The following is a 288,358-nucleotide window of genomic DNA, read 5'->3' on the forward strand; positions in this document are numbered from 1 at the left end:
TGAGCAAGACCTGGCTCTGCCCTGTAGAGTCCCCTCTAGGTGGGAGGTGGCTGAGCCATCCTGTGACAACTTCACAGGGTGTGACATTGAGGCAAGGCTGGTGGAGAGGGGTTTTGTATGGGAGGGAGGGGGTGCATTTTGGGCAAAGCTCATATGTGAAATAAGTCCCAGGTGGAGAATGTCAAAAGGTGCTATGGGGCTGTGGCTCTGATGAGGGGGTGAGGCAGCGGTGGGGCCCTGTGGCAGGTGGTGCAGTAGGCCCCTCCAAGGGACAGCATCTTCATTAGTTTGGTTCCTGATGCCCAGCTTCTGGTTTCTCCCCACCCAAAGCCTTCAGCAGGCTCACGTCTAGTCCCCGTTTCACCCCAGCCCACCTCTGTGCTACTCCCAGTGGCTCCACCCTGAAGAAGTTGGTTTCCGTAAGAGACGGTCCCGGACTTTTTGTTCACGTCTGGTGACACTGGTGGCCTGGTTGTAGGCTCTCTGTGGCTGCCACTGCCAGCCTCCTGGCCTGTTTTGTGTTCTAGATGACCAGGGCGCTGGACGGTGGGCTCCTGTGGGGTAGGAGCCTCTGCAGCCGGGCCCCGGAGATGCTGGCCACCAGCGCCTAGACCCTCACCTGGACCAGGGCTCTGCTGACATGGGACTCCTTGAACAAGAAGATGTCATTCGTGCAGTTGTTGAACCTTTCAACGCTGTATCTGGCTGCTTTGAGGACTCCTGGGTTGTTGGTGTTGATTGTTTTGGGAAATCCCGGCTTCACACCTGAGTTAAAGGTCTGGGAACAAACATCTGAGAGAGAAACACAGAGCCAGACAAGAACACTGTTAGTGGGGCCCTTGGTCCAGGGTCTTCACACCTTGGTGCTCAGTTCTCTCTGCTCCCAGTGTGGTCCCCAGCCTGCCTAGCTCGTCACTTATCTGCTCTCCCCTCCCCGATCCATCCTCCCCTCACCACCCACCCTCTGCTCTCCTGTCCACCCTCCCTGGCCCATCCAGCCCCCCCCCCCCCCCCCCCGCGTAATTCTTGTGAGTCCCCATGGCTGCCCTGAGGACCAGGCGAGGTGGGTGTTACAATGATGGGTTAGATACAGTTCCTGTCCTGCCCACACAGCCCCCTTCAGAACCCAGGGTTATTTCCAATGCGTCTTAAAGAAACCCTGAACATGTCTGGAGGTGGCAGAGCCTCGGGACAGGATGTGGCCTCAGGGTGTCAGGAGAAGTCCACTCCAGCTGCCCTTCACGGCCAACATCTGGCCCCGACCCCTCAGCTTGTCTCCAACAAGTGGATCACAGGCAAGTGCCCAAGGCTGGTCCCGCCTTCTCATCGACAAGGAGGCTGCTGCTTTCCTCCACCTCGGGGCTCTTGTTAGCATCTCCCCAGCTTCCAGGCCTCGCTCCTAGGGGCCCCGTTCCCCAGGCAGCACCATAGCACCTGGTGCTACTCATCTGTGCTGCCTCTTTCTGCACTGTTTCGGGTACAAGTCTGAGGACAGGGCCAGGCCTGGGTGACTTCATCGCACATGGCTCCTTTATGGAGCTGGCAGTGGTGGAGGGAGGGAGGGAGGGAGGGAGGCCTGGACTTCCTGTCCCAAGGAGGCCCATGTTTGGATAAAAGGTGGGGAGAGCAACCCGAGGGGCTTCCCCTACCACCACACCGCAACCTCTGACAGCCAGGCAGAACCAAGGACCCCGGCACCCTCCTCGGCTCCCCACATCCTCCTCTCCCAGCCCCCACAGCAGCAGGCCCAGGCGGACCCGAGGCTCCTCCCTGAAGAAGAACCTGACTTCACTCCTTGGTTCAGTCCCCACGGGCTGAGCCCTCTTCATCCCGCATGTGCAGGGGGTGCAGAAGCTTATGTTCGCTGGAGCTCATGCTCCGCAAATAAACAGGCAAGAAAAACATCATAGGGGGGTAAGAGATCAACCAAAGGACTTGTATGCATGCATATAAGCATAACCAATGGACATAAGACACTGGGGGATAAGGGAGTCTAGGGGACTGTCTAGGGTGGGGGGAAAAATGGACACATATGTAATACCCTTTGTAATACTTTAAGCAATAAAAAAAAAAAAGAAAAAAGAAAAACCTCAGAGCAGCGAGTGAGGAGAGGGAGGAGCTGTGCAGGGATTTGTCTGCAGAGAGCAGGTCGGGCTGAGCCATTTACATGGATCTGGATGGAGGGCCTGAGCGTGGGCCGTGGGGCAGAGGTGTTCCAGGGCTCGCTCCAAAGCGAGGAGGCGTGGGGAGAAATGCTCAGAGGCCAGGCTGGCCCGGTGAGGGTGTGTGCTAGTCCAGGCTATGAACATTGGCTTTTATTATAAAGAACATGGGAATGTGAAAAACCCACAGGCTGTGTGAATTGCAACGTGAACATGGCCTTTTCTGGTTGCTGGCCCCTGGTGAATCTGTCAATTTTACTACAGTGGTCATGTACTGCTTGTATATTAAAAAGTTAAAAGTTTTAGGGGAAAATCTAAATAAACCAGGAGGGAGGGAGTGTGGGAAGAAGCTTTTTAGGTCTGTGAACTGCTTCTCTTTACTAAGACTTTCCCCAGATGTTCCTGAAAAATTAGCATGCCACACCACAGGCTGGCAATGGCCCAGGCACAAATTTTATTTCATTCGCTAAATTAAATGGTGTCAACTTCAGCTTTTTGGTGGCCCAGCTGGTGTCAGGTGCTCTGTAGCCACACATGGTGGTGACTGCCATCTGGGCCGGCAGGGCCTTGGGTCCTGCAGAGGTAGGTAGGTTAGCATGTGGCAGGGGTGCCCAAGCAACAGGAAGTGGAGAGGGGGTGTGAGGGCAGCAGCAGCGCCAACCCCACAGGCTCCCGGCTTAGAGATTTCTGCTGCCTTGAGCTCCCCGACTCGTTCCACACAGCGTCCCTGAGGTTCTGCCTTGCAATAGTCCAGCCCTCAAATGACATCCTCACAGGAGCCGAAGCCCTCACTTGAGGGGCTGAAGACTGAAGCATGAAACTGTTTCTGTCCCTTGAGCTCCAGGAGCTGGGCTGCTCAGGCTGCGTCAGGCCCGGAGCCTTCATTTCCCGGCTCCCCGCGTGGCTCCCACACCCATGCACGCTGATGCGAACAAGGTGGGGACGCTACTCCTGGGGGCTGTGCTTACTGACTCTCGGTTTTGACAAGAACTGTTTGGGGAAGGAGCTTGGGTTCTGCTCATCACTGAAGTCTACACAGCAGTTTCCAGTTACTGCATGGTCCCCAGCCCCCCGCCGTGGATTCATACAGCCATTGCTTTTTCTGATTATAAGCTTACCTATTTTGGGGTAGGAAATTTGAAAAATACAGAACAGTTTAACAAAAATATATCTCAAACTCTCCAAGGTAACCACTTTAACTGTTGTTTTTTTTTTTTAAATAAAATGTATTACATTTAATTTTGCTTGAATTTAGCAGAATTAAAACAATGAAGTGAAATCAGGTGAGGCTGAACCTCAGATGAATATGTAATATTAGTTTCTAAGTGATTTTGGTAACGTTACAAAAAAGTTATGAAAAATATTGAAGTTGCTTTATTTTTAGTTAGCTACATGTTTCCGAAAATGTCAGTTTCAAGGCATCACAGGGGTCCAAACAAACAATAAAAAGCTCCTTTTTTAATTTTACAAAAAGTTGAAAAGTCACACCAGTTTTAGGATGACTCAAGAGAAATTAACAGGGAAGGGCTGATCATGAAGAAAAAGATCCCAAAGAGGCGACTCCCCTTCAGGGAAGAAGACAAACAGGTTCCTGGACCCCAACCCGGAGTCAGCAACCCCGCCTGCCTGCCTGCTGTCCTTTGTGCTGCGGGGAGGGGGGCGGGGAGCAGGGAAGCCTGCTCTGTAGCGGCTTGGGTGCCCATTCTACAGGCGAGGAAACTGAGGCCTCAGAGGAGTGCAGGGCACGCTTAGTTCTAGAGACCATGCTCTCCCTTTCCTCACTCAAGAAGTATAATTTGGCAGCTGCTATGGGCAATGCCAAGGTGACTCTGAGACTAGGAAGTCCACAGTACAAGAAGGGAGGCAGGATGCAGGCCCCGGGCTGGGTCCATCCAGGAAGGTGACTGTAACCTGCCGTGAAGGAGAGCGCTGAGCGAGGGAGCTAGGGCTGGGGAGACCAGTAGGAAATGACCTAGATGAGGAGGGGAGAGCAGAGTGTGACATGGTGGCCGAGTGCAGCTTTCCAGGAGCGCTAACAGGTTCATTTCCCCTAAATTCTGCAGGGCTGGGGCGGGGAAGGGGGGGGGGCGGTGAGCTGCTGGGGGCTCTGCATTTAGGTGAGTGCAGCTTAGTGCTTAGGCTTAGGGAGAAGCCAGCTGCCCAGATGGTGCCGCCACCCTAGGGGGTTAGCGTTAGGGTTAGGGTAACTGTCACCCCCCCTTCCCACAGGAAGACCCTGGGATCTGTTCTCAGAAGTTGAGGGGAAGCTGTGGGGGCCTTGGGTACAGGGTGGGGGTGAGGGGGTGAGAGAACCAGGCCTGGGAGACAGGCATCCATACAGCTGAAAGGCAGGGACCACATTCCTCCAAAGGCCCCCTCACTAAGGTTTGAGGCGTGTGCTTCTCTGGTCTGAGCACCCCCTTTCCTCCCTCTGGCTTGTCCCCTCCTATGGCACTAGGGGGGCACAGGAAGACAGTGGCACCCAATCAGGACAGGCTGGAAAGCAGGGGTGCGGGGGGGGGGGAGGGAGGGTTTCACTGTGTGAGCTAAGAATGAAGCTCTGGGAGTAGGAGGAGGCAGGGGAACCTGTTCCCATAGCCCCTGAGACAGTGTCACCAGGAGGGGGGTGACCCCTCCATGGATTGAGAGGCGCTGGGGCTGGCCCCTTGTACTGGTCCTGCCTGAACACCCCCCACTTGGTGTCCTTGGCCAGGCTCCAGCCCCCCCTGAAGAACACGAGGGCAGGAACCAGCCTCCACCTGGGCATTGCCCCTGCTCCCCAAGCAGTGGCTGTGACCACAGCAGGTCATCCCGGCCTCCAGCACCAGCTTCCTCGGTGGTTAAAGGAGGTGAGACAGGGGCCTCTAGGTCTTCACCATCATCTATGGCAGTGGTTCCCAACCTTCCTAATGCCGCGACCCTTTAATACAGTTCCTCATGTTGTGGTGACCCCAATCATAAAATTGTTTTCGTTGCTACTTCATAACTGTAGTTTTACTACTGTTATGAATCATAATGTAAATATCTGATATGCAGGATGTATTTTCATTGTTACAAACTGAACATAAAGCATAGTGATTAATCACAAAAATAATATGTAATTTTATATGTGTTTTCCGATGGTCTTAGGCGACCCCTGTGAAAGGGTCGTTTGACCCCCAAAGGGGTCGCGACCCACAGGTTGAGAACCACTGATCTATGGCCTATGCTTCTGGTGCTGGGAAGGCATTTTCAACTCCGTGTGTGTGTGTGTGTGTGTGTGTGTGTGTGTGTGTGTAGGCAGGGGCTCCCTGGCCATGTGAACTGGGGGCAAGTTGCCAACCCTAGCTGTCCCTCAGTTTCGGGGAGCAAAGGCTACCCTTCTCTTCCTCCCCTCTCCCCAGCGCTGGCCAGGCAGGAAGGGTGACAGTGTCTGATCATCAGGTCCCTAGAGCCAAGTCACAGGGCAGCAGCCAGCAGGCAGGAACGGCTGGCCATCAGGTAGAAACTGCCTGCCCACACCCATTCCTCTGTCCCCACGGAGGGGCGTGGGGAACCTCCCCTGGATCAGGGAGCAGCCGAGAACAGAAGTCTTCCCTCATCTCCAGGTGGCACTCAAACCCTATTCCCAAACCCCTAGGACCCCTTGGAAGGCAGGAACCCCTGGGACCTCTGGAAGGCAGCTGCTGCCAGCCCTGGGGCCCCGGACTCACAGCCATACCTGCTAGGGCTGCCCAAACAGGACTGTGCTTCGGGGCCTGGGCATGGGAAGAGGAGCTCATGGCACCTGGCTCCTACAGCAGTCTGGGCATCATGTCCGAGGGAGGCAGAACCCAGGGGACACCCTCCACTTACCTGGGGACAGGTCCCCCGTGGCGCTTAAGACCAGGCTGCCCAAGGCAAGCAGCGCGCAGGCCGGCCGCATAGCTTCGGGGAAGGCAGTGCTGGCTGTGGGCCCTGGGGGAGGTGCTGGGGCACATGTTGGGGGACCCTGCAAACTGCCCCGCCCAGAGGGGGCTGCCTGCCTTGTTACTGGCAGGGGTGGTAGTTTCTTGCTAAATCATTTGACCAGAAGCTGTTCATCTCCACTTCTATCGGCTACACCGTCAACCACTTCCTTTATTCAAGTTTCCAAAGCGTGATGATTCTTTTTTTTCTGCGAGGGGAGGGGGAAGAGAATGAGACCTGTGAACAAACCACCTCTGTCTCCTACCCTCGAGACACCCAGAAGAGACATTGCATTAAAAAAAAATTAGGGATTTTCAGAAGCAGAATCATGTGGATTTCCTTCTGCAAACCAACTTCTCAGGTCCCCTTTCTGAGGTCTGAGCGGCCCCTGCAGACTGCCCCCCTGCTGGCTGAGTGGACACCGCCTGCCCGGAAGTGGGCAGGCCTGCGTGCGGGAAGCAGCTGCTGAGTGCAGTCGCAGAGGATGGATGTGGTCGGGCACAGGCTGCCTCTGGTGATTTCTGCCCTGGAAGCGGGAGAGGAGCAGTGTGCGCTGACGGATGGATCGCGGCCTGGCTTTGGCTCAGGGCTGGTGAAGGAGGAGAAAGCGCAGTGTGGCCACAGGTTCTAGCCCCGGCAGAGGGCCCGCTTACCTGCCAGCTCGGCAACTGGGACTGGGGCTCCGGAGCCAACTGGCCCGAGTTTGTTTAAATCCAGCTCTGAGTGTTAAACCCAGGCGGCCTTAGGTGTGGGGCAGCTCTACGCTGCAGTCCCCTCTGAGAGGGTTGAGGTGAGGATGTAGGACTTTCTCAATGCTAATGCTCAGGCCTGGATGGAGCCAGCTGTCTGGGCGGCTCATGGGCAATGCAGGAGATGCCCGAGCCTCCGTGTCCCAGTGCCACTTGGACAGTGCGTGTAACGCATCCCCAGGGGACAGGTGGTTGGACGGGCAGACTCTCTGGACCAGAACTTGCATGTTAACACCATCCAGGGGAAGCTCTGCCCCCGATGGGCCCAGATGGGTTCTATTGGATTCTGGGTTTGTGTGACTCGGGCAAGCCATCTAACTTGTTGGAGTCCCCAGGTTCCTGGCTGCCCCGAGGACTGTTATCAGCAAAGCGTGATTAGCACAGGACGTGGTGTGTGGTGACATTTGGTAAACCGTGGGGGCTGAGGCAGCCGGTGTGCTCCGCTGGGCCGGCCCTGCCAGTGCTGAACTCTCACCTCTGGCTGTCAGCGGCTGTGCGTGAGGACTCCAGGGTGGTGTCTCCTTGCCAAGCTCTGTGCCCTGATCTCATGTGCCATGTCTGGGATTCGCTCCCGGCCGGGGACTGGGCTGGAGGAAAGTGCAACACAACTCGGTGTTTGCCCAACGTGGGTGGCAGTTTGGCCTGGTTGCTCGCTGCTGGTGCTGTGGGCTGTTTCTGCTTTCAGAAGCGTTGGGCAAGGCTCAGGGCAGTTTGGGACTTTCCTTGGTCACTGAGCCACTGTCTTTCCCGGCTTTGGCCCTTGGGTCGGTGAGTGTGGGGAACAGTCCTCCACGTCCTAGCCCTGCCCCTCTCAAGCCTGTGGGGAAACAACGGTACAGGGAGGCCCTCATTCCATCACAAAATGGGTGGCAGGAAGGAGCTGATGCCACACTGGCATGGTTAGAGGGTCCTCCAGGGAAAGTGTGCATGTGTGTGTGTGTGTGTATGTGTGTGTGTGGAGAGTGTCATATATGTAGATGTGTGTGTCTGTGTGTATGCCTGTGTGTCCAGGAGTCTATCTTTGTTTCAGTCTTGATATGGTTTGAAAGTGAGTGTTTTCCTGAGTGTGTGAAAATGAGTGTGTATGTGCTTATGTGCATGAGTGTGTAGTTGTGCAAGCATGTTGTAATGGTTAATTCTATATGTCAGCTTGACTGGGCCACGAGGTGCTCAGATGTTTGGTTAAACGTGACTCTGGGTGTGTCTGCGAGCATGTTCCGGGAGGAGACTGACATTTGAATCTGTGCGCTGAGCAAAGCGATTGCCCTCCCATTGTGGGTGGGATTCACCCCATCAGCTGAGTAGAATTAAAGGCCACACAAGAAAGAATTCTCTGTCTGACGTCTTCAAACCAGGAAGTCCGTCTTCTGCTTTCAGACTCAGACTCAGATTGGAACTGACACCAGATTGGAATGGGCTCCACTTCTCAGGCCTTGGGACTCGAGCGGGAACTATGCTATTGCCTTTCCCGGTCAGACCGTTTAGCCTCCACAGTTGTGGGAGGCAGTTCCTTATAGTAAATCTCTTTACACACCCACACATACCCAATTGGTTCTGTTTCTCTGAGAATCCTGACTGATATATTTGTGCACATGTATCTCTGCCTATATGGACGTCTACGTATGTAAGTGTATATTGTTCGTGTATCTGTGTCTCTTTGCTTGCATGTTGTATGTTCATGTGTCTGTGTATTCCTGTGAATCTGGTTGAAAAGCATTACATTTGTGCCTCTTCATGTGAGCATGTGTGTGCACACATGTGCAGGTGTGTGATTGTGTGTATGTATGCTATATGCACTATTTCTATTCTATTCAAGGCATGCCTGAAGTGCTGCGGAAGTGATGAGCTCAGTACTGAGTCTCATTCATTCATTCATTCATTCATCCATTCCTCATCTATCCTTTAACCCCTTCCTACTGGAAGTGTGGTCCCTGGACCAGTGGAGCCAGCATTTCTTGGGAACTTGATGGAAATGCAGATTCTCAGGCCTCGCCACGTCTTATGAATCAGACTCTCTGTGAGTGGGGCCCAGGAATCTGTTCACAAGCTCTCCAGGAGGATTTTTGGCCTCTAAGGGTTAGGAGGCACTGATTGAGCCCATTTTATTGCCCCTGCTGTCCTCCTTTCTTGTGGATATGCATAATGTCCCCCTGACCTCCATGCTGTGCCCACTGCTGGCTTTGGCCAGTTGTCGTCCTACCATGTAGAGAACATGGCTTTGCCCACTAACTGGTCATATAGCAGGGCTCCTATGGGAGCTTCCTAGTCCCCAGGGGTGTGAATGGGTGCGGAAGGGACACAGGTGGGTGAGGGAAGCCTGTGCTGAGTGAAGTCAAGGAGCGGGCATGCTCTTCTTCCCCAGTGGATGTGAGCACATCCCAGACCCATCCCTTTGCTGGTTGGGAAACCATAGACTGTGGTTTTGCCAGAACTTCCAGAGCCAGGACTTCTAAGGCCCGACCCATGCAGCTGGGAGCCTCCGGTCTCTGGCTGGGTGAGCAGGAAGTGCTGTCTGTCTAATCTGAGCAGTTAACAGAATTATAGACCTTGGTGGTGAGAGGGGGTTCGGGTCCCCTCTTCCCCAGGCTGGGTTGCCTGGGAGCTCTTCCTTGGCTCCTCTTGGGGCGAAAAGGAGGCAGGTGCAGTTTAGGTGGCAGGGATCCTGGGCACCTCCTCTCTTTGAGTCTCCTCTGACGCTTCTCCTTCCTGCCATCTCATTTATTTTAGCTCATGGGACATAGCTGGAGGCTACACAGTTGATTCAACAAGTTAAATTTCACTTCAGAGGGCACATCTCAGCATAGTCACGTTGCTGTGTGAACTTCCAGGCAGGCCCTGCTCTCAGGGTACATGTCTTGTTGCTTCCATCATGGATCTCTTTTGCAATTTGAAAGAAAAACCCAATGAAGTGTATAGTTACTGGATGAGTTATCAATTGCTGCACAACAAACGACCACAAATTTAGCAGCTTAAACAGCACACATCTATTAGCTCACAATAACTGTTGGTCAGGATCTGGGCACAGCTGAGCTGGGTTCTTTGCTTCAGGCCTCACCACACTGCAATCCAGGTGCATTTGAGGGCTAAACTGGGAAATGATCCCTTTTCAAGTTCAAGTGTCTGTTGGAAGCCACCAGTGTGGCCATGTGCGTCCTTAAAGCCAGCAAAAGGACAGTGCCACAGGCCTGCATATAAAGGGGCAGGCATTATAAGGGTAACCAACACTAATACAAACACACATTAACTCTCTCCACTGAAGATGCCTGCAAAAAATAACCCATGAGGTGGCAGTGAGCACCTTTAGATGCACCTTCTCGCTAGAAGGAGCCAAGGCTACTTGGAGAAACTGTGGTTCCAGGCCAGGGCAGGAAATGTACAAGGCGAGCCTGGAACATCTGGTCTACCCAGAGATCAGGGAAGCCTTTGAAGATCATCAAGGTCATGTCAAAAGAACTCTGAACAAACAACAACTGTCCCTGAGGATGTGGAGAATAGGTACCCCTCATGCACTGTTGGTGAGAATGCAGATTGGTGCAGTCATTATGGAAAACATTATGGACAACCCTAAAAAAATTAAAAATGACCCCGCAAATTCACTTCTGGGTATGTATCCGAAGAACCCAAAACACTAATTCAAAAAAGCACATGCACCTCAAGTACACCTCAATCATCTCAAAATTGTAGTTAAAAACTTACCATATACAAGGAAATAGCAGCAGAGAATCACTAATCTTAAACCAACCAACCAAAAAACAAAAACAAAAAACAAACCCAACCCTTGAAATAAAAAATGAAAAAAGTGCCATTGCAGCATTATTTACAGTAGTCAAGATATGGAAGCAACCCAAGTGCCCATCAATAGACAAGTGGATAAAGAAAACTGTGGTCCATATATACAATGACATGTTACTTGGCAATAAAAAGAATGAAATCTTACCATCTGCGACAGCATGGATGGACCTAGAGCAGTGATGGCGAACCTTTTGAGCTCGGCGGGTCAGCATTTTGAAAAACCCTAACTTAACTCTGGTGCCGTGTCACATATAGAATTTTTTTGATATTTGCAACCATAGTAAAACAAAGACTTATATTTTTGATATGTATTTTATATATTTAAATGCCATTTAACAAAGAAAAATCAACCAAAAAAATGAGTTTGCGTGTCACCTCTGACACACGTGTCATAGGTTCGCCATCACTGACCTAGAGGGTAAAAGAACACGAAGTCAGCTTGAAGAGGCTCCCACTGGCCCAAAGGGACAACTTAGCACCAGTAAGAATACAACAGGAGGTCGAAACACACCAACTCGTCATACATGGTGAGTTTGTAGTGATACAATGATTATAGTGATGATGATACTTCCTCCCCATCCTCTGAGGGCCGTGGCAGTGGTGGGGCCCTTCTCCCAGCTACTGGTCCCTGCTTCACAACCCTGCTGCAGAAAGTGCCCTTCCTATCCCGCAAAGCCCAGGAAGGAGAGCCAGTGGCAAAACGCTTCTGTGTAGTGGGAGCTGCAGCCCTCCCTCACCTGCAGAACATTGTGTTCCTGAAAAGCTGTAGGATGGAGTTCCTGGTGCAGCTGTGGACACTGGGTGGGTCATTGGACTACTCCAGATTCAGTGTCCTTGTCTGTTACAAAACAAGAAAAAAAAAGAAGGAAAGAAAAAGAGAGGTCCTTACCTCTTAGATGTCTTTTGGGGTCTCAGGGGTCCTCAAACTTTTTAAACAGGGGGCCAGTTCACTGTCCCTCAGACCGTTAGAGGGCCAGACTATAGTTTTTAAAAAAACTATGAACAAAGTCCTATGCACACTGCACATACCTTATTTTGAAGTAAAAAAAAACAAAACGGGAACAAATACAAGATTTGTATTTGCATGTGGCCCGGGGGCCGTAGTTTGAGGACCCCTGGATGTGGAGAACAGAGTTATGACCCTGATTGCCCAATGACAGGCTCATAGCTGGAGTCATGCTTCCCAAACTCTCAGACACCAGGTGTGCACCAACAAATTTCCTTGCGCAGATACGCACAAGGTATGTGGGACTTCTCAGAGCCTTTAGAAAGCAGGTCTAGTGTGCAAATGCCCAGATTAATAGCAATGGCAACATGGAACCACCTCTGCCCAGAGGGTCTCTGACCTCCTTATGGGGCTCGGGATTGAGGGTTCTAGTGAGGGAACGGCAGGGCTGAGGAGTGAAGGGCAAGGCCCTGCCGGGCGCTGAGGAGTGACCTGCTGCAGCCTGCCCTGGGGTTTTTGAGTTCAGCGAGGAGGCATTCCATTAGAGGGCTCCTGGCCAGACTGGGATCGGGTGAGAGGGACTCGTGAGCTCTGGACAACCTGCAGATGCCAGGATGGCGATGGGGGTCCCTGCTGGTGGCCTGAGCTGCTGGGAGAAGCAGAGGTAGTGGCACTGACACACCACCCGGAACGACCGAGAGCAAAAGTCAAAAGCTTTGCACAGCGGAGCTTCGGAAGGAGCCTCGGGGACTTAAAGCGATGTGTAGAAGAAGCAAAAACCCGTGGTCCAGGAGAGGATTATCGGACGAGCTTCTGAGACCTTTATGGTTTGTCTGTATTTCATTTTTTAAAGTCAATGGTAGTTATCTGAGCGGTGAGGCTAGAAGACCTTTTTTTGTCTTTTCTCTGTGAAGAATAACGTTCACACATTTCTCCAGAGCAGTAGCACGTGTGAGGAGAACGTTGTCTACTTGGTGGCGCTGTGATCTAAGAAATGAGCATCGCCTTGCCTGACAACTGGTGTCTCCCAACTCGTTCCTTAGGACTCTGGGACTTCCTCCTTAGGTGCCTGCCACAGCGCCCCTCCCCACTCCCCACACCCACACACCCACACGCACGCCCTGTTCTTGAACCTGCTCCAGCTTCAGGCCTCCTCCATAACAGCAGTGGGCTTTCAGCAGTCTTTGGCCTTTCTGCAGGCTGGGAAATGTTCTGCTTTTGCAAATTAAGTCATTAAAGAAAGAGTAAATTTGCATTAATTGTTGATGGCTTATTAGTATCTCTGAGAGGGGCCAAGCTGGGACAAGTGTGAACTTCATGAATTTCCCCAAGCTTTTGTGGTTTGGCTTGAACTCAGAGGCCCTCCGAGAAAACTCGTGTACAAGCTTTAATTAACGTTTGCCAGTGTCGGTGTGTTTTATTGCCTTTCGAAGCCCGCAGCCTTCCTCCTGACTCATCGACTCAGAGGCTCTCGGCGGTGATGAAGGCAGGGGCTCGGTGCCCACATGGAGCGGGTTGCTCTCCATCAGAGAGGATAACGGAGGGCTGCTCTACAAGGAAGCCAGTCAGCTTGTTTCCCACTGTCATTTTGTACCCTGGTCCTGTGGGGAGATAGTAACCTGTGGGCGGTGTCTAGGGAGATCCCTGAGCCTCTTCACTCATCATCAGATTTGCCATTTCTTTCTAACATTTCTCGGTGGGTGTCTATCCTTTTTTCTTTTTCTTTTTTTTTGAGTTCCAGGCAGTCCTTCCTCCAGTGGCCCTCCTCCTTGCAACAGGTGCATTGATTGATGCCTAGTGGGTCTTTCCCGTTTTTTGCAGGTCCCACCTCTCCTTCTGGCCTCCCCACACATTTTAAGAAAACGGTGGCCTGCTTTAATTTCCTTGCTTCCTGGGCATGGTAAACTTTAAAGGCTATATCCATCAGCTGGGAGGGACTCATTGCCAATGCCCTGTCCAAATGCTGAAGCTTCCCTCTGATATCTGGGGTGCTCTGCCCAAGGAAAGTCAGGTTTACCATCTGGACATTTTCTCGAGCCTGTGGGTCAGCATCAGTATGCCTTCAATAGGCCCGATAGATCCTATCTAAGAGTTCAGAAGGATCTGCATTTGGTTTCTGCTGAATGGCTTGTACCACATTCGGGCTCCTTTCCTTAGGCACCCAAGTCCCTCCGATATGCACCCTCTGCAATGCTCCAGGAGGCCCAGGTCTCCACCTGTCCACTCCGGATGGTGAGTGGCAAAATGGAGGTGATAAGATCTTCCCTTCTCTGGAAATCCTTCCTATATGAGGGGTTGGAATTCTTTCAATTCAGTAAATCTGAAGTGGAAAATGGAATATGGGCCCAATAGTAGCCAGCAGGCTGGCCTTCCAGGTTTATTCACCTGTAGGGTATCACCTCCAAGGGAATTGCCCTACTCTGGGTAGGGATGCTCCCTGACAAAATTGGGTGCCCTGTAGGGTCTTCAATGGGGAGACCATTCCTCCCTCATACAGGGGTGGGGCTGTCCCCCTCTAGTCCCTACTTCAGGGGTACCTAGCAGCAGGGGTGTTGGCAAGGGAATTTTTCCTGCTGCTAATTCTGGTTTCCCTGTTTCAGGGCATTAAAGCAACTCATCTCCTCATTTTCCTTTTCTTCCTGTGTCTTGTTATCAGGAAGAGGTTTTGAAGCAAATTTGCTTGTTTGCATCATTAATTTATTCCCCCCCCCCCTTTGCCAAATCCTTATTATGTAAAGACATAAATTTCTAGACATAAGGGATTTTTGTCCCATTTCCCTGGAAAAACAATTCCAGTTTAGTAATTTGAATAGTGTAGTAATTTGAGAAACCATTCAAGGGCCATTTTCCCTCATAGTCTAAAGTATACATAGGCCAAGCAATATTGTAATAGAAAACCAATTCCTATGGCTGTACATGGACCAATCTGCTAAAATTTGGCCAAGTGGACTCCCTTTAGGAGTGGAAACATAATAACGCCTGATGTCATGAAAGTACAAATCCAAAACCATAACTACAGCAATACCCCAGGCAAAATGGGAACATATAGACAAAACTTGGATCCATAAATCCATTATTCCAAACAGATGCTCACAGGCAAGTCCTAGCATCTTATATCCTGCCAACTAATACCCAAGTGGCACAAAGCCCAAATTGTGATATTGACTTGGTGTGGGTCTCTTTGGATTCATCTCGATTGGAGCTCTCTGTGCTTCCTCAACTTGTGTGACATTTTCCTTCACCAGGTTAGGGAAAATTTCAGCCATTATCTCTTCAAACAGGCTCTCTATACCTTGCTCACTCTCTTCTCCTTATGAAGTGAAGCTGTTATGCTTGATATTGTCCTATAGGTCCCTTAGACTTTCCTCATTTTAAAATAATTTCTTTTCTTTTTGATGTTCTGCTTGGGTGCTTACTTTGATCTTGTCCCCCAAGTCACTGATTTTATCCTCTGCTTCATCTAACCTGCTTTTGATTACTTTTAGTATATTTCTCATTTCAGATATTGTATTCTTCATTTATGACTGTTTCTTTTTTATGGTTTCTATGTCATTTAAAAAATATTTTTATTGATTTCAGAAAAGAAGGGAGGAGGAGAGAGAGAGATAGAAACATCAATGATGAGAGAGAATAATTGATTGGCTGCCTCCTGCACAACCCCCTACTGAGGACTGAGCCCAAAATCCAAGCATGTGCCCTGGGTTTCATGCTGGCAGGCAGTTGAACCTTGGTTCGGTTATAGTAAGGGCACAAGTCAGTGCACTCCCCAGACTGGTGCTGTACCAATAGGAGTGCTCAACACTGGGAAGGTGGCATCTTACCATCTCCTTTTGCTCTGGAGCAGGGGAAATTTTCAGCCAAGATATCCCTGTGGCTTCTCAGCTACCACATGGGGGGGAGGGGTGCACCCATTTCCAAGTTTTTTGCTTTTCTCACCAGTCTCTATGTGGCTTCTTCTGTAAATCATTGGTTATAATATTTCAGTTCAGCTAGTCTTCAGTTGGTTATGCAGGTTGATTGCTCTATAATTTAGCTATAAATCCAGTTTGGGGCTGGGAGCAGGTGAGTATAGCTTCCATCTACTCTGCAGCCATCTTGGGATCCTTCAAGTTGTAAGAGTTCTTTACATGTGCTGGATACTCCCTTATCAGATACTAGAGGCCCGATGCATGAAATTCATGCAAGAGTAGGCCTTCCTTCCCCCAGCTGCCGGCATTGGCTTCCCTCTAGCACCCAGGACAGGGGCTTGCTCCCCTCTGGCTGCCTGCAGGCACATAGGACCTGGGCTTCCTCCCAGCCCCAGCTTCGTTTGGAAGGATGTCTGGAATGATGTCCAGAAGGACGTCGATCTAATTAGCATATTACCCTTTTATTATTATAGATGTGATTTAGAAATATTTTATTCAGTCTGTGAATTGTTTGTTTTTACTTGGTTGATAGTGTCCTTTGGTGCACAAAAGGTTTTACTTTTAATGAAGTATAATTTAGCTATTTTTGTTGTTGTTATTGTTTCCTGTGCTTCTGGTGTCATATCTAAGAAATCGTCAATGTCATATTTTCTTCTAAGAGTTTTACTGTTTCAGGTCTTACAGTGAGGTCATGGATCCATTGTGAATTAATTTTTGTAGGTGGTGTGAGGTAGGGGTCCCACATTACTAGTATTCTCTTGCATGTGATACTGTGTCAAGTGGTGATCACTGTTACTTTGGCAGGCAGGAGAGAGAAGATGCGGCAGTGTATGCTCTGGACTCAGTGAATCTTTGTGAGGTTTCCCTATTCAAGCTGAGCTTGTCCAGCACCTTATTTGCTTCCAGTTACGTGGAGTCACATGTCAAAAACTACTCCAAGGTTTTGTCACTCATGTTTTCTGTCTCAATTCATGTTACCCCAGGCTCCAGGGCCCATGGCTGTGGGGTAGGGTGAAGTCCTGGGCACAATACACTTCCCCTTAAAAATGTGTTGTTGAGGAAGGGATGCAGAAGAGAAGTCAGCGGTGGCCAGGGCCTGGGGCCGAGGATAGGGGTGGGGATGACTCCAAAGGGGCAAAATGAGGAGTTTTGGGGACAGTAAGACTGCTCTGAATCTTGATTGTGGTGCTGGTTACATGACTGTATACAATTGTCAAAACTCACAGAATTGTAACTCAAAAAATGACTCTTACTATATGTTGCTTTAAAACATAGAAATCAATAGGTGAACCATGTGCTGTTTTGAGGCAACAGAACTTTGAGTGAGAGCGCCCTCTGGAGGCAAGCCACCTGGTTTCAAGTCCAGGCTTCCCCACTTTCCAGCCGTGAGATCTTGGCAAGGGCTGCATGCCTCAGATTCTTTTTCTGTAAAAGAAGGGTCATGTATAGGGTTTGGAATGAGCATTGACTGAGTTCAGCCACACAAAGCTTGGGGGATGGGTTGGTGTGTAGAGAGTTCCATGTCAGAGATTGCTATTATCACAGGCATCTCCAGGCCCCAAGGGATTATGTGGGAATGAGGGAAGGAAGAGCTGAAAGGCTAGAAGATTCTGGTCCCTGTAAAGTACCCTGTTGTCAGTGGCTTTATTTGTCCATGTCACACTGCAGTACTAAGATCCGTTTTGGTGGATGCTCTGTCTCCCAAGACATCTCTCATGTCCTGGGCACGTGGCCCGAGGAGGTGGTTGGGCTGGGTTGGCTCATCTCTCCTGGGCCTTCTGATGGCTGCAGCCCCATCTGCCAGCCCTTAGAGGCTCAGCCCTATGATCCTGGTTAGGTGGGGCTGTTTCTGGGTGTCCGTGCTGCGTTCATTTTAGTGTAACTCCTTTTGCTGGTCAGTGCTCACAAGGAAGGGAGAACTAGGCGTGGAAGGTGAGAGTGGTCGCCTTGACTTGCAAAAGCTTCATTCTGCTCTGTTACCCCAGGTGCTGCACAGCCCAGGAGCTTGTCTTAGGGGGAGAGAATACATCCTGTCATGGCCTGTTTGCCTGATGGGAGCTGTTCCCATGGATTTTTCTGGTTAAGGGGCAGAAAACCTCACCTATTGGGCGTGTCTGTGATATTCTTTCTAGATGACTCTCAGATTTACCCCCATCCGTGTTTCTGAGCAGAGGCCTCTCTGGATCCATCCAGGCATACTCATCCCCGTCTGCTTGTATTTTGGGATGCAGATCCCTACCCTCTGTTTCATCCACCAACGTATTTCCATCTGCTTTCTGTCTGCCAGAAATTGAAAACTTGTGCCAGCTTGCTGATGGTCTGCTTCTAATTCTTTTTTCGGTAACAGGTTTATTCCCTTTATTTTTTGGTTTTTGGTTTTGAGCTGTTTAAACCATATTGCTTTACTCTTGCAGATATATTGCTTACAGGTTATCTAGCCATTCCCTAGGTCTTCAGCAAGAGGGAAATGTCAAATAGCTGTCATGAATCCTACTAAAAGCTCTGTTTTTCATGGAAATGCCTAATGTGGTTGTGTTTAAATTCTGGAATTTAAATGTGTTAACATTTGGAAGCATAATTGAGGAAATAATTCTCAAGCATAAAGAAGATTCACAGTGGGGGGCCAGAGTGGTTTCCTTAAGAAGTGGAGCCTGGCAGTCATTTACATCCCAGTGAGAATGATGCAGATCTGAGTGTCTTTGAGAAGACATTTTAGGGTGTGGAGAGCTAGAGAGAGACAGCCATGTCTGAACTGGAAGGCAGGGGCAGTGTGAGGGCAATGGCCCCAGTGATGGGGAGAAGGAACACTAGGAGGTAGGGGTGACTCCTGGTGCAGGAGCAGAGGATAAGAATGAAGTTTATCTTAAAAACTAGAGGCCCTGTGCACAAATTTGTGCACCAGTGGGTTCCGGCCAGCCAGCCCTGATGGGGCCTATTGGGCCGGGTGGGGGGAGGGTCTGTGGGCAGTTGGCCAGCCACCCCTGCCCCCACCTCCGCCCCGCCCCCACCCCTGCCCCCTGGTTGAACTCCTGGTTGAGGGGACAATTTGCATATTAGCCTTTTATTATATAGAATAGGACCTTTGGGGATGACCCGGCAGTGGGTCTTTGAGACCGTGTTCCAGGGTGTTCTAGGGGAACTTCTAGCTAGACATCAGGGGTTTTCTTTTTCTTCTTTCCAGACCTCAAAATGATGTATAAACCAGTTTGTCAGATGGAAAGTAAAAGGATTAGAACTTTAATAGACAAACATCAGCCAGGGAAGTTTTCACCCAAGCACTTTATTCAAGAAAACAAAAGTAGCACCATTAAGACAGTTGTGTTGTTTTTTTTTCCTTCTTCTTTTTTAAAAAAATATATTTCATTGATTTCTTACAGAGAGGAAGGGAGAGGGATAGAGAGTTAGAAACATCGATGAGAGAGAAACATCGATCAGCTGCCTCCTGCACACTCCCTGCTAGGGATGTGTCCGCAACCCAGGTACATGCCCTTGACCAGAATCGCACCTGGACCCTTCAGTCTGCAGGCCGACGCTCTATCCACTGAGCCAAACCGGTCAGGGCAAGACAGTTCTTACGTTAGATTTTCATGCAGGTCCTTCCCCGGGAAAAGATGTGAGAGCCAGCAGGGAAGACTTCCTGGGGCAGGAATGAGGGCAGAGGGGGTGAGCAGGGGAGCAGGAGAAAGATGTGGCTGGGAAGCCCCTGGGCTGAGGGAGGGAGTGTCAGGTGCGGCCCCCCCCCCCCCGCCCTGCCCGGCTCCCTCCCTCCCCCAGTGATCTTCTGGGCATTGACTTCAGCGCTTCAGGCCCAGGATGCCTCTCTCACCCAAGCAGCATCGGCAGCATTGGTGGAGCCTTGGGTGGGTGTCAGGGGCACATGTGGGTGTGGGGTAAGGCAACTGAGGCACACTCACATGGCAGGGCCCTGGCGCACCAGCAGGCAGAGACTGAGGTTGTCCCAAACGCCATGGGTCCAAGCCGGGCACTGTTTTTTCCTGTTAGGTTATTATTCATTTAAAAATTCCTTTTTAAATAAAATATTGGCAGCGGTGGCTCCACCTGTCACATCCCCTCGGGCTGCCTCCAGCCCAGCAGAGCGCTTCCAGTGGAGCGAGCACGCAGCCTCGCAGGCAGATGGAAGCGTTGCAGGGACACAGCCACACTCCCCCCCCCCCCCCCCTCAGGGATGTGCTCCCAGACCGTCCTCCCCCTGGGCGAGGGGCCCTCTGCTGTCAGGGCGCAGAGAGCTCCTGCCCAGGGTGCTCAGCCAGCCCGCTGCTCAGGCACCCCTGCTGGGCGGGACCAGAGTGGGTTGGGGTGACGGGGGTCTGCAAGCTCCGGGGAGCCCTTGTTTATTTCACCCATCACGTGCTGTCGGTGGGACAGGAGGGCAGCTGCGGCCCAGCTGGGGCTGCTCCCGTGGGCCTGCCCCACCACACGGACTGTCAGTGCCCACACTTGGGCTGTCCCTGCACGCAGCCGTGGTCACAGGTGCACATTCTGTCAGGTGGCTGACTCGCCCCTCGCTTCGTTTTCCAGGAAGGAATTTCGTGGCAGGCGGTGGTATGTCTACGTCATTCCCTGCCCGGGGTGGGCCCAGCACTGTCCCTGCTGAGCCCTGACAGTACACACTATCCCCTCCCTCCTCCCTCACTGGCTCAGGCCCTGGGTGCCTCCCAGCACCGGCAGCCTGTCCTTGTACCCAAGTGCCCCAGACCCCACCTGCCTGCATGCCAGCTCTGACCTGAGGGGCAGGAGAAGAGATGGAGATGAGGCTCCTTCTAACATGGGGGCTGGGGTGCATGCTGAAGGCCCTTCCTTTGTCCCTCGGGTGTCCAGGCCACCACGTTGGCTACCATCCCCCCCCACCCCCCGACCCCACTTCAGCTGGGCTCCGGGGCCAGGCTGCAGTCACTTCCCTCTTTTCAACAGGAGCTGCCTCTGCTGGACCTCAGACCGCCTGGCCCACAACTGCCGTGCCCAGCTGAGGGATGAGAGCTGTAAGTGGGCAATGGGTGACAAATGTGCCCTAGACCCAGGGCCACATGAGAATGTGGGTGTGTGTCTTTATATATGTCCTGAGTGGGGTGGACTTATCTGGAGTTTGGCTGCTTGTTCTAAGGATCAAGGAGACCCGCTAAACCTTCGGGGGGTGCTGCCAGGAGAACCGCCCATCTCGTGAAGTCCCTGGAGGGTCCCCCCAAATCCCAAATTAGCAGTGGGCCTGAGTGAGGGGCAGCTGGGCAGCTTGGGCTACAGGAGGGGCTGGGGGAAGGTGGGACCAGGAAGGAGTGCCTGGTGGTTGCACGTGGACTTAGGACATCTGGGTTTGGGGGGACGCTCAGCACACCTCCTAGTGAGTGAGCATCAGGAAGATGGGTTTCCTTCCTAGCAGGTGGGGTGCCAGTGGGAATTCCAGGGGATGCCATCTGAAGGGGTCAGAGGGCGTGGAGCCTGGGCTGAGGATGCATTGGCCAGCCAGTCAGTCCCTCTTCCTGGCTGAGTCCTGAGGGTGTCAGGCACAAAGCCGGGAGGAGGTCAGCGTCCAGGCATTGCTCCCTGGATGTTCGCAACCTGTTTCTAAAGGAGCCTTCCCGTCTGAGAGCACCAAACAGGAGGCTGGGAAAAATGGTAATGTGTTTTGTCAATCCAGACCTCCAGATGTTATAGGTGAATGCAGAGTTCTTGGGGTGCCACGAGGAAAATAATTCCCCGAGGTCCCTATGGAAGGATGGGGTGTCATGGGAAGCTTGATTGATGATGTCAAATTAGGGGGTTCCCCTCCAAGGTGCCATGGAAGAAGTCTGATCTGGTCTTCAGCAGGACCAGAGTAAGGGCCACTGCCCATAGTTCCTGCTCCATGTTAAAGTCCAGTCCAGTCCAGCGTCTGGCTAGCTTAGCTTCTGTTCCCAGCTGCACTGCATTGTGTGTGAGTCCGAATGGCCATGGGCCATGCATCTGCTTAAGGCCGCATGGCTATGGAGAGAGAACAGGCAAGTGCATGGGCAAGTGGGAGTCACAGAGCAAGAGAGAACAAGAGTGAACAAGAGCATGAGAGAAGAACAAGAAAGAGACAACTCTTTGGGAATTTTAACTTTCCAAGACATTGCACACTTCTGTGGAGTCCACCCCCTAGCCAATCCATTGTTGCCCAGGCTAGACTGACAGGCAAGCACTTTCCCATATCACCCTGACTTCGTTGTGCATGCCCGTTTGTTTAATCCCTCCGCACCGTGGTCTGCAGGGAATCCACTGGGTTCCCTGGGAGCATGAAGCTGTAGCTCCCTGGTGAAGCTGCCCAGATGGCCATGCTCACAATGTCTGGCTCCCCTCTGCTCTCTTCCTATTGTTAATATTAATAACTAGGTAATTATGCCAATCACACAAACAAGATCCTAAAATATATCTAAAACACCACAAAATTCATATTTATAAATGATAGCCCCAAACACGCCCCCAGCATGTGGCTGAGACACCGGATCATGCTCTCTCATAGGGATAATCTATGATGCTAGGATATCATACACTGAGCACAGCCCTTCTAGGTCGCCAGCCAACATGACTTCACAAAGGCTGTGCTGCAGGAGGTGACCTGCCAGTCTTGGAGCTCCTGGATCCCTTGGAGCCAGCACCATCTGAGAGCAAATCACAGTCACAAGGCAGTGACTGTTGCTGTGTGAAAAATTAACCCCAAACCGAGTGGCTTAAGACAACCACTCTGTTAGGCTGCTCACAGCTTCTGAGACCCAGCGATTGGGGCAGGGCATTGGGGCAGCCAGAGTTTGCTCCATGACACCAGGGCCTTGGCTAGGAGACCCCAAGTCTGTCAACTTCACACACACACACACACACACACACACACACACACACACACACACGGAGTCTGGGCTGGAGCTTCCTCACAGCATGGTGGCTGAGCAGTCCAACCTCACTGTGGTTCAGGGTTCACAGAGTGGCAGTGAGAAGTGCAAAAGCTCTTCACCTCTGAGGACCCCTCTTGGAAGTCACAAAGCATCACTCTGTCTACTAGGTGCAGCAGTCACAAGACTCCATACGATTCAAGTACAACAGTAAAACAGACCAAAGAATAATCCAAAACTCCCCTCTGCACGCATTTTAATGCATCAGCATATAAAAATGCACCTGGAAAGCTTATGAACACTCTACTGAAACCTTCCCCTAAGATTCTCACCTGCAGGGAAATAAAGGGTAAAAAACCCTCAGGACAATGCTCAGTGTGGGCTTGCTCTAGAGCAGGGCATGAACTTTTTATTTCTACGGGTCCCCATGAGACTTGCAACTGGGGAAGCAATGGGCATCAACAGCTTGACTCGGGCTCACCCCCTGATCCTGTCTCCAGGGCCCCCTTTTTCTCTGACTTTCTTTGAGCTGAAACAGACCCACTCAGACTCACTTTTCTCACTGTGACCTTCACTTCCCGGTGAGCTGACAGCAGCCCCGCCTTGGCTCACTGCTTTCCTGTAACATCTCCAGAGCCAAAGCACCCCCGCCTAGGCTCTCCCCTGTTGCTTCTTCTACCCTAATCCCTTCCTTTGTGTCACTGTCCCCAGCTTTAATAAACATACTCTCAAACCATCTGGACTCGTGTTGTAAAATCTTTCCTACACCAAGTCGAGAACCCACATACTGCCCGGCTGGTGTGGCTTGGTGGTTGAGCGTCGACCTATGAAACAGTTTGATTCCTGGTCAGGGCACATGTCTGGGTTGCAGGGCTCGATTCCCAATGTGGGGCATATATATTTTAAAAATTAAAAATAAAAAAGAGCCCACACACTACAGGCTGGCCTGAGGCAGACCTGCTCCTGGCCAGTCCCTGTCAGGTAACAGTTGCATCTTGAACACGTTATACAATAAGCCAGACACAAAAGGCCACATATATATTATATGATTTCTTTAATCTGCAGATCTATAGGTATAAGAGTGGACTATTAGTTGCCAGGGGCTGAGGAGAGGGAGAAATTGAGAGTGACTGCTAATGGGTTTGAAATTTCTTTTAGGGCGATGAAAATGTTCTGGAATTAGATAGTTGTACTAACCTGTGAATATACCCAAACCCACTGAATTGTATATTTCAAAAGGGTGAATTTCATGGTTTATGAATTAAATCTCAATAAAAAAATTTCCAGAAAGAACATTTGAAAATATCAGCTGACAGAATCTGTTGTAGGAAGTGGGTGTTAGAGTCAAGTGCCTCTCTCCCAGGAGCGACAGCTGGGGGAAGGTTCGCAGGTATTGCTGCAAGTGGGCACCGATCCGCTACCTCCCAGCCCCGGGGCAGCCTCTCTGCAGGAGGATGAGTTGGAGATGCAGCTTACGCTGGCAGCCCAAGCTGGCCTTCTACCCCAACCAAATATGAATCTTGGGACCAGTTTTCTCAGGCACACCTGGTCAGTGGGGTGGGGGAAAGGGCGAGATGAACAGAAGCAGAATTAAAAGCTCAGGGCCCTCCAAGAATGGTGATTTTGAAAGCACGATGGCACTACCAGCTAGTAAATGAGGCCCAGCGAATGCCTGGCTCCTCCTCTGCATGGGTGCATGGGAGGTGGTGGGGTCACGGCGGAATCAGGGGGTCGGGTGGGACTCATGACAGGCAGTGATGAGCAAAGTGGCCCAGTGGCTCAGTCTGGCCACAGCCACTACTCCTTGGGAGGACAGGGATGGAAAGGTCTGGGCGGGGTGTCAGCACCCCAGAAAGTGGCTTGAAGTTGAGGACAGAGTTTCTATCCAAAGGGGTTTGGACATGTTGGGCACAAGGACCAAGATGGAGGCAGGGGATGGACTGGCTGCCATGGCCACTGGCAGCCACATGCTCTGTGGTAGTCTGTGACATCGGGGCCCCCAAATAAACCAAGTCTGCTGGCATACACCACCTTGTGTAGTCCCCTGCCCTGTGAGTTGCTTTAACCAGTAAAATGCAGAGGAAGTGACACGTGCTAGTTCCAGGTCTAAACCACAGGAGGCCAGGCTTCTGCTTTTGTACTCTGGGGAGCCCTGAGACCAGTGGAGAGAGCCAGACCCACCCGTCTTGGCGTCCAGCTGGGCCCAGGCCCAAGCTGACCTGTCAGCTGGATGTAATCACACAGGTGACCACTGGGGATCCCAGCAGGAGAACGCAGCTCAGTCTGCAGAATCATGAGCAATTAAACCGTTTTGGGGTTTTTTGGACTTAGTGAAGCTGCACGCTCTGAGTCTGTCCCCTCTGACTCCTGACTGGAGAGTAGAGGCAGCTGGTCTTCCTCCTGCTCTGGAAGGGACTGGCTCTGGCCTTGGGAGGAGGTGATGCCGCAGGGAGAGAGAATCTGTGAGAGACAGGCAGGCAGGGTGTCTGCGGAGGCTACCTGAGCTGAGGCCGCTGTGCCCATGATGTTCAGGGCAGCCACAGCTCCCAACTCATGCTAATCTGCCCACCGTCCAGGTGACTCCTTGAAGCTCAGCTGACTTTTTTTCCCCCCCAGACTGAGGTTTAATCTGCAGAGTTGTTCAAAGTGCTGCTCCAATGCTCCCTGTCATAAAGCCTGGCCTGTGTCGCCCTGTTCACTGACTTGGCACCAAGCACATGGTCTGATACAGGTGGGCTCAAACACCACAACACAAGTGAGGACTGAGTGGAAGCCTTCTCCAGCAGCTTCAGTGGCTGGATCCCTCCATAGCTCTTACCACAGGCCCGAGCTGGTCTCTGTGCCCAGACCACATGCATCAAGAGGCCAAAGCCAGATTTTCCATCTTTCCTACCCTTGGGGTCTGAAAGGTGCCTTGCACACAGAAGGTACCCCGTGATGCTTGTTGCGTGACGTGCAGCCAGGGTGGAGCAGACAGAGGGCAAGGTATGGGGAGCCCCTGTCTCTGCAGGAAACAGAAGGACCATGGCTGCTTTCCTGGAGGCAGGCCCAGCGTGAGTATGGGTAAGTTGGAGCTGACAAAGGAAAACGGCCTTTATTTCCTTCTGGCAGGCACAGAGTTCCATGTCTGCTCTGTGTCAATAATTCTGAGTTATTTAAAATTTAGCTATTGTGACTGAGGCACACATACAATCTCACCTGTCAATGTCTCTCTCCGTCTTCTTTCCCAACAATGAGGCAAAGCAGGAGGAGAGTTCTGCCATGACAGGTCAGTAATGACCTTGGGCACTAGAAGGGCCTTTGCTGTGGTGTAGAGCCCTCACTGGAGAGCTTCTTCTACTTCTCTTTTTTTTTTTAAATAAAAATTTTTAATGTTGCCCGAGCCAGTTTGGCTCAGTGGATAGAGAGTCAGCCTGCAGACTAAAGGGCCCTAGGTTCAATTCTGGTCAAGGGCACACGCCCGGTTTCAGGCTCAAACCCCAGTAGGGGATGTGTAGCAGTCAACCGATCAATGATTCTCATCATTGATGTTTCTATCTCTCTCTCCCTCTCCCTTCCTCTCTGAAATCAATAAAAATATATTTAAAAAATTTAACGTTGACATTATTACAGACTTCCCCCAAGTCCCCGTTCTACCCACATCTACCCACCCACCTCCCCCTCTTTTGGCCTTCACCACACTATTGTTCCTGTCCATGGAGTATGCATATATGTTCTTTAGCATATCCCTTCAACTTCTTTATCCTATTATCAAGCTTCTTGTTATCCTTGGACTCCATTTGCCCTCCCTCCGCCTCCATTGGTCCCAGCCTCCCCTCCCCACATAGTTCCCTTCTGTTTGGTGAACACTTGTGAGGTATGCACAGCTCTTTTGTGTGTTCATGTGTTTCTTACCTTTTCTCTCAACAAAATGTTCTTCAGACCTACCTGCAGCACTTCCTGAGCACATGGCATTGCTTTCTACAGCGGGTGAGCATTCCCAGGTGCATTCAGGCAATCCCTCTCCTGAGGATGGTGCACATTTGCCCTGAATTCTATCATGACGCCTCCAGAAACATCCTCCATGTGTTTCCTAAAGGACACTCAACCACTGAGCCATGCCAGCTGGGCCAGTTTGATGAGTTTTAGTAATTTTATACATTTGTGTACCCATCATCCAAACAAGAATGCTGTGACCTGTCCCACTTAATCCCCAAACCTGCTCCTCACCTAGGTAACCCACCGGAGTCTTTCAGCACAGACTGGTTTTGCTCTTCACATACAGGATACACTTTTTTGTGTGTCTGGTCACTTTTGTTCCTTGTAATGTTTGTGGGATCACCCATGCTGGAGCCCACTGCAGAATCCCCTCCTTTCTGCTAATGAGCAGTATCTCAAGGTATGAGTAGACCACTGTTTGTTGATTTATCTTGTTGCACAGTAGGTCGCCTCCACGTTTGGTGGTGATAAATGAGTACTGTGAACCTTTGTTCGGGTCTGTGTCTGGATATGCATTTTTTTAATATTTTATTGATTTTTTTATAGAGAGGAAGGGAGAAGGATAGAGAGTTAGAAACATCAATGAGAGAGAAACATCGATCAGCTGCCTTCTGCACACCCCCTACTGGGGATGTGCCCGCAACCAAGGTACATGCCCTTGACCGGAATCGAACCCGGGACCCTTGAGTCCGCAGGCCGATGCTCTATCCACTGAGCCAAACCGGTTAGGGCTGGATATGCATTTTTACTTCTCTAGAACGAATGTCCAGGTATGGGATCATTAGGTCAGCCTAAACATAAGAAAGTTCTATTTTTCTAGTGTGGTCCTGTTGTCATATGCTCTGCTCACAAATTTCCTGTGATCTGGCATTTGACCATGTCTGGCGTTTTTTTCCCTTCTCTGCTAGGTGTGTGGCGGTGTCTGCATTTTCAGGACAAGGTGCTGGTGCTATAATGTGGACTACTGTACTGGATTTTTCCAGGACCAGCCCCTGTCTTCCTCCCTCCATCATCACCCCTCACTCTCACAGAAACTGAAACTGCATTCAAAAGGGATGAGCAATGTAATCTGTCAGGGCTGGGGGCCAGGGAGCTCAGGGGAGTTTTCTCAGGAGAAAGGATGCTTAGAGTCTTTTGGGTTGTGATTGTAGAGCTGTAGAGGTTACAGTGTAAGGGTTATGCAGTCTTTTAATCAAAGCATCACAGAACACAGGGCTTTGCTTTCCATAGCATAGAGGAGGATTCAGTCCCACTGCTCACACCTCCCAGTCCCTGGGAACACTCATCTGTTCTCTCCAGAATTCCCTGGTTCCCAAAGATTTGAGCCAGAAGTTTGGAAGGAATCAGGGAAGTTTCTCACTGGAGGAAAAGGCAGTGAATTTCCCGGGGCTTATAAGATGACAAGAAAAGGTTTTTGTATTCCCGCTGTTGATTGGACAGAAAAGCTTATCTCCATGCCAGCATGGAGAGAGGAGCAGGTACAAGTGTGCAATCCCTTTGATGCAGATACAATTTCTGGAACTCTCCATAAGCTTAATCAGCTGATTGAACCTCAGTGGTTGCTAGAGAGAGAGGAGTTCCTGGAAACAGATTCTGAGATGATGGCTCATGGGCACATGATTCCTAAGGAAGTGATCTCAGCTGAAATGAACATGGAGAGGCGGAGGCAAGCAGGGCAGGGAAAGGTCAGCCAGTGTGGGGCTCAGCCCACAGCGGGTTCTTCAGTCTGTCAATCACTGAGACAAGATGCTGGTTTTGGATTCCTGTACTAGTCATTGCACAAGGATGACCAATTGTCTCCAATTTACAAGTGAAGAAACTGAGGCAATGAGCCGAAAGTTACTCAAATAGATAGTTAGTGCTCCAATGTGGATTTGAACTAGGATTATTGGACTCCAAACCCCGCGATTGCAGATAAAGGGAAAATAAGGGTCAGATATAAAGATTTAATTGTGGACTGGGGTAGAGAAGGTGCTGGGCAGTAGCGGATACAGAGCGAGAACAGACCTCTAGGCCCCAGTCCTGTGTTTGGCCAAGTATCTTACCATGTTGGAAGTGCCCAGGGGTCTTCAGCTGAGATCTGAGATATCCTGGGAATCACACCGTTGGCCGGGCTTGGCCCAAGGCTCACCATTCATTCTTAAACTTATTATAGTTGCTTGTTTTCCGAGCACCACAGAGTGGGCTGTGAGAGATAAAAACCAGAGGCCAGGAGTCCTGGCTTGTTTCCATCTTGCCTCAGCCAGTTGTGTGGCCTTGGGTGAACCCCCCTCTCTCTGAGCCTTGGTTCTCTGCTGTCCTTTCAGGTTCCTTCTGGCTCCGATGTTGGCCAGTTCTGGAAGGTGTGAGCTGGCACAGGAGGGTGCGGTCTGGGCCCCCTGAGCTTCCTGTCACCTGCTTTGTCCCACACCATCTTGCTGAGTAATATCTGTGATTGACCACAGAAGCATAAAGAAGTGACCCTGGTCCAGTCTTCTTTTGGAAGATACTTGTCATCTCTCCTAATTATTGCCCATCCTTCTGACCTGCCAGAGTGATAATGTTAATGGCTAACTGGAAGACAGTCTCTAAGGCTGACTAATGCTTATATTTTAAGGAAGAAGTAAAACTCTCATTATTTGTAGATGACATGAAATACTAAAAACTCTATCAAAAAACCATTAAAACTAATAAATGAATTCATTAAAGCAGGATACAGAATCAATATATAGAAATCCATTGTGTTATATGCACCAATAATGAACAGTCAGAAAGAGAAGTAAAACAACAGCAATCCCACTTACAATTACATCAAAAAGCATAAAATACCTAGGAATAAATTTAACCAAAGAGATGAAAGACATACACGCAGAAAACCATAAGACCTTGAAGAGGAAGAATATGCCTTGCTTATGCATTGGAGGATTAATATTGTTAAAATGTCCTTACTGCATAAAGTAATATTCAGATTCAATGCAATCTCTATCAAAACACCCATGGCATTCTTCTCAGAACTAGAACTAATTATAAAATTTGAAAACATTTTCTTTTATTCTTTGGGTGTTTTTTTAATGTTATTTTTGTTTTTAATATATATTTATTGTTGATAGTATTACATATGTCTCCCATATAGTTGATATATAATATTACATTAGTTTCAGGTGTACAGCATAATGGTTATACATTTATATATTTTATGAGGTTATTCAACTTTATACAACTAGTACACACTGCACACCGCACGAAGTTATTACAATATTATAGATTATATTTCTTATACTGTACTTTACATCCAGTGACTATTTTTATAACTGCCAATTTGTATTTCTTAATACCTCAACCTTTTCATCCATCTACCCACACCCTCTCCCATCTGGCAACCATCAATTTGTTCTCTGTATTTATGAGTTTCTGTTTTGTTTGTTCATTTATTTTGATTTCAAGTGAAATAATATGGTATTTGTCTTTCTCTGATTTATTTCACTTTGCATAATGCCCTCTAGGTCCATCTATGTTGTTGCAAATGACAAGATTTCCTTCTTCTTTATTGTTAAGCATCAACACATGCATTCACACATGAAAATACATACAAGCACACACATACACAGAAAATGCAGAGTACCGTTATTACACAGGTATTTATAGAGTGCCAACTGGCTCAGGTTGTGCTAAGCAGTGCTCTGAGGATTCTTATCTATGGAAAGGCAGAGTTGGCTTAGAGCTGGATGCAGACCTACAGGAGCTGGACAGTTCCCCAGAGTTGCCTTTAATTGGATCAGAATGGCCAGGTCCCTTTATTCCCACCTGGATGAACCACTGGATATGTGATGGCCTGGGCAGACCATGACCTTGGGGAGATGGCTCTCACAGCTGAGGCACGTAATAACAGCAGCTGCGGCAGCAACACTTCCTTTCCTGAGCCAGTGGGCTCTGGAGGTCACTTGAACTGCTCCTCTTTTATTTTAGCTCAGTTCCTGTCCTCTGTTTCATGGAGGACATCCACAGTCAGCCCATAGGGCACCTTCTGGATGTCTGGGTGACCTGGCGGTACGTAGCCCTAATAAAAGACGTTGCTAAACCCTGTTCGTCCTCAATCAATACACAGCTCGATTACCTGCTCATAATGTGAATATTGTTTATTTCCTCATGCACTTCTTTTCAAAGCCTACAGAGATGGAGACACATGGCCGGTGAGAAGCAGTGTCTGCCACTAGTGGCCTCTCAGGATTGAGACAGTGACAGGTGCTCAGGCCAGATGGAGGGACCCCAGGTAAGCTCAGGTGTCAGCATGTTTGGAAGCAGGGATAAGCACTTCCTCACTAGTCCCCTGTCCTCACGTTTGCTGGGCCAGACTGCTCTCAGCTCCAGAGCAGTTAAGAGGGCCTCCTGAACACAGGGGCACATGGATGGGTGGAGGGGCTGGAGTTTGTCTTAAGACCCAGGTTTGAGTTTCCATAGCATTACTACTTCAGGGCCTGCTGCTCCCCTTTCCCACCCTGTGACCTCTGATCTGATCCTGCCAACCAAACCTGATACAGTGGCATGAATTCAGATCAGTTTCTCATCTCTCCCAGGGGTATTTGCATTGTAAGCATACTTCTGATTGTACGAATAAAACATGCATCATGATAAAAGTCCTTCAGAAAAGGAGGGCAGGGTTTGAAGGACTTGCCAAAACCCTAAAATTGACTTGATGGACATTGGTTTTGCATGAATCAGCCTTCATTTGGGCCCGCTGTCCTGGGTTATTACTAAGGCAACTCTTCCACTCTCTCAAACGTGTCCTGGTTTGAATAATAGCAATACTGTCCCTCTACTCACAGATCATCTCAGAAGAGCTTTCAAAAGGATGTCTCTGGAGAGGGAGCATTGAGATGTGGACTTAGAAATGATCTTGTCTTTTTTTTTTAATCCCAGAACAGCCACCAGAACAGTGTAGACAGTAGGTGCTGAAGCAAAGAGTGGGCGACCTCCTCCCTTGGTCCCATTTCGAAGATGAGCAAGCTGAAGAAAGTAATTATTACACAGCCTCCCATTTTCTGACCTATGGCTCTTCCCCTGCTTGGTGGGGCTTTAGGCAAGTCTGTGTTGGGAGCCAAGGCTGCTCTGCCTGGACAGGGCTCTCTGGGGTCTGTCAGCTGTGGCAGGCCAGGGGTCCCCTCTGTTCTTCCATTAACAGTATTGCCCGGGGACCAGGCTAAGCCCCAGTGAGACTGCATGTGCTGGTCTTTTAAAAAATATATATATTTTTATTGATTTCAGAGAGGAAGGGAGAGGGAGATAGAAACATCAGTGATGAGAAATAATTATTTATCGGCTGCCTCCTGCACGCCCCCTACTGGGGATCGAGCCTGCAGCCAGGGCATGTGCCATGCCCTTGACCGGAATTGAACCTGGGACCCTTCAGTCCCCAGACTGATATTCTTTCCACTGAGTCAAACCAGCTAGGACCATGTGCTGGTCTTAATGTCGCTGCAGTTTCAGTTCTGTGCCCGTGGACTCAACTAGTCCAGGCATTTATCAAAAGGAACATAATTAGGCCTACCCAAGCTAAATCTATTGAAAGTCTGCACACAGCTAAGAAGGCGATCTTTCTTCATTGGATGCACATGAGCAAGCTTCCTGAGATGAAGGAGATGTTAGTGGAACATCTTTCAGAAAATGTATGTGCAAATGTGTGCAGTTAAATCTTGGGGAAAGAATAACCTTTCTTTTCCAGTGGGTCTAAGGGCTGCTGAGCTTGTGGATTTAAGGCTTGATTAATTCCCTGATAGTTGGCAAACATCCAAAGTCCACATACTAGGAATAGGCTTTTTTAAAAAAAATGAAAAATGCAAATGTCAGTGAATTTTGTTTATTTCAACTACAGACACTGAAGTTATAGGAAAGATGCCTTCTGGTCCTAGTTTCACATAGAAAGTAATGAACTGTTCCTGATATATGTGGGCCGGTGGAGTAGTGATGAGATGCACCCAAGAAGATGACCAGGGCTGCAGGGTTTGAGGCAGCCTCAGGGAGAAGGGCAGGGCACTGCTTAGCAAAACCATGGTTCACTGTGTCCTGTCAGGGTCCTGGGGAGTCAGCCTGGACACCAGGAAGCCCGCCCTGAACAAAGCTATGGAACACAGGTGGGGTTACCTACACCAGCCCCCTGAACACAGGCACCTGTCTGATGAGAGCAAAAGAAGGCAATTGCATGGCCCTAGCTTTGCAGAACACAAACTAGTGGCTTTCCTCTTGGTGTTGCTCAAAGGGTTTCCTGGAGGGAGTGGGGGAAGACGGAGCATTCCAGACCCCTCCTCACAAAGCCCTGGATACCGTCTTCTGTTTTACACAGCAGCTATGTGTAAGAGTTCATAGAAAAGAGCGTTCCACGAAGAACCACTCATTGAGGTATAAAAACACTCAAGAGCTCCAAGACGCCCTGGCCATGCTCCATGTCTGCACGGCCTCTCCCACACGTGCGGGAAAGCGCCTTGTCGGACCAGTGTTTGGTGCAGGAAATGTTATTCCCTCTGGCAGGAACAGTGAATGGACAGCCTCCTTGGCTGGGGTCAAGAATGATTTGTCCACCTCAGTCTAGGGCTGGGGCAGATAGATATATATTCATTCTTTGGGGTCAACATTTTGCTCCTGAGAACTTTCCCCTCCAACATTTTCATATAAAAAGTACCAAGCCTGCAGAAGAGGTGAAAGACTAGATGCCTCCTAAGAGCGGGTCTGCCCCTTGACCTCTCTCTAGCCCTTCCCAGCGGGCTTGTAACTGAACAAAAACAGGTTTGGCTTCCTGCCATAATGAAAGCCATCTAGGGAGGAAGGTGCTGGTGTAAAAGAACAAAGAAAGAGATTTTATTTAGGAGCTACAGGACCTAATTATCTTGCTAGCTTTTAGCATTCAGGGTAAGAACCTCCCCCAGTGCCATCTTGGCCAGTGGGGAAGCTCTCCACGCTTCCTGTCTATGGTAACAGGCTGACAGGAGTAAGCAGCTTGGGGATGATGGTGCACAGCAGAGACCTTTGCTGGACATGGTCTGGGACCTTTTCCATCTTGGCAGAGGTCTGTTCACTCGGTGTGTGCAGTGGCAATGGGAGGTGAGGGCAGATGGTGGTCCCTGTTCTCGGACCCCTGTAGGTGGGGTCGCACTCTCATACCCTTCATCAGCTCCCACACTTTGTTCTATCCGCTTTGATCCCAGATAAGCACCAGGCAGGCCTCATGCTTGGAAATGCCCACTCAGCCACACGCTGGTTTGTGGGTCAAGAAGGTAATCATTGACTAGTTCGTATATTTAAATAATGCATATGGTTAAAATGTCCATGGAATTAGAGGATGTTGAACATTCAGAGTTGAATATATTTATTTTAACACAGAAAACTTCTTCCTCTATAATATTTATTCTGTTTTTCCCACTGTTATTTTTTTTAATATATCTTTATTGATTTCAGAGAGGAAGGGAGAGGGAGAGAGAGATAGAAACATCAATGATGAGAGAGAATCATTGATTGGCTGCCTCCTGCATGCCCCACACTGGGGATCGAGTCCGCAACCCAGGCATGTGCCCTTGGCCAGAATCGAACCCGGGACCCTTCAGTCCGCAGGCCGACACTCTACTCACTGAGCCAAACCGGCCAGGGCCCCACTGCTTTTAAGTGGAGATGGTAGTTATAGGGTTTGGAGGAACTTCACAGGTTACCCCCACCCTGAGCCAGCGTTGTGCTGGATGTGGGATTAGCAGGAGCAAAGCAGAGACCCTTCTGGCCAGGAGGAGCAAACTAAAGCCTAGGCAAATGCCTGGAGCTTCAGGGGACAGTGTGGGGTGTTGGAGCAGGCCCAGTGGTCAGGGAAGGTCCTGGGAGTGGGGCGGAGATGGTGCTGCTGAATCTGTGTTGTAACTGGTGTCCTGCGTGCCATCCGCTAGGCTCTTTGGCCTGTCCCCTGTGAGCCACTTTGTCACCCAAGGGTCCTGGCAACCTGGACTTGTTATTTGCCGTGACAGAAGGCGTGGTACAGGTGTGGGAGGTGAGGAGACACAGCTAGTAGAGGCTCCATGTCCCAAAGCAGCACTGGGGCACAAAGAATGGAGAGTGACAGGGCTTAGAGACTGTGTGCTTTTTTCTAGTATGGATTCTTAGTCAATTCTTATAATATTTTACTTCAAAAGTCCAGGATCAAAGTAGGAAGGAAAGCGAGGGGCTAGAGAAACTTCAAAGGCTGTTTGTGATTCAATCCCCTCTCTTCTCTTCCAGGATCTAAAACCAAACCAAACCAAAACACTTGATCCAACAGAAGAAATCTGGACCAAGGACTCTGGAAGTTGTGGGAGCACAGGGGTGAGTCGTCCGTGGTACCTTCTGGGGAAAGTTAAAATAAGAAGGAGCCAGAGTCACTGAGGAAGAAGACTCGGCACTGGGCAAAAGCACCCTTCAGTTGGTCTCTGGATGGGGTCTCATGTCGTGCCTACATTTAAAAGGGTTAGGGGAACATCTAGATCAGCGGTTCTCAACCTGTGGGTTGCGACCCCTTTGGCGGTCGAACAACCCTTTCACAGGGGTCGCCTAAGACCATCCTGCATATCAGATGTTTACATTATGATTCATAACAGTAGCAACATTACAGTTATGAAGTAGCAACGAAAATAATTTTATGGTTGGGTCACAACATGAGGAACTGTATTTAAAGGGCCAGAAGGTTGAGAACCACCGATCTAGATGGTTCTTGCTGGCCCCATCAGGACCAAGATTTGGGGGAGATTTTTCTTGAAGGTTTCACTGCCAGGAAATAACATGTTGGGCTACATAAGTTATTTTCTGCTTCCTATTTTATGCAAATTTTACACTTGCAAAGTTAAACATGTTGCATGTCATGAGATGAAAAAAATCAAAGCTCTTCTACAATGAGGACCTATCTGAGGGGGTCAGACCAACAGGCAGGACACGGGAGGTTTGCTGATTTTAAACAAGTGTCACTAGATCTTTCCACAGTGATTCTGGCAGCTGTGGCTGCCTGTGTGTGGGGAGAGGCTATCGGAGGGGTAGCATGCTGCTCTGGTGAGTGGAGGGACGACATGCGAGTCAGCTGGGCTTTTGATTAGAGTCTCTCATTAATTTGCTGCCGCTGCTGGCTGCTTCACGCCAGGCTTGCTAATGAAGTGAACTTTTGGGTATTGTGTACAATTTTTCAGTGCTCTCTGACGAATACTGACAATATTCCAGGGGCACCCATGCAAGTGACGGGCATTATACAGCACATTCTGGGAGTGCTTCACAACTAATGAGAGTGGATGGTTCACAGCGTTGTCTGGACTTTATTAAGCTGGCTAACGAGTGTCAGGTCAGTTACTCACCTAGCAGACGCTGGGAGCAGCTCATGGCTACCTGCAAGGGCCCTTCTGGGGATTTTTATTACTCCGGCAGGACGCTCAGCGGCACTGATCTGTCATGTGAGCTGTGAAGAGGTTTATGGGAGCCACATAGTTGGGGTGGGTGTGAGGATGGTCACATGGATGTCATGTTTTATGACAGCACCGGCTGAGGGCACTTGCAAAAATGCAGATTCCTGGGTCTTACCCTAGACCAGTGGAATTGGGATCTCTGGGTGTGGGGCCCAGGAAATTGCTTCCGCAAGAAGTCTGCACTCTCCCATGTACGTTCCAGTTGCCCTGAGTTAGCAGAGAAACTGGAATGACATGGAAAGTGCAGCTGACAGCATGGAGAGAGCCTGGCATGACTGAGACTCTGACATGGGCAACCGCTAGGAGTTTCTGCAGGAAGAGGCGGGGAAGGGTTTGGTACACTTCTCCTCCTGTGTGTGTGTGTGTGTGTGTGTGTGTGTGTGTGTGTGTGTAGGATCGGCTGGTAGGTGTGAGAGCAGTTGCCTCATTTAGTGCAGGTCTCATCCCCAAGACTTGTCTTCCCTCACCTGATCCCCTGCCTCTGACCTGGCCCCTTCTGGACCTGCTCCTCTCTGCTTGGAGATGAGTTGGACCCTCGTTGCTACTTTTGAGACTATGTATTTCCTGTCTTATTCCAGTGAGGATTTAAAGCAGCAGAACAAACTAGTTAGGGAGGGAGAATGCCAGCACATGAGGGACTAGTTACAAGACTGCATGAATGGTTCAGATGTCAGTTCAACAATTATGAGCTATGTGAACTACCAACCTGTTAGGGGCTGAATTGTTGAATTCATATGTTGAAGCCCTAACCCTCAGCACCTCAGGATGTGATTGGGCCTTGGAGATAGGCCTTTACAGAGGTGATTAAGTTAAATGAGGTCAGATGGACTGGCTCTAGTCCAATGCCACTGGTGTGCTTGAAGTGGACATAATGGCACAGTGATGCGCAGAGGGAAGACCACGTGAAGGCACATGAGAAGACGTCATCTACAAGCCAAGGAGAGAGGCTCAGGAGGAGGGAGCTTGATCTCCGATCTAGCCCCCGGCTGTGAGGAGGTTGGTCTCTGTTGTTTCAGCCCCGGGTCCTTGGTACTTTGTTATGGCAGTCTGAGCACATTCATATGCCAACTCAAACCAATTCAGGGAATTTTTTGGCTTTTGTAATTGGGAGGTTGAGGGCTGGGTCTAGAGGTAGGAACATTTGGGGACACACAGATGCTGTCAAGGTCCCTCATGCTCTCTCCCCACTGAGCTTCCCTCCGAGTCCGATTGCTTCCCAGCCCGCTGTAGCTGCCTCTTTCTGGGCAGCCATCTCAATAGAAATGAGATGCCAGCCAGTTGCCCTCTTCCTGCACCCCATTTTCCAAGAACCCGCAGTGTGGAAGGATCGGACTGGCCCTGCTCCAGGACAGAGACACCTCCAGACCAACTGCTGTGTGCAGGGAGGTGTGGCCCTGGATGTCCAGGCTGGGCCCCTTGCGCATCCCAGTGCTGAGGGTATGTGTGGGGATGGGGGGTTGGTGTACAGAGGGAGGAACAGAGCAGACAGAACCAATCCAGGTCTGTGAGAGTCACATATTTGGGTGAAGGAATCTACATTATAATCCGTATTATTTGGTAGTTAAAACTTGTCTAATAATTGAGAGTGTTATATATTGCAGTACACAGCGACCCCAAATTATTAAATAAATGGCTTAATTTTCCTGATGACCTTCTGTGCTTTGGCAAGATTTTAGTAAGTGTAACCCATAGGAAAGGGTCCCATAGTTAAATACACTAGGGAAATGCTCCTTGACTCCTTCCTGGGCATTCAAAATAAATATTCTTGAGTTAAAGGCCCCGAGAATTCCAGCTCTGAAGAAATCTTTTATTTATTTATGTATTTATTTATTTATTTATTTATTTATTTTTATTAATTTCAGAGAGGAAGAGGGAGGGAGATAGAAACATCAGTAATAAAAGAGAATCATTGATCAGCTGCCTCCTGCACGCTCCCTACTGGGGATTGAGCCTGAAACTCAAGCATGTGCCCTCACCGGGAATCCAACCGTGAAGTCCTGGTTCATAGGTCGATGCTCAGTCACTGAATCACACTGGCTGGGCTGAAGAAATCTTTCCAATCTTTTCCAATCTTCCCAAATCTTAACCCTGTATTTGCCAAATTTAATTGACTAAGAATCCCCATCTCACCCGCCCCCCGGCCCCCTCCCCACCAACTAGTGTTTACAGAAGCTGTTTAGAAGTGCGGGGCTCACACTTCGGAGGGCTTGGGCATGCATGTGCTTGCTCAATTTCATCTGATTTTCTCCACAATCACAGGTGGCAAGGGGGTCCTTGTTTTAGAGATGGGATGAAGCCATTCAACTAAGATTTCACAGCTGGTGAGGGACAAGGCCAAGCTGTGTCCTACTGCCAGCCTCATCTTCTTTCCAGTAATTCTTATAGGAGCCACAGCTTTCTGTTAGGCCCACTCTCATTCCCAGTTTGCATGGGGTGCAGGATGGGGGCAACTGGCTGGCACTCCAGGTAGAGGCAAAGGTGGGGAGGTGCCAGCCGTGTTCTGGATATGAATGTCCACAGATGAGGGAGGGCACCTGGGCAGCTCCAATCTGCTTCCTGGCTCATCTGAGGGCCTTGTGGCATTTCCAGATGATGAAAGTTTCTTTCCCCTTTAATCTATGTAAAGCATTTGGAAGATCCTGGTTTCTGGAATAGTTTTCCAGATTGTATACATGTATAAGCCCAAATATATATACACAGATTTATAATATTCTGGATAGTCCAGTGGAGAGCAATTCTGGAGCAATTCAGAGTCTAAAATACATTCCCTTTTTTTGGGGGGGGTCATGGCTGTGGGGGTCATGGCTTCCTCTGGGACCTCACCAATTAGTTGTGGCTGGAAGCTCTGGTCTGCATAATGTGGAGGAGAAATGTAATTCAACCCTTTTTATTTCATTATTGTTCCTTTTCCCATAATTAACTTAGCCAGTGCAGCCATGTCAAGTCTAGGGCTCCCTTAGATGGGGTCCTTTCCTTATCCCCATGAGACAATTCATAGAATTAAAAACCCTTTTAGGATCATCCCAGAACATGGCTGGCACCCCTCCCCACCTTGCCTCTACCTGGAGTGCCAGCCAGTCGCCCCAGCTGTAGACTCAAGGTCCCTTCTAGAATTTCTGCCAGAACCTCCTGGAGACAATTCCCTCCTATTACTATATGCCAACCATGCTCTGGGATGAATATTCTGGGCTATGGTGTTAACATGTATGCTGTGAGCCTGTAGCTGGGGAGGGGTGGAGCCCCTCACCGTGCCCACATATCTGGTGCAAACCTGGAGCCCCACTGAGTGCATGGCCAGAGGAAGCAGTGCGGTTGGGTGTGGAGAGGCACAGGCCAGCAACTTGGGACCAGTGTTGGGAAGGTGGTTGGTACTTCCCTGGAACCTGCAGTTTTATCGTGGACATCCTCTAGACACCCCACAAGGAACCCTGAAGCTCTGTGTGGGTGGGAAGGGCATCTGAGGCCTGGGAGAGCAGGTGCCATTGGGGCTGCTTGCAAGAGGGGTTGAGTGCATCTAAGAGGTCAGAGTCTAAACACAGGCTTCAAAGGGGAAGCAACCTTTGGTGCTGCGTGTCCTCTGTCCTGGATCAGAAGGGGTTGGGTATCTTCTGTCCTGGACCCGAAGGGGTGGGTGTCTACTGTCAATGACTATGAGGGGTGGGTGTCTTCTGTCAATGACCAGGAGGGGTGGGGTGTCAATCCCAGCCCCCCAGGAGGAAAGCTCCCATAAGCCATGTTGCTTACACACAGTTCAGGCACTGTGAGCTGCTCTATTAGTTCAGGGAATGGTTGGAACTCTCCTGAGAAACCCAGTTCCAGATGCCAGCCAAGGGCCAACCTTGCTAAGCAGCCTTCCAAGCAGAGCAGCCTCGGTCCTGCTTTACTAACTCCTTTCTGCCTAGGTGTGGACCCTCCGCAGACCAAAACGGGGTGGCCCATGGGACTTAGGGACAAGTGGCCAGTGGCAGTGCACACTGATGAGCCAGAGAGCAATGTGCTTGGTGCCTTCGGCCTGTCTTTCTTTCTTTCTTTCTTTCTTTCTTTCTTTCTTTCTTTCTTTCTTTCTTTCTTTCTTTCTTTCTTTCTTTCTTTCTTTCTTTCTTCCTTCCTTCCTCCCTCCCTCCCTCCCTCCCTCCCTCCCTCCCTCCCTCTTTCTTTCTTTCTTTCTTTCTTTCTTTCTTTCTTTCTTTCTTTCTTTCTTTCTTTCTTTCTTTCTCTTTGGCTGGTGATCCTCTGGCCCTCACTGCAGTACCCATAACCCAGGCCATGCTTCTCTCCACCCGCCCTGACTCCATGCACCTCAGTTCTGGTCAGACCCCCTTAGGATGCAGCCACCACCCATATATAGTTTTACAGCTTTATTTTATTTTTTCCTGATCCAAGGATATGATTTTTATTGATTTTAGAGAGAGGAAGGAGGAGAGAGAGAGAGAGAGAGAGAGAGAGAGAGAGAGAGAGAGAGAGACATCAATCGGTTGCCTCCTGTCCATTGCCCGAACAGGGATCAAATCTGCAACCCAGGCCCTGACTGGGAATTGTGCCCTAACTGGGAATTGAACCCACTACCCTTTGGTGCACAGGATGATGCTCCAACCAACTGAGCCACAACAGCCAGGGCCCATGTACAATTTTAAACTGCTCAAGGGACAGACCCTCTGATTCTTCCCATGTTGACAACTCAAATGCATTGAATGACACAGAAGATGTCAGGCTTTTCTTTTTGGTGGCCCTGCTTGCTGGGGTCCAGCCTGTGATGAGCACTACTGTTCTCAAGTCTGACTTTATCTGTGCCCCCAAGATGAGGCCACCATAAACCTGAAGCTACCTCCGGGGTCTGAGTGAGGGGTGTGTCCCACCCAACTGCTCTGATAAGAAGTCTCCTGGAGGTTGACTCTCTCTACCCTCTCTTCAGGGCCCTAGGTGTCTTCTGAAAGCCACAGGACCCCTACTGATGCCACCTACAGTCACATCTGGCTCCCAGCTGCCTCTGGATTGCAACCGAGAGGTGCAGGAGGAGAAATATGGCTTTAAACCAGAGGTCCTCACTCTTGGCCATGTACCTCAATCAAGGTTTTTACAGAAAGAATATTTCTTTCCTTTTAAATTCACACAATTGTTTACAAAGGCTTTCAGATATTTCAGGATTTTATGCAGACACAACTGCCTCCTTGAACCCCTGTGGCTTTCAGAGGGTTCACTTGTGCAGGCTGCTTGGGGTGGCAGCCACGAGGAATTGTGGGAATGCTCACTGGCCACTGCAGATTGTGGGGATGTTCCCCACAGCTCGCCCGGGGCCTCTCAGTCCCCAGAGTGTCCTCTTTCCCTGCGTTCAGAAATGGATTTCTCACTTCCCCACACAGCACATGCCATCCGTTTCACAAAGTCCTTTAGTTTTAGATCTGAGGGAAAGACTTAACCCTCTGGAGTTACTGGCTGTTTGAAGCTATGAGTGACCACACATGAAATCCAGGGTCTTGAGTGACTCTGTGCCTGGCTGAAGGAGGGGCTTCCATCAAAGCTGACCAGTCAGATGATTTTGGCTTTAAAAAATGACCCCAGTGTTTCCTGATGCAAACGTAGAGCAGTTTCAGTGAGATGGATGCAGCAGCCACCTGCTTCCCCCAAAGAGCCATCCCCGTGCGCCCCCCTGGCCAGCCTGCTCACCCAGCTCAGTTGTTTCCTCTGGCCCTAGGTTGGGGCTGTTCGCCTGCCCACACTCCTTGCCCTGGGCCTTTGGTAATTACTCTTCATACACATGATCATTTCTCGTTGTTAGAATCATGGGTGGCACCCAAGCAGCCATTCATGGGTGGGAGGGGACATGGCTCTGTGCCCGGGCTCTGAGATGAGCTGGAGAGTTGGTTTCCCATTCAAGTCTCTGGGTAATTTAGGCCACGGCAGTGAGTGCTGTTCTCCACGGCAAATGAAGACGTGTAATTCCTTTTCTTTAGTTTTCTACGGGCTCAGCTCATCACAGATCTCTTTTGACTTCTCAACTGCAAAGCCTGATCCTCCTTCCCTCCCTCCCCCCTCCCCTTTCTTTCTACTGGATTGAGTGCAGGCTTTGAGAAAAAGCTGTTTTGTTTCCTAGTTTCATAAATATAAAGTAAAACCAGGCCACTCACTTTTCCAAATGCCTCTGTGCGAGCCATTTGTGTCCTTAAAAACCCTGGCAGGTGAGTAACAAAAGAAAATGTTGCTATAATAACTTTCTTTTTAAAAAACATCTCACATGCAGGTGGGGTGGAAAGAAAGGCATGCTGGGCCTTCTCTTTCTGGTGTTGGCCTGGGCTCCACTTCAGGCTCCTAGCTCTGGAGCCTTCTATCTGCCCGCAGCCCCGCAAGGTAGGTCTTCTCAGCCCCATTTGTAAAGGCAGTAAGTAGGATGCTCCCCTGAAACCCCACTGCAGGGAAAGGGCTGAGCTGGACCCAGATTGGCCTGACCCCATCCCGTTGGACCCACTGTGTGCTGAAGGGACCTTCAGATCTGTGCAGTTTCTGGGTTTTGTTTTGGTGGGCAGAGGGATGCCTCCCTGGCTGTCACCCAGAGGTGGGCACTGGCACACAGAGAACAGGCTCTGAGTCTCAGGGCCCCTGGTGGTTTGGTCTGGGACTTGGCTCCTGGCAGGTCACCCCCAGGCACCTCCACTGCATCTGTGTCAAAGGGAGTCCGAGGGACCTGGGTGCCACTGCCTGGCTGTGGGGCTTGGGGAGGTATTCACCCCTTTGTTCTTTAGGTGCCTGTAAAATGTGTGCTTTGGGCATGAAGTAAGAAAAGGGATATACAGCACCCCAGTAGGCACGTGGTGAGGGGGTGCTCAAATATGGTAGCCCCTGGGAGGGGACTTCTGTGTTGCTCTGCTCCTCCTCCTTCCCACTCCCCTTCTTTTTGTTTTCCAAGAGTGGAAGAAGGGAGTGAGACCCTCATAGCCTAGAGACAGCGGTGCGGGAAGCAGGCGTCTCACAGCGAGAGGTGAACATTGAATATAAGGTCAATTGGGAAAAAAAGGAGACATATGTACTACTATTTGTAATACTTTAAACAATAAATAATTAAATAAATAGGAAAGCAGCTAGAATTTTTAGCTTAAATATTGGAATATAAACAAGTATAAAGGAATAAATATTTCTCATTTTTTACATGGTTAAAACAAACAAACAGAAACAGACAAACAAGAAAGAAAGAAAGCAGCTTTCTTTCCAGGGTCCTGCTGCCTGTGCCGGGTACCTTTCGTTTCCAGTGAAGACGGACAGCAGAGGGCTGCCGCGTGCCCCGGCCTGGCTGTGGCTGCTTGGGATTTCGTTTTCCACTGGGGCTTGTAGCTTGTCAAGCTCATCAAAAAAATCAGTGACCTACAAGGACTTATTTATATTAGATCAACTGACAGAGCTTCCAGGAAATTTGGTGCTAAAGCCACTTTATGCAGCCATTCTCTCGAAATCCGAGGTCAGATCATCAGAGTTCTCAGTGGAGCCTATGGTCAGCCACTTGGAAATTCAGTGCATGGTGGGAAGTCAAATATTTCACTTAATAACTGTTAGATTCGGTGCCATTCTCAGCCCCAATATTAAGAGTATATGGAGGTGCAGCTGAGGCCTGTTCCTGACTGGCCTTGGCCTTGTTGGGGCTCTGAGGTTGCAGCTGCCCGTGGTGGGTCTTCTTGTGGCGGTTGAGCTTGCTGCTGTGGGCACAGGCATAGGGCCGCTCGCCCGTGTGCAGGCGCATGTGCACCTTGAGGTTGCTGAAGGAGCTGAGGGTCTTCATGCACACAGCGCAGGTGGGGCTCCGCTGGGGGAGGCTGTTTGCCCCGGAGCCCTGGGCCTCCACCTCCTGCCCCACCACTGCTGACATGGCTGCAGCCACCTCTGACGGGCCCAGCAGCGGAGTCTCTGGGGCCTCAGATTCCGTCCGGTAGATGGACAGTCCATGGGAGGGAGGGAGGGAGGGAGGGAGGGAGGACTTATTCACAGCAGGACATGATCAACAGGTACATGAGCAGTGGTACCAGGGACAGCAGGGGGGAAGGGCATTCCTGCTTGGGGGTGCTTCTGCCACAGGTGTTTGTCCAGGGTGGCCCACAGGCGGAAGGGCACACGGCAGTGGGGGCACTCAAAGCGGGCACCGCCGTGCCCCAGACCGTGCATGCTGCGGTGGCGGCTAAGCCTGCTCCTCTGGGCACAGGCAAAGGAGCAGAGGTCGCAGGTATAGGGCCGCCCCCCCGTGTGTGAGCGCCGGTGCACAGTCAGGCTGCTGCTGTCAGTAAAACGTTTCCCACAGAACTCACAGCTGCCCCCGGGCCCACGGCTCTTGCCCACTGTCTTTGGAGTCTTCTTAGGCAACTTGTCTGGGATCTGGGTAGAGTTGATTCCCTCTTCCTTGATGGCATCGCCCCAACTGTCCCCACCAGGACCAGCCTGAGCTCCACCACCTGGAGCCCCCGGTTCCTGCATACCTGCTGTGTCGGCAGCTCCAGTCCCTTCAGGACTGCACAGGGGAGTCCTGGCTGGGGCAGCGGCATGGGCGGCTGGCTCTGGAGTATATGGGGCTCAAGGGGGTTAAAACATGATTCTGTAGAAGCAGCGTTGCAAGCAGTGATTGGTCAGGCCCATTGTCTGGGTCCAGGAAGCAGGAAGCAGAGGGAATGTGGCTACCCTGCTGGAGAGTTCACTAACCAGTGTCGCAGAGCCATGGGTGGGGGATGGGAACCAGTCATCTCCCAGCCCCTGAGGTCAGGTCCCTGCAACTTCTTTGTCCTGTTGGCCCCGTGAGCCATCCTGCCATGTCACTGAGGACTTTGCTTTGTGTCTGACGCGATGTCAGAAGATATTCCCAGGCAGAAAACTCTGAGGATGGCATCTTCTTTCTACCCAGCGACACCTTGCAGACTGGGGACCGAGGGAGAGTGAGAGAGGTTACCTCGTTCTCCGGAGGCTGTATTATGTGCCGCTGAGTCACCCCACTTCTCCACTCCACTCTCATACTCTTCTCATCACAGAAGCCAAAGTGAGCCTCCAAAATCCTGAGTCAGAGTAGGTTACTCTCCTGCTCAGAATCCACAAGAGGGGCCCATTTCATTTAGTGTAAGGGCCACAGTCCCTGCCAAGGGCCAGTGGGACCTGCCTTTATTTTCTAGGCTCACCTGTCCCCACTCTCCACTCCCTCCCACTCTCCAGCCTGGCCTCCTTGATACCCTCCAGCACATTGGGTGTGCCTCAGGGCCTTTGCACTGCTGTTCCCTTTGTAGGGAACACTCTTTGACCATATACAGTGGGGCCTTGACTTACGAGTTTAATTCGTTCCGTGACAGAGCTCATAACTCAAATTACTCGTATGTCAAATCAAAAGTGAACAAGTGAGACACCTGATGCTGGGCTGATGTTGTGGCGTTCACTGTGACGTTCGCTGCGCCAACTAGCGGTGGGGTATCTGAAGCTGGCTCGTAACCCGAATTTTAGCTCACAACTCAAAGCAAAAAATCGGCCGAGAGAGGCTCGTATCTCGAAAAACTCGTTAGTCGGGACACTCGTAAGTCAAGGCCTCACTGTATCTGCTTGGCCAATGCCCTTAGCACCTTCTCTTTGAAGCACCTGTTTAACACTGCATCGCCTCCCCTAGCCCACCTCTTCCTTATCCTTACCTGACTCAGCTCTCTCTCCTTCTTGTTTAACATACAGATTATTTTCTTATTTACAGTGGGGCCTTGACTTACGAGTGTCCCAACTAACGAGTTTTTTGAGATACCAGCTGTCTCTTGGCCGATTTTTTGCATTGAGTGGATAGAGTAATTTGAGTTAACGAGCTCCTTAACGAGCTCCTTAATGAGCTCAGTCTCGGAACGAATTAAACTCGTAAGTCAAGGCCCCACTGTATTATGCTCACTGTTCATAGATCCTTTACTGAGTTATTCACTGAGCACAATATCTGGCTTGAATTTGTTCAGTGAGAGATACTGACCCTTGGATATGAATTTGTTGCATCTTCTCAGTTCAAATAAAATCAACACAAATTCCCTTCAGCAGATGTCCGGCCCAGCTGTATTGAGGTTATTTCATGTGTTTCTGCTTTTCTCTTTATTATCTTCTGTATTTTACTTTCCTGTGATTTATTTATTTTTTTAGTATATCTTAAGTTGTGTGATTAGCTCATGCATTCTCAAACTTCATGCCTTTCTAATATAACACTAATAGTATGTAATCAGTCTTAGAACATTTTTTGTTGTATCTGACAGGTTTTGATAGGTATTATTAACTATTGTTCAGTGTAAACTGAAACTAGAAATTCTTAGGTTTTATGCCGCCGCAAGGAAAAACCGTGAGTCCAAACAGAGACCAGATTAAACAGGCTTTATTGGGAGCACACGGTGGGTTCACCGGCTCAGAGAGGGGAGCCGGAGAAGCCGCGCCAAACCTGGGCAGGGGCAAGGTTTTATACTTTTCTGAGGCAATTGTTGCTGGCCGAAACTGGTGGCAGTCGGGGCTTTCCAGGGTCAGGTGAAACCTGCGGTCTGTCCTGCGGTTTGGTCATTTTCCGGGAGCCGTTTGTCCAGCAGAGATTTTTCACCGGGGTGGGGTGGTTTCCAGATGTCAGTGTGGACAGGTCAGCTTCTCACCGGCCCAAGAGAGGGAGGGGGTCCTTTCGCCCCGGGGCAGGGTGCCAGCGAATAGTAGACAGAAATGAACTTAGAACCAGCTGGTTTAGGGACAGGGAGCATGCAATCATTACAAGGCTGGAGGTGCCACAGCCAGACAGACTCTGGATTCTCTCCCTGATGCTTGGTCTGCACAAGGGCACGGGTGAGGGCTGCCAGTCACCAGTGCCATGCAGGGTTGGGGCTGCCAGATCGACCAACATGGATCTGAGGACTGTTGGTAGGTAACCAAGTGACCCCTGGTCCTCACTGATGCCTCAAGCTGGTCAGCACACATTTATAATAAGGGCCATGACATCCCCTCAGCCTGGGCCTCCCTGGGAGGCTCTGGCGGAGTCTGCATTCCATGATGATGCAATCTGTATGTCTCTGGCACATTTGCTTGAAAATACCTCTTAAACTTACTGTCCAAGGGTGGTGTGGTGGCTAAGGGCCCTTGGATAAAAATGAACAGATTCAGGGTTTATTTTTTCTCTTCTAAAGAGGCAAGTCATAGTTCACCAGAGGACATCTCTGACTCATTTTCAAACGGGAATTTTCACACTCCCAGCTGAAATGAATGAAGTGAGTTACAAACTGAAAGCCTTTCCCCAAGCTTCCTTGCATCCGGATGAAAAAGCACAAGTTCATTTTCAAGGAAGGGCTCAGAGCCGGACTGTGTGGTTTCCCATAGTTATGAAGGTTTTTAAAATGATTATTTTTGGTTCTGAACGTGCACCCAGTACCACCACAGTGTTTCCCACTTCGATGTAACCGGTAGAATGATTCTGATACTGGCCTCAGAATCCTGCATCGTGGCAGCCCTGTCGGAGCCATACGCTGGCTTCCTTAATGAACCAGAGTGTGAACTTGCCCCTGGAGGGAGAGGAATCCCCGCTACCCTGTCCCTGAGCATCTACAATGTCTGCAGCTGGAGGACCACCTCTAAGGGAACATGCCTGAGATTTTCATGGATGGGATTCTGAAACTTCCCCAAATCACTAGAAAAAGTCTGCTGAAACAATTGCACGGAAGAAAACAGCATGTGGGGTATGAAGGGCCACTGGCTTACTCAGAGAACCGCAGATATCTGAGGCCCTGCTCTAGCACTGGGACCTTCATTAAGGTGCCTAACTTCTGAGCCCTGTTGCCTTCAATGTGAAATTAGGTGCACAAGTCTCATGAAACTGTTGTGTGGATTTGGCGGAGTCATCACAGGCAAAGTGCTGAGGACTCTGGCACAGGGAGACACTTGAATTCCTTGCATTCGTGGGGACCTCGAGTTGGCTTATCTCCATTCTTCTGTTGGAAATCACCCAAAGCCACAGGAGAAAGAGAAGCCAACATGAATGAGCCTTCTCTGGATGAAGTAGGAGCGTGTGCTGCCCCCATCCTTGCTCCTGCCCAGGCTTCTGCCATTTCTTGTCTCTGTACTACAGCTCCTCCAGTTATTCATATTCTTTGGACCCTTCTCACCTGTCATGTTTTATTTCTCAGCGGCATCATTCATCACTGTGCTGGCGCAAGGAGCAGCCCTTTCACATTGTGCTGTCTGAGTCTCTCCAGATCCCTCATCAGCATGCAAAATTATTCTATTTAGTTGTTTACTTTTTCAATGTTTGTGAAGTGCTTAGAACAGCACCAGGTAGTGAACACCGCATAAATATCTGCTATTATTATTATTTATTATTATTACATTTCTGTGGGATGACAGGTCTAGAGAACACTACTGCCTAGACAATGTGCCTTCTCTGAATGGTTCACATCAAATACTTTCAAGCTCATTCTCTTGGAAGGCATTGAGGGGTTTCCTTTCTTTGCCCTGATGAATTGTAATAGACTTTAGATCCACTGTGCACTGTATGTATGGAATAGTTGGATATATAGATCTAGATAGAGATTAAGCTAATGAGATCAAGGTGTGTCTTGGTGAGTGTGCATGTGCGCGCACACACACACACACACACACACACACACACACACCTTTGAGTTAGAATATCTAGGTTCTGCATGCAAGCTTCAAAAAGTCTCAGGCAGACCTAGCTGGTTTGGTTCAGTGGATAAAGCATCAGCCTGTGGACTGAAGGGTCCCTAGTTTGACTCCAGTCAAGAGCATGTACCTGGTCAGGGCACATGTGGGAGTCGACTGATCGATGTGTCTCTCTCACACTGATGCTTCTCTCTGTCTCTCCCCCTCCTTCCCACGCTCTCTAAAAATCAATGGAAAAATATCATTGGGTGAGGATTAACAAACAAAAACAAAAAAGTCTCAGACAAAGTACCCCCTCCCCACTGTGCCCCTGTGACCTCTGCCTTGAGGGCTCTCCATTCCTATTCTGCCCCCAGAGCAGAGTCGACTAGCCAGGAGCCAGGGGAGGGGACCACGGTCACTCTAGAAAGTCCAAGCACCTTCACACCTTCTTTCAACCTCTCCCCTGGCTCTCGGCATCTCACTTGGTGAAAGCGAACTTAAGAGAGGGCATGATCTGAAAGGCAAGTCCTTGCAATCTCAAGAAAGGACCTCAACTTGCTGTGGCCATGCACCACCGCATGGGCTTCAGACACTTGCATATGGAGTGACTAGCGTTGCCAACAAACCTGGGGTGTCACCTTGGCTGCCATGGCTGCCCACCCTTGGGTGCCTCTATCATCCTTTTCTAAAATAATTTTTTTAATTTTTAATTATAGTTGATATTATATTAGTCTGTACAAACCAGTGATTAGACATTTATGTAACTAAGGAATTGATCATCATGATCAATCTATTAGCCATCTGATACCATACATAGTTATTACAATATGTTGACCATGTTTTCTATGTTGTACTTTACACACCCTTGACTATTCTGTAACTACCAATTTGTAATTCTTTTTAAAAAAATATATTTTATTGATTTTTTACAGAGAGGAAGGGAGAGAGTCAGAAACATCAGTGAGAGAGAAACATTGATCAGCTGCCTCCTGCACACCCCCCACTGGGGATGTGCCCACAACCAAGGTACATGCCCTTGACCAGAATCAAACCTGCAGTCTGCAGGCCGACGCTCTATCCACTGAGCCAAACCGGTTAGGGCCAATTTGTACTTCTTAATCCCTTCACCTTTTTTACCCAGTCTTCCTCCCCCTCCCCCTAAAAATCTGGCAACTATCACAGTGTTCTCTGTATCTATGATTGCTCTCACATGCCTTCTCCCCTGGATGCCAGTCACACCTGTTTAAGTCCATGCACTGTGTCATGTCACTGTATGAACATGTATTCCTGAGGAAATTTTGCTCTAGACCAGCGGTTCTCAACCTGTGGGTCACGACCTCTTTGGGGGTCAAACGACCGTTTCACAGGGGTCGCCTAAGACCATCGGAAAACACATATATAATTACATATTGTTTTTGTGATTAATCACTATGCTTTAATAATGTTCAATTTGCAACAATGAAATTGGGGTCACCACAACATGAGGAACTGTATTAAAGGGTCACAGCATTAGGAAGGTTAAAAACCACTGCTCTAGACTAAAGAGAGACATCCAGTTTAAGCTGGTGTGAGGCACAGTGTCCTTTAGAATCTTTGTTAACAGACTTGGGATATTGTTATGAAACCCTTGCTTCTCACTCATGATGTTTCCTTCTATGAAAGGTTTTGGCCTCTCAATCCCCCCTTACTCCTTCCTTTCCAGGGACCGTTCAGATTGGAGAGTGCTGGGAGAAGGAATTAGGCATGGGTGGTTCCGCTCCTTCCGCCTTTATTTTAGGGATGTGCTTTCTTGCAGGAGCATCTGGTGAGCTCAAGGAACTCTGCCCCAGGCTGAAGCCTACAGTCAGGACTTCCTGTCACTAATGGGTAAAGAGCCTCTTCTAGGGCACAGAACCAGGAAGCCCCTGTCTCCCCTACCTTGGCTACATTTTCCAGGATCAGCTGTGCCGGTTACAAAGCAGACGTTTGGTTTCTGATGACTTGGTTGAGTCGGTATGCCTCAACTGGCTATTACTTTATCTCAGTCAGTTTTGAAATTGGTAATTCGTATGATTCCACTGATTCTGAACTTGAGTGTGAAGCAGAAGGGCCTGATCTCTACAGACCCTTTCAAAACATAAATCCTAAGAGCTGTGGTTTCCTTTTCAGCTTTTCTTGTGGCGACTGGCACATGGTGGTGGTACATGATGGAGAGGGGCGAACCTGTAACTGGAGAAAGTGCAGAGACAGTAGACAACGCAGGCCAATAGTCATGATCTTAGTTTCCACTAGTGACAGAAACTAAGGCAGAAACACAGCAGCAGCACTTCTGGCCCTGCCAACGCCAGGATCCCTGCCAGCTCCCCATGGCCAGGCTCCTCCTACTCCATCAGCTGCAGGGAAGTGTCCTGCTCTCCTGTCCTACAGGCCTGAAAGGGGAGCCTCACCATCACACCCAAGGCGTAAACAAGGACACCTCAGGAAACTTCCAAGGAGATGGGTGATTTTCCCAGGGAATGGATGATTTTCCCATTGACTGTGGCTGGAATGGCGACTGCAAGCTGGTGGGTAGTGCAGTCACAAGTGACCTGAAGCATCCTTCCCTCACCCCTGAGATGATACCCTGACAGCTGGGGCAAAAACTCATCAGGAGCAACTGAAATGTTGATGTAAATGTTATTTTGGAGAACTGATTAATGTGTCAAATTATTCAGCTCCCAAGGTACGGTAAAAATAACAGAGTTCTCTGTAATTTCATGATTTACATTCAAATGACTGATTTAAGTTCCATTTCATAACATCCTATTTAAACCTGTCCCTCTTCCCAGGGTGTTGAAGGGCTGCTTTGCTGTGTCCTGAATTTGTATGGGTCAGAAATCACAACAGCAAACGACAGGTTTTGAAAATGGGGACAAGAGGCTCATGGGTTATTCTCTTAATAACAGCGCTCTGCAATTATATTTGTATTACAGCAAAGAAAGCAGGAAGCTAGGAACACGTTTGCTGGGTAGTCCCGGCCCACCACAAGCTTTAAGGGACAGGCATGCCACACCCAGGCAGCAGTAGTTCATTTAAGGGCACTGTTGCTCATTTTCTCTGTCCTGGTGGTAAAGGCAGAGTGACCTCAGGGTGAATGCATCCTCCTGGTTCTGATATTGCTCCCAGTCGATTCTTGTTGGGTCCATCCTAGACTGGGCTCCCCAGAAAAGAGAGCCTGAGACATACAGTACGCTTGCTCGCCTTTCACTGAAAGCGCCATCCCAGGGAAGGGAAGGTAGCGAGCTGGAAAGAGGAGAGAAGATAGGAGGTCATGCCTGAGGATTGCTGGCTGCACTGGCATCCTCAGAGAGACTTAGGAAGCCACTGTGGAGAGGAATGTACCCCACCTACCACTGTCTAGGGGTCTCCAAGCATTGTTACCCACACTTTCAAAGAGCTGTGCATAGATCAGCATCAGATGGCTCTGCGGTGCCTCACGCCCAGCAGCGCCACATGCGATGGAGGTGAGATCTTGCCCCTTTGTGCTCCTTGCAGCATGCAGCGGCCAGGGCAGCAGGGCAGCAGGGACCCAGCTCCATGCCCCTGCCCCCACTGGCTTCCAAAGGCTGGTGCTGTCAGCTGATAGTACTTGGTGCCAATTCAAGGCCAACAGGAATCCCTGATTTGGGGTGTGGGAAAGAAGAAAATTTTAATCAGTGCACACTTTATTCAGTGGAATCCTTGAGATTGTTCCATGTGCACTTGAAAAGTATGTATATTCTGCTGCTTTGGGGTGAAATACTCTGTAAATATCAATTACAGGTCACATACTTTTGATTTATCTGGATCATTTTTACCATTTTTTAATTTTAAAAGTGGGAGCAAAAAGAGTTTTATGGAAAATGCCAAAGGGACCACCCATGCCTATTTTTCATCAACAACCCTAGAGACAAGCCACAGGAGAACTTTGGCGTGTGAGCCGAGTTTGTGCAGAATGTTGCTAACCGGTGCTGTAGCTGTTGGTCTCCTGTAATGACCTCCTAGTATCCAACTGCTCAAGTGTCCTGGTGGCAATAATAATAACTCGAGCTTTGAGGCCCAAATTCTATTTTTGCCAGCGGCAACTCTAATCTTTTTTTTTTTTAAACCAGGAAATGATAAAATGGAGTTGAGAGAATGGTTTTCAGAATGAGAATAATGATGAATGCCCGCACCTATCAGTCTTTAGCAGAAATTTGTCATATTATACAATTTAATTAATCTTGCATTAAAAATATGAACTGAAAAAGTTAATTTTCAATGTAATAACTTATTCAAGCAAATCTTGCATGAGAATCAAAGATTCTGAACCTCTAATGAACTGTTTAAAATATTCCTGTGGAGCTGAATTAAAAAAGCAGGTCTCTGATAATTGCTAAGGTCGAAGACTCCCCTAAATGAACCATTTGGTGAATTAATTTGCAAGGGAATAAGTCATGAGGTAAGGACTGATGGATGAAGACTAATAAGTAAGGGAATCAGAAGCCAGAGTTGTGGTGCCCACGAACCAAACTGCCCGATGACCTTGCTTTGTGTGGACCACTCCCCATGGACTCAGGGGTTTCCTCTGTGACTTGTTAAGGATGGACTGTCAGCAAGTGTGATTCAAGCAGAGCGTTCTCAGAATGCTCCCTCATGGAAACCAGCTGCCACGTGAAAGGTCCAAATGGCCTGAGGCCACCATGCTGTGAGGAAGCCCAAACTAGCCAACATAAGGGCACATGGAAACAGCTATGTCTGACAGCTCCTAGCTGTCTGGCTCTCCTAGCTGAAGCACCAGATAGAAGAATGTTGGGTGCCACCGCCTTATCATGCAAACCTAGAGCTGAAGACTGCCCAGTTGAATCCCAGCTCAAATTCATTATTGCTATTTATGCCACTAAGTTTTCAAGTGTCTTATATAGCAAGAGATAACGGAAACAGAGGGTGAGGGGTCCTGGCTAAGACACGTCTTGAAAGAGTGATAACACTTTTGTCAGTAATGGGGTCAGAGCATTAATTACCTACTTTACAAGGATTCTGTGGGTGAAAGTAGATCACAGATCGCAAGTGTAGTCCCTCTACCAGCAGCCCCAACATACCCAGAGGGCTTGTTAATTTCTAAACAAACAAACAAACAAATATACAAAATCTCGGCCCTGCCCAGACCTGCTGAGTCAGAACCACCTCTTTATAAGAATTCCAGGTGTCTCATGTTTAAACCTGAGACGCTCTGAGCGGGATAGAAGAGCAGAGGCTTGGGCCTGGACTCTGGGTGTGAAAGCTCCCAGGATGCAGTGCTCTGAGCAGCAAGCAGCTGAGGGTCCTGAGCTCCTGCACATCCATGCGAATCTGAAATATCTGTTCCCCTTGGGGAACTTCTAAAAGGGGTGATTGATTTGCTGAATGTCTCAAATATGTATTACATATTCAGCCTTTTTTGTTATGTTTCTAAATTATGACTGTAAGTTATCAGGTCACTGGCAATCCTTAGAAAAATATCAGTAAACTAGAAGCCTGGTGCATGGATTCAGCCGGGTCTCTGCCCTCTTGCAATCTGGGATCCCTCAAGGGATGTTGGACTGCCTGTGGGGATCAGGCCGACACTGGCAGTCTGACATCCCCCAAGGGATATAGTAGTGCGTGAAGCAGCAGGTGGCCAGGGAGGAGCCCAAGCCCTGGCCAGGCGCCACACGCTCTCATCCCGGCCCTGCCTGGTAGCGCTGGCACTGAGGTGGGAGAGGCTCAGGCCACTGCAGTTGCGCTCGCCAGCCATAAGCCCAGCATCTGGCGCCTAGCGCCCGTCAATCAGCTGAGCAGTGCTCCCGCTATGGGAGCACACCGACCACCAGGGGATAGCTCCTGCATTGAGCATCTGCCCCCTGGTGGTCAGGGCCCATCATAGCAACCAGTCAAACAGTCGACTGGCTGAATGGTCCACCAGTTGCTTTGGGTTTTGTATATATAGACTAGAGGCCCGATGCATGAAATTCATGCAAGAGTAGGCCTTCCTTCCCCTGGCTGCCGGCACTGGCTTCTCTCTGGCACCCGGGACCCGGGCTTCCCTCACAGCCCTGACTTCATCCGGAAGGTCATCCAGTCTAATTAGCATGTTATGCTTTTATTATTATAGATGGGGCTCTTTATCAACAGTCAAAGCAGAGACACTGTATGACCAAGAGGGGGCGGTGCAGGGGAAGGTGACCACACCTGAGAGGAGCTGTGAAGAGAGGAGAGACTGACAATGGCCAAGTGTTCCTCAGGTCTCTGAGCCCCTGAACTGCAAGTACCCAGAAGGCTGGTCTAGAGTCTCCTGATGTTAATGTGCATTGAACTGGTCACCATCACTGGTCAGGACACAGGGTGCAGGCCCTGCCCCAGAGAGTCTATGCCAGGAGGCCTGGGCTGAGACCCGAGACGCTGCACAGTAAGAAGACACTGTTGGGTCTTTAGTCAATGCAGGTGGTCAGGAACTAGGACAGTCCAGTCCAGCTTGCTCCGAAAAGTCCTAGGGTTGGAAAGTGGCCAAAGCAGGTAAGTCTTTCTTTCTAACAGACTTTTAATAACTTTCCAACTCCCAGCTTTCCAAATATATACTTATACATTCATAATTATATAAAGGTATAAATGCTGTCAAATATAATGAATAAAAATTATATTTATATAAATTATATGATATATACTATATAAATATAAGGAAAATGTATACTCTTCCCCAGAGAGAATCACATTAACAGTTTCGTGTATACTTCTCTCAGCTGTCCTCTTCTTAGTAATCTCCACTTAATAAAGTGGCATGCTTTTGCAGCATCAGTTTTCCTTAATCCTTGGCCTCTGCTTTCCAGAGGCATATGGGCACACACCCCAAGGCTTTCAGGGGCAGACAGTTTGCCATTGAAGGAATGCACCGTGGCTTTTTTCTACAGTGTGGTTAACCACATTCACAGTGTGGTTAATTGGTCCCTGTAGTAAACTTCTACATCTCATTTCTCACTTTTGCCTACTGCGCTGTTGCCTGAGCAAACACACCCAGAACCCAGGAGCCTTTCTGGTGAGGGCAGGTCCCAGGTCCCAGGTCCCAGGGTGGCCATTGGTGTCTGCCACTCCAGGCTGGCATCTATGTGCCCCCTGGAGGCAGATCCTGCCTGGAGGGGATTCTGAGAGAGCAGCACATTCATGGTGTTTGCTTCCATTATCTGCTACCAGCCAGGGACATGCTGTCATGCATTAAATGTTTGGTTTTGCATATCTGCTGTTTTGCTGTTATTGACCATCAAGATCTCTAAAGCGACCCAGAGAAAAAGCCCAGGAGCATGGGACTAAGAGGGGTGAAGTAACCAGGATCAACCTGAATGACTCTGCCTCCCCTCCCCCTGTTAAAATCAACAGAAACCACATCCTCACTCACCGCCCTGTGTGTCCCCATAGGCCACAAGCCCAGCAAAATGCCCTCGGAGACACACACATTGTTGTAGTTACTATGGCTTCAACACAAATCACCACAGAACTTACCAGATGCATTGATCTCGAGGGCCTGTGGGTCAGGAATTTGGATGAATGCAGTGTAATCGTGTGTCTCTGCTCTACACTGTCTGGGCTCCATGTGCTCCTTCCATGTGGCACAGAGAACACGGTCTCCATCCTGTCAGCGTGGGCCACCGACCCCCAGGTGGTACCCAGGGCTGCAGAGGCACATGCCCCAGGAGAGAGAGGCAGCTTAGCTTCAGAAATCAGCATCCCAGGGTGAGGAGACTGCGGGGAGGGGACATCTCCTAGTGCAGCCACCTTTGGAAAGGCATCTTCCAGGCTGCTGATTCACAGAGGTGACCTCAGGGGCCATGCAAGCTGGGTGTACAACAAGCATGTCAAACCCACAGGCCTCGGTTTATTTAAATGAGTCCTGCGGCCCGTGAGCTGCGAGGGATATCTGTCGCTGGGCCAGAGAGTGAGCTGGGACTCACAGGCTGAGGCTGTCCCAGGGTGCTGTGGAGGGCTTTTGGCTCATCCAGGCCCTGCTGATACCCAGGGGTAAAGTGTGACCACAGAAGTGTCCAGGAAGGGGATCTTGTGGATTTTGACAATAGAGGGCACCATGTTGCTGGGGGTAGATCAGTTCATTCAGACCAGGAGCCCAGCCAATGGCAGGGAGCAAGGAAATAAGGGGAGGCTGGCCACCCAGGCAATATCCCAGCCCAGGAAGGGTCCAGGTGTCAAGCTGGATCATACAGCCAGATGCAGGCAAGGGGGGAAGATTTCCTAGCCCATCCCTTAACCAAGGCCCTTCCAACCTGATTCCAGGTCTGCCTTACTGGGGGAAGGGCCTGCTGGCCTCTCTGCCCGATAAGAATAGGCTGGGGACTCTAGGAACCCCTCTGGGCGGGGCCTGTGAAGACTGACCCCTGTACAGTATTGCAGTGCCTCCAAGGAGCTAGTCACCTGTTGGTCTCAAGGATGAAGCTTGAAGAGCAGAGGAAGAAGCGCACTCCTGCAAGAGGTGCAGAGGCGCCCTGAGCTGGCCTGGAACGCGTGGCAGCACACCATCACCGCTTAAGCTCCACCCTTGCAGGATACTCTCCCCATTGTCACCTTCCTTCTGGAAGCCCTTGGTGACTTCTTGCAAAGAGAGTTCCCGTGTCTGCCCTGAACTCCCACCTTTCCCAAGACGTGCATGAGCTGGGGCTGGCAACAGGACCTGTGTGGCTGAGTTCTCCAGATACAAAGCACCCTGACTGTCCATTCCACAGACAGCACAGACCACCTCATAGAGGCCCGGCTGTGTAGGTTGTGGTTCCCACCCCTTTCCCCCAAGGACAAATGGGGTCAGGAATTTGGGGAGACAGGTGGGAGATGGCATCGTGTTTGAAGCCCATCCAAGCCGTTGGCTCTCAGCCCCACTGGCTCAGGAAGGCTTTCCTGAGCAATAGGTTGCTGTGTCCTCTGTGCGCATGGAAATGGAGTGGAAAGTGGACAATGCCACCAGGAAATGGAAGAACAAGGGGCTGGAGCAGTTCCATGCCAGGGTAATGGCAGGGTTCAGGGCTTGGCAGCTCTGTCACCCGGAGTGTAAGAGGGAGGCTCTGTGGCTTAGTCCCTGAGCAAGGCGGGCACTATGGGGGGAAGCTGTGGCCTGGAGCCTGGAGCCTGGAGCCTGGAGCCTGGAGCCTGGAGGAAGGGCTGCACCTGCCCTTCCTGCTGCAGGAGTACAGTCACGTGCTCAGGGCATGCTCGTCCTTTTGGGCCTGCCCTCCACATCCACTGTCTCCACAAGGAGCCGCCTTGCTGGAGCCAGGGCACGTTCTGGGGTTAGGGCTGACGCACTGCTGAGGCAGAGGTGTCTGGAGCTCCCACCTGCTAGTCCTCATGCTCCACCAGAGCCCCTCGGGCGCCCAAGCCCACTGTGGCTGTCTGTGGGCGTTTCCTGGAGCTTGGTTTCTGTTCCAACTTTGGGTACCTCACATGTCCTCATGATGACCAGGAGAGACTCCGTATCTTTGCACAATTATGTTAACAAAATAGCGACTCTTTGTCATGATGTAAAAGAGGGGAGTGGCACCAGCCATTGCCTAGCAATGACAATTTTGTGAGTAAAGCTGACAGGTGTGGTGGCTAACGTAGACAGCTAGGTGGACGGAGGGAGGGAGGGAAGGACGAGCGTGTTAAACCCAAGGGAGAGAGTTTCTGAGAAGTCCCAGGACCCCAGCGCTCTGGAGACTGGGAGCAGAACTAGAATTCTCTGTCCACAGGACCAGTCTCCAGTGTCTAGCAGTGCCTCCCAGCAAGGAGCCCAAGAGGCATGTGTGAGTCACGGCCTTGCCTGGACAAGATGTTTAGACTGTTAATGAATGTAAATGTTTCTTAATCATCCTCAGATCATTCCTTGGAGGGTTGCCATGGCCACAGGGCTCTGGTGAGGGAAAGTCATTGTGTCTTCACATTACTGTCCACCCACATGGGGTTCAGACAGCTCAGGCTCTGAGCCCCATGTGCCTGCAGCATTTACAAGTTGCCAGCACTTTTCCTTCTGCGACTCCTGAGAATCCCCATGGCGTTCCCTGCCTAGGAATCTGTGACACGAGGCTGTCAGGGCAGGTTGCGGCCAACTTCGGTATTTCCCACACGCCCTCACAGCAACACCAACAGAGATGGCGGGGTAGAGGCTGGTGCAACACTGGTCAGAAAGGAAAACAGATTCACAGAGAACCGGTGACTCATACAAGCTCAGTCATGACTGGTCCAGCCTCGTGCCTGGTGAAGATGCTGAAGATACTGGGCAGCTCCACAGCATTAGGTGCCAAGCTGGGGGCACGCACTGTTCACTCAGTCCCCTAGGAACACGTCACCTCCATTTCAGATGAGCAGAGAGGCTCAGAGACGGTGTGTAATTTGCCTCAGGTCACAGAGCAAGTGAGTGGCTGAGTTGGGACTTGGGGGTTTCCAGGGCTCAGGCCTGGGAGGGAGGCAGGGTCCAGGGTTGGCCATGGTTCCTGTCCTGCCACAGTATTGAGATGCTGCAGGATGCTGAGCCCCCCCGCCCCCTGTCTGCCTTGCACTGTGTGGTGAGGCCCTGGACCCGGAGCAGGGAGAGGGGCGTTACACTGTTCGCTCCATGCGTGGTGCAGTGGAGCGTGTTTCCGCTGGTTAAACACAGAAGTCAGTTCTGTCCAGAAGGCTGCAGTGTCTCCTTCCAAAGGGGTGGAGTATTTCTGACGCGTACCAGTGACGCATAGGCACTCCATTTTGTTACCGTAATCTCTATTTTGTAAAAGCTGTTTGAAATTTTAACCCTGCTATTCTTGGCTTCTATAAACATGCTTGTTTGCTTGAATAATAGGGAAAATGAGCTCAGCTCTCTGACCTTGCAAGCTGCTCCGCTGCTGCCCCTGGCTACTCCCATGCCAGGCCCCCTCCAGTTATCTGAAGTATACTATGCTCAAGGCTACTGAGTTGTGCTGTGTCCAGGTTACAAGCTTCCTGCAAAATATCTACATAGGGCTCTTTGTAAAGCCTACAAAACGTCCAGAAACTCCATATTTAGGGGACAAAGAGGCTGTGTGTATGTGGTGGGGGGTGGGTAATAAAGGGAAAACTTCCTCCATGTTGCTTTGCTCAGACTTTGAGAGACAACTCCTCTGAGACCACTAGCATAATAAAGGCTCCAAAATTCGGCTTACTGATTAATTAAGGCGTCCTCTGTTTAGTTTGTTAATTTACAATATGACACCAGCACTCAGGGACTGTGCAGGAGCCAGGCCAGATGTCTGAGGAGGGTCAACAACCTGTGGTTATGCTGAGTGGCCCAGGTCCCATCATTAACGTCCCTTGCCCCACTGTTCCCAGCCTCCTAATTAGTACATGATATCATTATCTGTGCTCACCTGCAGATTTTTCAGATTTCCTCCCCATTAGGTTAAGTAGGGCTGTTAGGCCTAATCGCATTGCAGTGGTTCTCAACCTTGGCTGCACATTAGAATCACCTGGGAATCTTTTTAAAATCCTGATTTCTGGGCCTCATCCTCCAGAAATTTTGTTTCTTTGTTACTTGCCCCACCCCATAACAAAGAAACAGAATTTCCGGAGGATGAGGCCCAGAAATCAGGATTTTATTTTTTATTTTTTTAAAATATATTATATTGATTTTTTACAGAAAGGAGGGAGAGAGATAGAGAGTTAGAAACATTAATGAGAGAGAAACATCGATCAGCTGCCTCCTGCACATCTCCCACTGCGGATGTGCATGCAACCAACGTACATGCCCTCAACCGGAATCAAACCTGGGGCCCTTCAGTCCACAGACCGACGCTCTATCCACTGAGCCAAACCAGTTTCGGCAAGAAATCAGGATTTTAAAAAGATTCCCAGGTGATTTTGATGTGCAGCCAAGGTTGAGAACCATTGCATTAGAGGATTGTGGGTTATAGGTGTCAGATATTCATTCTGGGAAGTTAGGTGTTCGAAGCACAGAACTATTGCTTAATTACCTGCCTCTCCACTCTGGGCTGAGAGTGAGTGTGGGCTGCTTCTTTTGCCCGAGGCCTGTGCCTGTCCGGTACTTGATCAACCACAGGAACGCAGCACTCTCTTCCAAACTGAGATCTCCCCATGACACTATCCCTAGAAGTTCTGCAGATAACTCAGGTCTGACTCAGTTTGGTATCTGGCTGCTATAGCAAAGAGACTCCCACATGTCCCATCTCTCACGTGGAAACTCACTGCTTATTCGCTGAAGGAGTCAGAGTGTGACCTCCTGGTGGGCAGGTGGCTCTCCTCCATCTGAAGGTCCTTCCAGCAACCCATCCTCCCTGCCTGGATCCAGCCTGTGGAAGGGGAATGAGTATGCAGAAGGCACAGCCACTTCTTAAATCCGGACCTGGAGAGCATTATGCTAAGCGAAATAAGCCAGTCAGAGAAAGATAAATATCACATGATCTCACTCATTTGTGGATTATAATGAACAACATAAACTGATGAACAAAAACAGACCCAGAGACAGAGAAGTATTGATCAGACCGTCAAACCTCAGAGGGAAGGTAGGGGAGGATGAGGGGAAGGGAGAGAGATCAACCAAAGGACTTGTATGCATGTATATAAGCCTAGCGAATGGACACAGACACCAGGGGGGTGAGGGCATGAGCTGGGGGATGGGGAGGCTGCGGGGGCCACAATGGGGGGATAAGGACACATATGTAATACCTTAATCAATAAAGAAAATAAAAAATTTAAAAAATACTTTAAAAAATAAAATAAAAAATCCGGGACTAGATACCATTGGCCTCTCTTGCCCACATCTTCTTGGCGGGAACTCTGTTGTTACCTGGCCACACCTACCTGCAGGGGAGGCAGCACTCAGGGACAGGCAAGAGGAGTCTCAGGTGGCCGCACAGCACAGGTGTGAATGACAGAGGGGGAGTTGGCAAGGGCAGACTCATCCAGGCTCATCTCCTTCTTTGTGTACAACCCGCTTTATCCAGGGGCACAAGACCTCAGAGAGCTTCCGGGACCACACAGCCGGGCAGGAGCAGATGTAAACACAGACTTAAACATGGACAGTCCTCTTTCTCCAACATGACAGCCTGCAGTGGCCAGCACTGTCCACCTAGATGGCCCCTAGTTCGGCCCCCACCCCTTGTAAGACCAGAAGTCTGAGTCACCAAAATTAACAGAAATGTCTGTTACTTTCTAGTGCTACCAAGATGACTCAAAATAAGCAAGTTAGGATCCTCCTGGTGGCCCGGCTAAAATCCCTGGGAAGCACCTGTGAGCAGAATAGCAGATGTGGGCTAAGGCTGATTCTTCCAGGGCCAGAAGCCACGCAGAGGGACGTTGCTTCCTCCCATTACTTCTTCCGCCTCTGAGGAAGGTCTCTGGGAGGCCACAAGGTTGTGTTTGCATGAGCAAGGCACAGCCAGTGCTTCCGCTTCCCCGTTCACATTCTGAGCCCGGACTCAGCGCACGCTCAAGGGGAGCAGCCCGCCTGCTCAGTTCTCTAGCCCCTCAGCTCTCTCCCCTCAGCCCACCCACGAGACTCCTGCACCTGCAGCACTGCCCTGGTCTTGCCCTTGGCCACCAGGACCCCACCCTTGGCCCTGCACCTGCTTGGAGTGCAGTGCAGAGTCCCTGTTGGCTCACCAGGCTTTCCAACTGCTCCCCCAACTGCATCTCCAGTTTCCTTCTGCGTTTATTCCATGCTTCTCTCTCCCTAGCAAGTCATTTCTCACCTTCCCTCTCACCACTAACCATCTCTGAATCCTGCTCCTCCCTTCGCCAGGAAGCCTGCCCCGTCCCCCAACCCCAGGAGGGTTTCCTGCTCCCTTCTCAGTCCTGAGCACCCATTTGCCTTCTTTTGAGGCCCTTGTCAAGTCCCTGGTCTGAGGTTCGGGACCATCTTTATCTTGGGGTGCATTTGACTGTGTGCCACACATGGTCTGCACCAGCGTTCAGTAAACACAGATCCACAGTCTCCAATATGCAAAACCAGATTAATGCGGTGTTCATTACCGCACTGCTGCAGGGCATCCGGGAGAAGATAAGGGGTTTGTGAGGAAGGCTGACCTTGAAGGCTGCAGGTGCTCAGTGCTGTACCTCCAGCCTCTGACCTCGGGCTGCTCCGAACTCTTCACAAACCCACTGGGGCTGGTGTGCCCGTCAGCTTGGGGGCTGCTCAGAGCCCTTCTGATATCCTTTCCCACAAAGCATCCTACTGCACGTCTCTTAGGGCCATTATCTCTTTTCTTAAATAGTCATACATGTTTGTTTCATTATAGGTGTTATATAACTCACACACACTCACAGACAACACACTCACAGACACACACAGACACATACAGACACACTCACACTCACACACACACACACTGTCCATTCCTCCCCTTTTCCTCTGGGTGGATTCCACCTAGCCAGTGCCTAGGACAAGGCCCCTGCTCAACGGACTCCCACCTACTAGTAGACTCACCACCACTGTTGTCAAAAGCGGACTCAAGGCAAGGACTTGGCTCCAGGAAACACGGGTGAGGAAATGGTGACGTGGGACAGAGAAAGCAAAGAAGACAGTTAAAAAGGTGCGAATCACCCCACTCCTGGGTATTTACTTAAATAAAGTGGAAATTTTGTGGTCCCCCAAAAGTCTGTACAAACATGTCTGCAGCAGCTTTATTCATAATTGCCCCAAATTGGAGACAACCCACAGGCCCTTCAGCTGGTGAGTGGATGATGGCCAGTGACGGTACCCACTTAGCAATAATGAGCAAGGAAGCAGCAGTGCTCACGACAGCCTGGGTGAGCCGCAGGGCCGGGCTCAGGAGGCCGCACGCTCTGTGAGTCTGTTCCTGGGCCACTTGGAAGAGGGAGCACTGCAGGTGGAGGGCGGTGAGTGGTTGTCCCAGGTCACAGGGAGCAGGTTGACTATAAAGGGCATGTGAGGTTTCGAGGGGGTGATGACATTTCTGTATCTTGACTGTGATGGTGGTTACAGGGTCATGCCTATGGTCCAGCTCATGGAACTGTACATGAGAACAGGTGCACTGTGGGCTCCCAATGAGTCAGCAAAGCTGGGCGCTACGCGCTTGTGTGTATAAAGATGTGGCCAGGACACCTGTCTGAGGCGGAAGTGGATGGGAACCCAGGCTGAGCTGAGCCAGACTTCTCAGGCGAGGTGAGTGGACCTGGGACTTCAGGTCTAAAAGCTGCAGGGCACCTCAGAGCAGGAGAGCTGCACTCACAGCAGGGAGCCAGCGAATCTGGAGGAAAGGAGGAACCCAGCAGGGTTTGAAGGTGAGATCTCAGGAGGCTGCGGAGCAGGCGTGGGGACAAGGACAGCCCTGGGCATGTTTGGAAGCACTTCACTCTGCAGGGTCCGTGGAGGGATGTTTGGGGCCTCAGGTTGCCCACCCTCCCCCAGAGGCCCAGTCTGGGACTTGGTGCCAGAGGCATATTTGGGAGGTTGTCCCAGGAAGCAGTTGTGGGAGTTGGGTGGGGAAATGAGTTTGGACAGGGAAGAAGCCAGTCTGAGAGGACATTAAAGAACAGGTGATATCAGGGTGACACCTCAATCCCTCAGGGAACCCTGGGAGCCTGCAGATCAGCTCAGCGTTGTCTCTGAGCTGAGAGGAAGCTGAGCTTTATTCACCATTCATTCCCACCTCCCTGGGTGAGACTGCTCTTGACAGTCTTCATGGTATTGTGACCCCGTGGGCAGTCGGAGGGCCAGACACTGTCAGCACGTTTGACTGAGAGAATGTGCGCAGGTGCCATCAACATTCACTACAGTTGGTGTCAACAAAGTATACTTGAATTTGGAGATGTCTTATTATCAAGAAAAGCAAATTGCTTTACATATTCTTCAGTTTTGAGATATATAATTGCTTTACATATCTCATCAACATCCACATATGCCCTCATTGTACACGTCATCAAAAGCACTCTTGCCCAAAATGAACAAACAAACAAACAAACGAACAAACAACCAAACAGACAAAGCACTCTTGCCCAACCCACGTGGCTCAGTGGTTGAGCATTGACCTATGAACCAGGAGGTCACAGTTGGATTCCCAGTCAGGGCACATGCCTGGGTTGCAGGCTCGGTCCCCAGTGTGGGACTACAGGAGGCAGCCAATTAAGATTTCTCTCTCATCATTGATGTTTCTATCTCTCTCTCCCTCTTCCTTCCTCTCTGAAATCAATAAAAAATATTTTTTAAAAAAGCTCTCTTGTAGTTGAGGTGTCCCAGGCGCAGAGTGGCCAGGCTGTTTGATGAGGCCCACACATCAGGACCACTTTAGGGCCCAGACTCAAGGACCCCTTCTCCTATGTCCTCATTGATGAGAAAGTCAAACATGACCCTTCCCTCTGGGAACAGGCATTTGTGGAGAAGTTTGTTCATTTTTGCTTTGGTTGCAATAAGCATACTTTTTCTCTAACATGAAAGGAAGAAGTTTGTTACAGCGATGTTACAAAGCAGAGCACTCTTTTTCAGATTTTAGCAAATTGTTTTCCAAGTTCCCCTTTTAGGAAACTGAGATCTCAGATGACTGGTCAGCTTCCATTGTGGTGGAAGTGGCAGACGGTGACTGGACTTTCTTTCCCAAACACATTGATCATGTTTCTTGTTAAGTTCGTGGTTGAATTCTTAGATGCAGAGAAAATCCACACTTTTAATAAAAAGGTAGCCTTCCTGCTTCCACATTGTTCCTTCGTAAGAAAAGGAACCGCCTTGTCTGCTGAGAGGACCCTCATCTGGCCTCTCTGAGCTTCCGTTTCCTTACTTATCAATTGGAGAACTGATGCCCCACCTGCTCACCCCACAGGGGATTTCTTGAAAGGATCAAATGTAATCAGACTAAAATATGTAGGTATAATATTTACTCAGGTTCCTAAATGACTAATGCTGAGGGAGGTAAATGCATACAGTATGTATCTGTTCTCAAAAAATCCCAAGATGCAGAGGAAGTTACAGCAATGTCAGCAACTAGGACATAGGCTGGCGTTACCTCATTTGCTTCTCGCAAGAGTTCTTTAATGATGAGGAAACTGAGGCTCAGAGAAGTTCAGGAACATGGCAGTCCATCCTGCTGACCCTACAGCCTGTGAGTGTAATAGTTTCATGACCGAAGGTAATCCAAGTAGAAACAGTGAATCCCCGAGCAGAGGGTCGATGTCTTAATCAGCCTCCTTATGTCTCAAACCCAGCAGAGTGCCTGGCACAGGCTAAATCTCCGACTTCATTAAACCATGAAGCATATCACACATACAAGCAATACGTATAATGGCAATCAGAAGCACCTCAGCAGCACCTGTGGACACCCCCCCCCCGCACCCCCAGCCTGAGAAAGGGAACCCTGCCGGTGTCCAGGCTGCCCTCCTCCCTGCTCCACTGGGAATACGCACCACCTTGGATTGTGTGCTCTCACAGCCCAGCCTCTCATGCTCATTCAGTCACTCATGTGTTCTTCATTGCAGTTCAGTTTTTCTTCATTTGAACCACATCTAAATGGATGACATTGTGTGTTCTGCGACTTATTTTTTTTGTTGTTACCTGTGTTTTGAAGTTCCTTCTGCACTCATTTTCACACCCCAGAGCCCCTCCATGGTAGCATTAATGGTGCTGGGTCTGGAATAAGCGCTGCTGGTTCAGTGAATGAATAAAAAAAACCACAGGTGCCTCAGCACAGAGGATGGCGAGAGGAGTCCTGAGCCTGCAGGCAGCCGGAAGACCAGGCTTGGTGATGGGTTCACACTGATCTGGGCCTTCTCTGGTGAGTGCCTGTGTGGGCTGGGGGCAGGGTGGGGTTTCAGGGATCTGGGTACCTCAGGGCATGCCACACTGAAGGATTCCTGACCAAGGGCAGGGATGGGGGAGAGGTGTAGTGAGAGGCACCTCCTGGGGCCAAAGTTAAAATGTCAGTTTTATGTGCAGACAGTGCTCCTCGGAGGAGGCTCTCAGACTTGAGCTCCAAGGGGAATGAGGCCACGTCCCGAGGACCTTCTGATGCCAGAGTCCCCCTGCCTTAGGGCAGGACGGCTGGGTAGACACACACACCGCTAAGGCCCACTGATGGGCTCCAAGTCACCAAATCACCATTATTTCTAGTGGGACCCCTAAATGTGGTCATTTACAGAGTCCAGAGAGGCGTTCCATAGTTCCCCTTGCAGCATACTGCTCTCCTCAGCCTTTGTGCCTACCCATGACTGCTCCCAGCACACACATCCACTAGACACAGGTTGACAAAGGCCCAGGACGATCCTAGTGAAGCTAGGACAGCTTGTCAATCCCGGCAAATGAGTTCCGGTGGGATAGAGCCCCCTGGGCCACGCGTCCCCACTTCCTGCGGATCTCTTTGTTTCTCCCGTGGGACGGCTTCTGCTTCAGTCCCCGTGAAGAGGTAGGAAACACGAGAGCCGGCTTGATGTTTCTGAAGCCGGGTGTGTCCTGGACAGGGCCAGCTGCCAGGCTCTGGGGTCAGCTGGTGGGAGGTTGCCTCTCAGGCTGAGGAGATGGAGCACTCGTCCGCAGCAGCCATGGGAGGTTTTTAAGCAGAATTGTGATAGCATGTGTGCAAATTTATTCTCTTGTGTGTGCCTGTCAGAGAGAGGAATGGGGGCGGGGGGGGGGGGGGAGGAGAGAGAGAACACCAGTTTGCTTCTGGGCCCCAGAGAAACATTCGTATTTGAGTCATTTATTGAGAAAAAATAATTAAAATCCGAAACCAGAGTAAAGTTAAGGAACAAGCTGATGGCTCAGTGGGAGTGGATCAGTTGAAAAGCAGGAGAAGATAGAAGCCACTTCCCCTTTATCCCCACTGTTCAAGCTCAAAAACCATTCGGAGAGAACCGTGCAAAATTGGCCCCTGGAGAATGTGAGGAGCTCTGGGCAGGTGTGTGCGGTAAAGAGGGAGGGGCCTCTTTGTGGCCTGTTTTCACCTGCACATGTGCGACTGGAGCTGAGGTCATGGGCATACCCCGCACACCGTGGCAGGAAATTAGCCTCCCTGCATTATGGTCACCCCTCAGTCGTCCTCCTCCATAATTACATTAAATATCCACACATACCCCTGCAATGTGTGCACCCCAAAAGAGAGCTGTGCAAGGGAAGCGACAGCTCTGCACTCATCTTCAAACTGTCATCTGTTCTCTGAATTTCTCAACTCGCAGGACATTTCACAAGGGGCCGGATGAGCAGCTTAGATCACTGGAAGTCCCTTCCCAGCCTCTTAGAGTAAGTTCCCTTTACCTGTAATTGGGGCTTGAATGGACTTGGCTTCACAGTTAGCAACAGGAGAGGCCGGTGTGCTGGAATCTTCATGCCCTTGCGGCTCTGTCGCCAGCAGCAAACACTGTGATGATCCCTGATGGATGGGGTCTCCGTGTGATGACAAGCTGGGCTGACTTAAACATGTACTTTTTTTTTTTCCAACATCATGCTCTTATAGTATAGGATTTTTACATTTTACATTACAAAATTTCAAGGGTAAATTTGACCACGAGGTTTTCATTTTATCCTCTGTTAGAAACTATTTCAAAATGCAGCTCCGGAGAGTCACCTGAGATCTTATAACATGGTCAAATGCGGTCATCTTCAGCACCCACATCACAAATTATTATCATCAGAGCTGGTGCTTGTGACCAGTCTGTGTGACAACCTGACTTCACACCTCGCCCTGGCCATTCTAAATTCTTACATCTCTCTTCTCTCGAGCCTCCTACCTCCTTTGCTGATGGATACGGGCAGTGAGTTCTGCCCGTGACTTTGTTAGTAAGGGAAGAGAGGGGAGGAGAAGGGAAGGCAAGGGGTGCGCCCTGGGGTCAAGGACGTGAGCATGGCAGAGCAGTAAATTGATCTGGCTCAGACCCCTCTGTTGTGTTTCATCACTGGTGACACACAAGGTTCAAGAACAGATATGAGCATCCAAATCATCATGCTCCAGGACTCTGTGTCAATGGCATCTAGTGGGCTTCAGGGCATCTCAGTGTCACCCCCTTGGACCAGCCATCCCTGACAATCCCCACTAGTCCCTCCCACTCCTGTTCTGTCCCCTGCCTTTGTTTCTCCCTGACCTCCCCATGCTCTGCAGTTACTTTATCGGCTTCTGGTTTGTTTGCTCATTGTCTGCCCCCAGGAGGCTGGCCTGTCTCTTGCTGATCCCTATCACCACAGCTCAGAGTGGCACTAAGCACGGAGGAGGCCTGCAATAGAAATGTGCTGGGTGCGTGGGTGCCCAGCTAAGCATGCGTGCCAATCAGCGGAGCGAGTCAGGGCTTAGGGGCTAATGTTTAGGTTGGGCAGGGGTTCCAGTGGGCTCAGGCAGTGGTCAAAGAAGGCTTTCCAGAGAAGGTGAGCTAGCCTCGGCAGATGGGCAGCGTGTGGCCCGTGGGCCTCAGACTGGGAATGTGGTAGCTGTACCAGGGCAGGGCACCTAGACCACTATCATACCTGCCAGCTGCTGCCCACATGGTGGAGGGGACTGTCAGGGGAGTTCTGAAGTGGCCTTTCACATTCCTGGACAGTGGGTCCAGGTGGGAAAAACCTCAATGTTATCAAATTTGAGCCAGAGCATGAGATCTCTGCTGGAAGCGTGGGTGCGGAGGGCCCCTCATGGCTGCTGGGAACTGATTCCTGGGAAAGCAAATTTGATTTCCTGTGGGCATGGGGTGGGCAGAGACAATGGGAGTGGCACAGGGCTCCTCTCCCTTGGCTGCTCAGTGAGGGTGCAGAAATGCTGCCAGGCTGCCGAGGAGGGCTGGGAGCGACCCTGGGGCAGCGCACTTGCTGGCCGTTTCTTTGCTGGCCCACACGCCCCAGGACCCCTCCCAGGAGCTATGCCTGGGGTGCAGGAGAGGAGCTGGCCTGGTTCATTTGCAAAGGAATCAAATTTGCTTTTCAAACTTTCAAACTGAAAAACGTGTTCATTTCTCTCTTTGGCGCACCACTTAGAAGTGATGAGTTTCCCAGCTGCACCGCACAGTCCCGCGCGGCTCCCGGACACCGGAGCTGAGTTTCAGCCCAGAAGGGGGCCTCCCGCGTGTGATGAGCAAACCGAAGTGGAGGAAGTTTAACTGCACAGGAAACTCGATGAAAACACTATAAACTGCCATGAGTATACAAACAGGGCTCTGCAAACATTGACACGGAACCTGAAGGACACCCTTTCCACGGGGTTCTGCTCCCAGGCCCTTCTGCAAACACCGCCTGCGCTCTCCAGAGACAGAGGACAGTCTGTCCTGCGCTGTGGACTCGCAGTGGGTTTGCTCAGTCTGTAGGCTTGTCTCCATCAAACCGGGTCTGTGTGGGCTGAGCTGAGCACCGGTGCAGTCGGCGAGCAGTGCACCCCCTTTCCCTCCAGCTCCAGGGGTTCCTGCCAGAGCAGGGGCTGCTCTGTGCTGGGCAGCAGCAGGGGGACTACCTGGATAGTAGAGGGAAGAGATGTGGGCCCGGGAGCCCAGGGAAGGCAGGTAAATTCTGGAGCTGGTCACGGCAGGAGCCTGGGTGTCATCTGTGAGAGGGAAGGAGGTGGGGTGTGTGGGGACAAGGCGAAATGTGTGAAGGCGCTTCATACACTGCAGTGTGGATGCGGGTTTGATGGTGGGAAGGGGGAGGCATTGTGAGTAGTTTCTAGCTGCTCATGAATTCTGGGCACATCTTGTCACCCCTTTGAGCTTCACTTCCTAAAGTCGGTGTCCTCTACTCCCAGACCTCACCCCTGGAGGCTGGGTTCTCCTGAAAGTGGCAGAGGGACTACCTGGATAGTAGAGGGAAGAGAAAAGGTTTATTGGGGGTAATAGGCTTAAGGTGGAGGAAGCCTGGCCTTCCCAGTTTTCCAGCTCCTGCCCATCTTCCTGCAGGTTCATCAGCTCCCCCCCCCCCCCCCCCCGCCAGGTGGCCTCTTGGACCAGGCTCAGTAAGATCTCAGAGAGCCCCACAGTCTCCTGGTCCTGGTTGTGAGGGCACTGGCCCCAGAGCTCCTCGGCTGAGCCCAAGGCCAGGTTCTGTCACTTCCTTGCTGGTGATGGTGGGGGCAAGAGCCTCATCAGACACTGAGGATCTGACAGGCCTGGCACGGAGCGGGATCCACCTGCATTGCACTCTAAATTCAAGGTGCATGTTATTTTAGAAAGACATATTGTATGGGAGTTCACAGGATGCCAGATAAAGAGCTGGTTTGGGACTTTCGAATAGCTGGGTTTCTGTGTGGGAATGGTAATGAGGGAGCATTATCTGTGGGCATCACCTTTCCTCCATTATGGGCTAAAACAAAGGGCGAGCGATACTGAAGTGGCCTGATCCCTGCTTCTAAATTCAAAAGGGTCTGTCTCTTGACAGTGACAGCCTCTTGCTTCTAATCACACAGGACCTCGTAAGAGAAAGAATGAAAGCCCTGCCTGGTGGTGCTAAGTGCGGAGGTTTCATAGCTCTTCGTCGGCTCTGCAGCTAATCCAGCCCTCAGCAATAGCTGATCGTAGCAGACTCTTTCTATTTATCAGGAATAAGACTTTGTTTACCAAATCAAGTAGAAAAACATATTTTTAACATGTTCTGGGATCATACTCAGGGAACAAAAACACTAGGTGTTTTACAAGAATGCAAACCATTCCCCATCTTGTTCCACCTATAAATCTTGATTCGTTTAATAAAATAGTTTGAATCCAAATATGGATTCTCTTGTGTAGACGGGCAATATACCCAAATCACCATTTATTTTTTTCAGCTGAGCCATGGGTTGGACTCAGGTGACAGGAGGTGTCATAGCTGAAGGGCTGAGAGCTGCATGCGTGGCTCGTGCTGTGATTTTGTGCGTGCTCACCCATTCTCCTCTCTCTTTTCTTCCTACTCTCCTTTCCTCCATCCCTTCCATCTATCAACTTTTATCTTCAAATTGGCCCAGAATGGCCTAATTTTAGTGAAAAAACCAGGCATAGTCCCCTAGAGGTCATAGGGATACAGTGAATGCACCCCCTGGCACTTACCTCCCCAACCCCCTCCCCCTGCAGAGCGCCTTGTCTTTAGTCACCCCCTGCTGGTCAGTGGAGTGCATGGCTCGATGCTGAATTCAGGTTCAGGAACCTGTCTCCCTGGCCTGGGAAGTGCAGCCTGAGCTCACTGAGGAGAGGGCTCTGGGTGACTGAGGAGCCTGACAGCACTGCTCCGCTAAAAAGACAGCCACCTCGCAGCCTGGAGCCCAGATTCATCCTAACAGCAGAGGAACCATGGCCCAAAGTCCAGAGCAAGTACCGCACTGAACTCTGGGGCGGCCGCTCCTCTCACCATTGTCTGGATTGGAAAAAGCCCAGGCTAGCCCCACCCCTGGGAATGTCTCCAGCTCAGCGCTTATCCATGGAGGTATCCACATTCCACCTCATCGCCCCAATCATCCTGTCATGCTTGTTTTTCTATGTGGTGGGGGTGGGCCAATCTTTAGAGCCCCCAGCAATCTCCCCTGACCCATGACTCACTCAAGACACACTCTCTTCTAGGAAAACCCACAGGGAGCTCCACTCCTAATCACCATGCCCTCCTGTGTGGGGCAGCTGTACTGGCTGTTACCGGTGATCTTATCAATATCCTTCCTGCAATGCAGGACAGCCACTGGCCCACAGAACCCAGCTGTGCCTTAAACGCAGGGCAGACAGCTCCTCCCCACTCCCTCTGCACCCATGTGGAGCCCTGACCCCTCCTGTGGGGCTCAGTGAGGGGACACGTTCACTTCTTTATTTAAATGCTTGTTTGGCAGGGAGCCAGTGGTCTGCTGGCCTCGGCCATCTGCGGGTCTAGAGTCCACCATTGCTTTCCTAAGATGTGCGGTCTTCAAATGAGAACCCCGGGGAAATGAAGTTCCTCCACCCCAGGGGCTGGCTCAGCGCATCCTGAAGACCAGGGAGGGGCTTCAAGAGGTCATGGGGGTGGAGACATCACAGCCATAGCTTCACACACAACTTCTGGCTCCCTCTGATGTTTCCAACGACATCAAGAGCAGAGCGCAGATGCAAAGGTGGCCTCTAGGTAGGAGATGGGACAGCTGCATTTTTAGGGAGGTCAGCCTCAGCTCAGGGTTTGAATTTACACTAAATGGTTTATTGATAAATTGGGTCGATGTCAACACTCATGGCAACAAATGCAAGTGGTCTTTGAGGGGGAAAGAGTGAAACACAAAATGGTCCTCATAAGGGTTAGGACTGAAGCCAGTCCACAGGAGGCCTCAGAGGCCCTGTAGAACCTCAGGGGGGAGGCCCAGAAACCCAGCCAGGATCGCTGAAAAGGCAGCTTTGGCCCTGGCTTTAGCCATGGTGACCATTGGATGCTTGTACATCCTAGAGCAGTAGGAGTTGTTGGCAAATGGAAAGGCTGCTCCATTGATGCATTTTAAATCCAGAAGCTGCTTCATATGAGGAGGCTTCTAGCATCTTAAAAAGTGCCGAGAGACTGGCTGGGTGTGAGGAATGCGCTGCTCGGCTTTTGAAGAGGCTGGTCCTGTTGTCAGGGCCCTGTTTCTATTTAGCTGGGTGGCCGAACTGTCTGTGGCACCTTGGGCAGCTGCTGATGACACAGTGACTTACAGATGAGCTTCTCTCACCATGTTCTCCTTGGGCCCATTGTAGTTCCTGGGGGAGAGTTGGGTAAGTGGGGATATCTGGTGAAGTGGGGACTCCTGGTGAAACTGGAGGCACTTGGTGAAGGGGGGACACCCGAGGAAGCCAGGCATGCCTAGTGAAGCCTGGACAGGAAGAGCCTTGTGGCCGGTGGAGGTAGGTCAGCCAGGGATGCCTCCAAGGCTGTGGGAAGGAGAGCATTGTGCACAGGAATAAGATATGCCCTAGTCACCTTTGCTGAGGTGTCACTGCCCATGGAAGTCACCTCAGCCCTCCCCCCGTCTCACCACATTGTCCCACCACTTAGTGGCAAAGATAGGCTGTGAAACATAAACCAAAAGCATCTTTCCAGTCCCCTAAGAGTCTTGGCACCCCAACAATGGGATCTTGGCCCAGATGTAATTTTTCTCGCTTGTAAAGCCATAACGGAGGAAACACAGTGAAAGAGGAATCCGATGGGGCTTATGATCCAATGGTCTAGGATGCATCTTGGCTTTGCTGTTTTCCAGGTGCACGACTTAGAGGAAAATTATGAACGGGCTCTGGGTCTCCGTATGTCAATAAAATGGTTGTAATAAAGAGCTCATACAAAACGGAGTGAGCTGCTGAAGGGAAAGCTGTGCCTCGCATGAGGGGCGTGGAAGCAGGTTCTACCAGTAGGCACTCTGTTGCCTGGAGGGGTGGCGGGGCTGGGGTGTTCTACAGCTGCCACTTGTGTGGTGCTGGGTGAGTTACCTTCTCTGAACCTCAGTTCTATCACCTTTTCACCTACCTCCGGAGTCCTTGGGATACATGAGATAATGTGGGCCCAGTGACTAATGTAGGGCCTGCCCAGGGCACTGCCTGGTCCATGGTGGCTGCAATGACAACTAAGGTAATGTGACTTTAGAAGTACATGGCAGCCCCAACTTGCTTAGAGGACTGTTATGCTGCTGCTCAGCAGTCACTAACAGGACACCGAGGATGACATGCAAGCTCCCCCGCTGGTCAGAGAACTGGGTTGTGTTGTGTCTATCTATCCAGTGAGCTGGGAGGCCACACCCATTCATTCAGCTGTCCTGACAGGTTTGGCCCTAACCCTACGCATAAGACCATCCACACTATATAGTACCACCTGTGGTCCTCGTGCTGCTCCTTGGGAAGGACTTGGTAGAGCTTCAAAAAATACAGAGAGGGATGATCCACTGGAAATGAAAGCATCTCCAACTGGAAAGGCAGGGGCTGAGAGAAGTGGGAGGTTGGTCTGGTAGGAGACAGGGTATCTGGGCACAGAAGGGTTAGTGTAGAGCAACCATGCTGTGGCAGTGAGATGGCGGGATGTGACATACAGCGTTGGTTCTACTTCTTAACCAAATCCAAAGTCATAGAACTTTGGGCACCTCTTAAACTTCAAATAAGCCTTTTTAGGACAAATACAACGAAGCCCATTTCACACCGTGGTTCCTGATAAATAAACCTGGAGAGATTGGGCTGAAATGATGGGACGGTACAAGCAAGCCAGGGGATGATTACCCAAACACTGGGAATAACAGCGGCCACTCCAACTCCTTTATATGACCCAGGCCAGGAGCTGGGCTCTGTGTCACACACTTACCAGCAATCCTAGGAAGTGGGCCTCACTTATCCTCGTCTAGAGGTGAGGTTCCAAGAAGTACACCCATCTACCCAGGGTCACACAGCTAGAAAGTAGCACAACTGGATTCAAGTCCAGGTTGGTTTGATCCCAAATCCCTGCTATCGCTGTGTTACTCTGATTCTTACAGGGACATTTGGATTTCTTCCATATATATATATATGTTTTTTAGAGCACATTTTTGAAGCAGCTATTACAACCAAATGGTAGAAGATCTTGGACTTGACCTAGGAAGGCAGTGCTAATAATTTTCACAATATTAAGTGTTTAAAGTCAAGGGTGAGGGAGCTCAAACCTGAGTCCTTATTCCAGGACAGTGATTCCACACACTGGAATCGTCAGGCTGCACCCCAATCAATCTAATCAGAAATCTGGGGCTGGGATCCAGGCAGCAGGAATGCTGTAGGCGCTGGGATGAAACCATTGCCCTAGAGAGATGGTCTCAGCATCCACTCAAAGTATCAGAACAACAGTGCATGTGAATAGTGTTCCAGGTGGAACTTAAGCCGTCAGAGATGATGTGATTCTCATCTTAGGAGACCCTCCTACTGTTTTAGCAACCGAGTCCTGGCTAGCTCTTTAATTATTTTAAAAAGAAACAACTATAAGTGAAACCTAAGAAACAGTATTAATAAAAAAAAAAGTCTTAAGCAAAATAGCTGAAAGATAATTTTTGTTAAATAATGAACACTCGTGAAACAGCAATGAAATGGTATTAAAATGTCTGTGATTATTTCTCAGCATTCGTCTGATAACTAAGCAGCATGAAGCAGTAGTTGCACTTAAAAAATGACAAGAAAATAGCTATTCATTTCGTCGACAGAGAAGGTTCATCTCCTCCTAAGATCACTAGTGCCACTGCTTATCACCAAGGCGAGCGCCAACGCTTGTCTTTATGCTGAGATGGTGTCCGCAGGTCCTGGAGCAAACCTCGGCGTCCTTCTGGGAGGAGTCCGGGACAGACTGTGGCCTGCTCCCCCCACCCTAGATCAATGAGGCCCAAGGGTGCAGATTGCTGTGTGGTGGCTGCTAAGTTTGGACATGACAAGGGGGGCTGGATGAGCCTAGGCTGGGGGGGGGGGAGGGGGGAGGAAAGACTGGGCCTGGGGACAGGTCCCACACTGTTCTGACTTGGCATTCTTAGGCTGCACCCATTGAAGACCAGGGAGAGCAGGGTTCCTGCCAGCAGCTTTGTCTGTCTTTCTGATCAGCCCTGTTTCCTTTCCACGGGGAACGTACATGGACTGGGGAAACGACAGAGGAGTCAAGCAAGGCAACAGAAGAGTGACACGTCCCCGGCCTTCTGCCTATTGCACCATATCCCATAAAAAATAAACACAGTTTTACTATTTGTATATCGCTAGTGCTATGGCTTTCCAGGCCCTGGCAGGCTGCCGAGAGAGCTGCGCTGCCGCTAGTCCACCAGAACCCATCCAGACACAGCCTCAGGGTGAGGATCTTTGGAGCTTCCACTTGGAAGGGTTAGCAGTGCCCATCTGTCTCCTGTTCTACAACGTGTTGTGAAAATAAAGGGTAAAAACAAAACAAATCGATGAGTAGAAAATTTCAGGGTGTTATGGAGGTGTTTGGCAATAATTTATACTACACAGCGTCACACAGCTGTTTCTCCCCTGCTAGCCCTGCTCGCTCTGCGTGTGCACAACACTGGCCCCGAGTTCTTCTCCTTCGTGCGCGGAGGAAGCTCATAGGTGATTGTTCTTGGAGAGGTAGGCAATGAGGGCCACGGCCACGCCCACGTAGATGCCAGTTCCGATGGTGATGGAGAGCACAGCCAGGAATAGGGCCCGCCGAGAGCTGGTGCTGGCCTGGTGGAAGTCCCCCTTGGCCACGGCTTTATTGGTCTGCAGAGTTGAAAAGAAAGGAGGGGGAAGAAAAAGAAAGTCAAGAAGAGCAAGTCAGGAAAGATGAAGAGCGTGCGTGGCTCATTTCTGGCTCCCTTCCAACCTTGAACCTGACTGGTCCCAGGGAGTGAGGACTCGCCCAGAGGAACTGTGCCTGCTCTGAGCTGGTGACAGCAGTTCTCTGTAACTGGCAAAAAAGGAATGGGGGACGGATGCTTATGACTGCTTCTCCACTGCAAGGCACTCAAAGTGTAAAGAAAAAAGAGCCTCAAGCAAACACCCATGGTCAGCAGTAGCCCAGCTGAGCACCATAAATGTGGGGCCCGGGGTCTCGGGCACCAGTACGCCAGGGATGAATAGCTACCACACCTCCAGTGCCCTGCTTTCTACCCAGTAATGCCATTTCCTTTCATCTGAATAACACTAAATTGTCTAAAACATGTTCACACTTAATTTAATCTTTACAGCATAGGAGGAGTGTGGGGAAGGGTATTATGGTTCTCATTTCCCAGAAAAGACTGTGCCATGAGATTATTAAATCAACCGCAGGATACTTGAGACTCTATTCCTCAGCTGGTGGCCCTGGAATCATGCTCTCCTTTCCGTCTCCCTTCCTTGCACAGCTAGACTTGTTACAATTCATCCTTCAACACAGTGGTTTGAAGTAAGAGCAATAGCTAGACATCTGGTTGCTCAGTTACATAACACGGTGTTAGTTTAATTAGATTCACTTCTTATGATCATGAGGTGGCAGGAACGTGGTTTTGGATGTTGAATCTGATTTGGTATTTTTTGGTAGACCCACGTATTCCCTGTCACCCCCTTCCTTTCTGAAGGAAGGTTTCTGGCCTGGTCTCATTTCCATGTGTCACCAGTGGTATTTCTGCATTGCGTAGGCAGGTATAGGAGTCAGTATATTTTTTCACTCAAATTGAAAACACCAAGGCCTTTGCAATGGACCACAGAGGGTGAAACTCCAAGAGGACTCACTAAATGAATTTCCGTTCTCTGTGGTCCAGACCCCATCTGATGAGGTCTGCATCCCTGTGTCAGGTTGAGAAGGGACTTGTGTCTGCTTCATGGCTACCCTCTCTTTCCCCTAATTTCTGGATTGTGAAGGCCAGTTTTTACGTCCTCCTCCCTTAATTTTTTGGCTTGGACTTGAGCTTGGGATCTAACCACCAACGACTTCTAATGAAGCAGGGCTAAGGAAATGCAAAATGGGAAGTCTCCTAGGGCAGTAGTAATTAAGTCTTAATTAGCTGAGTTTCATTTTCTAGCAGTACTCCTACCCTCCAAGGTCCTAGAACATAATTCACTGTCACTGCCCATCTTCAGCCCAGCAGCCATCCTCCATTAGAATGTCATTTGCTGCTATCTCTGCCATTAGCCCCATCCTTGTCGCCATCCACCCACGGCTCTGCTGTCGGAGCAGTACATACAGAGAGGAAGGCAAGGTGGACACTCTGCATTCTTACCCCTGGACTCAGGCCCCTGGAGGGAATTCCTGTGTCTCAGAGGACTATCCCATGAGAGCTCACACATTTTAGCAGTGCCCTCTCACCCCCCTTTTCTGTTTCATTGATCTCCATGCCTGTTCTTATGCCAGTGCCAGGCTGTTTTGATTACAATGCCCTTGTCGGATAATTTGTTATTGAGTAGTGTGATATATCTAACTTTATTCTTTTTCAAGATCGCTGCAGATATTCAGAATCTTTTTTGGTTCCACATACATTTTTGGGATTTTTGTTCTAGATCTGTGAAATATGCTATTGGCATTTTAATAGGAATTGTGTTGAATCTATAGATTGCCCTGTGGACTGTGGACATTTTAATGTTAATTCTTCCCATCCATGAACACAGTATATGCTTCCACTTACTTGTAGCTTCCTCAATTTTTCTTCCATGTCCTATAATTTCCCAAGTACAGGTTTTTTTTTACCTCAGTTAAACTTATTCCTCGGTACCTTATATTTTTTGTTGCAATAGTAAATGGGATTGTTTTCTTAGATCTTCTTTCTGATAGTTCATTATTAGTGTATAAAAATACAACTGATTTCTGATTATTAATTTTATATCCTCCTACTTTGCCAAATTCATTTATTAGATCTAACCCCACTTACCTGGTTGTAAAGATGCTTAGAAAACCCAATTTTTAAATTCAAGAGCAAAAGTAAAACATTAGTGCTAAAGCTCATGAAAACAACAGATTTTCTTGAGTAATGTATTCTTTAAACTGAGAAAATGAAAATCGTATAAACAGAGCAACACAACAAGCACAGGCGTTCTTTGTCTAAAATCTCTACCACCAGAACCATGATGCATTTTCCATCAGCATTTGCTGAAGAGGTAAGACTTTTCTATCCCTTGTCTGTCCCTGCTCACCATGCCTCACTCCAAAGTGGCAGACACCAAGGTTAGCAAGCTGGGAGGAGGAAAGGAGAGGAGAGACCATACCCGTCCTTCCCAGTGTACAGGCATGCCATTGGCAACTATTTTTTAAAAATATATATATTTTATTGATTTTTTACAGAGAGGAACGGAGAGGGATAGAGAGTTAGAAACATCGATGAGAGAGAAACATCGATCAGCTGCCTCCTGCACACTCCCTGCTAGGGATGTGTCTGCAACCCAGGTACATGCCCTTGACCGGAATGGAACCTGGGACCCTTCAGTCCGCAGGCTGACGCTCTATCCACTGAGCCAAACCGGTTAAGGCGGCAACTACGTTTTAAAAGAATAGTGCTATATACCAACATTCAGAATGGCTCAAATGGAAAAGTGCCCCAGTACAAAATGTCAGCAACAATATGGAAAAACCAAAATTGTCATTCACTCCTGGTAAGAGTGTATTAGTACATTTGTATCACTACTTGGGGAAACTTCAGTACTTCTTATAGTTGAACATGTAGCTACATTATACAACTATTCCCTTCCTGGTAAATACTCTACAGAAATTATCCCTATGTTCACCAAAAGACATCAACAAGGATGTTCACAGCAATATTCATCATAGTAGCCCCCAGATGGAAAATCAGTCAAATGTCCAATAACAGTAAAAAGTATAAATAATAATGGTACCCCAATGTGGAAATGAAATCAATCTTAGGAACAAAATGTTGACCAGAAGAAGTCTAACACACGATGCTATTCACATAAAGCACAACATAAGCCAAAATAATCTATGCTATTTGTTGGCAAAGAAGTCAGGTTAGTGGATATCTATGGGGAAGGTCAATAATTGGAAGAAAGCACCGTTTAAAAAATATAATTTTGTACCCCAAGATAATTTTAGAAATGATTCTAGCAAGAATTAAGTGAACAGATAAGAAGCATTGCCAAAACCGGTTTGGCTCAGTGGATAGAGCGTCGGCCTGCGGACTGAAAGGTCCCAGGTTCGATCCCAGTCAAGGGCATGTACCTGGGTTGCGGGCATATCCCCAGTCGGAGATGTGCAGGAGGCAGCTGATCGATGTTTCTCTCTCATCGATGTTTCTAACTCTCTATCTCTCTTCCTCTCTGTGAAAAATCAATAAAATAAAAAAAAAGAAGCATCAATAAAGAATAGAGAAACTCATTTTATGAAACTATAGAAGAAAAGAAATGAGATGCTAATTTCCCTATAAACAGATGTAAATGCGGCTCATCAAGGTGTGCCCCAGACTTTCTTCTCCAGGCTGCTCTGTCGAGGCCCTTGTATTTGCAGTGGCATTTTCATTCCTGATCAGCATTTGAACTCCGGACTCATCTCGCCATGGTATGGATGCTGAGGCCTGTTCGGCTCTGCTGAGTGCCTGGAAGGAGTTGGCAACCTAAGTGTGGGCATGAGGCAATGCTCTGCACGACAGAAGGAGGGGTGCTTGCTGCTTCTCAGGGAATACAGGAGGCGGGGGCTGGGGGTGGCGAGAAAGGCCAAGGTGACCGAGGCTGGAGAGAGCCTGCCCAGGTGAGTGCTGTGGAGGAGCTCTCTGTGATTGGTGGAGATGTTTCATGTCGGTGCTGTCCAGCGTGGTGGCCACTAGCCGCCTGTGGTTATTAAACACAAGTGCTATAGGGTCATGAGAAAACATGGCAGAAGATCCCACAGAGAAGAGACGTGAGGGAGAAGGAACCCAGTGCTGCAGTGAACCAAAAAAGAAGGCAAAATGCCTAAAACTGAGGTCCAAGGAGTCTACCAGGCTGTGCACTACATGTGGGGCACCCCCCAGGCCCCTGGGAAGCTGGCTCACACACGCCTGCCTTGTGTGGATTGTGTGTGAGCTTATTTTACTGCCCATTCAGTTTGGTTCAGTGTCTGGTTGAGATAGTGAAAGAGCTGTAAGAGGAAGGAGACAGGTGACCCATGACAAGGGAAAGCCCCTTGAATTTGCAGATAACTTGGGGAGGCCTTTGGACTTCTGCATGGCCTGGCATGAGCTTACCTGTATTTAGGGTGCACACAGGGCTCCTTTACATTTAGAATTGGGAGATGCACTGATCCTTGCCATCGTGACCCTGAGGCAAGGACTTCTAAACAGATCTCCCTCCCCTCCTATGTGACCATCTCCCCTTCTCAAGCCAGCCCAGAGCTGCTCTGAGGGGCCTGGGCTCAGTCTCTCTCTCAGATGGACCAGGAACCTTGTGCTAACGTTTCTCTTAGCTCAGGATTCAGTTCCCATGGCTTTTGGCCAACGTCTTCATTTATGTGTGAGTTTGGAAAACACCCACTATCTTTTTTAAAATATATATTTTTATTGATTTCAGAGAGGAAGGGAAAGGGAGAGAGAGAAACATCAATGAGGAGAATCATTGATTGGCTGCCTCCTGTACACCCCCTACTGGGGATCGAGCTCACAACCTGGGCATGTGCTCTTGACCGGAATCAAACCTGGGACCCTTCAGTCCGCAGGCCAACGCTCTACTCACCAAGCCAAACTGGCTAGGGTAGTAAACACCCACTATTGATTGAGGTTTTGGATAAATGATTCCCCCCTGGGATATATCCCTGCTGTTTTGTTTTTCTTGCACACTTATTCTAGGGGTAAGGTTGGATGTTTCCAGGTTCCATTAAATCCAGAGATATATTCTCTCCGCTCCTGTCCAGCACTCGGGTCCAGGCACAGCCGGGAGGGCCTTAACAGAAAAGCCCATGCCGGACCCCAGCCTCCGGGATGTGCGATGGGCTCCCCAAGACACTCGCTGCCTCTGCAACCTTCCCTTCAGAAATGTATAGCACACTGGGGGCTTGGAGGCTCATTTCCCTCCAGTACCAATCTCTGGCTGGCTGGTTTACATTTCTCTGCATTATTGCAAAGTTTGTTTCCAGTATTTATTACCGCCTGCCATTCGCTGTGCATTCACCAGGCACTCGGAGACTCAGTGTTATATTGTGTATAACAAGATAATGTAGACATACTACACCTCGTGGATGAAAAACCTCTCAGATGCAGGTGGTTTCGCACACAAGCCTCCACACACGTTTCTTTCCTTACATGAATTTAATTCCAGGTGTATTTTCATGCACCCCCACCCGCACCCCCACTGCTCCTTTGAAGCAACTCTTCTGTTTTAAGCCAGTAAAAATGTATCTGTTGTTAGTTAGGTCTGAAGGGCAGAAAGGGTACCAGTGACAAAACAAAGGTACCAACCGTGTCTGGGTCACTGGTTCTCCTGGATTTGAGTCCCGGCCTCCACAGAGCCGCCCCGCCTGTCCCTGGTTTGGATCGCTGCTCTCAGAGGGAGGGGACTTCCCACAGAAATGTCTGCGCAGCTCCTTTCATCAAGGTCACCCCTTCTGCGGATCTTATTTTACAGGGGCCACAGCATCATAAACATAACACCTGAGCTACTAGTATCTCTCCATCTCCACGTGAGCTTAGAGAAATCTCAAAGCCTTTAAGCCACTCAGCTCAGGAGTGGCCTTCCCAATGGGCCTTAAGCAGTTTCACGCTCTGGCACTCTCTCACATGCTGAGCTCTGGTCCCAACCAGAGAGAAGCCCGCCTTGGTTTCCCACACACTCAGGTGTTCTCAGCCGTGAGAGGAGGGCTGGGAGGCTGGGGCTCCTCCAGCGAGGGCCCAGGAAACCTAACATCCAAGCAAAATGGGAACCCCTGGAGGAGGGTGAAGGGGGACCTCCCACTCAGCCCTGCCCCCTGGTGCCCTCCCACTGCCACCTCCCCCTATTCAGGCTGGTGGTTAAGACTCAGCCTGCCATCCACATTCTCAAATACCCTCTCCCGACTCTCCTTCCCGGTGCTGCCCCGTTGCACTCCCGTTCTCTTCTGGGTGTCACGGGTGCTCAGGTTGGCGGGAGTAACAATGCTAAAAAGAACTTCTACTATTAAATCCGAATTATAGACAACATCAGAGGGCCTAAAAGCTGCTATCGTCATTTCTTAAGTTTGAACAGCTGAAAACGGCCAGACATTTGTATACTGGCTTTCCCTGTGTCCTTCATATTGTTTTAAACATTTGTTTGCATAAACATACACACATACTAAGTATATGACTCATAGAGAAAGTGCACAACTTATAAATTCATAAATACACAGCTTGGTGAATTTTTACAATGTGCACACAGCCACGTAACCATCATTTGGAACAAGAACAGAACAGGCCCTGGCCAGTTTGGCTCAGCCCTGGCCGGTTTGGCTCAGTGGATGGAGCGTCGGCCTGCGGACTGAAGGGTCCCGGGTTCGATTCCGGTCAAGGGCATGTACCTTGGTTGCGGGCACATCCCCAGTGGGGAGTGTGCAAGAGGCAGCTGATTGATGTTTCTCTCTCATCGATGTTTCTAGCTCTCTATCCCTCTCCCTTCCTCTCTGTAAAAAATCAATAAAATATATGAAAAAAAAAAAAGAACAGAACAGTATGGCCGCTTGAAAGCCTTCCACTGCCCCTTTGCTGTCACTCTCCCCCAGCAATAACCACTGCCCTGATTTAGCCTAGATCAGTGATTTTGTGCTATAGCAGGCACACAGGTGTGCTGCAAGATTCTTTAAAATTTGCATTACCTGATTATTTAGTCAGGGGCCCTGACTTTTTTTCCTTTAGATTGTCAAATTAAAAAATGACAACAGCTAACAAAACAATAGCCGTTTGGTGTAAATGAATCAAAACTATACCTGTTTTTTGGTCAGATAGGCAAAAATATGTTTTTTTGCGGGCCACAGAATTTTAGTAATTAGTTTATGTGTGCCATGAGGTAAAAAAGGTTGAAAATAGCTGGCCAAGATTGTGTGGACTGCTTTGGAATTTCTTATAACAGGTCCTACAGTATAAAAACTGGCTTCCTTCGTTCTGTGAGATTCATCCCTGTTGCATGTAATTACACACCATTTATCCTCTAGTGTCCTGCTGCATGAATATACTATGATTTATTTGTCCACTCCCTTGTGCAAAGGCATCTGGGTAGTTTCCAGTTTTGGGCTATTATGAATAGGGCTTCTATGAACATAAACATTCCAGCACATTTTTATGATCATCTATACTTATTTCTGTTGGGTATACGGTTAAGAATAGAACTACTAATAATGGGGGTATGTATATATTCAGTTCATAAAATAGTTTTTATAATCATAGTAATCGATGAATGCAGGGTTTTATAAAATACATGGTACAAAAGGTTTCTAAACTCAACCATCAACAGCGGTGTCACAAATACTTCTGTACCTCTGAAGCCTTTTCCGAAAGACAAGTGATGAACTTTTCAGTGAATCTGTCTGCTATGTATTAAATTCTTAAAAGGTTATACTTTTTATTTCTTAATTTATCAACTTATCAACTACTTATCACTAACCACCTATTGCGGTGCTTACTTACAAAACTTCTCTGCCCCTGCTCCCACCTCCCATTTGTCACCTCTTCCCTTCCCTCATCCTCCTAATGCATTTAGTTAGCTCTTTATCTGAGTAAGCCAAGCACACTGGTGTTGCTTCTTCTCTTCTAGCCTTGATGACTGTAGTTTCTCATATGTTATGGAATTGCTCATTTTCTTTACCACACTCACCGATAGCCTCTCCATACATTTTTTTCATTATATGATCAAACGTGTCAGATTACCTATCCATTTTTTTTTCTTATTTTCCTGGAGACCACACTCCTGGGATCTGCTCTCCTTCTGCTTCAGTTTAATAGGATTGCTCTTTGATGCCATCCCTTTAATTGTATTTTGAGATTTCCTTTTGCTTTTCCTCTAAGTTAACATTTTTGTTTCCTCAGGTCTTTTCTGAGGAAGACATCCCTGCAGTACATGCTACTGAAAATCCCTGAGAACTATTAGTGTGTGGATGATGTTTATAAGACTTTGCATATCTATAAATGACCATGTATTACCACTGCCACCACCACCTCCACCACCCCCACACTTGATTGATGGTTTGGCTAGGTATAGAATTCCACATTGGATATCATTTTCCCTCATATTTCTGAAGACATTCATCCATAGTTTTCCCATTTTCAATCCTGTCTAAAGGTCTAGAATCCTCTTTATACCCCACTCACTATTAAAACCTGCTTCTTCTCTCTAGAAGCTTTTAGGAATCCCCCATTTATGTCCCGGATTCTGAAATGTTACTTTGAAAGGCCTTGATATTAAATCTCTGAATTAATCCTTCAATTGTCTCCTTTTTTTGTACTACTGTCCATCTCTGGCCTTTTGTTAATATTTTATGGGAGATCTCCTCAACTGTTGAAAAGTATTTTTCTACTTCCTGCATTGTCTCCTTATTTGTCCCTTCTCTTACCCTCACTCATAAATTTAGTTCTCATTTTTTCAGGTTAGAGGCATTCTCAAATGTCAGGCAATCACTGGTGGCTACTTGACATTTAAGAGCACCAAAGGCCAACTAGATCCTCTGTGTGCTACTGAGATATTCTATATACCTACATTTCCAAAAGGTGCTATTTTTGTTTCTTGTTGATCCATGTCCATTCTCTTTTTCTTTCATAGTTTTATGATTTTTATTTTATTTTAACATTTTAAACATAATCTACACTAATAAAAGACAAACATGCAAATTGACTGTACCTTCTCTATGCCTTAAGCCATGCCCATCAGCCAATCAGAGTGACTATATGCAAATTAACCCAACCAAGATGGCGGCCGGAAGCCACAGAGCTGGAGCAAGTAGGAGGCTTGGTTGCCCCAATGATGGAGGAAGCCAAGCTTCCTGGCTGGCTGCTGCCTCCTCTCAAGGCAACAAAGTTTCAATTATAGAAGGTAAATAAACCCCAGATACCTGCTTCCAGTTGCCATGGCCACAGAGCTGGAGCAAATAAAAAAACAAACAAAAAAAGGAAAGGCTGGGAGCTTTGGTTGCCGGGGGGCTTGTTCAGTCTGAAAACAGCCATCAGCCCCTTACTGAGGCTGGCCAGACACCCCAGTGGGGACCCACACCCTGAAGGGGGTTTGGGCAGCCTGAAAATGGCCCTCAGCCCCTCACCCAAGCTGGCCAGGCACCCCAGCAGGGACCCCTACCCTGAAGGGGCTGTGGCCAGCCTGCAAACAGCCATCAGCCCCTCACCCAGGCTGGCCAAACCCCCATGGGATGAGGGTCCCCACTGGGGGGCTTGAGCAGCCTGCAAACAGTCATCAGCCCCTCACCCAGGCTGGCCAGGCACTCCAGCGGGACCCCCACCCTGATCCAGGACACCCTTCAGGGCAAACCAGTCAGCCCCCACCTGTGCACTAGGCTTCTATTCTATATAATAAAAGGGTAATATGCAAATTGACCCTAACAGCAGAACGACTGGGAATGACTGGTCACTGTGACACACACTGACCACCAGGGGGCAGATGTTCAATGCAGGAGCTGCCCCCTGGTGGTCAGTGCGCTCCCACAGAGGGAGCTCTGCTCAGCCACAAGCCAGGCTAATGGCTGCCAGCACAGCGGTGGTGGCGGGAGCCTCTCCCGCCTCCTCAGCAGCACTAAGGATGTCCAACTGCAGCTTAGGCCTGCTCCCTGCTGGCAAGTGGACATCCCCCAAGGGCTGCCGGGCTGCCAGAGGGATGTCTGACTGCAAGCTTGGACCCGATCCCGCACGGAGCGGGCCTAAGCCAGCAGGTGGACATCCTCTGAGGGGTCCCAGACTGCAAGAGAGCATAGGGTGGGCTGAGGGACCCCCCCGAGTGCACAAATTTTTGTGCACAGGGCCTCTAGTCTTATATAATAAAAGGCTAATATGCAAATTGACCAAACCATGGAACGAACAGTCACTATGACGCGCACTGACCACCTGGGGCCTACGCTCAACACAGGAGCTGCCCCCTGGTGGTCAGTGTGCTCCCACAGGAGGAGCACCACTCAGCCAGAAGCCGGGCTCACAGCTGGCGAGTGCAGCAGCTATAGTGGGAACCTCTCCTGCCTCTACATCTGTTGGGCATCCCCCGAAGGCTTCCGGACTGTGAGAGGGCGCAGGTTGGGCTGAGGACAGCCCCTCGACCCGAGTGCACCAATTTCGTGCACCCAGCCTCTAGTTTAAATATAAAGTAATTTCAGTAAAGTCATAAGTTAGGTTCAAGTGTACTCATTTTTGATCCTTTGCCACTTGTGTAGTAGTGTTGCCTACTCACTACTTTAAGAAATTTTGATGGACTCTTGATGGGGAAAGTTTATAAACCAATCGACTCATAATCTCTTGCTCCCTCATATTTTTGATTAAGAGAGACATTTGTGACATTTTTGTGTGATCTTTTCCTACACAACTATTTCAGCCTGTTGTCTCTAAGATAATATTTGGGACATGGCCCTTGTGGGCTTCAATGCTTACAGTTGGCCTCTTTGCAGGAAGGCAAGGCAGGTAAATTCAGGAGTGCTGCCCTTATGAGTCAACATATATGAACAAATAAAAAGAAGATACATCAATAAGAAAACATTAATGAAAAATAAAAGTATAAAGACAAGACATTGCTTGGTACACTGGCAAGCTCGCATAGCTCACTGGCCTTGGTGGCAAGACGTGAGTTTTAAGACGTACAAGATGTATTGCAGTTTCAAGGAACACAGATTTGTTTTCATGTTATAAAACAGTCAATTTAAATATTTACCACAAAACAATAACAGCTGCCCACAGCACCTTAAGGGACTCTAATCCCAGCTCTGTAGGTTAACATTTGGAATTCTGGGACTCAATGCTTAAAGTGAACAGTAGGACCGCTTCCTTACCTGGAAAATTTGTACAATATACAGAGTTGAATCTTCCACAAATCAAGTAAAAGAAAAACAAGTATGGAAATGACGCTGCCCAAGCCATTTGTGTTCTTTGATTCCATGATGCTGCCCCTAGACATAATGAAGCAGTGACGATGCTACATAGCACTGGGTGGTACCCAAATGCAGGCGATCAGATTGGAGACACATAGTTGGACATGTTTTTTTTGTGGGCTGAGAATGGAGAGTGAAATGTGGCCAGGACACAGCACAGATTGGAAGAACTGTTTATTTCTAGCACAGCTGGCCAACTTGCAGCTTTCAGTTTATAAACCTGTTATTTCTTGGAAGGTAGGCATAGCATTCTGCTTGTTTGCATGCTACTTCATAGATGGTTTACATTCTGTGAGGCCCCTTTCAGAACAGCCTTAAGAACTGGTCAGGCTGCCATGTGATAGATGAGAAAATGGAGGCTGAGAAAGACTGAAGGACGCAGTCAGCAAAGGTTTGAAAGTGGAACTCGTGTTTCTTAATCATACCCAGCACTCTTTCTGTTCTGTTCTACCTGTTCTGGTTTAATGGGTAACTGCAACCATGAGGCCTAGCTGGCAAAGGGGAGCTGTGCTTGGTTGCCCTTTTATGCCCACGAGATTCCCAATTACTATCTATCCATTATCATGGAATATGCCAAAGGTGAGTATATACCACAGGGAGGAATGACTACTTATTTTTAAATTACAGTTGTGTTTGCATTTTCTATTCTAATTGTTTCCTGTTTCAAAACAAGTATTTTTACTATTATTACTGGTACTTATTTGCAAAAGGCACCAGGTCCTATGTTCTGGCAAGATAATAAATTGGCTGACATGGGAGATCCCTCCTTCTGGGAAGATAAAAAGCCATGAAACCCAAGGGTTATGCACTTTAGGAGAGAGATCTGGGGTCCATGTCTGGGTTTCTAACACTTTTGAGGGTAGGAAGGCTTGGTGTTTGGCCAGGGAAGATTCCCATATACAAATCCCATAGCTTCAAAGAGTGTCCCTTTATGAAAGGAGCTAGAGACTTCTTCCTGCGGCTTGAGAAATCAGAGGGTAAGTTTGTGTCTGTCTGGACCCTGAACATACACTCAAAACCTAAGGGCCAGGCTAAACATAGGTGCCAGCCCTGAATCTTTATATAGGCACAGAGCAGAAGCCCTGCTAAGAAATTAAAATATATGTATGGATTCAGGACTTAAGCCATGGAAAACGCAAAGATGCTCTCTAAGGACAATGACAGTTTTGCAAGCTAGAGCTCATGAGTTTCCATCAGGGATGGGGTGGGGGGAATTAGAATTAATCTTGGCTCTAGATAAAACCACAATAGAAAATTATAAACTACATTGTGTGTGTGTGTGTGTGTGTGTGTGTGTGTGTGTGTGTGTGTGGAATACAATACATAAGAGGGTGGTTGGCAGATATATCTCCCAAAACAGAACTATTAATTCAAGAATTAAATGACTCCAAAACAATTCATTTTTCATCTCTATCACAACTCAAAAAGATTAAAGTAATTAAGAGAATTTAAGTGATTAAGAAGGAATAGAAATCCACAGTGAAAGAACAAGAGACTATATTTTTTAAAAAAATGCAAAGTTGGAAAATTCACAGCTAGAATGTTTAGAATTGAAAAGTATAGAGTACTTGCTATAAAAATAAAAACAATTTAAGGGTCAAATAGCAGACTGACTAGATGCAGCTGAAGAGAGAATCTATCTGCTAGATGATATTTAGAAGGGAATCGGCTAGATATGCACAGAAAGATACAAGAGATGAAAAATAGGTGACTTAGCACATAAAAGGTCCAATATACAACCAATAGGAATTACAGAGGAGAGAGAGAGGAACTAATGAGGTCACAGCAATAGTTAGAGGTGGGAATTGTACAAATTGATGACAGATATGCATCATCAGATTGCAGGTGTTCACTGAATTCTGAGCAGAACAAAGAGAACTGAACACACATAAAGACACACCATGGTGGAACTGAAGAGAATGGATTGAAAGAATCAACAAAAGGCTTATTCTAGAACATTCACATTTCCACTTTCCTGTTTTACCCTTAGGCATATCATTGATACCCATAGCTTCGATTACCACCTATATATAGTGACCTTCTGGTCTTATAACTCTAGCCTAGATGCATATATACAACTTGATATCTTTATTTGGATATCTCAAAAATAAACTCAAATCCAGTGCTCAAGGCCAACCTTGTCATCCTTCCTGCTGGCCACTGTCCCCCTCAACCACCACCATCATCATTGCCAGTCTTCCTCATGACCTGCTTTTCCAGTCTTCTCTCAGGACACTGGGTTTTGCCTAAAAGCCCCGAAACAAAATTCCTTTCGTTTCACTGCTTTAATCTTTGACTATGCCAGCTTCTATTCCCTGTCCTTCACTCTAGCTAATTTGGAAGAGGACTGGAGTTCCTTTTTGAAACATGCACCACATGCTCTCCCTTCTCTCTTCTTAAAACAGCCCCTCAGTAGCTCCTCATCCTTAAAGGGCTCCCAGGACCTGCATGGCCTGGCCCTTTCTGCCTCTCTCTGTCTTGTTCTCTTCCGTCCAGCCTCCCTGGTCGTCTCTCCCTGTGCCCTGCCTTTAGCCCTCTCTGCCCTTACCTGCCTTCACAACAGAACATCTCCTGATTGAATGCAAGCCCTCAGTCACAAGGAAGTTTTGCCTGACTCCCAATTTGGCCGCACTCCTCTGAAACATGCTTTCATGCAGCTGTGACCCTTCATCTCTGCCATTTATGACATTCATGTTCAGCTCCCCACTAGACTATAAGCTCCAAGGCAACAGAGGCCATTTTCTTGTTAACTTTTTTATCTTCAACATTTAACACAGCACCTTGCACATTAATGGCATTAGAAGTATTCCTTTAATGAAGGACTTTCATAGGTTCTTCTTTTATAATTATATCCAAAATACGTGAGTGAACCAGTACCTTTTCTTTTTATTTCTTTTTTATAAATATATTTTTATTGCTTTTAGAGAGGAAGGGAGAGAGAGAGAGAAACATCAATGATGAGAGAGAATCATTGATTGGCTGCCTCCTGCACGTCCCCCCACTGGGGATCGAGCCGACAACCTGGGCATGTGCCGTTGGCCGGAATCAAACCTTCAGTCCGCAGGCCGACGCTGAATCAGTACCTTTTCCAACATGAACTCAAACACCATGCTGACTTGTAAAGACAGCAATGATGCATCTTGCAGACATAGGCCTCCACCAGCTGTTAACAGCACAATGTTTATTGTTGAAAGTGAGTCTGGCTCAAGTGGCTTGGCCTCTGTGTGGCTGTGCTCAGCTTGCACACTCATTTATGACATGTATCTTTCCCTCTTATGACAGCTTGCTTAGCAGACAGCAGGACGTGTATGTCCTAAAATCACTTTGCATCTGCTGCCAGCAAATAGCCCATGCTGGTCCCCATTTGGGGCTCACTCCTGACCATCTGGCCTCTTCCTGGGGAACCTGACTGCCTTCGGGTTGGCTGCAGAGCCTGCCAGCTGGGGGTGTGCACTTTCCAATTAGACTCCCTCGGGATTCAGTCATTTGTTTTTATTTTCCTGCTGCAAGAATTCCTGACCTGAAGAAACCCCAAATGTGTGATGGTGACATAGTGAGAAAGAAAGTTGGGCTTCAGAAGTTAATGTTGAATCAAGTGGAATGAAGGTGAGGTAACATAATAATTGCTAGTAAAACTAAGGAAGCTTCAAACCAAAATACAATAAAATATCTAGGACTGGAATTATCAAAAGGACAAAGAAATTCATTGCTGAATTGAAAGGAAGCATTAGCCAGGGTGGCTGTACCCACCATCAGAAGGCAATTACATGGATTCCTACGAATGACTGAGTTTTGTTGACTTTGGATTCCTAATTTTGAACTCAGAGCCAAACCCCTATATAAAGTTCTTTTTTTTTTTTTTTAAATATATTTTATTGATTTTTTACAGAGAGGAAGGGAGAGAGATAGAGAGTTAGAAACATCGATGAGAGAGAAACATCGATCAGCTGCCTCCTGCACATCTCCTACCGGGGATGTGCCCGCAACCCAGGTACATGCCCTTGACCGGAATCGAACCTGGGACCTTTCAGTCCGCAGGCTGACGCTCTATCCACTGAGCCAAACCGGTTTCGGCGTATATAAAGTTCTTAAAGGAAATGACAACAAACCATTAAACTGGACTGCAGAATGCCTTGAGGCAGTGGTTCTCAACCTTCCTAATGCTGCGACCCTTTAATACAGTTCCTCATGTTGTGGTGACCCCCAATTTCATTGTTACAAATTGAACATAATTAAATCATAGTGATTAATCACAAAAACAATATGCAATTATATATGTGTTTTCCGATGGTCTTAGGTGACCCCTGTGAAAGGGCCGTGCAACCCCCAAAGGGGTCGCGGCCCACAGGTTGAGAACCGCTGCCTTAAGGAGTTCCATGCCATTTAGGAGACACTTTCAACAGCTCCAGCACTTGGTCTCGGGAAAGCCATTTGATCTTTTTGTGCACAGTATCAGTTTGAGTCTCGGAACACTAACTCAAAATTTAGGAGCCAGAAGACCAGCACCTTACTTTTATAAACAGTTAAACAACTGCAATTCAAGGATGGCCAGTTTGCGTCCGGGCTGTGTCCTCAAACTGTGACCTTTTACAGGAGGCTGAAAAATGTATCCTGAGACAGCCTACCATTGTGCACACTCCACATTGTGTGTTGCCTGTACTTGAACAAAAGGATGCTGGGTAAATACCAGGCCATATTACTTGACAACCGGAATGTTAAATTAAAGGCGGCATCCCCCCAGTATGAAAGGAGAACATGTTCAAAGTTGTATACAGATAATTCAAGAAGTCTATTCTGGCAGACCTGACCTGGCCTTCCAGCCTTTAGAAACTCCAGGCATGGAGATGTTTATTGATGGAAGAGCTTCATGGCTGGGGGGTTAATTTCCAGATATTTGGAAACTCCCCAGTTCTCTTCCTGTTGTTGCTTTCTACTTTAATTACTGTGTGGTATGAAATGTGTTTTTTTTTTTTTTCCTATTCTTTTCTGATTTAAAGATTGTGTTGTGGCTCAGGATATGGTCTATCTTGGTGAGTGCTCCTCGTGCACTTTAGAAGAATAAGTATTCTGCTTTTGTTTGTTGGCATGTTCTTTTAATGTCGTATCAGTCAAGTTGATTGATAGGGCAATATATCAAGTAAAGATAACTCTATCTTCATTGATTGTCTGTCTACTTGATCTATACTGACAGTGTTGATGTCACCAACTATATATATCTACTTCTTTCATTTCTATTAGTCTTTCCCTCATATTTTGACTCTCTGTAGTTAGGTGCGTACACATTTAGGATTATTTCTCTTTGGAAAATTGACCCTTTATTATTATGCAATGAGCCTCTTTATTCATGATAACTATTCTTCCCAGGTAGGCTTTTCTGACATTAATATAGATACTACAGCTTTGGGTTGGCACAGTATACCTTTCTTCACATCCTAACTTTTAATCTATTTGGGTATTTATATATAGGTTTCTTTAACTGTTTACAGTATATAATTTATATTTTGATAGCATATAATTGGGTCTCTCTTGTTTTTAAATATTTTATTGATTTTTCCACAGAGAGGAAGGGAGAGGGACAGAGAGTTAGAAACATCGATGAGAGAGAAACATCGATCAGCTGCCTCCTGCACACCCCCCACTGGGTATGTGCCCGCAACCCAGGTACATGCCCTTGACCGGAATCGAACCCGGGACCCTTCAGTCCACAGGCCGATGCTCTATCCACTGAGCCAAACTGGTCAGGGCTGGGTCTCTTTTTTTAAACAAGTCTGACAATCTCTGTGTTTGTTTTTTTAAATTGAGTATTTAGACCACTTACATATATATTATTTTTATTATTAATATAATTGAATTAATATTTACCAACATTATATATTTGTTGTATTTTTTCCTTCTTTTAGCCTTCTCTGGTTTTAATTAGGCAATTTATATGATTCCATTTTTATCCCCTCAATTAACTTATTATGTATACTTCTTTCTAAAAATATATATTTCCGTGGAGGTCCCAGGATCTACAGTAGCATTTTTAACGAGCCTAAGACTACTTTCAGTAACACCTAATGTCTCAGTTGTAGTTCATACCTTATGACAGAATATCCCCAAATCCTGTTGTTCCTCTGATATTATTGTCACTTTTCATTTTTTTTACATATGCTATAATCACCCAATGCAATGTCACTATTTCTTTAAACCAAGCATGTCAAACTTGCAGCCCCATGTGCCCCACAACAAATATCTGCCAATATAATGGTATGTAAGGAACATTTTAATAAAATCATAACTTAATTTTTACAATATCCTGTTATACATAACTAGAGGCCCAGTGCACGAATTTGTGCATGGGTGAGGTCCAGCCAGCCCGCCCCCATTGGGGCCGATGGGGCTGGGCCGGCTGGGGGGAAGGGCCTCAGGCGGTTGGCTGGTCAGCCCTGCCCCCTGGTCAAACTCCCGATCAAGGGGACAATTTGCATATTAGCCTTTTATTATATAGGATTATTAATAACAAACTATAACATTCGCTAATGACTGATTACTATAATCGTGTTGCATTCATTTCCCTTATGAGCCTTACGCACAGGCGCACCACTTCTCTCCACTAATACCAGCAGCAAATATTTTAGCAGCCAATTGCCACGCCATTAGTCTTGGACTGACTTGTTTGGTGTGCGCAACAGGAAATATTTTGCTTTCAGAGAACAAGAAAAATAGGTTTATTTGTATTATGCTTATTAATTTGTGCAGTTATTCAGTGTCTGGTAAGTTAATGTTCAAGAAAAAAGATTAATTTTTATTAAAATGTTCTATTATTTTATGTTAACAATAACTGATTTATTTCAGCCCTTTGTATTCAACATGTCTCTATTGAAATAAACCTATGTTTCTATGAAAATTGAAGCTTTTGTTTTTTTGCGGCCCACATACACTTAAACCTTGTTTATTTGGCCCATGTTAGCCTTTAATTTTGACATGCTTGCTATAAGTACACATTGATCTTTCAGATAACTTAAAAATAATAAATTAAAAGATTATATTTCACTTTTATTTTTTACATTTTTGCTGCTCTTCCTTTTTAAATGTAAATCCTATTTTCTAACCCATACCATTTTCCTGCATCCTGCAGAACTTCTATAATAATTTTGTAGATATCAGGTCTGCTGGCAATGAATTCTCAGTTATTTTTTTGAAATCATTATTAATTCTCAGCTTTTGAAGGGTATTCTCACTGGATGTACAATTTTAGGTTGGCAGGTTTTTATTTGTTTCAGCACCTAAAGACTACATTCAGCTGCATTCTTAGCTGCATGCTTTCTCTGTAGATAAGGGTTCTTTTTTTTTCTTTATGTGGATCTTTCAGATTTTCTCTTTGTTTTTAATTTTTTACAGTTTACATATGACACATCTAGATATTATTTTTGTTGTTTGTTTGTTTTTATTTTTGTTTAATTCTGCTTGGAGATTTCTCTGCTTTTTGAACAATGGTTTGGTCTGTCACTGAGATTGAAAAGCGCTTGACCATTATATTAAAAAATGTTTCTTCTTTTGGTATTCCAATTATACATGTTACACCATTTCCTGTGGCTCCACCGTCCTCAGCTCTTGTATGTTCTGCTCTGTTAGTTTTTTTAAAAATTCTTTTTTCTCTTTTTATTTCAGTAATTTTTTTTTACCTGTCTTCAAGCTCATGGATTCTTTCCTTAGCTGTGTTAAGTCTATCAACAAAAACATTCTTCATTTCTATTACTGCATTTTGGTTTACAGTTTTAATCTCTCTGCTGACACTGCCCGTTTGTATAAACATGTCTGCTTTTTCTATTAGAGCCTTTAACCTATTGGTCATAGTTGTTTTAAATTCCCTGTCTAATAATTCCAACATCTAAATCATAATCAAGTTTGATTCTGATGATTGCTTTGTCTCTTAAAATTTTTCTTGATATTTGGCATGCCTTGCAATATTTTGTTGAAAGGCATCTTGTATAGGGCAGTATATATTGAGGGAAATAGGCCTTTAGTGTGAAAATTTATGCTAATTTCGCCAGGGGTGGAGCTTATTTGATGTTTGTGATAGCTTTAGGCACCAAAAGCTTCAAGGTCCTCTATGTCCTCATATTTGTCTTCCCTCTTGACTTCCCTATATACTTCTCCTTACACAAAGTATATGTCTTCCAGCCCTCCCAGCTTAAACCCATGGTTATTATACTAGTGGCTTATTCACATGTTGGTAGGGTGTGGGGAGGAGAATGTCCTCTGATCTAATTAAGTCGCACCCCTTGGAATACATAGTGGGCCTAGGGTGCACTCCCCACAGAGGTGTACATTTCACATCCTTCTGTTCCTCCTACAGGGTAGGGTCCCCACCCATCAAAAGTATGCCAGAGGCCACCCTGCACCAGATAGGAATTCCAGCAGACACATCCAAAAGGGGGCTTGGGATAAAATGTGAAGGAGCCATTTAAAACTATGAACAAGCACTGTGGCAATTTAGAAATGCAGTATTTCAGCAAATATGAGATGACATCTTTTGTAAATGGCCACTTAAGACGGTGTGCTAAATTGGTGCTAACCATGTGCTAGCCCCAATTCAGCACACCGCCAAACCTTAGAAGTGCAATGCACTTACAATGCAATCACTTATTTACTTAAATGGCAAAAGTAAAGATGAGAAGCTTTTTCCAGCACTTTGCTTTTGGATTGACAAATGAAAAACATGATGAAGATTTTTTTAAATGCTCTAAGATGGCTCTATTTTGCTCAGAAAGTTTCTATTTCTTTCCTGTACATACGCATAGCGTTAGGCTGTAGATATTTGAAGGACTATGTTAAATTAACTTGTTTTTAAATTATTTAAAGTATTTAATGCGATCATTTACCCTTACCAAGCTAATGCTGTCTGCTCTGCTGACTGAAGATTTACAAGGTTCTCAGCCCTTCTATCTTCCTTACACAATGTGTTTTCAACACTGTCGTGCATGCCAATGTGTATTTGATCAGTATAACAGCTGTTAAGTAAAAATACTCTTTACTTTTACTGTAATAATGCCATGGCCTAATAAAGGAGAAGGCATTTTAGGTCTCAGAAGTGTTGTTAATTTCACATAATCTTTCTTTTTTTTCTTTCTTTCTTTTTAAAAAAATATATTTTATTGATTTTTTACAGAGAGGAAGGGAGAGGGATAGAGAGTCAGAAACATCGATGAGAGAGAAACATCGACCAGCTGCCCCCTGCACACCTCCCACTGGGGATGTGCCCCCAACCAAGGTACATGCCCTTGACTGGAATTGAACCTGGGACCCTTCAGTCTGCAGGCCGACGCTCTATCCACTGAGCCAAACCGGTTATGGCATATAGTCTTTCTAAATATAGTATTTAGGAAAGAAAATTGTTCTGGATTACAAATTTTCCTATAAATCTAGTAATATAAATACAGGGTGGACAAAAGTAGGTTTATAGTTGTTTGTATAGAAAATAATACAATAATTAATAATACAAGAAAAAAACTCTGTTTCGCGTACTCACCGCTGTAAATCTGCTTCTGCCTACCCCTGTATGTTGAGTGCATAATTTTCTTTCCTCCATAGAAAAGCAGCTGTGACAGATTATATTTTCCCCAAATGGCTGCTGCCATATTTCCCATTCCTTATTCTAGAGCCTTGACTTCAATGTGCCTTCCCATGAGCGTGGACGGACTTGTACCAAGGCCTTGACCAGTAAAGTCTGGTGGTAGTGATGCTGCATGACTTTAGAGGCTAAGTCATAACAAGGTCTCATGATCTCCCTTGATATCTTGGGACCCTCGCTCTGGGAACCCACCGCCATGCTGTGAGGAGCCTCAGATTGGTCCACTGGGAGACTACATGGGAAGGCCACATAATGGGTACTCCTGTGAGGAGTCTGGCTCAAGTCCCAGCCAACAGTCAGCATCAATTACAAGACATGTGTGTGGAGGCACTATTAGGTCTTTCCCCACTAGCTGTCAAGTTAGCCCAGTCTTGAATCTTCCCAGACATTTAGGACAAACCATCCTGATGATACCCATGGATTCTGAACCCACAGAAACAGCGAACATAGTGAAAATGTCTTATGGCACTACGTATAAAGTGGTTTATTTTTTAGAAATAAGTGGAATCAGTATCCTAAATAAAATGTAAAGTTTTTTTCAGAAAACTGGAAGCAGGTGTCACATGTAAAACACTGTAAAACCAAGAAGCACACAGATTGTGGGAGTTTGCAGGAAATTCTACAAGCCTCTTAAAGGCGGAGGAATGCAACTACTTCTGTAGAAGTCTTAGGGCATTTCTCCTTGGAAGCCAGGGTTTTTCACCTCTTATTAGTTGGTACACTCTTGTGTCCACATTATAATGTCAGGGACTTAGCTGCCTCATGCAGAATTTGACAAAGTGCCTTGGTTCATGCTACTCTCAACTGGAAAATGCTGAACTGAGTTTAGACAAAAAAGTTAGGCTGGGACATGCTGCATTGGGTCAGGAATACAACATACTCTGGTCACTAAGAGAGGACCTCCCTTTTATCACTGGAGCTTTGTAGTCTGATAAGCTAATGGAAATACTATAGACAGTGAGGGCTATACTATTTTATATAGTGACAACACTATATTTATCTGGCATATAAACATCCTATATAACAAAGAGGTAATATGCTAATTGACCCTCACACCCTCACAAGATGGCGGCACTCACAGCCACAAGATGGCGGCGCCCAGTCCCCTCAGGCCTGTGGGCAGTGAATTTTCATGCAACCATTACCTTTTAAAAAAAATCCTTACCCAAGGATGGTTATTTCTTTTAGATCATCTGTTTTCGGGGAGCAGGCCTAAGCCAGCAGGTGGGCATCCCCCAAGGGTCTCAGACTATGAGAGGGCACAGGCTGGGCTGAGGGACCCCATGTGCATGAATTTTCATGCACCGGGCCTCTAGTTAAAAATAAATGTGATGTATGGGTAAGGTTCTTAAATTATGTGTGCACATGCAGGCATGTTCATGTGCAAATGCACAGTCCTGTTCATGCCACATACATTTTAGCTCCCATGAGAATCACCTCTGAACAGGAAAACATAAAGGGCAGCTGGAGAAGGGAGGTGTCATGGTGCACACGCACTTCCTCTCTGCTCTTGCTTCTCATTGTGTGGCTACCCCTTTTGGAAGCCTCAATATTCTTGCCACCCTCTTTTCCACTTAAGAAACAAGAACAATCTCTAAAGTACAGTGCCCCTTTGGCTGGGGAATTAGTAACAATAGACCAAACTTGGCTCTATCCTACACCCCACCCCTTCTGGATAACTACTTTTGTTGTGTTCCACCTTTGGGTCAGGTAGAAACAGTCTGGCCTCTGTCTTGTTTCTCCTCAATATTAAGGGATAAAAGGAGGTGTGATTAATGCTGCACGGGTGACTTGCTGCCTCCAGGCCCCTAATAACAGTGACGCTTAAAGAACAGACTTAACTGTGACAAGTGACAGCTGAGCTTGGGATGGCCTGGGTGTGCCTGCTTTTTGGAGGAGCCACAGTACAGTCTGCTGCCCGGCAGGGATCTTAATGGACACGCTGCCCCACCCCAGTCCAGGCCTTTCCTACCCACCTGGTTAAGGATCTGTAGGGCCCAATAATGGTCAAGTTTGGCTAGGGGTTCCAATAAGTCAAACTTCTAGGCTTAACACTTACTTTCTTCCTTTCCAGCATTCAAAAAAAGTGTTATGTTGTGCACTTTCAATATATACAATTTTATTTAACTATACCTCAATAAAGCTTGAGGGGAAAATGATAAACCCAAGAACATGGTCTTCCTCTACCCTTTTAGTAGTTCTAAATTATAGAAAACCTCAAATAAAAGCCCCGCACCTTGGGTGTGAACTATACCTTCCAGCTACACTTCAAAGTCTAAATCTTCTCATATAAGAATCTGAGATTTGCTGAGGCCAAACTGGAGAAAATGGGTGCATCTCTTTCCCTCCATATCATCTCATGATTTTCTTCACTGTTGCTGTTGCTTCAGGTGAGGAAATACTAATTCTGCAAGATGCCCTGGTCACTGGCTATAGAGGACTGATATCTGAAATACAAAGAAGCAACAAAGGGAAAGCAAAGTGGAGGGGAAGGAGCGAGAGGGGGAAAAAATAGAGACTCCTCTAGAAAGAAGAAAGGTCACTATGGCTATTTTCAATGGGTGAACTATTCCATTAGCTCTATTATGTGGAGAGCATTAGCGTTGTGCATGGCGGGAAGGGACATTTTAATGTAGAACATCTTTTTCCAGCTTCAAAAGACAAGACTGAAATATAAAAGCAATAAAATGGCTGTTGGATGATATCTTTTCTCCCTGGGGGCTTTTGCAGGTTGGCTGAGTAACGGGAACATAATTTCCCAGGTCAGAGATGACTCTGGCAAAAGAAGAAGAGACAGGCTGAGCCCTCAGAGCCAGCAAGGCCAGGTGCTCTGACTGGCAGAGATGCTGCAGGACCCCCCTCACCCATCCTCCCTCCTCAGCCAGCAGAGGAGCGAGAGAGCCATGGGTTAGCCTAGAGGGTTAGCTCATTTTCCTCATGTAAGTGGCCCGTTCTCATTGCATTTTCCTAGTCCCAGTTTCTAAGGACTGGTGGACTATATTACCCTGATCACTGCAACATCTTAAATGAGGAATTAGGGTCAGAAGACTTGGCTGAACCACCAACTAGGGATTTCAGGTGGGTGTGTGGCACCATTTTTCAACCAATGAGAATGGAAGGTTTTGGAAAAAGAGCTCGTGCATGCCGGGCCCATTTAATCTTGGATGTTGCCTTCCTGTTTTAGTCTTTGCACCACTAATCAACAAACTCATGGACATGTATTTATTATAACCCTTTACTAGGCCACAGGTTGCACAGGTACTAAACACTCTACTAATGCATATCCTATATAATAAAGAGCTAATATGCAAATGGCCATCATGCCCTCATGTCCTTGCGCCCTTGCGGGGGGACCTGAGGCTGGGGAACCTGAGACTGCGCCCCCCCCTCACCCTGTGGGGCTTGACAGGGGTGGGGCCGGCCAGGTCTGAGTCTTGCGCAATTTCAAGGAGCATGCAGGTGGGTGGGAACTTAACTCTGGGTCCCACGGCACGCCCCAGACTCTGACAGGAGGGATATTTTCATATACATTTTACTAATTTTCTTTCATCTCTGACACTTCTATTATAGAGAAAGGGCAAATAGCAATATTAAACTATTTCCTCTAATTAATTCCCTTTTAATGTGCATGAATTTTGTGCACCGGGCCACTGGTTAAGACTATAAAATGATGCACGGACCCTTGACTGCCAGTGTGCTCTCCTTAATAATCAGCACTTTGAGTAGCCCTCGTGCTGTATGGGAGGCAGCACACTATCCCTTCAAGCCATCCCTGAAGCCTTATAAGCCCATCCTCTCCTGTCTTCAGATGCTAAGAATGCAGACTCATGTCTTACTTACATCTTTGTCATTAGTGGGTCACAGTTCAAACTAGAAAGTCCCCTGAAGTCTTTCACTGTAACTGGAAAGAGCTGACTGGGGGTTAAGGGGGAGGGCAGGCAGTGATTCTCAGCTGTTGAGAGGGACTTTGGGATGATGTTACCAAGGAGGTGGCTGTGTGGTTGAAGCAGGAATTCCCATGTGTTGAGAAGAGGATAGGCACAAAGGGATAGCCCCTAGGGCAGTGATGGCAAACCTTTTGAGCTCGGCGTGTCAGCATTTTGAAAAACCCTAACTTAACTCTGGTGCCGTGTCACATATAGAAATTTTTTGATATTTGCAACCATAGTAAAACAAAGACTTATACTTTTGATATTATTTTATATATTTAAATGCCATTTAACAAAGAAAAATCAACCAAAAAAAATGAGTTTGCGTGTCACCTCTGACACGTGTGTCACCTCTGACACGCGTGTCATAGGTTCGCCATCACTGCCCTAGGTGAAGGCTCCAAGGTGGGGTGGACAGGCAGCTTTGAGAGTTGCAACAGGTGGGTGCACAAGGTGTGGGTGCAGGCAAGACTCTATAGGTACTAGGGGCATGTTCTCACCTCGGCCGGTTGAAGTGTTTGCATTCTGTACTGTTGGCCCTGTGGAGCCCTGAAGTTTCCAGGCAGGGGTCCCCATGAGCAGGTCTGTGGGGCCAGCAAGACAACTGCACTGGGTGTGGAGGATGTAACTCCATTCCAGCTGGTAGATAAGGGCAAGGACAGTTGTCCAGGTATGAGAGGTGCTGTTCCTCTGACTGCAGAGCATTGTCACCCCCTGTCATCCAGGGTACAAACAGCTCTGTGAGGCCAAATGACATCACTTCCTTTATCTTGTATTGTCTTAAAGGCCCAGGAACTGTGAGTAACTTATCCAGGGTCACACAGCTAGGAGTGGATACTACCAGGGGATCTCCAGAACCCCAACCCCAAGTACGTACAGCCTTTATTTGAATAATATGGAGATGCGTATGAAGGGGTATGCTCTGAGTTAGGTCTCCATTCTACACTCTTGCCTTTAGGGACGGCAAAGCCTGTCTGGGACTTTGGACAAGTGATCTGATTTCCCGGGGACTCAGTTTCCTCATTCCATCTTGGAACTGTGGGAGGATGTGTGCAATACGGCTCATGGAATGTCTTGCAGGGTGCCTGGCACATGCAAGTGCTCAAGAGATGATGGCAAGAATCACTGTCCGTGTCAATAGGGTAGGCTGGGGTGGTGTCCTGTCCCTAGTGTGAGCAATGAGTTCCGTGTCCTATCCCACAGGGATGTGTCTAGATCAGGGAACTTGCTCAGACCCAGAGTTCTTGACTGTTCCTAGATCACAATGAACTAAAACCCTTAATCTATGTTTTAGATGATAAACTATTGTTGTAATTCTTTTCCAGGAGCTGAGAGGAAATAGTTCTGAGTTTAGATACATTTAGAAACAGATTTAAGGCTGACTTTGCTTTAAGCCCTTTCCTCTAGTTGTTGAATTCTATTGTTACGGTAAAATGAAAGTAATCACTTTTAAGTTCTGCTCCAGGACCATCCTTTAGTTTTATGGCTCGTGTTGTTCCATGCCATGTGTGATGTGCAGACTTCTTACCTCTCCTGCTTTCTGACAAGGGCACTGGGAGGGCGAGTCACAATATTCCCACCTGGACAGGGATGGGGGTTGGTGGTGTTCGGAGCGCATCTGATTTCTGTGCTGGCACTAAAGGTCAAGTCCTCTCTCCTAAGTCAATGACACCACCTCCCCAAACCTTCAACTGGTGTCAGACAGTTCCTTTCTAATAAAAGAGAGACATTATTTGAGGAATAGATCACTCTATGGTGAAATATATTGTCACCTTAGCTCCCTCCCCCCCCCCCGCCCCCTCCCGCTCCTAGACTGGAGATGAGGAGTAATAAAGAATTTTCAGAAGGAATTGGCCTTTCCCATGAAAGGCTTATAGGGCAAGAATTCAGACAAGTAGAATTAGTCTGCATTGAACCAATCAGGTGCTTACAGAATGTGATAATTTAATGGAATATTCACTAGGGTAACATTTTCTTGCCATTACCATTAAGTGGTTATGTAACTGTCAGCTCAGTTATGCAATGCACTTGATAAAGCAAGGACATGCTCATGAAGTTGTCTAATTACAGGACAACAGTGATCCGTGTGTTCCTGCATTTTATTTTAAGTCTTCTGGCCCGGCTGGCTTGACTCAGTGGTTGAGCATCCACCTATGAACCAGGAGGTCACAATTTGATTCCTGGTCATGGCATGCCTAGATTGTGGGCCTTTCCCCAGTAGGGGGTATGCAGGAGGCAGCCAATCAAAGATTTTCTCTCATCATTGATGTTTCTATCTCTCCCTCTCCTTTCCTCTCTTAAATAAATAAAAAAATATATATTAAAAAAAACAAACACCCAAACAATAACACATAGCCCTAGCTGGTTTGGCTCAGTGGATAGAGCATCGGCCTGTGGACTGAAGGGTCCCAGATTTGATTCCGGTCAAGGGCACATGCCTGGGTTGTGGGCTCGATCCCCAGTAGAGGGCGTGCAGGAGGCAGCTGGTCAATGATTCTCTTTCATCACTGATGTTTCTATCTCTCTTTCCCTCTCCCTTCTTCTCTGAAACCAATAAAAATATATTTTTTAAAAATCACATAAAAACTTCTGAATTACAGGTTCACCCCTCCTGGGTGACACTGACAAGAAGATGGGTCTGCCCTGAGCCCTGTGAATCTGAGCCAAGAGAAAGTTCCCAGATGGATCTGAGATTGGTGCCACAAAGTAGAAACAGCACCAGAAAGGACCAGAGCATTTCCCTGTGGGGCACACTGGGTGCATATCTGGGTCACAGCAGGAAGGGTTAAAGGAGGGTACTCAGCACTGATTCTGCAGACCAAGTAGAAGCCCACAGGGGAGGGAGGCCCAGGAAGGATCCTTGGGGGCAGTGTGAGGCGGTGGTGGGACTGGGAGTATGGGCCATTGCTGGCCCCAGTGAGCAGGTCATAGGTTGTGGGGAGGGCAGCTCAGAAGTGTGGAGAGCAAAGGGGAGTTCCGGACACTCACGCAGCATTTGGAGTCCTTACTGTCATCAAACGCTAGCTCCATTAAGAGAAATAAACACTCTCAGCCCATCCCCAGGATATCCTAGCGTCGCAAGGTTCACACATGGGAGCAGGTTCTAAACTATCCTCTAAGCACTGTACCTGGAGTGCACCCAGGCCAGAAAACACCCCTTTGACTACAAAACAGATGATAGCACCTCCCAATTTCTGTAACTGCAGCAGGGCTTACCGGGAAGATACAAACCTTCCCTAGAAGGCACAGCTGCCCAGACAGCTTCCTCTCACCCATGAGCACATTGTCTCCCTCCCTCAGAAGAGACAAGCACAACTTTGGCTAAGAACACCCACATGTACCCAAGCAAACATACAGAGCCCGCCCAGAGGGAGAGGCCTGGTGGCTGCATTCAGGGCTCTGGCTTCCTTCAGACTTGAGCATGTCAGCTGGACTTGCAACTTCCTTTCTCATAATTCAACATTCATGCATAGTAAATGGTGCCACGCTGAGTGTTTCCTGCAAGATGTGTTGCCAATTACTTAAAACCCAGCTTAAGGACCAAGCAATCAGGTGCTGTGTAAATCTGAACTTTTATGAGCAATATGCCTGACCTAGGACCCTGCTGCAGAATCAGGGACAGGACTATTACCCAAAGTCTGGCTTATTAGTGCTTGGCTCCCTCATGGGCAATGTTACAGGCATAAACATGCTCCCAAGAGCCGCTAATGGGTGATTCCAAGTAGTTATCATAAACACCGATGGCTCTGAAAGGAAGATTTGTTGCTTACAAGATTCATTTGGTTTTCAATCTCTGCATGTCATTTCCAAAGGAATGCAAGGCACTCTATACACCTATAAGGACCAGGCAAAATTATGTGACATAATCTCAGAAAGGCGCAGAATTATTTTAAGATTGAGCTCTAGGAGAATCTGTCTCAAGATGCCCATCTCTCTCCCCACCTACTCACCACATCTCCACTCCATACAGAAGGATTTCTGGGAGGACCACATAGGACAGCCCATCTGTTCTTGTGCGTTCCATGCCTGTAAACCATGGTCACAGGACAGCCCAGAGCTCTTGTGACTTTCTTGGTGACTAAGAAAACCATCAGAGACCATATCGGGTGGTGGTGAGCCGTGCGAGCCTGGGATGGGGGCAGGTGGCATTGGAGGGTAGCAATGTATCAGGATGCTGGGATAATGGCAGAATTGGGGGAGTGGTAGCCTTGAGTTTCAGGCTTTGACATGCCAAGTTAAATGGAGCAGGCAGTGCCAGGGGGGTCCTGAGAAGTGATGCTGTCCATGTGAAGGTTGTGCCTCGCAGGAGTTGCTGAGACAAGGACCAATAGCTGTTCTGGAATGGGGGATGAGAGCATCCAGCACATGGCCACAGGAGGTGACTGGCCCCAGGAACACCTGACTTATACTCATAAACTCACTTGCATTCTACTATAGTCCAGTACATGGCCAGCCAGTTCTAAAAGAAGCCTTTCTGTATACCTTTTTGTTTCCAAGTCCCCAGCCATCTCATTCAAGAAGTCATTGTTTTGTTATTTACCTTTGAGTTATTTTTGAGGCAACCAGCCTCATAGCTCTCACCTACAGCTTACAAGCTGAGTACATGGGCTCACTGTGTTTCTATTTTTGTGTGTGCCAGAACATCGCTGCAAAGCAAAGCTCAGATGGATTTAGATATAGATCAATGGAAACACATTCTATAGTTGCATTTCAAAGTTTCCTTACTATTTTACACATAATCTGGACAAGTTAAAAAATAGTACTCTGTCAAAAAGAGATAAGAAAAATAAAATTGAGGAGTATAACATACATTCTCTGCAGGTCATAGCACATGTTATGCTCAAGGTAACTTTTTCAGCTTTAAATTCAGTATCTGCTAATCTCTATGTCTGGGATTCACATAACTCTCAAAGTGCCAGAAAATGCTAAAGCTCATTGGGAAGGAAGGAAAAGAGGGGTATTGGTGAGAGCAGACATCTCCAGAGTCACAAGGCAGGGCCCTGTCCTCTTTTTTAATATATATATTTTTATTGAGTTTTTTTACAGAGAGGAAGGAAGAGGGATAGAGAGTTTGGTACATCGATGAGAGAGAAACATCGATCAGCTGCCTCCTGCACACCCCCTACTGGGGATGTGCCCGCAACCAAGGTACATGCCCTTGGCTGGATTGAACCTGGGACCCTTCAGTCCGCAGGCCGACACTCTATCCACTGAGCCAAACCAGTTAGGGCGCTGTCCTCTTGCTGTAACATATCTTATGGCAGATGGGGATGTTATAATACCTTTAAAATGTCCATGTACAGTGGGCCTAAATAGTAAGGGATTTCTGTCTGTGAGAAAGACTGAACTCCACTAATGTCATATCAAAATCCATGAAAATTTATACAGTGCTCATAACTAATGACTAATGGCAACCCTTCCTGAATTTGTATGTTTGGCTTGCATCAATATACATGTGAGTTGAAGCACATGAAACTGCTATCCTCCATGCAAAGTGGTGCTTCATGCTATGAATGGCAGGATGGAGCATTAGCCCTGGTCCAGCCTTTGTTTGGGAGGCAGGGGTGTCCCATGGACCACACTGTTAGTCACACCACTGACACATCTGGAGCCCTGAGATCTGACTCAAGGCCATCTGGAAGCCAGCAGGGCTGCCCGTGTGGCTGCACCCAGAGACACTTGTGACCCCTCGGTGCCTCTTCATAGACCAGGGCATGCTCAGCTGAGTGTGTGTCACAGGGGATGGCCAGGCTGGAGTCACCATTCATGGGCATAGTCATGGGTGGTGGCCAGAGGTCCTGGCACTAACCTTTCTGTTTAGTTCTTGGTAAGTCAATGGACCCATGCAGGGGGCTTCAATCTTAAAAGAGATGCAAAAGAGGAACGAAGGGTCCCAGGTTTGATTCCGGTCAAGGGCATGTACCTTGGTTGTGGGCACATCCCCAGTAGGGGGTGTGCAGGGGGCAGCTGCTCGATGTTTCTCTCTCATCAATGTTTCTAACTCTCTATCTCTCTCCCTTCCTCTCTGTAAAAAATCAATAAAATATATTTTTTTAAAAAAGAGATGCAAAAGAAGCAGGAACAACCATGCTTTTAGAGGCATGCTATGTCCTCAGAGCTTTAGCTACATCATCTCTAAGCAAAAAGATTACACATTCGGAAATGAAATTTGGCCAGATGGAAGAATGTAAAATTTAACACATTGTTCCTTTAATCCTAGATTCCAAACATGCAGGCATTGCATGATCTCTGCCCCTGGACATTAATGTGTGAGTTTCTCTGCTACAGACAATTACAAAATCAAAATATTCATCACTGAGACACTGTTCCACCTATAATTGAAAAATGACCCATTCATACATCAAAGGAACAAAGCAGATATGATGCATTTGCTCATTTATACAAGTAAAAAGGAGTAACTTAACTCCAGCACAGATTCTAGATGAAAAGAAATAGATCACAAGTTGGTTTTGTCTTTCCTGCACTGAATCATTAATATTTATATGGAATTGTTTAAATCCAGGACTTACAAAACAACTTTCAGAAGCTATAATTTCCATATTAAAATATACATAAGGAGATAGAGAGAGTGATGGGGCGGGGGGGGGGGGGAGGGGGATGAAGGGAAGGAGGTAGAGAGACAGCAGGGAAAAGAAGAGAGGGAGGGAAATAGAGAGAGGAGGAGGAGGAAAAGAGAAAGATGAAGAGTGTAAGGGGAGAAAAGGAGGGAGGAAATCTCACTTGATGACCATGGAGCTGCCATTGCACATTTTCCTGATCCAAGTTTAAATACATCCATTGTTATATTGGCCTCTCCCTCTAGCAGTGTATTATAATCCATTTGTGTGCAAAGGCAATGCGATTCCTATGCCTGGTTGGTCTCTTCCAGCCCCGGTAGTTCCTTCAATACAACCTTCATTTACATGTCATTCACCTTGGAAACTGAGGTGGTCCTGGTCCTAGTCCTTCCCACCCATTCTGTCCCTTGATAGCATTTTCCTTCCCACGTGGTCCCACCACTCCTTTTACACCTCCTGGGGCTGAGGCATGCTTTGCCAGGTCATTCTCCCCCATTTTAGCACAGATTTTAAGGCTTCGGCAGTTATCCTGCTGAACCTCTAATATGCGCCTATTGGATAACCTGTGACTCTCAAGTAAAGAGTTAGATCTTAAGCTAATTCTGAATCTGCCAGTGCCTTTTCATGCATTCATTGAGTGCATTCAACATACTATAAATCAGGGGACATTCGAGAATAATGAATCTGAGGACAAAAGAGGGATATGGTGAAGTACATAAAACATTAACTCCAAGACTTGTTAATGATTACAACGACACTGTTCAGTGTGTGGAATATGCAGGGCCCATTTTTTATGTAATGAACATGTTCCAAGCACACAACTTTGGGAAAACAAAAGGAATGATGAACATTTCAAAGGTCTGTCTTTGTGACAAGGTTTAGATAGGAGAACATGAAAATGCTTTGGTGAGATAAATGGTGAGAAAAGACAGGTGCAGCTGCTGAAAACACTTAAAGCATTTTACTTCAGATGTTGGAAAAAGTCCCAGTTCAATTATCACACTAGTCTAAGGTTTACTGTAACTATGCTGCTGGCTGACGGGAAGGCAGAGGGAGATGAACTGTTTCGGGTTTTCCTCCATCTATGCCCTGTGACTCCAGGGTGTATGCAGATAGTCACAGAGACCTCATAGAGCTTGACAACATGCTTGCTCATTTCCTTGTGAGAAGATGTTATGGTCTAAGGAGGAGTCTATTTTAGAACATATTCACCTATAATTGTTTCCATACTGTGCTTTCTGATTATTCTTTCTGTTGTTCTATTTCTAACTCTCTGGCTTAAAATGTTCTGTTAAGAGACAGACTATACTTTGCATTCAAGACTCTCTGGCCCCACCCTGCCTTCCCAGTCTTATGTCAATCTTCTTCCTTTTGCAGCATAAAGCTTGTATCAGTATGATTTACTTCCTCCCTGAGTGACCACTCAGGTTCCTCTGTTTTTTATTGTTTCCACCAATGATGCATGAAGAACAAGCCAGAAGAGCCAGAAAATTAACATTTCCTGGAAGCAGCTCTAGACCTACAACTGATCACAAGCCACTCATGATAAAGCATCATGGAGGAGTGAGATCCATACTATCTAATCCAATAAAAGAGAAACATGGTAATTGGCGTACGACCACTACCCTTCTTCCCATTGGCTAATCAGCGAGATATGCAAATTAACTGCCAGCCAAGATGGCGGCCGGCAGCCAGGCAGCTTGAAACTAACATGAGGCTTGCTTACTTCAGTGACGGAGGAAACCAACATTCCCCGCCTGCCTTGCCGGCCTCTGAGCCTGCAGTCTGAAACACTGTAACAAATATAGAAGATAAACAAAACCCCAGAAACCAGCTTTCAGTGAGCCGGGATCTCAGAGCTGGAGTTGATACAGTGTCTAGATTATAGAACCCAGCAGAGGCCTCAGAGCTGGAGTGCTAAAGCTGGCCCAGAATAAAATTTTTTAAAAAAAAGGAGCGGTTGGGAGCTTCAGTCACTCTGGAGCCTGAAAACAGCCCTCAGCCCCTCACCCAGACTGGCCAGGCACCCCAGTGGGGACCCCCACCCTGAAGGGTGTGTGACCAGCTGCAAACAGCCATCATCCCCTCACCCAGGCTGGCCAGGCACCCCAGTGGGGACCCCCACCCTGGTCCAGGACACCCTTCAGGGAAAACCAGCCAGCCCCACCCATGCACCAGGCTTCTACCCTATATAGTAAAAGGGTAATATGCCTCCCAGCACCGGGATCAGCGGAGCTGCGAGGCCTCCCAGCACCAGGATCAGCGTGACAGGGGGCAGCACCCAAACCCCCTGATCACCCTGCGGCTCTGTGTGTGACAGGGTGCAGGGCCCCAACCCTCCCCTCCCCCCCACGGGCCCTGTTCTGTGTGTGACGGGGTAGAGCCATAGCCTCCCTATCAGCCCTGCCCTGAGTGTGAGAGTGGCGGCGTCCCAACCCCCTGATCGGCCCTGCTCTGTGGGTGATAGAGGGCGGCGCCCCAACCCCTGCTCCCCCCACGGGCCCTGCTCTGCGTGTGATGGGGTAGAACCATAACATCCCCATCGGCCCTGCCCTGAGTGTGACAGTGGCGGCACCCCAACCCCCTGATCCACCCTGCTCTGTGTGTGACAGGGGGCAGTGCCCCAACTCCCCTATCAGCCCTACTCTCTGAGTGACAGGGGTGAGCTCCCCAACCCCCTGATCAACCTTGCTCTGTGCATGACAGGGGGCAGCGCCCCAACCCCCTGATTGGCCCTGCTCTGTGCGTGATAGGGGGTGGCACTGCAACCTCCCCATCGACCCTGCCTTGAGTGTGACAGGGGGCGGTGCCCCAACCCCCCAATTGGCCCTACCCTGAGCGTGACTAAGGGTGGCTTCGCAACCTCCCGATCCGCCCTGCTCTGTGCATGATATGGGGCGGCGCCCCAACTCCCCAATCGGCCCTGCTCTGAGCCTGACCAGGGGCTGCACCTAGGAATTGGGCCTGCCCTCTGCCACCCGGGAGCAGGCCTAAGCCAACAGGTCGTTATCTCCTGAGGGGTCCCAGACTGCGAGAGGGCACAGGGCGGGCTGAGGAACCCCCCCCCCCCGAGTGCACAAATTTTTGTGCACCGGGCCTCTAGTCTCTTAGAGGTCCCTGGTGGGGTTAGTGCTAGCTGCCCACAGTCCTGCAGAGGGCGCATTGCCAGGGGCATTTGGTGATTTGATTTGATCTCATGCATGGTCAACTCTTCCCAACTCTGCTTGGGCACATTTAGATGATACTACATTTATAAGCCACATGGTTCATCTTTACGAAATGACCAAGCAGAACATTGGTGTGCAGGTCTCTGCATCACACATAGATTCAACCAGGACTTAGTGAGTAGCTATGAAGTGCCAGACCCTGTGCTTGGTATGTTCTACACAGGATGCCACGTCCTCAGAGTTTGCTGAGGCACATACGGACTGTGTCCCATTTTCTCACATATTCTGTCAACTTAAGTGGGATTGCAGTTGTGATCGTGCAAAGAGACACTTCAAATTTCTATTAGCACCAGCAAGAATGGGAGTTCAAGCAAAGGTAATCTAAATTCCTCAGCAAACTTTCACTTTTCTAATTAAAAAATATTCCTGTTAAAAGAGGAACACATTCTCTGGAAAGAGTAAAAGGCAAATTTCTGCTCCTGGTAATATCACTAGAAACCCACCTGCAGAAGACAACTAAAAATCACTGAAGATATATGAGATAATTTAAAAGCATCGAAGAGATTAAAAAAAAAAAATGAGGAACTATTAGACCAAGACCAAGAGAAAATGAGAATCTGGAGGGGTGAGTCGGCCACAGGGATGTTTGCTGACCATAAGAGATGCCTGATAGGGTGAGTTTTTGGTTACTTTGGGGGTTCAGGGCCAATCAAAGAGTGAGATCCTGGCAAATCAGCCCCATAGAACGGAACATCAAAAAGCAAAAGCATAGGATAAAGAGTGAAGCAAAAGTATAGCCTCCCACCCATGAATTGTAGCCTGTCTTTGCATCAACTCAAAACATGAGCTTAGACCAGTGATGGCGAACCTTTTGAGCTCAGCGAGTCAGCATTTTGAAAAACCCTATCTTAACTCTGGTGCCATGTCACATATAGAAATTTTTTGATATTTGCAACCATAGTAAAACAAAGACTTATATTTTTGATATTTTATATATTTAAATGCCATTTAACAAAGAAAAATCAACCAAAAAAATGAGTTCGCTTGTCACCTCTGACACTCGTGTCATAGATTCGCCATCACTGGCTTAGACTAAGGTGACTCTGAATTGTGCCTTGTGTCGCGGTGAAAGCAGAGAAATAGCCTATCTAAAGGAAGGTGGCATCATCCTAATCCTCAAAATACTCCTGTGAATCCTTTAAAAAAAATAATTATCAGCATGCAATGAGGAAAAAAAATCTAAGAAAACATACCACGAGTGAGAATAAGGAAAGGAAAAAGAAAACTCAGACTCATGGGAGTTCCAGATGTTGTAATCATCAGGCACAGCCTATAAAATAACTCTGCTTACTCTACACAAGAAAATAAATAAAAACAAGTTTGAATATCTTGGCAGGTCATTGTAAACGATAAAAAATGTTATAGCAAATCAGAAAAAGAAGAGACAAAGACATTCTAGAACTGAAAAATTTTGGGGAAAAAGGATATTATAACTCAGTGAATAAGTTTATCAGAAGTTTCTATACTACTAAAGAAGAAACTGTCAATCAGAATTCTATGCTTAGTAAAAAAACCTGTAAGGATAAAAGTAATGAAAAGACATTTCCAATGACACAAAACAGAGAATTGCCACCAGCAGATCCATTCTAAAGGAAATTCTAAAGAATGTTCTTTAACAAAAGGGAAATTATGCAAGCTACAAGGTCAAAGATTTAGGAAGGACTAAGGAACATAGTAAGTGGAATATGTGGGTATATGCAAGTAAATATTGACAATATAAGACAATCACAACATTGTGTTTTTGGAGGTAGGTATATTTATCCATCTATCTAGCTGTCTGTCTGTCTGTCTATTTATATATCCCTTAATTTATATCCAAAAAAAATAAGTAAGGCCCAAATTCATACTTTGAAAAGATTGATAAAAATATGAAAAAAAATACAGCTTGCCAAAATAAAAGCTAATTAGACTCATCAATATTAAATAAATTAAATCAGTAATTAAAAATTTCCCTGCAGAAAAGCTCCAGGCCCAGATAGATCCAACCAGTGAGTGGTACCAAAAATTCAACAAATAAATAATTTCACATTCGTAAAACTGACAGAGCAGAAAACAAAAGGAAAGTCTTCACAAGTAGATGATACTGCTACAAAAATTAAGGAAGAAATGATCAGAAAGGATAATACAGATCAATCTCTCCCATTAACACAGATGTAGAAATCTCAAGGAACATAGAGGCACAAAATTCAGCAACATATAAACATTATGACCATGAGAATTTACTCTAAGAATATGGAATTGGAATTGGAATTTCAAGGTCAGTTTCACATTTTCAAATGAGTCAACGCAATTTACCACATTGAAGATGATTATAGAAAGATTTACAGATTAAAGGAAAATACTCAGAATTATTTTCATTTGCACAAAAAGCTTTTGATAAACTCAACATTCATTCATGATAAAATTAAAAAAGGTACTAAAGATCCTACTTAACAATGAAAGTTGGACATTTCCCCTAGAGACCCAAGACATGATAAGGATGTCACTTACATTCAACAGTGTTTATAAGTGCAGTAAGAATATATATTAAAAAATGAATGCTTAGGGATGCAAATTTAGGGGTTAAAATAGTAAAGGTTTGAAAGGAAGTAAGTCCTATAGAAGCCATTACAGTGTAATGGTGGGGACATGGGTTGTGATCAGGAGGGAGCAAGGAAGGGTGGAGTTTGAGATCCTGGGGATATTCTATTTCTTGTCTTGGATGATGGTTACTTGGCTCTAAAACAATTTGTCAAGCAATACAAATTTTCACACTATGATAGGTTTGAAAATCATCTTCACATGAATGGTGTTAAAACAAACGAGCAAATACACACAAAAACACATGTGGAAAGGAGAAGAAAACCCATATTTGGGGTGATTTCCTTTCAGCCCCCTTTTCCTTTTTTCTAAATTTTTAAAAAATATACAATAGCATACCTCATACCTGGAGAGTTCAACATTTTTTTCAAATGAAGACATTAAAAGAAAATACTTAACTACTTTTTCCAGCAAACAGTTGGATGCCATGGGATAATTTTTGAAGCCACAAAACTGTCTTTGTTCGAAGGAGAAATGGGAAATAACGGAAAGCAATTAATTTTGCCATGGAAAAGTAGTAAATCAAAATCAAGCAGCACTGAACTGAAAAGAAAATGTGACCTGAATACATTGAACTAGAATCTCTAAGAGCCAAACATCCAACACCCACAGAGAGATTTTCCCAGCATCCCCGTGTTTCCTTTCGACTCTGCCCACCGTGAGCGTGCTGTGCGCAGTTAACCCGCTGTGTGATTCTGCAGAAGTTTAACAGCTTTGCTGACCTCCAGCTTCCCCACTTGCTGGGTCTATAGAGCCTGCCTCTCCTTCAGTGGTCCTTGTGAGGATGAAATAAAATCGACTGTAACCCTGTTCTGAAAAAGTAGCTCTGGGTGTACCAGCATTTAAAGGATTTAAACATCGCACAGACCCCCATCTGCACACGGTCTACAAGCCTTTTTCATGTGTAAAATGGTGATAATTTAATGCCACATTTCACAGGCCTGCTGTGATAATGAGGGGCATGCAAAGCACGGGTACCTAGCCTCGTTAATATTCAGAGCAACATTTTAGTTCCATGGATGCGTGAAGGGGCTTTACCCGACCCCCTGCAGGACTGTTTGCCAGAGGCCTGAGGTGAGGGTCCTGCCCTTGCCCAGCAGGGCACCGTGGCTCTCAGCAGTCCAAACAGGGGTGCCCTGGGAAGGATTACCCTCTCCAATGTGGGGTCCAGTGTAGTTGGCACAGTTTGAATTTTGAAAAAATGCTGAATGTCAGCTTATTATATCACCTGGTTTAGTTTTGCTGTCAGGCGCGGTCCAGAGCAGAATGAGTCTACATGCTAAATTTTCTTTTTAAATATATATATTTCAGAGAGGAAGGGAGAGGGACAGAAACATTAATGATGAGACAGAATCATTGATGGGCTGCCTCCTGCACACTCCTCACTGGGGATCAAGCCCGCAAGCCAGGCATGCGCCCTGACCGGGAATGGAACCATGACCTCCTGTTTCATAGGTTGAAGTTCAACCACTGAGCCACGCCAGTCGGCTACATGCTACATTTTCAACCGCCCAGCACCCTCAGAGGAGGGGGGCTCACTAGGGGGACTGAGGGGCTGCCTCAGGTTGTTGGATGCCCAGGAAACTCTAGCCCAGGCCTTTTGCCTCCTGGCGGAGGGACATCAGACACATCTTCTGTGCCTCTGAGTCATTAAGCCTCACGCCTCTCAGGCTCATCCCTGCCTCCTCTGCCCCAGGTCTCTCCTTCCTGACAAACCCAGGCAGGCCATGCCACTCCACCTGTGGGGGCTGGACAAAGAACCCCCTCTCCAGAATCCCTCCACTGCTCCAAGAGGCCCCGTGTGGTGAGCAGCCAGCTCCCTCCACGGGGAAGTGTTGACCAGCCCAGTAAGGCACCTGCTTGTTTTTCTTTCCTTCCTTCCCTACCTTGTTTCCATGTGCCCTCACTTTTGTGGGCTTGGGACTTTACCTCCAAATAAAGCATTAGCACCCTAGCTTGCTGTGGGGTCTGAGTCCTAGGGAGCCCGGAGCAAGGCCAGGAGGATGGCAGGCATTTCTGCTTAGTGCTCATGGGCCACCCCGCTGTGGGGTTTGGTGTCATAAGGGCTCCTAGGAGAAGCAGAGGCCTGTGTCCAGCCTGGATGGGCCAGCCCTCCCTCAGTCACTCTGTTAAGAGCACTCCCTCCCCCAGTGTCCACATCCTGTGGCGAATAAGCCAAAATCAATACCATGGAAAAAACACTACCCTCTGTAATAACTGCAGCTCTTTCTGAAACAGACATAAAATGGCATGAGACAGTCCCTCAAGACGTAAACTATGTGCTGAAATATTAGGACAGGAACAAGGAGAAGCACATGCAGCCCTTCCCATAACACAGAGCCATAATGTCTACTGCGCACACGATTTCTTTCCCCCAACCTGCACGGTTATGTGCAGACAGATGCAAGTGGACATGACATCCATCATCTGTCTCCTGGGAAGCATGGCTCCAAATGCATTCTGGGAGAAGGCTGTGAGAAAGCCTTGGGTGATGGCCTGGGGCAATCTCTCTCCTGATCCCCCATGAAGGAAATGATCCCATTGCCTTCAGCACACCCGAGACACTGCATGTACCCCTATGTGGCACCCTGAAGCTCTCTGCACCCCAGCAACAAGGGCTGGTGTCCCTTTGCACCCTGCACAGGCTTGTGGGCAACAAGTGACATCGTGTGGTTTGCATAGAGACAAAGCATGCAAATAAGATGTCTCACTGATGGCCAATGAATCTCCTGAGTGGGGCTGGAGGGCAGGGCGAGGACCCAGAAAGTCACCCATCCAGAAGGTAGGTGCTGAACCATTCTGACTGTGAGGGAAAGGGGCAGGTATCTGTCCCTGCTCAAACACCCCATGACATCTCTCCCCAAAGAAAAGGCCCAAGTCAATGTTACAGCCTAAAAGGCCTTGTGGGCTCTGCCCCCACACACCCCAGTCTTGTTACTTCTCTTGCCTCACTCCCTATTTCCACACCCAAAGGGCACCTGCCTCAGCCACAGGCCCCCACGTCATTCTCAAACACACCTGGCATGTTCCTACCTCAGGGCTTTGCACTGGCTGTCCCTCTGCCTGAAAAGCTCCTCCTCAAGAGATCCTCATGGCTCAGCCTAGAGTTTTATTGTGAAACTAGAGGCCCAGTGCACGAAATCGTGCGGGTAGGGTCCCTAGGCCTAGCCTGCGATCAGGGCCATCTTCTGCCCGTTCGCCAGTCTCCAGGTTGAACGCAGCCTCCGCTGCTGGGCCAGGTGGGTGGCTAGCGCGCCCCCGTAGCTTCAGTCAGTGCTGCAAACCCCAGCAGCAGCAGCGGCGGTGGCGCCTGCGTGAGTGGCCCTGAGTGGGCAGCGCGTTCCATCAGCAGCCGGCCCCGGCAACCGCTTTCCCACAGGCCTGAGCCCCCGAGCAGCCGGGGATGAGCTGGGGATCCCAACGGCGTGACAGCCAGCCCGGTCCTCCCACCACCTACCCCAGTTCCCCTGTTCACCATCGCTGATCTATCGGAGCCTGTGGGCAGGGGGTGGAGGGACCAAGAGGTCAGCCATTCTGCCTGCTCGCCAGTCCCCAGTCCTGGCCCGCCGCCACCCACCTGCTTCCCGTGGTTCCCCCTTCGCCTGTGGGCAGGGGTGAGGGGGTGGGGGAGGGGAGGGACCAAGAGATGGTCAATGCACCTCATGATGATTGGTCGAGTGGTCATTCCAGTCATTACACTTATGGCCCCTAGCTTTTTATTATATAGGACGCTATCCTCTAAGAAAGCCATTCCATGATCGCCCTTTTAAAAAATGTATACCCCATATCCATTTCTTCTCCTTTATAACTTACCACTGTTAGGCCCTCTATGATTTACTTTCGTTTGTTCCCTGCCTCTCAGCACGAGAACGTCAGCTCTGTGAAGCTGGGGTTCTGTTTCATGCACTGCTGTATCCCCGCGCTCAGAACAGGGCCTGATACAGAGTAGGCGCTAAGTAAATACTGGATGAATGAATGGATTTCAAGGGCATAGTTCCTGGTCGGGTTGGACTCTTGTTCTTCTAGGTTTTAAAGAGATTCCTTCTTCCCTAATTTATCCAATTCCCTTTATTGGTGCCATTCATAAAATTCATAATCTGATTTTTAATACCCTTTCCTCATTTAATTATTGTTGTAATGTTGCAGTTAGCAAAGGAAAGAAACATTTTATGAAATAAAATGCTCAAACGTAGAAGCCACCTGCAGTAGGTGCTGGGCATTTAGCCGTCTGGCCTGCCTCCTGCCCAGTTCCAGACCACGGCCTCATGGGGGAGGGTCTCCAGCTTCAGTACCTGCCACGTGGGAGTGAGTAAGGGGCCCTGTTTAGAACGGGCTTCTCTTCCTCACTGCACCAGCCTCCTAGCAGAGTGGGGGACTGGATTTAGAAGCCGGTACCGTGCTTCTATTTTTGTTTTCAAACAGATAAGAAGGTCAAAGTTTTAATGCAGAAAATTTCATTTTAAGGTGTAGAAAATCTCCATTTGCATCAAGTGCCAATACTCACTACCTCTCTGATTTTTATAAATTATTTAATCCCTTGAAACCAGTTTCTTCATCCATAAATTGGGGATAATAATTTCCCACCTTTCAGACTCATTGCAAAGATTGAATAAGTGTGCATATTAATTAACTCACAGAAGTTGCTCAGCAAATTATGGATTCAGTTCTAACCTCCACGTCATTCAGGAGCATCCATTCCTGGATATCCTACCAAAACTGCACACAACACTTTCCTCTTTATAAAGTGGTTTAGGAAGCTCGCGTGCAATGGGAGCTGGATCGGTTAACACTGTTGGCGTAAAATGATGTCTGGGACAAGTGCTACACTCACCCTCCTCCACAGGCCTCCACGCCGAGTCCTTCATCACAGTCAGGCCCAAGCAGCTGCCTTTCCCAGGGATGGCTCTGAGCCAGGCATCCTGGCAGCCCCAGCCCCTAGCCAGCCAGCTAAGGTCTCAGGACACCTTCCACCCACTGAACCTTGGTCACAAGGCCACAGAGGGATGCCGTGGCAGTGCCACATCACCGGCTTGCTATGAGATCCTGCATGGGCAACAGCTACTTAAACTGAAGCATCATCAGGATCAGCAGGAGGGCTTGTTCAAATGCAGGTTCCTGGACCCACCCCAGAGGCATGGAACCGTCTGAGTGGATCTGTGGTGGGGCCAGGCAACGTGCATGTCTAATTGTGTGCGGGATGCTGATGCTGTTGGTCAGGACCACACCCGGAGTAGCAGGTGCAAAGTATGTAACATGGGACCAACACTTAGTGATCAACACGTTTCCCACTTGACAAGCACTCTTATTGCTTCCATTACTACTACGACACCTTTCTCAATGATAAAGGCTGTTGGAGAAAAGACCCCGAGTCGTCTTTTCCTAGGAGTCTCTTCATCCGGGGCCCCACATGTGGCCCGACAATTTGGATTTGCAGGAGAGCGTGCTTAGCACCTGCTGCGTTCCCTGGCACCTGTGGGGACTCCCTCTCTAACTTCCCTTCCCAAACACCTGGTGAGCTCCATGCTACAGGTCATTTTAACACCACTTTATGGATCAAGACACTGAGGCGTGAAGAAGTTGCCTACCAATCTGGGCCCAGGTGAAATAGGACAGAACAAAAACCACCCTGGGTTTTGTGAGTCCAGGGAGCCTGTGGATTTGTCTCACCACTGCCTCATGTCGCCCAAACACTGAGATACTGGTTTTTTCTTTTTCTAAAATGGCCCTGCATGTTCCCTTGACCTCACTGAGTGGTTATTTAACAAAGTGCAAACACCATCTAATTGTCAGTGACGCAGTGAAATAGGATCTGTGATAGATGAAGAAAAACAGCCGTCACACTGGTGTCAAAGATTTCCCTGTGAACAGTGTTGGGACTTGGGGAGCTTTGGCTTCATCAATATTCCGTTTGCTCTATTCTGACGTCACCACTCCAGCCCCCAGCACCTCTGGGCAGCAGGAGGCATTGGTGACAATTGCAAAGGACCCTGTAGAAATGGCTCTGGGTGCTCCTCACTCCGGCGCCCTCCTCTCTCCAGAACTCCCAGACGGCCTTGCCCGAGGAAGCACTGATGAATGTGGTGTAATGGTTCTCAGAGTGTCTGTTCATTGCAGGTGCACACTCCCTCCGACAGCTGTGTGCTCCCCTCAAATGCCTGCAGAGGACTGTGTGCCTGCAGGCAGGCTGTAGAAGCACAAACAGCTCGCCCACAGCCTCGTGGCTGTGCTAAAGCCTGTGTGTCTGGGGCGGGGGGGGGGGGGGGGGGGGTCGCCCCCTGGTCTGCAGCCGAGCCCAGAACCACACAGTGTGGACAGTGATGGAGAGAGCTGAGGGGGCCTGGTCAGCCTGGCTGTTCCCAGGTGGACAAATCTGGATACAGACCCCGTAGAGGGCACTTACCTCCAGAGATTTCTTCTCTGCTTTGGTCCCACTAATGGGAAATCCATCCTCAAAGCACAAAGAAAAGGACTGAAAGCCTGGGACCTCTTCTGATCCCCACAGGGAAACAAGCCCTAGACTCCCAGACCCTCGCCTTCCCCTCGGAGAAACGTGACCAGAGGCCTCCACGGAAATGGCCGATCACGCTCACTGTTGAACAAATAATCGGAATCCTCTTTCTCATCAAAGGTATGAAATGTCATGATGGGTCAGACCCAAATCGAAGAGGCTTCTACCATGTGAAGAATAAAATTACTTTCTGAGAGAGGCTCTAAATGCTGGTCTCTGGAACTGTGGTCTTGGTATAAGTACACTCTTTTAGACAAAGACCCTACGTGCAACCTGCCCTGCACCGGAGACAGGGCTGCGCCAGGACACGGAGAGCAGCCAAGACAAGGGACAGCCTCTCTGTTCGACCTCACAGACAACCTGTCCTGTGCCCTCCCATTTCCCCAGGGCTCGCTCCCCCCCCACCCCGGTGCCTCCAGATGCATTTATTCATGTGCACTTCCACCTTCTGGAACAGGTAACAGCTGTCCTAGTAGGATCCAAGGTAAGAAAGTCAATCCTACTCTAAAAATTGGCAATTAGCCCTAACTGGTTTGGCTCAGTGGATAGAGCGTTGGCCTTCGTACTGAAAGGTCCCAGGTTTGATTCTCGTCAAGGGCACGTACCTTGGTTGTGGGCACATCCCCAGTTGGGGGGCGGGGGGCGGTGCAGGAGGCAGCTGATCGATGTTTCTCTCTCATCGATGTTTCTAACTCTCGATCCCTCTCCCTTCCTCTCTGTAAAAAAATCAATAAAATATATTTTTTAAAAATTGACAATCAGAGCTCTGCTGTGGACAGCACCTCCTGCTGGGGGCTAGGTCAAGGCTTTCCCCAGGAGGCTGGGAGTGACCTGCTCCGTTTAACCTCACCACGTGGCAGGACTGGGATGCAGGAGAGAGGGTTGACATCCATGTTCAGTTCATGGGAAAAGCCAGAAGTCCCACAGTGTGTGAGAAGCCATTTCTCTTGGCCCCATCCCGACCTTCCCTATCGTAGTGAAGCTGCCCTTGTCACTGCAGCACCGTAACCCAGGCTGGGGTGCCGTGTACACAGAAGCGGGTAAGCTCTCCTCCTCTGGGATCTTCTGCCAGCAGGTTCTGCACCGAAGCATGTCTGTCCATAAGTCTTTCTCCAGCCTGTGTCCCAGTCCTCAGCATACGCAGTACCTACATTTCTCCTTGGAGTCTAGGCACACCTGGGCCTCGCTCTACCCAGAGCCGCCCAGGTCCCTACCAAACCTGGCAGTCTTGCTCTCCAGCCACTGCTTGTGCCTCCAAAGAAGGGGGGGCCTGTGGCATTCTTGGACAAACTCATACAAGAGCTGTTCAGGTTGACCCTCTAGGCCAGTGATGGCGAACCTTTTGAGCTCGGAGTGTCAGCATTTTGAAAAGCCATAACTTAACTCTGGTGCCGTGTCACATATAGAAATTTTTTGATATTTACAACCATAGTAAAACAAAGACTTATATTTTTTGATATTTATTTTATATATTTAAATGCCATTTAACAAAGAAAAATCAACCAAAAAAATGAGTTCGCGTGTCACCTCTGACACACGTGTCATAGGTTCGCCATCACTGCTCTAGGCCATCGATGGGCGTAGAGCAACTGCTCAGCCCCACCTCAGCCGTGCGGGATTTTCCCATCACCCTCCCCACCCACTACCCTCCAGACCAGGACCACAGGGCAGCCCTGAGCAGGGCCCCACCTTGTCCCTCAGCTCCTTCGCCCCTGCCCTGAAGGGCCTCGGAGTGCCCCTGCTAAGAGGTGTGTGCCCTCAGGAGTACCACCACCTGTCAGCTCTCCGCTCGCCCCTGTGTGGTGTCAGGAAAGGGGGGTCAGGGGTAAAATAAAGGGCATAATGGGACTCCTGTCACAAGCCAAACAAAAACCAAATCAACACCGAAACCAGCGAGAAGCAGTGAGAGGCCACTGCTGGGCTTGGCCAAGGAATCTGTTTTTAAGCCGAGAGAAATACATATTTCAAACAAAAGACCTGTCAGAATCAGTGTTTGCTGCCTCAGTCCCAGAACCTCGCAGCTGGAGAGGGAAGCCCAGGGCTGAGGGGCGTCCCAGGAGCCAGGACTGCAGCGCCACACTCTCCCCGGCCAGCCCAGCAGCTGCCTTCCTCTCTGCTGGGCTGGGATGGTGGTGCTGCTGGAACCTCCTGCTTCAATGGGCAAGTATAAATGTCTTCCTTTGATTAATAAAAATGGGAAGGTAGGTTATTTTTGAAAGAATGCTTTTCATTTGCTAGAGGAAGTATTTCATAGCTTGGGGTCCATGAAGGCACAGCAAGGAGGATGCTCTGCCGTGAAGGAGGGCTAGACACCGAACCCTTCCGAAGCCCTCACACTGGCCACCCACCAAGACACACCGTTTCCACTGGCAGAACATGGACTGGGGGTGAGGACACATAGGCGGCTGTGAAACTGGAATCTATTTTATCGAATGAGCCTTTCACAAAGAAAACGCTCCCCCTGTGAGTCCATTCTCAGTCGGTTAGATGTCCTCACCCTGGGCACAGTGCTTTCTGGCACTGGGTCAATGCCACTGCCAAGGCCCAGGTGCCCGCGTGAAGGCCAAGCTCCCCAACCTATCTGCTTTTCCCCAGTGGACACCGGTTTCCGTTATTCAGCCCTTTCCCGGAAGACTGCCCACCTTACCTTGGGGAGGCTGGGGGCAGTCCCAGGACGACTATGGAGGTGAGGTGGCCCTGACCCCTGAGCTCCCTGTGGCACCCCGACTTACCCAGGCGTGTTCTCCAGCCATAAAGTAAAGAGTCCTCTGGTGGCATGGGTAGAAAGTCCTTCCTGACTCTCCTCCTACTGCTGGGTGTGCTGGGTGTGAGGGGCCTTACCTCATGGGACAGGTAGAAGGCGGCAATGCCCAAAGGCCAGAAGCAGCAGAGCATGGAGAAGACGCTGAGGCCCAGGTGGTCCCGGGGAGGCATCATGAGAAAGTTGTCCTCGCTCTCTGTATCACTGGAGTAGTTGCTCTGCAAGAGAGAAAGGGGGGATGAAGATGGTTAGTAAAGGAACCACTCTGGCCGAACCGGTTTGGCTCAGTGGATAGAGCATCGGCCTGCGGACTCAGGAACCACTCTGTGAAGCCCTCTGAATCTGGAGGTGGAGCCTGGCCCCCGGGAAGGTCACTTTTGTTGTTATTGCCTGCAAGTGCTACCCCTCAAAAGGAAGTGCCCAGCCGAGGGAACTCTTACCAAGAACAGGAAGAGAAAAATTGCAGGCACAGGGTTATGGGTCATTCCACAGATGACAAAACCCTATAGGAGTCAATTACTCACAGATCTTTGGGACGAGGGCTGGGCAGTGGGGGTAAAGCTCTGCTCTACAGAGGACAGAACTGGCTACTCTCAGGACACATTCTGTGGATTCCACTCTTTATTCTGACACAGGGGGATTTCTATTTATTTATCTATTTTATTTATTCATTTTTTTAAAAGACTAGCTTATTGATTTTCAGAGAGAGAGGAAGGGGAGAGAGAGAAACATCAATATGAGAGCGCAACATGGATGTCTGCTTCCTGCATACCCCCTACTGGGGATCAAGCCTGCAACCTGGGCATGTGCCCTGACTCGAAATCAAACCAGCAACCTCCTGGTTCAGCGACTACGTCCAACCAACTGAGCCACACTGGCCCGGGCTGAGACAGGGATTTTTAAAAAGCAGCTCGGCCAATTCCACCACTGATCAAACCTCCCTGCAGAGGGCGCACTGGAGCGGAGCTCGAGGATGTGAAAGGGCAGTAACATTGTGGCAGGATAGTAAGAAACTAGGGAAATCCCTGGGCACGTGGAATGGGGAAACTGAGACAAGAAAATTAAACAGGCCAAACAGTTTGGGCAGCTTGCAGCCAGCGTGTGAATCACAAGACCTTATCTTCCCCAACCAGGAACACTTGAGAGTAATGACTTATACCTCTCCTCCCTAACAAGAGAATACATAGCTCGAATCACCTTAGCCTGGGAAAATAGAGAACAAAGACCCAATTAATGCCATTTGTGCCAGCTAAACCCAAGGACAGATGAAGTTGGGTAACAAATAACAAAAACCCCATTAAAGCCAGACAGACCTAAGGTAAAAGGACAACAGCAAAACTGACCAACGAATAACCCAAAATTCCCCAATATACTCATTTTGATACTTCAGCATATTAAAAACGCACCTGGAAAGCTGATGAATATTTTGCTGAAACCCTCCCCTAAGGTTCTCACCTGGAGAAAAAAAAGGGGGGCGGATAAAAAGCCCCCAGGACAAAGAATCAGTGTGGCACCTGTGCCCCTTCTCAGGCACGAACATTTGATTTCTTCCTAAACTCTAAGGGTCCCCATGAGACTTGCAACCAGGGAGCAGTGGGCAGCTGCAGCCTGACCCGGGCTCACCCTGATCCTGTCTCCAAGGCCCCCTTTCTCTGACTTCCCAGTGAGCTAAACAGCCCTGCCTTGGCTCAATTCTTTCCTGTAACATTTCTAGAGCCAGAGCAGAGCACCCCCTAGGCCAGTGATGGCAAACCTTTTGAGCTCGGCGTGTCAGCATTTTGAAAAACCCTAACTTACCTCTGGTGCCGTGTCACATATAGAAATTTTTTGATACTTGCAACCATAGTAAAACAAAGACTTATATTTTTGATATTTATTTTATATATTTAAATGCCATTTAACAAAGAAAAATCAACCAAAAAAATGAGTTTGCGTGTCACCTCTGACACGTGTGTCATAGGTTCACCATCACTGTCCTAGGCTCTCCCCTGCTGCTGCTTCTACCCTAATTCCTTCCCTGTTTCACTGTCCCCCGCTGTCATGCATGTACCCTCAAACCATCTGCACTCCTGTTGTGACATCTTCCCTACACGAAGTCAAGAACCCACTCACTGCAGGCCAGCTTGAGGCAGAGCTGCTTTGGGTCGGTCCTTAGCTGGGAATCATGTCAAGGGGCTTCCACTCCTACATGACAGCTAGAGGATGCTTGTGTCCCAGTTAGTTATCCCACGGGCTGGGCCCCCACGACACATTTTCTCTCCTCATCAGCATATGGCACACTCATGCCGATTCATCCCAAACGGGGGCCACTCTCCGTGATGATTTTAGAGCGATGGAGTCCCATTTTACTCCAGCTTTTGTCAGCTGCAGGAGGTTGTTAAACATGTGCCCCCCTGGTGCAGGCTGGAGATATGTAGGATCACCACAGTGCATGCTGGCCTGAGGCGGCGGCTTCAGAGGCAGGCGCTCACCTAAGGTACCAAACACTCAGGTGGGTGCACTGTATGAGCCCAACACCTGTGTGGGTGCCATGGCCACCAGCACCACCCAGCAATGCCCCCTCGTGTCTCCCCTGCCTTCCCACGCAGACACTGATGAAGCCCACAGGTGCCGACGATGTCCTTTCCTATTTTGTGAATTAAAATGTACGTGAAATGCCCACCTGAGCCTCTCATCAGCGTGCAGACAGCAGCAGTGCTTTAGTGAAACGGTGGAAGCTTCCTCTTAGGACTTCTCTTGTCTCGTTGAGAAAACAGGCAAAGTCTGATGGGCTCACTCAAACCACAAACAAGGACCTTGTCTGGAGGGCCCTGTGATGGAAGTGGGTGATGCACAGTCTATGCAGCAGCTGTCCCCCCAGCCCTGCAGGGTGGTGGCTTTGAGGACCAGCCCCTTCCTGCCGGGGGGCACTGCCCCTTCTCAGGTGAGTCACAAGCACTACTGAGTTTGGGATCCCACAGCATATGCCCCCCAGAGCTGTGTCTGAAATTTACATTCTTTTACTCTGCAGCATCACCTCCCAGCTGGTCTCCCCAACAATAGAGGGAAATGAAAATTGCTCCCTTTATGCCTGTCAGAGATGGGAACTAAACAGCCTTCAGGGATGCATAATTCATGGGTGAGACTCATGGGTGGATGAGGACTGCCTGGGTGTGCTGCCGGAGGGGTAGATGAGTGGGGACCCTCCACTGTTTGTGGGGTTCTTGGGGCGCGGCAGAAATGGGAATTTTCAGAAGCCCCCACGGGAGGATGAGGTGGCAGAAGATTTCACTGGTGTAGAGTTACATCTCTCAGGTTCCAATGTCCCATTTCCCCCAAGCCGGTCCAGGAAGAGGGGCAGCTGGGAGTTCCGTAGAGGCAGAAAGAGGGCCAGTGTCCAGAGTTTCCATCCCATGCTGCAGCCAGGTGTGGTTACAGTCTATTAGTCCTTTTGTGGAGCCCAACAAGGCCGTGTGCCATGTGGGCAGAGGGGAGCGCAGCCCCTGCTGCAGGAGGCCCAACGGGAACAGGCATGGGAGCCAAGGGAGCCCACTTCTTTGTTTAGAAGTTGAAATATTCAGGTTTTGTGCGCTTGCAGTGGCCATGCCCATTCTGGCCAATTACCTATTTCCAGGTCTGACTGATGGGCAATTAGCCTCCCACATCACTCAGACCTTACTGGGCATGCGTCTAACCTGCCTTTGTCTCTAGTTCCTTCCCCCATGGATCAGCGGGGAATAGACTTGGAAAGTGTTAAATGCAGCTTTTTGGCAAAGCTGTGTAAATGGCACGCCTATACTATCTGGTCTCCTCTTTCACTCCTTTCCTGTTAAATAATAACCAGGTTGTTACAATGGTATCAGGTGGAGATGCACATGTGCCAGCCCCTGGGAAGTTGAAATCTCTTATTTGAATGGAGGCTGTGCAGTGTTGCTAGGCAGAGTTCGAATATCTTCATGGCCCTTCCTCTCCACAGCCATGTCAACCCCAGGGTCTCCGGGGCTTCATCTGGGACCGAGGGACCGAGGGCTGAGCTGTGTTGGAAAGGCTGAGCTGCACTTTCTGGGAAAGGAAGAGCCTACAGTGACTGTCCCAGGTTAAGTGAGTCCCAAGAGCCTCTGCGTGAGGTGGAGGGGCAGGACTGAAAGGACAGCCTCTTCTGACCCTCAGCTCAGTCCCTGAGTTCATGCACTTCATGCTGACGGGTCCAGGTGCTGCTCACGGGTGTCCTCACATGTGTACAGCAGCTCTGTCTATGGATATTTGTTGAGTGTTTTTGATTGTTTTTTGCATGTTTTTTTAAAAATGATTTTTGTTTTTTGTTTTTAGTTCACAAAGAATTTTATATACAGTACCTGAGTTGGCTGGATTCTAACAGCAACTCTGGAAATAGGTATTGTTCCTGTCTTTACTTTTATTTCTATTTTACAAAGGACAGAGCTGGACTCCGAGAAACTGAAATCTTTCCAAATCACAGAACCACCCAGCCAGTGGCTGCTCAGTCCAGATTATGCTGTGTTTGGACACCAACCAAAAACGTGGCTATGGAGGAGGAAGGTGGCGGCATAGGTAAACACTGAAGATTGCTGTCTCGCACAACCACTTCAAAAATACAACTAAAAGACGGAACAGACATCATCCAGAACCACAGGAAGGCTGGCTGAGTGGAAATTCTACAACTAGAAGGAAAGAGAAAAGCATACTGAGACTCAGAGGAGGTGCGGTGCGGAAGTAAAATACAGAGGTGCAGAGGTGCAGAGGTGCATGGGGAGCGGGCTGGTGGCTGAGGACATGGTTGTCTTTTTTAATTGGGAGGGAGTCTCAAGCTCTGAGCTCCAGTTCCGGGTGAGTCTCTGGGGACCCAGACTCATACGGGAGAAACTAGACTGTCTGGCATCAGTCGGAACTCGAGGGCAGCTTTCTCTCGGACGTGTTCGCAGCACTGCCTGGACACTGAAAAGCAGGGCCTCTGAGGGCAGGACTGAGAGCAGCCATAACTGCTTGCTCCGCCCTGTTGATCCCCTGGGACCCCGCCCCACCCAAGCCATGCAGGGAGCTTTTGCATATGAAAGACCCAGCCCTTTGTGATCTGAAAATTACTTAACAAACTGCAGCTGGCCCAAGGCCACAGGGCAACTTGCATTCCTTCACAGCTGGCTTCTGCTGGGTAGCCTCAGGCAGAGGCTAGATTAGCATCTCCTTAGAGATCCATCCTCCCACTGCAGAAACAGCTGATTCTCATAGCCAATTGGCCTGGAGGTCAATCCCTTCCAGTATTACCTACAACAATCAAGGCTTAACTACAACAAGACTGTGCACAAAGTCCACAAGGGGGTGCACCAAGAGTGTCTACCTTGGGTAATTGAGGAGGCTGAGCCACTGGGCCCTATAGGACACTTAGCACAGAAAGCCACTCTATCGACACAGAGAAGGATAAAAAATGCCAAGACAAAGAAACAGGACACAAATGACAGAAATGGAGGAAAGAAAACTACTAGATATAGAGTTCAAAACCACACTTTTAAGGTTTTTCAAGAATTTTCTAGAAACCGCCGATAAACTTAATGAGACACTCAAAAAGTCTGGTGAGACTGCTGATAAATGTAGTGAGACCCTCAAGAAATCTAGTGAGACCCTCGAGGTTATGATAAAGGACCAACTAGAAATTAAGCATACACTGACTGAAATAAAGAATATTATACAGACTCCCAACAGCAGACCAGAGGATCACAAGAATCAAGTCAAAGATTTGAAATACAAAGAAGCAAAAACCCAACCGGAAAAGCAACATGAAAAAAGAGTCCAAAAATACAAAGATAGTGTAAGGAGCCTCTGGGACAGCTTCAAGCGTACCAACATCCGAATTATAGGGGTGCCAGAAGAAGAGAGAGAGCAAGATATTGAAAACCTATTTGAAGAAATAATGACAGAAAACTTCCCTTACCTGGTGAAAGAAATAGACTTTCAAGTCCAAGAAGCGCGGAGAACCCCAAACAAAAGGAATCCAAAGAGGACCACACCAAGACACATCATAATTAAAATACCAAGAGCAAAAGACAAAGAGAGACTCTTAAAAGCAGCAAGAGAAAGAAAGTCAGTTACCTACAAGGGAGTACCCATACGACTGTCAGCTGATTTCTCAACAGAAACTTTGCAGGCCAGAAGGGAGTGGCAAGAAATATTCAAAGTGATGAATGCCAAGAACCTACAACCAAGATTACTTTATCCAGCAAAGCTATCATTCAGAATTGAAGGTCAGATAAAGAGCTTCACAGGTAAGGAAAAGCTAAAGGGGTTCATCACCACCAAACCAGTATTATATGAAATGCTGAAAGGTATCCTTTAAGAAGAGGAAGAAGAAGAAAAAGGTAAAGATACAAATTATGAACAACAAATACACATCTATCAACAAGTGAATCTAAAAATAAAGTGAATAAATAATCTGATGAACAGAATGAACTGTTGATTATAATAGAATCAGGGACATAGAAAGGGAGTGGACTGACTATTCTTGAGGGGGGAAGGGGTGTGGGGGATGCAGAAAGAGACTGGACAAAAATCGTGCACCTATGAATGAGGTTAGTGGGTGGGTGCGGTGAGGGCGGAGGGTGGGAAGGGAACCAGGTGGAGGGGAGCTATGGGGGGAAAAAAGAGGAACAACTGTAATAATTTGAACAATAAAGATTTAATTTTAAAAAAAGAACAACAACAAAAAAACAAGTGGCTATGAGTAAACCCCACTTTACCTCAGTTGCTTCTTGTCCAAAGATAAGGTGTCTCCTCTGACCAAGGATTCTGATGACTTTATTTTATTTCTTTTTTTAAAAAATATATCTTTATTGATTTCAGAGAGGATGGGAGAGGGAGAGAGAGATAGAAACATCAATGATGAGAGAAAATCATTGATCGGCTGCCTCCTGCACACTCCACACTGGGGAGCAAGCCCACAACGTGGGCATGTGCCCTGACTGGGAATTGAACCGTGACCTGGTCCATCGGTCGACACTGAATCACTGAGCCAACCGGTTGGGCATGACTTAACTTCTTTCATGGTGGTGACATGGAGGCCAGTGGTGACTGTACCCAGTTGAGAGTTTTCTCAATCAAATGGCCAGGGTGTGTGAACTGCTGCCCCAGGCCACACAGGCAGCCGGCAGCACTGACTTTCGCCTTTGGAAACCGCTCAGAATGACACCGCTATACCCATGAAGCAAAGAATAAGACTTCAGGGCACTCCCCCAAAATCTTCACAGATTTTCATTTAGAAGCATAAGGGAAGCACACTACAAATTACCAAGTTGTGGCTACATGGCACCAGAATAATTAGTCAATCTTGACTAAAATAGATTTTAAAATAGATTCAGACAAATTATAGGGTAGACAGAACAGCCCAGCTCTTTTCTTTTTCTTTCTTCCATTAGTACGTTATAAGTGGCTGTGGGCATCGTGCCACTGAACGGCAAGGAGAGGAAACGAGGCCGTGTGCAGGAGGCTATGTACACACCAATAAACCAAACAGAAAAAATATGCATAACTACCAACACCAACACATTCATCACCCACAGCAGCTGTTTCTAAAATGCCTCCTCATGGGTCGTTGGATTGGAAAAGCTGCGACGCAGATTGAAAGTAATTTAATGGAGGTGGCAGTCCACCTGAAGGTCCTCCCTTTTGAGCTAACCCTTTGCAGGAGGCAAATGCTACAAAAAGGTAGAGAAAGGAAGGAGCCACTGGGTCCCTCAGCCGGTGCCCTGCTGATCTGGCCGCTCCCCCCACCATCTGCCCACTCTCGATCCCATTTTTGTTGCCTCCACTCAGTGGAATGGCTTTTACTGAGCTTGGGGTATTCTTCCCTGGCGTATTTTAGGTCCTGATGTTTCCCATTCTCTCAGCTCTGTGAGCAAGGGCTGCAGGCTGCCTTTTCAAGGATAGGAAGCTGTGCTCAGCTGTGTGACTTAGTCTCCCTCAGGCCTCACTCATCCCCACAGTGCCTCCCTCTGGGCCACATGCTGCTCTCCTAATCCCCCCTGGCCTTCTCTGCTTGCTAATTCTGGAGAGCACCTACTGCTCGGCTTGAGGGAGAGAGCAGAGGAGCAGCGAGCAGGATGGTACAGCCGTGGGCCTCGACTCGCCCAGGATGCAGAGGAGTCCAGGCTGCCGCCTTCCTAGGAAGGCTCGGGTTGCAGGAGCACCGCCTAAGAAACACAAGGACGAACAGGCAGGTGTGTCTGTTCTAGAGTGTTCCTGGCAGCACTGTTTAAAAACAGTACAATTATAAAAGAATTCTACGCACCAGGCAGGTACGGGAGTAGTGGTGGGAGACAGCAGTGGCAGTCTGGCAGGGTGTCCTGGAAAGCTCTGAGAAGTGGCATTTGAGGAAAGCCCTGAATATGGTGAGAAAACGAAAACTGATGGCATGGCTGTTTATTGATTGCCCAGGGAAGGTGTTTATAATAAACTAGAGGCCTGGTGCACAAAATTTGTGCACTTGGGGGTGGGGGGCAGGAGGAGGTATCCCTCAGTCCGGCCTGCACCCTCTCACAGTCCAGGAGCCCTCAGGGAATGTCCTACTGCCCTGGAAGTGGGAGAGGCTCCCCCCACTGCCACCACCGCTGTGCTCACCAGTGTCTGCCCAGCTTAGGGCTTCTGGCTGAGTGATGCTCCCCCTGTGGGAGCACACTGACCACCAGGGGGCAACTCCTGCATTGAGTGTCTGCCCCCTGGTGGTCAGTGCACGTCATAGCAACTAGTTGTTCTGCCATTCCGTTGTTTTGCATATTAGCCTTTTATTATATAGGATGGAGTGAAAAACCGGGGTATAAAGTGAATGTATCACAGTTCCTCCAGGACGCCAGGAGTTAGATGCTTCTGAGTGGAGGGCATATCATTAACTTCTTTCATTCTTTTTGCATGTCTGGGTTTTTGTCTTTTTCTAAAATAGGCAAGATGCATTTGGCAATGAAAATTATAAAGGGACAGATGTGCTCATAATGCAGAGCCCTCCACCATCCCTCTGTCCTCACAAAGAACTCTGTGGAGTACGTTTTCCTGAGACTCAGCCTGGAGATATCGCATGGCATGCGCCTGGTGCTCAACGAGCAGCGGGCAAAGCAGGATCTGAAGGAACCCAGCACCACCTGAGGGCGGGCGCTGAGACGTGGGTCACCCACGACCCCTGGTCCCTTGGACCTGTCTGACTGAGGATTGAGCTCAGAGGCCTCAGAGCTGCCCAGGACACCCACATCTGTGCAGACTGGTGCAAGCAGCCATAGCCACATGGAGCCCCATAAACTTAAATGATCTCAAATCAAATACATCTAGTTCCCCAGCCACATTACCATATGCCAGCACTCAGTAGCCAGAGGCTGTTGGTGCCTCTCACAGTGGATAGCACAGATTGGCAGCATTTCCATCATCTCAGGAAACTCTGTTAGACAGTCCTGTCTTATGGGGTCTGATCCCTATTAACTCTTGCCCCACTCTCTCCCACCCACAGGGAGCTCTCTGCTGCTCCTCCAACATGCCGGCATATGCTCCTGCCCCAGGGCCCTTGCACTTGCTGTTCCTCAGCCTGGAACTCTCTTTCCCAGGTAGACACATGAGTACTTTTCTCACCACATCAGGGCTTCACTCAAATGCCACTTTTCCTCAGAGCTTTCCAGGATATCCTGCCAGGCTGCCACTGCTGTCTCCCACCACTACCCTCGTACCTGCCTGGTGCATCCCTTTGATCCCCAGGTGGTGTTTACTATCTGAGTCCCTTCCTCTAAGCACTAGGAGGGCAGGAATCTATGCATGTTTTATTGGTAGCTATATCCTAAGTGCCTACAATGATGCCTGGCACACAGTAGGCACCTAATGCCCCTGTCAAATGAGTGAAGAATTCATGTGTGCCCTCTGCCAACACTGACAGCACCGACTGACGCAGCAGAGCTCCCAGAGTTTGTTCAGAGTGCCCTGGGCTCCTTTAGGCTTATCGGTGCCTATGAATGCACCGTCTTCAGCCCTTCTGCCCCACCGCAGCTCCTCTCCTTCCCCACCTAAAACGCCTTCCCTGTGTATTCCAGGATGCACACCCTAGCCAGCCATTCAGGTGAGACGGCAGGGAGGGTGGGGAAGAATGACGATCCCATCCGGTTCAAGGCTGTCTTACTCAGGGCAGCTGATGAACAGAACCAAGGATGAACCATGGCCAGCATGCAGGCAGGTGTGTCTGTCAACCTGCGTGTGCTTGTCAGCCGCATGCTCGATGCTCTATGGTCTTGGTAGCCAGCATGCAGCATGGTATCTTGGTCTACATCAGAGTAGAGAAGTGTGGGGAAGCACCTTTGATATCCCAGACAGGTCAATACCTAACAGAGCTTCTACTGCCACAGAGGAAATAACTCCTAGTGAGCCCTGTTGGCAAGGCTAGTGTCTGGGTTTTGAGCCCTGGGTTTCTTTTTTTAAAAATATTTTTATTGATTTCTGAGAGGAATCATGCTCCCTACGGGGGATTGAGTCCACAACCTGGGCATGTGCCCTGACTGGGAATTGAGCTGTGACCTCCTGATTCATAGGTTGAAGCTCACCCACTGAGCCATGCCGGCCAGGCGGGCCCTGAGTTTCTTACAAGGCTGACACTGGGATTATCTTCCTTCACCTGCACCATTAGGGTGGGCCCCGAAGATCCCCTGGTATCCACTTAGGGGTTTTATTTGGGCAGCCTGGCTATGGACGACTAGGTGAAATCATCCCAGCTTTCCCCCACACCTTGAAGCCCGCTGGCCTCTCCTTTACCCAAAATCAGATCAATAAACACCACAGATGTTTCCTGAGGACCCTCTCTGTGTCATGCGTACATGGCTTGCAGATGCAAAGAGGTATAGAGATCTGGGGGTTCAATACTATGAAATGCAAAGAAATCATATTTTAGTTTCTAAACACATATTACCCTAAATTACTGTTAAATTATTCCAGGAATATAATTTAGTTTCTCCCACTAGGTAGTAATTTTCGTGTAGATAGAGACTATTTCCTACACTGGCGCGATGGAAGCAAATCAAGGCAACAAACCCCTCTACTGCAAGACTGAAACTGTCTCTTTGGGGCCCCTTCTAAAGAGCTCCTCTGTTGAGCATGTTGTACCTGAATGGGCCAGGTAGACAACAGGACAAGGAGCTGGAAAGAGGCCCCCTGTTTTTCCAAAAGTGGTGTGGATTTGGGGATTCCTAGGGAAAGTTGTGTAGAAAAGGTGGAAGGAGAGGGGAGGTGGAGAGAGGGGTCGGGGGGTGTCTTGGGCCTGGGGCACAGCAGAGGGTGTGAGTCAGTGAGCTACAAGGCTCCAGGGACGGTCTAAGGCCTGGGGCCATCCTTATTCTTCACCACACGGGTAGAGGCCATCCTAGAAACAATCCCAGTGCCTGTCACTCCCTCCCAGTGCTCAGTGAGGGCCAAGGCATTTGAGTTCACAATTCTGGAATCAGTCGGCCAGGACAAGGAGCAAAGCATAGCACGAAGCCAGCCCTCAGCCCTTGCTGCAGCCTCTTTCAAGTACGTAATGCTTGAAGCACGTGCTCTGCAGCCCAGCCCTCTCCTATCCTGCACTGAGATAGCCCAAAGCAGATACAACAAGATTTTCCTCAGAAACACTCAATAGTCATCCCCCCTACTCATTTCTGCCATGGAATACTCTGCAGCAGTAAAAAAGAAGAACCTCTTACCCTTTGGACAACATGGAGGGACCTGGAGAGTATCATGCTAAGTGAAATAAGTCAGTCAGAGTAAGACTAGTACCACATGATCTCACTCATATGTGGAATCTAAGTTAACAAAATAAACTGACGAAGGGAGTGGATCCAGAGACATAGAAGCATGGAACAGAGTGCGGAATCTCAGAGGGAAGGCGGGGGAGGGTGGGTGGGTGGAAGGTAATCAACCAAAGACCTTATATGAATATATGCATAACCCATGGACATAGACAATAGGTGCTGAAGGCCTGGGGTGGGGGAAGGGGTGGACTGGCAGGGGTCAATGGAGAAAAAGAGGAACATATGTAATACTTTCAACAATAAAGAATTATTGAAAAGATAATCACCCCCCTGAACTAGCACTCTGGATTATCATAGGAAGATGTATTTCACTCCTTATTCTAATTCCTAAAAGCTGGGAATTCAGTTATTCTTTGTGAACCACCTCTCCATTCATCAGGCAAGTAAAAACAGGAACACGATTTCCCAACAAATATGTGTTTCTAACTGCAGCACATGTGAGGTGTCTTCAGTCGTAGCCATCTAGATCTACCCCGCTCCGTGTGCCCGGAAATGGGGAAAACACCACTTGCTTTTGGTGGGTCTGGTCTAAACAGTTGTTCTCCGTTTGCTTTTTAGGGGACATCACGGAGAGCATGCTGCCTCTGGCAGCGTCATGTGTCACTTTAAGAGGGGCACCTCCGTGCTATAGCGCACGCAGCGGGCCTGGGGCCTCTGTGAAGGGGGGATGAGATCTATAGCCCGAAGTTCCAAACAGCTTCACCTCTTCCCCTTTTGCGTGTTTGGTTCCCAGGAGAACTTTTGTAAAGCAAACGTCTTACAACTAAAAAAGAAAAAAAGTTTGAAAATATGGGAGTTAATACATCACTTAGAAGTAAACTTTTTTTTTTTTTTTTGCCTCCTGGTAGTATCTGGTACAATAGTCCCTAAATGAGTTTACATTCCTTGAGGAAGGAGATATTTTTAGAAGATACTAATCTGATTAAGAGCTTAAATATAAAATTTTCTAAAGATGGGGGGAAAAATAAAGTTAACTCAAAGGGAAATAAAATACAATACCAGTGTCTTGCATTTTCCAGAATGAATGCAATCCAGTTCCTATGGCCCATAATGCTGAGATTAGGAAGTACAAACTACCAGTTATAAAAATAGTCAGGGATGTGAAGTACATCAGAGTCAATGATATCATAATAACTACATACATGCCAGGTGGTTACTAGACTCAGTGTGGTAATTACTCCATAAGGAGTATAAATGTCTAATCATTGTGTTGTACACCTGAAGCTAATATTGTACATTTATTTATTTACAATTTGCCATTTTTATTGAATTTATTGGGGTGATATTGGTTAATGAATGTATATAGGCTTCAAGAGTATAATTCTATAACACATCATCTATATATTGTATTGTGTGTTCACCAAAGTCAACTCTCTTTCGTCACCATTTATCCTCCCTTTACTCTCTTCTACATCCCTAAACCTCCCTTTCCCTCTTGTAATCATCCTATCACCCTACTGTTGTCTGTGTCTATGAGTTTTATTTTCTTACTCTTTCAAAGAATGTGCACTGATTAAATTGGAATTGAGGGTATCAGTTTTTATCTATCTATCTATCTATCTATCTATCTATCTATCTATAAATAATATAAAATATATGTGCATGTAAATGCATACTGTTATGTAGATATGTTTATGTATATTACCAGCTCAGTCTGCTGAGAGGGCTGAGATACAATGACACCGCCACCTGTCCCAAGTAGCAATGAGGAGACTCAGTAGTCATATGTTGGTTTCTGAGTGCAATTTCTTCAACAAAACGAGCCTGGGCTCTTTGGAGCAATGGCTGATTTCGGGGCTGGGGATGGCAACAGACAAGATACATTTGGAGCAGCTTGCCGTAGCAGGAAATGATGATCACAGCTGATTAAAGAATGATGAGCTACCGCAAAGAGGCACAGAAGCCAACTTGAAGGGGCCTTTCCTTTCCAGTAAAACAAAGTGAGTAACAGAATAAATATGCAATACACATTGTGACAGCAGCCCACTGAGTAAAGTAAGAATCAATGGCCAGCCTGAAGCAGAGTAATAAATAGATAAAACAATAAATATGGGGAGGAATAACTCTTCCTTGTAATGGAATGCCAACTAATACATATAGAAGGAACTATAGAGTTAGAAATTTGATGAAGAATGGTAAAAATAGTAGGTGAACGGCTAATGGAACACATGATGTGTTCTCCCTACAAGTACCTTTCCAAAAAATACTTACTAATTGCAAAGAGACACCATCACTTGGCCAGTGAGAAACTTCAACAAGTGATAAAATTACCACCAGGAGGAATGGGGCACATTGACACCAAGGGCCTCCTGAAGGTACCAGCAAGGGCATTGCACCACCTACGTGTTGGTCCTGCCAAAAATGCAGTCACCTGAATCCAATCAAAGGAACCATCAGACAAAACTAAATTGAAAGCTGTCTGTAAAATAACTGACCTGCATTCTGCAAAAGTGTCAAGGTTGTGAAATACAGAGAAGATACAGAGAAAGTTGCAAACTATAGAAGACTAAAGGGGCATGAAAATAAAATGCAATATGGGATCCTGGGCATATTTTTTTCTTCTGCTATAAAAACTATATTGAAATAATTTTTTAAAATTTGAATAAAGTATGCCCATTAGGTGATAGCATTAAACAATTTTAATTTCCTCACTTTTATAATTGATCTTGTTTTTAGAAAACGCATGATTCCTTTAGGGAAAAGGAATTTCATGTCTGTAACTTACTTGCAAATAGCTCAGAAAAACATGTATATTGATGGGAAGAAAAAGCATATATGATAAACTATTGAGACTGGAGAAAAGTAGGTGACAAGTAAATATATAGGAGCTCTTTGCACTGTTCTTGCAACATTTTTATATGTCTAACATTATTTGACACATGTCATTTTAGAAGGAAAAGCTCACACTTTAACTTGAATTTTTTCCTTTGAGGATTAAGCATTGCATACATTTTTTCCTTCTCTTTTCCATTGTGCTTCAAATGGAAACACTTTGAGCATCATGGCAAAAAAAAAAAAAAAAAAAAAGGATATGCTAATAACCTGTTCATCTCCACTGACCTTAGCCTACTGTACCTATTCAAGGATATGGATATGAAACATATGGGTATAACAAGTGAGAAAAGAATGATGGAGACATTCAGGAATTTCTTTTACATTTTCAATCTAATAACTATTCCAAACTTTTAACTGCTGGTGGATATTATATATTGAAGCTGATTTTCCAGAAACTCTTACTAAAACTAAAAATCCTTTGTTGGCCAGCTTGACCACTTAGGGGACTGGAAACATCTATGTACAAGAGAGGTCTGTGGATATATGTTTTTTGGCTAATGCCTGCACCTTCATAAGTAACACACAGACACAGACAACGGTGCGGTGATAGCCAGAGGGAAAGGGCTGGGGGGCTAGGTGGAGGTGGACAAAAGCGGGGGAGAAGGGATGGAGAGAGACTTCGCTTGGGGTGATAGGCACATGATGCAGTGTGCAGATAATGTTTCATTGAGTTGTACACTTGAAACCTGTATGGTTTTGTGAACCAATGTCAACCCAATAAATTCATTTTTTTTTTAAAAAAAGAAGAAAGAGGCCTAACTCCTTCCTCCCCATCATCTCCAAACAATGGCCTATTTCACTCTTAAGATATTCAGTTTAATGCTGTCCGGATTCTCTCTTTCACCATCTCTGACAATAGGCCCCCAACAGGCTCTGTGCCTCCCTCCTGTCTCACCTCCATCTCCCCTACACACGTGTCCCACTCTGCAGCCAGAACAGCTTCCAAAAATATGGATCTGACCGTGGTTCTGCTGCCTGAAACCCCTCAGTGGTTTTCAGTAGCCATCAGGGTGTCCAGCAGCCTGGCCCGTGTGGTGCAGCACAGCAGTACCCTGAACAGGCCTAAAGCTATAGATGGGCCTGGGCTCTCTTCCCACACCCCACCTCTCCATAGGGCTCTTTCTCATCACTATTACTTGTCCATCCTTCCTGTCTTGTAGTTACTCACCTAAAATCCAGCCTCCCTTAGCGGGCTGGTAAGCCCTCAGTGATGGGACCCTACTTCTTTTAGATCAGCGGTTCTCAACCTGTGGGTCGCGACCCCTTTGGGGGTCGAACAACCCTTTCACAGGGGTCGCCTAAGACCATCGGAAAACACATATATAATTACATATTGTTTTTTGTGATTAATCACTATGCTTTAATTATGTTCAATTTGTAACAATGAAAATACATCCTGCATATCAGATATTTGCATTACGATTCATAACAGTAGCAACATTACAGTTATGAAGTAGCAACGAAAATAATTTTATGGTTGGGGGTCACCACAACATGAGGAACTGTATTAAAGGGTCGCGGCATTAGGAAGGTTGAGAACCACTGCCTTAGATCCTGTCTCCAAGACCTCACCATGATCCACAGGTTTTTTTCGATTCTAACTAGTTAGTGGTCCCTGCAGATCTAGGTTGGATGCCTCCATGCTTTATCTGCTCACAGGTCTCCTTGGACTGAAATTCTCCCACCACCTCCCCACAGTCCTTCTTGGCCAACAGTCTGGTTCTCCTCCTCAAGGTGCAGTGCAGGAGCCCCATCCCCTCCCTTAGATGCTCTCAGGGCAGACTGGGAAGTCCATTACAACTCTCTGTTATGGTGACATTGCATTTTTGTATCTGCTTCCTAAACTGTATGCAGGTAAGCAGCATTTCTACTTCTGCTTTCAGCAAAACACCTCAGACCTTAACAGAGTGGACACTTCACAGAGGCTTTTGAATGGAAGCCAAAGCCCTCTCCCAACTTTCTCAAAACTCTAGCATTGCCAGGGCTCACACCCTTCTCTTCCCCTTAACAGGTGCCATCAACTGCCTGAAGGTCTCCTTGTATAGACTTTCCCACTCGAACCTCTCTCCACAGCCTGTCAATTGGTTTTCAGCTCCATGCATAGGGATTGCTACATCACTTTTTATTTTTCCATTTCTGAATTTCTCTTCTAAAACATCTCTCTCTCTTTTTCTCTTTTTCTCTTTCTCTCTCTCTCTCTGACTGGCTTATTTCACTTAGCATAATAGGTTCTGGGTCCTTCTATACCAGGGGTGGGCAAACTTTTTGACTCAAGAGCCACAATGGGTTCTTAAACTGGACCGGAGGGCTGGAACAAAAGCATGGATGGAGTGTTTGTGTGAACTAATATAAATTCAAAGTAAACATCATTACATAAAAGGGTACGGTCTTTTTTTTCAATAGTTTTATTCATTTCAAATGGGCTGGATCCGGCCCACAGGCCGTAGTTTGCCCATGGTTGTTCTATACTGTCCCAGAAGGTAAGATGTCCTTCGTTTTTGAGGCTGAGTAGCATTCCATTGTGTAACTAGACCACAGCGTTTTTATCTACTCATCTACTGATGGGCACTTGGGCTGCTTCCAAACCTTGACTATTGTAAATAACACTGAAATGAACATGCAGTACATGTAGTCTTTTGAATTAGGGTTTTGGGTTTTTGGGATATATTCCCAGAAGTGGAATTGCTAAGTCATAAAGCAGTTCCATTTCTAATTATTTTAGGTCTCTCCTACTGTTTTCCACAGTGGCTGCACGAATCTGCATTCTCATCAATAGTGCATGAGGGTTGCCCTTTCTCTACATCCTCAGCAGCACTTGTTGTTTGTTAATTTACTGATGATAGCCATACTGACAAGCTTGAGGTGATAGCTCATTGTGTGTGTGGTGTGTTTTTTTTAATTCTTACCTGAGGATATTTTTCCATTGATTTTTAGAGAGAATGAAGGAGAGAGAGAGGAGGGGGAGAGAGAGAGAGAGACAGAGAAACATCAAAGTGAGAGAGACACATCAATTGGTTGCCTCCTGCATTCGCCCTAACCCTGGCCGGGGATGGAGCCTGCAACTGAGGTATGTTCCCTTGACCAGGAATCAAACCTGTGACCCTTCAGGCCACAGTCCAACACTCTAACCACTGAGCCAAACCAGCCAGGGCTCATTGTAGTTTTAATTTGCATTTCTCTGATGATTAGTGGCCTTGAACATTTTGTCTATTGGCCACCTGTCTGTCATTTTTGGAGAAGTGTCTATTCTGGTCCTTTGCCCATTTTTAAATTAGATTGTTTGTTTTCCTGGTGTTGAGTTGTGTAAGTTCTTTATATATTTTGGAAATTAATGTGTCATTGGCAAATATGTTCTCCCATACAATTTATTTCTCTTTCATTTTGTTGATGGTTTCCTTTGCTGTTCAAAAACTTTTTAGTTTGATGTAGTCCCATTTGCTTATTTTTTCATTTGTTTCCCTTGCTGGAGGTCATATGTCAGAAAAAAATATTGTTACGAGAAATATCCAAGATTTTTTCATTTATATGTGGAATCAAATGTACAAAGTAAACTAACAAACAAAGTTAAGACAGACTCACGGATGCAGAGAACAGTATGGTGATTGCCAGAGGGAAAGGGCAGTGAGGGGAGGTAGGAGAAAGTAAAGGGGGTGTAAATAGTGATGGAAGGAACTTGACTGGGGGGGTAAACACACAATACAATATACAGATGATGCATTATAGAACTGTGTACTTGAAACCTGTATGATTTTTTAACCAATGTCACCGCAATAAAAAATGAACATCTCTCTCCAACTGCTTTTTTTACCTCCAGTCCTGATCATTCTGGTCTTATTGACCCATCAATCCCTCATTATTTCATTGGACTTCTACCTAGTTCGGGCCCCATGGGTGTGGGTCTGATTCTACTCCAAACCTCCTCTTTCTTGCTCTCTCCAGCCTCCACCAGAAAATCTGGCTCTTCTTTCTCTGCCACTCATGTCCTGGAGGAATGTCCTCCATCTTCAAGGCAGTGAAATTCCTTCCTTAAGCTGGGGCTTCTGCCTCTTCATTGGCAAATGCATGGCTTTTGTTCAGATCTGGGAACAAGAGAACCTCCCACTTGGGGCGCTTCATCGAAGGAGAAGGGACAAGCTAAACCGGAGGTTGCTGTGCATGTTACACCACGCCAATGTGCATGTTTCTAAGAATGTAATCCGACCACCCTGACCTGCTCTCCAGTCTAATGAAAAAGTGACTCTTGCGATAATTTAACTTCCCTTCTCTTAAGGCTACCAATTCTACTACTCCTTCCAGCAGGTTTTAGCTCTACCAATGAGCCTTCAGTAGAAACGTTGGCATGCCAAATTAAGGAAACCATGCACGTGTGGCAGCAAAAATACTTCCCAAATTGTCACCACACACGCATTTCTAGCCTTTTGCCGCCCTAGCACCACATGTCCCTCTCACCTTGTTCACTTTGCCAATGACCCCTCTTTCCTGGGGGTGGGGTGTTAGCGGGAGTCCCCAAGTGGCCTGCTGGTGCTGCCAACCTTTAAGTCCACCTGTAGGCCCATCGCCACAGCTACTACCTGAGGGCATTTCTGATGAGAATTCCTGCTGAAGCCCTCACTGGTCTTAGTCATTTCGTCTCTCTCCACTCCTCCCATCTTCCGCAAACACTAGAAAGTTTAAGGGGCACCCAAAATGTTTCAGTTTCTCTGCATTTTATCACACTAGTTTCATTCCCTAATTTTTGCCAGGCTCTCGTGGATTCCCACCAAATCACCACATCCCATTCCCATCTGACCTCCAGATCCTGAAATTCCTCTTCCTCCTCCACATCATAGGAGAGGGTGTGGATTTTGATGTCATCAGCTGAGAGGTCAATGAACTTCCCATCGGGGTACTCCAGACTCTCTCTGGTGGGTGACCGGTCCTCAATGAAGGTGGTCTCGCAGCAGTCGGCAGCCATGCCATCCCCCCAGGAGCGCAGCATGCCCTCGGAGTAGAGGATGATGTTAGGGTGGTAGTGGGACTCCACCGACTGCTGCAGGGTGTTGGGGTCCAGCAGCTGCTGGACCGGCTCACTCCTGCCGCTGTCCAGGGTGGCTGCTGCTGCACTGCCCAGCAGCCGGCAGTTCTGGTACTGGGGTGCTGGGTAAACGGACACCAGGCCATCTCTGCTCTCAGCCATGAAGTTCCTGGTGTTAATTAAGCCATTCCTCTTGCCAGCATCGTTGATCTTACTGTGCTTCAGCATGTTCTTCTGTTCAATGATGCCATCCATGGTGCTCTGCCTGCCCAGCTGGGTGTCGGGCTGTGGCTGCAGGGCTGGGCTTCAGGGTCACACTGGCCTCATGGAACCCATTTCTCCTGGAGGAGAAGAAAACAGAGATGAGACAAGAAAATCACACCTGAAAAAGAGCTCATCACCCAGACCCTTGTTCTCTCAGGTATACCAGTCAGCCAGTACGCACCATGGCTAGGAGAGGGAGATGAGAGTCCAGCCCTACCAACTCTGCCAGTTTTATATTTTTAAGATTTTTTAATTGGCTTTTTTTTAGAGAGAGAGAAAGGGAGAGGGAGAGAAAAACACTGATGTGAGAGCGAAGCATTGATTAGCAGCCTCTTGCATGCCCCCAGCTGTCTCCTGCACACCACCTACTAGGGATTGAGTCCTGAACCCAGGCATGTGCCCTGACTGAGAATCGAACCAGAAACTTTACAGTCCACTGGACAAGGCCCAACCAACCAAGCTACATGGGCGAGGGCATCTAATCCACCAATTTTAAAAAGGCTTTATGAGAGCAGCCAGCCAGAGTAAAGCAGAAACTGATTATCTGCATCTCTATAAAGCCTGTTTCTAAAAAGGACTCTGCAGAAATTGGAATCACTGCAGCTCTAGAGAAACCTGTGATGGGCAGCACTCATCCCGAATCTCACAGGTAAACCCAATCTCATTAGCATCAGACTGGTCCTCAGGAGAACAAGGCTGTACATCTGTAATAGAGCTGGACTCTTCCAGGTCCATGGCTACTCATTCCAGCAAGCAACACACACCCAAAAAAGAAAGGGTTTAGATAACATCCCACACAGATTAGAAAATAAATGACAAGATCATACCATTGTATTGTAGATGGACAAAATTCCCCAACTGAGGAAATACATGTATATTCTGAGGTAGGTATTAGAATTAGCTCAACACACCTGCCTACCGGCCTTCCAGCATAGTCCCAGGAATCAGCCAAGAAATTTCTTTGCCTTAATGGTGCTCAACTTAGAAAAATATCTATATATTAGGGACATAATTAAGAAGTCCTCCAAATTGTTTCTCCCTAGATTGTGTTTCTTTCTAGGATTTCAAATGTTAAAAAAAAAAAAAAAAAAAAAGAAGAAGAAGACAAGCTTGAGATTTTTGGAGCTAAAGAATGAATTTCCTCGGGTTTTTCATCTTTGCAAGTTAACTAATATTCAGGAAAATATTCTGTCTTGTGGGCTTAGGGTGCTCTGGCTTTCTATGAGATTCAAGCACTTTCTCACATTATAACTGTTTTACTTGGTGGTAGTTATCGGAAGTTACCATTTCAGACTGTCTAAAGGAGAAGAGATAGAGAGGACACCTTGGTGACTAACTGGGAAATAATATTTTAGTAGAGTTGACAAATGACCAGTTGAACTACAGTTTATGCACTGAGAGATCGGTCCTATTATTAGTGTTATACTGTGTCAAACTGAAGAGAGGTCAGAAACATACTTCCACCTCTGCTCACACAGCACAGAGTAGTTTGCTCAAATTTAAGTATCTGAACAAGATATCGTGAGCATCTGCAACAAGCAAGGCACACCATGTGTTTGAGCATCACCTCTGTGCTTGATCATCTTCCAAGCTGGCATCATGTGCTTATTGGGGTATGTCTGGTCCAAACACTACAACCAGATGAGGGGCCCAGCATTGAGATCAACCCAGTGGCTTCTCTATTTTCTTAACTTTGTTAATCTTCCTCCTTCCACAGAGAAGCCACTGGGTTGATCTCAATGCCGGGCCCCTCATCTGGCTTGTGATCTGCAGGATGTACTATCAAGACTAGAATAATTTACTTGAAGTCGGTTCATTCTCAGACTTAGCTCCTTCCACCCAGATCCACTGTAAGCATCTTACAAAGGATACGCGGTTCAAATCTCACCTCCTCAATGAAACCGCCTGCTCTTGCTCAGCCAGACGAACCTCTTCCTTTTCTGTGCCATGTTTCTCTTACAGTTCCTGTTGCATCCTTTTCTGCCAACACGGCATCTACTACTGTCAGCCTCCTCCTCCAGCCCCTGCTCCTGCCCAGGAGCTCCATAAACCAAAGAACCAGTGCTACCTTTCCCCTCTCTAGTGCCCATTATGCAGCAGGCACTCTGTGAAAGTGCTGACATAAACAGTATCGTCTTTTGTGATACCCATAATCCCTACTTAGTGATCTCCTTGCGCTGCCCAAGCCCCAGATGTGAGAGGCAGGCACAGCTTAGGTCTCTCTATAGTTCGCTGCCCAAAGTGCCCAGTGAGAACTGGCAGCATCAGCACCCCCTGGAAGCTTGTTAGAAATGCAGAATCCTGAGCACCCCCTGGAACTACTGAATCAGAACCTGCATTTTAACATGAGAACAAGCGATTTGTCTTCACGTTACAGTTGAAGGGGACCACGCTAGGGTGGAAAGAGCAAGTTTGGCCTGTTGGACAAGTTGACTCGAATTTACAATAGATTATTTACATTATTTTTAAAGTATTAAGTAAACATATCAAGCAATTGCATTCTTAAATAAATATTTTCTTCTTAAAGTGAGGTTTTCCAGCTTTGAGTATTATAAATTATGATTACATCTGAAAGAAAGGGGTTGGAAGTAGTGGGATTTTATTTTCGTCCCTGCATCATGCTTCAGTATCTCTTTTAACACACACTGGCTTGTCGTATATAGACTTCAACTGCATAATTCCTCTTAACCCAATTCTTCTATGTTTCCTTCTATGCACTCCTCCCTCATAAGCTTTTCTTCAAGCCCCAGCTTAGCAGTTCAGAGATATAGTGGAGAGAGCATGCCCCCAATGCTGCCACCGGCTGGGTGATCTACCAGCCCCCTCACCATTGCCCTCCGGGGCCGTACCCAGTGACTGTTGTTCTTCTAAGGCTCTTCACAACAGATATATCATCATATAATATTGGTTATACGATATGACAAATAACACTTCGTTTATTTTGTATTTTTCCTCTCAGCCCTTGATACTCAGAACCAGTGGCTGTGATGAGGAAACCCTCTCACTTGGTCCTTTATTTCTGCTTGAACAGCTCTGCTATGTCTAGGATGCTGCCTTGTGTTGACAAAACGCTTTCTAGGCTGCAATCACAGCTCAGCTCCTGATCCCATCCTCGGGGTGTGGCTTTGGCGTCTGTTCCTGTGAGTCTGGCAGAGGAAGCTGACTGAGTGCATCGCCAGCCAATCACACTCCGCCTGATGTTTTCCCAGTGCTGGCAGTGGGGAGAGGAGAGGTGAAAAGGGGCCCCCTTGTCCCTGAGCGTGATCCCTCATTACTTCTTCTTCTCGTGTTCTTGCTCAAGGAACCCTCCTGCCCACAAGTTTGGGTGAAAATGGGACAGGTGCCCTGCAATAATAAGCTATTGATAAATACATATTTCCAGGGTCTCTATCAGTAACTGACTATGCATGGGAGAAAACAAAAGGACAGAAAGTAGGTATGTAACATCTGCACACATTCTATATCGCACAGAAACACATTTTTCTTTGCTTTGAGACTGTCAATATACTATATATGGCACTACATTGAGAGTCAGGACACCAGGGACTTAGCCTTAGTTTTGCTACTATGTGTCTATATGATCTTGGGAAAGTTCTTTATGAAAGTGGAATTTTTTTAAAATATGTTTTTATTGATTTCAGGGAGGAAGGGAGAGCGAGAGAGAGAGAAACATCAATGATGAGAGAGAATCACTGATTGGCTGCCTCCTGCACGCCCCACACTGGGTGAAAATGGAATTATTAATACAGTAGTTGAGCAAGAGCATTAAGGTCCTTGCAGCTCTGTGATTGGTAGGTCCTAGGCACAAGTCTTAAGGTTTTATGGAATTAAGATATCGCTTTCACTACAGGGTGGTGAAAATCTCATATTGTTCCAATAGGCTAGGTTTCAGTTCAATAAAATGTGTATTTATCAATAGCTTATTATTGCGAGGCACTATGCTAGGTGCTTCCTGGAAATAATAAGGTGAGTTCCTAATATTAAAAATTGAATCAATGAAAATAAGCAATATTAAAACATTGTAATAGTAGTTAAACGTGAACGTATCGCGAAGACATGCCAACATGAAACTGAAATCTAGTATTTCAAAATGAGCTAACAGGAATTGAAAAAAATGTAAAAACTGGGAGGGAACAACACAAATCAGAATCGGGAAAGAATCAGAAGCAATGTAATTTGTGAATAGAAAAAGATGTGAACAGAATTCAGGAATTAGAAATAAAAGAGAAAGTAATTTCAGAAATCAAGGCTAGACCAGGAAGGACAGAAGAGTGAAAAAACACAGTGGATCATACCTTAAAATAAGTAGGACATGGAAAATAGAAAGCTGCCTTACATTTTTAAAAATGAATACTTAAATTCATTTGAAATTCTAGAGTAGACAAAAGTGTTGTGATGTGAAAGCCATCAAAATACTGACTCAGGTGAGAAGGACTATTTTGAGGGAAGAGGAAGAGGGAATTTTCCGAGGTGATGCAGATATTCTTTATCTTGGGAGAACTGAAGTTATGTAGACATATGCATTTACCAAAACTAATCAAATTCTAACACTAAATATGTATGCATTTAGTGTGCTAAAATATTTTGAAAAAGTGATAAATATAGAATAAAGACAAAGAAAGCACAATATGCACATAAAAGGAGAACTTAGAGAAGAAAATAACTAATGGATAAGAACAAGTACTAAAATGATGATTTCTATAAAGCTTCCTGGATATTCATGGTGAAAGGGTACCATAATTACCTGGAAAAACCGACTCAGTATGACCAACCAAAATATCAATTATAGTAAATCTGCTAAACTTTAAAGAAAAACAAACAAACATAAAAACAAAAACACCCCACTTTGGTTATTTGGGGTTGGGGGACCCCAAAAAACCTGTGTCACTAAAAGGGTAAGAAAATCAGATTGTTATCAGACTTGTAAACAAAAAAGCTTTATAACAAGCCAGTAAAGTAAAGTACTGAATAGACCCAAGGCATTAAAGTGTGAGTCAAGTTTTTATATCTAGTCAAAATGATCTTCAAGGCTATATGTAAGCTGATATGAAAGAACTGAAGGAATATTATTCAAATGCGGTTTTCCTGTGGAATCTAAATGAATATAAACTACAATCAAAATGACCAGAGAGACGTTACATAGGACAGGTGGTTTTCAATGCCTACTAGTATGACAAAAAGAAAGACCATGGACATTGTATTATGCCTTCTGATGGAAATTCATGCCATCACCCATGAAATCTTCCTGCCAAAGCAAACAAAACAAAATACAACGTTATTTTAATCAAATATTTTATATAACTATCAATTATAGGAAATTCACAGGAAAGAGGAACATGTCAAGTGACATCATTGGTGTATGCAACCAAGTAAATTCCAGAATGTGGAGAACTCTACAGAAAAAATAACCCAGACATTGTGATTAAGAAACAAAGTGAGAGAGAGAAAGAGTCTATAGGTTAAATAGATGTAGAAGACACAGTAATTATATATATATGTATGTGTATATAAAGATATATATATCTTTTTTTAATCTAATTCAAACAAATGAACTGAGATTTTTCATATGGATATAGGTTTGTACATGTACATACATATACATTCATATATATGTACACACAAACACATATACATACATACTTATATAGAAATGTCTCTAGATTTATACATATATCCTTATACATTTCTATCTTAAGACATTGAGGAAATGACATTGCTGGTGGATAGCTGATGACACTAATAAATAAGTTCCTATAATTTATTTAGATATTGTTAATTTTGAGGGTATATGTTGAGAATTAAAAGAAGAGCTACCTATTTTAAGAGTTTCATATTAAAGTGTTTACAGATAAAAACATGCTATGATATCTGGATTTGTTTAAAAATCATCTGGATAAGGAGGAGGAGTGGGTAGGTAACACAGAAAACAAGACTGGCCTTGGGTTGATAATCAGTCAAGTTGGTACCTTGGATCTATTATGTAATTCTCTTTATTTTCATATCTGCTTACAATTTTCTATAATAAAGTACTTTTAAAAAATCAACAGGTGCAGATGTGTAAGAAAAACATTCCAGGCAGAGGGAACATCATGAAACAAAAGCAAAGAGGCAGGGACATTGCAGGTTGCATTTAGGGAAATTCTAGGGGTAGGGAGCTGGGAGATAAAGTTGACGGAGGGGAGAAGCCTTACTTGGAGGGTCTTGAAGCCAATTATAGATACATTTACTTTAGCAAATGATGGGGATGTTGAAGAAAGGCTCCTTGAGTGGAATGTGATACTCACAGGTGGGTTTTTGGACAGTGCGGGGAATGGTTATAAGAGGAAGCACAGTAAACACTAGTGACCTGGCGCAATGAGGCACAGTGTCCTCCTCTAATGCTCAGCTGGGTGCCCTGTAGGAACCTGTAGGGCAGTGGTTCTCAACCTTCTGGCCCTTTAAATACAGTTCCTCATGTTGTGACCCAGCCATAAAATTATTTTCGTTGCTACTTCATAACTGTAACGTTGCTACTGTTATGAATCGTCATGTAAATATCTGATATGCAGGATGGTCTTAGGCGACCCCTGCGAAAGGGTCGTTCGACCGCCAAAGGGGTCGCGACCCACAGGTTGAGAACCGCTGCGTTAGGGTGACATGAACTAACAAAGCACTAGTTATGATTCCTTTGTTTTATATATTTTATCTCTGATAAATGCGTCATAAAGAGGCAATCTGAGTGGCCACGTCAGTGGCTGGAAGAGTACACAACCAGCACCCCCAATGCTCTTGACACCAGATAACAGAGGCCTTCCTGGGGGACAACGGTGGCTGGACACCCTTCTGGAAAGCACTGCTTCCACAGCGAGTACTTCCCCTTTACTGATGGGTCCTGCAGGGGCAGGCAGGCAGGAAGGCAGGAGGTGACGAACTCGGGTGCACTGCCTGTCCCTCACTCAGTCATCTCAAGTACAACCACTCTTCCAGGTTGTGTGCGGTTCTCACTTTCCAGAAGACTGTGTTCTGTCTGGATCACCTGGGTGTGAATTATACACTGGGTTTCTAACACTGAGGTGGCTGTGTGGACTGAGGCCATCTCCAAAATGCCGAGGAAGAACTCCTGGCCAGGTGCATAGTACTCACAGCACAGCCCCCGTGACCTGGGCACACTGGGCTGGATCCTCTGAGAGTTCGGGCAGCTGGTGGCCTTGCTAGCTTCGGACTCGCCAAGTCTCACAAGTTGAGCACTAACTGCAGCTTATTCACAGAGAGCCTGAGGTTCTCTGATTTGGAGGCAGAGCAGGGGGCTCGTCCAGAAGGAGGTAAAGGAACAACAGCTGATCCTGACTACTGGAGCTACTCTGGTCAAAGAAATGAGGATGTACTTGAATCTGTTTGTGAATAATTCATGGGAAAAATAATTATAAACAGCTCCCAAGGTTGAGGAGCCATCCAAGAAGAGAAAAGCAACCAAAATAGGTAACAATGAAGAGTAGAGTGGTGTTGATAGGACAGTGGGGAGCAGGGCTGAGAATAGGGTTCTTGGTGCCCCCACCATTCTTGTTGCTTCTGATGTCATTAAACCTAATTTAGAAACCACTCTCCAGAAGAAAAAAGAAAGAAAAAGAAATCTCTCTCCAAACAGCTTATCCCTTCAATCCTGCTCTACCAGGAATCCTATTTTTTGAATATGACAGAATTAAACATGGACCTATCCATGTAGAAATCAGGGTTATATATTACAAGCTGCATTTTTCTCAGACTTGTCTCTAATATTTAATAGACGCTTTGCTCTGAGAAAATAAACTAGAAAAAAACTTAAATGGAAGTTTTGGGAACCAGTGTTGTTAAGTGTAATAATTCCCAGACAAAGGCATAAACCAAGTAAAGACAAATGAAAGTACTAAAACCTTTCATATTAGTTTTCCTTTTCTTTTTCTGAGCCTGTGAACAATTCTAGATTTTACAAAAATCTCTCCTGCTCCCCCCAAATCGCTCATTTCCCCTCTCCCCACACCCCTTCCACTGGAAGACTTAAAGGTCTGCACTGCTGGGCTTAAGATTTGTGTGTGTGTGAAGTGGAAATAATTTTACAAAGTGGTATCTAATATCTGTACCTGTGTGTCTGATTAAAAACTTCATTTGCCAAGTTTTATGCAGGAACAGTCACATTTAGCACAGAACCTTCAGAGCAGTTTCTCCAGTTAGAAACAGAATAGAGCAAACTACGCAACTGGTGAGGAAAATTAAGCGAGTTAGCAGATTAGTTTAGCCTGGATGCTTGGGACGTGTGACAGGTTAGATTGCTCCTGACATGTTTAATCCTTTCTTAACTCATTTAAGCAAAGCATTAGGAGGGCACTAGGTGCTGGGTCCTCCCTAAACCCCAACACTTTTAGAAGCCTTTTGTGTAGGCGGCAATACTTCCCTCCTGGAAAGCAAATGATATACTGTATGTACTTCTGCCCAAATCCGAATGTTGAGAAAAAAGCTACTAGCAAACACTCGTTAAAACAATCGAAATTTGCCTTTAGCACTAACAAGTAGAAGAGCCTGTGATTTGGTAATGGAGATAGTTAATGAAGCATTAAGAACCAGATTAGTTATTAATATTTAACATTTAAATGGCACATTACAATTGCAAAATGCTGCATCCGGAAACTTATCACTGTTGGTGGCCTGGTCACAAAGCCAACCAACACTTAGGCTAAGTGAGCAAGCCTTTGTCATAGTTCCTCCAGAAATTCTAAATCGGATTCATCAAAGGTCAGAGGAGTGCAGAAAAAGTGCTGTGGCATTGGAAATGAGAAAACCTAAGTTATTAGAACCATTGCTGCCTGTGCAAGTTGTAGTAACTTCTTCTAGCTTTGAGTCTCCAACTCTGTTTTAAGGAAGATGCTGTAAGAGGAAGCTTCTTTTTTTTTTTTTTTTTTCTCATTGATTTCCCAGAGGGAGAGGGAGAATTAGAAACATCAATGATGAGAGAGACTCATCAATCAGCTGCCTCCTGCATGCCCCTTACTGGGGATCGAGCCTGCAACCATGGCATATGCCCTGACCGGGAATCAAACTGTGACCTCCTGGTTCATGGGTCGATGCTCAACTACTGAGCCACACTGGCTGGGCGAGGAAGTTTCTAGGCCCATATAGGATCTCCATGTTCACCTTTACCAGTTCTGTCACTTTCATTAGCTTTACAACCATCACCGCTACCAACATCATCAATCACCACCACTACCTTCAACACCTTCACCACCACCATTATTCCCACCACTAGCACCACAACCAGGAACTGGCAAACAATGGTTCACAGGACAAATCTAGCTCAAAACCTGCATTTGTATAGCCCGCAAGCTAAACATGCTATTTAAGTGGTTGAAGAAGAGAAGTATATTCCAAGACACATGAAAATAAGAAATTCAAATGTCAGTATCCATAGATAAAGTTTTATTGAACCACACCCATATCGATTCCTTCACATATGCCTATGGTGATTCTGCACTACAAGGGCAGAGTTGAATAGTTGTGGGAGAGGTCATATGGTCCGTAAAATAGTTGTTATCTGTACCTTCACAGATAAAAATAACTAATTCATGACCACGAACCCTTCCATACCATCACCACCATCACCACCACCACCATTATACCACCACCGCTACTAATGACACGACGACCATCAGAACAAGTACTGCTTCCACTACCATTGCCATCAACAGCAACGACACCACACTCTCACCCACGCACACCACTCCACGGCTTAGAGATGTGGAGGCTTCACATGCAGTCGAAAAATTCAGTGAGGAGACCATAAATGTGGACACAGACTCAAACAAAAGTCTTCCTCCCACCACTGAGTGAGACAGAAAGCCTGGAAAGTATCCTTGTTTCTAAAAGTCCTGTGGGTAACCTGTTATTTTAGGAGTGTGCTGGGGTGACTTCATCTCAGAATTTCTAATTATAAGCCTGGACTCACACACACGTCAGTGTGCCTTGAACAACACAGTTGAATGCTTAGTGCAGAGTGTTTTGGGCTGGGAATCCCCCAGCCCTAATTCTTACCAGAAGCAAATGCAAAATCTTTCTGGCCTCAGGATATTTCCATAGATAATGATATAAAAAAATGTGAGTTTGGAATTAAACATTTTAGGAAATAAGCCACCAAGTTAGGTAAAAAAATGACTGAAGATACTGACATTATCAAATAAAGGTTATAAAATAAACATGCAGAATATTTTTTAAAAGGAAGAACTTAGAAGTCAGAAATAAACAAAATACATTTGTGAAATTAAAACCTCAATGCATAAATTGTCATTTCTGGCATTAAAGTTGACTAGATGCTCTGATGGATTCTTTTACTAGAAAATAAGATTATAGATCAGAGCACACTTTTAGACATTGCTGGTGATGGAGGAAAATTGTCAAAGATTACCACCATCCCATACAAAGATTACTGGAAAAGGTAGAGTTGCATTGATTTAGAATGCCAACAGTAACAATGGCAGTTAGTTAGACAGCCTTGGTAGAGACACAAGATTAAGAAGTTGAGACTGAATCCTTATTTTCTGCTAAGATTCTTTAGGAAAATGATCTCAAATTTAGGCACGCTTTAGAATCACCTAGAGGGCTTGGTAAAATGTGGATTGCTAGGCTTATCCAGCAGAGTTTCTTTTTTTGTTCATTTGTGTTAAGTCATATGGTATTTGTCTTTCTCCATTCACTTATTTCACTTAGCAGAATACCCTCTAGGTCCATCCGAATTGTTGTAAATGGCAAGATTTCATTCTTATTTGTTGCTAAATAATATTCCAATGTTCTTTATCCATTCATATATCAATGAATACCTCCGTTGTTTCCATATCTTGGCTATTATAAATAACTAGAGGCCCGGTGCACAAAATTCATGCACAGAGGGGGGGGGGGATGTCCCTCAGCCCAGCCTGCTCCCTCTCCAATCTGGGACCCTTTGGGGTATGTCCGACTGCTGGTTTAGGCCCGATTCCACAGGATGGAGCCTAAACTGGCAGTCAGAAATTCCTCTCACAATCTGGGACTGCTGGCTCCCAACCACTCACCTGCCTGCCTGCCTGATTGCCCCTAACCGCTTCTGCCTGACAGCTTGATCACCCCCTAACCATTCCCCTGCCAGCCTGATCAATGCCTAACTGCTCCCCTGCCAGCCCAATCACCCCCAGCTGCCCTCCCCTGCCAGCCCGATTGCCCCAACTGCCCTCCCCTGCAGGCCTGGCCACCCTCAACTGCCCTCCCCTGCTGGCCTGGTTGCCCCTAACTGATCGCCCCTACTGGCCTTATTGCCCACAACTGCTCTCCCCCGCCAGCCATCTTGTGACCACAAGGGGGTGGCCATCTTGTGTGAGGGTGTGATGGTCAGTTTGCATATTACCTCTTTATTATATAGGATGCTTCAATGAGCATAGAGGTGACATAACTTTTTGAATTAGTGTTTTTGTTTTCTTCATATAAATACCCAGAGATTGTATTGCTGGGTTGAAAGTAGCTCTATTTTTGTTATTTTTTTTCACATATTTGAAATTTATAGGCAGCATGCCTTATCTCCTTATCTAGGAGTAAATGTCTTTATATTTTTAATTTTATTTTTCAATTACAGTTCACATTTAATATTATTTAGTATTAGTTTTAGGTGTACAACATAGTGGTTATAAAATCATCTACTTTACAGAATGTTCCCCCCGATATTTCAAGTACCCACCTGGCATCATTCATAGTTATTACAATACTAGAGGCCGATGCATGAAATCTGTGCAAGAGTAAGCCTTCCTTCCCCCAGCTGCTGGCATCGGCTTCCCTCGCAGGCCCGGCTTCATCCAGAAGGTTGTCCAGAAGGACGTCTGGTCTAATTAGCATATTATGGTTTTATTATTATAGATTAATGACTATTTTCCCGATGCTGTAATTTACATCATGTTACTATTGTGTGATTACCAATTTGTAGTACAGTGGGGCCTTGACTTACGAGTTTAATTTGTTCCAAGACCAAGCTCATTAAGGAGCTTGTTAACTCAAATTACTCTATCAACTCAATGCAAAAAATCGGCCGAGAGACAGCTGGTATCTCAAAAAACTTGTTAGTCGGGACACTCGTAAGTCAAGGCCCCACTGTACTTGATCCCTTCACCTTTTTCACCCAGACTTCCATCACCATTTACCAGCCCTTACCCTTATCTACCTTCCCCACTTCCCTTTCCCTCAGGTAAGCAACAAACTGTTGTCCATGTCTATACTCTTGTTTGTTTGTTTTTTTGCTTTTGCTTAATCTCTTCAACTTCAACTTTTTCACTAAGTCCCCCAAACCAGCTCCCGTCTGGCAGCTGTCAGTCTGTTTTCTGTATCTATGAGTCTGTTTCTATTTTGTTAATTTATTTTGTTCATTAGATTCTTCATATAAGTGAAATCATATGGTATTTGTCTTTCTCTCTCTGGCTTATTTGACTTACCATAATACTCTCCAGGTCCATCCATGATATCACAAAAGTTAATATTCCTTCTTTTTTTTTTTTTATGGCCGAGTAGTATTCTATCATGTAGATGTACCACAACTTTTTAATCCACTTAATACTGATGGACACTTGGACTGCTTCCAAATCTTGTCTATTGTAAATAATGCTGCAATGAACCTAGGGGTATATATATGCTTTTGAATTAGTGTTTCAGGTTTCTTAGGATACATGCCCAGAAGTAGAATTGCTAGGCCATAAGGCAGGTCCATTTAATTTTTTGAGAAAACTCCATACTGTTTTCCACAGTGGCTTCACCAATCTGCATTCCCACCAACAGTGCGTGAGGTTCCCCTTTTCTCCACATCCTCGCCAGCACTTGTTGATTATTGATTTATTGATGATAGCCATTCTGACAGGTGTGAGGTGATATCTCATTGAGGTTTTAATTTGCATTTTTCTGATGATTAGTGACTTGGGGCATCTTTTGATATGTCCATTGGTCATCTGTATCTCCTCTTTGAAGAAATGTCTATTCAGGTTCTCTGTACATTTTTAAATTGGATTATTTGTTTTTTTGGTTTTGAGTTATATAAGTTTTTTATAAACTTTGAATATTAACCCCTTATCAGATGTATCACTGGCAAATATTTTCTTCCATTCAGTTGGCTGTCTTTTTATTTCCTTGGTGATTTTGCTATAAAAAAACTTAACTTTTTTCTTTTGTTTCCCTTGCCCCAGAAAATATGTCAGAAAAAAACAAACACAAAAACATTACTGAGAAAAATATCAGAGATTTTACTGCCAATGTTTTCTTCTAGAAGTTTTATGGTTTAAAGTCTTACATTTAAGTCTTTAAATCATTTTGAGATTATTCTTGTATATGGTGCAAAAGGGTGGTATAGCTTCATTTTTTGCATGTATCACCAATTTTCCCAACATTTATTGTATACACATCACCCCATTGTATGTTCTTGCCTCTTTTGTCATGTATATTGACCATATAGGCATAGGTTTGTCTCTGGGCTCTCCATTCTGTTCCATTGATCTATGTGTCTGTTTTTATGTTAGTACCATGCAGTTTTGATTACTATAGCCTTGGAGTATAATTTGATATCAGGTAGTGTGAAACCTCCAATTTTGTTCTTTTTCAAGATTCCTGTGACTGTTCAGGCTATTTCTAAGAGTTTTTGATAGAATTTTTAAGGTTCTTTATGTATAGTATCATGCCAAATAATGAAAGTTTTATTTCTTCCTTTCCAATTTGGAAGTCTTTTATTTTTTATTTTCTAATTGCTGTGGGTAGAACTTCCGGTACTATGTTGAATAAGAGTGGAGAAAGTGAACATCTTTGTCTTGTTCCTGATCTTAAAAGAAATGCTTTTAGTTTTCCCCACTGAGTTTGATGATACCCGTGAGTTTGTCCTATATGGTCTTTATTATGTTGAGGTATGTTTTTTCTCTTCCCATTTTGCTGAAAGTTGTGTTTTTTTTTTAATCATAAATGGGTGTTATATTGTGTCAAATGCCTTTTCTGCACTTATTAATATGGTCATATAATTTTTAACCTTCATTTTGTTTATGTGGTGTATCATGTTGATTGATTCACAAATAATGAACATCCTTGCATCCTAGGAATAAATTCCACTAATCATGGTGTATGATCTCTTTAATGCAGGGGTCCTCAAACTTTTTAAACAGGGGGCCAGTTCACTGTCCCTCAGACCGTTGGAGGGCCGGACTATAGTTTAAAAAAAAACTATGAACAAATTCCTATGCACACTGCACATATCTTATTTTGAAGTAAAAAAAAACAAAATGGAAACAAATAAAATATTTGTATTTTCATGTGGCCCGTGGGCCGTAGTTTGAGGACCCCTGCTTTAATGTCTAGCTGAATTTGTTTTACTAATATTCTGTTGAGGATTTTGCATCTATGCTCATCAGGGATATGGGCCTTTCATTTTCTTTCTTTTTAGTATGTTTATCTAGTTTGGAGTAAGGATAATATTGACCTTGTAAAATGAGATTTGGAGTCTTTCTCTCCTCTTGAATTTTTTGGAATAGCTTAATTTTTCTTTGAAACTTTGTGAAGCCACCCTACTAGCACTTTTGTTTGTGGAAGTTCTTTTTATTATTACTGCTTCAATGTCATTCATTGTAATCAATCTGTTCAGATTTTCTGTTTCTTCTTGATTCAGTTTTGAAAGATTATATGTTTCTAGGAATTTATTTTTTCTAGATTGTCCAATTGTTTGGCATATACTTGAACATTCTATTTTCTTATACTCCTTTGAATTTCTGTGCTGCCAGTTGTTACTTCACATCTTTCATTTCTGATTTTATTTGAGCCATTCCTTTTATTTTGTTTTTCTGGATGAGTCTGGTTAAAGATTTATCAATCTTGTTTATCTTTTCAAATAACTAGCTGTTGGTATCATTGAACTTTGTATTATTTTCTTAAGGCCCTATTTCATTTATCATTTTTTTTTTCCTTTTACTCACTTTGAGTTTTGTTTGTTGTTCTTCTAGTTCCTTTAGGTGTAAGGTTAGATTGTTTTTTGAGAATTTTCTCTTTTTTAAATTAAATTTATTGGGGTCACATTGGTTAATAGGATCACACAGGCGTCAGGTGTAGATTTCTATGTTACAAGGTCTGTATATTGCACTGTGTGCCCACAACCCGAAATCAAATAATCTTCTATCACCATATATTAGGCCCCACCACTTTTCCTCTGGTAACCACCACATTTCTCTTTGTGCCCATGGGTTTCAGTTTAATTTCCCATATATGAGTGAAATCATATGGTTCTCAGCATTTTCTGACTTACTTATTTCACCTAGTATAATATTCTCAAGGTCCATCCATGTCACAAATAGCAGTATTTTGTCTTTTCTTATGGCGGAGTAATATTCCCCTGTGTATACGTGCCACATCTTCTTTATCCAATCCTCTATGGCAGGACACTTTGGTTGTCTCCATGTCTTAGCCACCAGGAATAATGCTGCAATGAACACAGGAGTGCATATATCTTTGCGAATACATGTTTTTGAGGTTTTGGGGTATATTGGGGTGATACTGGTTAATGAAAAAATATAGGTTTCAAGTGTAAAATTCTATAATACATCACCTCTATATTGCATTGTGTGCCCACTAGCCAAAGTCAAATCATTTTCTGTCACCATATATTTGATCCCCTTTACTACCTCCCCCCATCAGCCTTCCCTTTGGTAACAACCATACTACTATCTGTGTCTATGAGTTGTTTTTAACTTGTTTGTTCATTTGTGGCTTTTAGTTTTATCTACCACAAATGAGTGAAATCATATGGTTCTTGACATTTTCTATGTGACTTATTTCACTTAGCATGGTATTCTTAAGATCCATCTATGTTGTCACAAATGACAATATTTCCTCTTTCCTTATGGCTGAGTAGTATTCCATTGTATATATGTATCCCATCTTCTTTATCTAATCATTTATTGAAGGACACTGTGGTTGTTTTTATGTCTTGGACACCGTGAATAATGGTATAATAAACATCAGGGTGCATATATCTTTGTAAATGAAAGTATTTAAATTTGGGATAGATACCCAGTAGCAAGGTTGCCGGGTAATATGGTAACTCTATTCTTAATTTTTTGAGCAGCCTCCATAGTCTTTTCCATAAAGGCTATACCAGGTTACGTTCCTATCAGCAGTGAATGAGGGTTCCTTTTTTCCCACAATCTCTCCAATGCTTATTTCTTTTATTTTTTTAAATTCTTTATTGTTTAAAGTATTACATGTCTCCTTTTTCCCCATTGACATCTCCCCGGCCATTTCCACCCCCCAGCACATGCCCTCACCCCACTACTATCTGTGTCCATGGATTATGCTTATATGCATGCATACAAGTCCTTTGGTTGCTCTCTTGCCCCCTCCCCTCCACCCCGCCTTCTTTCTGAGGTTGGACGGTCTGTTTGATGCTTCTCTGTCTCTGGATCTATTTTTGTTCATCAGTTTATGTTGTTCATTATATTCCACAAATGAGTGAGATCATGTGATATTTATCTTTCTCCAAATGGCTTATTTCGCTTAGCATAATGCTCTCCAGGTCCATCCATGCTGTTGCAAATGGTAAGCATTCCTTCTTTTAAATAAACTCAAAATGGATAAAGGACTTAAATGTAAGATGGGAAACCATAAAAATCTTAGAAGAATCCATAGAAAATATCAGACATATGTCGTAACAATATATTTACTGATACAGCTCCTAGGACAACAGAAACTACAGAGAAAACAAACAAATGGGACTACATCAAAATAAAAAGCTTCTGCACAGCAAAAGAAACCTTCAACAAAACAACAAGAAAGCCCACTGCATGGGAGAACATATTTGCCAATGTTATATCTGACAAGGGTTTAATCCCCAAAATTTATAGGAAACTCATACAACTTAACAAAAGGAAGATAAACAATCCAATCAAAAAATGGGCAAAGGACCTAAATAGACACTTTTTGAAAAAGGACGTACAGAAGGGCAAGAGACATATGAAAGCATGCTCAAAGTCGCTAATCATCCTAGAGATGAAAATCAAAATGACAATGAGGTACTCTCTCACACCTGTCAGAATGGATACATCAACAAATCAATAAACAAGTGCTGGCGAGGATGTGGAGGAAAAAGAAACCCTTGTGCACTGCTGGTGGGAATGCAGACTGTTTTGATTATCATCTTTTTGTAGTATAATTGAAGTCACGGAGTATTATACCTAAAGTTTTATTAGTTTTTCTCAGGATTGCTTTGGCTATTTAGGGTCTTTTGTGGTTTGATACAAATCTGATAATTTTTACTCTTCTTTAAAAAATTTTTTTGGGATTTTGATGGTGAGTGCATTAAATCTGTATTTTGCTTTGGATAATATGGCCATTTTAACTATGTTGATTTTTCCAATCTACGAACACGAAATTTCTTTGTATCTTTTTCAATCTCTTTTAATAATGCCTTGTAGTTTTTAATATACAGGTCCTTCACATCCTTTATTAAATTTATTCCTACATATTTTATTCTTTTTTGTTGCAACTGCAATTGTTCTTTTCATTTCTATTTTTGAAATGTCATTCTTACTATGTACAATTGAAAAGTTGTTTGTTTTGTACATTGATTTTGTGTCTGCAACTTTATTGTACTTATTTATCATTCCTAATGATTTTCTGTTAGAGTCTTTATGGTTTTCTATATAAAAAAATTATGTCATTTGCAATAAGTGACAATTTTACTTCTTCATTTCCAATTTAGATGCTTTTTATTTCTTTCTCTGACCTGATTGTTCTGGCCAGGGTTTCCAGTACTATGTTGAATAAAAGTGGTGAGAATGGATGTCTGCCGGGAGCCGGTCCATCCTTGCTGTTTCAAAGGACCTGGCATATATGGCATACTGTTCTTAATATGTTTGCTCACCTTCTTGGCACTATGTGTTTTAACCAAGGTCTCCTCTCTGAGAAAGGTTGTTTCCCCAGGTAGGAATTTTCCCCTGAAGTTAGGGAGGGAATAAAACCCCTCAACTAAGTGCCAGGCGGGTAATTAATCACTTTAACTATGAACAATCATGCTTAAGCTACATAATCTTTACTCCCTGGAATGGAGATAAGAAACGCCCTAACCTTTGTAATAGAGATTGATAGGATTGAGTCAACTGGTATAAATACAGATGTAACAAGACAGCAAGACACAGAACTTAGAAGACAGAACTTAGAAGATAGAACCTACACAGAACCTAGACACAGAACCTACACACAGAGCCTACACAGAACCTAGAGACAGAAGAACTTCGCTGGAGAGAACATGGCAAAAGATCCTGGACTGAACCTGACTACAGAAATTGGCAAGAGAACCTGACTGGAACCTGGTGACTGAACCTGGCTGGAGAACCTGGACAGAACCTGGCTGGAGAACCTAGCGAGGGAACATGGCTACAGAAACTGGCTGGAGAACCTGGAGAACCTAGCAAGAAAACATGGACACAGAACCTGGCTGGAGATCCTAACCAGAACTTGGCTAGAGATCCTGGCTAGGCTGCTGATCAACTGAACGCTGTCTCCGTGTCATTCCTTCTTCGCCGACTCCGTCCACACCTTTGGGGACCCCTGGACCTGCTGGGGTTGGACCCCAGCAGATGTCCTTGTCTTATTCCTGACCTTAGAGAAAAATATTTTAGTTTTTCACCATTGAGTATGATCTTAACTGAGGGTTTGGCATATAGAGCCTTTATTATGTTGAAGTACTTTCCTTCTATACGCATTTTTGGTGAGTGTTTTAATCATAATTGGATGCTGTATTTTATCAAATATTTTTCTGAATTGTTGATATAACATGATTTTCATTTTTAATTTTGTTAATGAAGTGTATTACATTGATCAATTTATATATGTTGAACCATCCTTGTGCTCCTGAAATGAACCCCACTTGATTATAATGTATGTTTGTAAAATCTTGTATTCTTTTTTGCTAATATTTTGCTTAGCATTTTTGCATCTGTATTTATTGAAAATATTGGTCTGCAGTTTGTTTGTTTTCCTTGCCATGTGTTGGTATCAGGTTTTTGTTGGCCTCATAAAATGTGTTAGGGAGCAATGCCTCTTCTTCAATATTTTGGAAGGGTTTGAGAAAGATAGGCATCAATTTTTTAAAAATGTTTGTAGAATTCACTAGTAAAGACACCTGGTCCTATACTTTTACTTTTTGGAAAATTTTCGATAGGTCTATTTATATTTTATAGTTCTTTGTGATTCAGTCTAGGTTGGTTATATATTTCTAGGAACTTATCCATTTCTTTGTTTTTGCATTTGGTGGCATATAGTCTTTCATAGTATATTTGTATTATCCTTTGTATTTTTGTGGTTTCTGTCATTCTCTTTTATTTCTGATTTTGATTGAGTTTTTTCTCGTTTGCTTAGTGAGCCCAAGTGGTTTGTCAGCTTTATTAATCTTTTCAATGAACCAGCTCTTTGTTGTATTAATGTTTTGTATAGTCTTTTTGTCCACTATTTCATTTAATTTGGCTCTAATTTTTATTATTTCCTTTATTTTGCTAACTTGGGGCTTCTTTGGGTTTTTTGGGGTTTTTTTTGAGTTTTTTCCCCTCATATTTTTTAAAATGTATTTTTTTCAGAGAGGGAGAGAAAAAAACATCAATGAAAGAAAATCATTGGTTGGCTGTCTCCTGCATGCCTCCTACCAGGGCTTGAGCCCACAACCTGGGCATATGCCATGACCGGGAATCGAACTGTGATCTCTGGTTCATAGATTAATGCTTAACCACTGAGCCACGGCACTGGGCTGTCTATTATTCTTACACTGGTATTACTCTTTCTGACTGGTGTCAAATAGAGTTCTTTGGGGGTTTTTTTTGTTTGTTTTTTGTTTTTTTAATGCTCAAGACTCTGTGTCCTTCCATCTGTGTGATTTCTAGGTTTCTATCTTCAATATCACTAATTCTTTTCTCCATCTCGTCAGCTCTATTTCCTAAGCCTGCTAATTCATTCTTTATCCCTTTTACTGAGTTCTTCATCTCTAGACTTTCTATATGCTTTTTTTTTTTTTTTTAAGTTTCCAAGTACTGGTCCTGTAGCTCCTTAACCAGCTTACCTTGGTGAAGTTAAGTTTATTCTTAGGTGTCTTATTTTTTGACTAGGGGCCTGGTGCACGAAATTCGTGCACTGGGTGTGGGGGAGGGGGGAGAGTGTCCCTCAGCCCAGCCTGCCCCCTCTCACATACTGGGAGCCCTCAGGCATTGACCCCCATCACCCTCCGATCGCCTGATCGGCCCCTTGCCCAGGCCTGACGCCTCCGCCAGAGGTGTCAGGCTTGGACAGGGGACCCCCATCTCCCCCCGATCACTGGCTCTGGCGCCCACCCAAGCCTGAGGCCTCTGACCCAGGTTTCAGGCCTGGGCAAGGGGACCATCATATCCCCCCAATCCCCGGCTCCGCCCCCCACCCAGGCCTGATGCCTCAGCCAGAGGAGTTGACCCTCATCACCCTCCGATCACCAATCATTGGATTGGCCCCTTGACCAGGCCTGAGGCCTCCGGCAGAGATGTCAGGCCTGGGCAGGGGACTCCCAGCTCCCCGCGGTTGCAGGCTCCGCCCCTGCCCAGGCCTAACGCCTCTGGCCTAGGCTTCCGGCCCGGGCAGCGGGGACCTGCAGTGGCAGCGGGGGGCGCCGCAATCGTGGGCTTTGCTTTAGGCCCAGGCAAGAGACGCCTAGCTCCTGGGACTGCCAGCTTCGACCATGCCCAGCTCCCATCGCTGGCTCCACCCCTACTTCCTGCGATCACTGGCCAGGGCGGCAAAGGCGCCTGATTCTCCGATCATGGCTCGGGGGCAGGGCAAAGGCGGCCCCAGGGCCGCCTTTGCCCTGCCCCCCAGCTCTTAGCTCCCCCCTGGGTTTCCGATCACTGTCAGTGGCAGGGGGCTTCTTCCTGCTTTCCCTTTCGCCTCCCTGCATTGTGCCTACATATGCAAATTAGCCGCCATCTTGTTGGCAGTTAACTGCCAATCTTAGTTGGCAGTTAACTGCCAATCTTAGTTGGCAGTTAATTTGCATATAGCCCTGATTAGCCAATGAAAACGGTATTGCCGTACGCCAATTACCATTTTTCTCTTTTATTAGTGTAGATGTTGTTGCAATGGTATATGGGATTGGTTTTCTTTTAGTTTCTCTTTTGGAGAGTTCATTATTAGTGTAGGTCTTTAAGAGAGGGAAGAAAAATAATGTGTGTCCAGTCCTCTACCTTGAATCAAAAGCATGGTTCCATTACTGGTACTTTTTCCTGTCCCTCTAATCAGTTTCATTAAAGGATTGGTTTTCAAAGATCAAACTTTTGGCTTTGTTGATTCTCTATGTTGTATCTTTGCTTTTTAGTTCACTAGGTTCTTCTTTCTACCACCATCTGTCACATGTATTCCTTTCCATTATTATTACTTTAGCTGATTTATTAATTAAGTTGTTGACTTATTACATCTTACTCTTTATTCTCCTCATATAAGCATCAAAGCTACATATTTTTCTCTAAATGTTGCTTCACCTGCACTCCTAAGTTTGAGATTTGTTTGTTTTGAAATGTAGCTTTTTCAATGATTCAGTTCTAAATAATTTTACATTTTGCTATGATTCTCCCTTAGTCCAATGGTTATTAAGAAAGCATTTCTTTTTCCTTAATTTCCAAATGAATGTGGAATTTATTAACTATGTTTTATTAAATGCAAATGTACTTTTATATCAATTGTGTTTTGGTTAGAAAGACTGATCTAAGTATACTAGTTTTTTTAAATTTTACTGATACTTTATGGCCTAGTACTTGATCAATTTTTAGAAGGAATAGAGAGTGGGACAGAGGGTGGGAGGGAAGGAAGGAAAGATAAAAAGAAAAACAGGAAACAGAAAGAAAACATGTGCCTAGAAGAATCTCTATTCTCTAATTGTTGGATTCAGAAATATATGCTTATTTGCTTAAAATTGTTATTGTTTTTTCAATATTCTATGTCTTTCTTATTTTTGTGTATTTCTTAACATAATTGAGAGAGTGTTTTGAAATCTCTTGTACTGGTGGTAGAGATATCACATTATCCCTGTAATTTTATCAATTTTACTTTTTACACTGTGACAAATTATGTGGAACATGAAAGTTGAGACTTGAAACTGGTGATTTGAACCTCTTCCTATGCAGATACTATGTCACTCTGTAGTAATGTTTTCCAGTCCTTATTTTCTGTTTTGTTTTAGATTCATTAAAGTGGGCCTGGTTTGATATAGTTTGCTTATGATTTTCCTTATAGATATGTTTTACACCCTTTTTCTCTCAATCTTTCCATGTACCTATGCCACAAGTGCTTCTCTTAAAAAAAATAACGTATGTCTGGATATTGTTTTAAATCCTAGCTAAAATTTATTTTAATGGGCAATTTAAATTTATGCTTACTATGAATACTAATATATTTTCACTTGTTATTATCTCAATTTTATCTGTATTTTTCTGTCTCATTATTATTTTTCTTCTTTCCTGGCTTGGAATGTATATAACTCTTTCTATTCATTTGGTAGTTATCTTTGAGGTATGCCCATGCATATTTAGCTTAAATCTAAAACTGAATATTTTAACATACTTCTAGAACATTTAAAGGAGCTTAGAACCACCTACCTATTGATTTGCATACTACTGTTTTCCAGTGTTTACATTTTCTTAAATACACCTCAGCATTTAGGGGGTGAGGTGGCTTATACATAGTCAATATTTATTTGGATTTACAAACATGTTTTTGGTTCATCTGTTCGTCAGTCCTTGCATCTCCAGCCATCGGCTAGTGTTCTTTTCCTTCTTCCTGAGGTGCATATTTTAGAATTTCTTTTGCTGTAAATCCCTTAGTTTTTTAGTCTATCTGTAAATATCTTGTTTTACTTTTTTCTTAAAATATAATTTTATTATATATAGTTCAAAATTGATAGCTAACTTCGTTCAAGATATTGAAGATACAAGTGTACTTGTCTTCTGGCTTCCATTATTGATTGATGTTGGACGTCATTCTAATGTTGCTGCCATGTACTTATCTGTCTTTTCCCTCTGATTGATTTTAAGATCTCCTTTGAATATCATGTAGCATGTCAATGTGGTGTTTCCTGATGGGGGTGACTGGAAAAAGAAGGTGAAGGGATTAGCTAAATAGCACATGTGCAGACCCCAGGGACATGGACAATAGGTTGGTGAAGGTAAAGGGAGGGGGAGAAGCAGGTGGGTGGTTGGGCAAAGGGCGGGATATAGGAGAACACTTGAAATTATGTCAACACTAAAAGTTTTTAATAAAAAATAAAAGGAAAGAAAACAAAAATATTTTAATAAAAGATAAAATAGTAACAAATAATTAACAAAATAAAGAATTTTTAAGATCCCATAGTAGATGATGAGTTCAGTAGATTATTGAAAGAAGGAAAGTCACTTTAAGCTCAATGAGGAAACTGCAGCCTGGATTTCCTGAGAAGAGATGATGGCAGCTAAGAGGACAAGGCATACAGACTGAGGTCAGACTTCCGTAAAACAACACATGCTGTAAGGACAATGGGGTTATGCCTTCAAAGTTGAGAGAATAAACATTTAATTAGACGCCAACAAAGCAATCATTGCAATGTGAGCAAGAACAAAAAGGAAACAGCAATAACAATAATCAATATTTCAGCACTCAGAAAATTTATCTCACACAAATTTGCCTCTCTAAATAAGCAACTTACAAATTTACTTTAGAAAGAAATGATATTAGAAACCAAGAAAGTGGGTAACCAGGTGTAAAAGCAGCGAATAACTCCAGAAATGAATAAAAAGAGATCCCCATATGTCAGCTGTTCAGCAACAATCTGTACGATTTGTAACAAACATCTGTATCTGTGGCATCACAAAGGCCTTCTTCATGAACAGGAAAAACAGAACAAAGAAATTTGAAAGATAACAGTGATGCTCAAAATAAGGCACAGGTTTCTTTCCTCAATGCTAAAACGAAGTCATTTAGAAACTCCAGGGGGAAAAAATCCACACCCACAAAACCAGAAAAACTACAAGAATTACAAGGGTCCAAACACAAGAGAAAATTCCCCATTATGTCGAGCAGTTATGGAATACAAAAATAGTCCACTCGACCTAAACACTGAGGATATTTTTCTTCTTCTTGTATGACTACTAGAACCTAGTCCAGAAGAAATATTATTTTATCACCAGCACTTGAGTTTACAGTCAAGTGATTTTAATGTTTATAAAATCACTGTAATAACTGTTTAATAATTTAACAGTTGGAATCTACCTAATTCAAAACACAGATTTTAAAGACAAAGTCATCATCATGTCTGCTAACATTATCGTAATCATCATCATCCTCGTCATCATCAGCATTTTGGCCAAGAAACATTGGGCATTTCCTAAATGCCAGATACTGTACTAAAATCTCATAAGAATTATTCTGTTTAATTGTCAGAGTAATCCCCTGAGGTAGGTATTGTTGTTATCCTCATTTCATTTATTAGGCACTGAGAAGCTAAGTAACTTGCTCCACATCTTTCATCTGTAAGAAGTAGGGTCTGACTCATAGTTACTAAATGAGATTCACTCAATTTAATGTAGAAGTGAGGACACAGCCAACCTCAGTGGGAAAGCAAATGGGAACGAGGAAAGAAGGACGGGCCAGCATGCCACCCACAGTCTCATCCTGCCTGGTGGGATGACAGGAGATGGAGATGGAATAAGATTCATTTAAACATACAATAGCAACCAATGAAAGAACTGAAAATTTTACAATCCTGAAAAGTTGGGAGGCGGGGAGAGGAGATCGGCAGTTGGGTTTGTGCACTGCATTCTAACCTTAAGCAAGCTAAATTTTACCCTTTCAAAGCAGGGAGAGTATTTTGCTAAGTGAAATAAGCCAGTCAGAGAAAGACAAGTACCATATGCTTTCACTTACAGGTAGAATCTAATGAATAAAATAAACTAACAACAAAATAGAAACAGACTCATAGATACAGAGAACAGACTGACAGGTGTCAGAGGGGAAGAGTGTTGAGGGCTGGGTAAAAAAAAAAATCAAGGGGTTAAGCAAAGAAAAAGAACTTCATAGACACGGGCAGCAGTATAGTGACTACCAGAGAAAAATAGAAGTGTGTGAGGTAGAGAAAGGTATAGGGGGAATAAATGGTAATGAAAGGAGAGTTGATTTGGGGTAGTACATACACAATTCAATATACAGATGATGTACCTGAAATCTATATAATTTTATTAAACAATGTCACCTCAATAAATTCAATTAAAAAATACATAAAAGATACTGAGAGTGCCACATGAAACCTCAAGTACCCACAAAAACAAAATGGTAGAGTGGTTTTCTTTTCCCCATGCAATGGGGGTTTTACTAAATCTCAGAATTGCTAAAATAAACTGAAAGCAAAAAACAAATAAACAAACAGAAAAATCTAAACTAAATATGATGATCCCTTCCCATTTCTCCTATAGCAAAGTGTTTCTTTAATATAAAAACGCAATTTCTTTATACAATAATTCAGAAATAAATGCTTAATCTCACAGATTGAATCCATGGTCCACCTTCTAATTATCTAACATAATAAACTCTCAGACATCCTGGACATTTATGTGAGAAACAGAGAGATTAAGTACAACCAAACTCATTTGGCTACATGTATGCTTGGTCTTTACCTTGTGGGCTTTGACAGAAGCAAACCTCAAAGCCTGAACACTAGGTCCCATGTAAATGATGGATCATAAATGCCAATGAAGGGATGAGCATTATATTACAGGTGGTAAATTATAGCTCGAAGAAAGGGCACATGTTCCAACCAAGTTTCTAGTCTATTGTAGTCCTGCTGTAACACACACCTTGTGTTGCCAGATCTTCAAAATTTTCAGGAAAAAATTTGCTTTCACAACCGAGGAAGACCACAGTTTAAAACCTCCTGCAACAATGCATCTATGCATGTTGTACAATATAGCAAATATTCCTTTAACATCGTAACTGAACTCACAAAAAGGTAAGGGAAATTTGGAGCTAAAATTAAAGAGGGAAGTAAAATACAGATTCTGAAACTCAAATTGATGCTGCCCTACCCTTGGGGAGAGAGACTGGTCTTGGTAAACAAGGCTTTGGGTTAAGTGGCCATGAAAGAGAGGAGATAGGCCTTGGGTCTCCTCAGGGAGACAGTAGAAATGAGACCCCTACATAAAACCCCTACATAAAGCCAGGAACCTCAAATGATGGCACCTCCTGAACGCACTGTACAGAGTCACTCTACCAATCACTAAGAGATCTTCATTAAAAGGACTACTACAGTATGTCCTCCAGACGAAAGGAAATTGATCATAGAAAGTAGAAAGGAGGTGCAAGATATAAGGTAAGTAAAGAATATGAGTAATCTTTAATAAGCATCGACTAATAGAAAATTATAGCAACAATAATGACAATAATAATGATGAATTCTGGTGTTAGAAGAGTGAGAAGAAAGTGAAATATTGAACAATAATATTTAACAGTAAGAAAATTATTTTTTTAAAAAAACCCCACATTTTATTGATTTTAGAAAGAGGGGAAGGGAGAAGGATATATATATAAACATTGATTGGCTGCATCCTGCATGCCCCCTACTGGGAATCAAACCCACAACCTGGAATCAAACCAGTGACCTCTTGGTTCATACGTCAATGCTCAACCACTGAGCCACACCAGCCGGGTGACAGGAAGAAAATTCTAATGGTGATAGCATTAACTCTAGAGTTTGTACATTATGGAATGCACCTGGGAGAGTCCACGCTGTGACTCAAGGCTGGCTGCCAACAGCGCTGGTCTGTGAGCAAGTGAATCTGTGTGCAGTCTCTTTAGGAGGACAATGTGGGTTTCCACAGCCCTGTGTTTTCTGTCTCACTGAGGATTCAGGTGAGTGGATGAGGCAGGTCTCTGGGAGTCAAGGGAAGAGGGGAGTGTTCATCGTGTTCATGCATATTCTGATGAGTTCAGGCAGTGCCTGCAGGCTGAGGGCTCAACACTGGAATAATAGCGGACCTCCCCTAGGAGCCACTCAATCAGCCCCTCACAAATATCTGGCATCTTTTGAGATGCTGTCCCTTTGCTAAGTGCCTTGGAGGGAATCTGTATGTGAGCCCTTTAAGAGGTTTCCTATAGCCCCAGATGGAATCCCTTTGAGCTGAGTGGGGCAGGGTCTCTGGGAGTCACCAGGGTGAAGCAAGCAGCACAGATTCAGATTTGGAGCTCACCTGCAGGACGTGTGCTAGGATGGCTCAGCTCAGGGACAATGATGTGATGTCGCTTTCTTAAATGACTATGAGACATTCTATTGTAGGACTTGTCATCTAGGAAATTGTTTTTATTTCTTATTTACCTGATAGTGAAACCCTTTATTTAGTCTTCAGGCTCCTTAGTCTACCTCTATTTATTTCCTTTTTCTTCAAGTCTCATACTATTCCACTTTGTGCCTGTGGGGAATGTGAGACTGAGAACTTCAGCAATCTTTTTTTTTTTAATTTTCAAAATTGAGCTATATGTGAATCTACTGAACAAAATAAGCTGACAAATAAAATAGGTTCAGAGACATGAAAGCATGCAACAAATTGACAAATCATGTCCTTTTTATCATTTAAAAATATTTTTATTGATTTCAGAGAGGAAGGAAGAGGGAGAGATAGAAACATCAATGATGAGAGAGAATCATTGATTGGCTGCCTTCTGCACACCCCCTACTTGGGCTCAAGCCCGTGACCTGGGCATGTGCCCTGACTGAGAATTGAACCATGGCCACCTGGTTAATAGGACGACACTCAACCACTGAACCACAGCTGCTGGCATTTTTTTAAAAAATCATTTTGAAGTAGTGTATGTATTTAGTTTCCAATTCCTAGTCTTGTTTTTATACTTGTTTGCTCATTTGGTTTTTTGTTTTACTTTACAATATTATCTTTAACTTCTAATTTTTCTCTAATTTTGTTGGTTCTATGTTTGTTTTCATATTTATTTTAAACATCTTTCATTTCACCCACCTCTTTTTTCATTGGGACTTTTAAATTATTGAACATGTAAATATTATCCCCCTTAATTTAAATTTTCCACATATCCATTATTAACATTTTGTTCTAAGCTCTTAATCTCCTTCCCTGCTTTCTCATCTATGTTTTATCTCCTCCTCTTTTCAGGCAGTTTTCCTTTCCACTGGTTTTCACTTTGAAGAGCTCCTGACACTTCTCTGTAGTTATTGCTGAGCGACCCCTTTAGGTGCAGGCTCTTATGAGGGACCATTGCTGCTTGCTGACCTAACTACCTGCTTAGATGTTCCTGGATTCCTAGGAACAGTGTGCCTCCTGGCTCTTCACGCAGCCCTTCTTGGCATTGAACTCCTTGATTAGAATAATGAGTTCTGGTCAGTTTGTGCTGGAGAAGGAGGAGACAGACTACTGGCAGGAGGCAGGAGCAGGCTGCTTCCCTCTTGGTTGGATGGTGGAGAAGACATGCCTGGCTGCAGACATCCTGTTCACACCTGCTTGCTGCTCACTGTGTTTTCCTAGGAGGGAAGTCCTCAGGAACACAGAAGGAACTTACAGCTTGGGAACAGCTGCACTGTATGCTGAGTAAGGACAAGGAGGTGCTTCCTCATGGGCCCTGCAGCTCCCTTCCTTCTGAGCTCCTGTGCTCCCAGCAGTCTGATGGTGGGGAGGTTCACATGCCTATTGGTGCAGAGGAATGAGCTTGGAACACGGCTTCGTACAAAGGAGGAGGCTAAGAGTTGAGCTCCAAGCAACATCTTCCAGAAAGCCTGGACTCCCACCAGTCCCAGGTAAAATGACCCTATTATATGCCCCTTCTTCAGGAACAACATATATTGGCATAAAGATGAATCCAAAATTGTTTTCACATTCTCGTGTTGCAGATGTTGATGGTCCTGTCGGTTTACCCTTGGCATTCATCACTGCAGCATTCACCAATGGCATCCAACCATAACCAATCAAAGATGCTACCTTGGTCTACATGTTTGATGGACGGGGGAAGAAGCAGCCATGGCTGCCATGGACAAAAGGATAAAGCCACCAGCCCCTGGCCTGCAGGTGTTTAAAGCACCTGAAGAGGTCCTACTTTGTCTCCCATAACTCCCCGGCAGAACAGACCCCAGTCACTGGGGTGACTCTTGATAATGAGCCATTTATTCACTTCCCTCCTTTCCCTGCGTAATTCCCCACTCTTCCCCCTGAATCACTTCCCAAGGAAGCCACATGTATGCAAGTCCTTGTCTTAGGCTCCAATCTCTCCTTTATTCTAATATTCCCTCCTGATGGAATGAGAAAATGTGCTTCAGGCTACCTCACCCACTGCCCAACTTCTCTCCTTGTATGGCTGGCTCAAACCTGCTCCTCACAGGGGACCTGGGGGCCACAAGGCACACTTCTCTGTCAATTCTGGGAAGAGGCGTAGTCCCTGGTGGACCATGCTGCCTTGGCTTGGCAGACTGAGGAAGAGCCACTGCCCTGGAAGTCACTGCACAGAAGACTTTAAATAAGCCAGAGTGAAACCAACAGGCACTTTTATTTTAGGTGAAGACAATTCCTGGATTGTGTCCACAGCGGGGCATGGTTCCTTTTCAGCAAGGAGGCCAGTCTGGGGCATCCAGATAAGGACCTTTTCTGGTGGGCATTAATATTATGTGACTTCAAAAGACTTGAATTTTGAAAAGAGTAGTTTGAGATCTTATTTGCCCAGGTAACAAGGTGAAACACACACAACAGGGACAATATATCAGAACACTGGCCACCCTTAACTCTGGTAGCATCAAGGAGGACTGTTATGTTCTCAGTCTCCTCAGGGGGAGTTTCTTTCTTCAAAGCCTGGCTTGGTTTCCTGACCACTTGGATGTGTTTATCTTAATTGTATTATCCTTTCTGGGTATTTGGGTGTGTTGCCAGTGGAACACATGTTTTAGATAAAGGTTTAGCTTACCTTATTTCATGTGCCCTTGGTCTTAAAACTTGCTAAAGATAGGTATGCCTGGATTGACACACCCTAGCTGTGTGCCTCCAACCACAGCTGTATTAACCCAAATAGAAAATTCTCCCCTGAAATCATTTATAAATAGAATTTGGTGGTGCCTAATTGAAGCACTTGGGATAAACGGGGGCCAAGACTTGATGGTGTAGGAGCTAAATCCCAATCCAAGCCCCAGGGTCACCAATGAGATTATATCACAGGCCCTCTTTTATTTCTCCCATCGTAGGTCATATATTCTGAACCCCTTAAAATAAATCATTTTTCTTGACACATGCTGTTCTGTAGTAGGCCCCTGATTGGTTACCACTGGGCCACTAGATTCGGCAGAATAGGGAGAATGAGGAAACAGAGAAATACTGAAATGTTCAATGACATGTCATTATTTACAGACTTTTCAAAACTTGCTTTGCGTGTACCGGAGTAAGCATCTTTCCTCCTGTGTTTGGATTTCTGATCTCCGGAATAAGCCCTAGCCTCACTGTGCTCTCCCGTCTAAGACTAGGCCTTCTAAGGAAAATGCTGAGGAGATCTAGTGAGCCTACACACGCTGAGCTGGTTAGTAAAGAAACTGTGTTACATGCCCTTCAGTATGGAGACCCTAGGAATGAGTGGTGTCCACAATGTCCTGTGCACAACAGCTCTGCTCAGCTCCTGTAGACTCAAGCCTATCTCTTCTTTTATGGGGTCAATCCATCTCATATTTGGTCTTCCTCTTTTTTGTGCTGCCTTCTATTTTTTTTTTTCCCCAGCGTTATTGCCTTTTCCAAAGAAGCAAACTATGAAACAGCAAATATAGGTGGATGTCACCTGGGATCCCATTAAATTCAATTTTATTATAAATATTGCAGTGCTACTAAAAAACAAACCTCAAAAATATAAGAAATCAATGTGGATGCCTGAAATCTACCCAAATTTAGCTGTGATGTTGAGTGAGAAAGGGCAGATTTGGTGTATGAATATGCAGAAACCAATCTGGCCCCCTCCCTCAATTCCCCTGAAAGAACCCCTGGCTTAAATATCAATGAGCCAAAAAGATACTTTGCATGCTTTACCTCACTTTTCATGACAACTCTCAGAAACACGTGCCCCCTTCTCCCTGAGATAATTTCCCCCATGGCTTCCCCAACTGCCTTTTCCCACTTTCTCCCCAGATAGCCCCCCATACTCTGTCATCCTCCTCTGTCCAGCCTTTAAGTGTTGGGTTTAAATCCTTTTTTCACTCATAATCTCCCTGTAACCCCTGGTGCCAACTATCACTCACATGACAGTGAACAGTCCAACTGGAATCTCCACTTTGGACTTTTCAAAAGTACCAAGCTCGCCTGGCCAGCATGGCTCAGTGGTTGAGCATCAACCTATGAACCAGAAGGTCACAGTTCAATTCCGGGTCAGGGCATATGTGCGGGTAGCAGGCTCCATCCCCTGTGGGGCATGTAGGAGGCTGCTGATTGATGATGGTTTCTCATCATTGATGTTTCTATGTCTCTCTCTCCCTCTCCCTTCCTCTCTGAAATCAACAAAAATATATTTTTTAAAAAAGCACCAAGCTCAATGTGCATCAAACCCTCTGCTGGTTTATCATCCCACCCAATGTCCATGAACAGTCCCACCACCTGACCACTTGTCCACCAAGTTGCAAACCTGGGAGTCTATTTTGCCATTACCTTCTCCTCACCATCAAAACTGAGTCTTTGACAAGTCTTGCCAATTCTTCCACCTGTGTCCCCGGTCACCCTAGTTGAAGCTGTTATCATCTCTCTCACCCATGCCCCTTCAGCTACCTTCTAGCTCTTCCTGCACACCCTTTCTTGGCCAGTGCAGTGGCCATAGGGGCCTCTCAGGAATACAACTGATCTTGTAACACTCCTACACAATTCCTTCAGTGACACTGACCCCGGGTACAGACAAAAGGTCTTGGTGTAGCTGATGAGACCCAGCATGAGCCAAATCCTCAAGCCCCCTGCCCCTCCCTGACCACCCCCTCCCTGCCGCAACTTTCTGTGCTCCAGGTCCATTGGCCTTCTTTCACTTCTTTGAAGTGAAAGCTCGTGTTCATGAGCTACAGAGTTCAAGTTTAAGTGTTGATCTACTCTGAAGAAAGCTGAAAACTAATAACTTGCATGCTACACAGCAGGAAAAATAAAACCTGATCACTCAACCCCTCAAACAGCCTTATAGCCATAGATGGAGATCTAGAGCCAAAGTTAGGACTGGTCGGCCCACAAGTGAGCTGAGAGTGACCAAGTCTAGCTTGCAAAGGTTTTTTCCCTTTGTCTCAATCCTCACCTTTCCCTATTTTCTTTTAATGTGCTTCTTTAAACATTTTTGTTATTTATGTGAGATATATATATATCCTATCTCATAGACAAACATGGTGATTGACCATACCTTCGCTACGCCTCCCATTGGCTAATCAGCACAATATGCAAATTAACCGCCAACAAAGATGGTGGCTAATTTGCATACTGCAGGCAGGGTGGGGACAGCGCCATCCTGCCTGCCCTGCTGCCATTCGGGCCTGCTATCTGTGACCTGGAGCGGCGGGCATCCCGTGTGCGACCTGACCCGGGGCGGCCGGGCAGGGCAGCGAAGGCTTGAAGGCGGCTCTGGCCAGAGAGAAGGCCTGTGTCCCGGGTGCTGGAGGAAAACCTGTTCCAGCAGCCAGGAGAAGGGAAAGCCTATTGCACAAATCTTTTCGTGCAACAGGCCTCTATATATATCAGGTTTTATTTTTCCTGCTGTGTAGCATCCAAGTTATTAATATATATATATATATATATATATATATATATATATATACACACACACACTTTTATTTGGTCTAGATATACTAAAATCAATGTTGTAGTGAAACAAGCACCCAGTGATCCACACGCCAAAATTGTCTGTTCTTGCTGGATACCACAGATCTCCTTTCTAAGAATAGACCCAATGAAATAAAATTTATGAAATCCAATCATTTAACAAAGATGCAATGAGCACCTGCCCTGTATCAGGCATCATACCAGTGCTGGGGGTACCAGTCAAATGAAGCCTCTATTTTTGCGATGTTTATGCTCTACCCAAAGAAGAAAGATAGGATGTGGATTTAATAAGTGTGCTGATGAGAGTATGGGAAAGCTAGAGCAGGGTAGGAGATTGGAGAGCTGAGTTGGGGGAGGGAAACATTCCCAGTGGAGTGTTTTCAGGGAATGCTGCTCATTGCAGTGCATATTGTTTAAATGAGAACTTTGCATCTCATCTCAGTGACAGAAATAGATGAGCTTCTCATGAGTCCCTGGACTATTTTTACCGCTTGGACACTGTGAGTCATGTTGCTGATTGTATCTCCCTCTCTTCATTGCTGCTGATGAGCTTACAGCCAGTTCTGGACATCAACATGTATATCTGAGCTACTCACCTCTCTCCTGGTTTTATCTCACCAGCCTCACCTGAAGACCACAAAGCTCCTGACACCCTAACCGTGAATTTGGGGCAAACGACCATTCACATATCTGGGGTAAAGGCACCTTGAGACTTGGAAAACAAAAGTGATATGCTTAATGCTATGACTTCTGAATAAGCACTGAACATAATTTTGTCAAAGTAAATATCCACTGAAGACCTTAATTAGTCATAATTTATAGTAGAATAAACATAAATGCAGGTAAAACTCTATTGAAGGTGCTTTCCGTATATATCAGAAGCATCCATCTTAATTATTATAAAGCTGCTAGTACTCATCTTACTTCAATGAACTTTGAATTTCATTACCTTTAATGGCAATGGGCAGCCCCACAGGCCTTCACACCTTCCTGACCCGAAGCCAAATGGCAGTGCAGTGCGGTGAATCTACATTTGATGTAAAAAAAGCAAATGAGCATGCTGGTAAGAGATTTTGGATGAGACATCCATGGAATAACACGCTTGCTGCTGGGGTCAAATGAGTGATTATTTCAAAGTCATATTCTTCCCAATTAGACTAGAGGAGAAGATTCATTTGTGAGGATCTGGTATTGTCCCCCTAAGATTTACTCCTGTCTGTGCTGGGATGTGATTCATCTTGAAGAGGCTTTGACACTCTGTGAATTAGGGCAACAACATCAATGCATAAGCAAAGCCTCTTTGCAAGTGACAATGCCTCTCAGTGTGACACAGCAGTCCCAGCTCTCTGCTGGTTCTTGGAAGAGTCCCCTTAGGAAGTAGGAGAGAAGCGGCGAAGGCAGAACAGTGCCACCATTTCAATTAGGCTATGATTCCTATGTCTGTGGGGATGCCCAAGACTTCCCACTGGGAGGCCCTCAGACAAGAATTGAAGTGCAAATAGTTCATTAGAGAGGTGGTTCCAGAGCATTGGACAGGTAGTGGTGAGTAAGGGTGGTAGGGGCCAGAGAGAAGCCAAAAGAGTGTGTGCTAATAAGCCACTTTATGCTACAGGCAGCTGGGGCTTAATCTTGCCTCAGAAGGCTGGGAGACCATGTAGAGAACACACTCAGAATTGTCTTACCCAAGGGTGAGGGAACCAGGGCATTTGTACACAAGCTCGCTCTCCATCATTGGTCCACGGCTGCCCCAGGAGCATTCACTCTCTGGCCCTTGCAACTTGCCCTGGTGTGGACTGAGTGCCCCCAGGTAGAAAAATCTCATGTTAGGAGTAAGAAGCTTTGGACTTGCAGAGGTGAGTGCACAGAGGTACACCTGGCCTACCCGGTGTGGCTCAGGGTTCAATTCTCAGTCAGGGTCAGGGCACATGCAGGAGTTGAGGGCTCAATCTCCAGTAGGGGGAGTGCATGAGGAAGTCGATCAATGATTGTCTCTCACTGTTACCTCTCTCTCTCTCTCTCTCTCCCTCCCTCTCTCTCTCTCTCTCCCTCCCTCCCTCCCTCCCTCCCTCCCTCCCTCCCTCCCTCCCTCTTTTAAGTCAATGTTTAAGAAGAAAAAAAAAAGACTCTTGGATGAGACGCCACAAGTGGAATACTTTTTGAACTCCATCAGGTACAGTCTATAGTGTGATGGATGGATAGTATCAGAGGCAATATGGACCAAGTACCCCACAATTCAGTATGCCACCACCATCCTGTGAGGAGGACATTGTTATTACCACTACCATATTGGAGAAGGGACTACAGTACAGAGAGCTAAAGTCAGTTGCTAACGGTTAGATAGCTGCTAAGTGGCTTAACTAGAATTGGATCCCAATCAGTCTGGCCTCAGAGCTCCTGTGCCCAACTCTGCTTCATATAGTTTCCCATCAGAAGTGCAGTTGGCCATGCAAATAGACCCAGCCTAAAATAAGGCCTGCAATAAAGATGAACACTGATAAAGAGGACCCAGCAAATGGGTGGGGAAAGTCCTCATTAGCTGCTGCTGCTCAGCAGTGTCACATGTACCAGTAATATCTTAGCCATTGCCCAGGGCTAGTGTGCTGTGAAAGTCAGCTCAAGCTTCCGTCAAAAAACCACAGCTTACACAACAGACCTCTATTTCCTCACAGCTCTGGAAACTAGGAAGTCTAAAATCAGGGTGCTGGCTGATTTGGCTTCTGGTGAGGGTCTTCTTCCTACTGTGCAGATGACCACCTCTGTGTGTCCTCACATGGCCTTTTCTGGGTAAGAGATCCCTCTTTTTATAAGGCCACTAATCTCACTGTGGGAGCCCCACCCTCATGACCTCATTTAACCCTAATTACCTCCTAAAGGCTCCTTTTCCATATACCATCACAATGGAGGCCAGGGCTTTGACATGAATTGGATAGGGTGGGGGGGAGACGACAAACATTCAGCCCATAGTCCCATACAATAATGATGTTCAAAAGTTTTTACTTTATGTAGAAAGACGGTATTCAAAGGAAAGCACATACATACTACTCTATAAAGTATAACATAAAATTTATAATATACTTAAATATATGAAATATGCAAATATGCTATCTATCTAGGTAGTTAGATTAAATAGACATATTCTTTTCATAAAGTCTTCAAATTACTTCAGATGCCTGCTAGCTTGAGAAATCTTTTATTATTTAAAAAATGTTTATAATGTAAAGTTGGTAAGCTACCTGATTCCAGTGAAAATCTGTCTCCCTCAGGACCCCCTGGGGTCCCTAGCACTGTCAGCCTCAGCCTATGATGACAATCTATTTTGATTTATGGGGAAAGGATCTCCCATAGCACAGGCTGCCAAGCAGAAATCACACATCCTGTGTTGTGCTCTTCCCAGGGCAGAGCTGATGTTGAAATAGACAGGGCTGATATGAGCAGCATTTTAAAAGCTGTGCTTTCACTAAGAGCATTGTGGAGCCAGACGTGGAGGTCCTGTCTAACGCACCTCAATCAGCACCCTGGATTTGATGTTCCATGAATACTGGTGGGGTGCACAGCATTTGAATTAAGGCAGAGGCCAAAAGAAGAAAAGCCACTACTTCTGTTTGCCTACTAGAAATATCAGATTCTCTTAAGTAGCTTAGCATTCTGTAGAAACTCCTGGGGAAGGGATTAAACACAGAACTGGGTAGAAAGAAAGGGGCTCAATACTTTCTTGTATAATAACATAAAGGGTGTTTCTATTTTTCTCCCGTCATTTTCTTTCAATTGTATTAACTCCAACTGTATTAACATCTTCCAATTATATTTATTTATTCTTAAAGAAGCATTGCAGTCACCATTTGGCATCTTTTAAAATGTCATTGGTATGATACAAACAAGCAAACAAAAATGTTACTTAGAGGACCAGGTGCCAGCACGGCCCCAGTGCTACAGTCTGCACAGCTCACACCTGATCCTGAGTCTGGGGGTAAACCTCTGGCTGGTGAAGGGATGACTTACTGGCCTTTTTTGTTTGACCTTTACTGACACCTTCTGGCCATTTGACTTCCCACCTCACCTGGGGGGCGGGGGGTGCAGTGAGAGTGATTGTGATACTTCTAGATGCAGCTATTCGTATCCGAAGCATGCTTTGTGCAGAATCATTAGGATTAATGGCACACTTTACAAGAAGGTATCATTATCTCTGCCCTCCTCATCCCCACCTCCACCCCCCCCCCCCCCCCCACGCCACATTCCTGGCCTGAATGCCAATGTCCTACAGAGAATCAATCAGCTTGGGAACTTGGGGAAAGTCAAGGCATCAGCTCAGATTATAAACCAGGATTATGCCTGAACTACAAGAAGGGTTAGGGAGCCAGGGTGGCAATAAGGATGGGAGTTTTGAGCCCCTCCTCTGAGGGCAGTGATGGGTAGGGGATCTTCTAAAGACGGTAAATGCCTGACCTTCAGCGAGCTAAGGAGAGCGTGGAGGGTTGGTCTGCAATTAGTTTACTGAGTAGTAAGGATAAATCTGTTGTCTGAAACCTACAAGGAACTCACCCTACCTCTCCATGTTGTAAAAGTCCAGATCACAAAATTTAATGGGCAAATCCCATCCTAGCAGAGGAGCAAGTATACATATGTCCTTTGACCCAGGATATATTCTGGTCTTAGATTAAAGAGTACATAAAATGGTAAGCATAATAAATACACTGTTAATGACCACAATTGTAATAGAGGCATTAGTAAGCATTCTTATAACTAGAAACTTCTATTAAGTGTGAGTTTTACATAACAAATGAGAACTGGCATCTCTAGGTGCTTGAATTAAATAGTGTAATTCAAGCTGAACCTATACAGACATAGTAACTTAGAGAGCTGGGCAGGACCTCCATGAGGTGACCTCACACTGTGACAGTGGGATAGGGGGCATCTGTAGGTTGGTCGCCATGATGGAAGGAGAGGACATCATGAAAACCAGAACTACATGGTACCTGCCATATCCAAGTTCCTGACAGCCAGCACAACAGGGGCTTCTCTGGGCAGTCACTTCAGCCTTTCTCATGGCCAAGGAGCAGGGGTGACCAGATTGGTTCCTCAGGGTCCCAGATCCAACTCTGGGGACAGTCCTGGCAGCCCCTTTCTTGGCCACCCCTCTCTTGCCCCCTGCAACCTCTCTGAGTTGGGCCTTCCTTTTTCCAACCTGTGAGGCTCAACCTCAAGGACACCTTCAACATGAATCACTTCCTAGCCCACTGTCTCTTCACCCTCCACCATTATATATAAGAATATTTCTTATTCTTCTTGTATTTTTATACCTTTTTGCTTTTTGCTTCCAAGATGTACCTGAATCAAAGGAAACTATCAGCTTCCTGAAGAAAGGGATGGCAATTCCTACTTTACTGTGTTTCCAAAAAGCACAGGCGTACAGTAGGTGCCCAAAGGCTTGTGACACAGTGAGTTAATGAACTGAACTGTCTTCAGTCATGACATATCCCTCATTGTTTTTCCAAATACTTCAAAGTGCTGTCAAGTTGATGTCATTTGCCAACATTATGACTAGATTTCCTATTTCATCATTCAATCAGCGTAAAGGTTAATGTGAGATCCCTACTTGGGAGACACCCCTGAGATGTATGTCTTCACCCCGGCCTTCAGGAATCGTTGATGGAATATTCCTGGGTCTTCCACGGAAAGATGTCCGAAGCACCTCCCTCATGCAGTAGTCCCCCACTGCTAGCCCTGTACTTGGCCCTGCTGTGGGCCAGCATCTGTCATAATCAGCTGCTAATAACGTCCAGGTGATAGCATCTTAGGTTCACCCTTTTAATATGCCGCACCTGCCTACCTGTGGGGAGTGGGTTTACACCAGTGGTTCTCAACCTTGGCTGCACGTTGGAATCACCTGGGGATCTTTTTAAAATCCTGATTTCTGGGCCTCACCCTCCAGAAATTCTGTTTCTTTGTTACTCATGTTGTGGCCCCACCCCATAACAAAGAAACAGAATTTCCGGAGGGTAAGGCCCAGAAATCAGGATTTTAAAAAGATTCCCAGGTGATTCTAATGTGCAGCCAAGGTTGAGAACCACTGGTTTACACTGACCTGACATGATTTGATGATTTGCTCTGCACAAAGACTCCATGAGTATACTGCTCTCTCCAGGCTGGCTGCAAATGGTATTCTCCCAGCCTGCACAGATCTTGAATCTCAAGGGGCATCCTCTCCTTTGCTTCATTTGGTATTCCACTGGCCACGACTTGTACGTTTAAAGAATTCACGCAACTGATTGAAACTGAACTCACATTAGTTCAGCTAATTAGCTGGTGTCTTAAGCACCAAATCCACAGGGCCCGTGAATGAAGCACATTGGGCTTGAAAATTTCTTTTCTGTGTGTTTTAGGACCTTGGTCCCTGATAGTTCTGCCTGCCCTCTCCTGGTGCCAGTCCTCAATGGCCAACCCCCACCTGTCACCAGAGTCAGACCCACAAAGAAGAGCTGGGCAGTGACCCTGTGGCACCTCACTATGAAGGCTCAGCCCTCTCTGCTGGGCTCAGAAAGGTTGGTCTATGCCAGGTCCTCTGGGATTTGCTTCATCCCTGGCTTTGCCACACTCAGATGGTCCCAGCCTACAGAATGCTGGACATGGTTTGATGACTTGGCATTTGTCACCCCCTTCTCTGGCCTCCCAGCTTCCCAGCATCGCCTCATCCCCTACCAGTGGTCGGCAAACTCATTAGTCAACAGAGCCAAATATGAACAGTACAACGATTGAAATTTCTTTTGAGAGCCAAATTTTTTAAACTTAAACTATACAGGTAGGTACATTGTTATTAACTTAATTAGGGTACTCCTAAGGCTTAGGAAGAGCCACACTCAAGGGGCCAAAGAGCCGCATGTGGCTAGCAAGCTGCAGTTTGCCGACCACAGCCCTAGACAAGGATTCTGACAGGCCCATTTCCCAGGGGCTCACCTCAGTTAAGGAGCCAGGTAAGGAAACACTAGCATCAGTTGTTGCATGATGGACCCCACTTTGGCTCACACTACTGAAAGCTGCCTATCTTTCATCTCATGTAATTGCCTTGACAACACCATGGAGAGGCACCGGTGCATCCTCTTCACTCACAGGGAAACTGAGGCACAGAGAGTACGTAATTGAATAATTACTCAAAAAATTTCCCAAAGGGTAAGGGGTAAGCCAGAATTCAAATTTGGGCAGACTGACTGCAGAGTCCCCAGGTACATTCCAGAGTCCCCATTTACACTCCAATACCACACTCCCTCCAGCCCCAGCCAATCCCTCCTGGGGTCACTTACGAGGCTCCGGGCACAAGGGGTTCCGCTGTGTCTGAAGCGCACAAGACAGTCCCACTGGCATTGGTAGCTGTTGGCAGAAACACATCATAGCCTGGGCTCTTTCACAGGTTGGGGGACAAGGTCCAAAACAGCAAGTTCAAGTGCACAAGGTTTCATGAAGCCTGGGTTCAGAACCGGCACATTTCCATCCCCACTTCACTATGTTAGTCAAAGACTTTTGGAGGCCTGGGAGAGAAGGACCACATCCAGTCCAAACACAAGGGGCGGTGGTGAACTGGACTCCTCTTCTTGCTGGGACATGTGGGAATGTCACAGTGCAAAGGCAGGTGTGTGGGGAAATGAACTGCTGAAGCTCCTGTTTACAAACCATCTACCACACTTCACATGGGCAAACTATTACAGGAGGAAGGAGGCAGGGCAGGGAAATTAAGCATGCATATGCACACATATACACATATTGTGTGGGTATTTATATGTGCATGTAGTATGTATTAGTGTATTTATTTAGCCCCACTGCATGCCAAGAAGTAAACAGCATAAAGGTGCAGGAGCTCAGGATGGCCTAGGGCTCTATCCACATGTCCTTGCAACACTCACCTCAATAAACCCAGAGGCACAGCAGTTGCCAGCTCTAGCATTTGTTTCTTTACCTCTAAGTGTTTAAATAAAAGGGACTTTACAATGTGTTCTTTTTACATACCTTACATAAGACAAACTTTAAGTATATTATGTTTTTGACCCCAACTTCAGGTTATGTAAGTTTACATAAGATGAGTAAAACCATGTATCGGAGTGATCAGCAAGCTTGTACTGTTGGCATCTTCAGCTAAAACAGCTGTTACCCTTCTTTGGCTCAAACCAGGGTCAATGGATGGAGTCCTCTTCTTCCATGCCTCCCCCTACCCTCTCCCACCATCTCAGCCCTTTGCTACCTGACTGCTCAAAGTGTGGCCCGGTGGGACCAGCAGCGTTGTTGTCACCTGGCCCGGTTAAAAATGCAGGATCGCAAGCGCCCACCCACACCTGCTGAGCTGGACGCTGCATCGGCAAACCCCAGGTGTTTTGTGTACGCATCAGTTTGACGAGTGCAGCTTTAACAGATGCCTCAGTAAGCACCACTGACTCAGATGCTTCTTTAATATTATTGACCCAAGTCAATTTATATTCTTTACATTATTTGTGTGTGAACCAACTTTTCAATATCTCCAGATGAATCTACTCTGCAAACAAGTTTGAGAGCCTCCTGAACCTGGGCTCCTCAAAGGGACGCAACAACATCCGCAAGGTGCCTGGTGGAAATTCAGGATCCCCCCTCCCTGGACCAGAACCTGCATTTTACCAGCTCCCAGGGGATGCGTGTGCTCACTCCAGCCAAACACCTTTGCTCAGCCTCAGTCCAGGGCCTCTGCCTGGTGGCCCTGGCCCAAGCCATGCCACCTCTCTGTACCCACATACTTGCCATCCCACCCACACACACCATACACACTTTCAGAGTTACCAGCAAACCACTTCTGGATTCACAAATACACAGTGTGGTCTTCCCATCCCCCATCTATCTCATAATGTGCCTTAGTGCTCGTCTCACTGCGAGGTGGATGACAAGCACTGGCTGAGTCGAGATCCCACCTCAGGATCCTACCTTTGCCCATCTTCACCTGGAGGCTAAAAGTTAACTCCCCATCCTCACCTGAGCCTTTCTTATAATCAAGGGTGTCTACAGACACAGCTCTAGCCAAAGAGAGCTGTGGGCAAATGGGGGGGGGGGGGGTCTGTTCATCTCTCCCACTTTTGCCTGGATCTCAGATGTGATGTCTGAGGCTGTAGCAGCATCTGGGAATCAGGAAGATGGTAGGGAAGCAGCCTCGACTCCACAGAGCTGAGTCAGCACCTCCCAGCTCATGGCTTATATCACCTTGGGAAAAAAAATTCCATGGTTCAGCTTCTATGCGCTGGTTTTACATCATTTGTTGTTGTTTCGTTTCATGTACTCACACAGTTGCTTAAAGCAGTCTTTCTAATTTGCACGTGAATAAGGAAGATTAAAAAAAACAACAACAACCTAAAAAGCTAGATCCAAATCAATGTTGCCACTGATTTCTGTGTAAGTCTGGAGAAGTTATTAGACATGCAAGGACACAAAACTTCCAATTTTGCCTCACATTTCTCTTCTATTTCTTCAGTGAAAACACTGGAGGATGATGGAATTGAACAAAATTCCTCAGATCTAAAATTCACTTGTAGTAACTAATGCACCCATATGTGCAAAAATTGGTGCTATTAATCTGTCCCACTTTCTGACTGTGGACCTAACATAGCATCACACTCTAGAATGCACTTTCTGTTTTTTTGTTAATCCTCACCTGAAGATATTTTTTTTCCATTGATTTTTAGAGAGAGTGGAGGACAGGGAGGGAGGGGGAGAGAGAGATGTGAGAGACACATGGATTGGTTGCCTCCCACACGCACCCTGACCAGGGCTAGGGATGATGACTAGGAATCAAACCCTCGGCCCTTTGGTGTGTGGGTCAACACTCTAACCATTGAAAGACATTGGCCAGGGCTAGAATGCACTAATCACTAATGCACTTTTGAGAAACCATCTGACACACTAAAAATTTATATTGACATTAGAAAATAAGAAACAATGGGACAATCCATATATCAAAAATATGGATGTTGCTGAAACCGGTTTGGCTCAGTGGATAGAGCGTCGGCCTGCGGACTGAAAGGTCCCAGGTTCGATTCCGGTCAAGGGGATGTACCTGGGTTGCGGGCATATCCCCAGTAGGAGGTGTGCAGGAGGCAGCTGATCGATGTTTCTCTCTCATCGATGTTTCTAACTCTCTATCTCTCTCCCTTCCTCTCTGTAAAAAATCAATAAAATATATATATTTTTAAAAAATATGGATGTAGATAATTTTCTGTTGAGAAAAAGATTTTACCTTTCATGTATTTGGTACCTGTAAAGCATGCAATTTGAGTCTTCTTTTTTTTTTTTAGTATTTGTTTTATATCATATTTTCTATCCCACAGCTATGCCACATGTGGCCTTGGCATTACCCTTTGAGGTGGGGTCTCTGCCCCCACTCATGCATCTCAGTGGGCTTGTGACTCGCATTAATTGATGGAATGCGGCAGTAGTGTTGACATGTGAGTCTGAGGCTATGTCAGGAAAATCCATGCAGCCTGCACCTTTTGCTGGAAGACGAGCACTGACGCCTTGAGCAGCCATTTAGGGAATCCAGGACCTGGAGGCCACCATGCTGTGGAAGTCCAATGTATACCACGTGGAGAGACTACATGGATAGTTCCTAGGGTTTCAAAGAGCTGCCCTGCTGGCCCCCAGCTGCCCAAGTTCCCTGATCTTCCAGCTCTGGCTACCCTCTGACTGTGCCCTAATGATAAACTGGAGCTGGAAGCACCCAGCTGGCTCCTCTCAGACTCCCCAACCCTCAAAAACTGTGAGCATTCCATACTGGTAAGTTTTGGGATCTGTATACAGCAATAGGGAACTACAGCTGTCTAAGAAAGGATCTGTCTACTAGTTTCTCAGATGTGAGTTACCACCATTGGAACAGGTCAGATTCTGAGGCCACACCAAAATGTCACAGACCTCTGATCCTTACCCTGACCCCTGTCTGGAAGACTTAGTGTGCTTTTTGTTGTTTTTGTTTTAAATGTTTTTATTGATTTTTTTTTTTTTTTGAGAGAGAGGGGAAGGGAAGAGGGAGAGAGAAAAAAAACATTAATGAGAGAGAAACATAAGATGGATTGGGTGCCTCTTGTATGACCCCGCAACCCAGGCATGTGCCCTGACTAGGAATTGAACTGGTGACCTTCTGGTGCTCAACCACGGAGTCCCACCAGCTGGGTGACCTTAGTGTTTTTTATTTCTTCAGATAAATGCCCGGAAGTGGAGTTGCTGGGTCTTATGGCAGTCCTATTTTTGATTTTTTGAGGAAACTCCCTACTATTTTCCAATGTGGCTGCAAAAGTTTACATTCCCACCAATAGTACACTTCCTCACCAACACTTGTTATTTCTTGTCTTTTTATACTAGCCATTCTAACCGGTGTGAGTGATAGCTCATGGTGGTTTTGATTTTCATTTCCCTGATTTGTGAGGATGATCACCTGCTGGCCACCTGAATGTCTTCTTTGGAAAAATTCTATTCATATCTTCTTACCATTTTTAGTTGCAATTTGGGGGGGGGGGGGCGAGGGGGGTTGTTTTGTTTGTTTTTTAAACATATTTTTATTGATTTGAGAGAGGGAAAGGGATAGAGAGATGGAAACAACATGATGAGAGAATCATCAGTTGCTTCCTGCACACCCCACACAAGGGATCAAGCCCGCAACTCAGGCATGTGCCCTGACTGGGAATCAAACCATAACCTCCTGGTTCCTAGGCCGATGCTCAACCACTGAGCCACGCTGGCCAGGTGCAATTTGTTATTGAGTTGTATGCGTTCTTTACACATTTGGGATATTAACCCCTTAGTGCATATATGATTTGCAAATATTTCCCCCATTTGGTAGGTTGCCTTGTCATTTTGTTGATGGTTTCTTTTGCTGTGATAAAGCTTTTAAGTTTAATGTAGTACCCCTGGCTTATTTTTGCTTTTGGTGTCAAAAAACAAAATCACTGCCAAGAACAATGTCAAGGTTACTGCTTATGTTTTCTTACAGGAATCTTATTTTATGTTATTTTTAAAATATGTTTTTATTGATTTCAGAGAGGAAGGGCGAAGGAGAGACAGACACATCAATGATTACAGCCGCTGCCTCCTCCTGCACAGCCCCTACTGGGGATCAAGCCCACAACCTGGGCATGTGTCCTTGACCAGAATCAAACCCAGGACCCTTCAGTTCACAGTGGATAGAGTGACTGACACTCTATTCACTGAGCCAAACCAACTAGGGCATTTACAGGAATCTTATGGTTCCATGCCTTATGTTCAAATCTTTGATTCATCTTGAGTTAATTTTTGCACATGGCATAACATTGGGGTAAAGTATCATCCATATATGTTTGGATTTATTTCTGGGCTCTCTAGCCTGTTCCATTTATCTATGTGTCTGGTTTATACTACTATCATACTGTTGTGGTTATTGTAACTGTGTAATATAGTTTGAAATCAGGAGGCATGATATCTCCACCTTTATTCTTCTTGCTCAAGATTGCTCTGGCTATTTGGGTCTTTGTGGTGCCATGCAAATTTTAGGATTTTTTTTTTCTATTTCTGTATATTTCTATATATTTTTTCTATTAGCTTTTTTATAGGAATTGCATAGAATCTGTAGATTGCTTCAAGTAGTATGGACTTTTTAACAATATTAATTCTCTCAACCCATGAGCACAGTATATCCTTCGATTTTATGTGCCATCTTCAATTTCTTTCATTATTGTCTTATAATTTTCATGTCTTTAACCTCCTTGGTTAAATTTATTCCTAGGCAGTATTCTTTTTTTAAAAAAATATATATTTTATTGATTTTTACAGAGAGGAAGGAAGAGGGATAGAGCTAGAAACATCGATGAGAGAAAGATCGACCAGCTGCCTCCCACACACCCCCTAGTGGGGATGTGCCTGCAACCAAGATACATGCCCTTGACCGGAATTGAACCTGGAACCCTTCAGTCCCCAGGCCAACGCTCTATCCAGTGAGCCAAACTGGCTAGGGCTTGATGAACCTAAATTGTTTTCTTAATTTCTCTTTCTGGTAGTTTGCTAAACTATTAGAAAACAACACATTTTTGAATATTAATTTTGGTACCCTGAAACATTACTGAATTTATTAGTTCTAACAGTTTTTTGGTGGAGTCTTTATGTTTGTCTACATATATCATTTGCAAGTAGTAACAATTTTACTTCTCCCTTTCTGATTGGATGCCTTTTATTTCTTTTTCTTGCCTAATTACTCTGGCTAAGACTTTCAATATTATGTTAAATAAAATTGGCGAGAGTGGGCATCCTTATCTTGTCCCTGATCCCAAAGAAAAAGCTTTAAGCTTTTTGACCATGCAGTATGTTAGCTGTGGCGTTGTCATATATGGTCTTTTATTATGTTAAAGTACAGTCGCTCTGTACCCACTTCATTGAAGGTTTTTATCATAAATGAATTTTCAATTTTGTCAAATGCTTTTCTCCATCTATTGAGAGGCACATATAATTTTTAGCCTTCATTTTGTTATTGTGGTTTAATTTACTGATGTTGAACAATCTTTACATCCCTGGAATAAATCCCACTTGATCATAGTGTATGATCCTTTTAATGTATTGTTGAATTTAGTTTGCTTTTATTTTGTTGAGTATTTTTACATCTATGTTCATCAGGGATATTGGCCTGTAATTTTATTAATTGTTGTGTCCTTGTCTGGTTTTGATATTAGAGCAATGCTGGTCTTGCAAAAATGAGTTTAGAAGTATTGTCTCTTCTTCTATTTTTTGGAAGAGTTTGGGAAGAATTGGTATTACTGATTTTTATATATTTGGTAGAATTCACAAGTGAAGTCATCTGGTCCTGAATTTTGTTTGTTTGGGAAGTTCCAGAACTTTTTCATTTTGTAAAACTCTGAATGCATTAAACAAATCCCCTTTCTTCCTTCTCCCAATTCCAGTTAACCATCATTCTATTTTTGTCTCTATGAATTTACCTATTAGAAACTTCATATTTGTAGAAGCATACAGTACTTGCCTTTTTGTGACTGGACTATTTCATTCAGCATTATGTCCTCAAGGTTCATTCATGTTGTAGCATGTGTCAGAATTTACTTCCTTTTTAAGGCTAAATAATATTCTTGTATGTATATACCACATGTTGTTTATCCATCAATGGACATACAGGCTGCCTTCACCTCTTGGCTATTGTGCATAATGCTGCTATTAACATGGGTGTGCAAATACCTCTTCAAGACTCTTTCAATTCTTTTGGATATATACCTAGAAAGGGGATTGCTGAGTCATCTAGTAATTCTGTGTGTGTTGTTGTTGTTTTGTGTGGGGTGTGTGTGTGTGTGTGTGTGTGTGTGTGTGTGTGTGTGAAATCTCCAAATTGTTTTCCATAACATTTACATCATTTTTCAATCTCATCAACAGTGCATAAGAGCTCCAATTCCTCAACAGATTCCCAACTTCTTGTTATTTCCTTTTTTTCTTTGTTGATCGTAGATGTCCTAATTGGTTTGAGGTAAATTAATGTAGTTTTAATGCTTGACTTTTTTTATCTGGTAGGGCAAAATTCTTCTTCATTCCTCTTCACTTAAAAAATAGCATCATAGATTGATTATTCTTATGTAAACTTTTGAATTATTTTGTCAAGTTCAAAAGGCAATATCATGTAGGGATTCTGATTGAAAAAGCACTTAACTTACAAAGTAACTTGGTGAAAATGATATCTGGTTACCCTGGAGTGTCCTATCCAGAAGCATTGCATTTCTCTCCATTTATTCAAGTATTCTCTTATTCCATGAGTAAAAATGTACAGTTTACTTTGTGCAGATCTCACGCATTTATTCCCAAAGTTATTTCTGGATATTTCATACTTTGGTTGTTCAGCTAATGCCACACCAGGACATGGGGTGGGTCCAGGTACCTAGGACACCCAGATTGGGGACAATGAGCTTTGAGGAAAAGATGCCAGGAAGAGGGGATTGCCAAGCTGAACCTTTAAGTAAATTAACAAGAGTTAGCAACCGAACACGGGGAGAGGCATGAAAGCAGTGACGTGTCCGCACATGGGTATTTGTGCGTGTTTGTGGGCAGGACTTTCCCAGTATTCTGGGAACCTAAAAGGCAGGGATGAGGCTGGAGTATAGGCAGGACTATCAGGAACAGCCTGTTATCCTCCACAGGTAGCCTGTCCTATGTCATGGGAGGTGGGAAGCCAATAGAGAGATTCAGGAGAAGAGTCACTGAGGCAGATTTGCATTTTGGAAAGCTCACTCCAACAGTCCTAGAGAACAGAGGTGAGAAGCACACGAAGGAAGGTAAGGAGACCTTGCAGCATGCTACTGGGAGAATCTGACAAGCGATGGGTGTCTACATGGGGCTAATGATAGAAAAGATGGAGGGGAGAGGTAAAAAATATTTAGGGAGGAAATTAGGTAAAAGTCTAAGAGGTGAGCAGTTTTCAGGTGTGGATATCTGGGTTACTGTGTGTCCTCACCAGACAAAGGGGTATGGGCAGGAGGTGAGAGGGTCTGGGGTTCTCTGAGGTTGATGCCCCAGGAACACCCAACAAGATGCTGGGGGCATGTGGAAAGACAAGGCTGAGTCTTGGGGGGGGGGGGTGCTTCGGTATTGGAAAAGAAATCTGGGAGGTAGCTGCATATTATTCACAACCTAAAGTGAGGCCATAGGATAGTTCAGTTAGTCAGAGTATGAGGAGTGTGGAAAGAGTGGGCTTACAAGGTTTCCCCCACTCCGACAGGGAAGAAAGAATCCACCGAGGGTCAGGTTTGGGAAGAAGGCTTCAGAGAAGAGGGAACTACATGGTCAGGGCTGTGCTCTCAAGACATTCTCCAGGGCCAAGCCTTACTCTGGTAGAAACAACATCGCTTTGATTTACGTTCCCAAGAAACTGAGTGCATCTTTATTTTCTAAGAAATGCACCAACTTAGTCTTAAGGAGAGATGTCCTCAATGGGCAGAATCCAACTCACCAAAATAAATTTTTGAAATATATAAAGCTCTGAATTCAAATTCCAGGAAGAGCAGCATTTCTGGGCGGAGTCCAAGGACAAAGGACATTTCTATCATCTGGAAAAGCTTTCTGCTGACAACAAGATGGAAACACACTGCCAGGAGGCCTTCCTGGTTGCCCCACTGTCATATGTAAGTTTACTTTGTTCTCTATAAATGTCTGGAAATAAATGTTAGAGGAAATGCATTTTCCCCTCTGACTGCTCTATCTCCTCCAGGAGATTCCTGTAATCCTGGACTTCTCTAGATGCATAATTTTCTGGCGTGGCCTGCAACCTCGCTTTCCCCTCACCCATACTTAGGGGCCACAGTTTGCTGACTTGCTGTGGATGCTGTCCTCCAAGGAAAGCACCCAAGAACACAGATGAAGAAATTACCTAATTACATTCTGTCCTACTTGGACTTTATTGCAAAATAGAATTGTCTGCAACTGTCCGTCTAACTATTACTGCACAGCATATGTCCTTGTCCTGAGCTTTATGCCACGTGTTAGCAATGCCAAGGAAACGGAGTGCCGTGGGTGAGCAAACATGAACTTCAGAGACAGAAACAAATGAACCCTAAAGACTTGGGTCTATGTACCAAGGCCCTTCCTCTGGTAAAAGATCACAGAACAAGTCAGGAAACCCTGCTGGGTCTTGTCCCAGCAAGTGCAACATGGGGACATTCTCAAGAGATTGCTGAGGGAATCAAACGGAATAATACACACATTTGGATCTTTACCCTTCCCTTTCCTTGTTCTTCTTTTTCCCTTCTGGTCTGGGAGAGAGACACTGATAGTGCAATAAATCACCAACAGTAGAAGCTTCTGTTGGTTTTACGTGAATAACCCTCGTGACAAGCTACAGACAAGCCACGAAAGCTTTACTTGGCCCTTCAAACATGGATCACTCTACTTCTCCAAATTCATGAACTCACCTCCATTTTCCCCAGATACCAGAAGGGTGGGGCCACCGTTCGAATGCAGCCAGGCTGCTTTGTTGTGAGGCTTAAAGAGGTACAACAGCTCCACCCAAGAGAGGATGTTGACTGGGGATCCACCACGCATGGAGTGGCATCCATGTCCAGCATCGCGGGCCAAATCCCGAGGTGAGGAAGGCCAGAAGCATGCATGCATGTGGCAGGTGTTGAGAGGACAGACCCCTGGCTTTTGGAATACCTGCAGCTCTGCAGGAGGGAGGCCATTCCTTGTCCAGTCCTCCACCAGCACTAACATCTGCAGGAGTCTCTGCATTACTCACTCCTCCCCTCACCACACCCCAGTTTCCACTGAAGCTAATGGCTCCACAGCCCACGGCTCCCTTCCACCACTTCCCTGGGGCCGAAGGCACATGGCGCTCAGAGAGGAAAGAGAGGAGAGTCATCACAGAGACTCACATCGCAGGCTCTCCTGCTGGTCTGGCTCCACCTCCGCCACTCCCGGAGTCCGGAGACTCATCACCATGCCCAGGTGCCCGCTCTCAGCTTGCTTTACTTGGTGATCTAATGCTGATCATGGAGAACGACAAAGTGGTTGCTCACGTGTAAAGGTGGAACCCTTACATCCATAGCTTAAAAAAAAAAAAAATCAGGAGAATGAAAGGCAGAAAATTTAGAAATAACAAAACAGATGATTTCTTCCCTTTATTTAAAAGTGGCTTTGAAAAGAAATCCATCTTTGTGAGGGGGTTGAGAGTACTGTGCTGTGTCAGAGTACTGATATGAATGCGCTGTGTCTCTGGGTTTAGTGTATAAAAGAATAACTGTTAAATAGTATGCACATTAATTAATCAGCTCACAGGTCTTTGTTGTTGAACTGCTTGTACCAAAGGGCACTATGGGAAAGAAAGGAAGTGGGAGAGAAAAAATGAAGATAGGCTCTTTACAGGCAAGAGACATGTGTAAGCATGTCTAGTCTAGGCTGGGAGTGTGCTATGATTGCCCAGTGCAGGGTCAGAACCATGATCATGTGCACGCAGGGTGAAGAGGCTCCATACGATATCTGGTGTAGATGAATGGCTCTTAAATAGAAAATATGAATGGTTGAGCTACTAGCACTGGCCAGACCCTGTGCTTAGATGCATCTCAGACCCAGTGCCCACTGTTAACCTGTGGATGGTAAGGGTAAGTCCCTTCTAAAGGAAACACCTGAGAGAAGAGGCCGAGTCAGACTTCAGATATTAAGGTTGGCGACAGAAATACTTACTCTATTTAAAGGCAATCACTGCAAATAAGAGAATTGGTAACAATCTTTGGTACAAAGAGCTGAGCAGAGTCCACCCCTTGGCAGAGCCACTGCATTTCCCGACCCTGTCCCAGGACTTAATCCCATTAGAACCCTCAGAAGCAAACCGTATCCCCAACACCTGCACCAACTGTGAGCCTGTGGCACTAAGGTGTGAGGGCCAAAATCATAAAAAGAAGCTGCAAACTGCATCTTGTACACATGGCAGAAAGGTAAGTTAATGTAACGTTTTTGTGTCTTTGCTTCCCTAAGCAGGGTTGTGAAGCCCCAATATATTTGAGGTAAGGTATTTTTCTCTTTCCGAAGTATCTTCCGTTTAAAGTTGACGTGGTGATATAAAACGTTTATGGTTCTAGTTGCCTGAAATGTCTGTTTGCTTTTTGGATACTGATATTTCCCGATGGAGAGAAAGATTAAAGAAGTAACAGGTGGAAGCACTTTTGAAAGCATTCACCCAGTGAGGCCAAATGTTTGAGAAGCAATCGTTTTTTATGAATGTAAACTAATTGGGCCCCTGATGAAAAGACCCAACTTGCAATCAGGAAATACTTGCTCTCTCCTTACAGCATTATCAGGACCTGAGTTTAAAAATGCCTGTGATCGATACAAGAATCGATTGGCAAACTAAAAACTCACAATGTTTCACAATGAACATTGATTTGAACCCCAAGAGCACAATCCCCCATCTCTCTCGAATAACATGAACTGAACTCCTAGATAAATTATTTTTATGCAAGTAAAAGTGTCCCCTGGGTCAATCTGAAGTATGCTTTTAGTTGCAGCTTTTATTTTTATTATTTCCCACATTTGTATGTTGTTTCTTGGTTGTGTTATTTAACTTTTACATTGGCTCTCAATACTTCTTTGTTGTTGTTTTTGTTCTTTTATGTAACTGAACAGGTTATCATGGAATGGTTTAAGATGATTAGAACTTTTGATCTAAACAAAGTTTGTAACTTAAATCCTCATTATAAATAATGGTTATAATGGTATTATAAATAAAGGTTCTTTGTAGCTTGTTGGTTGTCTGCTTTATAATATTGTATCCTAGAGCACATGCATCGTGTAATTTTATAATGTGATATGAGTAAGTTTTGTTGTGTTAAATTTAGTTGTGTCAAAGCTACTGCTCATAAGCCTTCCCTATACATTCCCTTTAAGCCCTGGAAGACATGAATGTCTACACCATTCCTACGTGAGAATGCATACCTACAGGGACGTACACTCGCTGTCCTTACCCTGGCTCTTGCCCACAATGAGTTGTAGGACACAGGTACAATGAAGGGCCTGAGCTCTTTTTCTGTTCTCAGAGAGCCATGGGGATACAAAGGAAACACTCCGTTAAGACACACTAAAATGTTCTCAACCATCCTCCCATATAAAAAACTATGACAACCATATATATTTCATTTTCAAAATCCTGGAAAGAGCATGGATGAAAAGAAACAATCTCAGAAAAGTCAAGGGGTCTAAGATCATTCAGCAAGCAAGCAGCAGAGCTGAAAGTTTGAAACCTAAGTCTTCTCACAGGCACAGTGAGGAAACACTGTGGGGAGGAGCAGTCATGGACCTGAGAAAATGGCAAATGTGTCTCCCTCACCCCTCCTCCCCCCACTCCCAGCGGAAATCTAGTATACTGCCTGAGAGGACAATGAGAGCATTGAATTGTTGTCTGATGCTTATGAACTCTCAGGAATAACGTGAAATGTCTAAGTATCTTGCACAGAGAATGTTAAACATTTGCTAAAACCACCTACTACTGCATTCCAATTCTGGTGACATGGGCAGGAACTGGGTCAGCCTATCTTTAATGTTTTGAATATTTAATGTTTGAATGTCTTTATTGCTTTGCTTTTTGGATATGTTGACCCAATGACTGCAGTGTAATGATGCTGGGTCAAAAGCTATGCTCCAATATCACCTCATATCATCCTGTTTCCACGAAACAGCCCTGTGACTTTCCGTTGAAAGAACAACAGACTGGTTTGCTACCCAGTCCCACTGTTTTTGCTGCTGATGACAAATGAACACCCCATGCTTCAATCCTTGCCACCTTCGCCCATTCAAGAATTTTGCTGGTAAATTGAAGTCTGTTCAAACTATAGGTTGTAATCAGTCCGTGTTGGACACAAGAATGTCCAATGTGCACGGGGACCCTGCAAAGGACAGACTGAGGGGCTCAGGGTCATGCTGGTGTCATGGAAAGATGTGGTTTTATTTAGGAAGAGAAAGACTTATAAAAGTGCTCACCTACAGGATGGTTATTCATATTACAAACGGTTAGCTAAGGGTGCCTTTAAATAGTGCACCTTATAAAGGTATTCCGTAGTCTGGCTGTACCCTCCAAGAATATCACTGGCAATTTTTAGAAACAGCTTTTATATAAATGAAGGTGCAGAGGTGTGCAGCGGGGAAGGGGGCATGTAGGTGTGTGAGTGGAGGGGTCACCCTCCCACTGTCCCGGAAGGCCTTCTCCATGCTATTTTCAACAACAGAAACCACATTTGAAACCAAATTTGAGTGAGTAGAGGGTCTCTCTCCAGGTGACGTGACCAGTGTGATGACCAAAGGTTTTCTAATTGAGAGGTGAAATGTTTAGTACTCTTCAAAACCTCAGAATAGCACTGACAAGCGTATTTGCTTTTTATTCTCATATACTAGTAATAACTCCCAGAAAAAAATGAGCCACATGAGAAAAATGCACCAAGTCCAGTGTAGCACTATTATGTCATGCTAAATGTGGAAGAAATTAATTGCTTATTATCGCTGAAATAATTTTTAAAGTTTCCACCAAAAAAGTTATTTTGTCTATCATGATTCAACTAGATTCCTGTGTATCCCCTGCACATCAAATATTATGTAAATCTATATTGTTTCAAATGTCTTTTGGGGGGGGGGACCTGGATTTCCCCTTCTTTCAATTACCGCCCCCCCCCCCGGCCCCGCAACCCATCATGCCTTAAAGAATATTAGCAAGTTTTCTTTTCCTACTCCAAAATGGAAATGAGGGAGTGCCTTTATTTTTATTTTCGCATCACCTAGGTTCCAATGGAATACTTTAAAGCAGTCATGCAGTCATTTCCGTTAGATGAAAATGTAACGTCATCAGCTGCAGCTAGCCGAGGACGCATTTGGAGGTGAAGTAAGCTTGCCATGGGGTTTTAAATCCAGCAAACATGGCCTCCAGAACTCTGAGGAGGGTCGGTAAACACGGGGTTGGGGAGGCGGGGAGAGCGGGAGGGCAAAAGGTGAATGGGTTTGGTGGTGGGATGTGGGGTACACTGGAGGTTCAGTGTACTATTCCCTCTTCTTCCTTTGGGTACCACTGAAATCTAATAAAAAAAAACTTGAAACGTAGATTTCCCAATTTCCCTCCTTTATTTAACAAGTTCCTGTTGATTATGACTATTTCATTTGCATGCAGTAGGTGGGGACCGGATGGGAGAGAGCACCCAATCAGCCAGAAATCAACATTCGCTCCTTGCAACGGAGCCTAAGAGTGTGACCGAGAGGGAGGGAGGAAGGGCTCCTCCTCGCACATCCCACAGGCCCCGCACCTGTGGTCTGATCTCCGGAAAGGCATTCCACACAATCGCAAGACGCACAGCATGCACACACAATTCCTCCGAAAATTCAGCTCCAGCTACTTCCTGTCCTAGCCAGATCGGACAGCAGACTGCCCCCCTGCCCTCCTGGAGGCTCATTTTCACTTGCGCTGCTGTGAGAATTTCGGGAGTCAGACCCCGCTTGGAAGACCGCATTCCTGCGCCAGCACGACTCGGCCCAGGCAATGGCACCCCAGCAAGGAAAAGTTGGCTCCTTCCCCCCAGTTTGCTACCAGGCTGCTTAACCCTACACACAGGCTGCAGGTTGCGCAGCACGACTCTGCTCTGGACTCCGACTCAAGACGCAAACGAGTAGGAGAGGGGCGACCAGTAACGCAAACGGGGGTGCACATCCTACGGCCTGACCCTGATTCTAATTAGAAAACGCAACCTGACCCCCAAATCCGCCAAGCCCTCGGCCAGTGTCTGCAGCAATAAACCTCGGAACGTGGCCCGAAGCGCAGGCAGCGAGTGCGGGCCAGGGGCCAGGCGGCGCCAGCACATCTGACGTCGCAGCAGGGCTTCGCGCACCTGCAATTTGGGTGCCAGGAGTCCGAGCCTCTGTGGGCAAGCGGACCCCGAAGGAAATGCAATGCGGCCAGAGGACCCCTTCCTCTGTCCATCAGAAAAGCCATCGCCCATTCTACTGGGATCTTGAAAAAACACCGAGCTCAAAGTCCCTTCCCTAAAGAAAGTGCCCAACTCTGCCGGCAATCCATTCCTCCCGCTGTGGCTTGGAGAGCGCACACCAAGAGGCAAAAATCAGACTTGGGGAAATCGAGACGAACTTGAGCAAAAAAACCCCGAATCCACTCGCTTTCCTTTCCGCTCCTGGGCTGGTGGCTGGCGGGGCTGCGGGCCGCCACGGCTGCCAGGGAGCAGGCAGCCCACGGATGCCCGTCGGCTCTTCCCGGCAGCGAGGGGCTCCGGGAGTCCCCGTCCTGGTCGCCTGTTGGGAGATCCCAACCACAGCGCTCGAACCTTCGCCTTCCTCTCCCCCTCCGCTCCGGTCCCGAATAGACCTCGGTCCCCAGCTCCGCCGCTTCCCACTCACCAGCCCCAGCCGGTCTTCTTTGGGTCGCTCCAGGGGGTCGCCTGTACCCACCGAGCCCACGCCCGCGCGCGCCTTCACCGCCCGGGCAGCCCCGCTCCGCTGCGCTCCCAGGGCTGCTCACTAGCTCCCACCGACTTCGCGCGGCAGCCCTCCACATCCTGGGCGCCCGGGGTGGCGAGGCGCCAAGCTGCAGCCGGAGCCGACAGCACCAGCCCCTTCCTCCGCATCTTGCTAGCCTGAGCCTGCTCTGCTCTCTCCGCCTGTCTGGCGACCCCGCGCCTCGCAGGTCCCGCCACCGCGACCACCCCGACTCACCGCGGGCGCTGCGCCGCCTGCTCTGCGCGCTCCGAGGCGGAGCCAGGACGCCCTCCCTCGCGGGGCCTGCCTCCCGAGCCCGCCACCCGCCCGCAGCCCCCGCCCCGCTTGCTCCAGCCCCTCCTGCGCTGCCCGGGCGGTGGGACTTACCTCCGGGGCAAGGTGACCCGGCTCAGGCGCCCAGGCGGCCCCGGGTATGTCTCCCCAAAGAGCGAGCGGGCGGGAGCCGGGCGGTGCTGCGCCCGCCTTTGATCCTCGGCTCCCCTGCTCCCTCCTCCTCCCCCACCCCACCCCGCTTCCCTCTGCGTCTCTCCTCCCTCTCCCCCCACCCCGCCGCTCCCAGCCCTGCGCTCGCCGCCCGCGCCCCCAGCTGCCCCGCGAGTACTAGAGCGGCGGCGGCCCGGCCGGCGGGGAGCTCCCGGGCAGCACCCTGGGGCGGAGCCCGGCCCTCTGGCCCCCCGCAGGAGGGAAGGGTGCGGGAAGACTCGCGCGGGGCGCGCCCGGCGGGCGGGTTGGGCAAGGGGCGCCCTGTGGCATGTCGCTAGAGTTGCTAAGCCCGGCGACACGCTAGCGGGCGACAGCAGCCAGGAACTCCAGGGGAGGATGGCAGCGAGGAGGAGGAGGATGGGGAGGCGGGAACTTCCCCGCGCGAAGGTGGCCGCCAACTTTGCCCCAGGCCCTTGGCTGGTGTCTGGGAATGTGAGGGCGACACAGGCTGGGGGAGGGGAGCGCCACTGGGGACTTGGAGGACAGGGAATTACCGCCTGGCTCGGAGAAGCGATGGCTCCCCTGGGTCCTAAAGGCTTCTCCAGGCTCAGGTTGGGTTTTGAGGTCCGCAAAAGCCCACTCTATAGGTCTGGTATCTGCTTGAGTCCTAACCCGCCAACCCTCCAGGGGAAACCAGGCTCCCAGACGCCCGCCCAACCGCAAACAGGTCTGTAGTCCTGGAGTTGCTGGCCCTCCACAATTGGAATCGAAAAGAAACTATTAGGGGCAGAAATAGAATATTGGGGACCAGCTATAATTATATATATATATATATATTTTAAATATATTTTATTGATTTTTTACAGAGAGGAAGGGAGAGAAATAGAGAGTTAGAAACATCGATGAGAGAGAAACATCGATCAGCTGCCTCCTGCGCATCCCCTACTGGGGATGTGCCTGCAACCCAGGTACATGCCTTTGACCGGAATCGAACCTGGGACCCTTCAGTCCGCAGGCCGACGCTCTATCCACTGAGCCAAACCGGTTTCGGCTATAATTATATATTAATCAGTCTCTGTTAACTATGATTGTTTTGTTCTAATAAAGTAAGCACATTCTAACCTGGTTGGGAGTTCCATGGGAGACCTGGGAGCTCACCTGGCAATGTGGCCCATCCTCCACATAGAGCTGCCTATTATCATGGAAAGATTAACCACCTTGTTGCAGAACCCTGAGGCGCCAGCCCTTTGCATACCCGCAGGCCTTTGCAACCCCCCCCAAGCCTGCATTGCCAGTAAATTGCCCATTTTGCATACCCATTCTTATCCCTTTTGCCTACTTCCCCATGTAATCTTCCTCCTTCTACCTATATCAGCAGCTGATTTATGGTGGGGGGCAAAGCAGATTTTTGTGGGTGACCTGCCGCTCTCCCCTCCTGCCGGCATTATTGGAATAAATGCTTATATATGATTCAACCCTGTCTCTGCTGAATTGGCTCAAATAGTGTCAGGCCGCCCAGACCCATTGGTTGTCCGGTTACAAACCTAGAGTGCCTGCAGGACTGGAATGGCAGAGCAGGCACAATCATGGCGGGGAGAGGGGAGGGGAGCCAGAGCCCAGGGAGGGCAAACTACCTGGAGTCTGCATTTCAAACGTTGGGGGAAAATTGTGGATTTGGATTTCATGAACTATGACAGACAGATATACCATAAAGGGGGTTAAAGTGATTTAGGAAAATATCTGTGAACCCATTTCTACCCCAGGCTCAGACCTGTTACTCTTGCCCCGGTTGTCAAGGCTGGTTATGCCCCATGAAACCCTCCTAGGGACCCAATCCTCTCTCCTGCCTGGTCACCAACCATTGGCTTCAGAAGGTCTTGCTTCCTCTACCAGGCCTCCTCTGGCAGAGTTTCCACAGGGTAGGATTTGAAGATGGTGCCAGAACAGCAGACCCCACCCTGTGGTCCCTTCACAGGAGGACTTGGCTTCCTGTCGAACCTCAGCAGCCCAAAGAGAATGCTAACTCCTGAGTGCGCCCATAAGGATGCCTTTGGGTGGAGGAGAGGGTGGAACCAGCACCACGTGTGGGTTGTCTTTATGGACTTGTATCACATGGCTCTCCATCTCTGCACATGGCAAAGCACAATGGAGGGTGCCTCCTAGATCCCAGAGCTGCAAGGCTGCGGTGCGGAATGCTCAGAAGAGGGCAGCGCACATTCCTCCATCTAGATCAGTGGCTCTCAACCTTCCTAATGCCACGACCCTTTAATACAGTTCCTCATGTTGTGGTGACCCCCAATTTCATTGTTACAAATTGAACATAATTAGAGCCCTAACCGGTTTGGCTCAGTGGATAGAGCGTCGGCCTGCAGACTCAAGGGTCCCAGGTTCGATTCCTGTCAAGGGCATGTACCTTGGTTGTGGGCACATCCCCAGTAGGAGGTGTGCAGGAGGCAGCTGATTGATGTTTCTCTCTCATCGATGTTTCTAACTCTCTATCCCTCTCCCTTCCTCTCTGTGAAAAATCAATAAAATATATTTAAAAACAAAAACAAATTGAACATAATTAAAGCACAGTGATTAATCACAAAAACAATATGTAATTATATATGTGTTTTCTGATGGTCTTAGGCGACCCCTGTGAAAGGGTCATTCGACCCCCAGAGGGTCGCGACCCACAGGTTGAGAACCGCTGATCTAGACGCACTCAAATGCCTCCTTACCTTGGTGAAGTTGCTTCGTGTTCCTGGATCTTTCCCTGAACAGAACATTCGCTCATCTGGACCACCTGGCTGAGCAGATAGATATTGTTAGACTCATGTGAGGTTGAGAATCATTATTTATATCCGATGAAGAGGCTGAGGTGTTTAAAAAGGGTGAACTGAGCTTTCCATAGGTACCCAGTATACCGGAGGAGGCTGGCCCAGTTCCCTGCCTCTCTGTTGGTGTACTTTCTGCTGTTTAGGCTTTGGGATGACTTTGAGGGCCAGTTTGTTTTGCCTGCGTGGCAGCTGTGACCAGCCTTTTCCCCTAGGGTACTGTTTGAATTTTCAATTGGACTTTTCTAATACAGCAGGCAGGAACCGTCCAGGGTTCCATGTAAGATATGATCACTGGTCACCTCTGGCTGCCAGTGGGGTGCTCCCTCCAAAAGGGAGGGTTGCAGAAGTTAGAGGGGAAAAATGCCTTTGCAGTCGCCCCCTGTATTGAGTTCCGTGGACTATCCCCGTGTCCTAGCTACTTTGAAACTTTCAGGCTCATGCTTTGCAGCTTGGTACCCTGTTCTCTTACAGGTAATGTGTTGAGTGTTGAGCAAGGATACGTGTGTGTGTGCATGCATGTGCTTGGAGGTGGGAGGTGTCTTTTATTTCCTAAAATTTTCAAAGGCCTAGTTTTCATAACATGCTTCATTCAATTTAACATTTAAAATACACATTTTCTTCTATTGTGGAATGAATGTGCAGCTTCTCCCCCCCCCCCCCCCCCCCCCCCCAGTTATTATAGGTAAGCTCCCTTAGGTCACTGCGTTTATACTTAGACAGCTCTTTGCTTGGGCACACCCCAGGTCCTGAACAAATACTCAGTGATTGATAGTTGTTGCAAAAACCTTTGATTGTGGGGTCAAAAATATAGATTTCTGATGAAAGAGAGTAATTTCAAAGAAAAGAAAAAAAGTCACGATGTGGTGGGTTTTATTATTACTATTGCTATTGTGATTATTTTCTTCCATGCCACTCGCATAGCTTCAAGATGCCCAGATGAATGTTGTTTTTCTTTCCTTCTCTCCTCCACAGACACACTCACCTTTTAGTGTTTCTGTAATCCTGATGGGCCTTACACTTTACTGCAAAAGAAACTTGCCGGTGTCAGGAATTTCAAATGAAGAGAAGATGTCACCTCCTTCCAGCATATGTGGCAGCTAAGGGGAGGGGTTTGAGGTTCCTGGTGGACACCTCAGTTGATCTGGAATGGTCGCTGCACATAGGGTGGTTTTCTTAGGTGTGGATCCGTAGTTGTTGCTTGGAATGTTACCTTAACTATTATGCTGTGATGTAGCATTGAAATTAGAAAGCATATGAGGGGCTATCGTGTATTGGGCAATGTGACACAGTAGAAATTGCCAGATCTCCTGGATATTGGGTTACCTTCTTAATAATGCTTGTGTCTTAGAAGAGATTCCAGAACTTTCAGAGCTAAGAGAGGTTAGTGGGACCAGTTCACATGTTGTGAAGAACTGACACGCGAGCACCCATCCAGCTGCCAGGTTTTGGACGACTTTCAGGAGAAGCTATTGTGTGCCTACAGAGAGGTGACTTGATGAGGGGAAACACAGATTTGAGATTTTCAAATAGAAAATATTCCTCAATATGTCTTGAACTTTAGGCAATGGGAAAAGGTTACAAAATGCCCACGTGCTGCTATGTTTTGTGTCTAAGGGGTCATCGGTGCTCATTCGGAAACCATCTTTAGATCAAATATGTAACATGCGTGGCCTCAAACATTGATTGCAATACTAAAAAAGAAGAACGGTATACCCAATTTTAGAGCAATGTAATTAATTCAGTTTTTCCTTTTCTCCCCCCAAATCTGTTATTGTTTGAGTTAAATTGACGACATTCAGGAATTGAAAAGCTGTAATGTCTTATTAAAGTAGGATCTTGTAGACTTAGAAGGACAGAAAGATGACCATTCAGATGTTCGATGTAGACATGACTGGCAAGTCTCTAAGAAAAACATGAATTGCTGTCAGAAATAAAAAGAGAGAGAGATTGGAAACCTAGAACAACTTCTGAGGCAATGTTAAAGTGAGAGTTTAGAACAGGAAAAAAGATGCAACAGAATGTTAGAGTTGGAGGAGTCCTTCTCAATCACCTAGTATCACCCTCTGATTCTACAGGTGAGGAAACCATTCCAGAGCGGCCAAGTGGAGGGCGGTCAAGCTCAGGTCTGGGTTACTGACTTCCAAATCAGCAGTCTTTCTTCTGCATTCATTACATCACTTTGGGAAAAAAATCAAGGAAGAAAGAAAGTTAATATATTTTAGGCAACCTCTTTAGGACCAGTGTATCAACTGCCTTCAACTTTGCAAGTGGCAACATTAACTGAAGGTGTCTGTCAACAGTCGCTGTCTGTTTACCATCAGGTGAAGACCTCAGAACCAAGAGCCGGGGAAACCTCCGAGTGAGTGTGTTCCACCTCGCACCACTCTCTGCCCTCACGTAGAGAGCCTGGGCTTCCTCATGTCTAAAATGAGCATAATTAGAATAGTTGAGACCTGGAATTTTATGAGGCAAGAGAAGGTTCAACACACTCAGCATGTTTTCCTGGGCAGAAACTACTGGTTATTGTTCTTTTGTTGTTGTTAATCCTCACCCGAGGATATTTTCCATTGATTTTTAGAGAGCATGGAAGGGAGGGAGAGAGACAGAGAGAAGCATAGATGTGAGAAAGACACATCAATTGGTTGTCTCCCACTTGCACTCCGACCACGGCCTGGGATTGAGCCTGCAACCGAGACACAAGCCCTTGACTGGAATCGAACCCTGGACCCTTCAGTCGACGCTCTATCCACTGAGGAAAACCTGCTACTGCTGGTTATTGTTCTTAAAGATAGTTGGCAAGACTGCCAGGGCTTGCTGGGTACCCTTCCCAAGGAAGTTGAGGGGAATGGCTAACTCTAGATTCATAGCACAGAACTGCTGCTGCTGCTCGAAGGCCTTTGAGCTATGTAAGAAGGGTGGCTGACATGATCTCTTTCATGCAAGTACTTCTCCTTTCAAGGCGGCAGAGGAAGTTGTGTTCCCTCAGATCTCCCCGGATCCTTTTGGCCAGTGGTTGGCAAACTGTGGCTCGCGAGCCACATGCGGCTCTTTGGCCCCTTCAGTGTGGCTCTTCCACAAAATAGCACGTGCGGGCGCACACGTACAGCAATTGAAACTTCGTGGCCCATGTGCAGAAGTCGGTATTTTGTGGAAGAGCCACACTCAAGGGGCCAAAGAGCCGCATGTGGCTCGCGAGCCGCAGTTTGCCGACCACTGCTTTCGGCCATCCCATCTGTTTGTTCCCTGGCTTCTGTGGACCTTACAGTTACTGACTCTCACCTGCACATTCCTTTAGCGTCACTTTCATTCTGGGAGAGCCCTAGTTTCTCTTATAAGAGTGTAAAAACCTGGGCTGCCTGGCCCCAGCCCTTTAAAGCCAGAGCCTAGAGCAGTGATGGCGAACCTATGACACGCGTGTCAGAGGTGACACGCGAACTCATTTTTTTGGTTGATTTTTCTTTGTTAAATGGCATTTAAATATATAAAATAAATATCAAAAATATAAGTCTTTGTTTTACTGTGGCTGCAAATATCAAAAAATCTCTATATGTGACACGGCACCAGAGTTAAGTTAGGGTTTTTCAAAATGCTGACACGCCGAGCTCAAAAGGTTCGCCATCACTGGCCTAGAGAGACACCTGAGCGTGTCTAGGAGCATGGGGCACTCCACGGTGTAATGGACGAGGACAGGTAGGAGTCTGGTAGATGAGGTTGAATCCAGCTCATGTTTTTAACCTACTTGACATTCAACTAGCTCCTAACCTCCCAACCTCTTGAAATAATGGGCATAAAGGCATTTGCCATGGAGGGCTAGTCAGGGCACCTCTGTGTGGGACACGCCAAAGAGGAGCTGTGGTTACTGCGGGCATGGTCAGGCATGCTGGCAAGGAACACTTCCAAGGTTCTTCTTCTCTTGGGACCCAACCAAAGCTGAAACGGCAGATTTCGCTACCTTCACTCTTGGTGTCTGTGTGCCCATCCTCTGTTGGCACTGTTTTCTCAGTGGAGCTCACAGTTTCACACACCTGCAAACAAGGCCTGTCGGCCTCAGTAAAGCACAGGTGCCGCACCATCCAGAAAGCAGGTGTCTTGGCCCGAGCTTCCTTTCCTGAAAGCAGAGCCTGCAAGTGCGGCCAGGCAGTGTATTTGGGAAATAATCCCTAGGACAGGAGTGAAGGGTCACCAAGATGGTCAGCAGGAGGAATCCCCATGGTGATCTCTACTGTGGGCGACAATCAGTTCTTGATCCCCTGGGCTGTCTGAGGAATGAAGAGAGTGTTTCTCAGAACCACCCAGGCAAGAGATAGCAAAGAAGTGAGCGTGCAGAGCCTGCCTCCTCTGTGGGCCCAGGAGGCTTCAGCAACTGAATTTCTGGGCAGTGCCTGAACATGTGTCAGACACGCTCCCTCCGGCAAAGAGAGGCTTCCAAGTAGAACTCGGAGACTTTTTGCTGTGTGATTCAATGGGTGAAATTTCTGAGTCACTCAAATCTGCATGAAAGATCTTTGCTTTACTTCAAGCTATGTTAGCTATCGCCTGGCCAGCATGGCTCAGTGGTTGAGCATCAACCTATGAACCAGGAGGTCATGGTTTGATTCCAGGCCAGTGCACATGCCCGGGTTGTGGGCTCGATCCCCAGTGTGAGGCGTGCTGGAGGCAGCCAATCAATGGTTCCCTCTCATTGATGTTCCTATCTCTCTCCCTCTCCCTTCCTTTCTGAAATAAAAAAAAAACATTTTTTAAAAAAGATGTTAGGTGTCAAATTGCTTTCTTTGAATGTGACTCTGTTTTGAGACGGGGCCACAAGGCTGCTCATTATCGTGCATTACAGCAGATACACACAAAGGTAGTTTTGAATAAATTGCCCAGTTGGAATATATCCTATGCCGTTCCCAGTGAGCAGCCCATACACTCCATGCAGCCAGAGATCAGTCAGGGAAGAGATCAAGTTCCGCTGCCCCCGCTGTGCTCGATGCACATATTGTGGATTTTCTTTCCTCTGCTCTCCTGCTTGTCTCCCACCCTGCGTCTACTCCCTCTCCTCACTTTGATCATCTGTTTCTTCTTCCCAGAGCAGTGGTTCTCAACCTTGGCTGTACATTAGAATCACCTGGGAATCTTTTTAAAATCCTGATTTCTGGGCCTCATCCTCTGGAAATTCTGTTTCTTTGTTATGGGGTGGGGCCACAGCAGCCAAGGTTGAGAACCACTGTCCTAGACGGTCACTTGACCTTCACACAGATTTGGTTTCACATTCTCTTGAACATTTGCAGCTGTCAGGTAGCAACCCAACCTGTGCACACTTGAGCCTCCAGCACCAGTTCCCTATGTCACCAGTGTGGCCCCTCCTTCATGTCCACCGACCCCTGTCTTACCCCTGTCCTGCCGCGACAGCTTCCACTTGACTTTTCTCTCTCTACTAACTCCTGTGATTCAGTTAGTGATTCATAACCTATATCTATTATGACAGAGCACAGAATCAGAATAATCAGTCTCTTTCAGAAAACGTATTTGCTAAAAGTTGGAAAACAGGATTGATTCCAGAACTGTTGGAGAGAAAAAAATGAGAGAAAGCTTGGCTTTACAAAACCTCACTTTCAGGATGGACAGTGAGGCCAGGAGTTGCAGCATGTGCTCAAAAACACTAGCCTCAAAATTTGGATTCAGGTATCCACTTGGATCCATGCAAACAAAGCAATGTACCTTCACTAAAATGAAAGAAGGCTTGTTTTCCTTGCTGCAGAAAAGAACTAAATGTACTAGTATAGCTCTATCATGAAAAACTAAGAGTTTGGGATCATTAAAAACATTGCCAGTGCAGAACTAAGCATTTAAATAAGTCATTAATCATTAGCATGATTTTTGGTATTTTTCTAAAAGACGTAAGAACTCATTTTTGGCTCAAGATGGTATATATATCTTCACTGCATGTGCTTTTCAACCTGCCATAAGTAAAGAGTTCTATTATAAAATCAACCACTTCTGTAATTTTGCAGGATATGGAACCAGACAATAAACACACATAAAGGTAAGCAATTTCATGTTTGTGATTCTCAGGTTTTCACTCATATTTTAAGAAAGTAATGCCTCTTTAACAAAGGAACTTATGCAAGTACCAGAACCAGATAGTGCAGGGCCCTCCTGCACTCTAGTTGTGTTCCTGGGGCACTTGTCATGCACATGAGCAGGGCCCATGGAGAACCAGAGCTTGGCATTGCCCCACTGTTCTGGCAGCATCTCCTTCCTGTGGTGTTCTTGATATCAGGGCAACAGAATGCCATGAGAATCTCCTTACCCAGCAGGCACTGAGCATGCCACACAGAATCGATCCAGTTTGGGGTGTGGGAAAAATATGCCTTGGCTGGCAGTACAAAGGCAAGAGTTGTCTCTGGTCCAAGGACCACCTGACAGTCCAGAATGTACAGAAGGGGTTTCTACCAGCTCAGGGGTAGCTTGTCAAATGCTGACATCTTGTCCCCACAGTCATGGACAGAAGAACAAAATAAGATGACCTAACAAATGATGGAAAGTGGCAGTATCCGCAGTGACAGACTGCTTAGGAAGGCCAAATGAATGGATACGCCCCTTCTGGCCTATGTATTTGACACTAGTTTATCGACCTTTTCTGGTGTCTACTGTGGGGCACGGGTGAGCAGTGATGCTGGGGGCCATGATGGCCCTGCTCACACCGATGGGGAACAGGCAGTGGCTCTGCAGATCCATGGTTCCTCCGACAGGGAATGCAGGAGCCAGTGGAGCTGGGCAGGAGTGCAACCCACAAAGGCTGGGAGTCATCAGGACAGCTGAGCCCTGAGTACCCAGCCTGAGTTATAGGCCTGTGCGTGGGCGCTTGTGCACACTGAGGGCTGAGGAGATAGTTCTCCTGGGGGCTGAGTGGCCCTTACAGGTTTTTAGGGCAGAAGAAGCAGAAATCCCCAAAGTGTAAGTCGTGTGAGGTCAGGTCAGGCTGGGGAGGTAGGCTGTAGCCAGATCACTAAAAGCCTCCGCCCAGGTTGAAGGAGGTTGGGCCTCATCCTTGGGCCACAAGTAACCTTCGACTAGAAGAATGGCAGAATAAGATTTATATATGTAAGCCCTGAGGAAACCTTCCGCAGACAACAAAGAAAGACGATGAGTTCCGAAGATTCTTCAGGCAACTTTGAAATCATCACATATCATGAGCCACACTGATTTGCTCATACTTTTTGCAGTGTGTTTCTCTCACAAAAACATCTGAAGGCAAGTGCCATGACTCCCTTGTTCAGGGTGGTGCCTGGAATTCCCATGATTCTTGGCCGGGCAACCTTCCCCACTTGCCCCCTTGTCTGCCTCACCACTGGCTGCACAGTGGCCCTCCCACCCACTGGCAGGCTTGTCTCCAACATCCCCAGGTCTGGAACACTACATCGGGATCTTGTCCTTCTTTTAAGAAGGTAACCACCCTTCTTATGTCTCTGCCAGCCAGACCACTTCCTGTCTTGTGCACTGTCCTTTATTCACTTGACTTATTACACTTACTGAGCTGGAAGCTCTTTGCTGGTAGACTGCACGTGTGTGCACATGTATGCATGTGTGCATGTGCATGTGTACTTAGGAAGGTGTGCCAGGGGACGTCATTACCCACAGCAGCTGTTCCAAATCCTGTTCACGTGGTAAGAGCTAAAAAGCATTCGAGAACTGAGTGCACGTCGTTAGAGTACTGTGGGACATTCTTGCTGCAAACAAAACTACTTATTTTCTAGGATTTATATATATTACTAGAGGCCTGATGCATGAAATTCATGCAAGGGGCTTGGCCCTGGCAGCCCCAGCTTTGTCTGGAAGGTCGCCGGAAGGATGTCTGGATGGTCGTTCGGCTGTCCAGTCTAATTAACATATTACACTTTTATTATTATAGATGTGGCTTTTTTCCTTACTATACAAATATATGTGATACTTAACATTTAGATTAACTGTAATTATTGCATATATATATTTCACTTGTCATGATTTTCATTGCTGTGGGCTTTCAGCAGTGGGAGCTGGGTCTCCCACTAACCAGGTACCAAACAGCTCATGACTGGAGACATAGCGCTGGAGTCTGAGGCCTGCCACCTTCCACCCAGGCGCTGACTAGCTGCACCCACAGTAGTGTATTTTGCCTTGTGAAGAAATTCTGTTTAGGCACCAAAATAGTTAACAGGTAGGAAAATACATTCGTTGCTTCCCTGAAAACACAATTTTCAACAGAAGCATGTCTTTTTCCTGCAACCACCTGACTGTGCTCTAATTGTCAAAACAGAGGCAAATTCTGGAGAAGCAACCAAGATGCCATAGCTGCATGGGGGAGTGGCACCTGTAAGCTGGCATCACCTTGGCTGCCCTCTCCTTTAGACCTGCTCTCAGGACAGTGTGTTGGTGGGGGAGACATGCCTGGTGAAGGCTCCATGTTGGCACCTAGCACAGTCTCCTGGCACAGAAACCACAACACAGTAAGGGGTGGCCAGAGGCCAGGATGGTATCATGGATAGAGAGAGCATCTGTGCCAGGCCCCCCTGCTCTCTCCAAAACTAGCAGTAGTCTGTGCTTAGTCAGAGTGTTGTAACCTCTCTCTCCCTGTGTTCTCCTCTCAGTTACTGCTGCTTTGCTGCATGCTCACTGCAATCTTAAGATTGTAAGGGAGGCTGGCTGGAGTGGCTCAGTGGTTGAGTGTTGACCTATGAACCAGGAGGTCAGGGTTCGATTCCTGGTTAGGGCACATGCCCGGGTTGTGGGCTCAATCCCTAGTAGGGGATGTGCAGGAGCAGCCTATCAATGATTCTCTCTCATCATTGATGTTTCAATCTCTTTCCCTCTCCCTTCCTCGCTGAAATCAATAAAAAAAAAATTTTTAAAAAAAGATTGTAAGGGAGGAGACATGCACTGAGACCTGCTTTTCCTCCAAATTCAAGGAGCAGCCACTTGATGGATTTTTTAGTTTTTGTATCTGCAAAATGGAGGTGCTAGTTTGTGGATTTCACCTCACACCCAGGGGCATTGGGAGGATGAATGAGCTTCCATTTCAGGTACTCAGAATGCTTTTGGTGTCCCTGATGCTGCTGCGTTGGCTCAAATAAATTCTGTTCCAGCAAATGAGTGTTTTAAATCCATGTAAACAGCAGTGAATGCCACCCTTCCACCAGGCACAGACCTGTATTTACCTTTAAAGAGCTATTCTAGTTAATAGCTCCGTTCCCAGCTCTGTGTGTCTGTACCCACAGACTGCACACAGTAGCCGCATGATGCAGGGACTGGTGCCACTGCCACTGTTCACACAAGTCCCAAAGAGGTCAAGTGATAGCTTGACATTACACAACCTGGAAGGACCATGATGTGGAGCAACTAACTCCAGGCCCACGCTTAGAAAGATTAAGCTACTTCCACTCTCCTCAAACAGGGCCGAGTGGGTTGGGGAAGAGCTACTCATCTTGGGTTTGTCTCATTCATTGCTATGTACTTCTGCCCCCCTGCCCCCAAATTGCATCCTCAGAGATTCTCAGAAATGTTCTCTATGGCATGAGTCTATGTTCGTGACAAGTCAATTCAGGAGGGACCCTAAGTAATGCTGTACAGCAGATGCAGGCATGTAGAGTTTTTGCTCTTCATTGCCTTCTTTTTTTTTTAATCACTATTTTTAATTACAGTTGACATATATATTACATTAGTTTCAGGTGTATACCCCAGTGATTAAACTTATAAAACTTAAGTGATTTTTCTGAAAATCATAGCCATCTGACACCATACATAGTTATTAGAATATTATTGACTATATTCCCTATGCTATACTTTATACCCCCATGACCACACTATAACTACTAATTTGTAATTCTAAATCCCTTCACCTTTTTTTACCCACCCTCCCAAAACCCCTCCCATCTGGGAGCGTTCAAAGTGTTCTCTGTATCTATGAGTCTGTTTCTGTTCTGCTTGTTCATTCACTTTGATTTTTGTATTCAATTGTTGATAGATATGTATTTATTGCCATTTTATTGTTCATATTTTTATACCTTTTCTTCTTAAGAAAGACCCTTTAACATTTCATTTAATACCTGGTTTTGTGGTGATGAGCTCCTTTAGCTTTTTCTTGTCTGGGAAGCTCTTTATCTGACTTTCAATTCTCAATGAAAGCTTTGCTGGGTAGACTAATCTTAGTTGCAGATCCTTGCTTTTCATCATTTTGAATATTTCTTGCCACTCCCTTCTGGCCTGCAAAGTTCCTGTTGAGAAATAAGCTGACAGTCATATAGGTGCTCCCTTGTAGGTAACTAACTGCCTTTCTCTTGCTGCTTTTAAGATTCTCTCTTTGTCTTTAACTTCTGGCATTTTAACTATGATGTGTTTTGGTGTGGGCCTCTTTGGATCCATCTTGTTTGGGACTCTCTGTACTTTCAGCAGGTAAGGAAAATTTTCTGTCATTATTTTTTCAAGTAGATTTTCAATTTCTTGTTCCCTTTCTTCTCCTTCCAGCACCCCCATGATGGGAATGTTGGCACACTTGGAGTTGTCCCAGAGGCTTCTTATACTATTTTCTTTTTCTTTTTTTTTTTTTTTAAATATATTTTATTGATTTTTTACAGAGAGGAAGGGAGAGGGATAGAGAGTTAGAAACATCGATGAGAGAGAAACATCGACCAGCTGCCTCCTGCACACTCCCTACTGGGGATGTGCACGCAACCTAGGTACATGCCCTTGATCGGAATCAAACCTGGGACCTTTCAGTCCGCAGGCCGACGCTCTATCCACTGAGCCAAACCGGTTAGGGCCTATTTTCATATTTTTAGATTCTTTTTCCTTTTAGTTGTTCTGATTGAATAGTTTTTACATCTTTATATTCCAAATTCTTGATTTGATTCTCAGTGTCCTCTACTCTACTGTTGATCCCCTGTAAGTTATTCTTATTTCAGTTAGTGTATCCTTCATTTCTGAGTGGTCCTTTTTTATGTTGTTGATGTTCTCACTAAGTTCCTTGAAGTGATCACTAAGTTCATTCATTTAAGTTCTCACTAAGTTCCTTGAGCATACTTATAATCATAGTTTTGAACTCTGTATCTGGCTGTTTTCTTGCTTCCATTTCATTTAGTTATTGTTCTGGAGATTTCTTCTGTTCATTCGTTATATGTTTCTTTGTCTCCGAATTTTGGCTGATTCCCTGTGTTTGTTTCTATGTATTAGGTAGAGCTGCTATGTCTCCTGGACTTGGTAGAGTTGCCTTGTGTAGTAGGTATCCTATAGGACTCAGTGGGACAGCCTCCCCAGTCATGTGAGCTGGGCACCCAGGTGCACCCGTGTTTCAGATGTGTGCACTGTCCTATTGTAGTTAAGCCAGCATTGATTTTGGTGTCTCTGGGAGGGATTGACTCCAAGGCCAATCAGTTGCAAGGATCAACTGGGACTACAGCAGAAGAGCATTTTAATTATGATGTGTCTTGGTGTGGGCCTCTTTGGGTGCAGCTAAGATGACTGCAGGTGCAAACTCTATGGAGCAGGACTTCCTTCAACGGGGCTTTAGTGCTCACTGAGTCCACCCTTTGAGTGTGTCACTGGGTCAGTGGTAGGGTTGCAATATAGCGTGGTCAAAGCTAACCACTGGGCGCACTGACTCTGGGGCCTCCCATGAGGTTCAAAGTCAGCCTCTGCCTGTGCTCTGCCTGGAGATTACCCAGATGAGCTACAAAGTAATCTGTCTACTACTTGTGTTGAGCTTGGAGGTGCCCAGGAGAGGCCAAACTATGAACCAGGGCAGGCTATCACTAGTGCCATGCCTGGGGCCACTTTTAGAGAAGTACAGGGCACATTGATGTCAGCTGCTGCTTGGTTGGGAGATTTTAGGAAAGTCTGAAGCATGAGGCAAGAGAGACCAGCTATATGGAAAAGCCGCTGGAAATGGTTTGGATAAGCCTACAAGTATGGAGGGGCGGGGTCTCAGGGAATCACCAGAGTGGGCAAAAACTATGACCCAGGTTGATGGAGATTCAGATATGCTGGATCTGTTTTGGGGAGGGGTCAGCAAAGGAACACTGGTGTCTGCCAGCACTTTTGTCTGGGAGAAAGTTGCTCTTCCAGGTCTCACCAATTCCAGACAAGTTAGTTCCTCCCTGAATGTCCCAGTTTCCTTTCAAGTTGCTGCCCCAGTGCTGGAGCTTAGAGAGAGTGAGTCCAAGTAAGTCCATGTGTGGGTCCTTTAAGAGGAACTGCCTGGGACTCCCACAGCCTCTGTTGGTTTTTACAACCAATAAGTTGTGGGGATTTCTCTTCCCAGCACTAGAAGCCTGCACTGGGGGCCTGGGCAAGGGACCCCTTGCTTCTCATGGAAACCTCCACAGCCAAGATATTCCTCCGAATTTTAAACCACCACACATGGCTGTGGGACCAGCTGGTTCTGAGATTCCACCCTGCATCTCAGTCACTCCTACCAATCTTGATGTGCTTCTTCTTTAATTCCCTAGTTGTAGGATTTCTGTCCAGCACAATTTCATGTGGTTCTGAATGATGGTTGTTCTGTATTTTAGTTGTAAATTTTGATGTGGTTGTGGGAGGTGTTGAGTCCCCATTTACCTATGTTGCCATCTTGACTGGACCCCCTGAGGGCTGCCATTCTTTGTCAGGCTTTTTTCCTTAGGTCTGACACCAATCCCTCTAAGTCAGTGGTTCTCAACCTGTGGGTTGTGACCCCTTTGGGGGTTGAACGACCCTTTCACAGGGTTCGCCTTAGACCATTAGAAAACACATATATAATTACATATTGTTTACAGTAGCAAAATTACAGTTATGAAGTAGCAACGAAAATCATTTTATGGTTGGGTGTCACCACAACATGAGGAACTGCATTAAAGGGCCACGGCATTAGGAAGGTTGAGAACCACTGCTCTAAGTTATACTAGGTTACACTAAGTTATAAATCCTGGATCTATAGTGACTGAGTCAGCCATTGTTCTCTTTTCACTGAGTCTCTATTTTCTTGCACATTTACTGGATAATTATTTTATCTTCTCTTGAGGCTAAATATTCTAATTCTATTCTAATTCAACCTTTCTTTCCAAATCTGTTTTTCAATCTCCTTAATCTATTTCACTGTTTATACTTGGATGGCTTCCCAGTTCCCCACACTCCCTGATGAGGTCTTGGGGTTGTGAGGTAAGCAGCATGGTTCTGGCTCCATGTTTAGCATTGTAATAACAATGGTGGCCCTGTGACATGGATCCTGGTGATCTTGACCCAGACACCCCCTGATTCCTTTATCTGACCTGTGCCCCCACCTGACAGCATGCTGTTCTCCTAATTTCAGCACTTATGCTTTCTTCAAAGGACTTGCCTTACCCTTGAAGCTTAGAGAACTGGTAGTGCCTATGGGTTTGTCCTCCCTGGTATCCAGTAACCAGTAACCAATTATGGACAGGTACACATCTGAAAGTCCAGCTCCCTTGATCCAAAGCAGGGCAAACTCAGAGAGGTGTCACTTACCCTACAGAGCCCACTTTTGGATCAGGCTGCAGCTGTTCTTTACAGGACTTCCTGATATCCTACCCCATATGACTTCCTCCTCTTCCCATCCTCTTCTCCCGCTCCCTGACTACCTCTTCTGGAACTTCTTCCATAACCAGTCATTTGCCCAGGGATCCTCATCTCGGGGTCTGATTCCGGGAGAACCTGTCAAAGATACTTGGGTTTCAATACCTCCTCAAGGTCCCAAAGGCTCTTTGGTTAACCTCATCTGTGTGACCTCGAGCACAATGTTCACCTGCACTTATACTGGAATTTCTCACTTGAACTAGAGTTTCTGCCTGATGTAACTTCATGAGCTTCTACAATTTAGATCCATAAAAGAAGGCTGCTTTTAGGAGGCATCCTAGTATCATGCGTAGAAGGTAGATCTTTGGGTGAATAGGCTGCTCTATGTACACGTGAGAGAGCGCAAGATCAACCCTGGGTGAGCTATGTAGTTTCTCTGGGCCTCTGGTCTAAACTGTGAATTGGGGGTGATGGTAATATCCCTTCTTCATGTTGAAAGAGTTCAGTGACATCATGCAATGTGCTTGATCTCTAGAGCTTCTTGCTAGCATTCAGTGTTCATTAAACACTAGTCCTTTACACTTTTCCCCTGAAGTCACAGTCCAGAGGGCATCTTGGAATATTTTTAGGAGAATTGTCTTTTAGATCGCTTATCTAAGAGGCTCTCTTCTGGGGCTGGGAGCAGGTGAAGAGACACACATCAAGAAGATAATGTCTTTGACATTCTGCAAAGGGACACCAGGAGCCAGGAGATGCACAGCCTGTTCCTGAGGTGAAGGAGACAGATACCCATCTCCTCAGCTGTGGGGTGAGCACGAGCATTTGGCACCCGCCTTTGCAAAGGGTCAGGGATGGTTTCAGCTCCACGAGGGACGAGAAGCCATTCATCTCTGAAGTCAACGTTAAAAGCAAAAGTGAACCAATTTACTCTTCCCTTTGGCTTGCAAGCAAGCAATAATTTATAATTAAAGTATTTTGCTAAGAAAGGAATGTCAGAAATTTATGGCACCAGTGCCTGCTCATTGGATGCTCACATATAAGAGAAAAGGACAAAACACTTAGGGAAATTAGAAGCCATTTAGAAAATAAATCCCCAGGGAGTCTATTGAATTTCAATCAGCCGAGGACAACTGTTATTTCTCTATTATATTTTCCTGTCTACTTTCTTTGCTCCCAGTCAAGCCACACTTCTGTAGGCATGGCTGAGTCATTAGCAAGGACTTTTGAGCAGTCATGAAATCCTGCTTAGAGAAGGTAGATTCTGAATCCACAGAAAATATTCCATCCTCAGATCAACAGATAGTCAAGAGATTCAGTTCAACCCTGGCTGGTGTGGCTCAGTTGGTTGTGTCATGGGTTCAATCCCCAGTCCTTATGTTTCTCTCTCATATCTCTCTCTCTCTCTCTTTCTCTCTCTCTCTCTCCTGTTCTCTTCTCTTCTCTTTTTCTCCCCCCTTCTCTTCCTCTCTCTCTAAATTTAATAAAAACATATTATTTAATTAAAAAAAAAGAGAATGAGCACTTAATAAGCACAAGCTATCTTCTTAGATGCTACAGAGGATAGAAGTATGATTATAACACAGCCTCTCCCTGGCAAGGCTTGTAATCTAGGAGTAAGGAAGAGACAAAATAAGAACATCCAAAGCAAAGGAAGAAAGTACAGTAAAGTACAGTAAAGGAATTGCAAAGTAAGAGTATAGGTGGTCAAAGAAAGGGAAATGATGCCTGAAGCTAAGGGTTGGGGGTGCGCACAGCCCCCAACCCCATGGTGGTGGATAGCCTCTGACTTAGCCCGCTGATTGCCAAAGCACCTGGAAGGAGCCCCTGGGGACACACTGCCTGTCTCTTCACAAGAACTTTTTAAACAGTTGGCCTAAAATACTTTAAAACCACGCATACATGCAGATATTGTGTTTAAATTTATATTCATTTAGCTTGTGGTCAATTTAAATATATTTGTGATATAAACATCCTCCCCAGAAAGATCCTCTTTTAATACATCATGAATATAAAAAGCAAGGATCTGAATCGAGGCGACTGGATTTGGTGTTCAGACTCAGTGAGGTACTTAATTAGCTGTTGTTGCAGAAGGATTTGGAGAAAGCATTTACCAAAATTTTCCCAATCAGCCCTCTAGCTGTGACATCACATGCTATCTTCCTGGATATAGCACAGGCTGCTAGTGATGCCTGCTTCCTCAGGCTCACTTCTCCTCATCTTCTGCCTTGGCAAAGCACTAAACAAGTTACCATGTCTTCTCCTAGCCCCGCCACCTTCGACATATTTAACAAAATTAATATACTTTATATTGTCTCTAGTAAAATTCCCGATTTTAATTGGATGTAGCCCCATTGTGTTGCATTATTTAGAACAAATCATTGGATATAGCAGTATGTTTATATTCATAATATGTTTCACTTCATTGAAAAAATATTAGATTGATTCATAAACTGTGCTTAATAGATTGAGTTATATTGCTACACAGGCAGAGGTTTCATATTAAAATAAAAATTACCTCAGAGGGGCAAGACAGCTTTCCGTCTCTGCTCCCCCTGGTGCCTGCAGAGATGCCTGCATTTACTTTCTTCTGACCTTTTCTTCCTCATGAACACATGATTTTCACTTACCCTTATCTGAGTAGACTTCTTTTTGTGTGGATTCAAATGTGTGTTTAAGCCTTCCTTCTGGTTAATACCAAGAACTGAAACCAACACGATTTCTTGTCCCTGTGCTAAATAGTGCAGAGACTAAAGGAAAATTGAGCAAAATCAAAACAAAACAAAACCACCAAACAAAACAAAACAAAAACACCCAAAAAACAAAAACAAAAAAACCCCACAAAAACAAAACAAACAAAAAAACCAACACACACAATGGCAGCTAGGCTGCATGCTGCAAGAAACCCCTACTCCTGGAAGGTAAGATTCAGCAAAGATGCTGCCCATCAGGACTCACCGTAACAGCCTCCCGTTGCTGTGCCCATCAATCCAAGCCTTCTGTCATAAACTCTGCCCAATTCCAAGTTTTCCTCACTTTTCAAGACCTGCCCAACAACCCCTGAGGTCAGTGCCCTTCCTAGCGCTGGCCACGCTAGCCAGGCCGGTCTCCCTTCCTGTGCTGGGTCCTTTCCTGGAGTCCCTTGGAGGAGTGGCAGGTTGCTCATATCAAGAGACTGAGGGCTGCAACCTGCATTCAAGGTGACTCTGAACCTTGGATGCAGATTGGATTCACATCAGTAGTTTCAACAAATATGAAGCCTGGGCTCTTCTCCAGAACAATTAAATCAGAAATTCTGGCTATGGAGCCCTGGGTGTTCATATTTTTTAAAGCCAACATTTGATTACTTTGTGCCTCAAGTTGAGAACCCCTGATACAGAAGGTCGGCATTTGTCAGTCAGTTATTTAATCATTCACTTCGTACATATTTACTGACTGCCTTATACATGCCAGGTCACTGGGCACTGGACATAAAATATAACAAATGTGTCTTGTTTGTATACTCAAGAGACTTATATTCCATTGGGAGCAGAAATAAAGTAATCCCATGATTAAGGTAAATGCTTATGAAGACAATACAGACTGGGCAGTGTGCAAGAAGGTGATGGGGACAGTGTCTGCCTCTACAATGGTGGTCGGAGGAGAGCTCTCTGAGGAGGTGGCCTGCAGCTGGGCCCTCTCATGAGAAGGAGCAGCCATGTGAGCTTCTGAGGGACAGCATGCAGGTAGAAGGAAAGGCATGTATGCAGACTCTAAATCAGGTGTGAGCTTGGATTATTGAAGAAAAGAAAGCTGGTCAGTACAACTGGACTGGATTGAGCCAGGAGGAGAGTGGCCCCAGATGCAGCTGGAAGGTAAACAGACTGGCCATGTGGTAAGAGGTCTGCATGTTATTCTAAGTTAAGTGGAGGCCTTGGCAGATGTGCAGGGTCAGGGAAGGATCTCAACTGTGCAGTCCCCTGACATGACTTCTCTAACAAGAATACATGGGCTGCTGCTCAGAAAACAGATTGTAGGGAGGAGGAGAGGAAGCTGGTAAAACAGTCATGAGGCTACTGCTGAGTCCAAGAGTGGATATGACAACACTAACCGGGATCGGGCAGGGGAGGTGATGGGAAGAACTGGACATGGCCGACTTTATATGTAGGCAGAGCCAAGAGAACTGCTAATGAGTGAAAAAGGGCATGAGGGAAATAGATTAATCAGGAGTGATATCTTGGTCTGATGTTGACCATCATGATGAGGAGGAGCAGAGAGAAGTGTGAGCACAAACCAAAGCTGAGTTCTACCTGCCTGTTCCACATCCGGGAGGAATGTCAGGGAAGCAGGTACACATAGGAGAATGCAGGTAGAGTTCACAACCAGGAACTGGAATTTGGCACATGTAGGAGTCTCCATGGGCATTTAGATGCATTGACAACTACATTGATGATGGCATCACCTTAGTTGAAAATGAAGGTAGAGCACAGAAGAGGCCCTGGGACCCAGTACTAGAACATACAGATATGTCCCTGATGGATAGCGAAGGAGAGAGCCACAAGGGAGGAGGTCCAGGGGTGTGCCACCCTCACAACCAAGAGGACAGAGGGTTTCCACACACAGGTAGTGTCAAACAGCCTAAGGCATTAAAGACACCCCTGGACTAAACTGAATGCAGCTAGTCCCTCTGCCTTGCCCAGATCCTCAGGGCACCATTATACTCAGGGTCACATTCCAGAGTGTGATGTTCATGATGCTCCCTGGACATGAGAGGCTACGGGGCCTCCCAGAGATGGGTTCAGGGCAGCGGTGGGGCTGGCACACCATTTAGATGGAATGACAGGAAATGGCCTCTCCCTGAAATGAGGGCATCTCCTGAACCCAGCCAGAGGCCTGTCCTATATAATAGCAATTGTCCCACCTAGATCTGCCTTTGGAAATTGGGTTATGTGTTGGACTTTTTTCAAGATAAATATAGAGTGAGGTTGGCAGAGGATCTGGAGCAGCAGACAAAGCAGAAATGGCAGAGAATTAAGGAGTGAGCACATTAAGGCGGGGAAAAGGAGACAGTACTGAGAGTAAGGCACCGGGAGGGAGGGGTGTGTGTAAGTGAGTTAGTGTGTGTAAATACGTGTGTATGTGCATGTGAGTGCATGTGAGTATGCATGTATATGTGTATGTGCATGTATGTATGAGTATATATGTGTGAGTGTGTGTTCACATGTGTCGGTGGCAGTGGGTATCGGCCCAGGTGACAGGAAGGAGGGTTTTGGCCTCATACCAGGAGTTCAGTCCTCAGAAGATGAAGGCCACTGATGTGCCCAGTCCTCATTCTTCACCAAAACCTGCTGTGAGGCAAATGTATCTATAGTATTTTAAACACAAACAAATTCTGGGCATGGAGGGACAGGAATGCATTGCTGATTTTCTCTATGAACTTGCAGGATTCAATGTAGCTTTGAAAAGCCCGAGGTTGGCACCAAATTAAGAAGAACAAATTTAACAGGATAACCTTGGCCACCCCGTTTGAAAGGGACGGTGAGAAATAACACCGTGCAACAGAGGGTGGTCGCAAGTCAGAAGGCTACATAAATGTGCATTGTGGGAAAGAGGAACATGACGCGGGTGTTCAACCCGAAGAGGGAAGATAACAAGGAGAGCAGAACATAACTGGTTCACATCTGTACTTGTCTCAGAAACTAGACCCATTCTGCCTCCTGCTGAATTAGAAGCTCTCGTGACTGTAAGAAAGAACTTAACAGCTCCAGCTGCTCCTGAGATGTGCTGTGTTCCAGCACATCTGGTTTTCTGAAAGTGCCACCCCCTTGAGATGGGGTCCCTTGGTGAGTGAGTGACTGAGTGAACTCAGGCCCTTTGAACTCAAAGATCTTCTGTTGCCCAAATACAGCGAGAATGCCAGAATTCTGTAAACGGCATGTGGAAATACCCTTGTTGTGGAGGTGGCTCCTACTGCTTAATCTCTATGCCTCCTTTTCTGCATTTGTAGAATGTGGCTAATGATTGCCAACACCTGGGAGAGTGATCGCAGGGGACAATTAATGGGTAAGAGGACACTTGCTGAAGGAAAGCAGGGAAGGTTTGGTAAATGTCAGGCACCCTCAACCCCTGAAAAGTAGAGATGGGGATCTTAGTTCCATTCCAAGCACAACAGTGAACAAACGAAAGGGGGTGACAGAGCCTGAGCCAAGTTTCTCTGTTGGCAGTTAAAGTTCCTTGATGGACTTCCAGGCTGTCTGACCACCCTGCTTCATACTGTTGGTTGGATGACCACCATTGTTGAGAAAGGCCCAGTCTTCTGGCTCCTGGACATTTGACAGATACCAGAAAGGGGTCAGGTGGATGACAGCATTTCAGTTTGGGGCTGGTAAAAGCTGACTCAGAGAAGATGGCTTAGAGCTGAGGCCAAAACTGGGCTTCCTAGATCTTGCCCACTGAAGGGAAATTTTCTGCCCAATCAGGGAAAACCAGCTGGAGCTCTGGCCCTCAGCCCACTTTCATAAGAATTAGCCAACACCCATCTGCTCTTCTGAAATTAAACCAAAAGATAATATTACTTGCATGCACATGTAATATCAAATACTTTCAAATTTCAACTATTTAATATCCTAATTATAATAGGAAGGAGAGGTAAAAGTAAGTTATGTCATCCCATATATGTTTTAATACGTAGGTCTCAGGGTATGAACATATATGGTAAGGATTTGGAAGACCACTGATGTGGTGGACACTAGAAGGAAAACCAGTCAGTCATTGTGAAAAGTAATAACAACCTTGCTGGTGTGACTCAGAGGTTGAGTGTCAACCTATGAACCAGGAGATCACGGTTCGATTCCCAGTCAGGGCACATGCCTGGGTTGTGGGCTCAATTCCCAGTGTGGAGTGTGTAGGAGGCAGCCAATCAATGATTATCTCTCATCATTGATGTTTCTTTCTCTCTCTCCCTCTCCGTCCTCTCTGAAATCAATAAAAATATTTTTAAAAAACAACAACAGGGTTATGTTTTTTGTACTTTCTAAGAGAATGAAGGTTCCCACCTTCATTAAAGTGAGGATAACAGTTGGGAGGGTTGTGGACTGTCAGCATGGAGGAAGTGAGGCAGTGGGCCCTCCTCCCCATTCCTCCAACTTCCCCTGTGAATGTGCTGGGCTTGTGTGCATATATTCTTCTAAATTCTTCCCTACTATGCCAGGGCAGGTTCCTTCTCTAACCCTGCCCATTGTACTAGTTGTTGGGAACTTAGTCCAAATTCTTCCTTTTTCCTTGGCTCACTAGTATCAGGTGTTGGATCCTAGCCCCTCTGCCTGGGGCTGGACCTCCTTGTATGCCTGGTCTTAGACAGAGAAGCCATGAGAAGCTGTGGGTGTATTGCCGAAGCCAGTGGCTATATAGCCATCAGACAAAACAGTTCTTTACAACAGTCCTATACTGGCAGCTGTACACCAGCTGGTAAATATCTTTCCTACACAGAAGTAGCAGTTTCTGTACCCACAGTTATATCTGAGCAGCCTCATGCTGCCCCCTAGACTCACCACTTCACCTCATAGCAGTACCTAAGCTTTCTGGCTCAGTAGCTTCTCCTGTCTCCCTGTCCAGCACACTGACTGAGCTCTGTAGACTCACGTAGTAACTACCACCGAGCTTCTCTCCTAGCTCTGTCTCTTCAGTACACTTCTTCACACACTTCAGCAGACTAGCTGGTCAGTAATTTGTATATTATTCTAGAGACAAAGAAGGCTTCATGCCAATAGTTACATCAATCATACTGGCTATAGCAAGGCACAGCATGCTGTGAGACTGTGACCTTGCAGCTGCTTATGGTATCTTAGCCTAGGTGCAGAGTGGCCTTGGACATTCGGCATACTATCAGCAAGGCCTCCACACTCTAGCCTTGACTATCTGGGGACTCTGGCATGGTTCCCACATATGATATCCTCACAACTGAGATTTTCATACTGTAGTTATGTGCACGTGCTGGCACACATACATACATATGTACAAACACACATTTTATGGCAATTATAGAAATTGTTTTTTAAAACAACTTATTGATAAAATCAAGTGAGATCTCTTCATTTCATGTGCCTGCCACATGATAACACTTATTTCGAGGGCGACATGAGGAGTCTTTAGTCGCCTCCTCACCTGGGGGCCACCTTGTAGGTGTCTCAGCCTACAGGGTGGACAAGAAGAGGGAAGGGAGTAGGGGATGCGTAGGCTGTGTTTTTAACGACAGACACTTATTAGCCCTGTTTTAAATATAAAAAGCAATGCATATCCACTTAAATGTTCTCTAGAAGTGTAGAAAATCATGAGAAAATAAAATTTACCCCAAATTCCATTGACTAGATAGAGACACATGTAACATCTTTATAATATTTTTTGTCTTTGTATTTTTTAAACTCAATTGGATTCATACTCTGTAGTTTTGTTTTTCTGTACAAAACATTATGTTATCAAAATATACCATTTACAATTCCTTGCATACTTTATTCCCAGACTACATCATATTGTGTTATCTGATTGTATACTTTATCTATTATGCTCGTATTTTTGGACACATATCTCTTAAAGTGCTTAATGCTTATAAACAGTGTTCTTTATAAGAAATTTCAAGCAAGAATTTCATTACTTTTGCCACAGCAGTAGCTACGTAGCCTTGGTATATCACTTGGAGCTCAAGGATAACATTTTTCAGCTGCTGACTAGCTGGATTGCCCCTTTTAACTATAAGGAATACAAGCATCATAATACTTCAAATAATATTTTTGTCTATGTGAGCCATTAAAAGTACTACAAACCACAATAAAAATGAATAAATTAATTGAATATTTTTTCAATTAACTTAAACATTATAATTAAAAAAGTATTATTTTTCAATTAACTTAATTTTAAGATTTGCTAGTTCTATCATTGACTCTCCACTGTTGGGGTGGGCAAATGGGACATATAATAAAAGTTATATAACTAAGAAATGTTAAAAATAAAAACCAAGCTAGATGGTTAAGAAAGTCCTAAATGTATGTGCTGCAGAAATAGAGAGTGGAGTAGAGCTTGCCCAGTGTCTTTGACAGGTATAGACATGTACTAGATTCCAAGGTTCTAAAATGATAGGGGATATGACACCAAAAGCATAGTCAAAAAATGAAAAAAAAAGATATATTGAACTTTATCAAAATTAAATACTTTTGTGTACCAAAGGATACTGTGAATAGAGTGAAAAGGCAAGCAACCCACAGAACTGGAGAAAATTATTTGCAAATCCCATATCTTGTAAGAGGTTAATATCCAGAATATATAAAGAGCTCTTACAACTCAACCAGAAAACAAATAAATTGATTAAGCATGGGCATAGAAGGACATTTCTCTAAAGATAAACAAATGGCCAATAAGAACGTGTTCAGCATCACTAATCATTAAGGAAGTGCAAATTAAAACCACAATGAGATATTCCTTTACACCCATTAGGATGACTTTTAAACACACACACACACACACACACACACACACACACACAAATGTGAGAAAGGATGTGGGAAATTGAAATTGGAACCCTGTGCACTTCTGCTGGTAACATAAAATGGTGCAGTTGCTTTGTGGGGCCAGGCATCCTGTTCAGTGATAATGTGCTATGTAGGGTCCATGGCGTGCAGGCTTCCATATGTGGAGATCTCACCCAGTGTGCAAGGAAGGAAGTAGATTGTACTTTCCAGGAAGTTATGTCACATGTAGGTCTTACTCCAGGTGAATCATTCTGCATGGAGCAAGTACACCTTTGAGCCTCTAAGTGAAAAAGGCAGCTCACCTGCCCCCAGCAGTTAAGATGGCTTACAAAATGTGTCTGGATGATAATAGTAAAACTATTGACGTTGTGTTTATATCACATCTATAATCACAACGAGTTTCCCAAAGCATCCTCTGCACATGTGATTCCATTCATGTAAATTCCCCAAGAGGAAGTAGCTGTTGAAGTCACATTTGTGGTTGAGGAACCGAGGCTCAGAGAGGTCAGATCACTCGTCCGAGGCTGCATAGCTGCTATGATGGGAAAGTGCCTGCCCCTGGCATTATATCCTCATGCTCTCGCCTCTCCAAGTAGCACCTTCTGAATAGAACTCCTTCGGCAGGTCTGAGGACTGGGCTAAAGCATGGCTGGGAGCTTCCTTTATTGCTGTCCATGCCCCATGCCCAGAAAGGACAGACTATTTCTTCATTAACATGACATGAGTGGACAGCATGTGGGAGGAGAGGGGGCACAGTGCTGCCAGTGTGCCCATTGCTTTAGCTCCTAACAGACGGAAGAGGCCCGCTGCCCTCCCATGCAATCACCCAGATGCGCTGTGACGTGGGCTCTGTTTATGGAGAGGCAGCCACCATATGTTTACCCACGACAGGCTCTCTGCACAGTCAGCCTCGGATTGCAGCCCCCTGGGAGCCTGCTGTGGTGGGAAACAGCTGCCTGCTGCACTAGAAGAAGAGAGAGTAGGAAGATACTGTTCTGATTCATAGGTGCAACTCTTTGACCTAAACCACATGGTAAGTGGCAGGGTCCCGGCGACTAGTGGTGCCTAAAAACAGGAAGAATACGACACTTTAGAAGTTAGCTGTTTTCTCCACAGCCTTCCTTTGTGGATGTACAGGAGGCTTCGGCTCCAGATCACTCAGGATTAGGTGTCTGCCACCCAGGTAGGAATTGTCAACTATTTCGTCCTTGTCTTCACGAGTGCTATTTAGCATGTCTCTAAACCATCATAGAATGCACGTCAATGACTTCATGGTACTAATTGTCTCGTACCTGGCTTAGTTGTCAAGATGCCAGGTGAGCAGAGGTAGATGGGCTAGTGGTTCTTCCTGGAGGTATAGAGACCCATGGGTTTTTAATTAGGGACACTTACCATACTGTCCTAGGGTAAAAACTCCTAAGAACAGGTGAGGGCTCACAGTCAGTTCATTCCTGGGGGTCCTGCACATTGGGAGTAAAATAGAAGCCTTTTTGATCCCTCCCCCAGGGAAGTGTGGGGACAGAGATGTTTAAACACCATGCTGTGCACGTGAGCTTCCCAGATTAGCAGCCAGGAGCCTTTCTTGATGGGGGAATATGGCCTTTTCTTTCCTATGTTGTTCTCTATGCTCTTTGGCCCAGCTCATGGGAAACACCACAAGTTTCAGACCCAGGAGCACCGAGGTAGAGTCTGGGGCTCTCTGCCCAGTCAATTCACAGCCACATAGTAGGTGGCTGGGGACAGGCGACCCTCCACCAGGAATGTAACTATGGTACTTGAGTGCTGTTATGAGAATAATCAGGATGGCTAGCAAGCTGGCAACCACATGCAAATACTCAGTCCTTGGCTTGTTGTTACCATATAATAGTGAAATATACAATAATAATATCTCTATTTCTAGACTCTGTGGCCACACTAAACTCTCCCTCTTGGTCTGGTGGGTAGAGAAACAAAAATACCCATTCATCAGCCTTAATTATAAATGGCATTGCATCCAAGGGCTACATGGATTTAGGCTCAACCTCTGGAGATGTCTTCTGGGCCGAGATCATGAACTCACTCTCACACAAGTGGACTGGCCGGCCTCCGGGGTCTGGGTTCCGAGTCTCCCACTGCACCATGTAAACGACTTAGGGAAAAAGGGGAGTGAAACTTCCTGCCCCCAACACCCACCCATACACCAGCCTGAGGGACAGCTGTCTTTGCTGTTAGAGTCAACACCAGCATCTTTTGTTGCCCCAGAGAATTCTCTGCCACACCTTAGCTCTCTTCTGGTTAACTTCCCCAACCCTGCCCAAGCCCCCGCCCCTGTTCTTCCACAGCACAGACTGTGACAATGGGCAAGAAGTGCTGAAGAACTTCTGAGACAAAAGCATCAGACGTGAGGCAGCCTCTGCCTCACTCTCACCACCGGACCGGTGAGGGGCCAGCTGGAAGGTGGTTCCATCTAAACTACAAGCTCTCCCGGCTGACTCAGTGTGAAAACTTCAGATTCACAAACAACCAGAAAAGTGTCATTTTGTTACGCTGCTAAGTTTTGAGGAGGTATGCTCTCAATCAGCACTTTCCGACCGGTGTGCAGCAAGAATTTTTAAAACAAGCAATATCTGACCATTTATTTAGTCAGGAACACTGACCTCTTTTCTTAGATTGTCAAATTTTAAAAAAAAGTGAGAACAGTAAATACAACAATAGCCATCTGGTGTGAATGAATAAAAGTTATACCTATTTTTTGGTTAGGTTGGCAAAAAATATATATTGTTTGATGGGCCACAGAATTTTAGTAATTTGTTTCTGTGTGCAATGAGATGAGAAAGGTTGAAAATTGCTGCTCAGATGCAATTGGTGACAGGGACACCTGCCCCTGATGAGTTCTAACAAAATATAAGCCACTGAGAGGAACTGACTTCCTCAGATCTTTGTAAGACAATGCCAGGCACGAAGGAGATGCTCAGTTACTATTTGTTGAATGAATGAAATATTTATAACTGCTAGCATAGTCACACTAAAACAGACAGTTGTAACACTCTGTCTCCCAATCTCCCCATTCGCAGCAATAGCTAAAGGACAGATGGGGTGGAAGTAAGTACCTATTCCAAGTTGCCTATAGTACAAAGAGTTATCACTGACTACGACCTAGCATTATTATGTAACCAAAAAATGTGGCCCCTTACAAGCCGTCACTGTGCTGCTATTTAAAGACCTACTTTGCAGGTTAGGGAGAGAATGTGGAATTTGGAAGTAACTAGAGAAGGCATAAAATCTGAGCTTAATCACCCACAAGCTGGTGGCCAGGTACATCACATCTTATCCCCAATCACCCCTCCATAAAACACAGACAAATGGAGGGTTAAGCATTGCCCTGGCATAAGGTAAATTCTCAGCAAATGGTAGATATTATTATTTTTTGAACTGTAGGTGGTTGCAATAAAAACTTCCCATAGTTCAGTCATCTTGATGGTGACATGGGCAGAAAGCATTTTGCGCCAGCAGCTCTGTTATGATACAACTACAGGCCCAGTGCATGAAATTCGTGCATGGGGGGTGGGAGGGGGCATGGAGAAGTCCCTCAGCTCAGCCTGCACCCTCTCTTAATCCGGGACCCCTCGGGGGATATCCGATTGCCAGTTTAGGCCCAATCACACATCTGCCTGCCTGATTGCCCCTAACCACCTCTGCCTCGCCCCCCGCCACGGTGGCTTCATCCAGAAGGACGTCCAGAATGACGTCTGGAAGGTTGTTAGGCTGTCTGGTCTAATTAGCATATTACACTTTTATTATTATAGATTGTCCAAGGAAAAACTGAGACTTTTTGCTCTTGAGTAGAAGCAACTTCTTTTGGACCATGGGGTAAAGCAAGACTCTAATTTTTAATCTTAATTTCATTACAAATGTGGCATGGCTCAGAATTTTTCAATCCAGTAATTGGCTCTCAAATAGTTTTTCTTTCTGTATGTGGGAAATACTCATTCATAAGCTCTATTTTCTTTTTTTTTGAAGTTAAAAATTAAACTTCTTTTTTTTTAAGGTATTATAAATGTGTCCACATCCCCCTCATTAACCCCCAACCTCCCCCCCCACACACAAACTCATGCTCCCATCCCCCCGTTGTCCATGTCCATTGGTTTGGCTTATATACATGTATACAAGTCCTTCTGTTGATCTCTTCCCCTTACCCCCACCCTCCCCTACTTTCCTTCTGGGGATTGATAGCCTGATCGCTGTTTCTCAGTCTTTGGGTCCGTCCTTTTTCATCAATCTATGTTGTTCTCTATAATCCACAAATGAGTGAGATCATGTGGTATTTATCTTTCTCTGACTGGCTTATTTCACTTAGCATAATGCTCTCCAGTTCCATCCATGCTGTTGCAAAAGGCAAGAGTTCCTTTTTTTTTTTTTTACCGCAGCGTAGTATTCCATTGTGTATATGTACCATAAGCTCTATTTTCTTTTCTTCCTGTCCAACCTGGGTTTTCTATAGAGCATCTTATGTTACTCTATTCTGCTGGCATCATTTTATCAACAAATCATTAAACATTGATTATCCAAAGTAAAGAATAGTTTTGAAGGTAAAATATAATCAGGAAAATGGCCAATTGAATAATCTAAGATGATGCTTTCTTAATGTATGGTTTGTAAAACTTAGCTCAGAATATAAGACTCAACTGACAAAATAGAGGAGCTGGGTTCATGTCGAAGGAAACTCTCCTCTAAGTATGCTCAAAATCAGTGGCCTCAACTCCAAACAAAGAAGAGATTTGGGAACTGGTACATCACTATCTGCAAAACCAATGACCTCTACAGCAGTTGGAGTCGAACTGTTCTTACACATCATGGAAACATGCTTTGATTCAAATGTTGAGTGAAAAAAGTAAGGGTACAAAGTACACATGCAGGATATATGCATGTGATGCACTTAAAAAACAAGTGGCCCGCCCCTGGCCAGGTGGCTCTGTTGTTGGAACATCATCCCGAATATCAAAAGGTCACAGATTTGATTCCCAGTCATGGCACACAGCAGTAAACAATCTATTGATGTTTCTTCTCTCTCTCTCTCTCTCTCTCTCTCTCTCTCTCTCTCTCTCTCTCATTTTAGAAGAGCGCTTCCTGGTGGTGTTTGTGAGACTCTGTGTTCATTATTGTTTGTTCTGCTATTTCTCTCTCTCCCTCCCTCCCTCTAACTTTTTCTCTCTCTAAAAATCAATAAAAACATATCCACAGGTGAGGACTGAAAAAAAATAAATGGCCAAGAAGATAAGAAAAAGACTGGAAGTGGATTGACGTTTTTTTTCATATGCTTACTGTCCATTTAAATTGCTTATTCTAGGAATTACTTGGTCTTCTACTGTGTAATTTTTTAAACCAGTTATTATTTTTCCTGAATGTTGTATACCTGTTTTCAATGATAAATATGCTACTGTTTTTCCAATTACATATGTCAGAAATACTCTCCCTCAGGCTAGTTTTGTCTTTAATTTTTTTGTTAGTCCTTCAGGACATTTTAAGTTTTTTGAAGTCATATTTGTCCATTTTTTTCCTTCTGTATTTTATGTGTTGAGTAGAGAATTTTTCTCCACATCATATGTATAAGCACATTCTGCTAAAGCTTCTTTTATTCCCACCATCTCACAAATGCGTGTTTGTGCGTGCTTGAGTTTGTGTTTGTACCTATCTCACAAAATGTTTTGTTGTATTTGGCTCATTAATTAAAGAATTTAGTTTTGTATGTAGAATAAGGTAGACATCTTACTTTTTCAAAGTTTTCCATTGCTGGTGTAATAACCAAGTTTAAAGCCACACAAATTTATTAAAGCATAGTATATTACATTATATTAATAAGTTAATTTAATTACTATACTATATGTAATATTACTTAAAGTTATTGTAATTCTGGAGACCACAAGTCCAGCATGGTCTATCTCACTGGACCGAAATCAGGATGTTGGTGGTTGACTCTCCTTTCTATCGCTCTAGAGAAGCATGTGGTTTCTTGCCTTTACCAGCATGCGGAGGCGTCCTCCTTCTTTGTCTTGAGATCCTCTTCCTTTGAAAGCCAGCAAATCTCTTCGCCCTCACCTTTCTTCAATCTTTCCATCACTGACTACAGCCAGGAAAGCTCAGCTTTTAAAGACTCATGTGACCACCCACCAGGATAGTCCCAGACAATCTCTCTGTTTCAGGGTCCGTAAACTCAACTATATCTGTGAGGTCCTTTCTACACGTCAGGTCACAGACCCTAGGCCTAGGGCTTAGGTGTGGACATCTTTGGGGGCTATTACTCTGCTTCCCACAAAATGGAGTGAAATTCCCAAACTACAATGTATTGAACAATCTGTCCTTTCCCACTGTTTCCAAATATCATGTGTACATCACAGACAGATCTGTTCCTGAACTATTTTCTCCCACTCTTTAAACTGTGTCAATACCATGCAGATGTACTAAGTTTATTATCAGCTTTCACATATGGTAGGGCAAGTGTCATAGTATTTTAACATTAACAATATTAACAATTTTTACTATTATTTTATTTGTTCTTTTCCACATTAACTTCATAGATACTGTTAGGTCCGCACCGGAAGGAGCCAGGCCAAGAGACACTGTGAGCATTTAAGAAATGTTATTGCATTTTCTCACAGTGGGCTGAGACCCGTGGGCCGGTGTCAGCCCCGAGGGGTGGTTAGGTTCTCTTATATAGTAAAGAGTATGCAAAGGAGGGTCAGGACGTGGGTGCACAAGTCAGTCAAGGGAGGAGAGTGCACAGGTCGGTAAGGCGGAGGGGAGTTCTTATCTTGCTTCTGCAGGTGTAGGCCATAGGCCCCAAGCTATGGGAAAGGCTTATAACAACATATATTTCAGAAAATATGCCCAAGCAGGAGAGGTTAAGGGTAGTTCAACCTAACAGATACTTTGCCAAGTTTCATTAAAATTTATTACAAGATTATGATAGGGGTTGTTTAAATTTACTGAGTAATTCAAGAGTATTTGCATTTGTGTAGCACTGGGACTTCCCTTATAGGAACACTGCACATCCTACAGCTATTTATTTCCTGTCATTCAGTAAAAATATATGTGGATGTGTGTGGTTATGGATTTGTTAGCCTACAACCTGTGCATTTTTAAATTTGTTTATTCCTGGGCATTTTATCCTGTTTTTATTCCTTTGAATGCAATCTCTTTCCTTTTTTTTTTTTTCTTTCTTTCCTGATTATTGCCAGTGAGTTGTTATTAAGCTTCCTTGTCCAATTCCCTAATTAGTTCCAGCAGTGGGTCAGTTTGTTTTATTGGCGTTTTAAAGTAGATAAATATTTGGAGTTAGAATTTCAGAAACACACAAATTAAGGTTGTTAATCATTTTCTTTCCATTAAAGAGTTTTGCCTTAAGGCTTTTTCACAGTCAGGAAAAAAATCACAGTTAAATAATTTCTTTAAAAGAATTTGTATTCACCCCACTCTCAATTTATTTCAGAGAAAAGAATGAAAAAAAGGGGGGTGGCTGGGAGTCTCTTCTTTCATTGTCTTCTGTACATCGCTGCGCTCTCCTCACAGGTGCTGGATATAATTAGAAAACAGCATTGCTTTACACATTTACAATATCCATGTATTGTCAGTTCCTTGGTTTTTCAGTTAATGGCCTCCTTTTACCTCAATGCCGTGTAAACTAGGTTTCTACTCAGTGGCTTTGGAGCCTGCTGGCTGAATATGTTGCCTTTGCTTTCAGCAAATCTGCAAAAAGGAAAAGAGCCACGTGGTCTTGAGAGGAGGGAGTAAGACATGCTTCTTAGGAGGTTGCTGGATGTAAGGGGAGAGAGAGGTCTGTGTCCTCTATGGACTGCGGAAAACAGACAACTTTAGGAGAGCGCTTCCTGGTGGTGTTTGTGAGATTCTGTGTTCATTATTGTTTGTTCTGCTCTTTCATACATACATACATTAATATGCATGTATATGTAAATTATTAGCAATAATGTTTCAAATTTTCCTATTCTTTCTCGTGTTCTCTGATTGCTCTTTTTTTTTTTTTTTTTTTTAATGCCAGCCTGTCCTTGTATTATGGATGCGACATCTTTATTGTTCTCATGGCATTGTTCTTTATTGTTCTCTGATCTCTGATGACAAGAGTTTTTAGGTTGATTTCCTTCTACATTTAACATAGTTTCAGTGGGTCCATTTGATTAAGCTTGATTCCTCTCTCTGAGTGACTAGGTATTATGCTTCACAAATTCTCTTATGCATGATATATTTATGTAAGAAAATCTGTATATATAACTATGATATGTGCTATTATATTTATATAAATATACAATATATTTATAACTATTAATATACTAGAGGCCTGCTGCACAAAATTCGTGCACTTGGGGGGGGGGGGAGTCCCTCAGCCCAGCCTGTTCCCTCTTGCTGTCTGGGAGCGCTTGGGGAATGTCCAACTGATGGCTTAGGCCCGCCCCCACAGGCTTAGGAGAGGCTCCCACCATTGCCACTGCGCTCACCAGCCATGAGCCTGGCTTCTGGCTGAGTGGCACTCCCCCTGTGGGAGAGCACTGACCACCAGGGGGCAGCTCCTGCATTGAGCATTGTCCCCTGGTGGTCAATGCACATCATAGCAACTGGTTGTTCTACTGTTTGGTCAATTTTCATATTTGCCTTTTATTATATAGGATAAGTATACTATACTTACATATTAGACTTATCTACCATAACCAATTTTACTAATTGGTTTATTTTACTCTTGGTTTCTACATTTTTAAAAAATATTTTTAATTAATTTCAGAGAGAGGAAGGGAGAGAGGGCTAGAAACATCAATGATGAGAGAGAATCATTGATTGGCTGCTTCCTGCACACCTCCTACTGAGTATCAAGGCCTCAACTCTGGCAGGTGCCCTGACCTGGAATTGAACCATGACCTCCTGGTTTATAGGTCAACGCTCAACCACTGAACCACACTGGCCAGGATTGGTTTCTACATTTTATATTTATCTCTTTTTTCCTAGGCAGCTTCTTTTGAGGTAATCAAATTATTAGTATTTTATTATATTGACCTACTAAAATTTAATTTATAGTGGTTGTTCTAGGAATTTCATTATACATTTTTTGCACATTCTACATATAATTAACATGGTATCACTTTATATGAAATATTCCAATATTACAAGAGAATAATTCTATCTACCTTACATAATTCATACCTTTTATAATATATTATTGTGAATCTGATTTCTGTGGCTAGACTTCCAGTATTATGTTAAACAACAGTGGTGAAAATGGACATCCCTATCTTGTTCTTGATCTTAAAGGAAACACCTCTGGTTTTTGCCCCAAAAGTATGATGTGGGCTCTGGGTTTGTCACATCTGGCCTTTATTATGTTGAGGTATGATCCCTCTCTTCTCACTTTGGTGAGAGTTTTTATCATAAATCAAAGATGGATTTTATCAAATGTTTTTTCTACATCTATTGATATGATCATGTAATTTTTATCATTCATTTTTATATGAAGCATCACGTTTATTGTTGTGCAAATATTGTATCAAACTTGCATCCCTAAAATAAATTTCACTTGTTCATGGTAAATGATCTTTTTAAATGTATTTCTGGATCCAGTTTGCTAATATTTTGTTGAGGATTTTTAAAAAAATATATTTTATTGCTTTTCCACAGTGAGGAAGGGAGAGGGATAGAGAGTCAGAAACATCAAGAGAAGCATTGATCAGCTGCCTCCTGCACACACCTCACTGGGGATGTGCCCGCAACCAAGGTACATGCCCCCAACCAGAATCAAACCTGGGACTCCTCAGTCCCTAGGCTGATGCTCTCTATCCAGTGAGCCAAACCAGCTATGGCTTGTTGAGGATTTTAGCATCTATATTCATCAGGGATATTGACCTATAATATTTTTCTTTCTAGTGTTGTTATCTGCTCTTGGAAATGGGATAATCATGTCTCCTTGCCCTCTATTTGCCTTTTTTTTTTGTTTTTAAATACCAGGAAATATTTATTTAGTTATTTAGCAAAATTCCATGGAGCTCAATGCCTAACAAACTATAATAAATTAATCAAGTCAATATACTTGCCTTAAGTTCTTCAAATAAAGCACCATAATTATCATATTTGTTGACATTCGGTTAGTAAAAATAGTGAATCTGTATTTAAAATCAGATGGACACATTGAAACCTATATTTTTAATAAATATTTATGCTATAGAACACGTTCTTGAAGCAATCCCTCTGTATAAATTTTTCTGGGATCTAGAAAGCCCTACATCTAGAAGTCTAGTGTGGTGGGATGACACCAGAACTTAGGGGTAGAGACCTGCTTCAGGCCTAGTTCTGCTACAATAAAACTATAGCCTGTCCTATGGATTGGCTTTCTGTGTGCATATGTGTGTGTGTGTAGGCATTTGTGTATGCATGTGTGCATGAGTGTGCATGGCCAAATATGAGTGAGATCAAATATGGTGGCATATAGAGGTAAGTGTTTGATGTTTCAAAATTAAATACATGTAATTTTTTAGTTTATGCCTCAAGATTACCCCTTCAACAAAACACTTCAGATAAGGCAATATAGGAATTTAAGCAACCAAATCCCCTTGCTTTATATTCAATAGAAATACTTCAGATAAGGCAATATAGGAATTTAAGCAATCAAATCGCCTGGCTTTATATTCCACATGCTTTATATTCAGGGTGATTTATGTCCTGGTTTGCCAAAACAGTCTGAGTTTATATCTACTATTGGCATAATTGCTGAAAGTACCTCTTCACTTGCAGTGGTGTCTGGTTGTGATCTCTGTACTTATTGCAAAGTGTACCCTGTGATATTCTTTCTGATTTATAAGAAATACAGATATAGATATAGATGTAGATATAGATATAGATATATAGATATACATTTGGTCTTTATCTATGATTTCTGGCTCACAGCTCCCAAATATCCTGGGATTTTCTAAGTAATGAGAGCAGCAGTGTGGTCTTTTGCTATGTCAGTGATGTGACTTTTGGACTCCACGCAAGGATAGGCACTGTTTGCCGGTAGAAGCCAACCATCATGTGGTTAGAGGATTGGAAATTTCAATTCCACCCCCTGATTTCCAGGGATGGGAAAGGGGCTTGGTGATGAATTAATGACCAATGGCCAATGACTTAGCCAGTCATGACTAGAGAGTGAAGCCTCCGTAAAAACCCAAGAGGACCTGTGTTGGCTGGCCCTGTTTTGGAGAACCAGAAAGCTTCCACATGCCACCTCGCTTGGCCCCAAGCTTCGTGAGGACGTAAGTGCCTTCTTTCAGGACCTCACTCCATGGAACTCTTCGCCTGGCTGTTGCTTTGTATCCATTAATTTCCTTCATAATAAACAGGTTATCTAGTGAGTAAATGAGTTATCTTGAATTCTTGGGGCAGTTTTAGCAAATTAATTGAGCCTGAGGAGGTGGTCATAGGGGTCTCCAATTTATAGTCCATCAGTCAGAAGCAACTTGCCTCTGAAGGGAAGGTTGCTCTTGTGGGACTCAGCCCTTTACCTGTGGGATCTGATTTTATCTCCAGATAGACAGTGCCATAATTGAGTTAAATTCTAAGACACTCTGCTGGGATCGGAGAATTGTTTGTTGGTGTGGGGAAGCCTTCACACACACACACGTTGGAATTGGGTATGGGAATCTTTTTCACACCCCACAGTGCAGCAATAGGTTCCAGTGCAAAGGACATAAATAGTTTTGGTTTAAGAATATAAAATGTTTGAATAATTTTCATGGATAAAAAATTCATCTTTCATTCTTCTTTATAGAGAATTTATAGACAAGTTCAAAAGACCTGGTTATTTTGCATAGCAACTGAACTCGGGGACATAAAAGAAAATAACAAGTCAGAACATAGCATAAATATGATCATATTCACCAAACCTGGGAAAAGATATGACCTTGAAATTTGAAATGACTTGTTTCAATGACACTTTTCTCTGTTCCTACAAGTTCTATTAAACTATTATACACTGTAGAGAAATACAGTGAAATATTCTCCAAAGAAGGAATGAAGGGCAGGAGTATTTTGAAGCACTTTTTAAATTTTTTTTTTTTTTTTTTTTTTTTTTTTTTTTTTTTTTTTTTGTAAAACACAGGACAAAGAAGTCCTGCAAGCAAAAAGTAGTCCCAGGCAAAGAGTGATGCATGAAATATATTTGTTTATACTTTATTGTCATCTCTTGGAACAATAACAACAAAAGAGAAAGCAACACAGACAGCAGAAAATTACACCTGCAAATGCCACCAATGAAATGGAAGGAATAATGTCTCACACTCAATAGAGCCCTTTTGCTCAAGAGAAACTTCTTCCCCTTTCTTAACTACTCAGAAGAATCTAAATTAGTGACCTTGCCCATAAGAAAAGATTACCAGAGAGAACCTCTTTTGACCTATCTATAGGGCAAGCCAAACTACTAATTACTACAGACATGATCTCCCTACAATGACCTTCTGAAGGCCCAAGGTGACTAACTTCACCTCTAGCTCAGAATGTCATATGTACTGTATACCCATTTTTCCTTTCTGTCTTTGAATCTCTTGTGTATACGGTGTCTCTCTCTTCTACGAGGGGTTCCCATACATACGCGTATAATTAAATCTGATCATTTTCTCTTGTTGATTTGGCTCATGTCTATTTGATTATCTGACCAGCTGAAAGCAATTTGAGGGTGGAGGAAAGTTTCTCCTCTCCCCTCCCCCGCACAAGGCCAACGCCACATTTAGAAGTCCCTTTGCCCACATAACATTTAGCAGTCAGTCTCTTTGCTGTCACACATAGAAGTGGCTTACAATAAGCACAACTATTTATCATGAATATTTTTCATCTTAAGATTAAAAATTGTTAAAACAGAATAACTTTTTGAGAAAATCTTTTTACCCATGCCTGGATATCAGACTGGAAGAGGATGGTTAATTGAAAAACAAAACAAAACAAAAATTAATCAGAGATGCAAATCAGTCTCCAATTTATTCATAGTGCAGCTCTGAGGAAGTCATTAGCAGTTTTGAGCCTCATTTTTCTAAATGTTTAAAGGGAATAGCACACTGAAGATCCGTCACATTGCCTGGAATATAGTAGATATTGAATAAAATTCTGCTGATGCATAATGATTGAGACCTAGTCAATGTTATATAGCTTTGTTGACATAAGAATGTCCAAACCTGTAGGAAAAAATTTTGTAAGAGTTTATTAGAGTTCATGTGAGCCAAACAGAGGATAGGCCTGGAAGCAAGATCTCAACAGAGTGAGAAAATTGCTTCTCAGAGTGACAGTGCCGTTTCTTTTATTCATTTGAAATTAAAAAGGGAACATAAGGGAGATTACGTAAAGGTAGGAGGAAGCAAGAAGGGGATTGAATTACAAGATAATTAACAAGATTATGTGCTCTATTGAGGGTAGTTACTCTTCTGAAGGGTCTGAAAAAGGCATTTCAAAGGTGTGCTAACCTAGATGCACAAAGACAAGGCTTGCTTAAGGCAAAGATAACTTTTTATAGAAGAAGTTAAAGGCCTGGGGCGTGACAGCACACCATGATCTGCCCAGTCAGAAATTTATGACCAAATAACCGCGTGAGGTTACTCTCGGCGAGATGTCTTACAAAGCCCCCTTTCACCCAGAGCCTCCACAGCCTTCCATTTCTGGACTGAGACAAAGGCTCTGCTTTCCTGCTTCCCTCAGTGGGTTGGGGTGATCTGATTGACTTCTGGCTAACGGGATGGGAGCGGAAGCAATGTGAGGCATATCTGTTAGAATGTAGTATTCTGCATCTTCCTGGGAGACAAATGCTCTGGACCATGTAGCTGTAAGATAGAGGTCAACTACTCAACCTGCATCAGAGTATGACATGATGAAAACTATTGACATATTAGAGTTAATTTTTACTGCAATAAAACCTAGCCTTTGCCACCTAGTATCACTATCTTGGAAGTTGTTCTGAGAATTAAAAGAGATAGCCCAAGTGCCCATCAGTAGATGAGTGGATAAGAATGCTCTGGTGCCCTAACCGGTTTGGCTCAGTGGCTAGAGCGTCGGCCTGTGGACTGAAGGGTCCCAGGTTTGATTCCGGTCAAGGGCATGTACCTTGGTTGCGGGCACATCCCCAGTAGGGGACATGCAGGAGGCAGCTGATCGATGTTTCTCTCTCATCGATGTTTCTAACTCTATGCCACTCCCTTCCTCTCTGTAAAAAATCAATAAAATATATTAAAAAAGAGAAAGAATGCTCTGGTACATTTACATAATGGAATGCTATGCATCTGTAAAAAAAAGAAAATAGAAGAAGCTCTTACCCTTTGCAACAGTATGGATAGACCTGGAGATTATTATGCTAAGCTAAATAAGCCAGTTAGAGAAAGGCAGATCACACAATCTCACTTGTCTCAGATCTAACCTCTAGCTCTCTTTATCCTCCCCCCACCTTTCCAAAGCCAGGCCAGGGTGCTGTGCTCTGTGCTTGCACACTTTTCTGCACTTGTCAGAGTTTTTACTGTTTGCTTCCTGGTTAGTGTCCAGTTCTCCCACTGGATTGGACACTCCTTGGAGACATGGTCAAATTTGTCTTCATCCTCTCACCTTAGTACCCAACAGAGTCATGGCCTACAGAGAAGTTTAAATAAAACTACATTAAATTTTAAAAAAAGAAAGGAAATGTCCCTCTCTGATTCTGAGGATTAACTGTGAAGCGAGTACGTAGTACTCAGCCTTCATTTCCTTTTAGGGTGGAGTCCTCACCATGGGCACCACTGCCACTTGCAGCAGTTCTCCTGTGGAATTGTCACCAGCAGAAACCAACCTCAAGGCCAGATCTGGGCTCTGTGCCTGGATGACGACATTAAACTATCAAAACACCTGTTTGGATAAAGGGCTCAGTGCATCAAGCCAGGGCTTCCTCAAGTGGGGGAGGGAGGAAGCAATGGAGGATTCCCAAGGGCACAAGGTATTGGCCTTGGGGTCCTTCAGACCCAGTTCCGGTTGCTGAATCCCTCTGACCAAGTGGGGACCCCAGCCAGTAGCTAAAATCACTTTTGGAGTATTTGGGGACAATTGGTGGTAAGTGAAGTCAGTAGAATTAGGAGCAAGGCTTGCAGACTGGGTCTGGAAATTTAGGAAAAAAGCAAGAAAACTCCATCTAAATCCTGGAACGCGTGCCTAGTTTAGGAGCCTAAAGAAAAGCAAATAGTGGTTCCATTAAAATGTACTTAAATGGAGACCTCGGAGTTCTGTTTCCCTGATGGATGCAGACACATTGTGTTTACTTGAGAAGCCTAAAGCATGGGGCATCAGGGACTTGAAAAAAGGTGTTTTACCTGGTTCTATTTTCCCCAAACGGGCATTATGATACTCATGTGATCAAGGGCCAAAAGAAGGCTAAGAAGGTTCCAGAGTTTTGTATAGTAACTTATTCAGGGAAGAGTGAGTGGAAACCATGGCCTGGCCTCTCTGCCATGGTATTTTGGTCTGTTGGACAACTTTCAGTCAGTGCTCCATGCTGCATGCTGAAGGGGAGGAGGCAGCATATATTTTCAATTTAAAATCCAATATTCCTGTATCTGTGACAGGTGCCTTTTCAATCCTGTATTAAATGTCAACACTCTGCACTAGAGCAGTGATGCTTTCGTTCAGGATGTAAAAGTAATACCAGCACAGCCTGGCAGAAACACATTTTCCCAGGCCCTGTTCTGGGAACCTGGCTGTGGGAGGGCCCCCCATGCAGACAGGGTATTTATGATGAATGGGAACTGCAAGAACACGGTCCCATTGTGGTCTCTGGGCCACACTCAGAGCAGAGCCCAACTCCAGAAACACTTGACACGCCTGGGTCCGAAGATGAATGTGCTTTGGCTCTAATACCCAATACAGAGAATAAATAACTGAGGCCCTTAGAACTCTAGATTCTGATAACCCTCAGCATACATCTAAGACATGAACATGTTATGGGTGGAAAGGCTCGTACACAGGCTTTCCAAGTTCATGCTTGCACTCTTGTTTACTGAATTCACCTTCTTGGTAAATCTGATTTCCAAGGGGTGGTAAACGGCTCCTCCCTCCTCTCTGAACCCAGCATTCTTGAATATTTTTGGTGAGGATTCAACTGTTCTAATATTTAATGTGTGGCAGTATCGTTTTCATATTTCTGTAAATATAAGAAGAGGTTATGAGTGATGGGTATTTTAAAATATGGCCCATTTTGATATCTAACCTGCTTCCTCCAAAGGACTTAATGGTGAAAACTGAGAGGCAATATGTCATGTGCTGAGCTAAATTCAAGCCCTGGCTCTGATACTTGCCAATTGTAGAAACTGGGGGAAATTGCTTCGTCTCCAATAAAAATGTATATTTGCATGAATCAGGGGCAATTCCACAGATTAGTTCACATTCCCAAGCCCAGTGAAGTCACAGACAGCATCTGATAACAGTCAGTGGCACAAAGCAAGTCCTTAAGGACTGTTAGTGTGACAATGAGAACAACAGCGATGAAAGAATTACTCGCTCTAAGATGCTGAGATAATTTCCTGAGTCAGCCTTGCTTAGGAAGAGGCTGGAGTGCAGCTAAAGACACAAAAAATTAACTATATTAGCAAGAGCAAGTGCAAATTTTTCCAAATGTGTTTCAATCTGAGAGACCTGCTGAGGAATACAAATAGCTTGGGTTACATGTAGGTAAATAAAAGTGGCTCTACTTTGCATTTATATTATGCTTTAAAGTTTATGAAGCACTTTTTCATATCTCATTTATATAAAAGCAAAGCACAGTGTGTGTCCCCCCCCCCCCCCCCCGCCAGAAAGTGTAAAGCCATGAACCCTGGGTAGGCCATGGGATAGAACACAGCTGACAGGTGAATGGGTGAGAATGGCTGTTTCCCCTTCCTGACATCTTCATCTCCAGAATCTCCCCATCCACCAAGCCCTGACTCTCATCCCCTCACCTGTAACTTCTTCCCCACTCTCCGGGCTGGGTGTAGCCACCCTTTCCTGAATTTCCTCAGAGCTTCATGCACAGCTCTACCTCACCTCCAACACTCGACCTTGCCTGTTTTTTTTTTGGTTTGTTTTTTTTTAATAAACTGTTGCTGCATTTTCCAAGGGGAGAGGCTTTCCGGGCCCTGCTTCTCAGCTGAGAAGATAAGCACTATCCACAGATACAGTGAAAAAATCCAGGGATCCCTCTAGATCAGTGGCTCCCAACGTGGGGCACACACCCCACAGAGGGGCAATTTGATTTTTAAGGGTGGCAATTCGAGAATGTGATATTAACAGTGAATTTTTTGAATTTCTTATGGTTGTAGGGGCCTCATATACAGTATATTCTATATAATAAAAGCTTAAATATGCTAAAAGTCCAGTCGTCTGGTCAACCAATCAAAACGTAATATTTTAATGATATGCTAAGGCCGCTCAACTGCTCACTATGAAGTGCACTGACCACTAGGGGCAGGCGCTCCAACTGGTAGGTTAGCTTGCTGCTGAGGTCCAGCTGATCCGGACTGCGTGAGATGGCCGGCATGCCCTGGAGCTCTCCCATGGTCCCTCCCCAGCTGGCCAACCTCCCATGTCCTCCAATCATGCACCTGCACCCTCTTGCAATTCAGGATGCCTAGGGGGATGGCTGAGGTAAATCCTACTGTTCTCTCCACTTCCCAATGAGAGAATACTACAGCTTGGAGAGAATAGGTCACTTCCCGGGGGTTGTACAGCTGATGTGTGCAGACTCAATATTCAAATTTAGGGCCAAGTCAAGAGCCCAGACTTTTAGCCATCTCCCACATGGGCTGTTTCAGATTTGGATGTTGCCAAAGACCTATATTTTCAGATAGGCATTTCAGGGGCTGATAGAGGGCTATGGATACAGAATGGGTTGGGAAAATTCCAAAGATTTGCGCTGGCTGAAAGCAGACAATAAAGGAGCCTCAGAAGAGAGCCTCTCTCATGCCCTGGATCAAAACTAAGCAGTCAAAAGGAATGGGGTCTCCTCTGAGCTGGGATGCGGGTAGATCTTGACTAGCAATGACCACAGGAGTGAACTGGACATCTAGCCTCAGTTGGGCTGTGCAGAGCCCTCCAAAGCTCTCAAGGAAATTGTTAATTAGGGTGAAAACTGGGCAATTTGAGAATTTATCCCCACCAGCAACACTGGTGGAGTGCTCAGTTTGTGTTAAGGATTCACTCAGAAGCTCCCATTCCAGCCACAGACAGGTCTCTCCCTCCCCAGCATTCCATAGGTAGCTCATGCCTACACAGTGGCCAATAGTGGAAACAGAAGGGACTTCTGTGAAGATCTTGTCCAATCCTTGTATGCTAATGATGAGTTGAGAGAAGGCACAGAGTTTAGGAAATGTCTAAGACTCTCTGCTGACCAGTGGCAGAGCTGGACTTGAATTCGGTCTTCTCACTGCCTCCCAGGACCCCAAATAATCCCTCAAGGAAGGAGGTGAAAGAGACAATTCCAGAGCTCAGCCCAAGTGCCAGTGGGTCTATTAGTATGAATGCTCTGGAAAGTAACGAGAGGTAATTGCACATCATTCTAGAATTTCAACATGGTGCATTACTAAGTGGGAAATGGGGGCTGGGGGGAAGAGGCCCCCAAATTCTTGACCCTGACACTTGTCTTGGGCAGTGGTTCTTAATCTTGATACAATATTAAAATCCTAAAGCCAGAGCATTCTATAGATCAGTGATTCTCAACCTTGGCTGCACATTAGAATCACCTGGGAATCTTTTTAAAATCCTGATTTCTGGGCCTCATCCTCCGGAAATTCTGTTTCTTTTTTATGGGGTGGGGCCACAACATTAATGACAAAGAAATAGGATTTCTGGAGGATGAGGCTCAGAAATCAGGATTTTAAAAAGATTCCCAGGTGATTCTAATGTGCAGCCAAGGTTGAGAACCACTGCTCCAAATCTATGAAACCGGAATTGCTGGTGATGAGACACAGGTGTCAGGAAAAAGTTCTCCAGGTGATTCCTATAGGCCTGCAGGTTGAAATCACCAAGCCTCGGAGAATTTGCCTTCCCACTTCATCCCCATGCAGTGATGCTAACGTGGCTTGGCGGGGGCAGGTTGCAGGGGGTGGGCATCACTGTGGTGCATTTGCTGACTCTTCATGGTTTTCTTATCCTGTTCTTATCCTGGCCAGGCAATGGCAAGGCATGATGTGTCATCCCAGCTAAAATGGCAGGTAGGGTTTGGCCAAGAAGACCAGAAGGTGACACAATAACATTGTTGAATAAAAGTGAGTCTAATGGCTGTTGTGTGAGATGTGCACTCACAGGCCAATGCAGATCCAAGTCAGCACATTTGGGGCAAGGCAGTTGCATACCAGTTCGGGGTCATAGCCTGGAGTCTGGACACACCAAGTGCAATTTCTTGGCAGGGGCAGTGAACAGTGAACTGCTTTCAGTGTAGCTCAGTCTGTCCAGCCCCTCTGGGTACCTCCCCTCTGGATAGAGATGCTCACCTAGGGGAAATTCTGGAACTGAACTCATACCCAGTCCTCCCATTGGTTTCTCCACAGGTATCCTAATAGCTGTGGTCTTGGCCAGGGACCTTCGTGTGTCTGGCCTCTGTTTATTCCTTTATCACCAAATATAATTTTGATTTTGCTGATCAATTCTGACTTAAAGTTCACTTTTGGTCAGTCATGTCTGAAGAAGTAGATTTCAACAGAATGACCTGAGGCTCCTTTTGCATTTATTCCCCAAAAAATAGGTAGTTATGTTTCAATAATAAACACAGCCAAGCAAACCTGCCAAAAATCACAAATAATCTAGTTCTAAGACTGATAGAAAAATCTCATGCTGCACAGCAAAGGTACACAAATTAATTATTAAGCTCTTTTTTTTTTTTCATCTCTGAAGAGTGAATTTTAGGGCAGAATTCTTTCTGTTATCTGTCACATATAAATGTGGGCAAAGTTCTTTTTTTATTATTTTTAAATTTTTTTATTTACCAGGTTCTTTTTTTTCCTGGTACAGACTTGAAAGATCTTCTTCTTCCTGGGTGTGATGTTTAATGTTGGTAACTGAAAGGAAAAGTTGGCTTGGGTGCTATCTGGTGATCCACATGCTTTCTGAACAAATCAATATGCAATGAGTAAAGGCTTAGGAAATGGTATTCCAGCTTTCTTCATTTGTTTCTGAATGATTTGGTTAATTCAGATGAATGTGTGAGCATGGACACATTTTCTTTGTCATATTTTCAGCATCCTCAATGGCATTTTCTATTCCAAACTCTGTACATAAGTCCCATGTGAATGTGTTCATGGATGTTAGCATCGACAGTGCTCAGCTGAGAAGCTGTGGCAGACATATTGATGTCGACCTGTATCCCATTGGCTCAGGTCTGAGTTCTGCAGCTGTGATAGTTAATTCCATATGTACTGATAGCACCTCACCCTATGCACCTGCATGAGTCTGTGCCCTGTCTGAGGCTTTCTGCACCATTATGGCAACTTGCCTAGGCACTTTCAAGGGCATCCTGGGAGTGCCAAGGATTTAATACCCCCAACCAATTAAGGATAATGACCCCAGGTTTCCTGTCCCCCAGAAGGTAAATTCTGAGGGTTTCATAGAGGGTCCTAGCAGATGGATGTTCAGCTTCTCTTACTGTAGCTCTTATTAACACACTTTTTAGTTTTCAAACCTTCCTTCTCCCTCATTCTTCTTCCATTTTAGGCTTCCTGGGACCACCTCCCAAATAAACAATTGCACCCTGATCGTGTTCTCCCAGGGTCTGCTTTTGAGAGGAACCTAAACTAAGATAAAGCTTAATCTGGAACTGAGAAGAAAGGGAAGTCTGGTTAACCTGTTGTGTGAGGGCCAATTGGAAAGCTCAAGGCGAAAATCCAGAGCAGAATTATAATTAATTGATATTTTTGTTGAAGATGGAGAAAACTGGTTAAAATCCTACTTACTTCTAGCAAAGAGGCAAGAGAAAGGAAGTAAAACTGTTCTCTCCTCAGGGCTAAAGAATACACAGGGAGCTTTCAATTTGCATGAAAGGCTCAATATAGCTGGGCTGTCCAGACAAAAAGTGAGAAATTATGTGGTTCAGAAAGACCGGGTTTAACAACATCCAACTTCTAATTAATGTGCTCATTCACATAATATCTTAGAAAAAGCGCTGGAGGATGCCCATTTGCTGCTAAAAACTAAAAGTTTTCAGGTTTAACATGATAATAGTTCTTGATAATTGATTTCAAACCCTGACAATGAATGTGCTGGTCTGCTGGCTCCAAGGGCTTGGATGTATTTAATGCATTAGACCTTCAAGAACCTTCCGCCCAGGAGGCGGCCTAACCACTTCATGCACTCATTTGGTATTGAACATGGGAGCTGTTACACCTCAGACACTGTTGGGGGGCTCAGTAATTCACCATAAAATGGCCTTTTTGATGACTTTTCCAACATCATGAAATGGACCAAGGAAAGAAAGGATTATGTTCCTAAGGCCAAACAAAAGAACAAGTCGATCAAATTCACATAAAGAAAAAAAAAAAACACAAAAAAAACCAGGACAAATTGAGATATAAAAGTGAAAACAGAAGCTGGTGTTTTAAAGAAATTGAGATCTTTAAACTCACCATGATTTATAAAGTCAAAATAATTACCTAGCATGTCTGGCTTTGCCCAAAAGGAGGCACTCATGTGTCCCTGTGCTGAAGGCCAGGGCCGGTCTGTGTTTGGGCAGGGGAGGTGGTGGGGACCTCAAGAAGACGTCTTCTGGCAAATAAAATCACTCCTCTGGACTTTCTAGGACAGTTGTTTTATCTTAAAAAACATGAAATTCATTGCTAAATGTGATTTAATCAATATAATTTCACAAATATTTTGCTTTAATAAATGCATTCAATGCATTACTAATGAGCAAATATCTTACTAAGTAAAAAAAAATCAGAGCATTTTTAAAACATGTTATTGACATATAATGTATACAGAAAGTTCACAGATTACAGATGTATGGCTTGATGAATATTCACTACAGAACACAGCTGTGTAACCAGCATCTGAACCAATAAATAGAACATTAGCAGCACCAGGAGCCCTTTTCGTGCCCTCTCCCAGTCACTGCCTGCTTCCTGAAAATGAGCCACTATCTTGTTTCTAAAAGCTTAAATTTATTATTATTATTATTATTATTATTATTATTATTTTGTTTTGCATTATGCTGTGTGCTCGTTTTTCTTTTTCTTTTAAAAAAATATTTATTGTTGAAAGTATTACCTATGTCCCCATTTCCCCCCCAATTGACCCCTCTAGCCCACCCCTGCCCCCCACCCCAGGCCTTCACCATCCTATTGCCTGTGTCCATAGGTTATGCATATGTGCATACAAGTTCTTTGGTTGATCTCTTCCCAACCCCCCACCTTTGCTCCCCACTCCCTTCCCCTGACTAGCATAATACTCTCCAAGTCCTTTATAAGTGGAAGCATCCAGCATGTACTTTGGAGTCTTATAATGTGTGTTTGTTTTAATTTAACTTTTTGCTGAACATTTAATTATTTTTGGTTTAGAAAATATATTTCCTTGCCCCTGAATCCTACTGATTCTTACTAAGTGTTCTCTAACTTCTCCCCTCTATGACCTGGCATCACAAGGGTGATGGGAAGTGAACTCTGGGCCTTCTTTTTGGGTCAGCAGTAATATGAAGGGGGGCACTGGGGAGAGTCTTGGCTCCTACTTACAACGACTGAAGTCTGGAGAAGGGTCACTTTGCATACTCCCTCTTGTTCCTCCAATGCCAGAGCCCACAGTTTGTCAGGGAGCTTTTATCAAGTACTTCCTATAACTTCTGCTGGGTGTGGGACTCTAGCACCACATGACCATCAAGACATAATGTGGCTCTGTTAGGGGACTATGTCTTAAATTTTTAACAGCAATGTTAATAATAATAATTAATTATCAAAAAGCAACCATGAATTTAAGCACATGTAAGATACTGTGCTAAGAACTTTCCATAGCTTGCTTTATTCAATCCTTATGAGAACTCCATGAGCAGAAAGTTCTTATCTACATTGCATTAGTCAAGATAGCAGCTGTAGCCCTAGCCAGTTTGGCTCAGTGGATGGAGCGTTGGCCTGCGGACTGAAAGGTCCCAGGTTCAATTCTGGTCAAGGGCACGTACCTAGGTTGCGGGCACATACCCAGCAGGAGGTGTGCAGGAGGCAGCTGATCGATGTTTCTCTCTCATCGATGTTTCTAGCTCTCTATCCCTCTCCCTTCCTCTCTGTAAAAAATCAATAATATATATATATATATATATATATATATATATATATATATATATATATAGATAGATAGCAGCTGTAACAAATAGCCCCATTCTCAGGGCATCGTGCAATGAAGGTTTACTGCTTGCACATCTCACATTCAAAAGCAATCAGAAGGGAGGCTTGTGGTGCTGCAATCTTGTGACACTGTCCTCTTCAATTCACGGCCTCCCAAATTGTGGTAGCTTGCAATAATGGACACGTTTTTCTGGAACTTGTCCCATAAGTAGATGGAAACTTCCCCACCCCTTGAATCTGGGCTTGCCTTGGGACTTGCTTTGGCCAACACATAGTGTGGAAAAAATGTTGGATTTCTGAGCATGAGACTGAGGAGACTGGAAGTTTCTATTCTCATCCTTCAAACTCCGTCATTTCCACGTGAACAGACACAGGCTTTCCTGCTGGATGAAGAGAGATGTATGGCTCAGTCTCTGCCCCTCAACTGACAACGAAACAACCACGAATCATGCAAGTGAGACCATTCTTGATTATCCCACCCTTGGCTGAGCTGCTGCCTGACCCCAGAAGCCTGAGCAAGCCCAGCCAATGTCTGAGTCTGGCCCAGATCAGCAAAGCTTCCCAGTGGGTCTATGGATGCACAAGCAAAAATGAATGCCTGTTATTTTATGCCACTGAGTTTGTGGGAGAGGGGGAGTTTCTTAATGAGTAAAAGCTGATGAATACAGTTGTTATGAGCAGGAAAGAGATTTTGAAGGGGAGCTTATGGCCATAGCTGGAAGCAGCATAAATCACACTTCCCAGAACCCAGTCTCATGGCCCGAACATAACTGTAAGTGGCAGTGGTGGTGGTGGGAAATGCAGCTTTATTGTGAGCCTAAGTTTGGTGAATTATAGCCTTGTCAATACTACATCCATTTTATAGATAAGTACATTGAGGATCAGATAAGTAAAAAAAACAAAACAAAAAAACAACAACAAAAAAACAGTTGTGCAGGACCAAAGTAAAAGTAGCAGATTAGGATTTGAACATTTCTATTTGACCCCCACACCTAAGCCCTTTGTCATGGTGCATACTGTATGCTTTTTACCCTAGCTGCTTCTCCTCCTCTCGATTTCCCATTGCTGCGTGGAGAAAAACATAAATTTAACACACAACTACCTTACTACAAATGATATCAAGCAATACTATAGAGATGTTTAATAAAGTCACATTACTCAACTGACCCTCTCTTTACATTGTAATCGGAAGAATTAATGAAGATACTATTTGTTATATATTGCAATTCATAAAGTTCTTTTATGAGCATTATCTTCTTGGATCTTAATAGTCCTATGAGGTTTTATTGTTATCTTATCGAACTGTTGAGAAAACTAAATTTAAAAAAAATCCCCAGATAGTAATGGCAGCGTGGGCTTGAGACTTATGCTTTTCATGTAAAAGTTTAGCCCTCTTTCCAGTAAAAGCAACAAAATACAAACTAGTGATCAAATAAGAGAGAATAAGTGGGAAGTGCCCAAAATGTTTTATGTGTAGGACATAATGAATGGCATATCTAGTTGCAAAAATCTCTATAGTTACTGTCTATGAACAGAGAGGGTATATTTTATTGTGAAATTATTTGTTGTTGCTTCATCCTATAAATGTTTTACAACTTTAGATAAGAGAAATTTTAGGAAAATAAGCTTCAGAGAAGACTTCCTGACCAAGAGGGGCTTCAGGTACATCTGAAAAGAAAAGCCAAGTCAGATGGTCAGAGAGAGCAAGTCAGATGCAGTAGGCAGGGATTGCACGGAGAGGCACAAGCAGTCAGCACGGTCTAGCAGGCTGGAAGCACTAAATCCTGGGCGTCATAAATCCTGGTGAACAGCAGGGATGAGCCTCAGTCCAGGGATAGGTTATAACACGCTCTTATCCCATCACACAGATTCCTAATTTACCTGTGAGCAATGCAGAGGTCTCCGTCTTTCTCTCTCTACAGTCTTTATCTCTTTTTTTCCCCACTCAAACTCTGGTCCTCAGGGGTAGGGAAGAATGAAATTTATGTTATTACATTTTATTATCACAGTTAAAACCAATTGAATAACTAGCCAGTCAGTCCAACTACTAGACAGAAACAATATGGAAAATAAGCAAACCAGGCTAATAAGTGTGATGGATTAAGAATCAATGTGCTTAATAAATCCCCAGTTACTTCTTGTGTGAAAATTTAACTGTCCCAGAAAATGAATGAATGATTTTTACCACCAAGGCTTGGTTATTCAATTATATTCAAAATATAGTCCTATATGTCAATGGGCATATTCTACAAAGGAAAAGAAAGCAAACTCATCACAAATAGAAAGAGGTCTGCAAACTAAGAAAGAGGAATTAATCAAGGGAATTTTGCAATAATCTGGAGAATTCTGACAAATATGCCTCTGTGGCTAGCTCATCTCTCTGCACATGAACCCTAGGAAAGAGTGGTTGACTTGACAAAAGTTTGAAAGAAACGAATTATTATGTTTCCCATGAACCATAACTTACTTATCTCATGCTGTCCCTAAAGATAAATCTTCAAAAGTCAATTTATAATTGGAAATTTATTTTGTGTTACACTTCTCTGGATATGTAGTTGATGCTTACTGAATTGAATTGACAGAGATTCTAAGTATTTTGTCCAGTAGTCCATTCCTGTGGCACAGTTTTTCCATGTCATCTTGCAGTAAATTGAGATTAAATGATCACATAGGAGATCCACAAAAGAGGACAGAGAGAGTGGAAAGGAGAGAGTGTTCAAAAATAAAATGAACATTTTCATAGCTGAGCAAGTTATGACTCCTTAGATCAAAATGTTCCATGCATGAAACATGAAATAAGATATAGTGTGGAGGATTTTAGAAAATTAAGAATGGAGATATCTTAAAGGCTCTGGGTGGTGGTAGTAATAAGAAAGACAGACAAATGAGAATCTATTTGACATCAGGATACTTCTCATTGATAAGAAAATAATGGAGCTATCATCAACAAATCAACAAACGACAAGTGCTGGAGAGGATTTGGAGAAAAAGGAACACTCGTGCACTGCTGGTGGGAATGAAGACTGGTGCAGCCACTATGGAAGATAGTACAGAGCTTCCTCAAAAAACTAAAAATGGAACTCCCATTTGACCCTGTGATCCCTCTTCTAGGAATATATCCCAAGAAACCAGAAACACCAGTCAGAAATGATATATGCACCCATATGTTCATAGCAGCACAATTCACCATAGCTAAGATCTGGAAGCAGCCTAAGTGCCCATCAGTAGATGAATGGATTAGAAAACTGTGGTACATCTACATGATGGAATACTAAGCTGCTGTAAAAAAGAAGGAACTCTTACCATTTGCAACGGCATGGATGGAACTGGAGAGCATTATGCTAAGTGAAATAAGCCAGTCAATGAAGGAAAAATACCACATGATCTCACTCATTCATGGATAATAAAGACCATTATAAACTTATGAACAAAAATAGATACAGAGGCAGAGCTGCCTCAAACAGATTGTCAAACTGCAGCAGGAAGGCCGGGGAGGGTAGGGGGGCAAAAAGGGGGAGGTAAGAGATCAACTAAAGGACTTGTATGCATGCATATAAGCATAACCAATGGACATAAGACATTGGGGGGTAGGGGAGGCCAGGGGATTGTCAAGGGTGGGGGAAAAAAGGAGACATATGTAATACCCTTTGTAATATTTTAAGCTGCTGGGAGCCGGTCCATCCTTGCTGCTTGACACAGTCACTGCAGGGAAGGAACATCTGCACAGCATATGTTTCAAGGGACCTGGCGTATATGGCATACTGTTCTTAATATGTTTGCTCACCTTCTTGGCGCTATGTGTTTTAACCAAGGTCACCTCTCCGAGAAAGGTTGTTTCCCCAGGTAGGGATTTCCCCCTCAAGTTAGGGAGGGTATAAAACCCCTTAACTAAGTGCCAGGCAGGTAGTTAATCACTTTAACTACGAACAATCATGCTTAAACTACATAATCTTTACTCCCTGGAATGGAGATAAGAAACGCCCTAACCTTTGGAATAGAGATTGATAGGATTGGAATCAACTGGTATAAATACAGATGTAACAAGACAAGAGAACACAGAACCTAGATACAGAACCTACACAGAACCTAGAGACAGAAGAACTTCGCTGGAGAGAACATGGCAAAAGATCCTGGACAGAAACTGGCCACAGAACCTAGAGACAGAACCTAGCGAGAGAACCTGGTTGAAGAACCTAGAAACAGAACCTGGCTACAGAACCTGGATAGAACATGGCAAGAGAACCTGACTAGAACCTGGTGACTGAACCTGGCTGGAGAGCCTGGACAGAACCTGGCTGGAGAACCTAGCGAGGGAACATGGCTACAGAACCTGGCTGGAGAACCTAGCAAGAGAACATGGACACAGAACCTGGCTGGAGATCCTAACCAGAACTTCGCTGGAGATCCTGACCAGAACTTGGCTAGAGATCCTGGCTAGGCTGCTGATCAACTGAACGCTGTCTCTGTGTCATTCCTTCTTCGCCGACTCCATCCACACCTTTGGGGACCCCTGGACCTGCTGGGGTTGGACCTCAGCATTAAGCAATTAAAAAATAAATAAATAAATTAAAAAAAATAAAAAAATAATGGAGAAATATACTCAACAATCTCTAAGGTGGAAAAAAAGAGTATGAAAATACCATGTATATAAAATTTACAGCCAGATAAAGTATCATTCTAATGGGAGAGTTAAATAAATATTTTTTAAATTTCAGATAATTTGCCACTTCTTTAAAATAATTCTCTTACAAATATCTTTTCTTTAAAATTAGTTCATCATATACTCCAGAAGGAGGACAATTAAATTCAACACTTAAAAGGGGACACACGAGATGATAATAAAGAACAGAGAAACCTCATTTTTTTGGGTACAATTGAAGTAATTTTTATTATAAAAAAGAAAATCAAATAATAATTATGTGATTAAACTCAACAAGCAAAACGCAGAAGGGAGTTTTGTCACTTTGATAGAGGACACCTGAGAAGCCTGTAGTTGATGGTGAAAGACTGAATGCTTTTCCCCCAGAGCTGTTTTTACTCACAATACTTATGATATTAAATAAATGCACCCCCCCCCCAACCAATTCTCCAATTCTTTGGACACAAACTGGGTATCCTGAAATTTAATTCAGTTCTGACACTAACTCCTTGGGGTTCGGTGCAGACCCACAGGTTAAGGATTCAGTCCCACTAGGCTGCTCCCCGCTTCAGACAACAGTTGCAAGTCAAGTTCCATAGTTTGCAAGAACAGCTCACAGAACTTGGAAGACACTTTACCTACTATCATCGGTTTATTATAAAGAATCCAGATGAACAGTCAGCTGAAGAGGTTCACAGAGTCAAGGCCAGAGGAGTTCCCAGCACAGGAGCTCCTGTGTCTGTGGTGGTGGGGAGTGTTACCTTCCTGACACATGGATGTATTCACCAACTTAAAAACTCTTGGAAGCCCTGTCGTTTAAGGTTTTTTCATGGTGATTTTAGTGCATAGATATGATTGATTAAGTTATTGGCCATGGATTTAACTCAATCTCCAGGTTCTTTTCCTTCCCTGGAGGTCAAGTGGGGCTAAAACTTCCAACCCTGCAATCATGCCTTGGTCTTTCTGGTGACCCATCCTAAAGCTGCCTGAGGGCCTGCCGAGAGTCACCTCATTAGAACAAGTGACACCCCTATTACACCTATTACTCAGGAAGTTCCAAATGCTTTCAGAGCTCTGTATCAGGAATAAAGACCAAATATGTATATTTATTGTATCACGCCCCCTAAGATGAAGAATAAGGCAAATATGTTCATTCTCACTACTTTTTTTTGAGCATTATATTGGAGGTATTAGGGTAGGCAGTGCAATCAGGGAAGAAAAATAAAATACAAACAAAATGAAAAAGAAGTAAAACCATCTTTATTCACAAAGAGGATCATCACATGACTTTTTATATAGTAAATCCTAAGAAATTCACACACATTTAAAACTAATAAATGAGTTTAGCAAATTTGTAAGATACAAGATCAATATACAAAACTCAATTGTATTTCTATATACTAGCCGTGAGTAATCCAAAATGAAGTTAAGTAAACAATTCCACCACGATAGCATAAAAAGAATAATATACTTAAGAATTTATTTGACAAAAAGTACAAGATTTGCATACTAGTAACTATGAAATATTGCTAAGATTAAATCTTAAAATAAATGGAGATAGATATCATGTCCATGAATAAAATGGCTCAATATTGTTATGATGACAAATTTCATAAAATTGATGTACAGATTCAATGCAATTACTATCAAAATACCAGCAGGGTTTTGCATAAATTGACAAGCTAATTCTAAAATGTATATGGAAATGTACAGAATCCAGAATAACCAAACCATTTTAAAAAGATAAATAAAATTGGAGGACTTAAATTTCTGTTTAAAAATTTCCTATAAAGCTGAAGTCATCAAGACAGTGTGAAACTGGCATAGGATAGAGATATAAATAAATTGAATAGATTTGAGAGTCTAGAAATAAATTCTTACATTCTTGGTCAATTGGTTTTGACTAACATACTAAGGCAATCCAATGGGTCTTCCAAGTTCTGTCTTTTCATCAAATTGCTTTGGAAATATTTAAAATCTCTACTAAAAAGATGAGTTTAAACCCTTTCATCTTCTTATACACAAAACTTGACGCAAAATGGATCATAGACAAAAATAAGAATTAAAACTAAAGTACTTTTAGAAAAAAATGTAGGAGAAAAACCTTCATGATATTTTGTTTGACAATACAATATTACCTATGACACCAAAAGGCTGATCATAAAAAAAAAAAAAATTTGGATGATTTGGACTTCTATAAAATTAAAAAAATGATTTCCCTTCAGAAGATACCATCTATATATATATATATATAAAAGGCTAAGCGACTGTTCAACCATTCAACCCTTTGACCAGTAGCTATGACATGCACTGACCACCAGAGGGAAGATACTCTGACCTGTAGGTTATCTTGCTGCTGGGGTCCAGCCAATCAGGGCTGGGCGAGATGGGCCAGACATGCCGTGGAGCCCTCCTGTAGTCCCTCCCCAGCCCTGATTGGCCCTGATCGGGACTGGGTGAGACAGTCGGACATGCTCTGGAGTCCTCCTGTGGTCCTTTCCCAGCCAGTCAACCTCCTGTGGTCCCTTCCTGGCCTTGATCATGCACTGGTGTGGTCCCAGATTGCGAAAGAGTGCAGGCCATGCCGAGGGACCCCACCCGTGCATGAATCCATGCACCAGGCCTCTAATTAAAAAATAAAAAGACAAGACCAGTTGCCTTTGTGGTAAATCATATATCTTATAAAGGATTTGTATCCAGTACTTATAAAGAAAACTTATTGCTCATCTGTAAGAGGACATAAAAACTAATAAAAACAGGCAAATATTTGAACAGACGCTTTACTAAAGATGTGTAGATGGTCAATAAGTACATCTAAAATGTTTAACATCGTTAGTCATTAAGGAAGTGCATATTAAAACCATAATTAGACGGTTATGGTAAAAGAGACTGACAATAACATGTGTTGACAAGGATGTGGAACAACCTCATACCTTGCTGGTGGGAATATAGAATGACAGTCACTTAGAAAACAGTTTGGCACTTTCTTAAGTTACACATTTACTTTTCCTATGACTCAGCAATTCCATTAGGAGTGATGTACTCAAGAGAAATGAAAATAATGGCCACACAAATAATGTGTATGCAAGTGTTTATAGTAGTAATATTCATGATAGACAAAAATTTGAAACAATCCAAATATCCATTAACTGGTGAATAGATAAAAATATTGAATATTCATACATTGGAATACAATTTGACAATAAAAAAATAAAATACTGATACATGCTACAGCATAACGCCAAGTGAAAGAATTCAGACATAAGAGGCTACATGCTGTAGGATTTCATTCATATGAAATGCCCTGAAAAGGCAGATTATTGTTTTTCTGGGGTTGGCGATGAGAATGGGATTGACTGAAAATAGTCTTGAGGGTTCTTTACATGGTGATGGAAATGTTCTAAAACAGGATTGTGGTGATGGTTGCACAACTGTGAAAACTTATTAAAAATCATTGTTATACTTTGATCAAGGGTGAATTCTCTAGTATGTAAATTATATCTCAATAAAGTGGTTAAGAATAAAGACAAAGTGTTATCTGAAAAATAATTTACAGGGCACACAGTCGCCACAAATATTTCTAAAATTTACCTAAAAATTGTTAAGAGAGAGAAAATAAGAACAACGAAAACATGTGCAAAGGGGATGAATAGTCAAACATAAAATAAATCCAAGTTGCTGAGAACATATGGAAACATCCTCCACTTCACAACAATAAAAAATGATAGCAGCAATGAGGTGTCTGAGATTGTTAAAAGAGAAAAAGAGGAATGAGAATTTATGTCAGCAGTAATTCTGAGAATTAGGTGCCTTTTTGCCAATGAGACTCTCCTTATGTTTACATGCACACAGGCACACACACAAAACACAAACTTCTAAAGAGAGATGGTGGGCATTTCAGATGGAAGCAGGCAGCAGAAGATCGATACAAAGTCTTCCCGGGGTGTCCTTCCTTGTCACAGCATTCCAACAGAGGGGGAGCACTGAGCATCTGCCCCGTGAATGGCTTGGTTCCAGGCCAAAAGCAAACCTGCTAGGACTGTGTGCCAGAACCCAAGCATGTAGGCTATTGGCAACGTTGTGGTTATACTTCAGTAACAGATGCTAAAACAGGACTCATTCTGCACCAGAGTTGAATAAAGGGCCAAGTAGATAGATACAAATATAATATTGCTGGTGTTAGGTCTGATCAAATAATTGAATCGATACCCCCTCCCCTGAGAACTGATCTATAGGCCGCTTCACCATGGACATTTCACTTGCTAAGACCACATTCCACTTGCTAAGACCATTATCTTTCCCCTCAGTACCCACCCAGAGAATTCTCTGCCCAGAAAAAGCTCGCCTAGAGTCCTTTAAGATCTCTGACTAACAGTCCCTGGGGGCTGGTGCCATTTTGGGGCTCAGCCCACCTGGTATCCAGATGACCTAATAAATTCATAATTCTTCACCCCTTTTGGCTTTGTGTGTTCCTCCCTCCATGACTCTAACAGCTGATTAGTTGACTCACTGTGGTTGAGCATTGACCAATGAACCAGGAGGTCAAGGTTCGATTCCCGGTCACAGCAGATGCCCGTGTTGTGGGCTCGGGCTTGACGCCAGTGTGGGGCATGCAGGAGGCAGCCGGTCAACGATTCTGTCTCATCATTGATGTTTCTATCTCTCTCTCCCTCTTTCTTCCTCTCTGAAATCAATAAAAATATATTTTTAAAAGAGTACCTCATATGTAAGTTGAGCTGCTCATGCAAGAAGCACACTGCCCACACTGGCCTCCTTAGGAATTATCTAGAGGGCCCTAAGACAAATGTATTTTTTTGTATTTGTATTGTTCTACTTCTTACAGGAACCACACTGTTTTATTTTCTTCACCACAGTGAGTTACTTTATTATTAAAATAAGCTAATAGAATAAATTAAAGACGATATAAAAAAGATTGCATTCATAAGAGTAACAAAATTATAAAATGTCAGTAATAAGTTATAAACAACATGCAAATAAAGTTCTTTACCATGTAGTTGGTTAAAAATAGTCAATATTTTCACAAGGTCATTTCTCCCAAAATTAATTTATAAATTCATTGCAATTCTAATTAAAATTGCAAAGGAAATTATCCTGACCTTTGCAAGCTAATTCTAAAACATAAATGGAAAAAAAATGCACAAGAATATGCATAATAAATGTGGACTTGACCTAGTAATCTACATACTAATTGGGAACTAGAATTGCTAAACTAAACAATGAATCTGGCCTTGACCATACTAAATTACATAAGGAATGTGAACTTGACCTACAAAACTACATAATAAAGTAGTTGACCTACTAAACTTCATAATAAACATGAATACTAAACTACCTATTGAATGTGGACTTGACTTTCTAAACTACACAATAAATGTGAACTTGAACACTAAACTACATAATAATCTGGTTTGACATACTGAACTTCATAATAAAGGTGGACTTGACTACTAAGCTTTATAATAAATGTGAACCTGACCTACCAAACTTCATAATGAATGTGAACATGACCTATAAAACGATGTAGTGAATGTGGATTTAATATCCTAAAGCACTCAATGAATGTAGACTTGGCATACTAAACTTCACAATGAATGTAGAATTGACCAACTAAATTTAATAATTAATGTGGACATGATCTACTAAACTTTACAAGGAACATAAACTTTATCTGCTAAACTTCATAATATATGTGGAATTGACCCACAAAAATTCTTAATGAATATAAACTTGATCTGCGAAACCTCATAATAAATGTGGCCTTGACCTACTAAAAGTACATAATGAGTGTGCAACTGACCTACTAAACTATATAATAAATGTAAACTTAATTTATTAAACTTTATAATGAATGTGGATTTGACCTACTAAACTTCTTAAGGAATCTAGACTTGACTTACTAAACCTCATAATGAATGTAGAATTGACCTACTAACCTTCATAATGAAAGTGGACTTGACCTACTAAGTTTAATAATAAATGTAAACTTGATGCACTGAATTTCATAATAATTGTAAATTTTACCTACTAAACTACAAAATTATATGGATTTAACCTACTAACCTCATTATAAATGTGGACTTTACCTATGAACCCGCATAATCAATGTGGAGTTGACCTACTAAACTATGTAATGAATGTGGAATTGACCCACAAAATTCATAATAAATGTGGATTTGAGCTACTAAAGTACATAATGAGTATGGAATTAACATACTAAACTTCATAATGAATGTGGATTTGCCATACTAAACTTTATAATAAATGTTGGCTTGAACTACTAAAATTCATAATAAATGTGGATTTGAGCTACTAAAGTACATAATGAGCATGGAATTAACATACTGAACTTCATAATGAATGTGGATTTGCCTTACTAAACTTTATAATAAATGTTGGCTTGAATTACTAAAATTCATAATGAATGTGGATTTGGCCTACTAAAGTGCACAGTAACTGTGGAGTTGACCTACTAAAATACATAATAAATGTGGCCTTCTGTACTAAACTACATAATGAATCTGGAGTTGACCTACTAATAATAAAGCTGGACTTAACCTACTAATCTTTATAATGAATGTGTACTTGACCTACTCAACTTAATAATGAACATGAAATTGATGTACTAAACTTCATAATCAATGTAAACTTCACTAGTTAAGCTACAGAATAATATGGACTTGAACTACTAAACTTCATTACAAATGTGAGCTCAGTTGGTTAGAGTGTCATCCTGATACACCAAGGTTGTGGTTCAATCCCCCATTAGGGCACATACAAGAGTCAGTCGATGGATGCATGAATGAGTTGAGCAACAAACTGATCTCTCTCTCTCTCTAGAAAAAAGTGAGCTTTACCTACTAAACTGGGTAAGCAATGTGGAGCTGACCCAATAAACAACATAATGAGCATAGACTTGACCTACTAGTCTGCATAATGAAGGTGGAGTTATCCTACTAAACTACTTAATGAATGTAGACTTGACCCACTAAACTTTATATTGAAAGTGCATCTAACCTATTATACCTGATGATTAATTAGGACTTGAACTTGATCTACCAGCATTCAAAAAAAAAAAAAAAAAAAGAGGTGGGTAAGTAGTTTTTCTTTTTCTAGAGTCCTACTTATAACACATATAAAAACAAATTCAAATTGTACTATACAGCTAAATATAAAAACAAATGAAATATATATGACCCTATCTCTAAACTAAAGAAAATAAATCAGTAAATACAAAGTAAGAGAATGTTTATTTCATTGTGAATAGAGAAAGCTTCATATATATATATATATATATATATATATATATATATATATTTTATATGTAATATATATATATTACAATTGTTAGAAAAGAAAAATTTATGTTTGCCTATATCAAAATTAATTCTTTCTCTATAATCCTAAAAGATAAGAGACCAAAAAGTCCTTGGGATATATATCACAAATATTAATGTTCAGAACATAATATGAAATCCTAATAATTCATATGAAAAACAATTTAATAGAGAACAATATAAACAATTCAGAGGAAAGAAAATAGAAAACAAATAAATCCATCAACTGAGAGTTCCCATAGAGATTGATGTATAGTTATTCAAGAAGAAATAGACCATTGTTTAAAAGAATGTTGTAGATATTTATTTATTGATATGGACACTATCTCTAAGGTAAATAGTAAATGGAAACTAGTCAGTTGGTTATGGTACCAATTATCAAAACCAGAAGCCCCAAGTGAATGAACCTCATATTTGTCAAAAAGAATATGTATAATGCATAGAAAAAATGTCTAGAAGAACACTCAATAAATTGGTTAGAGTAATACATTTCTAGTGTTTTCTTTTGTAATTTTACAAGCTTACAAATATTGCTCTTTTAAGCTCCTGAGTGTGATGAGCAGGTTTTCCTGGTACATCCAGGCCAGTGCCACATTTTGTCCTCATCAGGGAAGGAGGCCGAGAAGGCAGTTCCCATGCCCACCACACTGGCCAGTTCATAGCCTGGGTGCTGCACGTGCTCTCTGGGAGTGAGCAGTGCTACCTCCCAGGGGCAGCAGCTTCCTACAGTGCGCACCTGCCCGGCAATCCCACAGCCTCTTTGCTCCCATTTTCAGCTCATCTTGTTTACAAGGAGTTCACAGGACTTTCTCTTCACAGGGAGGGGGTACGTTCTCAGGTTTCATGTGGAGAGAACATAAAAGTGAATCATTTTCCCCCCACTATTCCCAGACCCATGAGAATATAAACAACAAATACGATTTAACTCACTGACTCACAACACACAAAACACTTCCTCTGATAGCAGGAATGAAGCCATTACCAGGCCCTTGCCTAAGTTACTAAATAATGCATAAGCATGCACTTTGGCCCAAGTTGAATAAAGACATTCTTCCAGATTTCATTGAAGTATGTGCATTATGAGTGTGGGATATTGAATTTTCTTTCTGGTCCTTTCCTATCAACTAAAACAAAGGAGTAGAGACAGTCTCAGACTTAGGGCGCTAACCATAAGGCTTCACGGAGCACTGCAGAATTTACCATGCATGGTCGTACAACCTTGCTTTTGATTTCTAAAATGTCCTTGAGAGGTGAAAAGCTTTAGAGAAAGAAACGACAATCTCCAAACCCATGGAGATTTGTCCAAAGTCACAGACTGTGGAAGCAACACATCAGGACTGACCCCCAGCCCCTGTGGTTTTATTATTACCCCAGGGCCCCTCCCTTTGCACTGAAACTGTCTTTGGCTCCCTCCTTTTGGGTGATCGGGAGGAAGCACTGGGATATAAGGAAGAGGAGAAAGTAATCAGGTGCCTTCCCTGCGCTATAGAGCACCCGAGGTTGCCAGGCAGCCTGATATCGAGTCCAGACCTGCACCTGGGGACGGAGACCTGCTGTGGCAGTGCCGCCAGGAACTGCCCACATCCCCTCTGCAACCTCTCAGTGACCCTGAAGCCACATGGGCATCTTTGGCACCTTTTCTCCACCTCACTCCTGCTGTTGGCAATCATCTTCCGATAGATTATCTGCTCCCAAGTCCTGTCGCAAGCTCTGCTATTTCCCCACCTATCCCCCCAACCCTACCCCCAGCTTCCCTCTGAGATTCGTCAGTCTGTTCCAGGTTTCGATGTCTCTGGATCTATTTTGTTCATCAGTTTATTTTGTTCATTAGATTTCACATATGAGTGAGATCATGTGATACTTGTCTTTCTCTGACTGACTTAATTCTCTTAGCATGATACTCTTTTCCAGGTTCCTTCTGTCTCAAAGGGTAAGAGATCCTTTCTTACAGCTGCATAGTAATCTATGGTGTAAGAGTACCACAGCTTTTTTATCCCCTCATCTGCTGATGGGCACTTGGGCTGTTTCCAGATCTTAGCTATTGTCAATTGCACTGCTATGAACATAGGGGTGCATACATTATTTCTGATTGGTGTTTCAGGTTTCTTAGAATATATTCCTAGAAGTGGGACCACTGGGTCAAATGGCAGTTCCATTTTCAAGTTTTTGAGGAAACTCCATAATGGTTTCCACAGTAGCTGCACCAGTCTGCATTCGCACCAGCAGTGGACTAGGGCTCCCTTTTCTCCACAACCACGCCAGCACTAGTCGTTTGTTGATTTGTTGATGATAGTCATTCTGACAGATGTGAGCCCATGGACATAGACAATAATGTGGTGAAGGCCTGGGCGGGGAGGGTGCAGGGTGGAGGGGGTCCATGGGGAAAAAGGGGGGGGGCATCTATAATATTTTCAACAATAAAGATAAATCTTTAAGAAATAAAACACAAAGGAAAACAACTCATCAAGCAGGATTGTGCTTGTATGGCTCAGCTGTTATCCTTTTTGATTCATTCAAAGTTTCAAAAGGAGGAGATGCTAACTATACAGACCCGGCGCCTGGTGTCAGCAGCAGGTAGGACTTTTCACTGTCCTCTCTCTGGACCTGACCCGGCACCGCACACCCAGGCAGAATGTTGTCACAGCCAGTGGCTCATCCCCTCTTGGGTGGGAGGCCCCACACTAGCCCTTGGTTCCTCACAGAGCTCTCCCATGTGGCTTTGAGAAGAAAAATGGGCTCCTTTTGAACTAGGAGAGGCCTGGCAAGTGCTGGGAGTTTTGGAGGACCCGGCGTGGCTGTGGTACCAATGGGGAGACCTGGATGGGAGATGTTTGCTCCTGGCGGTAATAAGCATCATGAGAGGCATTTTGACTAGGTGGGGAGTTAAACCTAGTTTATAATGAGTCCAAGAGAGCTCATTGGAGTCACCCAGCTTGTAAGAGGCAGAGGTGGGACCTGCCTGGGCCAGAGTTCCCTGGTGGCACAGGTTTGTCCTAATATGCTGCCTCCTACTGTGGGGCTTTAGCTGCTTCACCTCTGCTCAGGAGTCCACAGGTAGAAGAACAAAAAAATGCCTCTTGTGAATGAAAGATTCTCCAGTGCCATGAGCGCTCTCTGGGAGAAAACAGGACACTCCTTATGGGGGTTCCAAGACAGGCTCTGAGGGGCAACAATGTAAAAGCAAAAATAATCAGTATGGAACAGTGGCCTCAATGATACTAGTCCGTCTAGTATTTCTCCAATCACAGTGGGACACTCTGAAGCAGGGGGCCTGGAGGAGGCAATGGGAGGAGAATGCACACTGGGCCCATGATTTCCCCACCAGGCTCACACCGGCTAGGAAGAAGCAGAGACAAGGTCATTATTTTACTGGGAGAGAATCTGTATAGCCTGAGCCACAGGGGAACAGTTCTCTAATGAGGGCCAGGGTCGCAGGCAGGAAGCAGTCCAGACCTTCGCCACTGGTGGGATTTCCTGGGACCTTGGAGGAGCCTGCCAGCCAGCCGGAATTCAGTCAGCCCGTGGAGCAGTTTGGTGCTTCCACAAGTAAAAGGTCCCCTGGGTGAGGGCCTTTCTGTTCCTGGGTGTAGAAACTGAACACATCAAATGGCTGTCATACCCCCCATCCTGGCATGCAGGTACTACATGGCTGAGCACAATTGAGTAGTTGGAGACCAATGCTTTAAGGCTTATGTAGTTCTAGGATTAAGGATAATAATTTTTAAAGAAGAATGCATGACTGTACCACCAAAAGTTTTAATTCTTTCCCAACATCAGGAAATGTCTTCATTTAATGGAGAAATAAGTTGATGTATAAAAACATTACAAGATAACATAAAGAAAGAACTCTCCAAACTAAATATGATCAAAGAACAGATTAGAACCCATTAGCTTTTCTCTTCCAAAGTAAAACACTTTTGTGTCTAGCTTCAGATGTGAAATGCTTTTTATCTGACTCCAGCTGAGTTCAAGCAGATTTAGTACAGAATCTTTCCAAATTTCTGGGCCATATTTTTACTGAAAGATCCATAACCAGACATTTTTAATTACCCAGAAATGACTTCTAATTTAATAACATTAAAGAGTCGTGATTTGATTTGGGATATGACCTTTGAGTCAAATTATCTATCATTTATCTAGACATTTATTCCTTTGTTAAATAATGCAAGTACTATCATTTTTTTCAGGTGCAATAATTGTTTCTTTTGATGATAAGCTGATATACTCTATTCTATATTTTAAAATTATGATAAAACTTCAAAGTTTGCTTATTTTTAAATTTCGCCTAACATCTGTGCTCACTTGAGCTGGATAACCATTCAATGATATGTGTTGAGAAACATAAAAATAAATAAATAAATAAATAAATAAATAACTTACAAAAAACACTTTGATATTTTAAAAGAATATAAAAAAGCTGGGAAATGAGAGAGTCAGTCTCAATCCTTCAGTAAATGGGATCTCTAGCTGATGTATGCTGGGCATTATAACTTAAGCATAATAGATTTCAGTTGTACAAGATCCCTCTAGTTACAATAAAGATTTATTGGAAGAAGACAAAAGTTGAGTCAGAGAGAAGATGGGAAATGTTTTGGTCAAGATCCCAGTAGGAAAGAATCCCATTGGTCAAACCCCCAGGGTACCCAGGGGGCAAAAAATGTACAGGTTGGCCTCCCAGGATGAATAGATGGAGAAGGTGCAAACAATAGTTCTGTGAAGGCCTGGGGTTGGGGTGGGGGGGGGGGTGGGCGTGAGCTGGGTGGAGGGGGTGAATGGGAGGAAAAAAGACATCTGTAATATTTTCAACAATAAAGACATATATCTATATATCTTTTTTTTTAAAGTTACTCTGCATAAACTACCTTGCCTCAACCAGATTCCCAGGACCCCATTCTGAGAGTCTGGATAGACATCAGAACTTTCATTGGAGGGGGCCAGGACTTCTCAGAGTTTATTTTGGTCTCTGTGCTCCAATTACTCAGAGACTAAAGTGAGATGAACTGGCTTTAAGCCCCTCCAGGTTGGCTACCAGCCTGCCTTCCCAGCATGAGTGTGGTCGTGCCCTTTAGTCCACAACACACTGCTTTCCCTACACTTGCTACATTCACTCACCTCCAAGCCTTGTCCATCAGCTACTTCCCTCTGGAATGCTTCTCCTCCCATTCCCAAATTTACATCCTGTTGACAAAGCCTCCTGTAATCTCCCAGCGGAAATTCTTTATTTTTTCATTCACCAGAAGGACTATTGTCTAGAACCAGTGGTGTCAAGTTGCCAAATGCCTGACAACTAGCTCTCCAGCTGGGGAGTGGAATTGCTGATCTGCAGTGTTTGGCAATTTCTCTCACCCTGGCCAATTTCAAGTTGCCAACAGTGTACCAGTGGTTTCACAGAATTCCTGAAAAATGAACAGTTGACTCTCAGTAGACTTCCACACACCACTGCTTGGCACACACCCCTAGTGATTTAATTCCCATGGTGTGTGGCCTGGCAGGGAGGTTTTACAAAGCTCCCAGGTGGTACCAGTGTGTAGCCATGGTGAGAACCTCTGCCATATGAGTCCCAGCTGCTGCATGTGTTGTAATGTACCCCGCGAATCACAGAAGGACGCCTCAAGAAGTCGAATTAAAGAGTCACATTTATTGCAATCCGGGACTATGAGGGGTCATTCCCAAATCTCATAGCAATAAGATGGTGGCAAAACCAGACTTATATAGGCAAAAATCACAAAGGTATTGATTACATCCCAGGGTTTGGAATGTGGCACCTGGCTCCCAAAAAAAGCAGATTACAGAAGCAGAATTAAGCATGTTAATTACAGTTTCGGGTCTGGGGTCACTGAATTGACAGAAATACATTATCTAGAACCCTCGGGTCTCCCCACCACTGAGTTGTCAGGACAATTTAGAGTAATTATACTGTTCTGGTCTCGGGACCACTAAGTCAGCTGGAACACACCACCTGTGGCCACTAAAACAATTTAGGGTAATTGTACTGTCCTGTTTCCCAGGTACAGAAGAATGTGCTTCGATAACCAGTAAGATCACAATCAATGGGATAGTCATTCAATCGATAAGGCATTCAATCGAATGGGATGACTTATACAGTTTAGAAAATCAAAGTAACCTTTCTATTGTTAAGCCAAACAACAGGGTTAGAGTTAAACTACAGTTTCAATCTGAAATGATTGCTACCATACTTCACATGTTAACATCTCTGGTAGTTTAAGACATTCCAATCCCATTCCACACTCCCAGAGATTATGATTTACTAGCCTCAGGGTTCTGAGTTTGAATATTTCTTTCTTTTTTAAAAAAATTGATTTCAGAGAGGAAGGGAGAGGGAGAGAGAGATAGAAACATCAATGATGAGAGAGAATCATTAATTGGCTGACTCCTGCATGCCTCCTACTGAGGATCAAGCCAGCAACCTTGGCATGTGCCCTTGACTGGAATAGAACCCCAGACTCCTCAGCCCACAGGCCGATGCTCTATCCACTGAGCCAAACCGGCAGAGTTTGAATATTTCCACCACTTCCCAGGTGATGCTGTGGTCAGGGCTAAGTGAGAGCCAATGCCACAGTGAATGCTTGTCACCTCTGTTACTAGTGTTTTCCTTCTTTTGTAGTTGGTTATGCATGGGTCTCACTGAAACAGGAATTTTAAGGGGATATAGGCAGGTTTAGGGAATTTTAAGAATTGGTGCCCATGGAGAAATCATAGGGTACAGATTGGGAGAAGGTACATCTCCATAACACAAGGAAGCCAGGTGCAGGGAGCAGCAACAGTTACATTTCCATAAGACAAGGGAGCTGGAAGTAGCCAAAAAGGTCTATATCTACAAAAGAAAGAAGGAAGAAAGCCAGAAAGAAAAGAACAATGAGGGAGGAGGGCATCACATGTCCCACATGGTTGATGTTTGAGTTCAGGAGTTGCTATAGTGACCAAATCAAAAAGGGGGATAGTGGCCAATCAGAGGGGATATCAGGACACAGGAACTGCAGCCTTTATAAACCATGGAAACAGGAAGTCGGTGGGACCTTCTCCCCCTCCCCATGTGGGAGTCCATTTTGTGGGACTCTTTCCCTCTCCCCACATATGAGTCTGTACTTGTTCTTCAATAAATCTCCACCTTTGCTAACTACTCTCTGTCCGTGGATTCATTCTTCAACTCCGGCAGACAAAAAAATCCAGGTTCCAGTCCAAAAATTCCATTTCATTATCTTCTCTGTCAGATTATAAATGCATGAGTCATTTGCCCCCGAGGGTTTCAGAAATGAATTAAAAATGACACTAAAAATTTATTTAAAAATGAGTCACATTATATGCAAAATTTATTTAAAAATGAGTCACATTATATGCAAACTTTATTTAAAAATGAGTAGCAATCCCTCTCGTAATCTGGGACCGCTGGCTCCTAACCACTCACCTGCCTGCCTGATCGCCCCTAACTGCCCTCCCCTGCTGGCTTGATCACTCCCAACTGCCCTCCCCTGCTGGCCTGATCGCCCCTAACCATCTCTGCCTCGGGCCCCCACCACCGTGGCTTTGTCTGACAGAAGGCAGGGAGACCAGAAGATGTCTGGTTGACCCGGTCTAATTAGCATATTACCCTTTTATTAGTATAGTTTGTGCAATCCTTTAATTGAGCAACTTTGACTCTGAGTAATAACAATTTGTCTTCTTCTGTTCTACTTATTGTGTTAATTAACTGCTCTTCCCTCAGTTATAGTGTGGCAATGTTTTCCTTCTTCACAGTTTTTGAGCCCTTTAGATCTGTTTAAAATCCAGGTTAGAGATAGGGAAGTTTCAGGCACCCTGGTCAGAATCTATATAGCTTTTCCCCAGGGACACTTCTCAGGGGATCTTATGGACGGAAAAAAAAGGCCACATGCTAACTTGACAAGCTCAGGGAAGGCCTGCACGACAGTTTTGCAAAATTAAAGACCTAAACTTAAAGTAACCACAAAGGATGGTCTATAATTAAAACTTGAACTAAAAGCAGTTTAGAGTGGGTAGTCATGTCCTAGACCAGCATCTTGCCTGATAAAGGTCAATCTTTACCTTAACTGAGACTATTGTCTTTTTGCATCTAAGATAACATCCTTGTGAAATTCAGGGTAACTTGTAACTTCCCTTTTTCAGGACCCCTCAGGGCACAACCAAATGCACCTGGGCTCCAGGACAGAGACCATAAATTCCTTTATTGTCATTGTTATCATGTTAATTGCTGACTGTTAACTATCCTGCATCCACCTGAGTAAAAGAAGTATGTGTCATCATTTTACTTTTATCCAATCCAGCATCTAGGTCTTAATTGCACTTCTGCAACAATACTGTGAGTTAGGTAGAGTTGCCCCCATCTAAAGGAAACAAAACAAAACAACACAGAAAAGTGAGGCTCATAAAATTAGTATAATAAGTTCCTGAGGCCACATTTACACCCAGCTTACTAGGGCGTCTCTGGCTTCCAGGCCTCTCCTACACACCAGTGCTTGACATAAGGCAGTGTAAATGACCTGAGGGCCCAGAGCAGTTGTTGGGTGGTTTTGTTAATTACTCACAGTGGCTCTTGGGCATACAGCAAAGCCACCTGCTGTGTTTATTTTGTAAGCAAGCAGATTACCCTGGCTTCTTATTCAGTACTCTGGGCTCAGGAATCTATATTTCTTATAAGCAGTCACCTCCTTTTTCCCCTTGAACGTTATGTTTTTAAAACTATTGGCTTAGAGAATATTTGCAAGCTAAATCTTCACGGAAGCTTACCAGAATTGATTAGATCTCACAATGAGATGCATTTTGAGTTAAACCAAAATGAATGCATCCTCTGAGCTATTCAAAGAATCATGTTTGCTCACAATTGAACCGAAAACAATTTCAACAACCCAATCAAGAACAAGTGCAGTCTCATGTTCATTGCCATAAAATGCAATGAGCTTGGGAAATAGAAAGAAGGGGGAGGGGGAGGGGACCCAAGTTTCCCACTGGATCTTAAAAGAAAGGAAGTGCTTGGGGTGGCCTCTGCACCCCAGAGTTGCTTTCAACAAGCATCCAGGTGATGAGGAAACTAAACACAGGCAGAGAAGCCAGTAAAGCAGCAATAATGTTCTTGAAAGGTTTTGTCAGTAGGCAGTTGTGGTTTGAGAAGGTGCTCCATCAAACACCCCTTAGATGCTGGAGGCTCTGTTTGAAACCAAGAATCCCTTTTTGGTTTTGAGATCCAGAGGCTAACTCTAACATCAGGATGATTCTATTTAAAGGGTGAATTGTGCAGTTTCATTTACAAAGGCATTTGTGGATTGCGAATAAAAATTCATCCTCATAATGGCTTCTATGTGCCAGCAGGAGGTCTTGAATTGGTTCCCATGAGAGGATAGGTTGGAAAAATGCTTCATGTCTCACTGAAGGGCAGAATCTTTGTGTGTGATAGGCTGAGAGAGCCCTTCCCACCTCTGGAGCATGTAGGGCGTTTGGAAATAGAAATGCCTTCATGAGGAAGTGAAGAAGGAGGTGTCTGTTATGGGTTCAATCAGAGAGATAGACCACCGACTCAAAATTTAAATTTAAGAGCCTTTATTAAGCTGGCCAGCTGACTACAGTTGTGTCCCTCCCGTAGGAGCCTCACAGCTTGCAGTGCTGACCGAGAGTACAGCAAGACCTTTTATCTGTAAAGACTTCAAAGTATTTTTTTTAAAAAAAGAAAAAACAAACTGCAAAGTGGTTCATTAGCCGTTGCTGGTACTGGCAGGGTAAAAAGTTTACATAAAACTTATGAGCAGGGTCACACCTGGCTGGGTTTAATCATAACACATTGCTTTTCTAGAGAGATAATTAGCAATTTTTCTCTCCCATAGTCCCTGCCCCTCAGCCTACTCAATAATTCTTCTTTGTCAGGCCCCTACCCCTAGCACAGTGTCCAGGATGGCCCTGGCACACATGCACTATCCAGAAATATGGGACGATCTTTCTAGGAATGTGACTGGAGAAGAAATATGAGGTGGTAGGAGCAAATCGGTGGCAGCCATGCCCCACGTGTGCTGAGCCATGTTCCCGTTGACCATTTGCTTTGCAGTCAGTCTCTTCTCTCCCTCCAGCTCATGCCTTATGTGAAATATGGGTATTCCAATCTGCCAGGCTTCTGTGGATCATATTTTAGTAGCTTCAACAATTCTAGGAAGGTGAGAGGTCACGTCCACTGCACACAACTTCTCCCAGTGAAATCAAGCTTCAGATTAAACTCTCCCATGCGGGCAAACTTGTTTTAATATTGGGGGCGGGGGGCAGGGGATAGGACCATGTAACCTGCACTCTGCCTGATATGAACTGTTTCCTCCAAGGCGAAGATAGGGCTGTGTCATGAAGGGCAGCACGCTCAGCTCACATTGCCATGGGGGCAGGTGGTGGATCACTAATAAGTTGGGTGGAATTCTGCACACAGGTACTGGGTTCTAGATTCTTTATTTTCCTTTGGAATTTATTTTTATTGTGGACAGTATTACTGATATCCCCCATTGCCCCCCGCCCTTACCCCCCTTCACCAGTCTGTTCCATGCATCCATGTCTCTGGACCTATTTTGTTTGTCAATTTATTTTGTTGATTAGATTCCACCAGAATATAACCTCCACGTACCAGGTACATGTTGTCCACCACTGCATCCCTAACACCTGGTCTGAGAGGTTCTCTTCTACCAATGTTAGTCAAAGGAATACATGATGGCTAGTACTGTGGAAAGAGCCCTGTTAGCCATGTAATGTTTTACCATCACCCATCCTCACTGGGTCTTAGTTATCTCATCACCAAAATGTACACGTGGACTAATTGCTCTTCAAATTTCCTTCAAATTCTGATTGTTGTTGAAGCAAGCCAAGAGTCCTGTGCCAGCCATCTCTAAATTGCATACCTTGCAGGGTTTAGCTTACTTTTTGGACAATATTACATAGCACATGGGTGGGACATTGTAGTGCTTGTCATTGAAACAATATATGTTCCATTCACCATTGGCCACTGGCCTTTAAAGTCCCAGGGTGAAGGGAAAATATTAGCTGCCCATGACATTTAGGATATCAGGCCCACAGTTATGTGATAGCACAGTAAAAACATGGTTTAAGATTGGCCCACAGAAACATCTTTTCATCAATATTATTAACTCATCTTCCACCTTTATCCTCTCCCTAATGTGAATGAGCTCAGTACAGCAGTCCTCTCAGGGGAGATCCCATATATAACCCACTCTGGGGTCTTCATCTTCTGTAATATTCAAAATGAACCACATGCTTCCTTTGGGCTTTGGCGATCCCATGTTACCTACTATTTATATATCAGAAGACCCGACTTTACTGTACACGGTGATGGAAAACAGGCTAGCTCTAAAGTGATTTAGTTGAGGCCATTGCAAGACCTTTACGACCAACAGGAAGGCCACTTACAAAGATGTGGCTGCCGCAAGGCAAACAATTCCAGCCCTGCAGCCCCACTTATTCAAGACAGGACATTGTGATGTTATATACTGTGGAATTTAGGTAAGTCCCACTGAGGCTCAAAATGTGGAGAGTTACAGGGGTACTATTGGAAACGTTCCCTTTCCTGAGATAGTTGTAAGGCTTAAATGAAATAATGCATGCAACGTATAGCACAGTGCCTGGAGTAAAGTGACACCTAATAATCATTAAGCCTTGTGGCCGGTGAAGCATGTGACTGGTGGGTGCACAGTGTCCTGCTCAGTTTTTCTGAATATGATGCCTGAGTCTCTGTGACGTCAGGTCTGTACATGGCCCTACCTTGTTAATACCCTCGACAGAGGAGTACAGTTCCAAGGAGTGTGGGGTCGTGGCACATGGGTGGGATGGAGACAGATGTCCTGGTGGATATGCCTGGAGAAGTGGAATACCTAAGAAAGAATTGGGGTGAATAAAGGACATATGCCAACCCCAGATATAGGCATTGTTTGAGTGTCTTTTGGAGATGATAGTGATGAAACTTACCACACATTTTAGACAAGAAAAGATTTTCCTCTAAGAGTCAATGAATAAATCCAGCACAAAATGGATGACATTGGAAAGACTCATGCACTCTTTATAAGGAGGTAGCAAGATATTGGCTCCATGTCAGTGCAACATTTGACTCAGCATATCAATACAGATTTAAATAAAATATGTTAATCAGTAAAGTAAGGGATGGATTGGTCAGCAGAAAATATGTAAACATTATGAGACAAAATGAATAATCACAGAAACAAATGTTGAAGTGTCCATTTATTAACTACAGCAGGTCTGCATAAGAGGATTCTGGATATTCATTCTTCCTCAATGATCCAAATAACCCTTTTTCTGAGTTCCTATATCTTGAGTAGCCTTCACACGATGATTCTGTATCTTCTCACCTATGAGAATAGAATGAACTAGGGATGCCAGGGAGAGCTATCTGATCAACCCGAGAAGTGCATTTTTCTTTATAGTTTTCTGAGTAGTATCCTTGTTTATATATCTACTAGAGGCCCATTGCACGAAATTTGTGCACTTGGCGGGGGGGTGGGGGGGTTGTCCCTCAGCCCAGATTACAAGAAGGCGTAGGCCAGGTCGAGGGACCCCACCAGTGCATGATCGGGGCCAGGGAGGGACCCAGGAGGGCTCCAGGGTGTGTCCAGCCTGTCTCACTCAGTCTCAATCAGCCAGACCCCAGCAGCAAGCTAACCTACCAGTAGGAGCATCTGCCCCCTGGTGGTCAGTGCACGTCATAGCGAGCAGTTGAGTGGCCTTAGCATGTCATTAGCATATTATACTTCGATTGGTTGAATGGCTGACTGGACACTTAGCATATTAGGCTTTTATTATATAGGATATCTTGTGAGCTTGGTAAGTGTGGATCTGTCCTTATGGGCAGGTTTACCCTGTAAGAGCTGATAGGATAAGATTTCTGATGCTACAAAGCACAGTGAAATGCCATTTGACAGACATTTTGGCAGCAGATGGGGTAGGAAAGGCAAATTAGTCCCACTTTTATTCAAATTACAGATCAATAAAATGGTCCCTCACAGATGCTCAAACATAGCCTGAAACCATTATGAAAAATCTACAATAAAAAATTCTCACTTTGTTTTGTCCTATAGGGTGCAGATCCTTCATTCCAGTATACTAACTAGACTATCATAAATACTCGGTCCCACCCCAATGCCACAACATCTGTAAGAAAGCAGCTAAGCAATCTTGCTTAAGAAGAATAAATAAAAAGCTTTCAACCTATAAATCACACGGAAATCTGGCAGGGCAGAGCATACCCAAACTAAAAGTAAAAGCATAAATTACTCTTTTGGAGGTGGCATACCAATATTGTAATCTTTCAGATATAAATTTTCCTCAATACCACATAGCCACTACATCATTGATGAGCTCAAAGCAGCACCCAGGGAACCACTGCTCTTCAGAGTGTGTGGGGGGCTACCTTCCCAGCCCCAGCCCATGGAGCTGCAGAAACCTAGAGCTGGGAATGGTTTATTCATCAGGAAAAAGTTGGCAGATTCTATCCATGGTGGTGGTAGAGTGGGTGGCTGATGTGGAGCACAGTGAGATCAGCAGTAACGGTGGGCCCAAGTATTTAAAAAATACTTATGTAGGTGGCTGAAAATGTTTTCAGGAGAAGGAACCTAAGAGTATTGTTGATTCTTTCTTCTTCCAGATGCTTGTCTTGGAAAGATTTACTCTCTCAGAAAATCTAGGTTTAGGTTTCCCTAAAGCAGACAATCAGCCCTGGTGGAAGCCAGATGCTGGGACGTCCAAAACCAAGACTCTGAGTTTGTGTGGAGATCCACTTTTTGCACCAAGAACCAGTCCAAACTGGCTCTTTTGTTTATATTCTATGGGGCTTGGTAATCTTTTGAGGTGCTTTACTTTAAGGATTTTCTAGTCCTGCATAAAGTCTCTCTCCACCAGCGCCCGTCCCCCAACCCCCCTCCGATCAAGCATGCCTCAGGGGAAAAAGGGGCAGGGGCAGAGAAATTTCAGCTTGAAAGATTTTCTGCATCTGTGGGGGATTTATCAATGCTGATGAAGGAGGTAGAGGGACAGAAATTTTGTGGTGAAAGCAACATACCTTGGAAACAATAGGGAGGAAAGAGAAGCTTTTCCCAATGAAGGAGAAATCTCCCTAGGCTGAGAGGGAAGGGAAAGCTGTGTAATAGGCAGGAGTCTTCTCACTCTGAGCAGGAGGGTGGGGGGAAGCAGAGCAGGGTCCTCCTGGCATCCTGGGAGGAGATGTGTCTAGGTGAGTACAACCCTGAGGACCTCACAGAAGATTCCTCTCACTCCTGTGGCAATGGGCAAAGATGGCATGAAACCTTAAGTAAAAACTGAGCAGGTAGGCAATGGATGCCTAAGGACCTCTCCCCACACATGGACTCCTTCCAGCCATTTTGTAATGCAAGATCCTAGAAACATGGCACATTCCTCTTGGTGGAACTTCGAGATTAAATTAGGTGCCTTTCCTGCCAAACAAGTGGGATGGAATCCAAAATCCAAATTAACTTAGAGATAGCAGATTGACAGCCTCCCTTCCTAAAGCTTCCAAGAATTCACATTTTTTAATTCAGGAAGAAAACATCTCTTTCTGTGTGTTCCCCACCCCCTCGCCCCCCGCCCTTAACAGCTAGGAAGGGATTGGGGTTGATGCCAAGGTGGCCTGACTTGAGTGGGTCCCAGGGGCTACAGCCAGATGCAGGGGTGGTGCTTCTCCTCTAGAGAGATATGAGGTATTGAGTCAGGGACTATAAAGGTTCGGGGAACAGTACTGTACCAGAGTTTGCCCCAGATGGTTCAAATGAAGACACTTTAACGATAAATTATTGAGAGGTGAGGAGCAGGGCTATGGAGCTAAACCACATGTGGTGAAGGCACTTTGAGCCTGTGTAACATACAAGCTGTAGAGAACAGTTATCTGGTGGGAAATGTTGTTGCAGATGACTCAGTTACTACCAGGACATGTTGCTAAAAAAGGGGGGTGTTAGGGAAGAAACACCCCAACTCTCACTATTCCTACCTCTCATTTTCTGCTGATGTCAGACTCAACGGAAAACTCAACTTAAAAACCCTCTGGTGACAGGCAGCCCCCTGGTCCACAGGTACCGGCGGCCTCCTGGGATATAACGCAGGGCAGAGACGGCTGTGGAGTGAGTCTGGGTAGAGAACAAAAAATGACGAAGCAGGTGTTAAGGTCTAAGGCAAGGTGCACAGTCTAAGCCAAAATCTTTGGTGCCTGTGGTTAGTTCAGAAAAAGAAGCGAACTCATGGAACGAAAATGGTGCTCCATGAAGCAGGAGAGCAGATGAATCCGAGGGGAATCTGGACATCTTCCAGGGTTTCAGGGAGCTCTAATCCTAGATTGGGCTTGTGGGATGTCATTCTGCTCGCGGGGTGTCAGTGTATTTCCAGGGAAGTTGGACATTTGGTTTCTCTTATGTGTTGCATTCACAGTAGCTGTACTTAAATATGCTGAACAATCACTCATGTCCAGTCCTTGTCTTTGTGCTCAGCTGAGCTGGGGTCCGTCTCCTGTACTCCATAGCTCAGCTTTTTATTAAAAAAAAATTTTTTTTCTAAATTTATTTTTTCAGGGCGAAAGCACAATTTTTTTATCCATTAAAAAAATCTTTATTGTTGGAAAAATTACATATGTCCCTTTTTTTTTTCTCCCATTAACCCCTTCTAGGCCATGCCTGCCCCTCACCTCAGGCCTTTACCACCCTATTGTCTGTGTCCATGTTTTATGCATATATGCATACAAGTTCTTTGGTTGCTCTCTTCCCACCTTCCCCTGCCTTCCCTCTGAGATTCAACAGTCTGTTCCATGCTTCTATGTCTCTTGACATGTAACAGTATGAGTTTCAGGTATATAACATAAAGATTCCATATTTGTGAATCCTGTGAAATGATCACCATTACAAGTCTAGTTATATCATCATACATAATTACAAGTTTTTTCTTGTAATGAGAACTACTAAGATCTACTCTCTTAGCTCTCAACTTTCTGGTAGGTGGGAATGATGAAACTCACTTACAGAAAATCTTCATAATGCAAATAATGTATACACCAAAAATTGTTCTAGCCAAAAAAATAAATGAATAAAATAATAATAATAATATCCTTTAAAGCACTTCAGCCAAATGTAAAAAAAAAAAAAAGTTTAACTCTGACTTTTATTACCCATGCAACATCAAATTTTATTGAAACAATAACTAGAATGAGAGATTAGCACAGGAGAGAAGAGGAGAATGAGAGCAGGACAATCCTAGAATGCAGTCCCTGCATTAAAGAAGGGCCCTGCTCTGACCCTCCACTGCATGGCCAGAAACGGAGGGCCAAGGAGACACACCCATCAGGAGGCCTCCTCCTAACAAAAAAATACATGCCAAGTTCCTGGACAGAAATGCTCTCCCCAGATGACCCTGAACTTGTTCCTGTGGGCTGTGCGGGTGGTTAAGAGCGACAAAAGGGCCCACCAGTATTAGCTGTGGATCTGAAAAAGAGATAAACAGGTGACATGGGAATTTGGAAACATGATGTCAGAAAGCCAGTGGAGAAGAAAAAGCATGAGAAATTAAACTCTAAACTTTTTCAGGCCAAACATTTCTCTCCTGCCACTGCTCTTCTAGTTCATCCACTTACCTAAGAGCAGTGCCGAGGGCAGGATCCTTGGAGAATGGGTCTATGAGCATCTTGGCAAAGTAAAGAGTTTGTTCAGTGACTGGCTCTTTCTAGGAAAAACCAGGGTGTTAGACTAAGAAGACAGCATGGGAGTGGAAACCAAAAGCAGGGTTTCTTTAACAGAGCGTTGAAATTTGAAAGGAGCAAGCAGGAAAGCTGTGCTGGGTCTGAGAGAAGAGTTCCTATTTGGATTCTAGGGAGTCTGTTGGCAGTGAGCTAGTGTCTGAAGGAGGGAGATTTCAGCAATTTGTGAGCAAACCGCTGAAATATCCTCAAGACATTACAGAGAAACCTGCTCCCCACTGCATCTGGGTATGTGAGAAGTTGTATGCATACCTCTCACAGTAGCTTCCTCTTCAGATTTGCTCAGCGTAAAACTCAGTTTCCTCTGCTCTCAGTTCTCACCCCATGGCTCCTGTCTTGCCTCAGAAGAGGAGGCTCAGACCCAAACATGGAAGGATCTGATGATTCTGAGCAGCCTGGAAAGAACCGATCCAGCATGTCTGCCAGCACCGGCGTGGCAGCCTGCCCACCTTCCTCCCAGGGGAGCAGATGACACATTCAAAGATGCAAGGAGAGTGGCCAGGAGTGGGCAGGGAGCATCCGATAGAGCATAGGGACCTTGGCCCTTGATTTCTGGCTTCATCGTTCAGCCTCTCTGAGACTCCAAGGGCCATGCTTCAAAATAGGAATGATAATATATTACAGCAACAGAAGTGACGGACGGACCACAATTACCCGAGTCTTGCCGATGCTTCTCTGGCTTCAGAGATGTAGCAGCCTGGGTTGCTCTTTATACTCCGTACATTTCACATCAGCTTGAAACATGAGAACTTACAGGGCAGTTTCTGGCACAAGCACCCCAAACTGTGGTTGGATCTAGAGTTGCCAGAAGACTGAAAGCAGTTGATCAGGTATGTGCTCGGGTCAAAGCATTGTTGGTGGTGGTGGCGTGAGGGGGGAGGTGTCAGCCTGGGAGTTGGCTGGTGACTGAAGTAACTGCAGAGCTAGAGGAGAGGACAATGTGGCTCAGTGTCTCTCTCCCAGACGTGCAGACACTGTCAATGAAAGCAGTTCCCTCCAGGCACCCTTAGAGGGGGCTCAGGGCTTGCCATTGACATGATTCTCACACCCCTTTGACTCCTTTCTGACCCTGGCCCACTTCCAAGGATAACCATGAAGGAACTTGGCTACTCCATCAATGAATCCAATGCCCTAGAAACCAAGGAACTGGAATGGATTTGGGTTGGTTAGAACCTATAGCCTTGTGTGATGGAGCCCAAGTCCCTGAAAACATAGGGAATTGAGGCCTGGAGTCTCTTCAGGGAAGAGCAGCCAGGGTCCTCCCCTTTGGGGTGGTCAGGTGCTGGCTTGGTATGGGGCCAGTTGGGCCAGAGGGTCTGAGAGAAGGAACTGGGATACTCCTCAGGATTAATGAAGATCCCATGATCGCACTGCTTTGCCGGGTCTCCTCTCTTGATCTCTCAGTGACTCTATTGCCATTGCCTGATAGTTTTACCTGTTTTTCTCTTAAAGGTGGTCACCATTCCAGTGGAAATCAGTATTTCAGATATAACAACATAACCCATCGTTCTGGTTACTTGTTGCATTATAGCACCATTCAAATTTAATGGCTTAAAACACCAATAACTCTGTTAAAGCTCATGATGTTATGAGTCAGGAATTCGAGCAGGACTTGGGCAGGTGTAATTCTGGTCCACATACTCTCCTGGGCTCACTTGGTGATATTCAGCTGATGGCTGGGCTGAATGTTCTAAGATGGTACCATTCACATATCTAGTGTCTTATTGAAAATGGCTGGAAGTTGAGACCTGTCTAGCCCTCCTTCCACCATGTGTAGTCCCTGGGTATCTCCCATCTTTTCACAAGGACAGTTGGCCTTCTTACTCAAAAACTTATTGTTCCATGGGGCTCAGATGGGATCTGCAAGGATTCTTATTACCTAGACACAGAAGTCCCACCGAATTTTATTGATCAAGTAAGCCTTGAGGATCAACCCAGATTTAAAGGGAAGGGAGGATATTTCTTCTCTCAAAAGGGGAATGGCATGCATGTCCTGGGAGGGAATGGCTTGATGTACCATCCTGGAGACAAGCCACCATCCTAGAGTTTTGGATTGTGAAGTTTAGAACCAGACATGTCTCAATTCAACCCCTGGATTTTCCACTTTCACCTTGGAGACCTGGGGCAAGTTATACAATTCCCATAAAAGTGTTTCATCATCAGTAAACTTGGAGTAATAATACTACATTCTTCAAAGAGTTACTGACAGGGTTTCATGACTGATTGACTGCTTGATATTTAAGGTATCTTGCAAATGGGTTCATGTGTCAGAACCTGTGTGAACAGAGGGGATCTGGCGCAGGAACTTACTGGCCAGATTACTTAAACATTAAGCAGTTCACTGCCACACTCAACCCTGATGCTAGACTCAACCCTGGCTCTACGGTCTTCATGTCTTAACTACACTGTGACTAAGTTTTCTCATTTATAAAGTGAGCACAATAATAGTACTGGCTTTGTAGGAATATCGTGGGGGATTAACTATTGTTCTAGAATACCACAGCTGCTTCATAGATGTTAATTGCTATAGTAGTCCATCTCTATTCACAGTTTCATTTTCCGCTGTTCAAGTTACCCAAAATATTAAGTGGAAAATTCCAGAAATAAGTAATTCATCACTTATAAAGTGCATGCTGTTCTGAGGAGCATGATGAAAGCTTGTTCCTGCCTAAACCGTGAGTCATCTCTTTGTCTAGCATCTCCACACCGTATATGCGCCCTGCCTATTAGTCACCTAATAGCCAGCCATCTGGGCTATCAGATCAACTGTTGTGGGATCACCATGCTTGTGTTCAAATACCTTGGTTTTACTTAATAATCACCCCCCCCTTAAAAAAAAAAGCACAAGAGTAGTGATACTGACAACTTGGATATGCCAAAGAGAAGCTGTAAAATGCTTGCTTTACGTGAACGGGTGTGCATGTACAAGAAAAAACTCAGTATATACAGGGTTTGATACCATCTTTAGTCTCAAGTATCCACTGGGGAGTTCTTGGAATGTGTCCCCATGGATAAGGAGGGACTACTATATTATTATTCACATGAATTATTTCTAGTCTATATAACAAAAATGCATGGTAGGTATTTTCTCTTAATTTTATGCATAGGAAAACTGAGGTTTATGGACAAAATAAATGAAAAGTATAGTATCTTCCCCAAGGACACAGTGCGAGTAAGTTGTGAAGTTAAACTCAGGTCAAGATGACAAGAGAGAATGAGAGAGAATGTGTGATTAGGGGACAGAAGATGTACTAAGAACATACCACGTAAAGAAAGATGGGAGAGAGTGAGAAGGGAAACACGCAAATTTAGGAGAATGTTGCTCGACAGTAAAACGTGGCTGAGAGGAAGATGGCAGAGATAAGAGAGATGGATACTAAATTCAAAAGAGATTTACAAGAGATCAAAAGGTTACAAACCTGAAAGTGAGATCACAGGATAGAGAAAGAAGGGGAGGAGGATGGTAGAAAGCGTGTTAGAACGTGGGGTAGGAAATGGTTAAGAAAAAGACACACAAAATAGGAAAACTATTCATGATATGATGTTTCTACAGAACAGATATATGACATAAGTTCCTTGGAGGAGTGTCTCTAGTGTAACTCACATATGGGAAGTTAAAATTCATTCATTTACAATGGTTACCGCTTGTGGAGGAATATAATTTCTTTACTCAAGCAGTAGAGTTGGACTCTCCAGGAAATAATTAGGACAATAATAAAAATTTAAAAAGGTCATGCACCAAAATTGACTGAGAATTAGAATAATAACGTGGGATCAGATGGCGCCACGATCGGGACGTGACTTCAGTCTCATCTATTTATCTGTCTGCCTGGGAAGCAGGTGGCGGACATGTGGCTCTGAGAGCAGGGCACTTGCCCCAGGAGTTCCCCAGCTAAATGGAAACTGGTAAGCACGGGGCTGTGGGTAAGGAGATGTCTTCAGATTACCAGAAAGATCGATTGCCCTGATGCTGGGCCAGAGAGTCGCCAACCGAAACATATACACGCGTGCGCGCGCGCGCGCGCGCACACACACACACACACACACACACACACACACACACACACACTTGACATGTATCTTAGGTCCACATTATAGACTAAAAACTATTCAGATAAAACAGTGTTCATCAAAATTAAAACCTTCTGCTCTGCAAAGAACTTGTTTAGAGGATTAAGAGACAAGCTGAAGACCTGGAGATAATATTTGAACCCTGTATATCTGAGAAAGGTTTCATGTTTAGAATATATGAAGCCGTTTCAAAACTGGACAGTTAAAAACACACATACACAATCCATCTGGAAAGTGGGAAAAAGACACACAGAGACATTTCAGCGAAGAAGATGGCCTGCAGTGTCAAATAAACACAGGAAAAGACGTTCAACTTCACTGGCGAATAGAAAGAGGCAAATTAAAATCATTATGAGATATCACTACACACCTATTAGAACAAATAAAAGTTACAAAAAAACAGCTGGCAATAATAAATGCTGTTGCATGTGTCTTAAAAATGGATCATTTATATATTGCTGGTGGTGATGTAAAGCAGTACAGACTCTCTGAGAAATATTTGACAGTTTAAGAAGAAACTAAAATAAACTTACTGTATAACTCATCAATCACACTCCTAGGCATTTATTCCAGAGACATGCAAACTTATGTCAGCATAAAAATCTGTACACAATCAATCACAGCAGCTTTACTTGTAAAAGCCGAAAACTGAAAATAACCCAAATATTCCTAATAGATGATGGTGAAATAAACTGGTGCATCCGTATCATAAAATACAACTCAGCCATAAAAAAGGGATGAATAATGATACATATGACATGTTGAGTCAATCTCCAGAGAATTACACTGAGGAGTAAAAGCCAGTTGCCAGTTTGATTCCAGGTCCAGGGCACATACCTCGGTTGCAGGTTCAATATCCAGCCCCGGTCAAGGTGTGAGCAGGAGGCAGCCAGTCCATGTGTCTCTCTCACATTAATGTTTCTCCTTCTCTCTCTCCTCCTTCCCCTTCCCACTCTCTCCTAAAAATCATGGAAAAAATATCCTGACTCCTTGGGTAAGGATCCTAATATATATAGAGCTAGGTGCCATCATGACCAAACGGGCGACCATTCACCATGAAGTGCATGGAGCACCTCTTGTCTCCCCTCTCCCCCAGCCCCGAGCTGCTCGCCATGAAGTGTGGCTGGCAGCAGGGCAGGGCCGGGGACTGTCGAGCGGCAGTGGCTGGCTGCTTCGCGGGGTGGCCGTGAGCTTAGCGGATCAGTCACCTGGGTGGCAGCGAGTTTCGTGAAGCAGTCATGGGGTGGGGGGAGCCTTGTGGAGCAGTGGCGGGCGGGGGGGGGGGGGGGGTTTCACGGAGCCTCCAGAGGCGAGCTTTGCGGGGTGGCAGCAACCTTCGTGGAGCAGTCGAGGGGCCAGGAGCGTTGCGGAGCGCCCCGGGGTGGGGAGCTTCACGCAGTGTTGCAGGGTGGCCGTGGCCGTGTGAAGGAGACCAGGCTAGGCCTAGGGACCCTAACCCGCAAGATTTCGTGCACGCTGGGCCTCTGGTTTAAAAATAAGAGATAAAAGGGGTCCTGAGCAGGCATGTCTGTGCCCTGCCACCCTTAGCTCACTGCTCCCGACTTTCTGGCTCTGCTTCACCCGAGAGGTGCTGGCGCTCTCAGCACAGGTGTGACACTCAATCCACCTCAACTCTCATTAGTGATTGCAGTTGCTTCATCATATTCACTGGTGAGGTGTCTCCTGTCCTATTGAACAGAAGAAGGAACTGAGGCAGGGAGAACTGACCTGACATCTAACATCATTCACAGTAAGTGATGGATCTGAGATTCTAACCTCGGCTTATCTTACTCCAAAGATGATGTAGAACCACTATTTTATAATTGGAAATATTTCTCTGATCCCTGAGCTTTTAACCCAGAAATGTTGAATTATCTACGCACTGTGGAGAACATGGTGGATTGGGGCAGAGCGGTGCCGCCAGGCTGAGATGGAGGAATGCCTTGCCTCTGGCACCCCAGGAGCCAAAACAAAACAAAATTAAGCTGAAACAAACTCCCCCTAAATATTATTACCAAACTATCACAAATTGATTTTTTAGTAATTTCTAGAAATGGCAACTCCCTGTTTATCCTTCAGTTTCAGAAGCCCCACCAAACAGGGCTGCCCACAGCAGGGGTTATCACCTGTTCTATCTCTCAGGTATGCAGAATGCCACTTCCTTTCTTTTAACAACACATCCTAGAGAACAATACCCAAAAGTATAAAGTAAAAGTCAACTTCCTGGCCTAAGGAAATAGGTTATTCCCTGAGAAACATGGTTGGCAGCAAAAGTAATTATTAAGCTGACACCGTCTGTTGAAAGAGCAATAAAAAAATCACTTTTAGAGACAGAAAAAGTAGCATGATTCTAGAATTCAAAAGCATATATATATATATATTTTTACCCTTCGGACATGACTTACAGTTGATCTAACCATTTTGGAGGGTCGTTTTCTTTGCTTTTCCCCTGAAAAGCTGTAAGTGGTCATCACATTGATAGTGAGACTGAGAAATGAGATCATATGAATTGCACCGCTGCCAAGAACCTCCTCCCTCCCGTACCTCTCCTATCCTCTCTCCTCCCTCCTTTCTGCAACAAAATATAGGAAGTCATGCTTTCAGAAATTGTCAAGGAGAGGGAAATCTCCCTCTTGAGTTCTTGTGGCCAGAGTGATAATAAAATTGACACAAGGGAGATTCACAGGAGAAAACCAACTTAAGCTGTTGTACAGATCATAAAATTAATGCTCAGAGACTGGCCAAAAAGCAGGCAGCTTTTATTGCCTTTTCACATAGAGAAACAAGAAATTTGTGATGATTCAACAAGACAAAAGAAAAACTTAGGTTTGGGAGTTCATTGTGAGGAATCTAAGCAAAGATTTGGCTTGGGTAGCAAATTAGCAAGAACAGTAACAAGTTTGTTTATTCAGGCTTCTGGACCCTGTATTCTCTTACCTGGTGATAGGCATGACTCTCCTTCTCCAGGTGCCCGGATGGGGCCTTTCACAGAGGAAATGCATTTACTGCATTCTGAGAGACAAAGGTCATTCTTGCACCAGCTGTTTTTAAAGTAACTTTAATTCAAAATAATCAATGCACCCAAGTGGCATATTTTAGAGCAGCCTGCCCTGGGCCCCCAACCAAAGCTTCCTGAAAAACTTATCACATTAAAAGGCAAGATGGAAAATTAAATTTGAGGTGAAAAATGACATCTGAATTTATTTTCCTCCTGGAAAGAACTTTAAGAACTTTGGGTTGTGTGGCAGGTCCAGAGCTTGGCCTGAGGTGGCAGTCTGACCTCAGCAGCGCAGGTCATGGGGCAATATTGTAATTTAATTCATGGTTTGCTCCCCCTGGGAGGGAAGGAGTAAAAGGAAGTTAAGCCAATCAAGAAAGAACAGGGAGCAAGGAGGGTCCCAGCAACAGAGCTGCAGGTGGGACCTCAGGGACAATGTGGCCACCTGGACTGTAGGGACTGTGATATTTGACAGTGGTTTTTATTCATTAAGAAATACTTTACTTTGTCTTTAATACCCAAACCATGTATGAAAAAATATATGTTGCGCCCGGCCGGTGTGGCCCAGTGGTTGAATGCTGACCTACGAACCAAAAGGTCACAGTGCAATTCCCAGTCAGGGCACAAGTCCAGGTTGCTGATCAATGATTTTCTTTCATTATTGATATTTCTATCTCTCCCTCTTCTTTTCTCTTTGAAATCAATAAAAAAATATATTTAAAGCCCTAGCTGGTTTGGCTCAGTGGATTCAGCGTCGGTCTGTGGACTGAAGGGCCCTAGGTTCAATTCCAGTCAAGGGCACATGCCCGGGTTGCGCACTGGATCCCCAGTGGGGGCATACAGGAGGCAGCTGATCAATGATTCTCTCACCATTGATGTTTCTATCTCTCTCTCTCCCTTCCTCTCTGAAATCAATAAAAATATATTTAAAAATCTTTTAAAAATATATGTTGTATTTAGTTCAACATGTCAAAGTACTGCATGCAGAGTGTAGAAAGAATAAGTGGGCAAAGGCAAGGAGTACCAGGCATTCACAGTGGGCTCAGGGGACCAGGTATCTGACGTGGGCGCCAAGAATGAATGGGTCATGTGTTTTTGGTATGGCTGGAGGACACCTGCAGCAGATGGTAGCCTGGAGGAAGGTAAAGTCACCAGGAAGCTATTTGTGAATATCAGATGTTCCTCCACCTCTGAGGAGGGTGGCATGGAGATCTGGAAGAGGGAGTACACTACTGCCTCAAAGAAATCAGTGACCTGTATAAAGACAAGAGACATGGCCAACTGCAAGACCATAGTGAGAGAAGTTAGCTTGACATGCAGGCAGACAGGGCAGGGGTCCAGTGGAAATCAAAGGCAGGAGGAACATAGGCAGGGGCAGACACGGCAGTTTGAGCCAGCCTAATCACAGAAACCAACCATGCTGAAATAACAGAATGTTTTTGGACACAGAGCGGGAGGCATGGGAAACCAAGGGAGGACCTGCAACAACAAGGTGTACTGACGCATAGGAACAGAGAAAGTTCAAGTCCATTGCTGGGCAAGAACAATGAGAGAATCAATCAGGTGGCACACACAGGTAGATACAGAGCAGGCTTGTAGCACATATATACTCCTAGACCACCTAGCTTCACTGGCAACCCATTATATGGGGCCCCTCCCTGTGTGGGAGTCTGAATTTGTTCGTAATAAATTTGCTTGTAGTAAATTATCCATGCTTTTGCATAAATATTCTGGTTCATAGAGCTCATTCTTCGGCATCCTGAGACACAACCCTGGGGGAAAAATCCTCGACTCACCATTCCGGTTATCAATGGGACACATGTGGACAGCACTGACTTCAACAGGAATAGTCACCACTAAATTTGTTATGGAGAATGTTGACCAATGAAATAATTTCTGGAAGATTTTTAAGAGACACTTGACAAAACTTTCCAACTGTGCATGTTATATTCTCTGAGGGACAAACCAAGCATGTCTTCAGAGTGATCCTGTGTGTGGTGGGCCATTTGTTACCCCTGACTTAAAGGATCACTCCCCATACTGGGACAACATGACTTAGCTTTTAGTTGAGAAGTGACCCATGAAGCCAGAACGTCTCATGGGAAGACAGCCACAAGGATGCTGGTGATCTCTCCCAGGGCACAGTCTGCTCTGAGATGCTTCTGGGAGGAGGACTTCATCCAGAAACCCTGCATCTAAGAAAGCTAATCCTCTTATCTCTCCTCTCCAAGTGGTTATGGCTCTAACAAAAGTCTGAGACCTTTTGATTAGCTATTGCATTTTAATGTGAACTTTCCTCGATGGCTCACAGATGCTCTGTGATGGCGGACATCAGAGACCTAGGAAAGGTGGCTTTAGAATCAGTTTCATGGAGAGGAACACACAATTAAGATTCAAATGGCATCAGACAAGACTGACCCACAAAGATGCTGGGCAGGACTCTCACCTCGGGAGGACGTGGTGTCAGAGACTGGCCTCATGTCAGGCGGGATTCCTGAGGACCTCTTACGCTGCAGACGCTGGTAAGATAAACCTCTGACATTATTCTGTTTAAAGAAAATAGGCAAGTTGGGTGGATGACTGTTACTTTATTATATAATTTAGGTCCTTCCTCCTTCATTGCCAGCTCTGAGTCTTAAGGCCATCTTAGTGTGCCCTTGACATTGACCATGCAGTTCTCTCCTCATCCTTCTCCCTGTCTTCCTGGACTGGCTCAGATGCTTCCTGATTCTTTTTAAAGCTCTGTCCTGTTTTACATGAATGAGAAATAGCCACCATCAAGGTCTGGTTGGAACAACAGTCAGTGTGAAGTCACTCTAAAGTACACACACACAAACACACACACACACAAACACACACACAAACAAACACATACACACGTCTCTAAGTGCCACATTCATTTTTGCAGAGAAATGACTTAAATTCCTACATTTATTAACTGTATATACCTCCTTCCAATAATGTCTGTCTTAATTCAAGTTGTCCAGAGAAACAGGACCAATAGAATATAAATATACTAGAGGCCCGGTGCATGAAATTTGTGTGTGTGTGTGTGGGGTCCCCTCAGCCCAACCTGCACCCTCTCCAATCTGGGACCCCTTGGGGGATGTCTGACCGGCAGTCCAACATCCCTCTCATAATCCGGGACCACTGGCTCCTAACTGCTCACCCCCCCCCCCGCCTGTCTGATTGCCCCTAACTACCCCCACTGCCGGCCTGGTCACCCCCAACTCCCCCCTTCCCCCCCCCCCCCCAGCCTGGTCGCCCCACCCAGCCTGTTGTTCAGTTGTTTGGTAGCTCCTCACTGCTCCCCCTGCTGGCCTGATTGCCCACACAGTGTGCTGCTCAGTCATTTGGTTGGCCCTCACTAACCCCCCTGCCAGCATGGTCGCCCCACGCAGCCTGTTTGGTTGTCCATTTGGTTGTTTCAGTTACGACAGTCACTTAGGCTTTTATATATATAGATGTGCAGGATTCATTTAAACTGTTATGTCAAATATACAATAACATTTAATTCCTGTCTTCCTAGACTATGTTCAGAAGTCAGTGACAGGATCAATGTGTAGAGTTCTGAAGGAAATGGGTAGTGGGTATCTAAGCAGACTATTTTTTTTGAATAACAAGTAAAAGAAAGAGCTTTTAAAGAAAACATCACAAACAAACTGAGATGAAAACTTGAGTGATTTGACAACATTAAACTTAATGATTAAGGCTTAAAAATAAAATGCCAGAAATACAATTGCCATATGGTGACAGGATAACAGAGACATTTGTAAAACCAAAACACTAAGGAATTAGGGGCTCTTATATTTAGTATAGAAGTATTTATTCTGCGTTTACTTGTTTTATTCATGGAAAATTTCTGAAAAGCATCAAGGAGAATGACAAGTGAAAACACACACTCCAGCTTCACTAAAATGAGGAGACCCTAACCACTCCCTGATTTCAGGTGGTTAGAAGGACCACTGAGAGCAGTGGGTATAATACAGGGCACATTGAGGGAGAAAGCTTAGGGGCAGGTCTCAACATCAGCAAGAAAAGTCAAATTCTTAAAGCTGACAGGCACACCTTGAAGTTTAAACTCAAATTCCTTTGGTGTTGCAGCCAGCACAGAGTGTATGGCGAATTGTAGGAGCTCCTCTGGACTCGACTAGAGCCCAAGAGGAAGTGCAGGTGGCGTAAGTGAAGGAATCCAGACTTGTAGGCAGCTCTCTGCAGCTGGAGTAGAAAAGAGAGACTTCATATTGGGACCCAACTGCCTACCATAATCTCTTGTGCAAAGCCAATTAAACAAACTCACACAAAATATTTGGTTATAATAAAAATGTACAGCATAGGAAATTTAGTCAATAATACTCTAAATAACTATGTATGGTGTCAGATGGGTATGAGATATATCAAGAT

General features: G+C 45.3%; 2 protein-coding genes across 8 annotated transcripts in view; both read right to left on the reverse strand.

Annotated features, from left to right (window-relative positions):
• The window catches only part of CST7 (cystatin F), an 8,757-nt gene extending 2,523 nt beyond the window's left edge, over positions 1–6,234 (reverse strand). The window contains exons 1-2 of the mRNA XM_081097131.1: positions 5,997–6,234; positions 620–792 (exon numbers count right to left, since the gene is read on the reverse strand). Coding sequence (XP_080953257.1) covers positions 620–792; positions 5,997–6,066 — 243 coding nt within the window. The 5' untranslated portion in view covers positions 6,067–6,234. The remainder of the gene's footprint in view (positions 1–619; positions 793–5,996) is intronic.
• Positions 6,235–75,195: 68,961 nt separating this feature from the next.
• SYNDIG1 (synapse differentiation inducing 1) lies at positions 75,196–199,061 on the reverse strand. Of its 7 annotated transcripts, none has more exons than XM_081097804.1 (5): positions 198,918–199,038; positions 182,867–182,933; positions 142,255–142,820; positions 122,922–123,059; positions 75,196–76,397 (listed from the first exon to the last, which is right to left on the reverse strand). In XM_081097804.1, the coding sequence occupies exons 3-5, from the start codon at positions 142,732–142,734 to the stop codon at positions 76,239–76,241; spliced, it is 777 nt and encodes a 258-aa protein (XP_080953930.1). In that variant the 5' UTR covers positions 142,735–142,820; positions 182,867–182,933; positions 198,918–199,038; the 3' UTR covers positions 75,196–76,238. The 7 variants fall into 7 exon arrangements, with proteins under 7 accessions (XP_080953930.1, XP_080953931.1, XP_080953929.1 ...); XM_081097805.1 differs by lacking the exon at positions 198,918–199,038 and adding an exon at positions 198,768–198,791; XM_081097803.1 differs by lacking the exon at positions 182,867–182,933 and having other exon boundaries at positions 198,918–199,061.
• Between the last annotated feature and the right edge of the window lie 89,297 nt (positions 199,062–288,358).

This window comes from Myotis nattereri, assembly GCF_964212035.1.
Source record: "Myotis nattereri genome assembly, chromosome: 8".
In the NCBI taxonomy this organism is placed as follows: domain Eukaryota; kingdom Metazoa; phylum Chordata; class Mammalia; order Chiroptera; family Vespertilionidae; genus Myotis; species Myotis nattereri.

Bases quoted from the DNA above. Each gene is read 5' to 3' on its own strand.
- SYNDIG1 (XM_081097803.1), bottom strand. From the start codon at position 142,734: ATGGATGGCATCATTGAACAGAAGAACATGCTGAAGCACAGTAAGATC. The intron at 123,060-142,254 runs GTCAGATGGGAA...TCTCTCTTGCAG, and splicing joins AGGAATTTCAGGATCTGGAG to AGCAACTACTCCAGTGATAC. The intron at 76,398-122,921 runs GTAAGGCCCCTC...TCAACTCTGCAG, and splicing joins CCTTCTACCTGTCCCATGAG to ACCAATAAAGCCGTGGCCAA.